The sequence below is a fragment of the Mobula birostris genome, chromosome 21 (genome assembly GCF_030028105.1).
Source record: "Mobula birostris isolate sMobBir1 chromosome 21, sMobBir1.hap1, whole genome shotgun sequence".
Taxonomy (NCBI): Eukaryota; Metazoa; Chordata; class Chondrichthyes; order Myliobatiformes; family Myliobatidae; genus Mobula; species Mobula birostris.
In genome coordinates this window covers 35,405,059-35,693,416 of record NC_092390.1, presented here as the reverse complement: position 1 = coordinate 35,693,416, position 288,358 = coordinate 35,405,059, and the positions used below count along the sequence as shown (strand labels likewise).

At 40.9% G+C, this 288,358-nt stretch overlaps 3 protein-coding genes across 8 annotated transcripts; 2 read left to right on the top strand and 1 right to left on the bottom strand.

The window, feature by feature from the left end:
- The first annotated feature begins 49,804 nt into the window (after positions 1-49,804).
- On the top strand, positions 49,805-56,587 carry ankrd1b (ankyrin repeat domain 1b (cardiac muscle)). Its single transcript, XM_072239301.1, has 9 exons — positions 49,805-49,975; positions 51,737-51,943; positions 52,116-52,247; positions 52,327-52,434; positions 52,526-52,624; positions 52,906-53,004; positions 53,096-53,194; positions 53,727-53,825; positions 55,265-56,587. Exons 1-9 carry the CDS (start codon positions 49,949-49,951, stop codon positions 55,361-55,363), a joined length of 969 nt encoding a protein of 322 aa, XP_072095402.1. The 5' UTR covers positions 49,805-49,948; the 3' UTR covers positions 55,364-56,587.
- Positions 56,588-60,399: 3,812 nt separating this feature from the next.
- On the bottom strand, positions 60,400-95,257 carry rpp30 (ribonuclease P/MRP 30 subunit). 2 transcript variants are annotated; one of them, XR_011882706.1, is made up of 12 exons: positions 94,805-95,257; positions 91,350-91,405; positions 89,795-89,851; positions 87,384-87,458; positions 85,447-85,518; positions 83,360-83,449; positions 73,063-73,179; positions 70,789-70,818; positions 69,926-69,963; positions 66,368-66,447; positions 63,167-63,248; positions 60,736-60,816 (listed from the first exon to the last, which is right to left on the bottom strand). XR_011882706.1 is itself a non-coding variant. In XM_072239302.1 (11 exons), the coding sequence occupies exons 1-11, from the start codon at positions 94,884-94,886 to the stop codon at positions 60,701-60,703; spliced, it is 813 nt and encodes a 270-aa protein (XP_072095403.1). In that variant the 5' UTR covers positions 94,887-95,257; the 3' UTR covers positions 60,400-60,700. The 2 variants fall into 2 exon arrangements, 1 of the variants encoding a protein (XP_072095403.1); XM_072239302.1 differs by lacking the exon at positions 63,167-63,248 and having other exon boundaries at positions 60,400-60,816.
- On the top strand, positions 94,308-186,467 carry LOC140185722 (kinesin-like protein KIF20B). 5 transcript variants are annotated; one of them, XM_072239297.1, is made up of 33 exons: positions 94,308-94,392; positions 104,495-104,651; positions 110,101-110,199; positions 110,291-110,410; positions 119,271-119,406; positions 119,500-119,684; positions 121,440-121,491; positions 122,973-123,200; positions 123,315-123,426; positions 123,579-123,647; positions 131,169-131,315; positions 133,308-133,470; positions 134,604-134,882; positions 135,742-135,881; positions 136,761-136,908; positions 138,824-139,061; positions 141,433-141,488; positions 146,046-146,150; positions 153,313-153,460; positions 154,362-155,604; positions 156,448-156,586; positions 161,673-161,795; positions 164,257-164,394; positions 164,669-164,768; positions 168,049-168,174; positions 168,535-168,686; positions 169,292-169,447; positions 175,990-176,166; positions 176,572-176,769; positions 182,271-182,375; positions 184,127-184,262; positions 185,939-186,078; positions 186,191-186,467. In XM_072239297.1, exons 2-33 carry the CDS (start codon positions 104,496-104,498, stop codon positions 186,272-186,274), a joined length of 5,598 nt encoding a protein of 1,865 aa, XP_072095398.1. In that variant the 5' UTR covers positions 94,308-94,392; position 104,495; the 3' UTR covers positions 186,275-186,467. The 5 variants fall into 5 exon arrangements, with proteins under 5 accessions (XP_072095398.1, XP_072095399.1, XP_072095397.1 ...); XM_072239298.1 differs by lacking the exon at positions 94,308-94,392 and adding an exon at positions 95,355-95,457 and having other exon boundaries at positions 122,976-123,200; XM_072239296.1 differs by lacking the exon at positions 94,308-94,392 and adding an exon at positions 95,355-95,457.
- The last annotated feature ends 101,891 nt before the right edge of the window (positions 186,468-288,358 follow it).

Below are 288,358 nucleotides of genomic sequence, written 5' to 3'. Positions count from 1 at the left end.
TGACCCTCCAAGGGAGGAGTTGTAAAGTTTGATGGCCACAGGCAGGAATGACTTCCTATGGCGCTCTGTGTTGCATCTCAGTGGAATGAGTCGCTGGCTGAATGTACTCCTGTGCCCAACCAGCACATTATGTAGTGGATGGGAGACATTGTCCAAGGTGGCATGCAACTTAGACAGCATCCTCTTTTCAGACACCACCGTGAGAGAGTCCAGTTCCATCCCCACAACATCACTGGCCTTACGAATGAGTTGCCTAACATATAAGTTAGTCACATAGTGAAATACTCCCAGCTGCTTTGATGAGCACAGTGCCAGCACATAAGCAGCCCAATAGTATCCAAGATGAAGCACCTCACTTGATTGTATTCTATCTGCCCTCCAAAACATTCACTTCCTCCATCACTGGTCCTTTAAGGTTGCAGTGGTTTCTATCTACAAAATGCAATGGTGTTCCCCACCAAGGCTATACCAGCAACACTTCCCAAGCACTGAGGCACAGCAAGAAATAACATGGAAACATGCCCTGTGGCTCCCTGAGAGCATGATATCTACCAAACACTCATCTACACTGATCAAAGTCTAAGTGAAAGTAAATTTTATTATCGAAGTACATATATGTCCCGATATACAACACTGACATTCATTTTCTTGCAGGTATACCTAATAAACCTATCCAATAATAACCATAACAGAATCACTGCAAGGCCACCCAACTAGGGCGCTCAACCAGACTGCAGATGACAACAAACTGTGCAAATACAAAAAGAAGAAATAACAACAATAACAAATAAATAAGATGAAGAGTCCTTGAAAGTGAGTCCATTGGTTGTGGGAATATTTCAATGATGGTACAACTGAAGTTGAATGAAGGTTCCCCCTTTGGTTCAAGAGGCTGATGTTTGAGGGGTAGTAACTGTTTCTGAACCTGGTGGAGTGGCTCCTGAGGCTCCTGTACCTTCTTCCTGATGACAGCAGTGAGAATAGAACATGGCCTGGGTGGTGGGGGTCCTACATTAATCCCATTTTATTTTTTGCTCATTCTCATCAATACTTTCCTGCCATGCGCCAGCACAACCAGGGCAAATTTACAGTGGTTAATTAACCTCCCTCTTTGAGACATGGGAGGAAACAGACCACACAGAGGAAACCCACACATTCACAACAAGAACATGAAAACTTCACAAGGGCAAAGGCCAGGGTTCAATCTATGCCTCTGGCTGCGACACAGCAGCTCTGCTAGCTGTGCCACTATGCCATACAAACATGTAACCTTTTTCCACCAAGAGGGACAAGGGCAGAAGATAGATGGAAACACTGCTACCTTCAGGAACTATCCTGACCTATGAAGTGCAGTAAGGCTTCTACCAATCCTATTCTAGATACTTGTTTTGTGTCGATTTGTAGCAAGTCAGAACATTTACTTAATGTCAATGTTAAGTTGACAAATCATACTAAAGTTAAATAAACACGTCAATACCTACAATAGTGTGATAGGATTTCTTAATTAAACATAAAATGAAGCAAAGCAGGAAGCAATAAAAAATGTAACAATAAAATGTTTTACAGTGTAGATCGGGTAAATGCAAGCATGCTTTTCCCACTGAGGTTGGGTGAGACTAGAACTAGAGGCTATAGGTTAAGGATGAAAAAGGAAATGTTTTAGACCATAAGACTATAAGATATAGGACCAGAATTAGGCCATTCAGTCCATTTGAATCTGCTTTGTCATTTCATCATGTCTGATTTATTAACTTTTTCAGCCCCATTCTCCTGACCTCCGCATTACTTTTTATGTTCTTACTAATCAAAAATCTATCAACCTCCACTTTAAATATACACAATGACTTGGCCTCTACAGCCATCTGTGGCAATGAATTTCACAGATTCACCACCCTCTGGCTAAAGAAATTCCTCCTCATCTCTGTTCTGAAGAGACATCCTTCTTTTCTGAAACTGTGCTCTCTGGTCTAGACTCCCCCATTACAGGAAACATCCTCTCTACTTCTCCACATGCACTCTGTCTAAAGGCTGATCTATACTTCTGCGTCAAGTTTGTGCTGTAGCCTACACAAGTGGACAACGCCATTGTGAGCATTTATACTTGTGCGTTGGTGTGTCTGCACCGCTCTGCAATTCACACACGTCACGCATGCGCACACATCTGCCTGTGCAAGGCTTCGTGGTCATGGTAGTCATTCTCGGGGTAAACAAGTTTAAAGCGAGTGTCTTTTTTCGTAAAGGCAAAATGTGTCCTCCATAATTTTGGAGGTCTGTAAACCTTTATGGAAAGCATTGCAGCCAGAGTTCCTTCCCTGACCTTCAGTCGTGCAATGGGAAGCTATTGCAGTGTAGGAGGAGATGCGATGCTACCAAGCAGACCAATCACAGTCGTTGCAATCTGCGTTGCTATGATGCTTGGTTACATTTTGGGAGAGGTGCGCATTAGGCTACGGCATAGGGATCCACGTAGGCACCGCGTAGGGTTCGCGGCGACTCCGTACCTACAGCGTGGATTTGATGCAGAAGTATAAATCAGCCTTCAGCCTTTCAATATTTGATAGATTTTAATGACACCCCCCTCCCCTACCACCATCTTCTAAACTCCAAACAGTACAGGCCCAGATCCATCAAATACACCTCATATGCTAAATCTTTCATTTCTGCCATCATTCTCATGAACCTCCTCTGAACTCTCTCAAAACCAGCACATTCTTTCTTAAATATAGGGCCTAAAACTGCTCACAATACTCCAAGTGAGGTTTGTCCAATAATATAAAACCTCAGCATTACATCCCTGCTTTTATATTCTGGTCCTCTTGAAATGAATGCTAACATTGCATTTGCTTTCATTACCACCAACTCAACCTGAAAGATAACCTTTAGGAAGTCCTGCACGAGGACTCCCAAGTCCCTTTCCACTCTGATTTTTGAATTTTCTCTCCACTTAGAAAATAGTCTACCAAAGTGCATGACCGTACACTTCCCTACACGATATTCTTTGACAAGGTGCCACACATGAGGCTGCTTACCAAGGTAAGAGCCCGTGGTATTACAGGAAAGTTACTAAAATGGTTAGAGCATTGGCTGATTAGTCGGAGGTAGCGAGTGGCTGGTGGTGTTCCACAGGGGTCGGTGTTGGGACCACTTATTTTTATGCTGTATATAAATGATGTAGATGATGGAATAGATGGCTTTGTTGCCAAGCTTGCAGATGACACAAAGATTGGTGGAGGGGCAGGTAGTGTTGAGGAAACCGGTAGGATGCAGAAGGACTTGGACAGATTAGGAGAATGAGCAAGAAAGTGGCAAATGAAATACAATGTTTGAAAATGCATAGTCATGCACTTTGGTAGTAGAAATAAAAGTGCAGACTATTTTATAAATGGGGAGAAAATCCAGGAATCTGAGATGCAGAAGGACTTGGGAGTCCTTGTGCAGAGCACCCTGAAGGTTAACTTGCAGGTCGAATCAGTGGTGAGGAAGGCAAATGCCATGTTAGCGTTCATTTCAAGAGGTCTAGAATACAAGAGAAAGGATATGATGCTGAGGCTTTATAAGGCACTGGTGAGGTCTCCCCTTGAGTATTGTGAACAGTTTTGGGTCCCTCATCTGAGATAAGATGTGCTGGCATTGGACAAGTCCCAGAGGAGGTTCACAAAGATGATTCCAGGAATGAAATGGTTGTCGTACAAGGAACATTTGATGGCTCTGGGTCTGTACTCTCTGGAATTCAGAAGGATGAGGGGGGATCTCACTGGAACCTTTTGAATGTTGAAAGGCCCAGACAGAGTAGATGTGGAAAGGATGTTTCCCATGGTGGGAGAGTCTAGGACAAGAGGGAACAGCCTCTGGATGGAAGGGTGTCCTTTCAAAACAGAGATGCGGAGAAATTTCTTTCGTGAAAGGGTGGTGAATTTGTGGAATTTGTTGCCACATGCAGCCGTGGATGTCGTTGGGTGTATTTAAAGCAGAGATTGGTAGGTTCTTGATTGGACATAGCATCAAAGGTTACAGGGAGAAGGCTGAGAACTGGGGTTGAGGAAGAGATCACTTCTTTGCCCATTCATCTAATCTGTCCTTTTGCAGACCTCCAGCTTCGTCAATGCTACATGACCCTCCACCTATCTTTGTATCATCCACAAATCTAGCAACAAAATCATCATTATTAAGGGGTACATGCGGGAGAACTTCTTCACCCAGATGGTGGTGAGAGTGTGGAATAAGCTGCCAGTAAACATGGTGGATGAGGGTTTAGTTTCTACATTCAAGAGAAGTTTGGATTGGTACATGGATGGGAGGGATATGGAGAATTATGGACCAGGTTGATGGGACTAATCAGGATAATAGTTTGGCACAGACTAGATGGGCCAAGGGGCCTGTTTCTGTGTTGTTCTCCTCTATGACTCTATTTTAACTTACCTTTAATCTTAGTGCTGGTTTCCTTATCAGAAGGAGCAGTTTTGGAGCAGCACTTCCGAAGAGCAATTCAGAATCAGAAACAGGCTTATTACCTAGCTGCTGTGCCCCATTAGCAGCCACCCCAATCTGGAAGGACAGTTTGCTCCAACAAACAAATGTTGAAGTAACTCATCAGATTGAACAGCTTCTGTGGAAGACAATGGACCATTGACGTTTCAGGTCAAGACATTTTGCTGCTTTGCTGCATCAACCTGTTTCCATGGTCACAATGATAACTATCCAAGTTTACATTTAGAACCTAGAACAGAGCCCACAATGTTGAGCTGGCCTTTGAACTTACTCTAAGACCTATCTAACCCTTCTCTCCTACATAGCCCTACATTTTCCATCGTCCATGTGACTATTTTCTAAATCGGGAGAAAATTCAAAAATCAGAGGCACAAAGGGACTCGTGCAGGATTCTCTAAAGGTTAACATGCAGGTTGAGTTGGTGGTAAGGAAGGCAAACGTAATGTTAGCATTCATTTTGAAAAGACTAGAATATAAAAGTAAGGATGTGGTGCTGAAGCTTTATAAGGCATTTGTCATACCACAGAGTATTGTGAGCAGTTTTGGGCCTGTTACCTAAGAAAAGATGTGCTGAAATTGGAAAGGATCTAGAGGAGGTTCACAAGAATGATTCCATGAATGAAAGGTTTATGCTGAGGGGGATCACACTGAAAGCTATCAAATACTGAAAGGTCTGAATAGAGTGGATGTTTCCTATAGTGGGTGAGTCTAAGGCCAGAGAGCACAGCTTCAAAATAGAGGAAGGTCCATTCAGAATTGAGGTGAGGAGGAATTTCTTTCGCCAGAGGGTAGCTAACCTAAGGAATTCATTGCCACAGACAGATTGGAGGCTAAGTCATTGAGTATATTTAAAGCGGAGGTTGATAGGTTCTTGATTAGTTGATGCGGGTGTCAAGGGTTACATAGAGAAGGTAGGAGAATGGGGTGAGAGGGATATTAAATCTAGCCATGATGGAATGGTTGAGCAGACTCAAATGGACTAATTCTGCTCCTATGTCTTATGGTCTTATGAAATCTAGAATCTGAATCTGAAAAATTTTAAAACGATACTCTCCGTAAGTGTATTTCCCTTTAAATTTTTCTTCCATCTGGATCATCCTCTTTAAATGTTCATCATTCTATTATTTCTGAAACCACCCATCGACAGTAAAATAGAAAGTGTTGCTCTCCGATAATGAAATGCTGCTGTAGATTGTATCTTTTTTAAATGCCTGCAGGGTTGACAGTTTCTGATAGATTCTGTCTCTCTGAATTTGCTAGCAGTTTCATGATCTTTTTTCTCCATCCTTCTTCCTTACGGTGACCAAGGCCAGATTAATTGTCATCCCGTTATCCTGAGATGATGGCAGTAGCTGGTTTTTGGTTTGTTAAGATTAGGTAATGAAAAATGATACAATGTTAATAGCGAAATAATAACTGATAATGATGCCAACACAATGAGGAAGTTTCAAGATGTTCTGTGAATAGTCGTATCCAACAACATTAGAAGTTGTTAAACTGGATTTTTAAAATTTATTTAGAGATACTACACATTAACAGACCTTTCTGCCCAATGAGCCCAAACCACCCAGTTACCCCCAAGTAACCAGTTAACCTACCAACCCACATATCTTTGGAATGTTGGAGGAAACTTGTGCCGGAGGAAACCCAATCTGTCATGGGGCAAATATACAAATTCCTTACAGACAACAGTGGAATTGATCCTCTTCAAAAAAGACTTCTTTCTTAACTGATTTAATAGACTATGAGAACACTCAGTCCTCTTTTATTGTCATTTAGAAATGGATACATGCATTAAGAAATGATACAATGTTTCTCCGGAGTGGTATCACAGAAAACAGGACAAACCAAAGACTAACACTGACAGAACCACATAATTATAACATATAGTTACAGCAGTGCAAAGCAATACCATAATTTGATGAAGAACAAACCATGGGCATGGTAAAAAAAAGTCTCAAAGTCCCCGAGTCGATCGACTCCCGAGTCCCCGATAGCAGGCGGCAAAAGGGAGAAACTCTCTGCCATAAACCTCCAGGCACCATCAACTTGCCGATGCCTTGGAAGCAGCCGACCACAGCCGACACTGAGTCCGCTTGTCCGAAAACTTCAAGCCTCCGACCAGCCCCTCTGATACAGCCTCCCGAGCGCCATCCGCTGCCGAGCGCCTTCATCCTCGCCCCGGCTGCTGAAACAAGCAAAGCTGGGGATTCAGGGCCTTCTGCTCCAGAGATTCCGGTTAACACACAGCAGCAGCGGCAACGAATCGGGCATTTCAGAAGTTTCCCCAGATGTTACTCTGTACTCTCATATCTGTCTCCATCAAATCAGAATTGTGCACGGTACCCTACTTGACAGATTACAGATATTCACCGGAGAGGATGCGCGCGCTGCCGTCGCGCCGCCATCTTACCTCAACAGACATTGGTTTTATGTTCTTAACTGAGACTCGGTTAAAGTCAAATGAATCTGAATTGCCTTCCCCTGACTATGATAGTTTCAGCATATCAAGACCATGTGGATGTGGTGGTGGGCTTGCCTCACTGTTCAAAAAGCATTTTAGGTGCAACCTACTGTTTGTCAACATTTTTTTCAAGTTTTGAGGTACACATGTTTAAAATTCGTGGTACACATCATGTCCTCTATGTTATCATTTCTTGCTCTCCGAAATTCAATGCCTGCTTTCTTTTACAATTCTCAGAACTTCTATCCCCTTCTTTTTTCTTTGGCGTGTGCCTGCATGCATGCGAGTCTGTGCGTGTGTGTTCGCGTCTGTGCGTGTGCGTCTGCTGTGCGCGCGTCTGTGCGTTCATCCTTGATGATGACTTTTTCACGGGTTTTACAAGGCGCGGAGCGAGGGAGAGACTGTGTGGCGCACCACTCCTCACACAGACATTTTCGCAATATTTTTCCCTTTATTTTACGAGGTCGAGTTGCGATCTTAACACTTAACCCGGCACGGATAGAAAGCGTACTCGGAAGCGGACCCAACTGGTTTCAATCCCGGGAACCTCCGCTCCCGGGTCCAGCGCCGATGTCATTGCGCCACCAGCCGGCCCCTTCTATCCTCTTCTACCATAACTGAGAGAGCATTACCTAGCATTTCACCAAGCCCACTTATCGACTTGGAAATACACTTGGCTTTGCAATGACAAAAGGGTTAATAGTATTGATGCCGCTCTGTCTGATACCACTATCTCTGATCATTTCTGTGTACTTTTTGATGTCCTCCTTCCTATTACCAAGACCATAAAATAAATTACAATTTAAAAATTCACTGAGTTAGCTAGTTTATCTGACCCTGTGACCTAAACTGCTCAGAATGGTTGATTCTTTCAACAAAAACATGACAAGTATATTAAGCACAGTGCCTCCCCTTGGGGTTTAAAATAAAATAAAATAAATCACTTAGTGAAATGTCACTATGGTTAAACAATTCTGTCTGCAAACTCAAGAGATCATGCAGCGTAGCCGAGAGAAAATGGAGGAAACTGGACTAGCTAGAAGTCCAATGTAATATTTTTAAGGTAAAACTAGGCTTCTTTAATGCTGCTATATGCTTTGCAAGAACAGCCCATTTTTCCAAGATTATTACAGAGAAAAGTGGCAATTAAAAAATATTGTTCTCAACTATAAACCAACTATTGAACCCTGCCCCAACCTATAGTGTCCTCAGTCAAACTGCTGCCACAAAATGTGAGGAATTTGCAATATTTTTTATCAACAATTAGGGAGAGTGGGGCTACAGATACTAGCACTTCTACAGCCAACCAGATGGCAATTACGTCAAAATATGCAAGTATTTCCAATTCAGAACTCTATAAGATTGTAACAAAGAGTGAACTATCTACTTGCTGTCTCAAACTTGTCCATACTGCAAGTTTGATAGTGTTTTCAATTCTGTTGGCAAAATTATTAAAATCTCTCTTAAAATTGGAGCTTTTCCAGATTCCTTCAAAAGCGTGGCTGTCAGACCCCTTCATAAAAAGCCAAATCTTGATAGTGAGGCAGTAGAAAACTACAAGCCTATCATTAAATCTTCCCACCCTGGGCAAGGTACTTGAGAAAGTCATTTTCAACCAACTCAACAACTTTCTGAATGAGAACAATATTCTAGACAAATTTCAGTCAGGTTTTAGAGTAAACCTCATCAGGGAGACAGCCCTTACCAAAATTGTCAGTGACCTTAGGATCAGCTTCGACACCAACAAAGTATCACTGCTGATTTTTCTAGATCTAAGTTCTACCTTCGACACAATTGACCACAACATTCTCTTAGATCGCCTTAAGAATTGAGTTGGCCTCTCTGGTGGTGTCCTTAATTGGTTTTGTTCATATATCTTAGAAAGATTTTCTTTTGTCTGTCTTGGAGACCAATTTTCTAAGAGATACAAATGCTCAGGGAAACTGTCTTGTTTCCTTACTCGTTTCCTTCTACCTGCTCTCCTTAAGAGGCATAATGAGAGAGCATAAACCTGATTTGCACAGTTATGCAGATGACACACAATTGTAGATTGTGATTGTGGTAGAGTCTGATGATGATAACACCCTATCTTCTCTGACTTCTGGTATGGCTGCAATAACTGATGGATGAGTAATCATTTCCCAAAACTAAATGAAGATGAAACTGAAATACTTTTGGTTGGTCCCAAAGCCAAAAGAGATAAACTTCTTGATAAACTTGGGAACCTGGCTCCCACTACAAAATCAGAAGTAACTAGGTTTAGTGTTATCCTTCATTCAGATTTAAATTTTAAATCCCACACAAAGAAAGTGACAAGAGCAGCATTTCTGCACTTAAGAAATATTGCAAAGATACATTTGTTTCTGTAAGGTAATGATGCCGAAAAAATAATTTGTGCCTTTATATTATAGAGTAGATTACTGCAATGCACTTATTACTGGCCTTCCAAAGCAATTTATTGACAAACTTCAACTCATTCAAAACACTGCAGCTAGACTTTTAACCAAAAAAATGGGAGCATATCACTCCCACGCTAACTTCTCTGCATTAGCTTCCTGTATCTTTAAGATTTGATGTTAAAGTTCTCTTAGTTGTTTTTATAGCTCTTAATGGTCTTGGGACTGGAGTACAACATGGAATCATTTTCATTTTATAATTCTGCTCGAGCTCTCAGGTGTTTTTCCTCCAGTCTCTTAAATTTAAACAATCTCCATTAAAAGATAATTGACCGGTCAGTTTTTTTGATCTATGCTCCAAAACTGTGTAATTCAATGCGTAAAACTATAAGGGATGCCGACTCAGTTGCTATCTTTAAATGGCAGCTCAAAATCTACTTACTTAACCTTGCTTTTAACTAACATCTTGTGTTGGCATGTGGCCAAGTGGTTAAGGCGTTCGTCTAGTGATTTGAAGGTCATTAGTTCGAGCCTTGGCTGAGGCAGCATGTCTGTCCTTGAGCAAGGCACTTAACCACACATTGCTCTGCGACGACACCGGTGCCAAGCTGTATGGGTCCTAGTGCCCTTCCCTTGGACAACATCGGTGGTGTGGAGAGGGAGGACTTGCAGCATGGGCAACTGCTGGTCTTCCATACAACCCTGCCCAGGCCTGCATCCTGGAAACCTTCCAAGGCGCAAATCCATGGTCTCATGAGACTAACAGATGCCTATATAAAACTAACATCTTTTTGTCTTTTATTTTCATGTTTATTTTTATTCTTATTTTTTTAATTTTATTTTCTTATTTATATTTTATCTCATTGTAAAGCATTTTGATCTACATTATCTGTATGCAAAGTGCTGTATAAATGAAATTATTATAATTATAAATGAAAATGATCCCCTTTCACACGAAACAATTGAAGATCAGATTGTAATATTATTGAAGTCACCATACAAAGATAGACTTGCGTTTATTTAAAGCTCCTCATAACCTCAGACCCAAAGTCAGTGAAGCACCTTTGAAGTGTCATCAGCATCATAGCATAGGACTGCAGAAGCTGGTTTCTGCCTTGCAAGCTCCCAGAAAGAGCAAACTGAAAATGACCACTTCAAATGTTTCTAGCAAATACGCACTGAGGGCTAAATATTGGCCAGTATTCAGGAGAGAAGTTCCGATCTTCTATAACCATCTAAGAGGCCAGATGTAATTTCACTTGAAAAGCTCACCTGGAAAATGAAATCTTTGACAATTTATCTCTCTTTCTCCCCTAGTTCTTGGAGCAGACAATCAAGATTTAATGTTCCATTCTTCAGAGTGGGAATTGAAAAACCATCCCTTCTAAATTCAAAGCAAAACTTCTACCACTGAGCTCACAGACACCTGCCAGTCAAAAGATTTGCTGATTGCTGATTGGTTGTAAATATGTATAATGACTGAAGAAGAACAATTGAAGTGACTCACAGTGGAATAAATATGGACAAGACATACCATATAAACAGAGCCAGCTGTTAAGTAATGCAGGCATGAATCATTGTATCTATTACCTAGCACTAAAGAGTTCTGAAGATGACGTATAAGTGCAGCACGCGTATTCCTGATATGTACATTTCCAGAGGTCAACAACTGGTCAGGTTAAGCAGAAAATCCAGTTTAAGCTCTCAGTACTACCCTGAACTTTTTCTTTCACACTTTTACTTGCTGTTTAAAATTCCCAGACAAGTGACTCCACACGCAAACTGCTGCACAGCCCTTTCGGGAGGTTCTGCCTCCATAACTCATTATGGCTCACTTTAAATATTAGAGCTGGGGTTGTGTGTGGATGCACCTGATGCATCTTCAGTTTGTTCAGACAGCCTTGAACCTGAATGTGTCACCTCAGGCTCACCACCACGTTGAAATATTAGTCCCATACCTGAAAGAAGTGAATGCCTCCAAAGTGCACTTGAAACGCTCTGGTTCCATCGGCTGCGCAAGTCTAGGGAAGACAGTCTCTGGCCCCGCCAAACATGTGAGATTGAGGTGCAAGCCCACCCTGAAACCCACCGTTTGTGTGGATGCTGCGTGATTCGTTACCCTGGTACAAATCAGTGCCACAAACTAACAGACAGGTCAACACATCACATTAAATGATTTCGCTTTATAATTCCTAATTTGACTAAAGGGTTAGTAAAGAAAAAGCAAAAAAAAAAGAAAAGGGCCCATTTTAATAAAACAATCTAATGTGAACAAGTTGGAGCTTACGACCTCCTCTCTCTGGCGTTTTCTCCCTTCATCTCCTGCCGAATAAAAGACCCAGCTCACACCGGTGTCAGGCGCACAACATGAAAACACACTCCCTTCATTGGACGGCTCACATTCCAAAGCACCTGTTATCTCTAACCGTAACCCAAACACTGCATCTACAGAAAGACCAATTATGTTAGCAGTGAAACCTTTCCTAGGGTGGTAGATTAGAAATAAAATATCTGTAAGACAAAGAGCAACATAGGATAACAAAAAGGTGAGCAAACTCTCAATTTTATTCTCAGAGCTGTTATGCATGAACATGCTGTCCGACAGAGTGATCAGCAGCACTGGGGCTCCACAAGGGACTGACTTGTCTCCCTTTCTCTTCATCATTTACACCTCGGACTTCAACTATTGCACAGAGTCTTGTCATCTTCAGAAGTTTTCGGATGACTCTGCCATAGTTGGATGCATCAGCAAGGGAGATGAGGCTGAGTACACGGCTACGGTAGGAAACTTTGTCACATGGTGTGAGCAGAATTATCTGCAGCTTAATGTGAAAAAGACTAAGGAGCTGGTGGACCTGAGGAGAGCTAAGGTACCGGTGACCCCTGTTTCCATCCAGGGGGTCAGTGTGGACATGGTGGAGGATTACAAATACCTGGGGATACGAATTGACAATAAACTGGATTGGTCAAAGAACACTGAGGCTGTCTACAAGAAGGGTCAGAGCCGTCTCTATTTCCTGAGGAAACTGATGTCCTTTAACATCTGCCGGACAATGCTGAGGACGTTCTACGAGTCTGTGGTGGCCAGTGCTATCATGTTTGCTGTTGTGTGCTGGGGCAGCAGGCTGAGGGTAGAAGACACCAACAGAATCAACAAACTCATTTGTAAGGCCAGTGATGTTGTGGGGATGGAACTGGACTCTCTCACAGTGGTGTCTGAAAAGAGGATGCTGTCTAAGTTGCATGCCATCTTGGACAATGTCTCCCATCCACTACATAATGTACTGGTTGGGCACAGGAGTACATTCAGCCAGAGACTCATTCCACCGAGATGCAACACAGAGCGTCATAGGAAGTCATTCCTGCCTGTGGCCATTAAACTTTACAACTCCTCCCTTGGAGGGTCAGACACCCTGAGCCAATAGGCCGGTCCTGGACCAATTTCATAATTTACTGGCATAACTTACATATTGCTATTTAACTATTTATGGTTCTATTACTATTTACTACTTATGGTGCAACTGTAATGAAAACCAATTTCCCCAGGGATCAATAAAGTATGACTATGACTATGACTATGACTATGACTATGTATCAGAGATTAAATTTTTCTGAAATGATTTGTTCACGCTGTTTTCAATCCTGTTTCTATTCTCTGCAAGTAAAAGACAGCTGCTATGGGAACTTGTCAGAGTCCTTCTACTCCTGATCTTTTGAGGGATAGGTGGCATTTTCTTTATTCCAGCCTAATCATTTTTTGTTTGGTTTACTAGTAAAATCCCATTCTGCTCCTCCACCATTGTTGCCACCTGCTCGTGCCCACAAATGGAAAATGTTATTCATTTTAATTCCAGTTTCTGCCCTTGCTCCAGCATAATATATCCCTTGATGTTTCCCTTTCCCTGCCTTCCTCTGTTCTCCCCTCTATTTCTAGGACTATTTAGTGACATATTACCCATCAAACAAAATTTCTTCCCTTTAAGGCTCTTGTGCATTCTTCCAATATCTTTTACACTGTTGCCTTTTCATCGAAGAAGAAACTTTTCATTCAATAGTGTCTATTGCAGTTTTGACTCCACACTGTCTTAAAACACAGAACAGGCCTTTCAGCCCATGATGTTATGCCGACATTTTAAACTACCCTAAGATCAATCTAAACCTACATAGCTCTCCATTTCCCTATCATCCAGGTGTCTATCTAAGAGTTTCTTAAATGCCCCTACCACCAATCCCTGGCAAGCATTCCATGCACTCACCACCCTCTATGTAAAAAAAACTACCTCTATCCTTCCCTCCGGCTATACTTTCCTCTAAATACCTGAAAATTTCACTGCCACATATGAGAGTCTACTAATAATTTCCAAAAAAATGCACCATTTTGCCTCAATTTCAGGCATTGATTCTGCTATTTCAATTTATAAGTCACAGACCTGTCAGAATAAAAGGCAAAGATAACAGGTTTAAGGAATCTTGGTTTTTGGGAGATATTGAGGCCCTGGTTAAGAAAATGAAGGAGGTGCATAGCAGGTATAGGCAGGAAGGAACAAATGATGTACTTGAGGAATATAAGAAGTGCAAGAAAAGACTCAAGAAGGAAATCAGGTGGGCTAAAAGAAGGCATGAGGTTGCTCTAACAGACAAAGTGAAGGAGAATCCCAAGGGCTTCTACAGATACAGTATTTAGAAGATTGAGGGGGGATCTGATTGAAACGTATAAAATTCTAAAGGGATTGGACAGGCTAGATGCAGGAAGATTGTTCCCGATGTTGGGGAAGTCCAGAACGAGGGGTCACAGTTTGAGGATAAAGGGGAAGCCTTTTAGGACCGAGATGAAGAAAGACTTCTTCACACAGAGAGTGGTGAATCTGTGGAATTCTCTGCCACAGGAAACAGTTGAGGCCAGTTCATTGGCTATATTTAAGAGGGAGTCAGATATGGCCCTTGTGGCTAAGGGGATCAGGGGGTACGGAGAGAAGGCAGTTACAGGGTTCTGAGTTGGATGATCAGCCATGATCGTATTGAATGTACGGTGCAGACTCGAGGGGCCGAATGGCCTACTTCTGCACCTATTTTCTATGTTTCTATGTTTCTATGAAGAGCAAAAAAATAGCAAGGAATAAGTATGGTTCTCTAGAAGATCAGAGTAGCCATTTACGCATGGACCTGAAAGAGATGTGGGAGATTATAAATTAATTTTTTGTATTTGCATTAATTCAGGAGACAGACATAGAGTTCATAGAAGTGAGACAATGCAGCAGTGAAGTCATGGACCATATACAAATTACAGAGAAGGACATAGAGTCATAGAACACTACAGCACAGTCACAGGCCCTTCAGCCCATAGTTCATACCAGACTATCAATCTGACTAGTCCCATTAACCAGTGCCCTGACCATCGCACTCCATACCCCTCCCATCTATGTACCTATCCAAATTTCTCTTAAATGTTGAAACCAAACCTGCATCCACCACTTCTGCTGGCAGCTCAATCCACACTCTCACCACCCTATGAATAAAGAAGTTTCCCCTCATATTCCCCTTAAATATTTCACATTTCACCCTTAACCGATGACCTCTAGTTCTAGTCTCACCCAGCCTCAGTAGAAAAAGCCTCCTTGTATCTATACCCTTCATAATTTTGTATACCTCTATGAAACTTCAGATTCTTCTACGCTCTAGAGAATGAAGTCCTAACCTACTCAGCTTTTCCCTGTAACTCAGGTCCCATGTCCTGGCAGCATCCTTTTAAGTCTTCTCTGCACTCTTTCAATCTTATTTACTCCTTTCCTATAGGTAGGTGACTAAAATGGCACACGATACTCCAAATTAAAGCTCACCAATGTCTTATACATCTTCAACATAAAATCCCAACTCCTATAATCAATGCTTTTATTTACAAAGGCCAAGAATACCTTCCAATCACTTACCTAATAACTTAGTTGTTTGCTGTCTTGAGCAATTTAGAATGAATAACTCCTCAAGGACAGAGAAGGTGTTACCTTTGAACCCTGTGGGAGCTTAGTGCAGCAATTGTAGGGATCCTAGCAGAGATACTCAAAATGTCCTTCGCCATGGGTGAGATGGCAGAGGATTGGAGGAGAGCTAATGTTGTTCCATTGTTTAAGAAAGGCTCAAAGAATAAGTCAGGAAGTTATAAACTGGTGAGCCTGAAATCAGTAGTGGATAAGCTATTGGAAGGTATTTTAAGTGAGCAGTTATATAAATATTTTGATAGACAGATACTGATTAGGGATAGTCAACATGATTTTGTACGTTGTTCATCAGATTTCTTGAGGAAGTTACTGTTATGTTTTGTAACTTTAAAACATTACACTAATTCAAAAACACACAGAGATGCAGGTTTACCTTAAGCTTTACTTTAAGCAAGGCATGCACATATCACATGGTAGCGTGATTACATATGCAATTAATGTATTTTACATATATCCTGTAATTAATTATTTAAACAAACAAGAATGCTTAATTAACCTATGTATTTATATATGATTACTCAAATATTATTGAAATATTAAATACACAACACTCTTCCCTGCTTAGCTATGAACTCCAACTCAGTAGAGAATGCATCTCAACAATATACACAGTACATTATATAATACAACTACTATATACAGACATCCACAGCATAGTCAATAATTCAGTTGTCTCATTCAGTCTTAAAGATTTAATTGCTGTGGAGAATTTATTATTCTTGTGGGATAATGTCTTTTCGGACAAGGGGAAACATTCTGCTTGTCAGGTGAGATTTGTGGCTGTGAAAACAATCTCAGGTATGGGGCCACCTCCATGGTGGTTGTCAGAGTTGACTCTGAGATTGTAGGAAGTGGTTCTAATAGATCTGGACACCTTAATCCTCCTTTTCGCTCTCTGGATCTATTTTGATCCCTTTCTATTTCTTTCCCATGTTCTTTCTCTTCATCTCTTCCTTCCTTTTTCTGCTTCTCATTTGTGCAGCTTGATCTTGGGAAGGTCCATTTAGTTCATTAGAGTATTCTCTAATCCTTCTGTTGCTCATTTCATTACCTGATCTCTCCTCTTGAATTCTGCAACAATGATATCAAGTGATGAATCCTCTGTTTTTGTATCTCCTTTCACTCCTTTCTTTTTGGCCTTCCATTCATCCAGCTGGGCTTTAGTCTTTGCATTTACTTTTACAAGCAGCTTCTTGTCTCCCACTTGAAGTTCATGCAATAATCTAAATGCACGCAGAGTAAATTCTGGTTTTTTATACTCATATGCTGAAAGCTTGTTACTTCCTGACGCTTGTTGAACTCTCTTCCAGCTTAAAGCCAAGCCACATTTTGCAAGTAACCGCCTGATTGACATATCAGAAGCTTTCTCAAGCAAAAGATAATCTGCAGTTGCTGGAAACCCAAGCAACACACACAAAAATGCTGGAGTACGTCAACAGGCCAGGCAACATCTATGGAAAAGAGTATAGTTGATATTTCAGGTCGAGACCCTTCATCGGGACTGGAGAAAAAAAGATGAGGAGTCCGAGTTAGAAGGTGGGTGGGGGGGGGGGGGAGGGAGGAAGAAACACAAAATAATAGGTGAAACTGGGAATGGGAGGTGAAGTAAAGAGCAGGGAAGTTGATTGGTGAAAGAGATTTAGGACTAGAGAAGGGGGAATCTGATAGGAGAGGATAGAAGGCCATGGAAGAAAGAAAAAGGAGAGGAACACCAGAGGGAGGTGATGGGCAGGTAAGGAGATAAGGTGAGCGAGGAAAAAGGGAATGGGGAAGAGAGGGCATCACCGGAAGTTAGAGAAATCGATATTCATGCCATCAAGTTGGAGGCTACCCAGACGGAATATAAGATGTTGCTCCTCCAATAAATTGGATTAGACATTGGTTTCACGGAAGAAGCCAGAGAGTGGTAATAAATAGTTACCTCTTTGACTGGAGGCCAGTAACTAGTGGCGTGCTGCAGGGATCAGTCCTGGGTCCGTTGCTGTTTGTCATCTATACCAATGATCTGGATGATAAAGTGGTAAACTGGATCAGCAAACTTGATCACCTTCATAAATAAAAGTAATGAATACAGTTATTGGGCTATTATGTTGAAATTGTATAAGATGTTAGTGAGGCCTAATTTGGAGTATTATGTACAATTAAGGTCACCACCTACATGAAGGATGTCAATAAGATTGAAAGAGTGCAGAGGCAAGGATGTTGCCAGGACTTGAGGACCTGAGTTATAGGGAAAGATTGAACAGGTTAGAACTTTATTGCCTAGAGTACAGAAGAATGAGTGGAGATATGAAAGAGGTATACAAAATTATGAGGGCTATAGATGGGTAAATGCAAGCAGGCTTTTTCCACTGAGGTTGAGTAAGACTGGAAATAGAAGTCGTGGGTTAAGAGTGAAAGGTGAAATGTTCAAGAAGAACATGAGGGGGAGCTTCATCACTCAGAGGCAGGTGAGAGTGTGAAACTACCTGTCAGCAGAAGTGGATCTGGGTTTGATTTCAACATTTAAGAGAAATTTGGATAAGTACATGGAAGGCAGGGTTATGGAGGGCTATGGTCTGGTGCAGGTTGATGGGAGTAGGCAGTTCAACATGCCTGTTTTTGTGCTCTAGTGTTCTATGTCTTTCATATTTTCACATGTTGCTCCCTTCATTTTGCAATATTTGTTATCAAGTGTTTCTTAGCTTGAACACTGCAAGGCCTGTGGTGAATTTCTTCTGCTAAGAACGTAAGAGAAAGGAGGAGAAAGCGATCTGGCCCCTTTGGTCTACTCCAATGATTTAACTGTAATGACAGATCCTCCTGGGGAAATTCCAAAGGCTCACTTCCTGCAGTGAAGGAATTTCTATTCATGTAATTTTTTTGTATTGTTGATGGAATAGATGGAAGTAACTGTAGTCCCTGATTGATGGTGTTGCACACCCTTACCAGTGAAGAGCACATGGTATTATATATTTACCATGTCAGTATTATATGGTTTACCTTGAATTACAAACAAGAGAAAATCTGCAGATGCTGGAAACCCGAGCAACATACAAAAAAATGCTGGAGGAACTCAGCAGGCCAGGCAGCATCTATGGAAAAGAGCCGACAGTCAACATTTCGGGGTGAAACCCTTCGGCAGGACTAGCGAAAAAAAACTTGAAATGTGGGGGCAGGGGAGAGAGAAACGCCAGGCGACAGGTGAAACTTGGAGGGGGAGGAATGAAGCAAAGAGCTAGGAAGTTGATTGGTGAAAGAGACAGAAGGCCATGGAAGAAAGAAAAAGGGGGGGGGGGCAGAGGAGCACCAGAAGGAGGCGATGGGTGGGCAAGGAGATAACATGAGAGGGGGAAAGGGGGATGAGAAATGGTGAAGGTGGGAGGCATTACTGGAAGTTTGAGAAATCGGTGTTCATGCCATCAGGTTGGAGGCTACCTTGAATTATTTGCTTTTTATTTTTGGTTCCATTTAGATATTTTTTTCAATTACCTTTGACTGGCAAAACTCAGTATCTTTAAACTTTAGGCAAATTTTTCTGGCCTGAAGTTTAAATAATAAATTGCAGCTAAATAGAAAATGACAAAGTATCTTCACATTCAATGTCATACAAATATGATTGTTCTGGATTGTAAACATAGCATCCACAGTCTTAACGTGAAACTGAAAAGTACACACTCAGAATTCTGTATTGACTAATATTTTAATCGGTGTGAAAATACATTTTCGAATGTAAATGCTCAGAATGGGACAAATTCTGCTCCTACGTCTCATTGTCTTATGGAATTTTTTTTTTCTCAGTCGTTGGCTAAAACCAATTAATTCAAACCCTTTGTGGCTTTCAGTAACCTGTCATTTCCAAACTTCTCTAGATCACTATCCATTGCATGAAAAGCATGTTTTCTGATTTTGGTCCTGAATAGTTTCACTTTTACAGTTCTTGTTCTGAATCACTCAGCACAGGAAGCAGCTTCTTTCTCTTCGCACTGTAAGGCCTGATTTTCATTTTAAGTAGCCAAATTAGGAAAAATTCATGAGTTTGAAAAACTGCCAGCTAACTTTATTGAACCTGCATCCCAGCTTTAATACTGTAAGGCCTGTGGTGAATTTCTGCTGCTAAGAACATAAGATAAAGGAGAGTAAGCAATTTGTTCCCTTGAGTCTGCTTCAGTATTTAATAAGATCTTTTCCCTGTCCTTACCCCATATTCTTTGATTGCTTTAATATTCAAAAACTTATTGATCTCTGTTTTGAGTCCAATGACAAAGCCTCCTGGGGAAATTCCAAATGTTCCAAATTCCAACTTCCAAAGAAATTTCTCTTAATTTCAGCCATATCTTAATTTGAGACTGTGACCACTACTTTTAAATGCTCAGGCAGCTGAAATGCCTGCTGCAGCTACCCTATCAGGCTCTTGAAGAGCTTGACAGGGTAGCTCAGGCTTCTAGGTTGTGGAGAATTGTAGCCTATCCCACTCAAACTCTTCTCATGTGACAAACCAACTATTCAAGGAATGAGTCGGTCAAATATTGGTAAAAATTTTACACTATGCTCCAGGTGTGGTCTCACTAAGATCCATTAGAGCTTGATGTGCATTATCTTTTAGTGATTTTGTGGGCCAGAAATGTTCAGATTACAGTGAGGTTGCCCAGCTCCCTATTTTTCACTATTAAGAACATTTTCTGTTTTTGACACAATTTTTATAGCACCACAAAGTCTCTCACTCCAAGGTGTACCTCACACTTGCTCCCTGACTGCTTTAAGTGTATTTCCGCTAAATATTCAGTCATATTTGAAGAAATATTCAATATACCAAGAAATAACAGATAGAAATGAAAATCATTAGCTAGGAGTTTTTCTTCATAAGCAAACAATAAAAAGAAACTGTTCCAATAAAACTGTTCTGAATACACATTCAACGGCCACTTTATTAGACACCTCCACTTCAAGGTTTGATGTATGTTGCATTCAGAGATGCTCTTCTGCACACCACTGTTGTAACCCATAGTTAGTTGAGTCACTGTTGCCTTCTGATCAGCTTTAACCAGTCTGGTCATTCTCCTCTGACCTCTCTCATAAACAAGGCATTTTTGCTCACAGAACTGCCACTCACTGGATGTTTTTTTGTTTTTTTGCACCATTCTCTGTAAACTCTGGAGACTGGTGTGTGAGAAAGTGGCAGGAGATCAGCAATTTCTGAGATGCTCAAACCACCCCATCTGGCACCAGCAATCATTCCACGAACAAAGTCACATTTTTCCCCATTCTGATGCTTGGTCTGAACAACAATTGAACCTCTTGACCATGCCTGCATGCTCTTATGCATTGATTTGCTGCCACATGATTGGATGATTAGATATTTGCATTAACGAGCAGATATACTGGTGTACATCTGGCGAGCAGGTGTACCTAATAAAGTAGTCACTAAGTGCACTGTGAAGTTCCTTTAGCTCGCATCCTTTGTTGAGCTGTACACTGAGGAACAAAGTTTTCAAATGACCTACAGAAAGAGCAAATCATAAACTATTGATAAAAGCTTCCTCAACTTCTATTCAGTAGGTTTTTTCCTCCATAAACATCAATTGTTCTTTCCTGCAGTATTTGTCTTTGCTGTCAATATTTTGAAGCTTCCCTAATTAAGGCAACATAAAAATTTGCCTGTTTTGATGCCTCAGAATGAACCAGCAGGAAGCTGTGTAATGTCATCGAAGATGAAGGTTATTATTCAGATTTTACCAATGCTATTGGTTAGAAAAGATCACAGTTAAATTTAAATACTTTTTTATTTAACATATTTTGTTCTGAGACATTTATTTAAACATCGATTTAAATGCAGACAAATAGGAAGATAATACAGTAGCTTAGTATTTGCTGATCATTTTGTAAAAAAAAACACAAATGATGTCAGATCATGTGGTTTGCCTACTTTATGTACTTGACTAGAAACCAAAATCTTACTCACAGAAGTAAACATAATGGCTTGGAAATCCATTACATTGATGCAACATGTAAGAAAGTTAGCGCAGAATTGATTCTTGAATGTGATCAGTTTTTACAAAATATCTAAACCAGCACATGTTATATTATCAAACGATCTGCTGGAAGAACTCAATGGATTAAGAAGCATCTGTGATGGGAAAAGGATTGTCAAAAGTTTATTCTGAAACCCTGTATCGGAACCACTTCCAGATTCCAGCATCTGCAATCTCTTGTGGCTCCGTGTGAACGTGGGCAGCACCGTAGTGTTGCAGATAGAATAGTTGTCTCACAGCTCTTAGCAACCTAGGCTTCATTCTTCACACAGATGATAGTGTGGAATTTGCACATTCTTACCTGAAAGCAAGGCTGACTCTAGGGGCTCTGATGTCTGCTGCCTTCCTATCGAGGTTGATGAATTAATTGGCCATTATTATTTTGGTATTTTCTTTGATGTATTTGCAGTTTGTTGTCTTTTGCACATTGGTTGTTTATCTGTTTTTTTTTGTGTGTGATTTTCCATTGATTCTATTTGTTTCTTTGTACTTCCTGCGAATATCCGCAAAAAATGAAACTCAGAGTAATATATGGTGAAATATATGTACTTTGACAATAAAGTTACTTTGAATTTTGAACAACTTCCAGGAATTTCAATCACCCACCAATGGTCCACGGTTCAAGTGGGTCATACATGCAGCAGCAGACACTCATAACAAGATTAGACTTCCTTCAGCAATAATTATAAGGACCTACTTGAGCAAATCCCAGTTCTTGTTGTCTGGTGCTCGGAAATGTGAGGTGAAATGTCCTCTTGAAGTTCATGACTAATCTTTCAGTGCTGGTCTTATATGCACCCACTACTGCACTTGGTTTGACTATACCATAACCTTCCACTATTCCGCTATCAGACCTGAAACTCTACTTCCAAGTTCCCACTGTCCCATCCTAACACAATCCCATTCCAGGCACCTAATCAACTCTTGCTAATGCCCCAAACTGATCTTCAAGGCCTCAATTTCTCACCCTCATTTACCCTTCAAACAACAACCCTTTGAGAATCAGACACCTTCTTATCAAAAAGCCATGACCAATGTCCTATAACCTGCCTGAATTCCTCCGCTCACTCCACCTTTTCTGGCTCCGTGCCATTAGGATTGTGTAGCAGACGTCTCTTTCAAGACAGTCTTTGCCTACCGTGTTTCATCTGTTTATCGTTGAAGCAGAGTTATTTCTTAGTGTAAGTTGATATTATATTACCACGTTGATGATGTTTGTTAATGTGGTTGTTAATGCAAATGACACGTTTCACTGTATGTTTTGATGTACAGTACTGTGAAAAAGTCTTAGGCACATACATATAGCTAGGGTGGCTAAAACATTTTCACAGTACTGTACATGGGATAAATAAAATGAATCTGTATCTGAACCTGAATCCACAATTCTAACAATGATATATTTTACTTATTTCAAATAATCTGGTATTACAACATCAGGTAGACCATGGAGAGCATCCTGACTGGCTGCATCAACGTCTGGTATTGGGGGATGGGTGGTGATCTGCTGCACAGGATTGAAGTAAGTTTGTAAAATTAGTCAGCTCCATCATGGCTACTAGCTTCCATAGTATCCAAGACATTTTCAAGGAGTGGTGCCTCAGAAAGGAGATATATATATATACTGTAATTCTGTTTTTTTTGCTATATTTATCATGAATATTGCATTGTATTGCTTCTGCAAAGATAACAAATTTCATGACAAGTGCTGGTGATATTAAACCTGATTCCGATCTTATAAAAGCCCAAAATATTTACCAACTAATGTCATCAATCAGTCATTTTGAGAACATTGCACCTTAAAACTCATATCATGGAGAAAGTATAGAAGGACATCTAGAGCAAAATATTGTTGTTTGAAACTGTAAAGAAGAAGCGTGTTTATAATAGGAGAAGCATACCGCAGCTGACATGTTTTAGTTCATGGAATGTATGTCAGATAAGTATTGAATTAAGCATTTTATACCAGCACTTTTAATCCTGAAAAATTATTTCTGTCTGTGCCAGTCTGTAGCTTGTTATGTGGGTGTGTTGTAGCAGAAATTACCCTAATATGCGGATAAAGCTTTTGCTTGGATCGTTGTTGTGAACTGCATGCAGGAGAGAGAACAGGATTGAATACCAAAGGGAGGAAGACCCTACAGAATATAATGAAAAGCAGAAGAATTTTGTATGTCACGGTGAAGAATTTGCTCTGCAATTGACTGTTGCAGCTTTTGTTTTTACACATGTAGGTAATAAACCTCTTGAATATTGTTTAATGAGTTAAAGATTAGACTGCTTTATGATAAGGAATGTATACTATATAATTCACAATGTTTTATTATGTTACCGATTAAAAGTGACTAAAAATCAAAGTCCATTTTATTAAGTGACACTAAGCAGTTTCTGCTTACACTTTCAATATTAAATTACAAGATGTCTTAATTTTGATTGTTGCGTGTCCTTATGCACATAATAGTATTTTATTTTAAAGTATAGATTATTGAGAACAACGACAGTCAACGTGCAACAGATCAGACATTGGTTTAACATGAATGGGAGAAGCCTTGTGGAACACACCAACAACTGCGTGAAGAGATGCTTTGAAAGCAGAGGGGCTGACACCTGGAGGTGCTTCTGAGATATGGAGGTACTTTGGAGCAATAAATCTGGAGCTTAGCATCAATAGAGAGCAGAATGATTGGTTGGATGAATGTTGAAGAATGGAAAGCTCCATGAAATCCAAGAAGATACTATGATCAATTGTTGCAGGAGACTTGCCCATGCTTCTGTTGCATTCCTTTGCAGACACAGATCTGGAAACCTACTCAGGAAGTATTAGATGTCTTAAGTAAAATCTAAAGCACTATAGATTATTGGTGGAAGAATACAATTACCATTGGTAATTGCAGACGATACAAAAAGAACCGTCAACTGGGGCGAGGATTGGCTAAAAGTCTTGAAGATTCAATTGGAAGATATTGCACGAAGAATGAAAACCAAAGCCATAAGTGTCAAATTTGTCAAAAGCTTGAGAAAACAAGGAGCAGGAATGGGACAGTATGATGATGACTGTTAAGTAAATGACAACTGGCCCTATCTTATTGGTATTCAAGAGAATCTTGATTAAAGTGAAAAAGTTCATTGAACTGGAGGAGATATTTAATAATAGCAAAATAGTTAACTTTGGTCTAAAGAAATCTAAAAAGAGCATAGGAGTCCTGTCTTTAGGTTAAAGGACTATATTTGTGCATGGGTGGGAGGGAGGAATGGGTTTGTTTTTTCTTTTGCTTGCTATGTTCTACATTGTTCTGCCCAGCATTGTGGGCATGCTCTATTGGTGCTGGAATGTGTGGTGACACCTGCAGGCTGACCCCTGCATACCCTCAGGTGTGTTGGTTGTTAACACTGTAAGTTTCAGAGTGCATGTGAACCTCGAATGTTGAAGAGTGAAGTGAAAACAGGATATAAGGATATGCCATCAAAATCAGCAAAAGTCAAGGACGGGAGACTATTTCACCTGCAAAACCGGATCACAGAACGTTAAGAACTTGCCACACAAGAGGACACCAGATAAACTCAATAGGTTTCAATAGGTACATTTAATGTGATGGAAGTGTATACAATATACATCTTGAAATTCTTTTTCTTTGCAAACATCCACAAAAACAGAGGAGTGCCCCAAAGAATGAATGACAATTAAACATTAGAACCCCCAAAGCCCCCTCAGCTCTCCCCTCCCACACACAAGCAGCAGCAAAGAAACAACCCTCCCTCCCGCACAAGTACAAATAGCTCATATGAATCTTAAGATGTTGTCACCATTACGCTACTTGCCTTGAGTAATGATCTGAGAAATAAAACCTTTGTAAATGTTGAGTGTGAGAACAAAGTAGTTGCAGGGACAGCATTGGGATAAAGGCATGGTACTGGATCAAAACTATTCCCATTGCTGTTGCCTTCAGAAACAACAGTAATTTGTTGAGATGTAAGGGCAAACAAGGAATGTAGCTGGTGATAGATTTTATACTCACAGACTAATTCAAAGACTGGAAGACACAGATGGACAGATGAACAAATGGACAATGGCAGTATTATGGAGGTCAGAATACTGGGAAATCTCTGGTATTTGTTTTGCATTTAGGGAAAATATAAAACCAGCTGAAGCATCAGTGAAAGATGTGAAAGCTCAAGAATGTGAAAATAGCCGCAAAAATTCTCTTTGCCAAGGATTAGATTAGATTAGATTATGAGGACACTCAGTCCTCATTTATTGTCATTTAGAGATGCATGCATTAAAAAAATGATACAATGTTCCTCCGGTATGCTATCACAGACGCACAAGACGGACCAAGACTAAACCTGACAAAAACCACATAATTATAACATATAGTTACAACAGTGCAAAGCAATACTGTAATTTGATAAGAGCAGACCATGGGCATGGTAAAAAAAAGTCTCAAAGTCCCGACAGCCCCAGCATCTCACGCAAACGGTAGAAGGGAGAAACTCTCCCTGCCATGAGCTTCCAGCACCGCAAACTTGCCAATGCAGCACCCTGGAAGCATCCGACCACAGTCTGACTCTGAGTCTGTCCGAAAACTTCGAGCATCCGACCAGCCCTCTGACACCGAGCACCGAGCACCATCTCTGCTGAGGGCTTCGACCCCGGCCCCGGCTGCCAAGCAACAGGCAAAGCCAAAGATTCAGGGCCTTCCCCTCCGGAGATTTCAGATCACACAGTAGCAGCGGCAGCGAAGCAGGCATTTCAGAGGTTTCACCAGATGTTCCTCCGTGCTCTCACGTCTGTCTCCATCAAATCAGTATTGTGCACGGCACCCTACTTGACAGGAAAGAACTAATGGCAGGTTCAGACCAAAGCCATACATCTGTTCAATGAGGAAATGGGACATGGAGATTTGGATTTTTTAAACAAAGGCTCAGGAGCTAAAGTACAGTCAACCTAAAGAGGACTCAGGTGTGTGGCTTTAGGGAAGAATGAGATACTTTACAAAAGTATAGTCAATCCAAAGAATTTTCAGATAAGAGGTTTTAGGGGGAATTCAACCCTTTAGGAAAGCTGGAGCACTCAAAAAATGAGATATGCAAAGCCAAGAACCAAGAAAATTCGAAGACAGTATGGAAGAAGCTGATGAGCTGCCTCAAAGCAAACAGGATATGGAAAATGTGGAAAAATTCCTGGCTTGAGGAAAGGAGACACCCCTAGAAAGCAAACACAATCCTTCACAAATTAGAACAAGCACAAAACATGGAAATCAGGTTTAGAAATGAAAGTGCATGAGAGAATGATCAATCACATGAAGAATAATCCACTGTTGAAGAAAACGCTCAAACAAGATGCAGGGGATGGTGAGCCGGTCGTAAGACCTGAAGGATTGAAAGGGAAAGGGCTTTATTGGGACAAGGCATCTTATTTGACATCACTTTAGCTGTATGGAGGAGGATTGCTGAGCACGGAGCAAAAAAATCAAGTTATTTAATTTTATTTAGTGATACTGTGTGGAACAGGTTCTTTCAGCCCAATAAGTTGCACTGCTAAACAACCACATCTTTAACCCTAGGCTAATCACTGGACAATTTACAATTAACCTACTAACTGGTATGTCTTTGGACTGTGGAGGGAACTGGAGCACCCAAAAGAAACCCATGAATTCAGGAGGGGGATGTACAAACACTATACAGAGGGCACCGGAACTGAACTCTGAACTCTGACGCCCCGAGCTGGAATGGCATTGTGCTGACTACAACATAACTGTCCATTCTTCATCTATATTTTAGGCAGAGATGTGAAGAAATATCACTACACCAAGACTTTGAAAGCAGAAAAGTGACAAAATTTAGATACTTTGGTGCTAGAGTCCTTAGACTGGTGCAAATAGGTTGGGACGTGATCAGAATTATTCAGACTTATGGCTCAAGGAGAACATTGACAACTTCCAAAATTGACAATGGAAAGTACATACAGATCATGAGATCTTGGCTTCAGAAGTTCAGAAGTGAAGCTGAACTTCAACACACTATACTAAGCCAGATTCTAAACAGAAATAGGGGCTGAACCTGCGAGGCGAAAGTGAGCAGAACAAGGTGATCACTGAAACTCCTCAAAATTTTCACACAGAAGATCTCAAAGAATAAGAAAACCTGCTTGAAAATCAGATATAATTGTATATTTATTGATTATAACTATTATTAGCTGAGAGCATTATTGTTTTCTGTAGGTGTATCATTGAGAAAACTGGTTATGTAATAATGTTGATTCTTGCTATATATAAACTGCTGTCAACAAAGGCAACTCTTTTACTTGGCTTTTGTGAATTTGACAAAGACATTTTATACAGTAGGCTGTCAAGCTCTCTGGTGTATACTATCAAGACATTGTCATCCTGACAAGTACTTACAAATACTGAGACTACTGCATGATGGCATGTCAGCCACAGTAGTCAGCTATAGTGGTGCTCAATCAGAACCACTTACAGTCAAGACAGGAGTCAAACAGGGCTGTAACATTGTGCCCACCCTATTTGCCATCTTTTTTGCTGCCACTTTTCACCTCATTGGCCAAATCTTGTCACAGGGAATCCCAATACGTATAAGATAGAAAAACAGGCTTATCGACCTCAATGGGTTCAAGGCCAAGAACAAGGTCAGCACCACCACTGTCATAGGGCTTCAGGACGTGGATGTCAATGCCATTGCAGTACACTCTGAAGAAGACCTCCAAAGTATCCTGAACGCTTTGCCAAGGCATCTAGAGTCCTGAGTCTTATTTTGAAAATAAAAACAGGTCCTGATTCAGCCATCATTCATCCTTTTGGACTATAGTGCGGTTGTCCATCCTACATTATTGTACGGAGCTGAATCAGGGACCACCTACAATAGATACCTGAAAGCCCTGGAATAATATCACCAAAGAACCTTGCAAAAGGTTTTAAGGGTCAGCTGGAAGGACAACTGCACTAACACCAGCATACTGGAGGAGGCCAACATGAACAGGGTCTCCTGATAAAGGAACACCAACACTGATGGATAGATCATATCATCCAGAAGCCTAACTCATGTCTTCCAAACAGATCCTTTACTCCCATTTGAAAGGAAGATCAATGAGCCCCTGGTGGGTAAAGGAAACGCTTCGAATATAACATCAAAATCAGCCCGGCTTAGACAGGCCTTCAAAAATTCAATTCAACATTACATCTAAACACTGGAAAGACATTGCTCTTAATTGAAGTACTGTATCTGGAGGAAATCTTTTTAAGAGGGAGCTGCACTACATGAGAGCGACCTCTGCTGTACCACAGAGAACAAGTGGCAGCTGCAAAAGGAGAGAATAAACATCCAAAAAACCCGACCAATAACCACAGCCACCACTTACTCCTGTCCACAATGCACCGTGATATGTGCATCCTGAATCAGCATCTACAACTATCTGAGGACAACCCCTTAGAAGAACATCTTACAACTTGTGATCACATTGCTACTGGAAACTGCAATTTTCTCAGTTATTAAGCAAATCTCATGTAGACTTGGCAGAGCTAGTCATTCTTTCCCATACTTAATTTACTGTGGAATAAATGTTTATTGTCTTATATGCTTTATCTAGGAATTTCCATGTACTATAGGAATATCACATAGGGTAGAATCACAATGGGCACAGTTGGGTTGGAGGCATCGGGAGTGGGAATTGCACATATCTCTGGCCCTGAGGCAGAACATAAGTTTTTCAGGACGTTGGCAATATCTGTAACAACACATACTTCCATTTAACTGAATGAATGAAATGCAGAATAATCAGTAAATCATAAACACAAGAGATTCTGCAGGTGCTGGAAACCCAGAGTAACACACTCAAAATGCTGGAGGAACTCAGCAGATCTGGCATCGCCTATAGAGAGAAATAAGCAGTAAATGTTTTGGGGTGGAGATCCTTTAACAGGACAACCTTAATCTTAACCAATGGCTAATCTTAATCAATGATGAGACAGTTTATTAACATGGAATGTTGCACTAATAGGATTTGGAAGCTGCAGACTGTGATTTACTTCACTTTGTTTGGAATCTTGGTAGCTAACCTTGGATGTCAAATAACTTATCCTCAAATGTGGTGTTTAACAGTAATATATTACCAAAAGTTTGAAGCAGAGTCACTAAGAAATCTCCAAGTAAAATGCAGCAGATGCTTAAAATCTGAAATGAAACAAAATGCTGTGGGGAGAAACAGCAGTTACACTCAGACTTTGGTTCTTTGCGGTGGTGGAACCCATTACCAGGGTCTCACAACTGCCCATTGTTCGATGTCCCAAGGATGCGACCTAGAAGACAAGTGAGCCTTCGGGGTGCCGAGGCTTCAAGGCCCGGTGGACGAGTCGACTCTATGCTGGTGCCACTGACTGAAGCGTCGTGGCAGAAAACAGAACATTGGGAACAATGCATCGGCAGTCAGGGGCTCTGTACTCAGATCACGCCCTCTCTCATTTGTGACAGAGTTTGTTGATCATTCTCAAGTCGGAGAACTCGGAAAAGAAAGCAACACAGCCAAATTGATTATGGTAAATCCACGAGTTGTTTTGTTCATGTCTCCCCTTTCGCCGTGAAAGGGTGATGTTTCTCTGTCCCTTTATTGGGTTGAGAGAGAGAGAGAGCCTGTGGTGTGTTGAATTGTTGGGTGAATGACTGGTTTTTGATGTACTACAGATCATGGTCTTTCTTCTGGGCTTTGCTACTTGCTTGGTGGGTGGAGAGTGCTGATGCACCTTTTTTGCTTAAGTGGAGGAGGGAGGAGTAGCGGGTGCTTTGGGGTTCTAATGTTTTTACCGTCACTCATTCTTTGGGGCAATCTTCTGCTTTCATGGATGTCGGCAAAGAACAAGAATTTCAGTTTGTGGTTTGTACACATTTCTCCAATTTTAAATGGGACTACAGAACTATTGAAAAGTTAATTATGATTAGTTTCAAGAACTGACTAGAATTAACCTGCAATAGTCCAAGTTATGTCTTCTCTTTTAAAGGGCAGGTGAGCACTGAACCCAACTATTACTGAAATCATTGTGTTGCTTGGTGAGCATTATGTATGGAAGGTTACAAAGCTTGTCTTTTCTGAAGGCCAGTCAAGCAATTGCTCAAGTCAAAAACTTCAGGTTTCTCACAGGTGTCAATCTAATTCTGCTCTGGCAATAGTTTCCTCTTTGAGTCCAGTAACTGAGCATTAGTTTCTTGTAACTATCCAGCAGTCATACTGAGAAAGCTGCTTACTTAATTTACACCGGTTCAGAGCTGAGCAGCAAAATTTGTTCAGCCGTTGTCCTACTGCCTTATAACCCCAGGGACATCAGGTTCGTTCTGTGTGAACTTTGTTTGCTCTCTCCGTGACTACGCACATCTCCTTTGAGAGTTCCAATTTTCTTCCACTTCCCAAAAGAAAATGCTAGTAATTTAAGTGTTTATTGGAAGTAAATTCACTGGAGATTGATGGCAACAAGGATCATACCGAGGCTTCTAGACATGTTTGAGAGAGATTGATTTGCAAGAAGGGTGATGCGGGCTAATCCGATTGCTTCCCTGGGAGATAGCATGCAACCTATGGGGCAAGTGGTCTCCTGCATTGTTCTAAGACGCAATCTCCATTCATTTTAATGGTGAGGAATTGGTCTGAGAGAGATAAACTACCTGAAATTTACCTACACATTTTTATTTCATTGAGTTAACAAAATATTAATTGCTTTAAGTGTTTTTGTGTTTTATACTTCTATTACTTTGAAAATATTTATATATTTAATTATATTAATTTCAATAGATTTTGATTGCTTTCAAATGCTTGTGTGTGAGTAAAATACGCGTGGGTATTCAAAGTATTTTCACAGTTTTGACAGCTGGCACCTGGGCCATGGCTCAGTCAGCTGTTGAAACATTTTGGGAGTGTGGGGGGTGGTGGGGGGGGTGGTAATTTGCCATTTCCAGCACTGTTACCCATCAGCAGGGATCAAGTTGCTGCTCCAGACACATAAATGTGTCGTAAAAGGGTAAGTGTGGACACCAAGCACGTGCAGCTTGCTGTTTGGAGACAGGTGAGATTATGATGGCTCAGGAAGTAAAGCAGCAGCCTTTCTACTAGTGTCGACCAGTCTAGAAGAGAGAGGGAGGCCAGGGGCTGCCAAGAACCAGAGAGAAGTGGAAGAAGCTGAATGAAACTGAAAGGGCAAAGGGCTATGGTCCAAATGCAGTTGAAGGGTCTAGGCAAAATAACAGTTTGTCATGAACTACATGGGCCAAAGAGCCTGTTTCTGTGCTGTACAGCTCTGTGACTATGATTGTAAGAGAAAAATATCTCAGTGAGATCCTGGTGCCAATGCAAAAAGATAATATTGCACCAAGTTAAATGTTATATCAGTGGGGTAAAGAAATCCAACTACTTACAACTGTATGACCAGACTCTCTGACTGACCACTTAGACTCATCCAACACCTTGTATGCATTTCCAGTTTCATAACCATATCATGCAAAGTCTCTGCAACATACTGGCTGATCTTACTTTCCACGTAGCACCAGTCTGTTGCAACAAACTGAAAGATGTCACCATCATATTGGAAGGGGTACTGTAATGTTTGCTCTGGAGTCGGCTGCCCAAGCTCTGCTTTTCACTGTCATTGCTCCGGATTCCGCTGGCTGCAAATGATTCAAGGGTTTATGCCAGATATCTAGGCTAGCTGATTCCCTGCTCTTGGACAGGGGCAGTAGATTAGAGACTGGCTGTCATTCCCTCAAGGTGACAAGAATCCATCCATACCACTCCAGTAGTGCTCTTGTAGTTGGCCATCAGCCTGCCGGCTCAGCCTGCTGACATTCCTGGTGGGAGAGAGCAGCCCACGCACGGCCATCAGCAGCTAGTTCTGCTCAGAGTCATCCTTCACCATCATCCACCACTCTCTCCACAGCAAGGGAGCAGCCACCCACCAGCTTGTTAGCAGCAAGAAACACAAAGGCAGACAGCCATACGTGGTTGACAAGTACCAAGACATGCAGAGGTGATTAGTAACCAAGACAACTGCACTCTGAGGAGATATGAGTTTTGCATAGCTGACTTGCATCATTCGGAGGTCAAAACTATTTGGCAATGAGAATGGTAAGGTGAAGATGAAGCCTATCTACAAGGCTCCTTCAGTTGACATCCTCTGGATAGATCATGAAACCATATATTTCACGTCTTTTATGTCTTTTATGCTTGTTTTTCATCTTCAATGTGACTCTGTAACTTTTGGAGCCTGTGATTTGCAGTTTGAAGATTGTTTGAGTGTTCTGCACGCTGCAGTCTCCGAGAGGATTCCAGGAGGCAGAGGCAGCGTACATGAACCTCACGGTGAGAAGGCTGAGGGCCAGCTGTGGGGCATGAGCCAATGTTTGACTCCATTTCACCAATTAAAGCTTCCATTGTTTGCCAATTAAAGTGACGAGGGAGATTGAAACATCGAGGCGAATGTGGAAGGTGAGTGCCAGCTGACTGCCTTTTGATCGCCAGGGGGATCGCTTTGCTATGGAGAGGGAAGACTGCCTTTCATGGCTATCTGGAGAAGAAGAATTTCAGAGTTATATGCCTTGATATAAATGAAACTTTGAACCTTTGATATTGGTGAGGAACCTCCTTTCACTGATCTTGTGGGAAGAGTTCCAATAGGGGGAATCAGTGAACAACAAGGAAAACAAACAAAATGGTCTTGACCCAAGCATTGATAACTCCTCTCCTCTCAATAGATGTTGGTCAGTCTGTTGAGTTCCTCCAGCAGAAGATTGTTGCAACAAATATATTGTGCCAAGAAAAGATCACACACAGAATGCTGGAGGAACTCAGCAGGCTAGGCAGCATTTACGAAATAGAGTATAGTCGATGTTTCAGGCTGGGACCCTTCATCAAGTCCAGAAAAAAAGATGAGGAGTCGAAGTAAGAAAGTGGGGGGAGGGGAGGAAGCACGACAAGGTGACAGGTGAAACTGGGAGGAGGGGAGGGGTGAAGTAAAGAGCTGGGAAGTTGATTGGTGAAAGAGATACAGGACTGGAGAAGGGGGAGTCTGATAGGAGGGAATCTGATACAAGTTCCCCACCCTGTTACTTGTAAAAATGCCATCCCCCTCTCCCAATTCCTCCTTCTCTTCCACATCTACTCTCAGGATGGGCTTTTCATTCCAGAACTAAGGAGGTGTCCTCCTTCTTCAAAGAAAGGGTCTTCTCTTCCTCCATCATCGGCACTGCCCTCAACAGCACCTCTTCCATTTTGTGCATATCTGCCCTCACCCCATTCTCCTACCACTCCACCAAGGATAGTTCCTCTTGTCCTCACCTACCATCCCACCAGTCTCCACGTCCAGCCTGTAATTCGCTGTAACTCCTGCCGTCTCCAACGGGATCCCACAACCAATCACGTCCTTCCCTCCACCGCCACCCCCCCACTCTCTGCTTTCCACAGGGATCGCTTCCTATGTGACTCCCTTGTCCATCAATCCCTCCCCACTGATCTCCCTTTGGCACTTATCCCTGCGAGCAGAACAAGTGTCACACTTGTCCCTACACCTCCTCGCTCACTACCATTCAGGGCCCCAAACGGTCTCTCCAGGTGAGGCGACACTTCACCTGTGAGTCTTCTGGGGTCACCGACTGTATCCAGTGCTCCTGGTGTAAGCTCCTATATATCGTTGAGACCTGATGCAGATTGGGACACCACTTTGCTGAGCACCTAGACTCCGCCTGCCAGAAAAATTGGGATCTCCCAGTGGCCACCTATTTTAATTCCACTTCCCATTCCCATTCTGATATGTCTATTCATGGCCTCCTTCACTGTCATGATGGGGCCACACTCAGGTTGGAGGAGCAACACCCTATATTCTGTCTGGGTAGCCTTCAACCTGATGGCATGAACATCGATTTCTTGACCTTTCGGTAATAGCCCCCTCTTCAACATTCCCCATTCCGTTTTTGTTCTCTCACCTTATCTCCTTATCTGCCTATTACCTCCCTTTATTCTCCTCCACTTTTCTTTCTTCCACGGTCTTCTGTCCTATCCTATCAGGTTGCCCCCTCTCCAACCCTGCATCTCTTTCCCCAGTTGACTTCACCCCTCCCTCCCCCCCTTCAGTTTCACCTATCATCTTTTGTTTCTTCATCTCCTCCGTCCACTCTCTTACTCTGACTCCTCATCTCTTTTTCCAGTCCTGATGAAGGATCTCGGCCTGAAATGTCTGCTGTACTCCTTTCCACAGATGCTGCCTGGCCTGCTGAGTTCCTCCAGCATTATTTGTGTGTGTTTCTTGAATTTCCAGCATCTGTAGATCTTCTCCTGTTTGTTCAAGAAAGGTTATTGTGCTTATTGGATCCAAAACAGCAGCTGCCCTTTTCTTTCTAGTTGCTACTAACTGTAGGTTTCCTTCTTTTGACGGGAAGGCATTGCATTATCGTGGGTCTGCAAGAGAAACTCAAAGAGCTTCATGGAATTATCACTGCAGCAGGCAGCATCGTGGGGGTGATCAAGGCATGGCATCTTTCAGTGTTAGATTTGCACTCGTGCAGATAAGAAAAGTGCACTTTTCAGTGTTTTGTCCTGATACAGCTGCGACTTGTGCCTTTCAGATGGAGAGAGAAGGATCTGAATCTTCTACTGCGAAGAACACAGCCTCCAATAGTCCCCATCATTTTATGTCATCTTATTGGCACTTCCACCAATCACAACAGATTATTTTTATTCACTTTGTCATGGCCTTGATGATTCACAACATTTTTTAAGTCACCTCTCAGATTTCTTTCCAAAAAGAGCAGTCCCAGTTTCTAAAACAAGAGAAAATCTGCAAATGCAGGAAATCTAAGCAACACATACAAAATGCTGGAGGAACTCAGCAGGACAGACAGCCTCTATGGGCAAGAGTACAGTCGACATTTTGGGCCGAGACCCTTCAGCAGGGCTGGAGAAAAAAAGATGAGGAGTAGATTTAAAATGTGGGGGGAGGGGAGGGAGAAACACAGGGTGATGGGTGAAACCGGGAAGTTCAAGAAATCGATGTTCATGCCATCAGGTTGGAGGCTACCCAGATGGAACAGAAGGTGTTGTTCCTCCAACCTGAGTGTGGCTTCATCGCGACTGTAGAGCAGGCCATGGTTAGACATATCAGACTGGGAATGGGGAATGGAACTGAAATAGGTGGCCACTGGGAGATCTTGCTTCTTCTGGTGGACGGAGCATAGGTGCTCACCGATACACAGGAGGCCACACATGGAGCACTGGACACAGTATAGGACCTCAAAAGACTTACAGGTGAAGTGTCACCTCACCTGGAAGGACTGCTTGGGGCCCTAAATGGTAGTGAGGGAGGATGTGTAGGGTCAGGTGTGGCACTTGTTCCACTTGCAAGATTAAGTGCCAGAAGGGAGATCAGTGGGGAGAGGGGAATGGACAAGGGAGTCGCATAGGGAGCGATCCCTGCGGAAAGCAGAAAGTGGAGAGGAGGGAAAGATGTGCATGGGGATAAGATCCCATTGAAGATGGTGGAAGTTATGGAGAATTGTGTGCTGGACGCAAATTCTGGTCGGGTGGCAGGTGGGGGTGCTAAGAGGATGGGGTGAGGGCAGACATGTGTAAAGTGGAAGAGATGCGGTTGAGGGCAGCATTGATGGTGGAAGTAGGGAAGCCCCTCTCTTTGGAAAAAAAAGGACAGCTCCTTTGGTCTGGAATGAACAGTCTTATCCTGAGAGCAGGTGCAGTGGAAATGGAGGAATTGAGAATTTCTCCAGTGTTTACACATGGCTGAAGTCCACATCCCAGAACAATTGGCAATGACCTTTCCTGCCATATCTCTAATACATTCACAAGTTCCCTAGAGTGCAGTGACCAAGGTTGCAGTGACCAATGCTCCATTTGCATCCAAGTCACTGTTTCAGAGATCAGATATAAGAACATACAAACAGCGGGAATAGGCCATCTGACCCATCGAGCCTGCACCGCCTTCAATAAGACCATGGCTGATCTGGCCATGGATTCATCTCCACCTACCTGCCTTTTCCCCATAGCCCTTAATTCCACCACAATGCAAAAATCTATCCAACCTTGTCTTAAATATTTTTACTGAGGTAGCCTCCACTGCTTCATTGGGCAGAGAATTTCAGAAACTCACCATTCTTTGGAAAAAGCAGTTCATCCTCATCTCCATCTTAAATTTACTCCCCTGAATCTTGAGGCCATGTCCCCTAGTTCTAGTCTCACCTACCAGAGGAAACAACTTTCCTGCCTCTATCTTATCTATCCCTTTCATAATTTTATGTTTTTCTATAAGATCTCCAATCATCCTTCTGAATTACAACAAGTACAGTCCCAGGTGACTCAATCTCTCCTCATAGTCTAACCTCCTCAGCTCTGGAATGAAACTGGTGAACCTACTCTGCACTGCCTCCAAAGCCAGTATATCCTTCCTCAAGTAAGGAGACCAGAACTGCACACAGTAGTCTGGGTGCAGCCTCACCAGTACCCTGTACAGTTACAGCATGACCTCCCTGCTCTTAAATTCAATCCCTCTAGCAATGAAGGCGAACATTCCATTTTCCTTCTTGATTGCCTGATGCACCTGCAAACCAACCTTTTGCAATTCATGCACAAGCACTCTCAAGTCCCTCTGCAATCTTTTATCATTTAATAATAGTCTGATCTTCCTTTTTTCCTTCCAAATTGGATGATCTTGCATTTTCCAACATTGTACTCCATCTGCCAGACCCTTGCCCACTCATTCAACCTATCTATATCTCTCTGCAGACTCTCCATATCCTCTGCACAATTAGCTTTTCCACCTCAATTTAGTGTCATCAACAAACTTAGATACACTACACTTAGTTGCCTCTTCCAGATTGTTAATGTATATCATGAAGAGTTGTGGGCCCAACACTGCCCCCTGCGGCACACCAGAGAAACACCCATATATCCCAACCCTCTGCTTACTATTGGTTAACCAATTCTCTACCCATACATCGTCCCCAACTCTATGCATCCTTATCTTATGGATAAGTCTTTTAGGTGGCACCTTATTGATTGCCTTCTGGAAATACAAGTAAATAACATCCATTTGTTCCCCTCTATCCACTGTGCTTGTTGTATCCTCAAAGAACTCCAGTAAGTTTGTCAAGCAGGACCTGTCTTTGCTGAATCCATGCTGCATCTGCCTGATGGATCCATTTCTTTTCAGGTGCCTCGCTTCTTTGAACAGTAGCATGACATTTGCCTTCTTCCAATCCACTGGAACCTGTCTGGAGTCCAGAGAATTTTCATAAATTATCACCAGACTGGTAGGCACTCTGTGAGCCACGTGGAGAGGATATTGATGGGCTCACAGAGTGCATCACTGATTACCTCAACTTCTGTGTGGACTACAATGTTCCGACAAGAACTGTCCATTGTTATTCAAATAACAAGCCATGGGTAACAAAGGACATTAAGGACATCCTGAACGCTAAAAAGAGGGCGTTTAGAGATGGAAATAAGGAGGAGCTGAGGGCAATACAGAGGGACCTGAAAGCCAGGATCAGGGAGGCTAAAGACAGGTATAGGAGGAAGCATGAGTGGAAACTCCAGCAGAACAACATTAAAGATGTCTGGAGGGGGATGAGGACCATCACTGGGTTCTGGCAAACTAGCAACAGAGGATCTGAAGGCAGTGTGGACAGGGCCAACGAACTTAACCTGTTCTTTAACAGATTTGACATTGTGGCCCCTGACCATCCCCCACATGAGTCATCTGTTGTCGGCCCCCAACCAACACATTCCACTCTCCCCTCCTACCCCTCCTCACAGTCCCCCACCCTGCTCTCATGACTATACCTGAACTGGAGGGGTACTAACATTCTTGCAGGAAAGTTTGCTAGTGCTGCTTGGGGGGATTTATACTAAATTTGCAAGGGCAGGGATCCAGAATGTGAGAGAGGATAGCGAGATGAAGTATAAAGGACAGGTGGGGACTACATGGTTCCGGAATATTAATTGTGAAGTAGAGAAAGGTGAGGCGGAACGAGTGATAAGGAGGATACATGTGCAGAGGGATGGTCTGACGGAGCATGGAGTTAAATGTGCAGAAAGAATATGTAAATTTAAGAAGGATAACAAAATTCAAGGGGCGTATAGCCCGGTGAGAGTTCGGGGAGCTGGGTTATGCACAATAGGCAGCGATTTAAACAGAGAGAGGAGAAATAGGTTAAAAATTCTATATCTGAATGCACGAAGTGTCAGAAATAAGGCGGATGAGCTTGAAGCTCAGGTGCGAATGGGTAACTATGATGTTGTTGGGATAATGGAGACATGGCTGCAGGGGGATCAGACCTGGGAATTGAATGTACAAGGGTATACGTACTATCAAAGGGACAGAAAGGTGGGCAGAGGGGGTGGGGTGGCCCTGTTGGTGAGGAATGAGATTCAGTCCCTTGCAAGGGGGGACATAGAATCAGGAGAAGTAGAATCAGTGTGGATAGAACTGAGGAATAGTAAGGGCAAAAAGACCCTAATAGGTGTTATCTACAGGCCCCCAAACAGTAGCATGGATATTGGGTGCAAGTTGAATAGGGAGTTAACAATGGCATGTGGCAAAGGAAATGTCGCAGTAGTTATGGGGGATTTCAACATGCAGTGGAACTGGGAAAATCAGGTTGGTACTGGACCCCAGGATAGGGAGTTTGTAGAGTGCCTACGGGATGCATTTTTGGAGCAGCTTGTATGAGAGCCGACCAGGGATAAAGCTATTCTGGATTTAGTGTTGTGCAATGAACAGGATTTGATAAGTGACCTTGAAGTAAAGGAGCCATTAGGAGGTGGTGACCATAATATGATGTTTTTATCTGAAAGTTGAGAGGGATAAGGGCAGATCAGAAGTGTCAGTATTGCAGTTGAACAAAGGAGACTATGGAGCCATGAGGGAGGATCTGGCCAAAGTTGACTGGTTGGATATCCGAGCAGAAAAGAGAGTGGAACAGCAATGGCAGGTATTCTTGGGAATAATGCACAAGGTGCAAAATCAGTTCATCCCCCAGAGAAGGAAGGATTCAAAGGGGGGAAAGTGGACACAGTGGTTGACAAAGGAAGTCAGAGATAGCATAGCATTAAAAAAGAAGTATAACAGAGCTAAGGTGAGTGGGAAGACGGGTGATTGGGAAATTTTTAAGGAGCAACAGAACTTAACTAAAAAGGCAATACGGGGAGAAAAAATGAGGTATGAATGCAAGCTAGCTAGGAATATAAAGGAGGATAGCAAAAGTTTTTTTTTAGGTATGTGAAGAGAAGGAAGATAGTTAAGAACGATGTTGGGCCCTTGAAGAATGAATTGGGAGAAATTGTTATGGGAAACAGAGAAATGGCAGACAAATTTAATGAGTACTTTGGATCTGTCTTCACTAAGGAAGACACAAGTAATCTCCCAGATGTATGGATGGGTCAAGGACATAGGGTAACAGAGGAACTGAAACAGATTGACATTAGGAAGGAAACGGTGATGAGTCGACTGATGGGACTGAAGGCTAACAAATCCCCAGGTCCAGATGGTCTGCATCCTAGTGTACTAAAGGAGGTGGCTCTTGAAATTGCGGATGCATTGGTGATCATTTTCCAATGTTCCTTAGATTCAGGATCAGTTCCTGAGGATTGGCGAATGGCTAATGTTATCCCACTTTTTAAGAAAGGAGGGAGGAAGAAAACAGAGAACTATTGCCCTGTTAGCCTAACATCAGTAGTGGGGAAGATGCTAGAGTCCATTATTAAAGATGAAATAGCGGCATATCTTGATAGCAGTGATAGGATTGGGCCGAGCCAGCATGGATTTACCAAGGGCAAATCATGCTTGACTAATCTATTGGAGTTTTTCGAGGATGTAACCAGGAAGATAGACGCGGGAGATCCAGTGGATGTGGTGTACCTTGACTTCCAGAAGGCATTCGATAAGGTACCACATAGGAGATTGGTGGGTAAAATCAGAGCTCATGGCATTGGGGGGAGGATATTGACATGGATAGAAAACTGGTTGGCAGATAGAAAGCAAAGGGTAGCAGTGAATGGGTGTTTCTCGGAATGGCGGGTGGTGACTAGTGGGGTGCCACAGGGCTCGGTATTGGGACCACAGCTGTTTACGATTTACGTCAAAGATTCAGAGGAAGGCATTGTGAATAACATCAGCAAGTTTGCTGATGATACTAAGCTGGGTGACAGTGTGACATGTGATGAGGATGTTAAGAGAATTCAAGGTGACTTGGATAGGCTGGGTGAGTGGGCAGAAACAGCAGATAGCGTTTAATGTGAATAAGTGTGAGGTTATTCACTTTGGGAGCAAGAACAGGAAGACAGATTATTATCTGAACGGTGTGGAGTTAGGTAAGGGAGAAATACAAAGAGATCTAGGAGTACTTGTTCATCAGTCTCTGAAGGTGAATGAGCAAGTGCAGCAGGCAGTGAAGAAGGCTAATGGAATGTTGGCCTTTATTACAAAGGGAATTGAGTACAAGAGCAAGGAAATCCTTTTGCATTTGTACAGGGCCCTGGTGAGACCACACCTGGAGTATTGTGTGCAGTTTTGGTCTCCAGGGTTAAGGAAGGACATCCTGGCTGTGGAGGAGGTGCAGCGTAGGTTCACTAGGTTAATTCCTGGGATGTCCGGACTGTCTTACGCAGAGAGGTTAGAGAGACCGGGCTTGTACACGCTGGAATTAAGGAGATTGAGGAGGGGATCTGATTGAGACATATAAGATTATTAAGGGATTGGACAAGATAGAGGCAGGAAATATGTTCCAGATGCTGGGAGAGTCCAGTACCAGAGGGCATGGTTTAAGAATAAGGGGTAGGTCATTTAGGACAGAGTTGAGGAGGAACTTCTTCCACCAGAGAGTTGTGGAGATGTGGAATGAGCTGCTTCAGAAGGCAGTGGAGGCCAATTCTCTGGATGCTTTCAAGAAGGAGCTAGATAGGTATCTTATGGATAGGGGAATCAAGGGTTATGGGGACAAGGCAGGAACCGGGTATTGATAGTAGATGATCAGCCATGATCTCAGAATGGCGGTGCAGGCTCGAAGGGCCGAATGGTCTACTTCTGCATCCATTGTCTATTGTCTATTGTTTATACCCCTTCTCCACACGAAACCACCATGGTGGGCTTCACAGCTGAACAGGTGAGAAGACAGCTGAAACGTCTCAACCCAAGCAAGGCTGCAGGACCGGATGGTGTCAGTACCAGGGTGCTCAAAGCCTGTGCCCCTCAGCTATGTGGAGTACTTCGCCATGTACTAACCTGAGCCTGAGGCTCCAGAGGGTTCCTGTGCTGTGGAAGGCGTCCTGCCTCGTCCCTGTGCCGATGACACCGCGCCCCAGCGGCCTCAATGACTATAGACCGGTGGCATTGACCTCCCACATCATGAAGACCCTGGAGAGACTTGTTCTGGAGCTGCTCGGGCCTATGGTCAGGCCACACTTAGACCCCCTCCAGTTCGCCTACCAGCCCCCAATAAGAGTTGAGGATGCCATCGTCTACCTGCTGAACCCTGTCTACGCCCAGCTGGACAAGCCAGCGAACACTGTGAGGGTCATGTTTTTTGACTTCTCCAGTGCGTTCAACACCATCCTCCCTGCTCTGCTGGGGGAGAAGCTGACAGCGATGCAGGCAGATGCTTTCCTGGTGTCATGGATTCTTGATTACCTGACTGGCAGACCGCAGTACATGTGCTTGCAACACTGTGTGTCCAACAGAGTGATCAGCAGCACTGGGGCTCCACAGGGGACTGTCTTGTCTCCCTTTCTCTTCACCATTTACACCTCGGACTTCAACTACTGCACAGAGCCTTGTCATCTTCAGAAGTTTTCTGATGACTCTGCCATAGGAAGGGAGATGAGGCTGAGTACAGGGCTATGGTAGGAAACTTTGTCACATGGTGTGAGCAGAATTATCTGCAGCTTAATATGAAAAAGACTAAGAGCTGGTGGTAGACCTGAGGAGAGCTAAGGTACCGGTGACCCCTGTTTCCATCCAGGGGGTCAGTGTGGACATGGTGGAGGATTACAAATACCTGGGGATACGAATTGATAATAAACTGGACTGGTCAAAGAACACTGAGGCTGTCTACAAGAAGGGTCAGAGCCGTCTCTGAGGAGACTGAGGTCCTTTAACATCTGTCGGACAATGCTGAGGATGTTCTATGAGTCTGTGGTGGCCAGTGCTATCATGTTTGCTGTTGTGTGCTGGGGCAGCAGGCTGAGGGTAGCAGACACCAACAGAATCAACAAACTCATTCGTAAGGCCAGTGATCTTGTGGGGATGGAACTGGACTCTCTCACGGTGGTGTCTGAAAAGAGGATGCTGTCCAAGTTGCATGCCATCTTGGACAATGTCTCCCATCCACTACATAATGTACTGGTTGGGCACAGGAGTACATTCAGCCAGAGACTCATTCCACTGAGATGCAACACTGAGCGACATAGGAGGTCATTCCTGCCTGTGGCCATCAAACTTTACAACTCCTCCCTTGGAGGGTCAGACACCCTGAGCCAATAGGCTGGTCCTGGACTTATTTCCTAGCATAATTTACGTATTACTATTTAATTATTTATGGTTTTATTACTATTTAATTATTTATGGTGCAACTGTAACGAAAACCAATTTCCCTCGGGATCAATAAAGTATGACTATGACTCTGACCAAAGTCCAAACTATAACTCTGCCATTTCTTTCAGTACCTTGGATGCATTCCATCAGGACCAGAGATTGTCTATCTTTAAGCCTACAAGTTTGCTCAGCAGCACCTCTTTAGTTATAGCTATTGTATTGAGGTCCTTACCTCCCATCGCATCCGTATCATCTCTCTGTGGCATGTTAGACATATCCTCCACTGTGAAAACCAACACAAAATAGTCATTCCATGCCTCAGCTATCTTCCCATTACCCAAAATCAATTTCCCCCTTCTCATCCTCCAGGAGACCTACATTCACTTTGGCCACCCTTTTCTGCTTTATATAATTATAAAATCTTCTACTATCCATTTTTTATATTTTGTCCTAGTTTATTTTTATAATCAATCTTCCCTTTCTTTATTGTTCACTTAATGGTTCTTTGTTGTTTTTTAAAGTTGTCCCAGTCTTCCAGTTTACCACTACTCTTGGCGACTTTGGACACATGAACTTTTAGTTTGATGTCTTCCTTTATTTTCTTAGTTATCCAAGGCTGGCTCTCACCATCCTGACTGCCCTTGCTTTTAACAGGAATATACTTTTGTTAAGCACCATGAGAAATCTCCTTGAAAATCGTCCACTGTTCCTCAACCATCCCACCATATAGCCTGTGTTCCCAGACTACTCTATCCAACTCCTCCCTCATCCCATTTTAGTCTCCCTTGTTTAGGCATAATACACAAGCTTTTAGATCAAACTATTGACCCTCTATTTGTATGAGAAACTCAATTATACTGTGATCTCTCTTTCCAAGAGGATCCCTAACTACAAGATTGCTAATTTTACCTGTCCCTTTGCATAGGACCAGATCCAAAATAGCATGTTTCCTTGTAGGTTCAGTAACATGCTGTTCAAGAAAGCTGTCGTGTATGCGTTCTATGAAGTCCTCCTCAAGACTGCCTCAACCAACTTGATTCACCCGATCTATGTGCAAGTTAAAGCCCTCACAATAACTGCTGTTCCATTCTTACATGCCTCAGATATTTCTAAGTTTATTGCCTGTGCCACCGTAATGTTATTTTCGGTGGCCTATAGACAACTCCCACCAGTGATTTTTTTTCCCTTTACTATTCTTAATCTCTACCCAGATGGATTCAACATTCTGCTCCGTTGATCTTATATCATCTCTCACTATCACCCTGATTTCATCCTTAATTAAGAGCGCTACCCCGCCTCCCTTACCGTCTTGCCTACCCTTCCATGTTACCTTATATCCTTGGATATTTAATTCCCAACCCTCTCCACCCTGCAACCACATTTCTATAATGGCCACTAAATCATACCCCTTTATACTGATATGTTCCACGTTCACTGAACTTGCTATGAATGCTACAGGCATTCAGATAAAGAGCTGCTGCACTCATTATACCTTTAAAACCTAGTAATCTATAACTTACCCACTTATAACCATATAACAATTACAGCACAGAAACAGGCCATCTCAGCCCTTCTAGTCCGTGCCAAACGCTACTCTCACCTAGTCCCACCGACCTGCACTCAGCCCATAACCCTCCATTCCTTTCCTGTCCATATAGCTATCCAATTTAACTTTAAATGACAACATCAAACCTGCCACAACGACTTCTGCTGGAAGCTCATTCCATGCAGCTACCACTCTCTGAGTAAAGAAGTTCCCCCTCATGTTACCCCTAAACTTTTGCCCTTTAAATCTCAACTCATGTCCTCTTGTTTGAATCTCCCCTACTCTCAATGGAAAAAGCCTATCCACATCAACTCTATCTATCCCCCTCATAATTTTAAATACCTCTATCAAGTCCCCCCTCAACCTTCTATGCTCCAAAGAATAATACTTTTATTCTACTCTATATCTGTTTACAAAAAAAAAGATCTTGTTTGCGTTTGAACTCTGTTTATAATTTGTCCATGGACAGTCAAAGATCTGTTTGACTGATGGAAACAGCCCAGTTTCCGTTTATTGAAACTGCTTTAGAATTGACCTCCACAATCACATTGCTCCTCAATTCTTCTCACCAGTATGCATCACCTAGTGCTGCTCTTCATCTGCTGTTACACAGGGAGAGCTGTGTGCATGGAACAAGCTGGGAAGATGGTAGAGGCAAATACATCAGGGACTTTTAAGAGAATCTTAGGAAGGCATATGGATGAAAGAAAAATGGAGGGCTTTGCGGAAACAAAATTTTAGGTTGATCTTGGAGCAGTTTAAAAGGGGGCAAAGGGCCCGTGCTTTACTGTTCTATGCTGTTCAATACCATTGGCCCACCTATTCTATATTCTCTTGACATCTTTTACTGCTCTTAATATTTAACACTCCTGCAAGTTTTGTATAATCTGTAGATTTTGAAATTGTGGTCTGCTATCCAAATCTATGACACATACCAGGAACACTCAGTGAATTTAGCACACACAACTATTAACAATTGCTCTGTTTTGGGTGTCTAAGCCAATTTTGTATCCATTGAACAGGCCAATACTATCTGCAATCTAACACTGCCTATGGAGGGCTGTAAATCTAAAAGAAAAACAGTCAAATATGAAATATTCTGCCCATATTTGAGGAAGAATCCAGCCTTTTCTGTATAACTGAGGGATGGCATGAAGCACCACAGGACAGCGTCCCACTTTACCTGAAGTGACTGCTTATTCCAAGTGCAACTGCAAACTTCTGCCTGTTCAGACTTAGCTGGAATAATAAATGTACCAAGCCTATAAGTGGGTTGACACCACTTATGTCTTGGAGCAGGTAGGGACACAAAACTACCAAGTCTCTGCATGTTTAATATACATTGCATAGGTTCTTGATTAGTCAGAAAGTCAAATGTTACGGAGAGAAGACAGGAGAACGGGGTTGAGAGCAATAATCAATCAGCCATAATGGAATTGCAGATCAGACTTGATGAGCTGAATTACGCCATGATGGAGCAGCCTAATTCTGCCTTTACATCTCAGGACCTTATGTCTTATTAACCTGAAGCTTGATCCTTTCATTTATCACTTGAATCATGAGGCTCAAATGTAGTATTAAAATGCATGAAATGTTCTACAGTTCTACAATGATTGCTTGGAAATTTAAACACTGTTAAAGAACTCAGACAAAATTCCTTTGGCCAGGCAGATATAAGAATGTGTATCTGGCTATTCGAAGGGAGGGAACATATGACATATTTATAGGGTTTGTTGAAACAGTGTGGTCAATGAATATTGTATATACACCACAGAAGTTAATGAAGTTCAAGGAGTTAGTAGAAACCGTAGAAAAACTACAGCACAGAAACAGGCCTTTTGGCCCTTCTTGGCTGTGCTGAACCATTTTCTGCCTAGTCCCACTGACCTGCACACGGACCATATCCCTCCACACACCTCCCATCCATGTATCTGTACAATTTATTCTTAAGTGTTAAAAAAGAACCCGCATTTACCACCTTGTCTGGCAGCTCATTCCACACTCCCACCACTCTCCATGTGAAGAAGCCCCTCCTAATATTCCCTTTAAACTTTCCCCCCTCACCCTTAACCCATGTCCTCTGGCCAATGGTCAATTTGATTCTATAAATTCTATATAATTTGATGAAATGCTTTATTATTTGCTTGCCCTGATATGGTATTCTGGTATATTGGTTATGATAAAACACTTAATCAATATCATACAAGATTTCAGAACATTTCAACTTTTACTGATGCAACAAATGGTAGCTCATGTGGAAAGGATTTTTCCTACAATGGGGGAGTTTAGGACTAGGTGGTACAGGCTCAGAATAGTAGGACATTCCTTAAGAACGGAGATGAGGAAGAATTTCTTTAGCCAGAGGGTGGTTAATCTGTGAAATTCATTGCCACAGATGGCTGTTGGGGCCAAGTCCTCGGATATATTTAAACCAGAGCTTTATAGATTCTTTATAGAGTCAGGGCATCAAAGGTTACAGGGAGAGGCAGGAGAATGGAATTGAGAGGAATAGTAAACCAGCCATGATCGAATGGTCGAGCAGACTTGATGGGCCGAATTCTGCTCCTACGTCTTATGACCTTATGGTTAGAACATTTTGCAGATTTTACAGAGAACATATTAGAAAAAAATTCTGCTTCAAAGCTGGCATGAATTCAATGGGGCAAGTACCCTCCTCTGCTGTGCTGTATGTGAAATTTAAAGAGGCGTCTGAACAGGTAGCAACACGCGCAGACTGCTGGAGGAACTCAGCAAGTCGGGCAGCATCTATGGAAAAGAGTAAACTGTCGACATTTCGGGCGAGAGAAGGGTCTGGGCGCGAAACATCGACTGTTCGCGCTTTTCCATAGATGCCTTCTAACTCTAATCTGCTGAGCTCCTCCGGCACTATGTGCGTGTTGCTTTGGGTTTCCAGCATCTGCAGATTTTCTCGGGCAACACACACAAAAGTTGCTGGTGAACGCAGCAGGCCAGGCAGCATCTCTAGGAAGAGGTGCAGTCGACGTTTCAGGCCGAGACCCTTCGTCAGGACTAACTGAAGGAAGAGTGAATAAGGGATTTGAAAGTGGGAGGGGGAGGGGGAGATCCAAAATGATAGGAGAAGACAGGAGGGGGAGGGATGGAGCCAAGAGCTGGGCAGGTGATAGGCAAAAGGGATATGAGAGGATCATGGGACAGGAGGCCCAGGGAGAAGGAAAAGGAAGAGGGGGGGAAACCCAGAGGATGAGCAAGGGGTATAGTCAGAGGGACAGAGGGAGAAAAAGGAGAGAGAGAGAAAGAATGTGTGTATAAAAATAAATAACGGACGGGGTACGAGGGGGAGGTGGGGCATTAGCGGAAGTTAGAGAAGTCGATGTTCATGCCATCAGGTTGGAGGGTACCCAGACGGAATATAAGGTAGGTTCCCTGCTGGCTTTCTGTACCCTCCTTCCTTGCCGAAGAGTTCATTATATCTGTTCCTCTCATTCAGTTCCCCCAGCTAGCGACCGCCTGACCAATTGATGGCGTTCTCCCTATCTTGGACAGGTGATCTGTGAGAATAGATCCCAGGCAGCACTTCCCTGCCAAGTTTCTCCATCATCCTCTGGCCGAAGGTGTTCTCGCTTTATGTGATGTGTTTGGGACAATCCATCTGTGTCTGCGAGATACTCCGTGTTTACAATTACAGGAAACGTGGCCACAGGTCTACTAATGAATTCTAGAATGGGGCACTTGCAAAGTTGATTATAAGTATTAATAATAATAGATAGGTGTAGGATGTCTGCGCTGTATACCTTGAAATAATGTGGCCGTGCTCGGAACAATGGATATATGTGCCATTCTTTTCTGTCTGGTGCAGCAAAATAAACTATATTCATAATTATTTAATTTGAAAGTTAGAGCAAATAAAACTGCTGAGACACGGGGATCGCTCATAAAACTTTATTTCTAACTGGACATTTCGGCTGTGCGGACCTCGCCACTCCACAAAGGGACACATTGGGTGTAAATGAGAGACGCGTAAACACACAGTGAGACCATTAGATAATAAAAGTAAATATTAATAGACTCTCATCTGGAATTTCATATCTCCCACTCGGCCTCGTATCGTTTTGTCTTCTAATCTGATCTGACAGCCAACTATAAACAGTAGCAGGCGGAGAATTTGGACAACATCTCGATCTCGTTGTTGGACGATCGCTGTGACCCGCTGTGTTTGGGAATGTCAGATTTCGTCGATGTGTCCGCTGCCTACAATTGTGTTACTCACGCCGCTGCATCAAGCCAGGATGAATTAGCAAACTGAAAGGAGCCACTGGGGACACGCTTGTGAAACCCAAAGCCTCGTTTACTAAATTTGCGCGGCCCTGGGTCTTCCCTTCACCAGACTGGCGGGTGGTAGTTATACGGTTCACGGAATCCCTCTCCTGAAAATGTCCCAAATTCCCCAAAGTCGTATTTTAAGGTGTGTTGACAGGTTATATCCATCAAATTGGGGATGGTAGGATGAGGAAACGCCACTTAGTGCAAACACACTAAAGGCATCATAAGCGTATCATTAAAAAAAATGGCATAGGATAAAAAAAATCGCGTATGCCAGTAGTTGAACTAAAGATCAGTAGGTCAGATATCATCTGCGGAAAGAGACATATCAGGTATACTGCACTTTAAAAAATGATTTATGGAAATCCACTGAGGAACATTCATTCCCATACAGAGAACTTCTACTCCTCTACAGTATGTTGTTAATGTCCTTTTAGACACGCGCGGCAGTGTTCTTTCATGGTGCGGTGTGGTCAGCAATATCGTCTTTCCAGGCAGCCCATATTTCCGCAAACGCTGACTGCATCTTGCGCGGGAAGTGGAAGAAGATCTCATGAAGTCATACACAGAATCTTCGATCTGATAAAATAAGCGGGTTATTCTGATTTGAAATATCTTCTTTATGTATCAATGATTAGTCGATCTTTCCAAAGATTACGTTTAAACTGGGTGAAACAGGGACTAGCACTGTGTTGCTCACTTGACTGCGAGTCAAGGTGAACTGCAACATTAATTCATTTTAGGCATACTCGGCTCGGCTGGGCTAGCACACAACCATCTCTGGAATCCAGCAAAACAGCTGTCACACAAAACATGAGGTGGCAACGTGATTAACATAGCTTGGTTCTTTAGTCATTTCTAATAGCACGCGGATCATATTTCAGATGTTTCATATATGTCGTTTTGTCTGGATTGAAGGCGTCTGTCATCCGCGGTTAAAAAGGTCTTGTGACATGAAATCACGCCTACCGCTATGCCCGGAATGACGAGGAAGCTGCAGCCGCCGACCGAGCCCCGGGCCCAGCTTCTATCTTGGAACATGATCTCATTCAGAGGCGCTGGTTTTATATATAAGGAAAGTTAAGGCTGGGAAACTCATCAGATGCTAGCAGTTGGCTACCGACGAGATTCAGCTGGATTCAGGGAGTTCTAAGACCCACCGACAACATGGTGATGCTACGAGTTGAAGATCTGGTAGGATCTTTGTTTCATCCAAACAGTAGTATTTAATGAAACCTTAATTTTCTATTTACTAAGGATAAATATCCCACAGTGCTTTTAATATAAAGTTAGCATGCCTGTAGAGTTATGACCTTATGTGTAAGTTTTAAATATAGGATTTCTTGAAGCAGTAATAGATCAATTATATATGTGAATCTGCGTAGTTACAACATTTTTATTGTAATCTATAATTTACCCACTTTTATTCTGTTTACAAAAAAAACTCTTCTATGCACTTTAACTCTGTTTATAATTTGTCCAGAGACAGTCAAAGATCTGTTTGACTGATGGAAGCAGCCCAGTTTCCGTTTATTGAAACTGCTTTAGAATAGATCTCCACAATCACATTGCTCCTGAATTCTTCTCACCAATACAGTATACATCACTTTGTGCTGCTCTTGATTACGCTTCATCTGCTGTTACACAGGGAGAGCTGTGTGCGTGGAACAAGCTGGGCTGGTGGTAGAGGCAAATACACCAGGGACTTTTAACAAGTTGGGTACTTTATAACAGGCAAAATATGCAGTTTAATAAAATGTAATCATATACAATGACAACGATGGCTCGGGCTGGATCTGGTTTCCCTGGAGCGAAGAACAGAGGTGAAGAACGGACATGATAGACGTATACAGTATATATTAATGAGGAGTACAGTCACAGTAGGCTGCAGGAAGCCATTACCCATATCAGAGGTAGATAACATTGGAGAACATAGATTTGGGGTAGGGGGAGTTGGATTTATTGGGAACCTGAGGGAGCATTGTTTCACCCAGAGGGTGGTGAGTACATGAAAGACGCCGTCGGAGGTAATACTGCAAGCAGAGTCTCCAGCAGCATTTAAGACTTGGCTTGATGAGAGCTCGAATCGCCCAGTCATAGAAGGTTAAGAGCCAAGTGCTGGAAGAGAGTTTCAATACTGATGGTGCTAATTAGCTAGCATGGATGTGGTGCTTCCATGTTGTGTGACTGTGATGACTCACAATTTGAGAACACAATATATAATTTCAGGGATATCTAAGAAAATGCCGGAAATATGCAGCAGGTCAGGCAGGACAACTGGAGAGAGAACTAGAGTAAACTTACATCAAATTGGTAGAGCTGGAAATAAGATAAGTTTAATGTAGCTGTGACGGGGGAGAGACAGAGGGTACAAAGGGGAAGGTCTTTGGGAGGGCTGGGACCAGGAGAGACTAGATGAATGGTGGTGATTTCGACTGAAGGAAGGCGGTGAATGGTAAACTGGTGGTGTCAGTAGGAAGTGACGAGCGCGAGCTAAAAGGACCAGAAGGGAAAAGTCTGGTTGGGACCGACATCACTCCGCAACTTCTCGATGACGCAATCATACCCGAAGGCGGGAAGCCTGGCTCTATAGCGACATCTCTCCATATCGCGCTGAAAAGATCGACTTAAATGCATTAACGGGAGTAGATACGCGCTGAATACTTGGGTTTTAAACCGCCACAATCGTTATATAGAAACTCAAGATTCAAGATTCAGCTGTATTTATCTGGAGTACATCGAGTTCACACAAATAAACTCCGAATCAGAATGTGAATGTCTTTGTAAGATATTTCAGTTGGACATAAAGAACTGGGCTCAACATCACTATATCACAGGGAGTTCTTAAATTAAATGTGGAATTGGGGTGATTTCAATCCTCTACTCTCTACTGTAATTGGTCTGGAAGCGCCGAAGCGAACTTCATCCAAATTTATGCCGTGTCTCTTCCAACAGGTAACCGGTAAGAAGAGCCTGGCTAAGCCCGGGGAATGGGAGGCTGGTTCGTTGAGTGTGCCGGAGGAGTTCGGAAGTGGAGGATACTGCTCTGCGGTGGCGATCGAGAAACAGGATGATCTGAAGAGCCAGACAGAGCCTTTCCATTTCATACCCAGCCACCAGCACCAGAAGGAGAAACTCCAGCCAGTGGCACATAGCAAAAACGTACGTGCAATGTGCCTCAAATAGCTCGTGATTGCCAATATTCTTTCTGCAATTCACATCGGCTCCCTAGTCCCCAATGTCTGTAATATATTTCTGATCAAATTACATTTCCTGGACATTTCTACTCCTTCGAGGGTTTCAGTAATAATCTTCTCTCATTATTTGTTTTCAGATAAAACCTGTGGAACAGAGACTGAAGCTCGAAACTATAGACGATCTTCAATTCCTCATTAGGTTGAAGAAGAAGAAACAGTCTAAGACTATTGCACCGGGACTCCCAAAGGAACAAGAACCGGAAATTATAGTAAGTTTAGGCACTGCGAGAGAAAATTGAAAAGAAATCCATTCTTCCAGAAACTAACCCGTCCTGTGCTCTGTCCCAGACTGAACCTGTAGATGTTGAAACGTTTTGGAGAGCGGCTTTGGACAATAAACCCTTTGTGGTGGAGAAATACCTTGCAGATGGTGGCGAACCGGATGTTTGTGACCAGGTAATAAGACGCAATCCTATTAATCGAATGTTTGTAACTCCGCCTGATTAAAGGAAATTAAGTATCTTTTTTATTTATTTTCTGCACACAGTTTAACAGGACTGCCCTGCATCGCGCTTGCTCGGAGGGAAACGAAGAGATTGTACTGAAACTACTGGAAGCCGGAGCCTCCACAGAGTTTCGCGATATGGTACGGTATCATGTATAACGATCAGACACACCGGGGTTTGAAATGACTGATGCAAACACCTTGAACTTCAAGGAGCACTTTAGCCTCAAAGCCTGCGAGGTTTCATTTGTCGGTTACAAAGTGTTTGCCCGGTTTGTTGTGGGTGGGAACAAAAAACAAGCGCCAAATACTGTCTGTAAGCACGGTTACGTCATCGCCCCACGTGACTGCAGACGCGTCCCGGAGCGCTTGGATTCCCTCCTCCCGTTACTAACAATGACACAATCTTGCTTCTGGCGCAGCTCGACGCAACAGCGGTCCACTGGTCCTGTCGCGGAGGCAGCCTGGAAGTTTTAAAAATTCTGCTAAATAAAGACGCAGCTGTAAACGCAAAAGACAAGGTGAGCAGATTATCTACCTAATCAAATCTCTGACTAAAATTCACCGGTATTCAAACCAATTTGACAATAACCCCTCCCTTTTGTTATACAGTTATGCAGCAGTCCTTTGCACGTGGCTGTCAGAACCGGACATTATGAATGTGCTGAACATCTAATCGCGTGCGGAGCAGAACTTAATGCGAGAGACATTGTGAGTACTAAAAAAAATTTATTCGCCTCTAATATAGCTACACTGAACCTTTATTTCCATAAAACAGTTTAAAAGACTAGATTGTAATGCAATACCTTAGTTTTTTTAAAATCGATGCGCCAGTGATAGATAGCGTGATGATAGAACTTTAGAATGACAACTGATTCGTTTTAATGCCCATGGAGGGCAGTGAACTTGTGCCCAGGCTGGGATAATGCAAAAGGGCGCTAGAACACAGAAATGTTAATCTATGTTTTATTACATTATCGTGGGAATTTATTTATATTGCAGCCGAAAGAATTAGAATGCAGTATTTTTGAGCTTTTTTTTTAAAATAATGGAGGATATCTTGACCAGTTTCCTAGGTCATTTTAATTCTAACACTGTTGCTTTTGGTGATTGAGTCTAATGTGTTTTGGGGCTGCTGAAAGTTAGTCCCAAATCTGGATTGAGGAGAATGTTCCAAACATACTTTGTGGATGTGCTAGTTCATTGCAATTTACTATCGTCTTTCAAATCTCGTTCTCTGAAGGAAGGGGACACGCCTCTGCACGATGCAGTGCGACTAAACCGTTACCGACTAATGAAGCTGCTGATGATTTACGGAGCCAAAATCACTTTAAAAAATTGTGTAAGTACAAATAATCAACAGGCAGACTCCCTTTCATCTTACAGGGTTCAAACCTGAGTTAGTGGTTAGATTCTTTGGCTGTGCTTTTGTTAAAGACATTTATAACACATTTTGAAGAGTTTTTGTTGATGAATATTTGTCTGAGCAAAGACTAAGTTAAAACCCATCTTTGATAATCGACATTATAATTTGCTTTTTAAGTATTTACCCTTTATTAATCCAATTGTGTGTCAATCTGAATTATTCAGCGGATTGCGCTACGCAATATATTATAGTGACTAGATAATTTGGTGCTTAAAACCTGAATGGCAATTTAATTTGAACTAAGCAACTTAAAATGGCAAATGTTATCTGTTTGATTTTAAAGGCAGCGGCTCATTTGATGTTAGTGTGGACATTACGCGCTTGGGTTACTTGTGATTACATTCAGTATAGAGGGTTGCGTTGTTGAACAGGCTCGAGGGGCCGAGCGGTCTACTCTCCTAATTCGAAAGTTTACAGAGCCAGATATTGGATAGCACAAGAATGCACTTGAAGTCCGTGAAGAGCAACTGAATGTTGTATCTGCCAGTGTTAAATTTAGCCTATAACGTACACATCCCTAGAGCATCATAGACACACAGACAGGTTCCATAAAGTCTGCAGCTCCATAGCATTTATCTAAATTGAGCTGTTTATATTAAATTGGGCACATATTGGATCATTATAATGGATGCCTGCATTTATGCTGTTTCTGTGTGGAAATGAGAAATTGCGAAATGCATTAATGGTTATCTCACGACGAATCATCTACGGGTACAGTCCCGACCACTGTTGCTGGCCTCTTCTACCAACACTGCTGCCCCAATGCCGGGATATCCCATTCCCAAGGCTGGGTGCAACGGTAACCCCAGGGTCGAGGTACCACTGCTGGGCAACAGAAACCCCTTGCAGGATCGAAGAGGTGTTTGTGTATGGAGCGAGAGGGGGTAAGAGAGAGTCGGGATAAAGAAGGGGAAGGAGAATCGATAAAGGACATAAAAGAGAGAGTGAAAAGGGGAGATGCAGCCGGGGCTCAGTTTGTTCTGTTGAGCACATAGACCAGACAGTACAAGAAAAAAATGTTTCAGGATGTAGTCTTTCATCAGAATGAAATTGTTGGAAGATAAATAAATATTTAACAGGAGGGAGAACAGGAAAGTCAGACATATGTCAATGTATTGTGCTGTCATCAACTTGAAAGAAAAATGATAATAGTTTTTCTACCACATAATAAGGAAATATGAGGGAAATTGAAGATCATCGTGTGTCAGGATAGTGGAATCAATGAATAAATAGACAAGCTCCGGTGTCCTTAAATTGGAAAACCATGGAAAATTTGGATCCATGCTTTCTCCCCCTTTAGAATTTGTCAATTCAGTGTTTTGTTGCTTAATGTAATTCCCATTGTCTTGTTACAGAACGGACAGACACCATTGGATCTTGTTCTTCAGTGGCAAACTGGCACAAAGGAAATACTTAACCAATTTATGGAAACCTCCCAGATGTCATCAAAATGAAGCCTGCTGTAGTGAGGAGTAAAGGGAGCCTCTTCCCTGTCCCCTCCTCCAGCCCCAAGGATGCCAGGTGCATTCTGCTTTGAATTTCTGAGAACTTCAACACATTCGCGACATGCTTAGTATTAGAAATGTTCAATCTTCAAAGCTCAATATAACAAAATCTATTGAAAGTGCTTCAGTTCATGCATAATGAAAATGAACTTAGAGAAGTGAAAAGTCGAGGCTGGTTTTTTAAATGAAGACTGAAGTTCCTGCTGACGTTTTCAGCTGTCAATAAGGGTTTATTCTGAAAATACGAAGTTGAAGGAACGAGACTGGAGAACACTGAAGAACTGAAATTCGGAGTGGTTTGTGTATACAGGATTGATGTTTCAGAGATAATATATGGGACAAGGTGTTTTAAGTGTTTCACTGTTCTGTAATTAATTGGCAATGGTGGAACGATGTTTGATTACCACCCTCCATATATTTATTAAGATGGCAATTCAGCTATTAAAATAGTTTATCAAAAGATAGTTGGATTTGAAAGTGGGTTCTTGGATGGAATTTAGGTATGGGCTAGATGTAAGCAGAAAGTAAGTAAGGATACTGAAAGTTATGACCTGAAACTTTACAAGGTAATGAACTATATTTATGATGTATTATTTGTACATTTACATGTTACAAATTTGTAAATTTTGTACACATTATGTACTGTTATTTATTTGCAACTTAAATGAAACGAGTTTGCTTTTGCAAGTGGGTTATGATTCCAAACATCTATTTAAGAAAAATAGTATTTTCTATAAGACTAGCTATACGATAATGGAGGAAAACAGAAAGCAAGTCTCCAACCATGGTTGTGGTTCTTGAGGCCAAGAAGACTTGAGAATCTGAGATGTATATCAATGGTCATCTGGCAGATTTAAATGTAATTGCAGCACAGATGTGACCAAGATCTTTGGTCACAGGCAAGATTTTGCATCTAGACAGTACATTTGGGTGATTGTACCCATGAATCCACCCATGAATACATGCATGTGATCTGAGGTAGAGATGGAGACTCTCATAATGAATATCTTCATGTCTTCTCCTCAGAAAGTGATATTATTCATATAATATTTAAAGTGCTATTGTGATTTATTTTGAAAGTTATTGTACTATCTTACTTTGTGATTTATTCAAACACTGAAAACCATATTGTAAGCAGAACAAAAATAAACACGATTGAGTTCTTTTCCATCATTTGAAGCATGCTGGTAACTATATTTATATTCACATCAGTTGTGCTATTTATGGAGATAACAGGATTCAAAAGCCACAGGCCTTTAAGATGTCAATGCTACCTAGTAAGCAGGTGTGGTTAATTCAAATAACTAATTAATCATGTAGTACAAGGCTGTAACTATCAAATAAGCGTGTGACTGAGCAAAAATCCAAATAATTATGTAAATAATCATTATAGAAGCCACAAACAGAAATGTGATCAAACTGAAAAATTGAATTAGTGCCGAGAGTCACCAACACTAATTCCTCTAAGCCATAACTTATTTCCTTTACGTGAAAGATGCTGTCAAGGTCGTATCAAGTAATGGACTTTTTACTTGTGTCTGCCAATTCCTACACCTAACTAGAATATTACTTCTAATATTGCATTCATTTTCCTAACTTTCTTCTTTTTCCGGGTGATGGCACTTTTCCAAGTTGTTATTGGTAATGTTCTGAGTGCTTCAATCTTTGTTTTTGCTTTCTAGCCCCATGAAAGGTTACATGTTACTCCACCAGCACCCCAGCAGTGTTCATCTTTAACACCTATTTCTGGTCCCTCACCATACTATTGGAAAATGCACTTTTTCTGCCCTCTGTAAATTGATTACATTTGGCCTTCTGGGGAAGAACAGTAGATGATAGGGCAAAAATTGCAGTCAGTGGGATGAATTGATGTGCAACATCCAAGCAAAATTGAAAAGGATGATGAATACAGTGTTGAATTGAATGTTATATTTGAATGCACCCAGTATACTGAATAAGGTAGGTGATCTTGTAGCACAGCTAGATAGGCAGATATGATGTGGCATCACTTCATTCTGCCTGAAAGAAGTTCATAGCTTACCATCCAAGGATACATCTTGAATCCAAAGAACAGGCAGGTAAGCTGAGGGGGTCAGGTGGGTGTTGGTTAAAAAAAAATGAAATCAAATCTTTAGAAAGAGGTGACATAGGATCAGGAGATGTAGAATCCTTGTAAGTACTGTAGAGTTAAGAACTGCAAGTATAAAAAGACCCTGATGGGAGTTACATAGAGGGCCCAAACAGTAGGCAGGAGGTGGGATATAAATTTCAATGTGAGATTAAAAAAAAAGGCATGTAATAAGGTCAATATTGTGATAGTGATGGAGGCTTTCAATATGCAGGTAGATTGGGAAAATCAGGTTGATGCTGGATCCCAAGAGAGGGAATTGTAGAATATCCATAAGACAGCTTTTTAGAGCAGCTTGTGGTTGAACCCACCAAGAAAAAGGCAATTCTGGATTGTGTAATGAACCAGATTTGATTAGGGAGATTAAAGTAAAGGAACCCTTAGGAGGCAGTGATCATAATGTGATGGAATTCACCCTGCAGTTTGAGAATAAGAAGGAAAAAGTCAGGTGTAAGGAAATTACAGGAGCACGAAAAGTATCTGGCCAAAATTGACTGGAAGGGGTCACTACCAGGGATGACGATAGAACAGCAATGGCTGGAGTTTCTGTGCAATTTGGAAGGCACAGGAAAGGTGTATCCCAAAGATGAAGTAGTATTCTCAACAGAGGATGAGGCAACCATGGTTGACAAGGGAAGTCAAAGATAGGATAAAAGTTAACGTGAAGGCATAAAAATAGCAAAAAATTAGTGGGAAGCTAGATGATAGAAATGCTTTTAAAAAGCAACTAAAAGAGCCATTAAGAGAGAAGAGATGAAATATTAAGGCAAGCTAGCCAATAATATAAGAAACAAAGTTTTTTTCAGATATATAAAGATTTAAAAGAGAGACGAGAGTGGATATCGGACCTTTAGAAAATGACATTGGAGAGGTAGTAATAGGGAACAAAGAAATGGCGGATGACCTTAATAAGTATTTTGCATCAGTCTTCACTGTGGAAGGCACCAGCAGTATGCCAGAAATTTGAGTGTGTCAGGGGTCTCAAGGGTGTGTAGCTGCTATAACCAAGAAGAAAGTGCTTGGGAAGCTGAAATGTCTGAAGGTCAATAAGTCACCTGGACCAGACGGACTCCACCTTAGATTGTGCAGGCATTAGTAATGATCATTCAGGAAACAAAAGATTCTGGAATGGTTCCGGAGGAGTGGAAAACTACAAATGTCACTACAGTCTTTAAGGGAGGCAGAAGAAAGGAAATTATGGGTCAGTTAGTCTGACCTCAGTGCTTGGAAAGATATTGGAAGCAAGATATTGATATTGAAAGATATTGGATTAAGGATCAAGGTACACGGAGGCGCATGATCAAGTAGGCCAAAGTTAGCATGGTTTCCTTAAGAGGAAATCTTGCCTGAGAAGATGTGTTGGAATGCTTTGGGGAAATAACAGGCAGGGTAGATAAAGGAGAGTGAGTGGATTTTTAGGCCACTGACATGGTGCCACACGAGGCTACTTAACAAGATAAGAGCCTATGCTATTACAGAAAATATTCGAGCTTGGATAGAAGATTGGTTGACTGGCATGAGGCAAAGAGTGGGAATAGAGGGAGCCTGTTCTGATTGGCTGCGGTGACTAGTGGTGTTTCACAGGGGCCAGTATTGGGACCGCTTCTTTTCACATTATGTGTCAGGGATTTGGATAACAGAATTGACAGCTTTGTGACCAAATTTTTAGACAATACAAAGATAGGTGGAGGGGCAGGTATGGTTGAGGAAGCAGGGAGTCTACAGGACTTAGATTAGGTGAATGGGCAAAGAAGTGGCAGATGAAATATAGTGTAGCAAGGTGTGTGGTCATATACTTTGGTAGAAAAAATAAAGGTGTAGACTATTTTCTAAATGAGGGGAAAATTTAAAAAATAATAATCAAATCGGAGGTACAAAGGGACTTGGAGTCCTTGTGCAAGATTAATTTGCAGGTGAATCAGTGGTAAGAAAGGCAAATGCAATGTTAGCATTAACTTCGAAAGGACTAGAGTACAAGAACAAGGATGTAATGCTGAGGCTTTATCAGGCTTCACTTGGGAGTATCGTGTGCAGTTTAGGGTCCCATATCTAGGATAAGACATGCTGGCATTGGTGTGGGTCCACAGGAGGTTAACTAGAATTATTCCTGAATGAAAGGATTAATGTCTGAGGAGTGTTTGATTGCTCTTGGACTATACTCGGGGGGGGGGGGGGGGGTCTCATTGAAACCTATCGAATATTGAAAGGCTTTGAGAGAGTGTATGTTTTTATGACAGTTACAGCCTTCCATTTATGGCACCATCATGACAAATCTAGTTTGCATCATTTCCAGTAGCTGATGCATTCTGTTTATAACATGGAAACCATTGACAGCATTCCATTCCAGTGACCTGGCTGACGATACTATCATACATTGCTCCCCCAACAGCAAGACCAGATTTGACCTTACTTTGAGAGCATGAAGACTCAGAGCTGCTTTTGTATGAATACGCTGTCTTTACAATAATAAACTTTGGCATAAAAATCTGGTCTGCATCCAATGAATTGCCTGTAATGTAAATGCTGGATATGCTGAATAGGACTTGTAGAGCAAAACTTGGACCTAGCTATTGAACAAATGGAGTAGTCAAAACTTGCCACACACATCCAGATAATTCTTTATGGTATGGACAAGTATTTCAGTACAAAGAATGAGAAAGTACCTTCGAGAGCAACTTTGGGTCAATGACTCCAAGTGGTTTTAAGGAAAGGGGAAAGGGGACAGAAGCATCTCCAGACTCTACCTGCCACCCTTTTCGTGATCCATCCATCCACGGAAGTTTCTTTTTGGATGAATGATATATATAGGAACATATTATTGCCTTAGAAATGGTCAGGAAGAAACCACACCAAAATGTGGTCCTTATTAAAAGGTTTATTCACTATTTTCCCTGTCTTATTTGTTCCATCTTTGAATTTCTCACAGCTTGGAATTCAGAACTGACAGAATAGTATTTTGAATTAACACTGCATCTAACTGGTTATAGAACTTAATTATGAACTCTGAAGTTCATTTTTGATGACTGAAATATTTAATGTTAATTTAAAAAGTTACTTCAACAGCACAATGTTGTTAGATCACTATTCAAAAAACTATGGACATACTTTCATATTTATAAAGTAAATAAAATTTGGGTAATAACAAGGTTTTCATCCCATCATCGGTTACTTTCAGTCTTGGCTTTCTTGGAACAAGGCCTTCCTTCTTCTCTCTCTTCAGTTGCTGTAACTTTTCTTGCGGTGTAGATCACACCTAATGCAGTTTTCCTGGTTTCTGTATAGTAAAATTAGGCAATAAAGATTTTAATGCAAGGTCTCTTATGGAACCAATGTGAGAACAAGCAACCAATTTCTGTGTATTCCTGCTGATTTGCAGGTTGCAATAAGACATGACAATTTAGAGATGTTAAATTAAAGAGAAATTGTAGAGTCAGTATACTAATTTCCCCTAGGCTTCACATTAATTAAATAGTGTCCATGACCCCTGTAAAACATCATTCATATTCAGCCCCTTGAGTCTACTATACTGTACTTCATACAGCCAGAAAAGTCTTGAGGCAACTAATTATAAGTCCAAAACCCAGATTTTTCTCGTTGGATACGATTCCCAACGGAAGTAGAGAAGCTGGTTGTTGCAATTTGCACTTTTCAGGAGTTCAATATTTCAAAAGTACTTCACTGTCTGCGAAATGCATTGGAAAGTTCTGAGGTTATGAAAGTCAATTTTTCTACAACTAAAATTTTAAAATATGTATTTCAATGGCAAACTTTATTGGATTTCATAATAAAATATTTACAAATATATTACACACACACAGTGCTGTTCAGCTACCATGATCATTTTCGCATATTATTGTCTCATTTTCTAAAGTTAAAATATACTCAATTTGGATTTTTTCAGCTAATCTACAAAACATTGTGTATCATGTCAAATCAAAAGAAAATTTCCAAAACCAGTCAACAATTTACTAAAATTAAAATCGAAGATAGTAGGCTAAGAAAAAAGATTTATCCCCTTTGTAATTACTTAGCTAACTTTCCTCAGGTGAAATTCTATGCATTACCTTCCCAACTCACCTAATTTGTTGATGTTAAAAAATTGGCAGATCACCCATTTTTAATGAATTCATAAGAATAAATCCTCCTCTCTTTGTAAGTTCCAGCAGTATGGTAGATTTTCAACAGGGCAAACCAAAATGAAGACAAAAGAGCATTCAAGGCAAGTCAGGGAGATGATAATAAAGAAGCATAAATCTGGGAAGGGCACAAGACCACCTCAAAGGCACTGAACATACTGCGAAGCTCAGTGCGGTCCATTGTGAAAGAGTGGAAAAAGGAACCACAGCCACACTGCCTAGGTCTTTAAACCAAAGAAGAACTGGAGAAGAATAGCACTTGTAAGAGAAGCTACTGTGATGCAAAGTCATTCTGAGTGAGCTGCAGAGGTCAGTGGCTGCAACAGGAGATGAAGTTCATGGCCCTACAATCTTTAAGACCTAACACAAAATGGGTACTAATGGAAAAGTGGCAAGGAAGAAGCCCTGGCTTTAAAAAAAACTTGCCAAGACTTTGCAAAGCATCACTTAGACCAATGGTTCCCAACTAGCAGGCCGCAAAGCATGTGCTACCGGGCCGCGAGGAAACGATATGATTTGGCAATATGAAACATATGAGTCTGCTGCACCCTTCCTCGTTCCCTGTCAAGCCCACTGTTGAACTTACCACCGCCCCCCTGGCCCCCCAGTTGGCCCGTCCGCAAGAATATTGTCAATATTAAACCGGTCCGCAGTGCCAAAAAGGTTGGGGACCCTTGACTTAGAAGATACTGTAAAGATGCGGAAGAAGGTCTTGTGGTCAGATGAGACTGAAGTAGAACTTTCTGGCCTGAACACAAAGCAGCACGTATGGCATCAATCTAATACTGCACATCAGCTTGGTAACACCAACCCTACTGTGAAGTATGGTAGAGGTAACATCATGCTATGGGGATGCTTTTCAGCAGTAGGGTCTGGAAATCTGGTCAGGATTCATGCGAAGATGAATGCTGCTAAATAAGAGAAATCCTGGATAAAAACTTGCCAGCATCTGCCAGAAAGCTTAAACTGGGGAAGAAAATCATCTTTCAACAGGACAATAACCCAAAGCACACTGCCAGAGCAACAATGGCGTGGCTTCAAATGAAGAAAATTGATGTCCTTGAGCGGCCCTGTCAGAGCCCCGACCTTAACCTAATTGAACATCTCTGGGAAGACCTCCAGTATAGCTCCCTAACTAACCTGGCACAGCTTGAGCAATTTTGCATGGAGAAATGGTCAACTCTTGCTGCATTCCTTTGTGCAAAGCTAATAGAGACTTATTTAGAAAGACTACTGGCTGTAATAGCTGCAAGAGGTGGTTCAGCTAAGTACTAAGCAAAGCAGCATGAATACTTTTGAACTACTGACACTTCAAGTTTTTAAATTTTTAATTTTTCATGCTTTACAATTTTCCCTATTTTTTGGGCTCCACTGTGAGAAAAGGAACATGTGATTCACAAATAAAAGTTCCTAGTTAAATTGAACAAAGCCATTCATTTATGTGAACAAAGGGTTGGGGCTGGATACTTTTACACGGTATGTATATACCTTATATTTTACACTTTGTAAAAGTGTGTGTGTGCGTGCGTGTGCACGCTTCCGGCCCTTTTCCTTTTTTGTTATTTTGAAACTGTAAAAGATGGAAATAAAAAGTTTTCTTGCTTAAAATATTAAAGAAATGTACCATCTTTTACTTTATGCCTTTTGGAAATCAGTTCATCTTTTATTTGCTTAGCTATTCACAGTAACACAAATTTTGATTGGGGTGCCTAAACTTTTGGATGCCACTGTACATGGTGCCCATCTCAGGGAATTTAGTTCTCTATTAAGAGACAAATGGAAATCCTTCCATGCCTGCCTCCACTGTTTTACTTCCTTTCTGTTTTTATCAGTTTTCTCTAAACCTCATTTTTCATAGCAACATCTCATTAATTGGCATATTTGGTTTCAGATTGTTCTATTCAGATTCCAAACTAAATTCTGCTCTTCATACTTTCAATCTCTCTGTGGTTCTATGGTCCTAGATACTTCTTGCCACTTGTCAGTTTCTTGGACCTTTCTCCCTTTCACTATGTATACACACAATTCCTTACAGATCTATCTCACATGGTAAAGGCTTGAATGATCCAAACCCCCTTGTGAACAAAAAAAAAGTCAATTAGTCGAAATCCATCTCCATACCTTAGTTACTTAACTGAACATATTATATTGAAAAAGGAACTCAACTTCCTTCAAGTAAAAAGTGATGACAAGATAATCATTTAAGTCCTATTTGAGGGATTTCAGAAATATACAGTGGATTCCAGTTAACTGGGCCATTGGATAATCAGGGCAGCCGCTTATTTGGGCTAATTCTTAAAGAAAAAAAACTAATCAAGAAATTTGGTGGGATTCCTTTTGTTTATTTGAGACACTGTGCCACTTAGTGGGGGCAGGATACTGTTGCAGGTTTCTAATTAGCGTCAGTTGCGTGCACGTTTGTGGCCGTTAGACACTACAATGTGCTTAGAGTGAACAGTTTTTAACCAGTGTCAGTTGAGTGTGTTTGTGTTAAAAAAAGTAGTGATTTTTGTCACTGATAATTGACAAGAAATAAGCAATAAGACAATTCAGGACTGATTTGCTCACTGCAGTTTTAAGCATTCAGGCTTGGAGATGCCAGGTACGGCCGGGAGTGAAAATGAAACAATTTCACTACTTCAACAAGTTAGAAACTACTAAGAATTTGAAGGCTTTGACAATCATCTTGAATATTACAATGAAAATGAAGCTTTGGAGGATGCAATCATCGAAACCATTGTATGAAGGCAGTTCATTATCTACAGTACAACTCTGTACTGATTTTGTTCATTTACAGTTAATCAAAAGAACACGGTAGCGTATATTGAATGAATTCCTCCATCGAAAGCTATTAGGAACTAATGCAGTTTTATAGTCCAGTAGTAGTATTGGTAGTGTTATTTGTTCTGTATTTTATTTTAATACATAATTAGTTACTTAGTTCATCCTTTTTATACTTCTAAACTATTTCATTAAAGTTTAGCTAGCACTTAATTGAGCCAAAGTGCACTGATCCCACTATGTCCCAATTAACCAGAATCCACTGTATTTAGTACCAGTCTTACATCTTTGTTAAGAGTACAACGACAAGATTACTGACATTTCTTATTCTTGATCTGAATTGGAATATTTCAGCAATATTGGTTTCAATTTCTACTTTTACTTTACCGTTACAAAGACTTGTCTTTTACTCTTCTATTCCGCCCCCCCCCCCACCCCACAACCTGTTGGGGAAATGCTATTGACCAATGTCCACCATAAACTCATCAATTCCCACAGCTGCTTTGATCATATTTGTCCCAAATAGCTTCTCAGTCCTTATCATTGTATCTGTTTTAGTTCCAGTAACTTCTCATTTCAAAGTTTCCAATATATTGTTTATTTAAATCCTTGACCAAGATCTCCCCTACTGACCAATTCAAGGAAATATTCAATTTCCTGCTATTCTCATTACAATCTTACTCTCCACTCCTCAGCTCCTACTCCTTAGAACCACAACATGACTCTCCTTCCTCTCAGCTTTATCCAGACCATTTCCACCAACTCTTCCCCTCCCATGACAGTACTCTAATAGCACTGATTCTCCCATGATAATGGTGAAGAACATTCTTCATCCCATAGAACCGTTCTTCCTATCAGAGTACCTTCTTGTCCTATCAAATCCTTCCGGACCTCCATAATCTCACTCAAAGTGTAGCAGCAAATAATACATTTAGACTGCTGCTGAGAACAGTGTCTATCACCAGGGTTTAGAAGGGTTTGCACTGAGAGCCTCTTCTACATAAGCTAACCTCTATTGTCTTGGCTTGTCCATATTGCACTGACCGCTGCCTCTGGGCTACCAAATGTGCAGGAGCAATGTGTGGTTAAGTGCCTTGATCAAGGACACAACACTCTGCCTCAGCTGAGGCCCGAACTCGCGACCTTCAGTTCACTAGTCCAACGCCTTAACCACTTGGCCATGCGCCAACACTATCTCAATGTTCTGGTCCACTGCCATTCTGAATTTATACCCTCACATTCCTACACTGTTGTAATGAAGCTCAACAAAGCTTACTGAACATCATCTCCGTATTAAATTAGATACACAACATGCAAGATAAAAACCTCAAACATTAACTCTGGTTCTCCCTTCAGATAAGATTGAGCTCTAACTGCTTCCAACTTTTTCATTTTTATTTTTGATTTTCAACATGTTGCCTTTATACAAGTTGAAGTGTGGCAGTCAGTTGGTATAAGTAAAGACGAATTAACAGATTGCTTATTTGAGCACTAGAATTGATGGCAGTATCCTATGAAAGGGAGGTCTAAGCTTAGCTTATTAAATAGATCAAGCTGCTACATACTAGTTAGTGTACAATATTATCTCATCAAGCTGCAGGATATTGGACTCTCTCCATAATTCCAGATAGGATGAGCTCCTAGTAAAACATCCAATAAAATTACTTGCAAATATGAACTGCTGCATTTACTATCCACATCTAATATGGTGACAGACATTAGTCCCGGTGCGTTTGCGTGATTACGTTTGTTCTACCGTTCTGTTTATCTTATTAATTTGAAACATGCAGACTATAACAACTGAAATACAGCAATTTAGTACAGAACTAGACAAACAAGCTACCTTAGTCAATTTTGCTCAGCTTAGCTGAGTGAGTAAGAACATAACAATTGAGTACATTTACTCACCTCCATGCAGAAGGACAGCTCTGCAGTTTGTTGATACGGCAGCTTTGGCATCTCCTTCAGATAGGCCAAAAAGCATTCCACTTTCAGTAACGTAGTCAAGGATTGTAACTTTATATACCAAAGCAACAAGTTTGTTCCTGTGACAACCATTTTACAAAACAGTAGAAAAATTTACTCTATGCAAAGTAACATTCAAAGGCAAGTTTTCACCAGGTATTCCTCCCATGATTTACAGATTGGAGGCACCACAGATAGTACATTATCATATTGATGACAATTATTTATTCCTGTCCTAATAGAGAAGAAATTCAATTCTTTTTTGCTTCCATATCATTTTCTTTATCAAGACATGAGCAAATCAAATGTTTCCATTACAGGGCATGACTTAATTTTCATGCCTTTAACTGCTCACCAACTAACATATATGATCTTTGAGACATCTCGTCAACAGTGCACTTTGAGATCTTATTTTTGAATTGGTATCTATGCCCCTCAACAAAACCAAATCCTCATTTCACCCATATTGTTGGCTCCTTTGAAGGCCATAATTACTGGATTCTGCTCTCTTTCCAACTACAAACCAATCTATTTAAGTCTCTTCTTCTTAAGAATCATAAGAAAACTACTTTTATCTAGCTGGTCTTTTTTTTAGGTTGTTGAGAAGGGTAATGTGGGAAATGCAGACTCCCCACAGGGCCACAAGGGGATGGATAGTTTGAGGTGATGCACTCCTTTTGCTACCTTTTGGGCTTGTGTCCTTCATATACACAGATGGGATTCTCAATACCATCCCAAATACACCTACATTTTGAATAGTTATTCCCAGGATAACTAACTGAGCACTAACCTAGGGTTGGGTATCTCTTTAGGGAAGTCATTCACTGAATCACCTTCAGATGCTTCATCAATTAGATTCCTTCAACTGTGTTGAAAGTGAGGATGTTTGCCAATGATGGCAGAAAATTCTAATCCATTCTCAAATCTTAAAATTTGAAAAATACATCAAGATATGGATAATATTCAGGCATGACTTGAAAAGGGAGAAGTAACATTTATTAAGTATCAGGTAATGATCCTAGTTGGCTACAACTGACATTCAATTGTACTGATATTGCTAAATCCTCATCACCAATATCCAGAGACACTCTATCCAGTAACTTTTGAATGAGCTACCTTGGTGTGATGTCAAGCGACATTTGATATCCTGTAGCAAGTAACTTTAGATTTGCAAGATGTTGTATATGGGAAGACAAATGAGAGAAAGATTTTCATAGTGAACAGAAAGGCTCAGGGAAGTTGAACTGTTATGCGACATTTGTCAAGATGTTGGTGAGGCTGCATTTGGAATATTATGCCCAGCTCTGGTCACTCTGCTACAAGAAAGATGTCATTAATCTGGAAAGAGTGCAGGGGAAATTTGCAAGCACGTTTCTGAGACTAGAGTACGGAGAAAGGTTGAGCACAGGAGAATAAGGGGAGATCTTTATAGAGGTACGTATCATGATGAGTGGCATTGATAGAGTGAACATACAGTCTTTCTCCCCCCCACCAAGGATGGGTAATCAAGGAGTGGTGAGCTTAAGTGTAAGGAGAGAGATTTTATAAAAACCCAAAGGGCAACATTTTTACCTAGTATATGGAATTTGCTGCCAGCAAGTGTTTGGGGCAGGTACTTTAATGTTATTCAAAAGTCAAGTATGTGGAAAAGATAGATTTACAGTGATACAGCCACACATGGGCACACAGGACTAGCTCCGATGGGAATCTTGGCTGGTATGAACCAGTTGGTCCCAATGGCCTGTTTCCGTGATGTATTATTCTACAACTTGAAATGATTTACCTCGCAACCAACTGTGTGGTATATCAGGAGCATGATGAACGAATTCCTCATGCCTGGATGAATGCCTGGAGGAGGGAGGAAAAGATGGCAGCGCTACGCAGCATGCGCGGCCGTTCCCAATGATATTGTATGTGTTAACTAGGGGGCCATGCACAATCCAGATTTGATGGAGACAGCCGTAAGAAGCACGGAGGAACACCTGAAGAAACTTCTGCAATGCCCACTTTGCTGCTGCTGCTACTGTGCGATCGAGAATCTCCGGAGGGGAAGGCCCCAAATCCTCAGCCTTGCCTATTGCCTGTTGCCGGGGCCGGGGTCGAAGCGCTCCGCAGAGATGGTGTTCGGTGCTCGGTGTCGGAGAGCTGATCGGAGGCTCGGAGTTTTTCGGACGGACTCGGAGTCGGACTGTGGTCGGATGTTTCCGGGATGCTGCATCGGCAAGTTTGCGGCGCTGGAGGTTCACCGTCTGCGTGAGATGATGGGACTTTCGAGAAACTTTGAGATTTTTACCATGCCATGGTCTGTTCTTATCAAATTACGGTATTGCTTTGCACTGTTGTAACTATATGTTATAATTATGTGGTTCTTGTCAGTTTTTAAGTCGGTTTGTCATGTGTTTCTATAATATCATTCTGGAAAAACATTGTATCATTTCTTAATCCATGACAATTACTAAATGACAATAAAAGAGGACTGCGTGTCCTCATAATCTAGTCTAATCTAAAAAATGTAAATCCAGCAACTCACTTTCATTATCACCACACCCAGCACCTTCCCATCCACATCCTTCACCATTAGCACATTGTCAGTGAATGCAACAAATCACCTTGGAGTTACGCGTCAGTACTTCAACAGCAGCTTCTCGTTATACAATTTCCACCAAGGCCAGGCATCAGGTTCAACATGTCAGCACCTGCAAACCCTTGACACCACACACAAAATGCTGGTGGAACACAGCAGGCAGGTGCCCCCTCCCCCTACCCCTACCCCTACCCCCATGACCAATTATTTTCCTCATGGGATCCCATAAACTAACACATCCTGCTCACAGCAGAATGCAATAATTAAGCTGACGGCCCACTAATCACTATTATCCTGGCGCAATTAGGGATAGGCAACCAATACTGGCCTTGGTAAAAACATCCCATCTTGCAAACTTAAAGGCAAAGTAGCAGATTTGAAGAAGAATCTGTGCTCAAGGAAAGTGAGCTGCGAATAACATTAACCGTCAGCAAAACAGAAAGAGAAATTGGGTGCCTAGCTGTTCAGTTAAAAAAAAAGCAGCAGGTGGTGGGTCTTGTGGGTAAAGAAAATTCAGAGAGACAGGAAGGAATTAAGAGAGATCCAAGTGTGAGACAAGCACTGGGGTGATCCCTGAAACTTTGGATAGGTAGGAGGAGGGCCAGCAGCAGAGTTAGCTGACCAAATCTGTTTGACCCAAAACTTAATGAACTCCGTGTAGTTTGAATTGATGCAGTCAGGAAGCAAATGCCCAAAAAGGTAGTTGCAGTAGAGGAAAAGTCTCTGTCTTTGCTTTCCAGTGTAATCTTGGAATTGCTCCAAAAATTATTTTATGAAATATATCCTGACACACAACTGAACTGAGAAGCTGCTTTTGTTTCAGTAAAGGAACATGGCTACTGATAGAGGATGCATATGAATAAATTCAATGCAAGCTGTACATTATTAATATCCACAAACACTTTTGTTAAGGATACAAGTTAGAAATATCATATGGTCCTCTCAGTCCCAAGAACTGCAAAAAAAAGGCATTAATATTCTGATATAGAAAACATTTTTAGCATTAAAATTTCACAAAATTTTGGGTATTTACTACCATGATTTGGGCAACTGAAAAAGGTCACATTTACTATCCACCTCTAATATGGTGACAGACATTAGTCCGAGTGCATTTGCCTTATTTCAACAGGGAAATATTGAAAATTTAGGATCCAAGGGGAAGGGAAATCATTAATTAGAAATTATTGTGCTTTGAACTCTCGCATGATTCAAATTAAATTTTTATTTCTTAAAATCAATCCAAGTAATTCTGTAAACAATTTAAGTTTTTCAATGGCACTAAATAAACATTTAAAAATTAAGACCAAATACACATTACAGCATGAAAATACTGCCCCCAAGCTTTGCTGAATGTTAGAGACATTTTGGGGGCAAAGACCCAATACGGAAACACCAAAGGCTGAGGCACCAACAAGACCATGCCACTGAACCAGAGGATGCAGATGGTTAGTGAGGCAGGCCTCTTCAAATCTGGACAAAATGAGAGCAAGTCTAGGGGAAAAACCAAACTGCAACATCATAAATTTCAAGAACATCAACTTATTCAGCAGTGCTTCAAAACATTTTAGAAATAACTGCTGCTGCAAGCACTAGGTGAACATTTCTAAATTGTAGTTAGCTGATTAAGTGCACTGCTCCTGGTGGGATTTTAATAAATAAAATTACTGTAAAAATATTACTACTTCAGTAGGAGAAAATATATCTGTGACATGAAAGCAAGTATAATCAAATTTGCTTATTACTAAAGATGCACTATTGGATAATAAATCATTAAACATACCTCTTCAGTTGCACTTGACACAATTATATTCTAAAATAATACAAACATAAATATTGTTAAGTTTAAATACAAGACTGCAGGATTTCTACACCATTGAATACACAGAAACTTCACATGATTAGCAATTTAAAGAGCTAGATTTGTTTAGAAAAAATAGTCTTCAAAGCACTCTAAGCTAATTGAAAGCTAATCACTATGGTGATCACAGTAGGCTTTTCTTAAGTAGCACAATGATCTTAATCTAAATGGCAACTATGACATGATAAATTTAGTATACCTAAAGGGGAAGAAAGGAAGAAATGAGGCTCCATGGGTTTGATAAATTGATTACAAAGATTTAGAATCAAATTGATTAAAATACTCCAGGCCTTACAAATACTTTTGCATTTTCAAGCTCTGCATGTTAACAGAACACAATGCAATTAGAACAGAACAAGATCAACTGTGAGGCAGCAAAAGTTCCAATTCAGTGCACTGGTTGATAGCAATACAAAGTAAAGCACGGTTTAATAGAATGCACAGATGATTCTGGAGCGTAATTACAGACATCAGTTTTGCTAGGGATTCAATAATCCTCCATGAAGTCTTTAGAGATTGGAGTGAATGACAACGTGAGTACCTCTTTCATTCCCCTCATGTTTCTACTTTGGAGTTTCGGCCCAGTATTGGAGATGGAATATCTATAGCCACAAACACTCTCATTTGCTAATTAATTTGATTTTCTTATTGCTCATGATTATAGAATGTAGAAAAACACATCCTATAATCATAAGCAATAACAAAATGCACAGCATGGGCTTTTTGGTTAATGACATTGTGCCGACCTATATAGACCTACTCCATCATCAATCTAACCCTTCCCTCTGACACAGCATATCACCCTGTTTTTATTTCTTCCTCAACTACCGCCCCCAGTAGTGTATTTCAAGCACCTACCACTGTTTAAAAAACCTACCTCTGAAATCTCCGCTAAACTTTCCCCCAGTCGTGCTAACATAACGTCCCCTGCTATTAGCCATTGCTGCCCTGGGAAAATGGTGCTAGCTGTCCACTCTACTTATGCCTCTCATAATCTTATTTTCCTCCATCAAATCACTCCTCATCCAAAATAAACATTCTAAATATGCAACTGCAGGGTGAGAATTACAATTTAATCCAGGCAAAAAGTGCAGTTTCACTTTTATTGGAAAATTGGAAATATATAAGCAAAACATTGGGAGAAGAATGTCCTCACAGTTTCCCTGCATGGAAAGTATGGCACTCTCTTTCAGAGACGGTAATTTGCAAGACAACTGCTACACCTGCAGTCACTAAAGGATTTTCAGAATTGATTCAAGGATTTGAACAATCCAGAAATTTCGAACTTTTTAGTTAACCTATTTCTTTGCAAGGTGGAAGAACAGGAAGACAGCTTGCAAGAAGATATTATCGAAATTCAGAATGATGGAAGAAGCAAAAATGCTTTTCAAAAATGTTGGATTTTGTGGTATGTGGCCATACTGTCATACAAAATTTTCTGGTCTTTGGAGATGAGCCAAACTGCTCTTCATTGCATTTCCATCCTCCTACTTTGTTGAAAGAGGCTTCAGTAAAGAGAACCACAAACTCACAAAAAACAGAAACCGCTTGGACATTGTTACTTGTGAGGACTTATGGATTTTGCTGTCACAACTTAAACCAGATATTTCAACTCAAGCTCAAGGATCACATTGATATCGAAGCCGTCGTGCAGTGCAAAGCTACTGTGTAAGCTAGGTTTAAAGACAAAAGGAAAAATTAAAGCAGAATTATTTTGCTGATATTAGAATATGGTAGACATGTTTTTACAATATGGGGGTGCCAGAAAGTATATTGTGCCCAAGAGGGGCATTGGCACGTGCTTTAGGGGGGCACTGGGCTAAAAAAAAAGGTTGGGAAACACTGTTCTACACCGTCCACAATACCATCAACCTTTGTGTCATTTGCAAACTTCCAAACCCATTCTTCCTCATCTAAGTCATTTATAACACTCATAAAGAGCAGGAGTCCCAGAACAGACCCCAAGGGAGCACCACTTGTCACCCACCTTCAAGCAAATAGCTACATCTACTACCACCCTCTGCCTTCTGTGGGCTATCCAATTCTGATTTCACTTGGCCAAATTCCCTTGCATTCCATGTCTCACGACTTTCAAAGCAGCTTCTGAAAGAATGCTTGAGTAAAACTGTACACTTGTATGGGCTCGTCCATATTCATCTCAATTAAACACGGAGACATCAGAATAACACTCCTTACCTTTCCTTTGCATACGTTTATCAGGCAGATTCCATTTGAAATGGTGTATCTTCTTAGTGTGGAATCATTAATAGCAGGAAAATATGTTATTTCAAAATGGATTCCTCTTGCAATAGCCTAAAACAAAAGTAGAAAATGGCTAATTAAGATGACAACCAAATCCATCAGCATTTTCATTGCAGAGGGAGCATAAAAAAGGATCCATTTTCTCAAAAATCAACAACTTAACTCCTACACTTTCCTTAAACCAAAAGCTGCAGCAGTGGGCTGGATTCCATTTGACCTGGCCAGTGCCTTATGATCAATGCCACATTAACTTCCTGAAGCCGCACATCCTCGTTTCCTGCCGGTACTGGTGCTGTACTCAATCGAAAGGTGGAGCAGAAGCAAGCAGCAACTGGGATAAATCAGATAAACTTATCAGAAACAAAATGCTGGAAGCTGCCTTGTTCCCTATGTGCCTGCAATATTACCCCTGTAAATATTTATCTACATGGGGTGATTGATAAGTTCGTGGCCTAAGGTAGAAGGAGTCAATTTTAGAAAACCTAGCACATTTATTTTTCGACACAGTCCCCTCCTACACTGTCACACTTGGTCCAGCGGTCGTGGAGCATACAGATTTTGGACCTCTAGAAAGTGCCCACAGCAGGGGTGATTGGTAAGTTTGTGGCCTAAGGTAGAAGGAGATGAGTTATTAACTTCAAACTTTCTGCATTATCACTCAGAGTTGAACTGCATGTGCATGTAACAAGAGCCGTATAACTCATCTCCTTCTACCTTAGGCCACAAACTAATCAATTACCCCTGCTGTGGACACTTCCTGGATGTCCAAGATCCATATGCTCCACGACCGCTGGCCTAAGTGTGTAAATGTAGGAGGGCAAACAACAGGAATTCTGCAGATGCTGGAAATTCAAGCAACACACATAAAAGTTGCTGGTGAACGCAGCAGGCCAGGCAGCATCTCTAGGAAGAGGTGCAGTCGACGTTTCAGGCCGAGACCCTTCGTCAGGACTAACTGAAGGAAGAGTGAGTAAGGGATTTGAAAGTTGGAGGGGGAGGGGGAGATCCAAAATGATAGGAAATGATCCAAAATGTGTGGCCACTGGGATTAATTCCACATCCCATTCCCATTCTGACATGTCTATCCACGGCCTCCTCTACTGTAAAGATGAAGCCACACTCAGGTTGGAGGAACAACACCTTATATTCCGTCTGGGTAGCCTCCAACCTGATGGCATGAACATCGACTTCTCTAACTTCCGCTAATGCCCCACCTCCCCCTCGTACCCCATCTGACTTATTTTTACACACACATTCTTTCTCTCACTCTCCTTTTTCTCCCTCTGTCCCTCTGAATATACCCCTTGCCCATCCTCTGGGTCCCCCCCCACCCCCCCCCCCGTCTTTCTTCCCGGACCTCCTGTCCCATGATCCTCTCGTATCCCTTTTGCCTATCACCTGTCCAGCTCTTGGCTCTATCCCTCCCCCTCCTGTCTTCTCCTATCATTTTGGATCTCCCCCTCCCCCTCCAACTTTCAAATCCCTTACTCACTCTTCCTTCAGTTAGTCCTGACGAAGGGTCTCGGCCTGAAACGTCGACTGCACCTCTTCCTAGAGATGCTACCTGGCCTGCTGCGTTCACCAGCAACTTTTAAATGTAGGAGGGGACTATGTTGAAAAATAAATGTGCTAGGTTTTCTAAAATTGACTCCTTCTACCTTAGGCCACAAATTATCAATCACCCCTCGTAATTCCAATTTGACAGCCACCACTTAATCTGCAGGTACTGCAACATCACGACTGGATTCTACACAGTCACCATTCAGTGGCTCAAATCTTCCACTGAAAACTTAATAGCAAACCCCAACTACTGGAATGCCAGTCAAATCCTAGTTGGTTGCCCTCCAAATGGCCTTACTGAAGTCCAGCACAGGCACTGGTCTTCAAGTCAGACACGGTCTTAAAATAAGACAGCTAGACTGTTTGCTCATTGCACTAGTAGAAGAAGAAGAATAGCCCTCAACTTGGCAGTGGAGTTATCAGGGCACCGTTTTTTGACGGTGTTTCCGTAGCAAGCTATTCTTGTTTTTATGAGGCCAAGTTGCTAGCTCGATGCTCAACCCGACTTGGATTCGAACTCGGGAACCTTCGCTCCGGAGTCCGGCGCTAATATTATTGCGCCACCAAGTGGCTCATTGCACTACCTTAGCTAAAATATGGATCATTGAGCCCTCTTCCATGGCAAGTAGGACCTGTACAAACAAGATTGTTTGCATCTGAACCGGAGGGGAACCAATATCCTCACTGGGAGGTTTGTTAGTGCAACTCAGAAGTGTTTAATAGAGTGACAGGGTAACAAATGGTAGATTTGAGGGCAAGGAAGGTGGTATAACAAGTATGACTGAAAGGAAAGACAGCAAGGAACAGGCTAATAAATCCTGTGAAATCGATAGGCTGAAATGTGTTTATTTCAATGCGAGAGGAAGAGGATGAATTTCGAGGCTGGATCAGCACATAGAGTTAGGATGTCATTATCATTACAGAGACCTGTTTGTGTGAGGAACAGGACTGCGTAGGTGGTGGTGGGGGGAGAAGAAGAGGTGGAAGGATTACACAGCTGAAAAGGGAGAATGTCTCAACAGTATTCAGAGAGAACACACCTGGAGGGCTTATCCACAGAGGCAATGAAAAATAGAAAAACACCGCATAAGATGAAAATTGAAGATCTTTATCATGTACTGAATGAGTGGTTTCTTCAGCAGAATGAACATATGCCGCTTTAACGGTATGCTGATCACGAGACAAGCAAAGATCTATCACAACAAACTAAAATTGAAGATGATTGTTTCATGCACAAAATTATTAAAAATATTATATAAAACTACTCCCCTCCTGTCATAGTTGCTGTGGCTGTTTGAAATCAATGGCGGATATGAAATCAATACAGTACTGGAACGCAGTTGAAGATGCAGTCGGGGTGGTCATTCAACTCCAACAGTCTCTGGAGGACTGAGCTCCATCTGCAGACTGTTCGCTCAGTGAGCTTCACACTAGCTGTACATAAGCTGTGTAGTCATGTAAATAGATATTGTGTTTGGACTTGGGTCCTATCCCCAAGATATCTCATTATATAGATGCACATATTCCAAAATCCAAAACATTTCCGACCCAAGCATGTCAGATACGGGATGCTCAACCAGTATCTTTTTTCTCTCTCTGAATCAATATGGATTATTTAAAGGACAATAAATGCTGCAGCCTTCAAAAGAGTAAATTCAAGGAAAGCATCTGGTCCGGACGGAGTACCTATCCGAGTACTGAAGACCTGTGCTGACCAACTGGCTGGTATATTCACGGACATCTTCAACCTCTCGCTCCAGCAGTGTGAGGTACCCAACCTGCTTCAAGTAGGCTTCAATCATACCAGTGCCAAGAAGAATGTGATAATCTATCTAAATGATTATCGCCCAGCGGCACTGACATCCACAGTGATGAAGTGTTTTGAGAGGCTGGTGTTGAAGCAGATCAGCTCCTGTCTGAGTGGTGACTTGGATCCTCTCCAATTCACCTACCGAAACAACAGGTCTACAGCAGATGCTACCTCTTTGGCTCTTCACACAACCCAGGAACATCTGGCCATCCGGATGCTCTTTATCAATTACAGCTTGGCATTTAACACCATCATCTCTAAACTAATGAATAAACTCCAAGACCCAGGTCTCAATACCCCCTTGTGCAATTCGAGCCTGGACTGCCTCACTTGCAGGCCCCAGTCAGTTCAGATTGTCAAAAATGACTCCTCCACAATCTCCATCAGCACAGGAGCACCGCAGGGATATATCCTTAGCCCCCTGCTTTACTCACTTTACACCTATGACTGTGTGACTAAGTACAGCTCCAACACCATATATAAGTTGGCTGATGACACCACTGTTGTGGGCTGTATCAAAGGTGGTGATGAATCATTAATACAGAGGGAGATTGAAAATTTGGCTGTGTAATAACAACCTCTTACTCAATGTCAATAAGACCAAGGAACTCACTGTAGACTTCAGGAAAGGGAAACCAGAGGTCCATGAGCCAGTAATCATCGGAGGATGAGAGTTGGAGACGGTCAGTAACTTTAAACAGATCTCAGAGGATCTGTCCTGAACCCATCATATAAATACTACTGCGAAGAAAGAACAACAGCACCTCTACTTCCACAGGAGTCTGCGGAGGTTTGGCATGTCATCGAGAACCTTAGCAAACTTCTATCGATGTGTAGTGGAAAGAGTGCTCAATGGCTGCATTTCGGCCTGGAATGGGAACACCAATGTGTTTGAGCGGAAAATGCTACAAAAGATAGTGGATTCAGTGCATTACATTACGGGTAAAACCTTCCCAAGCACTGAGCACATCTACATGAAATGTTGCCGTAGAAAAGCAGCAACCATCATCAAAGATCCTCACCAACTAGGCCATGCTCTTTTCCTGCTGCTGTCATCAGGTAGAAGGTACAGGTGCCTTAGGACTCACACCACCAGATTCAAGAGCAGTTATTATCCTTCAACCATCAGGCTTTTGAACAAAAGGGGATAACTACAGTCATTTAAGGACCCTTTTATCTTGTTATTTCATGCTCGTTATTTATTGCTATTTATTTATATTTGCATTTGCACAGGTTGTTGTACATTGATCCTGTTTACAGTTACTATTCTATAGATTTGCTAAGTATGCTCACAGAAAATCTTAGGGTTGTATATGGTGACATGTATGTACTTTGATAAAGTTATTTTTTATATCTGTACCAACAGCACCATCTAAAGGACACTTCTAGTTTCCATCTGCATATTTCATTTTATTTAAAATGCACTTAAGTGCATAATAAATAAAATTAAATACAGCTCTTCTACTTTCCCCACATAAAAAAATGCGAGTCACACCAACAGGGTTGCACTATGGTAGCTTGTCTTGACATTTGATCTCTTGCCTTCCCATCTGGGACTACGGAATGAACTCCAAAGCTTTAAGGTTCCTAACAGGTTGATGACAAAATAGTTACTACAAAATCTGTAGTTTTTGACCCCCTGTGCCCTTGATATGTCTTATGTACTACTGTATTAAGGCTCTTGAACAAGTGTAATGACATCCATTGTCATTGAATTTAGCAGTAGAAACCATCCAGTTAAGTTGTCAAGATAAAATATTAACCCGTAAGATTATGGCCTTCTGAGATCCTCAACACCAACTCCAGCCACAACTGCCAATTTGTTCAACCAAGCACAAATTCTCCACAACAGCTGACAGCAACCACAACTGTTTCATTTTGATTCTCCAAATGGACTCAAGGGACTGCTACACAACACCAAAGTAACACACCAAAGAAAATATCCTACCACCAAGAAAGCCTCTCTGCCCTCTGACCCCAACTCATGATTGCTTTCTGCAAAGGCAGACTGAGGGGAAGACCTTTGAATCTAGTAACTTGTATAATCTTGTAAAAAAAAATTCGATTACTGCTTTCTTAATTTGATGTGTCCATACATGGGTTGAGAAGTGTCTACATTAAGACTCCCCCACATTAAAGACCCTGTGTGAACATAAGCTATAAAATAGTCAAGCATTTTCAAGGAAACAGACCTGGAACAATTAAACTGATTGCTTTTAAAACACCCAAATTGGAGAAACAGTTAACCTGAAGCATTAGAGGACTGGGGAAGATTACAGAGTAACAAAAGGATGAAACCACAGTGGGATTTGAAAATAAGGATGATGATCTTAAATTAGAATGTTACTTAACCAAGAGTCAACATGTGCATCAGCAACCACAAGTGGATGAACAAAAAATTATGATGACTCAGACAGCTTGGAAGCAAGGGTTTAGAGGAGTTAACAGTCGATCGAGTGGGTAACAAAGCCAAGGGTGCGAGCTTCAGCAGATGAACTATAGTATTTTTACAGAGGTAGAAATCCTTCATCGTAGTGATGTAGTGACGGTGCAGAGGTCTGCAGTTTATCTTAGAATGAAATATAGCAGGAAGAATGCTAAGGGTGCTGGTTCAGTTCAAAAAGTTGAATGGGAGATGAGGATTCCACCCCCACCCCCCCACTTCCCATTTCAAAACATGCATGTGTTTGTGGCCAGCATAAAACAAATGTGACCAAATTTCAACTGTCAATTCTCAACAAAATACTCAATGAATATCTCTTTGTGTCCTGTAATCAAATTGTTAAATGTGCAGGCACCTGGTCAAATTTTGACAACTTTTTGACATAATCATAAAACATTAATTTTCATATAACTGCATGAAAACACTTCAAATTGTGATCTAATTCCCAGGTAATAGTGCTCCTCTTAAAAGGTAGTGAGCTGAGAATAAAAAAAGTAGGTGACCAACAAAAAGTCAGAAATTGCCTGATAACTACTGTGATGGAGTTGTGATGGAAGTGATGCATGGGAGAGGAAGTTCAAAGTAAGCCAAGGTGAAAAACCAACAGAACATGTTGAACAGTGCTTCGGTCAATACAAATTTAGTGAAGTCATCGTCTGACAACAAAACTGGCCAAGGAGAGGATGGGCTAAGCATTTGATGAAGAGGAAGTTAAAGACCTCACAAGAGGCTAAATATCAATGTGCCAAATGTGGAGAACGTTTTGAGTATAATGAGACACAACAGAATGGAATAGAAAATGTGGGAAATTGAGTTGTGAGCCATACCACAGCCATTGTGGTCACAGTGCCTGTGGTCAAGGGCCTGATTAAGATAGTTTACATGACAGAGAAGAAATCTGTGCAAAACCAATTTCGATTTGTTTCTGGAAACTAACCACTAGAATTGAAGGGGGAAGAGGGCTAGGGGAACTAACACAGTAGAAAGGGCAACAAACATCATACTGGAAAAATTGTTTCTCCAAGAAGTATGTGAGAGGTTTTGTAGTTTCATGGCTGTTGCAAGAAATATGACAGCAGATACAATGAATGCTGGGTCCCCAAAACTGAGCAACAGATTAAGGACCTCAAAGATTTAAATCTGGGAAACTGGTAGGATATTTGCCAATGGGTGAATATTAATGTATTGGGTAAAGGTTTGCAATTTGGGAGAGAGCAATAAGTGTAAGTAAAAGGATAGAAAACTGAATACAAATCAGAAACTGATGATGAAGAAGCATGGTGTGGAATGCCAGCCAAACAACATGCATGGAACGACATAGAATAATAACTGCTCTACTCTCTGTATGCACATGACTGTCTGGCTAGGCATAGCTCAAATACCATCTACAAATTTGCAGACGATACAACCATTGTTGGTAGAATCTCAGGTGGTGACGAGAAGACGTACAGGAGTGAGATATGCTAACTAGTGGAGTGGTGCCGCAGCAACAACCTGGCACTCAATGTCAGTAAGACAAAAGAGCTGATTGTGGACATCAGGAAGGGTAAGACGAAGGAACACATACCAATCCTCATAGAGGGATCAGAAGTGGAGAGAGTGAGCAGCTTCAAGTTCCTGGGTGTCAAGATCTCTGGGGATCTAACCTGGTCCCAACATATTGATACAGTCATAAAGAAGCTACACTTTATTAGGAGTTTGAAGAGATTTGGCATGTCAACAAATACACTCAAAAATTTCTATAGTTGTACCATGAAGAGCATCCTGACAGTCTGCATCACTGTCTGGTATGGAGGGGCTACTGCACAGGACCAAAAGAAGCTGCAGAAAGTTGTAAATCTAGTCAGCTCCATCTTGGGCACTAGCCTACAAAGTACCCAGGATACTTTTAGGGAGTGGTGTCTCAGAAAGGCAGCGTCCATTATTAAGGACCTCCAGCACCCAGAGCATGCCCATTTCTCACTGTTACCATCAGGTAGGAGATACAGAATCCTGAAGGCACACACTCAGTGATTCAGGAAGAGCTTCTTCCCCTCTGCCATCCGATTTCTAAATGGACATTGAAGCTTTGGACACTACCTCACTTTTTTGATATACAGTATTTCTGCTTTTGCACATTTAAAAAAAACCTATTCAATATACACAATTGATTTACTTGTTTATTTACTATTATGTTTTATTTTATTTATTTTTCTCTCTCTGCTAGATTATGTATTGCATTGAACTGCTGCTGCTAAGTTCACAAATTTCACGTCACATGCTGGTGATAATAAACCTGATTCTGATTCTAAAACTTAGCAACAAAGTGCAAAGTTAGAGATATAATAATTTTAAATGTACTTTAAATGCAAACATAAATAGTTGCTGAAGTTTGGAGCTGCCCAACCTATGGTCCAAATTTTGATCATAAAAAAAAATGTCAGTGCAGAATCCAACAAGTTGGATTAAAAACCTACAAGCTGGTAAGACAACACTGCATAAAATTGGGTGAAGTATTCATACTGAGAGAAAAGAGATAAATGACAAATGATGTTTAAGTAGCTGTAGTTGATGTTCTCGAGGATAAATGGACATTGGAAGGCTCAGTATTTAGCTTGACAGCCTTTGTGGAACAATTATCAATTAAGCAAACCAAACATTGAATTTCATTCTGGAATTGTAAACTAGGTATAGAAAACAAGTACTTTAGCCAAATGACTTCATGCATCCACAAAGACCTGGGAGTATATACAGTACTGTGCAAAAGTCTAAAGCACCCTAACTATATATATGTGCCTAAGACTTTTGGACATTATTGCAGTCAAAGTATGTCAGGCAAGTCACCAAGAGGTGTGTTATGGAAATTTTACTCAGGCAATTATAAAATTGTACAAAAATGAATGCTAAAAAGTCGATAAGCAAGGAGGAACATATGGAACAAGCATAAACAGATTAGAAGAAAATACTACCCCTGAAAAATGAAGTGATAAATGTATGGATGGAAATGAATACCTGGAACAAAATACATTAAATTATTAACAATGTTATTTTGTGATATGGAATGTTTCCCTTGCTTTTTGGGTCAGTGAGGTAAGATTTAGTGAATGGGCCGTGACACTAGTATCCAAAATTGTAGTGCATTTTGGATTAAGTCCTCTGAGCCACCTATCAACTGACTTATTAGAGACTAAGAGCAAGACCAGAACCACCTTCACTGTCATCTGAGCATAATTTCTGATCAGTAGCTCAATTATGATGAGGACTTTAATGAGCAGAATGATGCTGGTTTAGATTTGCACCATAATTAGCAAGAAACTTACATGAAAGAGAAATATTTAACCCTCCAACCAACATCTTAGATCACTCAATCAAGTTTTTCCATTGAAAGCATAGAAATACTTTGAATTGCTAAGTACAAAGAATAATCTTAGACAATATTCAAGAACATGAATGCTTGTGATAATTTGTAAAATACACATGACAGAAGTGCACCACAGCCACTGAACAATGAAGCTTGATAAGCCTTTTTCAAATAAAAATGGTTAACAGCTGACAACACTGGAAATCAAACAAGCGAACCAGATACGTTTAACAATGACTGCAGGATGCGAAAAGAATTCATTCAGTAACATTGCCACTTTGCCTTTGTACCCTGTTATTAGTGTTTTTGCTAAAATAAAACTTTCCTCATCATTAACAATTCAAAAGTCACAATGTTATCATTGTTTTTTTCCCCCACATGCTGTCTGGGCACCATGCAGTCTGCATGACCCAATATCAATTTCTCAGCTTTAGACAATGGACATTTTCTTTGTATGAGAACAGGTCATTTCTGCCCGTCATCCTTTTTTAATTTTTTCTATTTGTGCTGTCTGGTCTGCTGGACCTCTCCGTAAGCTACTAGATTATACAGTATTAGTAATAAATTACATATATCATCTTAAAGTGACTTTACAATCCACTTCGTTGTGGATTTGCACCTTAATGCCTGCCCATACTTACTCTGTAACTGTAATACTTCATTTAAATTATTTTGTACTATCACAATACATTTTTGATTAGATGAAAGGCTCAGCCTAGATGGCATGCAAAACAAAGTTTTCCACTGTACCTTGGTACATGTGACAATAATAAACTCATTACCCAATTAATTTTAATTCTATTGTTCTAGTAATCACTCTCCATCACCACCTCTATTACCAAAACAAACTTTTTCTCTCTATTCTGATGAAAGGTCCCAGATCTAAAATATTAAACGTTTCTCTTTCCACAGCTGTTAATTGAGCTGCTGAGATTCCCCTCTCCATCATTTTCAGTTTTTATTTCACTAATTAATGTTCTTCCTAAAGGGAAAAAAAACACAACACACACATGAAAAAGGTATTTTTCCCCAACTGTTAAAGGATTAATACAATTCTTGCTGTTCAAAAAATACGTACCCCGTTCACAGGAGGCCGGGTAATACGGAATGGTAGTTTTGCTGTTCCTTGAATACAAATTAGGTCAACGTCTAAAGTCATACAAGCCACCTGTTAATAAATAGTTTGTATTTTAAATAAGTTTCTATTGACAGAAATAAAAAAAGTATGTTTTAACTAATTAACCACCATTTCTCCAGAAAGCAGTTTTCACTTTCGTAATGCTAATGAAAAATAGAGGATCACTTACTCAAAGTTACCATTCACTTACTATTAGTAACTTGATCAGTTACTATTCCATTTCATCTCTTGACAAAATTACCCTGCCTTTGTATTCTTCATATTGTTATTTCTTTCTCTTATCTATTTTCACTCATATTTCATTATGACTTTCATATACCTATGATCAATTCTTTCAGGCTTTTTAGTTGAATTTCCCAGCCTCTGCATGGATGCAAGTACTTCTTCAAAATACTTAATAATTATTTAAAGTAAAGACCATTCAACAAGGTGACTACATCTTCTACATTAGCAGTAGTCTGATCGGGTTAGACTGATTGTTTAGGCCCCAGGAGGTAATGATAAGAAATAAACAGTGAAATCAGACTGGCAGAGGCACATGAAGTTACATGGTCCTGATGCAGAGTTTTGACCTGAAATGTCAACAGTTTCTCTCCAACCACCATTCCTGCCAGTCCCCACCACAAAACAGATGTTCCACTCGCTGAGCTTCTCCAGCTCATTGCTTATTGCTAAAGCTGCATACACATTGCTAGAAGAAGCATGATAAGAAGATAGGCTTCTGCAAGGAGCAAAGCTGAGGAACACAACAGTGTGTGTTCTAAAAATTCCTTTCCAGCATTAAAATTGCAAACATCTAATTTTCTGGGGATCTTGCAATTGGTTTTAAAATAAAAGCACTGCTGGCCCTAATGGCGAAACACCGTTCCAATCTCAATGATGCTACTGACAAACTTCTGTTAAACTTCTAAGCCAGTAATGGAGATCTCATTGGCCAGCTCACTAAAGCCACACACTAATCATCACCAGCCTTATCTAACTACTAAAGAGAGTTAGTTAATATAATGAGGCTACCCCAGCTCATGTGCTTCCAGATTTCTGAAGGGAGATCTGGGGAAGCTCAAGTCTTATGGAGGAAGATCTGATATCTCAAGCAAGGGCTCTACAGCAAATACCCGATACATCAAGCTTTGGGGACAACAGTGAGGCTGCCCAAACAGCATGGATTGGAGGGCAACACAGAGGCTATACCTATAATAAATCTATAGTAATGATCCCTTTCATATTCACTTTGAGGATCCAGGCCCACAGCACAGTCTTATTTGTGTATTATCTAACTTAAAATAGCAACAACCAATTAATGTCATACCAGACCACAATGGATTTGGAAAAGGGTTACGAAAAGGAAAAGTGGATCTTCTGCTTAGTTAATCTATTTGTTAATTTAGCTATCAGCAATTAAAAAAAGGTCATATACAAATTCAACAAACAAACAGAATCAACAAACTCATTCGTAAGGCCAGTGATGTTGTGGGGATGGAACTGGACTCTCTGACGGTGGTGTCTGAAAAGAGGATGCTGTCCAAGTTGCATGCCATCTTGGTCAATGCCTCCCATCCACTACATAATGTACTGGTTGGACACAGGAGTACATTCAGCCAGAGACTCATTCCACCGAGATGCAACACAGAGCGTCATAGGAAGTCATTCCTGCCTGTGGCCATCAAACTTTACAACTCCTCCCTTGGAGGGTCAAACACCCTGAGCCAATAGGCTGGTCCTGGACTTATTTCATAATTTACTGGCATAATTTACATATTACTATTTAACTATTTATTACTATTTTTCTATTACTATTCTATTACTAGTTATTATTTCCATGACTATTATTATTTACGATTTACTAATAGTAGTATTACTATTACTATTTGTTATTTATGGTGCAACTGTAACGAAAACCAGTTTCCCCCGGATCAATAAAGTACGACTATGAAATTAAGACACTGAAATGCAAGGTAATTATTTTAATTGTTTCATATGTAAGTACATTGTAGTTAATTATATCTCCTTGATTCTAGTTCACTTACATGAAACAACTTTTCTGTTTTGGGTTCCACAGCTATAATGTCATATGGCGTCGTCTGAGGGTAAGCAGTTCTCTGCAACATAACAAGTTTCAGTGTTTAATACAGTACATTCACTTCAATGAGGCTGCAACTAATAGAAAGGAAAATGTACAAAAGTTTAGAATTTTGCTCTCAATACACCTGATAGAAAGCAGAATTAGATTTAGCACTTTGGACAATAGAATACGTTAAACAGATACAATTGGCATCATGAAAACAAACTGCACCTTTTAAGAAGTATCAACATTATTACTAAGAATTGTAATTTATCTCGGAATTGATCATTCTTTACATATTGTATAAGTGTGTACACAATAAAATGAAGAAACACTTCTTTTTGATCTGATACATAACAAAAAAGATAAAGCCATTCGTTTAATATAAGTTTCAACTTCAACAAATGCAATTAACAAAAATACTCTGCTTGGCTAATTAAAGCTGTTCACTGAGGAAAGTTTCCATATAAACTTTGAGGGCATTTGACTTCATTTCTCTGGCTACTCCTCTAGCTCCTGGGTCCTTATTGTTCTTTGTAAGGATCTGACCAAGATCCTGAGCAGCAAAAATAGGCTTCAATAGGCCATCCAATTTTTTGCCTTTCTGCATCGTGGTCAGTTACAAACCACATCATCATAAACATATATTTCACAGGAATTCTTGGCCATGTGATAAATTTCCAATCTATCTGCACTGGTTTACAAATACTTAAATCAGCCTAATCTTAACATCCATCACTAGACACAGAGACTAACAGATCACAACCTTGTAAATATATATTCATGAATGGTTTTGCTGTGGCAAAACTTTCTGTCTCTCCCATTCTTTGAGGCGTAAGCACCAGAATCACACCATACTTGTGAGACCAGATATAGATTGGGGGACTGCTTTATTGAGCATCATCACTCTATCTGCAACAGGCTGGATTTTCCATGACCTACCATTTTAATTCCACTTCCCATTCCCATTCTGACATGTCGTTCCACGGTCTCCTCTAATGCCACGACGAGGACACTCTCAGGTTGGAGGAGCAATCAGCATCGTTACCCTCCAACCTGACACCATGGACATCAATTTCTCCAACTTCTGGTAATTCCTCCTCTCCTTTCCCATTCCCTATTCTGACTCTTCTCTTCTCCTCACCCGTCTATCACCTCCTTCCAGTGCCCGTCCTCCTTCCCTTTCCCATTGGCTTACGCTCCTTTCCTATCAGATTCCTTTTTTAGCCCTTTACCTTTTCCATTTTGTATTCCTTTTTAATCTTGTCAGTTCATTGGATACTTATTGTACACCGTGTAACATTTTACAAAAAAAGTGAAATAAAGTGTGTTTGGGAATTGACAAGTATAACATCCAACGATCTGGAAGCAGTCTACCCTCTTACTCCTTCTCTTCGTATCTCCATATCACATTCCTCTGCGGCCCTTTCTCCCTTTTCTCCCATGGTGCACTGTCCTTTCCTATCAGATTTCTCCTTCTTCAGCCCTTACCTTTTCCACCTATCACCTCCTAGCTTCTCACTTCATCCTCCCTCCCAACCCACCTACCAACCAATCTACTCACGGTTTCACCCAACACCTTCCCTTCCCCTACCTTCCTTTGCAGGCTTCTTTCTCCTTTATTTCCAGTCCTGATTAAGTCTATTGGCCTAAAACACCAATTCTTTATTCCTCCCCATAAATGCTACATGACCCACTGAGTTCCTCTAGCAGTTTGTATGTGTTACTCTGGACTTTCAGTAACTTCCAACAATCTCTATCGTTCATCTATCTTTTTTCATTTCTACAATTTTTATTCCTGGCAGCATATTTGTAAATCTCTGCAATCAAGTTATAATCTTAACTATTAGAAATGACTAATTTACCAAACTCACAGCTTAGAAAAGAAATGTTAGCACTTACCAATTGATTGTAATGTGAAACATCAGACGCAATCAAAGTAAGTCTGGTCAGAATTTTAATTGGTTTCGATTTTCCCTATTTGACAGAAATTCTATTAAAGTCATCAGTTTCATATTTATTTGTTTCTCATATTAAGTCACTGAAAAATGTACTTTTCCTTTAGCTGGAATCATTCATTCACAAACACCATCCCAAAATAAGATTTTATAAAGCACTTAATAGCACCTGCAATAGTACAGTCAGTCAGATATTATACATAATCTATTGAGTAAAGATGATCAATTATACGTTAATGCACTCTTAAAACATTCAAAAAATTAATGTCATTATGATAACCTCAATAGGTAGCATTCATTGCTTTATGTTTTACAAGATTATTATGTTCAAATATTCAATCCTACATATCTATTTTGAGTACATTCCTAAATTCAGTACAATACATGGTCATACATTTGGAGAAAAAAATTAAAATATTTGTGCATATGGTGATATATATGCCCACCAAAGCTGTTCCTCAAAACTGAGTGGAGTTGAATAGATTCAGTATTATCTAATTGTGGCTAATTTCATCGAAACATAGAACATGAAAACATAGAAAACATACAGCACAATACAGGCCCTTCGGCCCACAAGGCTGTGCCGAACATGTCCCTACCTTAGAACTACTTAGGCTTTAACCATAGCCCTCTATTTTTTTAAGCTCCATATAGCCATCCAGGAGTCTCTTAAAAGACCCTATTGTTTCCGCCTCCACCATCGCTGCTGTTAGCCCGTTCCACGCACTCACCACTCTCGGCGTAAAAAACTTACCCCTGACATCTCCTCTGTACCTAATTCCAAGCACCTTAAAACTATGCCCTCTCGTGCAAGCCATTTCAGCCCTGGGGAAAAGCCTCTGACTATCCACACGATCAATGCCTCTCATTATCTTGTACACCTCTATCAGGTCACCTCTCATCCTCCGTCGCTACAAGGAGAAAAGGCCGAGTTCACTCAACCTATTCTCATAAGGCATGCTCCCCAATCCAGGCAACATCCTTGTAAATATCCAATACACCCTTTCTATGGTACCCACGTCCTTCCTGTAGAGAGGTGACCAGAACTGAGAACAGTACTCCAAGTGGGGTCTGACCAGGGTCCTATATAGCTGCAACATTACCTCTCAGCTCTTAAACTCAATCCCACGATTGATCAAGGCCAATGCATCATATGCCTTCTTAACCACAGAGTCAACCTGCGCAGCAACTTTGAGTGTCTTATTGACTTGAACCCCAAGACCCCCTCTGATCCTCCACACTGCCAAGATTCTTACCATTAATACTATATTCTGCCATCATATTGTCCTACCAAAATGAACCACCTCACACTTATCTGGGTTGAACTCCATCTGCCACTTGTCAGCCCAGTTTTGCATCCTATCATTGTCCCATCATAACCTCTGACAGCCTTCCACACTATCCACAACACCCCCAACCTTTGTGTCATCAGCAAATTTACTAACCCATCCCTCCACTTCCTCATCCAGGTCATTTATAAAAATCACAAAGAGTAGGGGTCCCAGAACAGATCCCTGAGGCACACCACTGGTCAACGACCTCCATGCAGAATATCACCCACCTACAACCACACAAATAATTCTGGTATGGTTCACTGCATAGAAAAACATTCCTCAAAACCTGACCAACCTTACTTTACTTAACTGAAGAAGTGATGGCTAATTTTAGTATTCTTGCCCTTCAGGAGAACAGCTTAGCAGGCCAATTCACTGCAATACTATCTAAGACAGCTTACAGCAGTGAAAATAAACAATGTTAAAAATGATGATTTTTTTTGCATATAATGAATAGACTTGTACTTAAAACTTGGTGTTATAATTATGAATTTAAGTACAAGTAATGGTTTTAACCATATCTATAAAGTATATGAATACTTACTCTTTGCAAAAACAATCCTCAAAGAATTAAATAATACATTTAAGCAGACGTTCAAAATATTAAATACTTCAATGAATTACATTTATGGAGAAATCTCAAAACAATGAAAGGCTGCTGTTTAATACAAAACTGAAGTTTGACAATGAGATCACTGGAGAATGATTTAAAGCTGTTTATTCTTGTATATTTAATCACATAAAAATGTACCTACAACTTCTTTAGATTCTTTATTTCAATAAACTTACAGAGAAAAGAAAAATTATTATTTTAAATAAAAATATACAGCTGCTACATCACCAGTATTGGAACACTGAAATATATAATCACACTATTGTTAACTTCTGCATAGTACTAAAATTTTGCATATTAAAATACTACTTGCATCTTCAAAATTGGTCTAGTCAGCCTTAAAGGAGTTTTGATAGAGCAATGACCATGTCATTCTAATCATTCTTCAAAATTACTTTCCGTACATACCTGCACAATAGGTGGAGATGGAAAAAGCTCTGTAATGGATACTGGATTTGTAATTTCCTGAGAAAGATATTTAGTACAATAAATACAAAAAGAGAAAGAATCAATTAAATTAATGCATGTGAGTTGGTTTCACTCAAGATTAAAATGTAATTGTTTATAATAATTTCAAATTATATTAAGATATTCAGCCAAATATAACTAATTCCACTAAAACAATAAAACTATGTATATGAGGCAAAGTAATTATAAGCTACAGCTGCAGCTGGTACGTACATTATATCATGAAATTATTAATTAATTAAAATCATTGGTAATAAATTTAATTTAAATGTAGCTATTATAGGTGAATTCCAGTCTCTTACTTTAATAATTACTTGATTACAGGGAAATGTGGCTTGACATATATGGAATATATGAATACATGAAAATATATGAAATCACACACATGAAAACAAATCTCAGTGTTGTATATGGTGACATATATGTACTTTAATAATAAAATTACTTTGAACATAGAGCAGTGATTGGATGTAGAGTATATACGGAACAAAATACATAGTAGACCACATTATGTTTCCATTCAAATGGGCTTCAACAGAAAATCTGCAGGAACCTGGGCTGCATGCACTACTTAGATGGGAGACGCAATGCCAGTGGTGAACTCTGAGCCACACAGTGCCATCTGCAAATTGTTTCTTAGTTGCATAGTATAACTCCAGGAAACATGCTTTGCAACTAAAAAAAAATGCATTTCCCTGGGTGAGATTCAGAATAGATGCTTGGGAACTATTGCTGAGCTGTAGTCAATGAATGGCATATCTGTTGAATTGTTGTGACAGCAGGCAAAATGAAGTAGATCCAAGTTACTTCTCAGGGAGCAGCTGATAAGCTTCACAACCACTTCATCGGAATGGACGCAAGTGCATAAACACCACTACCTGTCAGCTTGCTAAGGTCGATAGGTGTCTGATTAGAGGTCACAGGGAGAAGGCAGGAGAATGTCGTTGAGAGGGATAATAAATCAGAAATGATCGAACAGCGGAGCAGACTCGAAGGGCTGAACGCCCTAATTCAGCACCTATGTCACATGGCCTACTACAATTCTGATTGGCATATAAGCTTATACACAGTTTTACAATGTTATACGTCATGTATTTGTAACTTCTATTTGGAGAATGCCCTGCCTTTTCTCTGTCTCTCATCTTGCAAATCTGATATCCCTTGAAGAAATCGGTTGATTTGTTGCTGCACTTCCTCTACTGCATGTGCATCTTTTCTTACATAAGGAGACCAAACCTGCACAATTAAATTCTGGATGTGGTCTTGTTAAAGAGACTATACTCTCTAAATACTTCTGATATATATCAATTGCCTTCCTACTCACCTGTCCCACCTGAAGTTAGATGGACTGCAAATAGTTATTGTTTTTGATTTAACTTATGAAAACTGAAGTTACACCAAACATGCCAGGTGGTAAAACTTGTAACTAGGCAAACTGCTAGAAAGGGTAGCACCACACCAAGTTTTAATAGACTCATTGATTGAGTTACCTTACCTGCCCTTTCTGTTGAAAGTCAACCACGTGATTAATTGCAACTGTCGAGTAACCAACTAAAGAACAGAAAGAAAATTAATTTGAAATAGTTTGTGTAAGTAGTTAATTATACCTTTTAAAGTGTAGTTTTTAGAAAATCCTGACATTAACTGACTTTATTAGTTATATCAATTGATAAAGTCAATAGTCTATTTCATTCTGCGTTAAGTTCCATATCTCAATATCTCCAAGCCAGCAACAACACCCTGCTGAAAGACTTAAAATGAATAGACAGTTTTATCTCTATTATTGCATTGTCTGGATTCAAAGAAAAATTTTAAATTAAGAAGGTTATGTAGAGGCTTCGTGGCGAGAGGTCCCGGGTTTGAATCTGTCCGGCTCCTTGCACGCTCTCTATCTGTGCTGGGTTGAACACCAAGCTAACAACTCGGCCTCATAAGGAACAGACAAAATGCTAAGGAAACATCAAAAGTTGCCACCTGATGTGCCACAAGGCATGGAGAGGAACAACAGAAGTTTAACAACAATAAAACTTGCAATTGAAAATGAGAAAAAATTCATAGAGTACCACAGCACAGAAACAGACCCTTTGATCCACCTAGTCCATGGCAAAGTGCCTGCTGCCTTCTGAGTGAAGAACTCCCTCTCAGGTTGTCCTTAAATATTTCACTGTTAACCGAAAATCCATGACCTCCAGTTCTAATCTCACACACCCTCAGCGGAAAAATCCCATCTACACCCCTCATAATTTTGTTTACCTCTATCGAATCTCCTCTGATTCTCCTACACTCCAGGGTAGAAAGTCCTAACTAATTTAACCTTTCCCCATAACTCAAGTCCTCAAGTCTGGGCAACATCCTTGTAAATTTTCTCTGTACTCTTTCAATCTTATTGACGTCTTTCCTGTAGTTCTCTTTAGAATCAGTTCTTCCAATGCAAATCAGGCACTGCATAATAATAAATAAATAAAGGCATCTATTAGTCTTGTGAGACCATGGATCTGCGCCTGGAAAGTCTTCAGTCTCCAGGGTGCAGGCCTGGGCAAGGTTGTATGGAAGACCAGCAGTTGCCCATGCTGCAAGTCTCCCTTCTCCACGACACCAATGTTGTCCAAGGGAAGGGCATTAGGACCCATACAGCTTGGCACCAGTGTTGTCGCAGAGCAATGTGCGATTAAGTGCCTTGTTCAAGGACACCACATATGTTGCCTCGGCTGGGGCTCGAACTCACGACCTTCAGGTCGCTAGTCCAATGTCTTAACCACTTGGCCATGTGCCCACACACTGCATAAAAGATCTATAAACTGATAATCAGTAGGTCAGTTAGCACCTTTAGAGGAACATTGGACAGCTGACTTTGAGTCAAGACCGTTTGCCTGGGCTGGCCTTCCCAGATAAAGGTTTTCAATCCAAAACATCAACTGTCCCATTCTTTCCATAGATACTACCCAATATCGAGCATCTCCACTCCGTCCGCCACAACAGACAGGATCTCCCGGTAACCACCATTTCAACTCTGCTTCCCATTCCCATTCAGATATGTCCATACATGGCCTCCTCTATTGCCATGATGAGGCTAAACTCAGGTTGGAGGAGCAACACCTCATATACCGTCTAGGTAGTCTCCAGCCCCTTGGTATGAACATAGAATTCTCCAACTTCCAGTAATTCCCTCCCCTTCCCTTCCTCTATCCCTATTTCACATCACCTCCCTCATAGTTCTGCCTCCTTCTACTACTGCACATTGTTCTCCTGCCAATCACCCTGCTTCCCCTCCCCCACCCCTTTGTCTTTCAAATTACTGTTTTTTTCAACCACCAGCATTCTTCAAACCCTTCCCAAAGTTCTTCCTTCAGTCCTGACGAAGGGTTTCGGCCTGAAACGTCGACTAATCTTTTCAACTGATGCTGACTGACCCGCTGAGTTCCTCCAGCGCATTGTGAGTGCTACCAAATATGCCGAGCTCTTCTAGTGTCTTTTGTGTTATTCCAGATTCTAGCATCTATAAACTAACAATGGTTTTTTATCATATCACCTGTCACTAGTGGTCAAGTGTGGTTGGGAATACTCAGGTGTATCATCTTGGGAAAAAAGTTAAATGAGTCTTCAGTTTTAAAGTTCCAAAACAACCCATATGCATGCAGCAAATACTAATCAGCTCCATTCATAGTAACTATTTTGATGCACTTAAATTTGTGCCCATTAGCAATTTGATCTACACCAATTATTTGCCATAAATGCATTAACACAAGATACATGATAGATATCAATGAAGGTGATCCTACAGTTAGCCACAGAAATTTAGCAAATGTTTTATAGTGTTTCACAGATAAGCTATGATTGGTGAAGGTGGCTGCTGATGTAACACATAACTTGAGAGGTTTTAAGAGGATAGTTTAGGAAAAAAACATGCTGGAGAGGGGAGGAGTCTTTAGCCACTGACTGCAAAGAAACTTTGGATAGAGTGACGTAGTGCCATTAGCAGATTCTCCAAACAATCTTGCAGAATCCCTCATCGCCACATCACATCAAGATTTTCTTTTCCTTAGCTGACAGTGAGGTGTGTTCTCCCAGTTAAGAAGCTTCCTGTACAGATGACATATCACCCTCCCCCCCCCCCCATGTATGCTGCTCTTGGGATAGCTGCGGTGTGAAAGAGATGGTCACCCACCTCTTTGCAGAGAGAGTATGAAAACAGATGTCAAGGCCTATGCCCTGGTTCATCCTCAACAGCTGTGTAACAAAGAACTCTTTGACCTGTGGGCCTTTCGCCGGTACACACACCGAGACAAACATCAAGTACCGTTAAAAATCTACCCAAAAGTCGTTAATCTTCCAGCACAGCATTGTCTGTGAGGAAATGCTGGAGATTTGTACATTTCAGTTTGTTGGAGTGCATGCGAAGGAATGCACTGAAACTGGATGCAGCCAAAGGCTCTGAAGAAGGTGCCTAGCATTGGCTCCTTCCGTGACTGCAGCCAAAGGAGCACACTTGAGTGGCAAAACCAATGAAAAGGACATATCATCCCAGGGACCACAGAATGGTATGGTGCAATGTTTGTTTTATTTATTTAAAAATATTTGTTGAATGTAGCGATCATGAATGGAAAAGCTGTTTGCACTGTTTCTTTCTTTGTACATACAGTATATTTTGATTACGAATAAAGTTTATTTTTAAATAAAAAGACTGCAATGCAAAGGGGAGAAAACGTTTATTAGTACGTTTTAGAGAAAAATACCATTTAATTAAAGCTTTCGCAAACTAATAGCCTATTAACTTCAACTTGGGGAAGTGTTTAAATTGTAAATGGATGCATTTAAACAGACACGTGGATCACTTACTACACTACACGCAAAACACTGGCTACATGAACTATACACAAAAGCATACAGTAACAGACACTGGAAACGAGGGATACCCAAGTAGTTAACTCGTTTGACTTTGTCGATACTCACGATGCGCCGCAGTTTCTATTATAGTTTGCATTCGTTTTCTATCACCCACATTGACGATATTTAAATCTGCGAAACACGCCATGCTGCCACCACGTGACGGGTAGTTTACTCGTTCAATGGCTTAATCTTCCCGAGAGCTGAGGACATATCCTGCTTGACTCCAGCGTCCGTTCTACAACATACGCGAAATAGTAGGATCGCTGGCGAATTGGGCCCGCAGTCACCCGCAACAGTCCGAGATGGAAAAACTACAACTCCCAGAATTCTCCGCGAGCTTAGCTTATTTCCAGTAGTCTGACTGAAACAAAACAGTAGAACTAATAACACCGAACAGAATCGCACAATCGCTTCCACTCAGTAGGGATCCTTCAGCTTTAATTTCCAAAGACCTAACACTGCCTAGTTTACAGACGGGAGCCGGGCCGGACCGACACACATGCGCACCAGCAATACCCGTGAGCCCCCGCAGCATTGCTGGCCGGCGATTGGTGAATTTTTAAATCCGAGGCGGGCGACGGCGGCTGGACGCTGGCAGTTGCTGAGGATGGTGATGGTGTTCTTGTTGTTGTCGTCTGTCCCCGGCTGCTGACGGCGGCTCTGCATCTGCTGTTATTGTGCTGTCGTGTACGCTGACCCTCACCCTCACCCTCCAGGTAAACGGGCTTCTGCGGTCACGCACTCTGTACCATCTCCTCCGCGAGTACGGGCTGGGTCGGTGTTAGTTGTTCATGGCGCTGGGGATCAGTGGAGACATGGTGACTCGGGTCGCTGTTTCGGCCTTCGCTCCACTCTTGCTGTGCCCACCCGCTCAGCCGATGTTTTATGCTATTGAAACTTGCAGCATGATATTTCGTGAATGGTGCTCGATCTCCACACTGTATTCCCTTATGCCAATTCTTCTGCCAGCGTTCGTTTTTTTTTTGTTTAAGTTTTTCCATTCCTCTTATGAGATATCAACTTAGACTGACCAATTGCAGGAACCAACTGTCCAGTCGTAAACTACTATTGTTTGAGTGTTTGCAAGTAATGTATTGAACAATATTATCTCCCAGTATAGTTTTAGTAAATGGCTTTACAGGTAGTTATAGGTATTACGCGAGTTATAGCCACGAAACTTTCTACATAAATCTCGTATTATTTTTTCCAAGTTTCCACCGATTTTGACATTCGCCTGCATGCCCAGGATGATTACAATAGCCTTGTAAAAGTTTTGTAAGCTTAAGGGTGACCCTTCATTCTGCTAAATTCTACAGAAGACAGACCCAAGTCGATATGATCTTTGCTCATACATCAAACCAGTTAACTGGATCTTTCTCTCTGAGACAAGTGTGTCATTTCTTGATTAAGAAAATCACATTTAAGCACATCACTCCAGGTTTCTCCTGGTCCTATGGAGTTGCAATAAGACTACTCCTTTTACAAACTTGTTATGCAGTCAACATAACATTTGCTTTCCTATTTACCTGTTACTCATGTATGTTGGCTTTCACAGACTTCTGTACAAACACACCCAAGCCTCTTTAAACATCAATATCGAATCTCTCACCATTTAACAAAGTGTTTTTTTCTTTATTTTCACCAAATTGAACAATCCTGCCTTTTTCTACATAATAGAACATAGAATAGTACAGCACAGTACTGGTCCTTTGGCCCACAATGTTGTGCTGACCCTTAAACCCTACCTCCCATATAACCCCCCACCTTAAATTCCTCCATATACCTGTCTAGTAGTCTCTTAAATTTCACTCGTGTATCTGCCTCCACCACTGACTCAGGCAGTGCATTCCACACACCAACCACTCTCTGAGTAAAAAAACCTTCCTCTAATATCCCCCTTGAACTTCCCACCCCCTTACCTTAAAGCCATGTCCTCTTATATTGAGCAGTGGTGCCCTGGGGAAGAGGTGCTGGCTATCCACTCTATCTATTCCTCTTAATATCTTGTATACCTCTATCATGTCTCCTCTCATCCTCCTTCTCTCCAAAGAGTAAAGCCCTAGCTCCCTTAATGTTTGATCATAGTCCATACTCTCTAAACCAGGCAGCATCCTGGTAAATCTTCTCTGTACCCTTTCCAATGCTTCCACATCCATCCTATAGTGAGGTGACCAGAACTGGACACAGTACTCCATGTGTGGCCTAACCAGAGTTTTATAGAGCTGCATCATTACATCGTGACTCTTAAACTCTATCCCTCGCCTTATGAAAGCTAACACCCCATAAGCTTTCTTAACTACCCTATCTACCTGTGAGGCAACTTTCAGGGATCTGTGGACATGTATCCCCAGATCCCTCTGCTCCTCCACACTACCAAGTATCCTGCCATTTACTTTGTACTCTGTCTTGGATTTTGTCCTTCCAAAGTGTACCACTTCACACTTCTCTGGGTTGAACTCCATCTGCCACTTCTCAGCCCACTTCTGCATCCTATCAATGTCTCTCTGCAACCTTCGACAATCCTCTACACTGTCCACAGCACCACCAACCTTTATGTCGTCTGCAAACTTGCCAATCCACCCTTCTACCCCCACATCCAGGTCATTAATAAAAATCACGAAAAGTAGAGGTCCCAGAACAGATCCTTGTGGGACACCACTAGTCACAATCCTCCAATCCGAATGTACTCCCTCCACCACGACCCTCTGCTTTCTGCGGGCAAGCCAATTCTGAATCCACCTGGCCAAACTTCCCTGGATCCCACGCCTTCTGACTTTCTGAATAAGCCTACCGTGTGGAACCTTGTCAAATGCCTTACCAAAATCCATGTAGATCACATCTACTGCACTACCCTCATCTATATGCCTGGTCACCTCCTCAAAGAACTCTATCAGGCTTGTTAGACACGATCTGCCCTTCACAAAGCCATGCTGACTGTCCCTGATCAGACCATGATTCTCTAAATGCCCATAGATCCTACCTCTAAGAATCTTTTCCAACAGCTTTCCCACCACAGGCGTAAGGCTCACTGGTCTATAATTACCCGGACTATCCCTACTACCTTTTTTTGAACAAGGGGACAACACTCACCTCCCTCCAATCCTCCGGTACCATTCCCATGGACAATGAGAACATAAAGATCCTAGCCAGAGGCTCAGCAATCTCTTTCCTCGCCTTGTGGAGCAGCCTGGGGAATATTTCGTCAGGCCCTGGGGACTTATCTGTCCTAATGTATTTTCACAACTCCCAACACCTCCTCTCCCTTAATATGAACATGTTCCAGAACATCAACATCAACCTCACTGGTATTGTCCTCACCGTCATTAAGTTCCCTCTCATTGGTGAACACCGAAGAGAAGTATTCATTCAGGACCTCACTCACTTCCACAGCCTCCAAGCACATCTTCCCACCTTTATCTCTAATCGGTCCTACCTTCACTCCTGTCATCCTTTTGTTCTTCACATAATTGAAGAATGCCTTGGGGTTTTCCTTTACCCTACTCACCAAGGCCTTCTCATGCCCCCTTCTTGCTCTTCTCAGCCCCTTAAGCTCCTTTTTTGCTACCCCATGTTCCTCAATAGACCCATCTGATCCTTGCTTCCTAAACCTCATCTATGCTGCCTTCTTCCACCTGACTAGATTTTCCACCTCGCTTGTCACCCATGGTTCCTTCACCCTACCATTTTTTTATCTTCCTCACCGGGACAAATTTATTCCCAACATCCTGCAAGAGATCCCTAAACATTGACCACACGTCCATAGTACATTTCCCTGCAAAAACATCATCCCAATTCAAACCCGCAAGTTCTAGCCTTATAGCCACATAATTTGCCCTTCCCCAATTAAAAAATTTCCTGTCCTCTCTGATTCTATCCTTTTCCATGATAATGCTAAAGGCCAGGGAGCGGTGGTCACTGTCCCCCAAATGCTCACCCACTGAGAGATCTGTGACCTGACCCGGTTCATTACCTAGTACTAGATCTAGTATGGCATTCCCCTAGTCGGCCTGTCAACATACTGTGACAGGAATCCGTCCTGGACACACTTAAACTCTGCCCCGTCTAAACCATTGGAACTGATCAGGTTCCAATCAATATTAGGGAAGTTAAAGTCACCTATGATAACAACCCTGTTATTTTTGCACCTTTCCAAAATCTGCCTACCAATCTGCTCTTTGGTATCTCTGCTGCTACCAGGGGGCCTATAGAATACTTTATACTTTATTGTCACCGAACAATTGATACTAGAACGTACAATCAACACAGCGATATTTGATTCTGCGCTTCCCACTCCCTGGATTACAAATATTAAATATTAAAAATTTAAATTATAAATCATAATTAGAAAAATGGAAAGTAAGGAAGTGCAAAAAAACGAGAGACAGGTCAGCATATTTGGAGGGTACGGCCCAGATCTGGGTCAGGATCCGTTCAACCGTCTTATCACAGTTGGAAAGAAGCTGTTCCCAAATCTGGCCGTACGAGTCTTCAAGCTCCTGAGCCTTCTCCTGGAGGGAAGAGGGACGAAAAGTGTGTTGGCTGGGTGGGTTGCGTCCTTGATTATCCTGGCAGCACTGCTCCGACAGCATGCGGTGTAAAGTGAGTCCAAGGACGGAAGATTGGTTTGTGTGATATGATGTTCATGATCTTCTGCAGCTTCTTTCGGTTTTGGACAGGACAACTTCCATACTGCACCCTAGGAGAATGCTTTCTACGGTGCATCTATAAAAATTAGGGTTTTAGAGGACAGCCCAAATTTCTTTAGTTTTCTCAGGAAGTAAAGGCGTTGGTGGGCCTTCTTGGCAGTAAACTCTGCTTTGTTGGACCAAGTCAGGTCATCTGTGATATTGACCTCGAGGAACTTAAAGCTTTTGACCTGTTCCATTTGCTCACCATGGATGTAAATTGGGTTGTGTGGTCCGCTACTCCTTCTGAAGTCAACAACCAATTCCTTCGTCTTGCTGACGTTGAGGGACAGGTTATTGTCTTCGCACCATGCCACCAGGTTCTTAATTTCCTCTCTGTACTCAAAGTCATCATTACCCGAGATACGGCCTACAATTGTTGTGTCATCAGCAAACTTATATATTGAGTTTAATGGAAACTTGGCTTAACAATCATGGGTGTACAGTGAGTACAGCAGGGGGCTGAGTACACAGCCTTGTAGGGCACCGGTGCTCGGAGTGATTGTAGGGGAGAGCTTGTCCCCTATATTTACAGCCTGGGTCCTGTCTGTGAGGAAGTTGAAGATCCAGCTGCAGATCTGAGTGCTAAGGCCCAGGTTCCGGAGCTTAGGAATCAGTTTATTTGGAATGATGGTATTAAAGGCAGAGCTGGAGTCAATGAAAAGGAGCCTTACGTATGTGTCTTTATTTTCCAGGTGTTCTAAGGAGGAATGTAGGGCCAGAGAGATGGCATCTGCCGTTGACCTGTTGCTCCGGTAGGCCAATTGCAAAGGGTTGAGGTTGACCAGTGGGCTGTGGTTGATGTGTGCCGTAACCAATCTCTCGAAGCACTTCATAGCAGTTGATGTCAGAGCGACAGGTCGATAGTCATTCAGGCATGCCACCTTGCTCTTCTTCAGCACCGGGATTATCGTTGCCGCCTTAAAACACGAGGGAATCTTAGACTGAAACAAGGAGCAGTTGAAGATGTCAGCAAACACTCCAGCTAGCTCGCTTGCTCGGGCCTGGAGAACCCGTCCCGGGACGCCATCTGGGCCCATCGCCTTACTTGGATTTATCTTCAGGAAGGCCCTTCTAACGCCCTCCTCGGTGACGATGAATCTCGATGCCACCAGGCCCGGTTCATCCGGAGGGAGCAGGACACTCCTCTTCTGTTCGGATCTTGCGTAGAATACAAGTTAGTCAGGAAGAGAAGTGCCACAGTTATTGATATTCCCAGCATTTTCTTTGCGCCCAGTGATCTCATTTAGACCCTGCCATAGTCTACTGGCATCCCTCTGGTTAGCCTGGGCTTCCAATGTGGCTTGATATTGCCTCTTGGCATTCTTATTGGCTTTCCGGAGTTCACACCTGGATTCCATGTCGCGACTGGTATCCCCGGACCTAAAAGCCGCAGCTCTAGCCTTTAAAAGGGACTTGACCTCATAATTCATCCAAAGTTTCCGGTTAGGGAATACCCGGATTGTCTTACAAGATACACAGTCCTCCATGCATTTCCAAATGAAGTCTGTGACAGCTGAGGCATACTCATCGAGGTTAGCTGCCGAGTCCTTGAATACTAACCAGTCCACCGATTCAAAGCAGTCACAGAGGACCTCATCTGTTTCCTCTGTCCAACACGACACTACTTTTGACACCGTGACCTCCCACTTCAGTTTCTGTTTGTAAGCCGGGAGGAGGAGTACGGCCTGATGGTCCGATTTTCTGAAGTGAGGTCGTGGGACGGAACGGTAGGCATCCTTGACTGCTGTGTAGCAGTGGTCAAGTATATTCGGGCCTCTAGTGGTGCAGGAGACAAGTTGGTATAACTTTGGCAGCGCCTTTCTGAGGTTGGCCTGGTTGAAGTCCCCGACTATAATGAGCAAAGCCTCCGGATATCTGGTCTCAAGTTCACTGATGTCGGCATACAGTAGGTTCAGAGCACAGTCCACGTCTGCCTGGGGGGGAATGTAGACCGCTGTCAGTATGACTGAGGTGAATTCCCGTGGCAGATAGTAGGGACGACACTTCACTGATAGGTGTTCCAGGTCCGGGCTGCAGGAGCTTGTCAGTGCCACTCTGTCCGAGCACCACGCAGTGTTGATCAGTAGGCAGACACCTCCTCCCCTCGTCTTGCCCGAAGACGCTGTGTTGTCCGTACATTGGATCGAAAATCTCTCTAGTTGGATGGCACAGTTGGGGGTGGCAGGGGAGAGCCGGGTCTCGGTGAAACAATACACAGCAGTTCTGCATCTCCCTGCAGTAGGTGAGTCTCCCTTTAAGATTATCCACCTTGTTCTCTATGGCTTGCACATTAGCTAGTAGGATGGTGGGCATAGGGACTCTGAAGCCCCTCAGCTTCAATCTGACCAGCAGCCCAGCTCTTTTCCCACGCTTCCTCGGTAAATAGTGCATCTTTCCAGGTTTCTATTGATGCAGTGTGTTGTTGTCAGCTCTTTGAGAGTATAGAATACTCCCAATAGAGTAACTGCTCCCTTCCTGTTCCTGACTTCCACCCATACTGACTCAAAAGAGGATCCTGCTACATTACTCACCCTTTCTGTAGCTGTAATAGTATCCCTGACCAGTAATGCCACCCCTCCTCCCCTCCCCCCCCCAATCCCTTTTAAAGCACTGAAATCCAAGAATATTGAGAATCCATTCCTGCCCTGGCGCCAGCCAAATCTCTGTAATGGCCACTACATCATAATTCCTTGTATGTATCCAAGCTCTCAGTTCATCACCTTTGTTCCTGATGCTTCTTGCGTTGAAGTACATGGACTTTAGCCCTTCTGCCTTACTACCTTTACACCCTTTATTCTGCTTCTCTTTCCTCAAGGCCTCTTTATATGTCAGATCTAGCTTTACATGCACTATACTTGCAGTTCTCGCGTGACCTTTATCCTCCTCCACCTCACTATCTGCTCTAACACTGTGTTTCCCATCCCCCTGAATATCTAGTTTAAACCCTCCTCCAAGCAGCACTAGCAAACCTTCCCGCAAGGATGTTAGTTCCCCTCCTGTTCAGGTGCAACCTGTCCCGTTGGAACAGGACCCACCTTCCCTGGAACAAGGCCCAATTGTCCAGAAACATGAAGCCCTCCCTCCTGCACCAACTCCTTAGCCACGTATCTAGCTGCATTATCTTCCTATTTTTAGCCTCACTAGCACGTGGCACGGGTAGCAATCCTGAGATTACAACCCTGGAGGTCCTGTCCTTCAACTTTGCACATAACTCCCTAAACTCTCTTTGCAGGACCTCCTCCTTCTTCCTATCCACTTCTCTGGTCCCTACATGGACCACGACATCTGGCTGCTCACCCTCCCTCTTGAGAATACTGAGAACTTGATCTGAGATATCCGTTGTATTACATCTTTTATGTTATCATCCTTTTACTCAGCTTGTCCATGTTTATCTAAGCATTTTTACATTCTCAGTGCTTGCAATCTTGTGCATTATAACATCATCAGCAAACCTGGATTTCTGGTGCTCCCTGGCCAAATTGTTGATGTAAGCTATGAAATAGTGGGGCTCCACACACCAAAGAATACTTCACTACACACAAAGTGTGAACTTGAGAAGGGTCCATTTATTCTTTCTTCAATTTCGGCCTGAAAGCCAATCTTCTAAAACAAAAAAAATCAAATAAGTCAACTACTTGGATGTCCTTTGTTTTCCAGTGACTAATATATCCAGCGGGTTTTTTTTGAGTTGTCTTCCAAGAATGGCTTAGTGTGGAATGAGCTACAAATACAATATAGAGTGGCTCATTGTGAGGCCTGGAATTGAGGGCTGAGGTAAGCTATTTGTTACTGCAATGTGAGATTCCTGGCAAGTCGGGTGAGCGCAGGCCATTTGTTGAATCTGGCGGTGGGTGAAATTCATTATAATCATTTCAGTAAAATGTATTCCTACAAGTCTAGAGAGAAACACTGTTACAGCAAAGCATGATTTTGGAAGTACAGTGTCTCTGATTACTTGGGCCATCGGTTAATCAGGACAGCCACTTATTTAAGGCAACTCTTAAAGAACAAAAACTAATTGAGAAGATAGCTGGGGCTTCCTTTGTTTATTTGAGACTCTAAGCTAATGTGTACAGAAGATTTGCAGAATAGTTTCTAACTAGCATCAATAACATGCTCTTGCTAAACCGGGCTTTGAGCGAACAGATTTCAAATAGCATCAGTTGCTTGAGTTTGTGTTCAAAATGCAGTTGCTTTTGGCACTGATAGTTGGTGAGAAATAAGCAGTAGACAATTCAGAACTGTTTTGCTCACTGCAATTTCAAGCATATGCCAGAAACAACTGAGAGTAAAAATGTAATGATTTTTCTGTTTCATCAAGGTAGGAACAATAAGGAATTCAATATATTGACAATCCTCTTGAATGTTACAATGAAAATGAAGATTTGGAAGAATCAATCATCAAAAGGATTGTATAAAGGCAGTCCATTATCTGCACTAGCTGTCATCACAGATTTTGTTCATTTACAGTCAACCAAAAGAACACTGGATGGATTCCTCCGTTGATAACTATTAGGGACATGCACTGCTTTATAGAACTGTAGTAGTATTGGTAGTGTTCTAAATTATTTCAGGTTTCATTTAAATATATAATTTGTTAATCAGTTAAATAGGAGTTTGTCTTTTTAATACCTTTTTAACTATTTACATGAAACTGGCTAATTGGGGTTGCCCGCTTAATTGGCCAAACTGTACTGGTCCCGTTGTGTTGCATTTAACTGGAATCCATTGTATTGAAATTTAATACCAGTTTGGGTATTTACAGACTTGAGCAATGGTGCCTCTTAGTTGCATCTAGAATTCACTGTATTTCCTCAATTCACAAATCTTTATTGTAACTCCATTGATTTCTTTTGTGGGAATGTGTGACTTGGGATGCTTTTTGATTATTACATTCAGCATGGGACTCTGCATATATTTTGGCAAGTACTTACGTAATTTTGCTTAACAAGCATCTTCCATGAATGCATCACTTTTGCAAATCACTTGCTGGTTGTATTAGAATTGTGATCACACTATATATGTAGAAAATGCAATCTCATTTGACTATTTGTTTCCTTTCTAGAATGGAACCAGTGCTCAATTCCAAGTTCACATTTTTAGAGTCACATGAGATTGTGAGTGATGATCAAGAGATTCCTACGGCGGAGGATTTTTCTGACATTAGAAAGGATTTGATTGATGAACTTTGCAGGGAAGAAAGTTCAAGTACATCACACTTGGTAAATATGAAATGGCCAGAAGCCATAATTATGTGAGTTCGAATAGAACTGAGTTTCTTTGGGCTTTTTTTCAAGCAGCTTTTCTATACTCACAGTGAAGGTCCAATTTATACATTAAGGCTTTCATTCCCTTGGGATTATACTTTGAAATTCTATTAAAAAATTCTCGTCATTTCAGTTTCTCATTTAATTCGACATAGTGCACAGAACATTGAACATTACAGCACAGTATAGGCCCTTCAAACCAAGCCGTTGTGCTGACCTTTTAACCTACTCTAGGATCAGTCTAACACTTCCCTCCTATATAGCCCTTCCATTTGTTTCTATCATCCATGTGCCTAACAGCTGCTTAAATGTCCCTAATGTATATGTAATGGCTGCTACCACTACTCCTGGCAGGGCGATCCATACACTCGCCACTCTGCTTTTTTAAAAAAAAAAACCTGTGACATCTTCCTTCCCTCCCCATACTTTCCACTTATCACCTTAAAATTATGTCCCCATCATATTAGCTACTTTTGCCCTGGAAAAATGTGTCTAACTATCTATCCGATCTATGCCACTTATCTTGTGTACCTCTGTCATTCTCCTTTGCTCCATAGAGAAAAGCCCTAGCTCGCTCGACCATCTACCCTCATAAGGCATGCTCTTTAATCCAGACAACAGCCTGGGAAATTTCCTTTGCATCCTTTCTGAAGTTTCCACATACTTCCTATAATTAGGCAACCAGGACTGTACCCAATATTCCAAGTGTGGTCTACCCAGAATTTTATAGAGCTACAACATTACCTTATGGCTCTTGAACTTAATCTCCTGCCTAATAAAGGCCAACTCACCATGCACCTTCTTAAACACCACATCAGCATGCGCAGCAACTTTGAGAGATCTATGGACGTGGGCTCCAAATCCCTCTGTTCCTCCATATTGCCAAAATTCCTGCTATTAACCCTGTATTCTGCCTTCAAATTCAACCATTCAAGTGAATGATTTCACACTTTTCTGGGTTGAATTACATCTGCCACTTTAGCCCAGCCCTGCATCCCGTCAATGTCTTGTTGTAACCCATGATAACCTTCTACACTATCCACAACACCACCAACCTTTGTGTCAATTACAAACTTACTAATCCTGCCGTCCACTTACTCATCCAAGTCAGTTATGAAAATCACAATGAGCAGGGGTCCAGGAACAAATTCCTGCGGAGTAGTACTGGTCAACAACCCCTAGGCAGAATACATTCCGTCTACAACCACCCTCTGCCTTCTATGGGGAGGCCAATTCTGTATCCACATGGCCAAGTTTCCCTGGATCCCATGCAATGTTCCCTCTAATTTGTAATGACCAGTGTGCGCAGAAATTTTGTGTGGTGTTTTTTTTTTTTTTTTTTTTGCAACATGCATGCACTGAATAATTTCTTCAATAAAAACAGTATAAATAAGCCAGTTCAAAAACCTGCAGACAAATCGTCGCAAACTACACATTGTCAACAGTGTCTGCATCAGAAACCGGAAAAGGAAATGTGATCGTATACGAACGTGAAATATACCTAATATACCTAACATCCCAATAAGGCAGAGGGTGACAACCCTTTGTGCACAGTTTAAACTCCTTTGTGTGCTAGTAGCAAAAGATGTGTGTGCGCACACACACACCTTAAAAGGAACACTGATCCCATGCCTCCTGACTTTCTGAATGAGCATAACCTGGTGAACCTTAACAAATGCCTTACTAAAAATCCATATACACCACTTCCACTGCTCTGCTTTGATAAATATGCTTTGTCACATCCTTGAAGAATTCACTCAGGCTCGTGAGGCTTGTCCTGCCCCTCACAAAGCCATGCTGACTATCCCTAATCAGATTGTGCTTCTCCAAAAACTTGTATATACTGTTTAAGAATCTTCTCCAATAATTTACCCACCACTGAAGTAAGAGTCATTTGTCTAATTCCCAGGATTATCCATACTCCCTTTTTTTTTGAACAAAGGAATAACATTTGCCACCCTCCAATCATCCTGAGGATACAAAGATGATTGCCAAAGGCACATTCTCTTCCTTTGCTTCCCTTAGTAACCTGGATTATATCCTGTCTGGACTCAGAGGCTTGATGTTTTTCAAATGTTTCTCTTAATGCTTTTCAAAAATTCCAGCACATCCTCTCTCTTACTGTCAACATGTTCAGTGAATACTGAAGCAAAGTATTCATTAAAGACCTCCTCTACCTCTTCTGACTCCAGGCACGTGTTTCCTCTTCTATCCCTCTTGAATAAGGCTAACCCAATCCCTGAACTATTGCCCAATTTTGTCATATAAAATGATTAATCAGCTTAATAAAATTGGTACCTTTATACCTTGATTTGCTGTCTAAAAATTCTTCGAATTGATTGATTTGCTAGACGTTATTGTGTGCCTGATTGCAAGATACATAGGATAAGACTAATCCATCCCCTGAACTCTATATATTGTCAGCAGAATTCTTGAAGGTTATCAACATGAGTGAGGAATGAAGAACATGAATAATCCATGTGCTATAAAGCATTAATGATGTCCTGGTTTAACTAATAAGGAGCAAATGATCTCCAATATATGAATGCCTAGCTGCTTTCCTTAATACTTAATTGTATTGCCATTGGTAAAACCAGCCATTCCAAATCCTTCATTTGATATCTTGGGTTAATCATTGATCACCACCTTAAAACAAGGTAAGAACATAATGACAACTTACTTCACTGACGGAGGACACAAATTGGGTATTTTCACACGAGATGCTGCAGATGGAGGAAATCAGAACAGCACGCAAAATGCTGGATGAACTCGGCTGGTCAGACAGCATCTATGAAAATGAATAAACAGTTGATGTTTCGGGTCGAGACTCTTCATCATAACTGGAAAGGAAGGAGGAATACACCAGGATAAAAAGTTGAGGGGTGGGGGAAGGAGGATAGCTGGAAGGTGATATGTGAATCCAGGTGGGTGGGAAAAATATAGGGCTTGAAGGAGGAATCTGAAAGAGGAGAGTAGACAATGGGAGAAAGGGAAGGAGGAGCACCATGTGGAGTTGTAGGCAGGTGAGGAGAAGAGTAAGGAAGCCAGATAGGGATTAGAAAAAGAGGGAAGGGGGAGGGAAAATAAAAAAAAAAAGAGGAGGCCATGGAGCGACATGTCAGAACAGGAATGAAGATAGGACTTTAAGTGGTTGCCCACCAGAAAATTCCAGTTTTAGCAGATGGAGTAAAAGTGCTTGACAAAGCTGTCCCCCAATTAACATTGGGTCTCCTCAATATAGAGGAAGCTGCATTGGGAGTAGTGCATACAATAGACGACCCCAACAGATTTGCAGGTGAACTGTTGCCTCACCTGGACAAACTGCTTGGGGCCCTAAATTAAGGTAAGGGAAGAGGTGAATGGGCATGTACAGCATTTCTGTCACTTGCAGTGATATGTGCTGGGGGAGGTTAGTGGGGAAAGATAAATGCACAGGGAATCACAGAGGGAGCGATCCCTGCAGAGACTGGTGTATTTTGTTAAAAGGTCACCTGATTCTCCATGATCACAGCATCACCTCTCAGATGTACATTTTAAGTGTATCAATCTAAATACTTGAGAGGGTGTGGAACAACCCTTAAGTTTAACATTAATTAGAACACAGTCTTTAATAGGTCCCCATTAACTGGCTTAACGATTTATTTCTTACATGCAATGTTCCCTCTTAAGGCTGATTTATACTTGTGTGTACTAGCTTATGCTGTAGCCTACACAAGTGAGCTACGCCGTTGTGAGCATTTATACCTGTGCGTTGGTGTGTCTGCATCGCTCTGCAATTCACCACCAAAATGCTAGTTGGCGGTGGGGTTTCTATGCCACTGTGTTGAGTTTCTTCGTGTTGAAACTCAAACTTCAAACAATGGCGACTGAAACTGAAGGAGGGTGAATTTTCTCTATGTACAGTGTAGTGTCACTTAACAGAATCAGGAATTTTGAGCCAAAATTGATTTGTCAAAAAAAATCAGCATGTACACGCATGCGCACACACCTGCCCATGCAAGGCTTCATGGTCATGATAGACTTTCTCGGAGTAAACAAGTTTAAAGCGAGCATCTTTTTCTGTAAAAGTGAAAATCCTCTTTCAGTTAACGAAAGCAGGTACTAATGTAGGTCTTTCGTAAAAGCAAAATGTGTCCTCCATAATTTCGGAGTTCTGTAAAGCTTTATGAAAAGCATTGCAGCCAGAGTTGCTATCAAGCGGACCGATCACAGTTGTTTCGGTCTGCATTGCTGCGACACAGTTACATTTTGGGAGAGGTGCGCATTAGGCTACGGCGTAGGGTTTGCGTAGAGTACAGTGTAGGGTTCACGGCTACGCCGTACCTACGGCGTCGATTTGACACACACGTATAAATCAGCCTTAATTTGTAATGACCAGTGTATGCAAAAACCTTGTGCTGTGAAATTTTTTGCCAGTGACAACAACATAACGTGCACTGAATTTTTTAAGTGGAAGTAAACCTGCAGCTATTCTAAGGATAATAAACTACCAAGTCCAGTTTGTTCATTGTTTAAAAGAAATAAAACAATACACAATTAATGAGACTTATTTCTCATATACAATAGGACAGCTTGTGATAATATCAATCTTTTCCCATGTTTTTAAAGTTGTTTGAAATGGTCAAAAAAAACTTATAAATTTACAAAGCAAGTTCACCCGTTCCTAACTTCGAGAGCTTTCGGTGTAGCAGTTTCTGCTGTTTCATTAAGCCATTCCGCTTTAAATGAACTAGCAGTTCTTTTGCACTGAACATACTTTGCTTCTTTGGAATTAGGCATGGTGAATCAATGATTTCTTCAATTGAAGCTGTTCTAAAATCTGCAGTTAAATCATCACAAAATCCATGTTGTCAACAGCGTCCGCATCAGAAACGGGAAAAGGAAATGTGATTGTGTATGATCATGAAATAAACTTAACATGCCAATGAGGTAGAGTGACAAACTTTAGTGCACAGTTTAAATTACTTGTGTGCACTAGTTGCAAAAGATGTGTGTGCATGCACTCCCCTGAGGTAACATTGCTGACTTAAGTAGTTTATTCTGAATGTGTACTACTGCAAGCTTCCCCAGCCCTCTTGGACATAATCTTCCTCATTAATCAGAATCTTGAGGGAAGCTTGTTGCCTCGAATACATTATTGGGACTGCTGTCTCATGGATGCATCCTCAAACCTAATTGGGATGGTTAATAAATGTTAGTTTCTCTCCAAGTTGCATCTCAGCTTCCATGAGCATTGGATATTTTTCATTTAACAACAATATTTCAATCCTTTTTACTGCTGTAGTTATTCAAGAAAACCTATTCTCCCAAGGGCATATAGGAATGGAAATTTAAATGTGGATTCTGCAAGCATTGGTTATGTCCTGAAAATTACTTTAAATGCATCCTTACCATTTATTTTTAGATTCCTGAACGAAATTCTTCAGTTACAAAGGACCATATGAGTGTTTATCTTCGTATTAGACCTTTTACAGAAGCTGAAATTGCACAAAATGAATCTCAGGTTGGTTGCTATAATCACTAACTAAATTGAATGAAGAATGCTTTCTTTATAAATATGAACATCTGATGTATTATTTTCACATCCTTCCTAGGACTGCGTGTTTATAGAAAACTCAACTAGTGTGATTCTAAAAGCACCACAAAGTTCCTTAAGTTCCAGATGCAGTGATCGAGGATTTGGCCAGATGGCTCAGCGCTTTAGATTTTCCCACGTAAGAAAATTAAATTTATGTACATTATGGTACGGTGTAATGGTAATCTTGAACAGACTAATCTATGACTTTAAGTGGAACTTGCCTATTTGGTAAGATCCTTTTAAACGTGCTTAGTTTTCTAATTACGCTTGTTAAGATTTTGGCTCTGATGTCTAAATCTTCTAAAACTAAGGTTTTCTTGGGCATAAAAAAATTTGGAAATTCACTTTTGTGTAACAAATTATTTTGATTTTTAAAAAAATAGTTCTGACTGAATGCGATCAAATGAATTGGTTTGGATCCAATTTCATATGAAGCTTAATACTGAAAGAAGTAAGATGGGCAGCAAAAACTTCACATGTAAATTGTAAATTTGGTGACCTAGAGAATTTTGTTCGATCTTTGCTATGCTGTGATTTTCATCAAGAGAGTGAATTAAATTTTGTACTTGTGGGGTACAAGTTATGCAGTAATGATGTAATTAATGCCTTAAATAGGGGGCAGAACCAATTCTGTACTTCTCAAGATAATTCCATCCTTCTCCCAAATAATAAACATCTTCATCATGAAGGGTCACAATAATATCACTGTAAAGATCATGTAAAAAAAATCATTTTTATGTATGGATTGAAGCGCAGGCATATGGACGTCAGTGAGTTAGACTGGTAGGAGGATTTAAAAGAAGACAGTTTTTTCCTCAGTGGTTTCATCGAGGCATGACTGTGCAAGCACGTGGACGACAGAGCTAGACAGGCGGGAAGGATTTAAAAGAAGACAGCTTTATAGAGCGGGTGATGGGTAGAGGGACACAGAGTAGGAGGGCTTTGGTCCAACGGGGCTTTGGCGATAATTATTCGAGGAGATGTAAGCTACTTGTGAGGGACATGAATTATGTCTTTGAGGCCGGTGTTCTGTACTGGGTGTCAGATGTGGGATGTCCGGGAGACTTCCAGCCTCCCAGGCAGCCACATCTGCGCCAGGTGCATCAAACTGCATCTCCTTCGGGTCTGGGTTAGGGAACTAGAGATGCAGCTTGATGACCTTTGTCTGGTCAGGGAAAGTGAGGAGGTGATATAGAGGAGAGTAATCACACCAGGGCCTCAGGAGACAGATAAGTGGGTAACAGTCAGGAGAGGGAAGGGCAAGAGTCAGATACTAGAGAGTACCCTTGTGGCTGTCTCCCTTAACAATAAGTACTCCTATTTGAGTACTTTTGAGGGAGACAACCTACCTAGGGGAAGCAACAGTGGCCATGCCTCTGGCTCAGAAGGATAGGGAAAGGAAGAGGATGGTAGCAGTGATAAAGGACTCAATAGTTAGGGGGTCACACAGGTGATTCTGTGGACGCAGGAAAGAAACACGGATGGTAGTTTGCCTCCCAGATGTCAGGGTCCGGGATGTTTCTGATCGTGTCCACGATATCCTGAAGTGGGAAGGTGAACAGCCACAGTCGTGGTACATATTGGTACCAATGACATAGGAAGAAAAAAGGAGGAGGTCCTGAAAACAGACTACAGGGAGTTAGGAAAGAAGCTGAGAAGCAGGAAATCATAGGTAGTAATCTTGGGATTACTACCCATGCCATGCGATAGTGAGTATAAGAATAGAGTGAGGTGGAGGATAAATGTGTGGCTGAGAGATGTGTGGCAGGGCACAGAGACTCAGATTTCTGGATCATTGGGATATCTTTTGGGGCAGGTGTGACCTGTACAGAAAGGATGGGTTGCATTTGAATCCCAGAGGGATCAATATCCTGGCAGGAAGGTTTGCTTAAGGCTATTGGGGAGAGTTTAAACTAAAATTGCTGGGGAGTTGGAACCGAACTGAAGAGACGGAGGAAGGGGCGGTTGGTTCACAAATAGAGAAAGCTTGGAGACAGTGCGAGAGGGAGAATAGGCAGGTGATAGAGAAGGGATGCACTCAGACTGATGGTTTGAGATGTGTCTTTTAATGCAGGAAGCATCATGAACAAAGTGGATAAGCTTAGAGCGTGGATCAGTACTTGGAGCTATGAAGTTGTGGCCATTACAGAGACTTGGATGGTGCAAGGGCAGGAATGGTTACTTAGAGTTCCAGGCTTTAGATGTTTCAGGAAGGACAGGGAGGGAGGCAAAAGTGGTGGGGGTGTGGTACTGCTGATCAGAGATAGCTGCAGAAAAGGAGAAAGTCATAGGTGGATTGTCTACTGAGTCTCTGTGGGTGGAAGTTTAAAAACAAGAAGGGGTCAATAACTGCTGGGTGTTTTTTTTTATAGATCTTCCAATAGTAAAAGGGCCATTGAGGAGCAGATAGGGAGACAGATTCTGGAAAGGTGTAATTATAACAGGGTTGTCGTGGTGGGAGATTTTAATTTCCTAACTATTGATTGGCATCTTCCCAGAGTAAAGTGTTTAGATGGGGTGGAGTTTGTTAGGTGCGTTCAGGAAGGTTTCCTGACACAATATGTAGATAAGCCTTCAAGAGGATAGGCTGTACTTCACATGATCACAAGACAAAGGAGCAGAAGTAGGCCATTCGGCCCATCGAGTCTGCTCCGCAGCTCCACCATGAGCTAAACTATTCACCCATCTAGTTCCAATTTCAGGCTTTTTCCCCATATCCCTTGATACCCTGACTAATTAGATACCTGTCAATCTCCTCCTTAAACACCCTCAATGATTGGGCCTCCACAGCTGTATGTGGCAACGAATTCCACAAATCCACGACCCTCTGGCTAAAAAAATTTCTCTTCAACTCTGTTTTAACTGGGTACCCTCTAATTCTAAGACTATGGCCTCTTGTCCTGGACTCACCCACCAAGGGAAACAACCTTTCTACATCTACTCTGTCCGACCCTTTCAACATTCGAAATGTTTCTATGAGATCCCCTCTCATTCTTCTATACTCTAATGAATACAATCCAAGAGCCGACAAACGCTCCTCATATGTTAGCCCCTGCATTCCAGGAATCATCCTCGTAAATCTCTGAACTCTCTCCAACATCAGTACATCCTTTCTAAGATAGGGGGCTCAAAACTGCGCACAGTATTCCAAATGAGGTCTCTCTAATGCCCCATAGAGCCTCCTCAACACCTCCTTACTCTTGTACACTATTCCTCTTGAAATGAATGCCAACATAGCATTCGCTTTCCTTACCGCCGATCCAACTTGGTGGTTAATCGTTAGGGTATCCTGCACGAGGACCCCCAAGTCCCTTTGCACTTCCGATTTTTGAATTTTCTCCCCATCTAAATAATAATCTGCCTGATTATTTCTTCTTCCGAAATGTACAACCGTACATTTGTCAACGTTGTATCTCATCTGTCATTTCTTTGCCCACTCTCCTAAACTGACTAAGTCTCTGCAACCTTTCCGTTTCTTCAACATTTCCTGCTCCTCCACCTATCTTGGTGTCATCTGCAAACTTAGCCACAAAACCATTTAATCCATAATCCAAATCATCGATATACATCGTAAAAAGAAGCGGCCCCAACACCGACCCCTGTGGAACACCACTAGTAACCGGCAACCAATCAGAATAGGATCCCTTTATTCCCACCCTTTGCTTTCTGCCTATCAGCCAATGCTCCACCCATTTCAATATCTTTCCTATAATTCCATGGGCTGTCATCTTATTAAGCAGCCTCATATGCGGCACCTTATCGAAGGCCTTTTGAAAATCTAAATACACAACATCCACAGCCCCTCCCTTGTCAATCTTATTTGAGATTACCTCAAAAAATTCCAATAGGTTGGTGAGACAGGATCTTCCCTTCATGAAACCATGCTGGCTTCGGCCTATCTTGTCATGCACCTCAAGGAATTTCATAACCTTGTCCTTGAGGATTGACTCCAATATCTTTCCAACTACTGCTGTCAGACTAATATGTTTGTAATTTTCTTTTTGCTGCCTCCTTCCTTTCTTAAATAACGGAACTACATTTGCGACCTTCCAGTCCTCCAGAACCATGCCAGAGTCTATTGATTCCTGGAAGATCAATTCCAATGCTTCCACAATCTCCAAAGCCACCTCCTTCAAAACCCTTGCGTGCACCTCATCCGGACCAGGAGACTTATCTATTCTTAGTCTGCTTAGCTTCCCAAGCACTTTCTCTCTAGTAATCTTGACTGTACCTAATTCTATTCCCTGATCCCTCTGGCTATCAGGTATATTGCTCATGTCTTCCACTGTGAAGACTGATGCAAAATACTCATTCAGTTCCTCCGCCATATCTTTGTTATCCATTATAATTTCTCCAGCATCATTTTCAATCAGCCCCGTATCTACCCTTGTCACTCTTTTACTCTTCATATAATTTAAAAAACTCTTAGTATCCTTTTTTAGGTTAATCGCCAACTTCCTTTCATAATTCATCTTTTCTTTCCTAATGACTTTCTTAGTTTCCTTCTGTAAGTTTTTAAAAGTCTTCCAGTCCTCATTTTTCCCACTAATTTTTGCTTCCTTGTACGCCGTTTCTTTTGCTTTTATTTTTGCCTTAACCTCTCTCGTTAGCCACATTTGTGCCATTTTTCCATTCATGATTTTCTTTTTTCTTGGAATATATTTTTCCTGCATTTTCCTTATTGTAGGAATTTCATCCAATTCTGCTCTGCTGTCCCTCCATTTAGTTTACTTTTCCAATCGACTTGGGCCAGTTCCTCTCTCATACCACTGTAATTTCCCCTGTTCCACTGAAATATCAATACACCTGATACCAGCTTCTCCTTTTCAAATTTGAAACTGAACTCAATCATATTATGACCACTACTTCCAAGGGGTTCCTTTACCTCCAGCTCCCTAATTGCCTCAGGTTCGTTACACAGCACCCAATCCAAAGCAGCCAGTCCCCTGGTGGGCTTCTGGACAAGCTGCTCCAAAAAGCCATCCTGTAGGCATTCTACAAACTCCCTCTCCTGAGACCCATTACCTTCCTGACTTTCCCAATCCACTTTCATATTAAAATCCCCCATAATTATCTTGACATTTTCCTTCTGACACGCTTTTTCTATTTCCAGCTGCAACTTGTAGTCCACATCCCGGCTGCTGTTTGGAGGCCTGTATATAACTGCTATTAGTGTCTTTTTACCCTTGCCATTTCTTAATTCTACCCATAAGGATTCTACCTCTTCTGATCCTATGTCCCTTCTTTCTATTGATTTGATATCGTTACTTACCATCAGGGCCATGCCACCCCCTTTACCTACCTTCCTATCTTTCCTATACACTGTGTATCCTTGGATATTCAGCTCCCAATCACATCCATCATTTAGCCATGACTCGGTGATGGCCACAATGTCATATCTTTTCCTTGATCTGGTATTGGGAAATGAACCGGGTCAGGTGTTAGGGGTCTCAGTGGGAGAGCATTTTGGAGATAATGATCATAATTGTATCTCCTTTACCATAGCATTGGAAAGAGATGGGAACAGACAAGTTAGGAAAGCGTTTAATTGGAGTAAGGAGAAATATGAATCTATCAGGCAGGAACTTGAAAGTATGAATTCGGAACAGATGTTCTCAGGGACAGGTACGGCAGAAATATGGCAAATGTTCAGGGGATATTTGCGTGACGTTCTGCGTAGGTACATTCCAATGAGACGGGAAAGGATGGTAAGGTACAGGAGCTGTGGTGTACAAGGGCCGTTGAAAATCTAGTCAAGGAGAAAAGAAAAGCTTACGAAAGGTTGAAAATACTAGGTAATGATAAGAGATCTAGAAAATTATAAGGCCAGCATAAAGGAGTTTAAAAATGAAATTAGGAGAGCCAGAAGGGTCAATGAGAAGGCCTTGGCGAGCAGGATTAAGGAAAACCCCAAGCCCTTCTACAAGTATGTGAAGAGCAAGAGGATAAGGCGTGAGGCAATAGGACCAATCAAGTGTGACAGTGGAAAAGTGTGTATGGAACTGGGGGAGATAGCGGAGGTGCTTAATGAATACTTTGCTTCAGTATTCGCTACAGTAAAGGACCTTGACGATTGTAGGGATGACTTAGAGCAGACTGAAAAGCTTGAGCATATAGTCATTAAGAAAGGGTGTGCTGGAGGCTTTAGAAAGCATTAAGTTGGATAAGACACTGGGACCGGACGAGATATACCTCAGGCTACTGTGGGAGGCGAGGGAGGAAATTGCAGAGCCTCTGGCAATGGCCTTCGCGTCATCAATGAGGACGGGAGAGGTTCTAGAGGATTAGAGGGTTGCAGATGTTGTTCCCTTATTCAAGAAAGGGAGTAGAGATAGCCCAGGAAATTATAGACCAGTGAGTCTTACTTCAGTAGTTGGTAAGTTGATGGAGAAGATCCTGAGTGGCAGGATTTATGAACATTTGGAGAGATATAATATGATTGGGAATAGTCAGCATGCCTTTGTCAAAGGCAGGTCATGCCTTACGAGCCTGACTGAATTTTTTGAGGATGTGACTAAACACATTGATGAAGGTAGAGCAGCAGATGTAGTGTATATGGATTCAGCAAGGCATTTGATAAGGTATCCCATGCAAGGCTTGTTGAGAAAGTAAGAAGGCATAGGATCCAATGGGACCTTGCTTCATGGATCCAGAATTGGCTTGCTCACGGAAGGCAGAGAGTGGTTGTTAGATGGGTCATGTTCTGCATGGAGGTGAATGACCAGTTGTGTGCCTCAGGGATCTGTTCCAGGACCCCTTCTCTTCGTCATTTTTATAAATGACCTAGTTGAGGAAGTGGAGGGATGGGTTAGTAAATTTGCTGATGACATAAAGGTTGGTGGTGTTGTGGGTAGTGTGGAGGGCTGTCAGGTTACAGCGGGACATCAATAGGATGCAAAACTGGGCTGAGAAGTGGCAGATGGAGGTCAACTCAGATAAGTGTGAGGTGGTTCATTTTGGTAGGTCAAATATGGCAGGATATAGTATTAATGGTAAGACTCTTGGCAGTGTTGAGGATCAGGGTGATCTTGGGGTCCGAGTCCATATGACACTCAAAGCTGTTACGCAGGTTGACTCTGTGGTTAAGAAGGCATACAGTGCATTGGCCTTCATAAATCATGGGATTGAGTTTAGGAGCCGAGGGGTAATGTTGCAGCTATATAGGACCCTGGAGTACTGTGCTCAGTTCTGGTCACCTCACTACAGGAAAGATTTGGAAACTATAGAAAGGGTGCAGAGGAGATTTACAAGGATGTTGCTTGGATTGGGGAGCATACCCTATGAGAATAAGTTGACTGAATTTGGCCTTTTCTCTTTGGAGTGACAGAGGATGAGGGGTAATCTGATAGAGGTATATAAGATGAGAGGCATTGATCATGTGGATAGTCGGGGGCTTTTTCCCAGAGCTGAAATTGTTGCCGCAAGAGGACACAGGTTTAAAGTGCTGGGGAGTAGGTACAGAGGAGGTGTCAGGGGTAAGTTTTTTTTAACGTAGAGATTGGTGAGTGCATGGAATAAGCTGCTGATGACGATTGTGGAGGCGGATACGGTAGGGTCTATTTAAGAGAATCCTGGATAGGTACATAGAGCTTAGAAAAAGGGCTATTCGTAACCCTAGGTAATTTCTAAAATATGTGCATGTTCGGCACAGCATCGTGGGCTGAAGGGCCTGTATTGTGCTGTAGGTTTTCTGTGCTTCTATAGTCTATTAGAACCTTCACCTGGCATTATTCTTACCAAAGTTGTGATATTGTTAATCCTTCATTCTACTTGCTTGATCCTATCTGTTGGTTGTGGGATTTTTGGCTTGTCTTACATGCTCTTTAGTTATATTTTGGTATTCCTGATCTATTCAAAACTCATTAAATTAGAAGTAGTTTACTGAAAGTAGTACCAAAGATATGTCAAACCCTGAGATTACAGGCTAGAAGGAATATAGTTCTGCTGCATGACCTATGTGACTTCAATACCAACAAGATTAATGTGGTCATTACTCCAAATTATGGAAGATGCATCTACATTCGGCACATTGGTATGGGCTGTAGTACTCAAGTGGATTGGTTTTTTTTTACTCTGTCAACTGTTTTCTTCAGGTTATGGCCAAATTGCTCATTGTTCATACTGTAGAGCCATTTTTTGATGATGGGTATTTGAAGCCAGCCAGCCAGAATACATTCTGTGGTTTGCTTCTGAGGCTCAACATTGGGAAGTACTGATCAATAAAGTGACAAAGGCAGGAAGTGAAAACTGAGCAAGAGATTTGTGTAAACGGGAGATAATCTGCAGATGCTGGAAATTCAAGCAACACACACAAAATGCTGGTGGAACACAGCAGGCCAGGCAGCATCAATTGAAGAAGTACAGTTGATGTTTTGTGTTGAGACCCTTCGTCAGGACAGAGATTTGTGTGCTTGTTTGTCTGCATGCCATGAGATGTCATGGAGTCGCATATCAGTGTTGAGGTTCCAGGGTCACTCCTTGATGACCCATGTTACCACCATTTGGAAGATACCTGGATTGTGATAGAAGAATTTGAGGGATTGACTCATGTGTATATTTCAGTGAGGATGAATTTGTCAGTTGATAGTTTTATCAGTTGAACAAATCCCAGTTTAAAACATCAGACCTCAGACTGACATTCTAAGGTGTTGATTGCAGTGATTTAGACAATGTTCACTACATCAGTTGTAAACTGAGATCAACTGTATGTTTGTGTGTCCTCCTCCTCCCCTCATGGGCTGAACAAAGTTTCACTTAAGTTGAGCATGAAACTGACCATGATCTGAATTATTAATCCATAATATAATCTTTGTATTCTCCTTGGTGTAAAGTATTGTAAAATGTGTATATGCCTATAAATTTTATTTTACTTGATGATTAGGTTTATACTATTTGATTTATGGTTTATACTATTTTAAAGTTGTTCCATTGGGACAGTAGCAGTATTGTTTCACTGGTTAGTGGAGGCTTTTAATTCTTTTATTTTTCCACCCCAGGTTTATGGGCCAGAAACCAAACAAAGAGAAATATTTGGAGCAGTTAAACCCTTTATTGAGGAAGTTCTGAATGGACAGAATTGTTTAATTTTCACTTATGGTGTTACCAATTCAGGGAAAACCTACACGTTTCAAGGTTTGGGTCTTTAAATACTTCTGCAGAAGGAATAAGTAGCTTCTCCTTTTCTTAATTGTTGCTCATAAAATTATTACTTTAATTTTGTTACAGGACCAGACCATGATGTGGGTATCATACCAAGGGCGATGAGTCTTCTATTTAAGAGTATTGAAGGAAAAGTTTATCAAAATATGAATATTAAACCACAGAGAAGTGCAGACTTCAGTAAATTAACAGACATACAAGTGAAAGAGGAGGAAACATTGAAGAAATCAGTACTTCACCTATTAAATGAGGTAACTCACTGAAGCTACCAGCTTTCTTTTGTTAAGTAATCCTGTGACGCATGAACAGTATTTACATTATTATGAATTCAAATTTAGTTGTTGCGTTTTATTATCGCAGATGGTAGTGAAAAATCTAATTATCTCCCTCTATAAGAGCTCTATGTACGTCTGTGTCATTTTTTCACAATGCTCAACCCAAATCCTGTACTAGGTGAACAAAGATAATTACAATTAAAATGCATACTCTCAGTGGCTACTTTATTAGATGCAGAAGTGTACTTATTAAAGTGGCCAAAGGTCTGTAACCCAGTGTCATCTCTGCTGCTGTAGCCCATCCACTTCCAGGTTCGATGCTCTTATGTACACCACTGTTGTAGCTCGTGGTTATTTGAATTACTGTCACCTTCCCATCTGCTTGAAGCAGTCTGACCATTATCCAATCTCATTAAAGCATTTTTGCCCACCCAATTGCCACTCACTGGATGTCTTGTCTTTCACAATATTCTCTGTAAACTCTGTAGACTGTTGTGCTTGAAAATCCTAGATCAGCAGAGTCTGAAATGCTCAAACCTAACACCAACAATCATTTTATGGTTAAAATCACTTGGACCACATTTCTTCCCCATTCTGATGTTTGGTCTGAACAACAACTGAATATCTTTACTATGTCTGCATGCCTTATACATTGAGTTGCTGCCACACACTTGGTTGACTAGTTATTTGCATTAATGAGCATGTGTACAGGTGTACCTAATAAAGTGGCCATTAATTGTCTATCACCAATGGAGAATGGTGTTACAATGGACAACCTTCAGCACTGGCGTAGGAAATGCGTGGCTTTAACGGGTGCCACATGCTTGACTTCATGAGACCCAGGCACTTCAGTGATAGATTTATGTATGGATTGCACCTTGCAGTTGATTTGAATTTAATTGCTGACATGCTTCTTAATGCACTCTAAACCTAAGCATGAAAGAAAGACTGGAATTGCGAGTTCCAGAAGGAAAGTGTTTTTATGGTAGTCAATAAGCTGAGAGTAGTGGAGTGCTTTTTCTGTTGCCTTCAGGAAGATCTTGTCTCATTGAAAGCCAGTTGTTTCTGGTTAGTATTGATCACTAAATTTGGCTGGTTTCTGGGTGGTTAATGGAAGAAAAAGATTTTTGCAGTCACTCACAATATGATAACTGTTTACCTCTGACCTCAGAAAATTGGCACAAGTCTGGTAATGTATATTATAAACTTTCACATTTCTGAAGTTTGATGCTGTCTGGTGACTGTGGAAAGTTGGGTCCATTTTTAAGGACCCCCACCACCCAAGACATGTGTTCTTCTCATTGTTACAATTATGAAGGAGGTACAGAAGCCTGAAGGCACACACTCAGTGATTCAGGAACAGCTTCTTCCCCTTTGGCATCTGATTTCTAAATGGATATTGAACCCATGAACACTACCTCATTACTTTTTAACTTATTTCTGTTTTTGCATTACTTACTTTAACTTAACTATTTAATATACAAATATGTACTACTTGTATTCAGTTTTTAAAAATATATTTATCATGTATTACATTGTACTGCTACAGCAAAGTTAGCAAATTTCACGTCATGTGCCGGTGATATTAAACCTGATTCCGAAGAGTTGATGTAATAACCCTCCGTATCATAACCATTTAGACTATGGTTAGGTACATATTTTAAAGAACAATCCTACCCCTGTTTGTCATTGCTTGCTTTGCTACTAACATTATTTTAATTTTATTTTTAGAGTGACCAGTGCAATGGCAGCAATCAGCACAGTTCACTAGATGCTACAGAAGGTATGTTGCACGTGTATACTAACATAAGATGTACAATGCATGAATTCATGTTGCCTAATGTAAACTTCAGTCACATTGAAATTAAGAATGCTCCCTTGAAAACTGAACACTAATTTGCTGTTGATGACTAGATCACAGGCTCATTGAAAGGTATTACTGGCAATCTTTTCTTGGCTTGGCTAATAATCTCCAGAAACTGCAGCAAATAAGATTTCCAATGAAGAAGTCTCATGTGAGTTGGAAAGTAATAACATGCAGGGAGTTCCACTTTAAAAAAATAATATATTTAATAATTTAATTTTAATAAGTGAGCTATGTATAATAGATTGATGTTGGGATCCACTGATTCAACTTACTGTCCAAGGAATTTACATGGACTGATCTAACTGGGCCATACATGGAGGTTTTATCTTGATAGTCTTTGATACTCTTGAGTCCAATGGTCTGAGTTTGAATAATTAAATGTGAACTGTGGAGTGTAGAAGTACATCCCCAGTACAACAGCATTGGTAGAACAGTGTGACTATTTAATCTAGTTATATAGTTGGCTACCAGTACTTCCACTTGGATTTGTAAGCTGTATCCGGAACAATATTGGTGATTGTCTAGTTTTAAGATTGAAAAAAAAAAGGGGGGGTGGGGGTTAAAACGAAAGAGTATAACCTATTCAGATTATCATTTTAATACTTGTCCATTATTTTAAGATGATTGGTCTTGCAATTTTCCACCATGTAATTTTATGTAATGAACTCAGTCTGTCTCAATGTTGCATATTCTGATTGCCACATTATAGGAAGAATCTGTTTTACTGGAGAGCAGATGAGATTCACCGCGGTATTGCCCGAGTTGGAGCTTTTCTGTTTGAAGGAGAGACTAGATAGGTGGATTTGTTTTCTATGGAGTGGAAGAGACTGTGCAATGATCTAATAGAGGTTTATAAAATGATGAGAAATATTGATAGTAAAAATCTCTCTCCCTGTAGAGGTGCAAAGGCAAGTCATAGTTTTGGGCCAGATGAAGGGTCTTGGCATGGAACCTCAACTGGCCACCCCCTCCATAAATGCTTTCTGTCCAGCTGAGTTCCTTCAGCATTTTGTGTGTTGGGCATAGTTTAAGGTGAGAGGAGATTGAGAAGGGATCTGAGAGGAAATTCTTTTCAGAGGATTGTTGGGATTTGGAAATGATCTGGCTGGAAAGGTGGTGTGGCAGATACTTTCTCAACATTTAATAAGCATCTTGATGAATATTTGAATTGCCAAGGCATAGAAAGCTATACACTGAGTGGGTAAGTGAAGTATCGTAGATGGGTAAATTGGCAGCATAGATGTAGTGGGTCAAAGGACCATTTTTTGCACTGTATGATGGACTTTAAACATCTAGATATTTAAACCAATTGATAGTTGTGTTCCATTTCATAATTTTTGTCCCCTTTAAAAGGATATAGTTTTGGTTAACAATAATGTTTATTTTTTTTTTAAAAGCAGGAGAGTCACTGAAGTCACTTAGTATAGATTATGGTGAAGAATTAAAGTGTTCTGAAGAAGTTGCTGTGCGTGCTCCAGAAAGGTTCAGATTTTCGATCTGGGTTTCATTTTGTGAAATATACAATGAAACGCTTTATGATTTACTTGATCCAGTACCATGTAAATATCAGAAAAGAAACATACTTCGGCTTGTGCAAGATGCAAAAGGCAACACTTATGTGAAAGGTAATTGAGTGTATTTTATTTCTGATTAGTAACTAATTTTTCTTTTTTGTTTATCTACTTTATCCATTCCATAAATTAAGATCCCTCCAAGATATTAGTATGCTTTTCCTTTAGATCTAAAATGGATTCAAGTTTCCAATGCAAAAGAAGCATGCATGATACTGAAACAAGGGAGAAAACAACAAAGTATTGCTTCTACAAAAGTCAATCATCTTTCAAGTAGAAGGTATTTTACTTTTCATCAGCATTTATATTTAGGTGTATTGCTATAATTAAATTTGCTGAACTTTGGTTGTGTGCTTCTGGGCAAAGTCACATGGCTTTTAGCTAGTAATTGTAAGTGCATTTAAAATGTCTCTTAAAATGCTCTTTCTACAGCCACTGTACTTTTTCAATAAGAATCTTGCACATGGAAGCAGATGGCCTTCGGGTTGCCCGAGTCAGTGAGTAAGTAGTCTATTCTAATCAAGGAGGTAGCTTTTCAATGAAAATGCAATTGTAGAACTGCCAATCGGGTTTAACAGACCAATATTTTCAGAAAAGAGAAAGATGTACTGTAACTTTCAGGGTTTGCGATACTCTCAACGTTTTGGGCAACAGCTTCACCACAAATATTCAACAGGATGGAGATTGACTATGTGCTCCCTTGAGCCTGTTCTATCAATAACAATCATAACCAATTTATGCTTGAAGTATACCTTCGTGTATGCTTCCTACAGGGTTCAAAAATCTTATCAGTCTCCACTTTTGAGTGTACTCAAAGGGTTGTGGATGAAGAATCCATATGGTAGTAAATTCCTATGATGCACTTTGATTTATCACTCACCTTAAAAAGAGGGGCGGGGGGGAAATCTCATTTTATTCTTTGCTCGCTCACCCTTAATGTTGAAGTCCAGGATCTGACCTCAGCTGGAGAAAACAGCATCTTATCTACCCTGTCAGTTCCATAAAAGTTTTTAAAATCTAGACTCAGTTATTATATCATTCTAGCCTAAATTATTTTTTAGTTGCAAAATGACACTTGTTAAGAGATTTTAAGCTACCTGAACTAGCTACATAAGCAACCTGCATGATTTTAAAAAGCTTTCAATTGAAGATTTACCTTGCCCTTTTCTGATTCTAATTTTTCCGCCAGTGTCACTTTATCACAAGGGCTACTTGTGAAATCCTTAAAGAACTTCTGTCATTCAGAAGCAATTTATCTAGTAGAGTTTGCATATCTCTTACATCAAGTTGTATAAAGATTACTCAAAATGACAGTTGCAATTTGGATTTGTTCTTCTACCCATCAGTCACTTGCAAGCAAACTGTTCATTTGACAATTGCTCACTAATGATATATTGCTCAGTATTTTGGATAATGGTTTTCGACAGCAAAGATATTTTTACAGAAAAAGTACAAGGTCCTGAATATGTGATGGTAAATTGAGATGCAAGACAAACTTGTGGTATGAGAAAACTGCACAAGCTTGATTCCTCATCTCAAATTAGGATGTATATTATTAGAAATGCACAGAAAATACTCCTCACTGAACCTTCATCTTAATATTTTGCCTGGAGGCCAAGAGATTGTATACTTGTGCCCTAATGGCCAAATTGTATTATATGAAATAAAATGATAAATAAAATAAAAAAAAATGTACATCTAGCCAGCTGACTATTAAAGCACAAGAGGTTGTGCAGATGCTGGAAATCCAGAGCAATGCACAAAATGCTGGAGGAATGCAGCAGGCCAGGCAGCATATATGAAAATGAAGAAATTGTTCATAGAAACATAGAAACAAGGTGCAGGAGTAGGCCATTCGGCCCTTCGAGCCTGCACCGCCATTCAGTACAATCATGGCTGATCATCCAACTCAGAACCCTGTACCTGCCTTCTCTCCATACCCCCTGATCCCTTTAGCCACAAGGGCCATATTTAACTCCCTCTTAAATATAGCCAATGAACTGGCCTGAACTGTTTCCCGTGGCAGAAAATTCCACAGATTCGCCACTCTCTGTGTGAAGAAGTTTTCCCTCATCTCGGTCCTAAAAGGCTTCCCTTTTATCCTCAAACTGTGACCCCTCGTTCTGGACTTCCCCAACATTGGGGACAATCTTCCTACATCGAGCCTGTCCAATCCCTTTAGAACTTTATACGCTTCAATAAGGTCCCCCCTCAATCTTCTAAATTCCAGAGAGTATAAGCCTAGCCGATCTGGTCTTTCATCATATGAAAGTCCTGCCATCCCAGGAATCAATCTGGTGAACCTTCTTTATATTTCCTCTATGGCAAGAATGTCATTCCTCAGATTAGGGGACCAAAACTGCACACGATACTCTAGGTGTGGTCTCGCCAAGGCCTTGTACAACTGCAGTAGTACCTCCCCGCTCCTGTACTCGAATCCTCTTTCTATGAATGCCAGCATACCATTCACCTTTTTCACCGCCTGCTGTACCTGCATGCCCATTTTCAATGACTGGTGTACAATGACACCCAGGTCTCATTGCACCTCCCCTTTTCCTAATCAGCCACCATTCAGATAATGATCTGTTTTCCTGTTCTTGCCACCAAAGTGGATAACCTCACATTTATCCACATTAAATTGCATCTGCCATAAATTTGCCCACTCACCTAACCTAGTCACCCTGCATCCTCTTAGCATCCTCCTCACAGCTAACACTGCCACCCAGCTTCACGTCATCTGCAAACTTGGAGATGCTGCATTTTATTCCCTCGTCTAAGTCGTTAATATATATTGTAAACAACTGGGGTCCCAGCACTGAGCCTTGCGGTACCCCACTAGTCACTGCCTGCCATTCTGAAAAGGTGCCGTTTATTCCCACTCTTTGCTTCCTGTCTGCCAACCAATTCTCTATCCACATCAGTACCATACCCCCAATACCGTGTGCTTTAAGTTTGCACACTAATCTCCTGTGTGGGACCTTGTCAAAAGCCTTTTGAAAATCCAAATATACATCCACTGGTTCTCCCCTATCCACACTACTAGTTACATCCTCAAAAAATTCTATGAAATTCGTCAGACATGATTTTCCTTTCACAAATCCATGCTGACTTCGTCTGATGATTTCACCGCTTTCCAAATGTGCTGTTATCACATCTTTGATAACTGACTAGCATTTTCCCCACCACCGATGTCAGGCTTACCGGTCTATAATTCCCTGGTTTCTCTCTCCCTCCTTTTTTGAAAAAACAGGGTTACATTAGCCACCCTCTAATCCTCAGGAACTAATCCAGAATCTAAAGAGTTTTGAAAAATTATCACTAATGCATCCACTATTTCTTGTGCTACTTCCTTAAGCACTCTGGGATGCAGACCATCTGGCCCGGGGGATTTATCTGCCTTCAATCCCTTCAATTTACCTAACACCACTTCCCTACTAACATGTATTTCCCTCAGTTCCTCCATCTCACTAGACCCTCGGCCCCTTACTATTCCCTACTAATGTTTCAGACCAAGACCCTTCTTTAGGACTATTACCTTGTTTTAATTTTTAAGGAATTAGTTTAAATTCAGCTGGAAAATACTTTTTTCCTTTCAAAAAAAAATGATTTTTTTTCTATGTTCATATATTGCTGCACTAACCAGAACAGAGATCAAAATCTGCATTACTTTCAGCACCAGTGATATGTAATTATTGTTTAAATGACATGAATTATCTCAGTGTCTAATATTGTGATTGCCAGAAATAATTAACAGATTAGGCAACGTGGAGAGAAACAGAAATAATGCCTCAGTTTTCACCAGTTTTTGAGAAAGGTATATAGGCAGTTGAATTGGCAAGGGGACAGGAGATGTTTCCATTTGTTCTTTAAATTCATAGCTTCCATTATTTAATTGGTGTCAAATAAATGACAAGAAAGCTATGAGCTTGGTCCAGTACATGTTTACAAAAAATTGTGCTCATTAACTTCATAGAAGTTATCGAGTAGCCAGGAATTTGCTGAACAATGGGCTTAAGAGAGGTAGAAAAGGGCATGAGATGGCCTTAGTGAGTAGGATGAAGAAAAGTGCTTTACATGTATGTAAAGAACAGAAAGCTGATAGGACCCATCAGGGATAGAAGAGGAAATATGTGCCTAGAGTTAGAAGAAGTAGGGGAGGTCCTTATTGAATACTTTGCTTCAGTATTCACCAGTAAGAGGGGGGACCCTGACATATGTGGTGAAAGTGTAATACAGGTTGATATGATAGAACATGTCAACAGTAAGAAAGAGGATGTGCTAAAGTTTTGAAAATCATTAGGATAGATAAGTCCCCAGGGCTGGATGGGATATAACACAGGTTATTATGGGAAGGAAGGGAGGAGTTTGCTGCATCTTTGGCGATCATCTTTGCATATTCCCTGCTATAGGAGATGTACCAGAAGGTTGGAGGGTGGCAAATGTTTTACTTTGTTTAGAAGAAGGGTAGTGTTTTAGTTCATTAGTGGTCAAATTGTTCGCGGGAATTAGAGACGAGATTTATATGCATTTGGAGAAGCGTCTAAATAAGGATAGTCAGTATGACTTTGTGAGGGGCAGGTTATATAAACCATATAACAATTACAGCACGGAAGCAGGCCATCTCGGCCCTTCTAGTCTGTGCCGAACTCTTACCCTATCCTAGTCCCGCCGATCTGCACTCAGCCCATAACCCTCCATTCCTTTCCTGTCCATATATTTATCCAATATAACTTTAAACGACAACATAGAACCTGCCTCAACCACTTCTGCTGGAAGCTCATTCCACACAGGCACCACTCTCTGAGTAAAGAAGTTCCCCCTCATGTTACCCCTAAACTTTTGTCCTCTAACTCTCAACCCATGTCCTCTTGTTTGAATCTTCCCCACTCTAAATGGAAAAAGTCTAACCACGTCAACTCTATCAATCCCCCTCATAATATTAAACACCTCTATCAAGTCCCCCCTCAACCTTCTACGTCATCCCTACAAGCTGTTTGAATTCTTCAAGGATGTGGTAAAGCACATTGATCATGGTTGAGTGGTGGATATGGTATATATAGATTTTGGTAAGTTTCCTGTGGTGGGCTCATTCATAAAGTCATGAGTCATGGAACCCATGGAAACTTGGCTGGGTGGATTCCAAATTTGCTTGCCATTAAAAGGTAGAGGGTGGTTGTAAACGGAATGTGTTCTGCCTGGCGTTCTGTGATCACGGTGTTCCGCAGTGATCTGTTATGGGTCCCCTACTCTTTGTGATTTTTAAAAAAAAATTATTATAAATGACTGTGAGGAAGTGGAACAGAAGATTAGTAAGTTCAAAATAAATTTATTATTAAAGTATGCATATGTCACCATGCACAACATTAGATTCATTTTCTTGTGGGCATACTCAATAAATCCATAATAGAATAATAACCATTATAGAATCAATGAAAGACCGCACCAATTTGGGTATTCAACCAGTGTGCAAAATACAACGAACTACAAATACAAAAAGAAAGAAATAATGATAATAAATAAGCAATAAATATGGAGAACACGAGATGAAAAGTCTTTAAAGTGAGTCCACAGATTGTGGGAGCATGTCAATGATGGGGCTAGTGAAATTGAATTAAGTTATCCCCTTTGATCAATAGCCTGATGGTTGTGGGGTAATAACTGTTCCTGAACATGGTGCTGTGAGTCTGAAGCTCCTGTATCTTCCTAGTGGCAGCAACAAGAAGAGAGCATGACCTTGGGGGTAGGGGTTCTTTGTGATAGATGCTGTTTACCTGCTACAACTCTGTAGATGAGCTCACTGGTGGGGGAAGGCTTTACCCGTTATGGACTGGGCTGTATCCACTACTTTTAATAGGATTTTCCATTCAAGGGCATTGCCGTTTCCATACCAGGCTGTGAAGTAGCCATTCAATATACTCTCCACTGCACATCTATAGAAGTTTGTCAGGGCTTTAAAAGTCATGCCGAGTCTTAACAAAGTCTTAAGGAGGTAGAGGCGGTACCACGTTTTCTTCATAATTGCACTTGAGTGCTGGGCCCAGGAAATGCGCTCTGAAATTATAATACTGAGGAATTTAAAGTTGCTGACCCTCTCCACCTCTGATCCTTCAATGAGGACTGGCTCATGCACCTCTGATTGCAGATGACATGAAGATTGATGGAATTGTTTAAGGTTGCTGTAGGTTACAACGGGACATTGACAAAGTGCAGAGCTAGGCTGAGAGGAGTCAGATAGAATTTAATCCAGGAAAGTATGATGTAATACACTTTGGGAGGTCAAAATTAAAGGCAGAGTACAAGGTTGGTGGCAGGATTCTTAGCAGTGTGGAGGAACAGGGATCATGGGGTCTACACTCACAGATCCCTCGGGGTTGCTGCACAAGTTGATGGGGTTGTTAGTAAGGTATATGGTGTGTTTTTCTTCATTAGTCAGGGGATTGAGTTTGAGAGCGTGAGGTAATATTGCAGCACTATAAAACCTGGTTAGGATAGATCTGGTTAGACCACACTTTGGATGTTGTGTTCAGTTCTGGTTGTCTCATTATGGGAAGGATGTGGAAGTTTGCAGAGGATATTTACCAGGATGCTGCCTGGATTAGGGAGTGTGTCTTATGAGGACAGGTTGAGTGAGCTAGGATTTTTCTCTGGAGCAAAAGATGATGACAGGTGACTTGATAGAAGTGTAGATGATGATAAGAGGCATAGATCGAGTGGAAAAGGATAATATGAAGGGTCATAATTTTAAAGTGATTGGAAGAAAGTATAGGGGGAATGTCAGAAGTAAGTGTTTTTTTTTAAACACAGTGCTGGGTACATGAAACATGCTGCCAGAGCTGGTTGAGGCAGATAGATTGGAGGCACGTAATAATTGTTTAGGCATATGGATGATAGAAAAAAAATGGAGGGCTACGTAGGAAGGAAAGACTAGATTGATCTTCGAGTAGGTTAAAGGATCAGTACAGCATTGTGGACTGAAAGTCCCTAACTGTGCTGTAATGGTCTATGTTAAGTGTATCATTATTATACTGTATACTTGAGCAACCTCTTATGACTGCAGAATACTGTTTAGTCCTAGTCCTGCACTTGTGTTTTAGTTCACATTGTAATGCAAAGTAGTGCCCAGGTCAAGAAAAGTCTCACATCTGCCAGAGCAATCAATTAAAGGTCATAATGTCTTGTAAAAATAATCTTTTAACATTGCAAAAATGTCCCAGGTATTTGTAGCATTAGCACACAAACAATAGTGATACTAGGTCGCTTAGCAGATTGTTTGAACAGATAACCACAAACTTGCCAAAGAAATCCGTTTTTTAAAAAAAATCTTGAAAGAAAAACAGTTTCTCAGCCTGAAATATTATTAATCCCATTCATAGTCCTTCGCTCCACTGACTTGCTAAGTTCCTCTGGCATTTTGTGTGTGTTGCCCATTGATTTAAGAGTAATTTGATGGAGGCTGTGGTAGTTGAAGCATGACTGCACTGTTGACTTAACTATGATGAATAGCATAGCGGTTAGTAGACGCTATTATAGTCAGTGTTCTGGAGTTCAGATTACAATTCCAGTGCTGTTCTGTTAAGAGTTTGTACGTCCTCCCCGTGAAATGCAGGTGTTTTCCCTGGGTGCACCAGTTTCCTCCTATAGTCCAAAGATGTTCCATGGGTTAATTAGTTATTGTAAATTGCCCTGTGACTAGGTTAGTGTTATTCTGTGCTGTATTGCTAAATAAATAAAATTGTTGACTGTCAGAATAGGGAAGTCTAGATATCACTTAATGAATGCCAGGCTGGAGGAGTTTAGAGAAGGGATATGAAGCCATGGAGGGATTGTTAATTAAAAAGATAATTTTAAAAAGACTTCGATTCTCCAGAAGGTAAATCAGCAAGCATAGGTGGAGAGGATGGTTGTAAGGTACAATGCAGGTTAACTCATTTGGATTTGTTTAAATTTCTGATGAGAAGGTGAATATTATAAATCATTTAATTTTGATTCTGTTACTTTTGCTCTTGGCTACTTTACCTACAGGTTGTCTCTTTGTGATCTTGCGGGATCAGAACGGAATGCAAAAACAAAGAATGAAGGTGACAGGTTGAAAGAAGCTGGAAACATTAATACCTCTTTGCTGATTCTTGGAAAATGCATTAATGCATTGAGACATAACCAAATTTCAAAGTAAGAGGAGACCTTCTTCTATGCTCTCTATTCATAAATAAAGTGCTTGCTTAAACTTATTCTTATGTTTGAATGCAATCTTAATGCAGCTTTAGCAGAGATAAAAATTGCAAGTGAATGTTTTTTTTAAATTTGTTTTCATCCTCCGTCTACATTCATGTTATTTTAAGATGAAATTCCTAATAATAAAAGACTGATGTTTTGTAATCTCTGATAATCCAACAATTAATGGTTTGGAATTTGTGATGCTTTAGCATGTGGCTGATTCATAATTCAAGAACATGAGTTGGGGTTCCAGAGTGCAAGCAGGATGTGTGCCCAGAGCTCAGGCTCTGGAGTGAAGTTAGGACTGGGGTCTGGACTTTGGAGAGAGTTTGAGGTCAGAGGTAAGGGTGGGTTTAGGAACACGAATAGGTTTGTAATTGGAATTCTTGTATACTTCATATTCCTCCTTAATCTTGTTAGTTCATTGGAAATTTATTGTACACTGTAACATTTTACAAAAACGGTGAAATAAAAATGTGTTTGGCAATTGATAGGTGTAACATCCAAAGATCTGAAAGTAGTCTCCCTTCTTGCCCCTTCTGTACTTACCTGTCCGTCACTCATCTCTGGTGTTCCTCCTCCCTTTCCTCATGTGGTCCACTGTTTTTTCCTATCAGATTCTTCCTTCAGCCTTTTATCCCTTCCACCTAACATCTCCAAACCTTTTACTTCATCGATCCATCCATTCATCCCTCCTTCCCTATCTGCCCACCTTCCCCCTCATCTGATTTCGCCTATCCCCAGCAAACTTGTACTCCTTCACCTCCTCCTATCTTTGTATTCTAGTCTTTTTTCCCTTCCTTTCAATTCCTGATGAAATATTGACTGTTTATTCCTCTCGGCTGATGCCTGACCTACTGAGTTCTGTCAGCAGTTTATGTCTTATCTGTGGGAGGAAGGGTCAACATATCAGTTAAAACCTGCATTCCTCCCACAGTTGCTGATTTATCTGTTGAGTTCCTATAGGAATTTGTTGGTCTGGAAAATCTGTTAGCGTGGTAGCATCACTGTCCCAAAGGTGCTCAGCTGTCTGTTTTACTGTAGTTATATGCCTGTTACAAAATTAGGACATTTTTGGCTATAATGGCCCTTTTTATGTTCAATTGTAAATGATAGTAGACCAGCTCTGATTAGATAAAAATGCTAAAAGAATTTATTGTAGTTTCCAGTATGCATCTGGTTGAGGTAAATCAGTTAGCTTGGGTTTCCACAAGATAAAAAGATATATCAACTTAGAACCTGGAGAGGAATTTGAGAACTTCAGGCTCTAATTGAGGTACTAAATAGTAAAGTGAGATAAATGAAGTGGATATTTATTCATCGAAAACAAGTTTAGTACACATCTGAATAATCTTACTCAGGGAAATAAAGGTACATCAATCTGAATTATAATCTTGTTTTGTTTTTTTTAAAGCATCTTTTACATCTACACAAGAAAGAGAAGAGGCTTGATTTAATGTTGTGCCTGAAATATAGCATCTTTAGCATTTAAGCATTAAGATTTTGCCTAGATTAAATCTCTGGAATAGTTTGAGAATAACTAACTATTTGATTTAGCTCTAACACCATGACCTGTAATCCACCAGCAAGTTACTACTTAATGCATGGATCCGAACAATCCAAACTTTGGGTTTATTTGCCAAAGTTCTGATAAAATTCATTTTGCCTGCTATAATCAAGGACATCGTTTTTTTTTTATCATAGCAGCAGCTTAATGTACAGAAAATCTAAAGTTTTTCTGCTGCTGCATTAAACATTTCATTAGGCAAATTTTAAAACTTTTCGCTGATGGGCTCTTTAAAATTGAAGAGTTTCTGTTGACATACTGTATGTTCGTGAAATATCTGTAAATTATGTTTTGAAAATTGATTATTTTAGAAAAGAGATTGTCTTATCAGTGAGATCCCCAAAAAAATGACCTTTTTAAAGTTATTTTATTTCTCTTAGGACGCACAGCCATGTTCCATTTAGAGAGAGTAAGCTTACTCGCTATTTCCAAGGGTATTTCTCTGGGAGAGGAAAAGTTTGCATGATTGTTAATATCAACCAATGTGCTTCTATGTATGAAGAGACACTTAATGTCCTAAAATTCTCTGCTGTCGCACAGAAGGTAAGTTAAGTTTGTAAATTGCTATTATGTCATGATATTATGATGATTAAAATTTCAGTTATGTAATTGAATGCTTCTGTGGTTTCTATCATTTACAGAATAATTGTAGTTTAAAGTTCTCTAGCAACCTGTGATTATTGTTTTATTCTATACAAACAGATTGGGGATGGGGAACAAAATCATGTGGATTTGAGTAAATTTAGTTTTTTCCTACAAATTTAAGTTTGTAACTGCTTTAGTTTTGTTTAACTTATTTCAAGAACATCATGCCTTCTCCTTGTGGTACTTACTAAAATCATTTGATTCTATGAATTTAATCAGAATTTCCAGGAATTGTGGTTGAAATGAAGACCAGTTCAAATATTCTTCTAATTTAATATGATCAAATCTGTAACTTGCATATGAAAATAATTGGAAAATACAAATGACCGTTGTTTTTTACTAGACTCTTCAGTATGCTTAGCATTGCTATTGCCATTCAGAACTTTGATATCTATAGATACTGACAATAGCTTCTGTTTTTTTAAGGTATTATTCCACTTCTTATTGCTAAGCACACAGAGTAATGCAAGCCAAATTGCATTTACAGCCATTGACATGTATGGATTTATGATGAGGTTTTGAGTAAATGATAGTTTAATAAGTGGAAGGGAAATGTTTATTTCTCTTGCATGTACATATAGTTATGGTCTGTAGGTCATTGACTGAAACACTATTGGTAGCAGATAAATTCTAATTGGGAGTTGAATATCTACTTGAAAAGGCTTGATTAAAACTAATCGTATAGATTTTTCAAACACTTGACACAGTAACTGGCACTTTTTGTGTCAAAGGGAATAGTTTACATGTAGTTGTAATTTGGAATAGGATTTATCAGCACAGTTACTATTTTCCCGGTTTTGATAAAGGAATTGTGGGGACAATAAGCCTCATGTTGCTCAATTCTTGATCTCACTCTAACAACTAACTCTGCCTACTATAGTATGACAGTAACTTAGCATAAACTTGGAGCAGCACCTTCTTTTCCTTCTAAGCACATTATTGCCACATAGACTTGGAAATTAAACAATTTTGGGTAAATCACATAAAGTATTTTATTTTTGGATTCCTTATTGAATTATTCTTTCCCCTAGATTCTGCTTGATTGTTCAAAATTTTTTCCTGTCCATTTGGTTTCAAAACGATCAGCCAGAGCTCTTTCACTGATTATCAATAACGCAGAAACTGAATCCTCCTCGGTGAAAAGAGAAACAATTTCTTGGGATGCTAGTCTTGAGGATGTAGTTGAAATGGAGGAAGGTGATTCAGAGGCAGTCGATCTAACTGATGTAAAGCAGATGGAAGAGGAGGAGGAGGAAGAGGAGGAAGAAGAAGAGGAAGAGAATATAGTAATAGGAAAAAGCAATTATGAGGTAAATGCATTGCATTTTTCCATCTTGGTACAAAACTGAAAATATTTTTTTTACTGTGTACAGTCTTAAATTGAAGATAATTATTTGCTAAAAGCTTCATAAACTACATGATATATCTTTAAATGGAGGTTGTTGGAGTGGTTTTGTTCATTATGTTGATAACCAATTTAATATGTTCCAGATAAAAATAGTTAATTAATTCAGTGTGCATTAGAAAGAAAAAGCAGGGATTAATCTATTACATGTAAATTAGAAGTTAGTATTTCCAGTCACCACCACAATTTATGATGTATGCTGAAGTCAATACCTCATAACTGGTGACTTATTTCTTGTTTTTTTCTTTGGCTGTTTCTGTTAATGGAAGTTCTCTGCATTTGAACAAAATGGCCACATTACAAGAGTTCTAATTGTTTGTTCATTACCTTAAACCTTGGTTGAAGCAGGTCCTTGATTTGCAAGAGACCAGTTATTTTCTTTGAATGAGAAGGATCTGCTATCTGATCCTCCTAAGGGAGGGGTCTACAGAGGTCAGCCTCAGGTTTATGGATGGTGCTTTTTGGAGTCCAACATTTGATACTGAGGGAAGAATGAAGAGAAATCAGTAGTATAGCCAGCTATTCCTCCTTATGATGTAAAGTTGCTTTGATTTCTGACTTTTCACCACCATTGGTGTAAAACAATTGGTGTAAAACATTCATCCTGTGGCTTTGCACAGATGCTTTGCAAATTTGCTGTTGTAACAGTATTGCAGTTCATCATGTTTAGTGCTGTTTGGAGGTATTTTCCACAATTATATTTTCAAATATTTCAGTTAAATAACAAAATTGTTTGGTTTATGAATTTTGTTTTCAAAATATAGAAATTGCTGGTTTATATACAAGATCTGAAAAACAAGATTGTTGAGGAAAAAAAAGAAAAGGTGATCATGGAAAACAAAATCCGTGAAGAAGTTTGCCAAGAAATGGAAAAATACATGTCTCAGTTTGAAAATGCTTTCAGGTATATTGTGGGTGATTTAAATGAAACTAATAATGCTGTCAACTTTGAAAGTACGATTTTGAGGGAAATTTTTTTGTTAGTAGGAAATAAATCATTTAAGAAAAGCTATGATAACTTGATATGAAATAACTGCTACCCTTTGCTTTCAACCTCCATGTCTGAAATTGTGACAACTAAAGTGCAAGCAGGATCTGACATATTTTTAAAAAAAAGTTTCTTGCACTTGTATGTAAATGTTACATAATTGTGTACTTCCTGAGTACTTAATTGCTTAAGTATAAAGGATCATCAGATTTTAAAACATTATTATGTCTTTTTCATATCCTAAGCAATGCAAAATAAGCTACAGTAAATTGTTTTGGGATTATTCCAATCTATGAAAACTCCCCCAGTGAACATCAGCAAAAAGCAAATTTGCATTATCAATTTAAAATCAGTTCTGTTTCCAAGTGGTAACGGGTTCTCTTCCTGTTACCTGATTTTTGTTTTCTTCTTTCCATCTTTTTAATCATTGGATCAAGTATCATGACCAATTTTAAATGGTAAACTAATTAGGTGTGAGATGTATCAGTGCAGATTGTCAAGGAGAAAGTTTCATGTCAAGAGGCAGGGAAACAGGATATTTCAGATATTGTCTAGATCCTCGTATGTTTAGTGTATTCCGTATCCATATTTTATACTTCATTCTCCAAGTTTCTCTAAACCGTTAGGAATGCTAATTTTCCCACTCTTTTCACTTCATAAGATCCTATACGAAAACATAACCTTAATTGAGTTTCTCTATCGTTGGAACATTGCCTGCTGGGCATTTATGGCATTCATTAAATAGAATTTCATTATATTTATTTTTCATTTGGGTCATTGTTTTTTCCCCCCTAGGGAACGTGCAAAGGAAGATAGTAGATTAACAGAAGATAGAATTGAAAAACGCAACAATATATTTCAAACTTTAGTCAAAACATATGTTGCTATTGACCAAAATGAGAATTCTATTTCTGAAGAATGTATTGAACCAGAAATCAGTCAGGTGGGTATGTTTCTGTTTTCAGTTGAAACTATAATTTAAGAGATTTATTTGTATTCTTGAGAAACAGCATGTGCATTTGCTTTTTAAAGCCTAATGTATCCAATCCTGGTTTGAAATTTTGTCTTCTAGCTTCTGTCTTTTTGAGTTATTTCCGACACTGGTTAATAGCAGAATCATAGCAATGTAATGTAACACATCAATGAGTCATGGCTGAAAGGCCATAGCTGGGAGCTTAACATCATAGGGTATACTTTGTATCGAAAGGACTGGCAGGAAGGCATAGGCAGTCGTGTGGCCCTGTTGGTAAGAGATGGAATTATATCCTTAGAAGGAGGTGCCATGGGATCAGAGAATGTTGAGTCTTTATGGGTAGAGTTAAGAAACTGCAAGGCCTCCAAATTGTAGCCAAGATGTGGGATTGAATTTGCAAAGGGAGCTGGAAAAGGTAAGTAATAAGGGTAATGTCACAATTGTAATGGGAGACTTCAATTTGCAAAGAGATCGGGGGAAATCTCATTTTTGGGAAATATTTAGAGTCATGGAGCATGCATGAATTCAGGTCCTATGGCCCAACAAATCCATGCTCAACATCGTGTCCATCTAGCTAGGCCCAATTTCCTGTATTTGGCAGATATCCATCTAAGCCCTGCAGCCCCATGTTCCTTACCGCACCTGCCTCAACCACTTCTTTGGCAGCTTATTTCATATATTCAACACCCTCTGCTTGAAAAAGTTGCCCCTCAGGTCCCTTCTAAATTTTCCCCTCTTGCCTGTTACCATCCATCTTATCTATGCCCGTCATAATTTTAAACATTTCTATAAGGTTGCTTTTCATTCTATGGAATAAAGACTTAGCCTGGCCAATCTCTCCATATATCTCAGGCCCTCGGGTCCTGAAACCTCATCATAAATCTTGCATGCTCTCATTCCAGTTTAACCACATTTTTTCTATAATATGGTGACAAAACCATATGCAGTTCTTCAAGTATGGCTTCACCAATGATATATACAACTGCAACATAATTTCCTCATTTCTATTCTCAATGCCCTGATTGAAGAATCAGATCAGAATCAGGTTTAATATCATTGGCATATGTTGTGAAATATATTGTCTTCCACCAGTATATTGCAATAAATAATTAAAAGACTATAAATTACAATAAGAAATATAGCTATCTCTCTATAATAAATAAATATATTGTTCATTCAGAATCTGATGGTGGTGGGGAAGAAGCTGTTCCTAAATTGTTGAGTGTGTCTTCAGACTCTTCCTCCTCTTTGTTGGTAGCAATGAGAAGAGGGCACGTCCTGGGTGTTGGGGGTCCTTAATGATGAATGATAGCCTTTTGAGCTGTCACCTTTTGAACAAGTCCTCGATGCTGGGGAAGCTAGTGCCCATGAATGGAGCTGATTGAATTTGCAACTTTCTGTAGCTTTTTTCAATCCTAAATAATGACCCTTTCATACCAAATAAGGATACAGCCGGTTATAATTGTCTTTCAGTATATCTAGAAATCTGCATGAGTCTTTGGTGACATACCAAGTCTCCTCAAATTTGTAATGAAATGGAGCAGCTGTTGTGCCGCCTTTGTAATTGCATCAATATGTTTGGTCCAGGATAGATCTTCAGACATGTTGGCTTGAAGCAGCTCACTCTTTCCACTGCTGATCCCTTGATAAGGACTGGTTGTGTGTTGCTGTGACTGAAGTTCACAATCATTTCCTTGGCTTTATTGACATTGAGTGCAAGATCGTTGTTTTAAGATCTGCATATTTAAAAATAGAATAAGATTCAAAGACACTTATTCAATGGTTTTTAATCACATGATGGAAAATTAAATATTGATATTTAGTCAGCATGCTATTAACATTTCCAATTCAATCATCTTTACTTTTCTCTCATTTACACCGGTAGTTGTCCAATCCACCAAATTTATCAAAATATGAGAGTCTGGTTAATACTAATGTTATGGGATACATCAAATCCTTGGAGCCAGATGTTGCTGAAATCAAGAAGCAAGCTGAAATAATCCAACACCATCTGGTATCTGCTCCGGATCCTCAGGAGACTATTGCACAACTGGAAGCTCGTTTAGCTTGTGTCATTCAAGAGCTTAACGAAACAAATGAAGTATTGAATAAGAACACTGCTGGTAAGTCTCAATGAAAATAGTGTTGTTGAATTTTATAATTATAGCACATGTTCTTTAATGTTACAATCGTGTTTTTTTTGGGCGGGGGGGGATATAACTGAAGTTATTTAAAACTGAGCAAAGTAAAAGGGTAGCGTAGCAGAATTTACTTTTGAAACTATGACCAAGTCCAGATGTCTACTTTGTGTATCTGGTACAATCATAAAAGATATCTGAGCAACTGATGTGAAATATGGAAAAGCAGTGGAAGGATTCAATTGTTTTAAGCCTTGGATGGATAGATACTTTATCCCAAAGGAAATTACTGTGTCACAGTAGCATTACAAGTGCATAGATATAAATATTAGAAGAGAAGTAGAAAGAATAAAAAGTAAGTTGCCACAAACAGTCTAACGGGAACAGCTCATCACTTCCCCAGCTATAGGTTGACTCATTATAGAGCCCAATGGGAGTAATAGCATAGGAATGAAAAGGCAGAAAGTAATCCTAAAGAATAATTAGGAAACTTAATTCTTTTATAGGATTAGTCAATAATCATTTGTAGAATCAAAGCCATTTTGAAGACATAATATGAATCTTCCATGTTGTGTACCATGATGTGGAATGGGAAAAAAATTTGAAAGCAATACTAGCAAACAAAAATTAGTTATTTACAAGATGGTGTTGAGCCATAACTAATAATAGAATTGCATTTCACAAAAATCAATAAAATCATGGTCAGAGCATATCCTTCACTCCATTAAGGGTATCATGGTAGTTTAATGAGGATTGTAATTGAGCATGCCAGGGCCAAAGCTGTACATAGTTAAAAACAAAAAAATGCCATACAGCAGAAGCAGTATGTGATGGCCAAAGGCAAGTGATCTTGCAAGCAAAAGATCAGATGCTGTTCTGCCATGTCTAGTCATACATCATGTTGGATGATCTCATGGGAGACTTCAAGAGCATTCCTATCCCCTTTAGTCATATCAGAGTTCAACAAGCAAGTGCAGAGGAAGCATGAAACCCTTGCATCCATCTCCAGGAAGAAGTACAAAAAGACAGATCTGCTTTAGACTTTTTCCTGAGGACCCGCCATCATAGAACAGTCTTCAACCAATTTGATTCTGTATAGGTGGTATTAAGAAATGGTTGAGAATACTAGATACAGCAAACTACGGAACCGGATAACCTTTGCAGCCGTAATGATGAAAATGTGCTCCAGGTTAAGTTTTGTCTTCAGCAAAACTGTTCCTTTACAACCACAACACTAGATTTACTCAACAATGTTAAAAGTTCTCAAGTTACGTCCTGTTCTTCAGTTATGTCCTGTCCACTATAATACGCATGTAATGTGGATAACTCCTAGCCAATCAGTGAACCTTTTCTTCAGTAATATAATGGAATTAGTAATTCACAATACTATTAAGTGGTATAATAGCAGCTCATGAATAAGTTACTCTCACACATGTAAGTTTGGATTTTACTGGGATCAATAAGTTTTGGTTCTTGTTATAACCTTGGTCCAGAAATATCACACTTCAAAGGGTCATTGCACTTGACTTGCAGTAGACTTTGAGGCATCTGGTGTAAAATTGAAGTAAGTAGATAGAGTGGAACAACTGGAATGATATCTCACATGAGGAAGGTGGTTAAGAGGTTGGAAGTCAATCATCTCAGCCCAAATACGTAACTGCATCGATGCTAGGCCTAACCACGTTCAGCTGCTCAGTCAATGACCTTGCTTTCAGCATTAAGGAACATGAGCGTCTTTCATGATAGTTATACAAACATTAATTTCGTGTGCATCTTTTCAGAAGGCAGTCTTTTTTGTTGGAGTGTAGCAAGATCTAAATGGCAAACAATCATGTGTTAGTGAGTGCCTAAAATGGTAGTCCAACATTCGTTATACAATGTGAGCATATCCAACAAGTGAATCTGATCATCTACTTGCTCTCCAACCCAAATGCTGGGTGGAAAGTTGGGAGTAGATTTTTTTTTTTTTGCCCTTGGTGAGTCAACTTTGCCTTTTACTTGAATTTTTTGGGGGCTGGTATAGTTGACTATCAATACTTGTTTGGCTGGTCAGTTATTTTTGGTTGTGGGTCATAAGCAAGTTCAATTTCAAAGTCGCTGAAATGTAGATGATCAAGTGCACATTCAAAGATCCTATAGGAAGGGGTTTTGATAACTCAGACTATCATTCACTTGGGCCATTAGCCATTATTTCACCCTGCTTGAGTAATGAATTCCTATTTGATCCATTTTATGCAGGTTTTTTAGAGAGTTAACTAATAATGTTTGCCAATGCTGTATTGTCTTTTTTATTCGAAACTGTCAGAACTTTTGTGTAGGTCTCCATACTTAATGTTCTTGTTTTTAATTTTTTTAGAATTGGAGACACATAAAAAAACTGAATTTGAGAGAAAATCAAATGAAGCGCATAAGGTGACTATTTTAACATTACAGTACATGTCAAGTCTTCAAATATTCTCAAGTTTAAGTCTGTTTCGATTGAAGAGCTAGTACAGCCAGCACCCGAATTACGCAAGGGTTCTACTCCTGAAACAGTCATTCTGTCAGTAATGTCTGCTTTTAATAGTTAACCATATCATATATATTGTATGTAGGTTTGGTATAATTTCATTCAATATTCACCTTATAACTATCCTTAAATAATCTCATGGAATATATACTGCATCCAATCATTAATGAATACCATGAAACATTTTATTCGTTCTATCTTGAAAAGTGAATTTTAAAGGGGAGAATTTGCATAAAATAAAGTTTTCATAAATCGGGGCAATTGTAGCCAGCGAATCTTCGTCTCCTGCTTTGGCATTTTACTTTACAAGAGCTCTTTCAGAATACGATTTAAAAAGAACAATTTGCATTTCATTTTCCTATTGAAGGATTTTACTGTAGCATACCAAGAATTTAAATAATGATATTCTAGTCAGATTTGAGGCCTTGTTCTGTATAAATTGTTAGTTCTGTGTTACTTTTTAATGGCACCCTTGACTTCTCTTTTTAATGTGATGTCATCATTCATCTAATATATGAAATTGTTTGTAATGTAGCTTGTTTTGAAAATGTCAGTTCTATTTGCAGATTGATTAATTTAACTGCAATAATGAATACAAGAGCTAATGTGGCAGAGTATGATAGTTGATGGAAATGAAAATGGAGATGGAGTAAAATCCTCTTGCAGCTACTTTCACAGATTATCTTTTATTCATTTAAAACCTATTTTTAGAGGACAGTAAAACTTGTAAAGAAAGCTGTTTACTCTACAAGGCTGGATGGATGAATTACACAATTCCAGAACCCAAGGGAAATGCAGTGGAGCATGAGCAATGATTTTTGAAGTTTCATGATAGCAATGACTAATTGTGCATACATTGTCTGATGTCCTGACTGATTATTTACTGATACATAACTTGTTACTCCAGGAAGGGATTTGGTCTTTTACTTTTCCTCTATCTTTCTGTCATCCATGAATCACAGCTTAGCCTTTACAGTATATTTAAGCTGCTTTCTGATTACATAGAAACATAGAAAATAGGTGCAGGAGTAGGCCATTCGGCCCTTCGAGCCTGCACCGCCATTTATTATGATCATGGCTGATCATCCAACTCAGAACCCCGCCCCAGCCTTCCCTCCATACCCCCTGACCCCCGTAGCCACAAGGGCCATATCTAGCTCCCTCTTAAATATAGCCAATGAACTGGCCTCAACTGCTTCCTGTGGCAGAGAATTCCACAGATTCACCACTCTCTGTGTGAAGAAGTTTTTCCTAATCTCGGTCCTAAAAGGCTTCCCCTTTATCCTCAAACTGTGGCCCCTCGTTCTGGACTTCCCCAACATCGGGAACAATCTTCCTGCATCTAGCCTGTCCAATCCCTTTAGGATTATATACGTTTCAATCAGATCCCCCCTCAATCTTCTAAATTCCAACGAGTACAAGCCCAGTTCATCCAGTCTTTCTTCGTATGAAAGTCCTGCCATCCCAGGAATCAATCTGGTGAACTTTCTTTGTACTCCCTCTATGGCAAGGATGTCTTTCCTCAGATTAGGGGACCAAAACTGCACACAATACTCCAGGTGTGGTCTCACCAAGGCCTTGTACAACTGCAGTAGTACCTCCCTGCTCCTGTACTCGAATCCTCTCGCTATAAATGCCAGCATACCATTCGCCTTTTTCACTGCCTGCTGTACCTGCATGCCCACTTTCAATGACTGGTGTATAATGACACCCAGGTCTCGTTGCACCTCCCCTTTTCCTAATCGGCCACCATTCAGATAATAATCTGTTTTCCTATTTTTGCCACCAAAGTGGATAACTTCACATTTATCCACATTAAATTGCATCTGCCATGAATTTGCCCACTCACCCAACCTATCCAAGTCACCCTGCATCCTCTTAGCATCCTCCTCACAGCTAACACTGCCCCCCAGCTTCGTGTCATCCGCAAACTTGGAGATGCTGCATTTAATTCCCTCATCCAAGTCATTAATATATATTGTAAACAACTGGGGTCCCAGCACTGAGCCTTGCGGTACCCCACTAGTCACCGCCTGCCATTCTGAAAAGGTCCCGTTTATTCCCACTCTTTGCTTCCTGTCTACTAACCAACTCCCCACCCACACCAATACTTTACCCCCAATACCGTGTGCTTTAAGTTTGCACACTAATCTCCTGTGTGGGACCTCGTCAAAAGCCTTCTGAAAATCCAAATATACCACATCCACAGGTTCTCCCCTATCCACTCTACTAGTTACAAACTCAAAAAATTCTATGAGATTCGTCAGACCGATTTTCCTTTCACAAATCCATGCTGACTTTGTCCGATCATTTCACCGCTTTCCAAATGTGCTGTTATCACATCCTTGATAACTGACTCCAGCAGTTTCCCCACCCCCGACGTTAGGCTAACCGGTCTATAATTCCCCGGTTTCTCTCTCCCTCCTTTTTTAAAAAGCAGGGTTACATTAGTCACCCTCCAATCCTCAGGAACTAGTCCAGAATCTAACGAGTTTTGAAAAATTATCACTAATGCATCCACTATTTCTTGGGCTACTTCCTTAAGCACTCTGGGATGCAGACCATCTGGCCCTGAGGATTTATCTGCCTTCAATCCCTTCAATTTACCTAACACCACTTCCCTACTAACATGTATTTCGCTCAGTTCCTCCATCTCACTGGACCCTCTGTCCCCTACTATTTCTGGAAGATTATTCATGTCCTCCTTAGTGAATACAGAACCAAAGTAATTATTCAATTGGTCTGCCAGGGCCTTGCTCCCCATAATCAATTCACCTGTTTCTGTCTGCAGGGGACCTACATTTGTCTTTACCAGTCTTTTCCTTTTTACATATCTATAAAAGCTTTTACAGTCCGTTTTTATGTTCCCTGCCAGTTTCCTCTCATAATCTTTTTTCCCCTTTCTAATTAAGCCGTTTATCCTCCTCTGCTGAACTCTGAATTTCTCCCAGTCCTCAGGTGATCCACTTTCTCTGGCTAATTTGTATGCTTCTTCTTTGGAATTGATACTATCCCTAATTTCTCTTGTCAGCCACGGGTGCACTACCTTCCTTGATTTATTCTTTTGCCAAACTAGGATGAACAATTGTTGTAGTTCATCCATGCAACCTTTAAATGCTTGCCATTGCATATCCACCGTCAATCCTTTAAGTGTCATTTGCCAGTCTATCTTAGCTAATTCACATCTCATACCTTCAAAGTTACCCCTCTTTAAGTTCAGAACCTTTGTTTCTGAATTAACTATGTCACTCTCCATCTTAATGAAGAATTCCACCATATTATGGTCACTCTTACCCAAGGGGCCTCTCACAACAAGATTGCTAATTAACCCTTCCTCATTGCTCAAAACCCAGTCCAGAATAGCCTGCTCTCTAGTCGGTTCCTCGACATGTTGGTTCAAAAAACCATCCCGCATACATTCCAAGAAATCCTCCTCCTCAGCACCTTTACCAATTTGGTTCACCCAATCTACATGTAGATTGAAGTCACCCATTATAACTGCTGTTCCTTTATTGCACACATTTCTAATTTCCTGTTTAATACCATCTCCGACCTCACTACTACTGTTAGGTGGCCTGTACACAACTCCCACCAGCGTCTTCTGCCCCTTAGTGTTACGCAGCTCTACCCATATCGATTCCACATCTTCCCAGCTTATGTCCTTCCTTTCTATTGCGTTAATCTCCTCTCTAACCAGCAACGCCACCCCACCTCCCCTTCCTTCATGTCTATCCCTCCTGAATATTGAATATCCCTGAACGTTGAGCTCCCATCCCTGGTCACCCTGGAGCCATGTCTCTGTGATCCCAACTATATCATAATCATTAATAACAATCTGCACTTTCAATTCATCCACCTTATTACGAATGCTCCTTGCATTGACACACAAAGCCTTCAGGTGCTCTTTTACAACTCTCTTAGCCCTTATACAATTATGCTGAAAAGTGGCCCTTTTTAATGCTTGCCCTGGATTTGTCGGCCTGCCACTTTTACTTTTCTCCATAGTACTTTTTGCTTCTACCCTCACTTTACACCCCTCTGTCTCTCTGCACTGGTTCCCATCCCCCTGTTGTGAACTAACCTGCTCACGCCTTGCCTCTTTAATTTGATTCCCACCCCCCAACCATTCTAGTTTAAAGTCACCTCAGTAGCCCCCACTAATCTCCCTGCCAGGATATTGGTCCCCCTAGGATTCAAGTGCAACCCGTCCTTTTTGTACAGGTCACGCCTGCGCCAAAAGAGGTCCCAATGATCCAAAAACTTGAATCCAATTGGAAGAGCCAATTTTAAGTGCAATCCCTAAGGTAACATTGAAAAGTTGTGCAGGAATTGTTTTTTCTACTTTCTGCTATTTAAAACATTTATTCTGTTTTATTTAGTAACTGCCAATGCTCCAATAGAGCTATGACTTAAAAGAAAATTTTGTGTTTTGACCTACTTCTGTATATAAAAATACATAGGAAATGGAGATCAAAAAGTTGATGGATGAATTGATTCTCAAGGATGCTGATTTGAATAAAGTGAAAAACCTGCTTGCAATTTATGAAGAAAGAATGGACGAATATGTGAGTTTCTAATTAGTTTTTAAAGAATATTATGGAACAGTTGGTCTGTTTAGTATGAAGATTTTTGCACTTTATATTAGTTATCGTGAACTCTTGACAAATTTTAAGACTTTCAAGCTAAGCTTTCTTACTTTTTTCAATTTAAGATATTTGACCATTGTCTTGATAAGTGATTCTCAAATGTTTTTGGACTTGGAAATTATTTTCTTTGTGCTGAGCTTTCATCTGATCAAATATCTATACTGAGCCCCATAAGTTTAATGTCTACATTAGCTCCCTTGTGAAACCCCACCGGTTTCCTTGGTTGCGCAAGTCTAGGGAAGACACACTCTAGTCCCACCAAACTCATGAGGTTGAGACGACCCTCCCACCCCAAACCCTGGTTTGTGTGGATGCTGTGTAATTTGCAACCCTGTTACAACTCAGTGCCAAGAAATAACAGACAGCACACTGCATATGACAAAAGGAGTTATACTTATGGAACTTAACTGAAGGGTAAGTAAAGAATGCAAGAACAAAAAGGGCCCATTATAATTAAACAGTCAATTATGCACAAGTTGGATCTCATCTTGACTTCTGTGTCACTCATGCGCTGGGCACTCGGTCTGTGTGAAAGCACACACGACCTTCCGAATGTCGCTGGCAATCCATCTCGAACATATGGATTCTTACCAGGTCGGATCCTACGACCGGTTCTCCCCAGCGTCTTCTCTCTTTGTCTTCCCCTGAACAAAAGCTCCAAGGCCAACCTTAGTGTCTCTTCCCAAAATACAATCTCCCCCAGTTCCACCATCCTTATTGGATGGCACACATTTCTCATCATTCCTCATCTTCGACAATAACCCAAACAGACTAAGTGAAATACCTACAACATAACAGTAAAGATATTAACCAGAGTATTACACTTGTTTAACGTCACTGTTCATTTTTTCTAATTTCTGTTCTCTTGTTTTTTTACATATTTGTTTGCACTTCAGCCACTCCTGTATGTGGCAAAGCAGACCACTTCCTAAAACATTAGAAACATGTAATGAAGACTGTGCTTGAAGTCAGTGGTTACCCTGCTTAGAGATCCTGGAGTTAAAGCAATTGGCAAGCATTTTATTTTAAAACCTTGAAGTTCTCGAGTCAGGTGGACTGAAACTATACCATTCTTATTTTGAAATTTAAAGACCGGTCAAAGATCCTGGTCTAGAAATTCAACTGCAGAGTTATATTTATCTCATGTTGTTTTAAAAAAAGAATGCACGCTCAATGGAGTGAAACATGAAGATTTTTTTCTGGCTGTTTTTAGTTATTCTGTATATTTGACTGAACATGGTGCTCTAACACATCAGACTGTGTATTTAATTGTCAGACCCTCATTTATTGATATCACATTGTCCTTAGAATGACCACCGTTGATTATTCCAACTACTGCACAGAGTCTTGTCATTTTCAGAAGTTTTCTGATGACTCTGCCATAGTTGGATGCATCAGCAGGGGAGATGAGGCTGAGTACAGGGCTACGGTAGGAAACTTTGGCACATAGTGTGAGCAGAATTATCTGCAGCTTAATGTGAAAAAGACTAAGGAGCTGGTGGTAGACCTGAGGAGAACAAAGGTACTGGTGACCCCTGTTTCCATCCAGGGGGTCAGTTTGGACATGGTGGAGGATTACAAGTACCTGGGGATACGAATTGACAATAAACTGGACTGGTCAAAGAACACTGAGGCTGCCTACAAGAAGGGTCAGAGCCGTCTCTATTTCCTGAGGAGACTGAGGTCCTTTAACATCTGCTGGATGATACTGAGGATGTTCTACAAGTCTGTGGTGGCCAGTGCTATAATGTTTGCTGTTGTGTGCTGGGGCAGCAGACACCAACAGAATCAACAAACTTATTTGTAAGGCCAGTGATGTTGTGGGGATGGAACTGGACTCTCTGACGGTGGTGTCTGAAAAGAGGATGCTGTCTAAGTTGCATGCCATCTTGGTCAATGTCTCCCATCTACTACATAATGTACTGGGTGGGCACAGGAGTACATTCAGCCAGAGACTCATTCCACCGAGATGCAGCACAGAGCGTCATAGGAAGTCATTCCTGCCTGTGGCCATCAAACTTTACAACTCCTCCCTTGGAGGGTCAGACACCCTGAGCCAATAGGCTGGTCCTGGACCTATTTCATAATTTCCTGGCATAATTTACATATTACTATTCAACTATTTATGGTTTTATTACTATTTAATTATTTATGGTGCAACTGTAATGAAAACCAACTTCCCCCGGGATCAATAATGTATGACTATGACTAGAACAGTTTTTTATAGCATGTTATTAGACTGTCAGTCTTACACTTATACATTTGATTCTTTTTCATTCCACCATGATAGCAATCGAACTAACCATCTTTCACTAACCTTCTGCACAATAGCCTTGTTCTCAGTCATATTGATCCATCCATAATGAATTGGCCACTGCCCCAGACATAAATAAAACTTGGCTCTCAAGTTGCCTTTAAGTTGCAACCACCACCACCTGGTGTTTGACATTTCTAGGGAAAATATGCTGATTCTTCCTTATCTATAATTTCAAAAAAATCTTTTAATTTACCCCTTAATATTCAATGCGCTAGGGACAATGACTGAAGTTTGTCCAACTTTTGTTGATAGCTCGTACCCTCTAATCCAGGCAGCTTCTTGGTAAACCTTTTCTGCACCCTTTCCACAGTATCCACATCCTTCATATAATGCGGTGACCAGAACTGCATGCAATATTCCAACTGCAGCCTGGCTGGCATTCTCATTCTCATTTTCTTTCTTTCATTCATTCATTCTCATTCTCATTCTCATTTTCTCTCTCTCTCTCTCTCTCTCTCTTTTTTTATATATATATATATATATATATCTCTCTCTCTCTCTCTTTTTTTTATCTCTCTCTCTCTCTCTTTTTTTATATATATATATATATATATATATATATCTCTCTCTCTCTCTCTTTTTTTATCTCTCTCTCTCTCTCTCTCTCTCTCTCTCTCTCTCTCTCTCTCTCTCTGTAGCATAACTTCCTTTCTTATTCTCCCTACCAATGAAAGCAAGCATGCCATACCACATTTTTTACTATCTTAGCCACTTGCACAGCTATATTGTGTGAACTATAGAACTGGACCCAAAGATCCCCTTACCTCAATGCTATTAATGGCTCTCATTTACTGTGTACTTCCATCTGCCACTTCTCTACCCATATCTGTAACTAATTTATATTCAGCTGCATTTTTTGATATTCCCTTACACTGTCCAAACTCTACCAATCTTGGTGTCGTGCACAAACTTGCAAATCCACCTATCTACATTTTCATGCAAATCATTAATGTACGTATATCACAAACAACAAGGGTCCAGTACCAATCATTGCAGAACACCGCGGGTCACAGATCACAGACCTCCACCCAGAGTAACAGTCTTCATTCCTAATCTGTCATCTTTGGGCAAGCCAGTTCTATATTCAAACATGCAATTCACCCTAGATCTCATGCATTCTAATCTTCTGAATCAATCTATTGTGAGGGTCCTTATCAAGTGCCTTGAAGTCCATAGAGATAATAACCACTGCCTTACTTTCATCAAGCACCTTTGTCACGGCAATAGAATTTGTAAGGCATGACCTACCCACTCAAAGCCATGCTGACTGACCCTGTGCAGATCCAAATGTGCATGAATCCTATCGCCTAAATTTTGTAACTAACATCTTCAATGTTTTGTTTTTAAAAAGTGAAAAATATGTAAGAATCATAGCTTAACGTAGCTTGATTATAACGTAATAGAGTGGTTAAAACCATTGGTTTGTGGTAATTTTATTTTTTAAAAGTGAACAGCTGTATGCAAATTTGACTTTTGTTTCAAAAACATACCTGTTGCTGTCCTTGGGCTGAAAGCGTAAGGATCTTTTACAATCTCCTTGAAAGTCTATAGAAAATCAAATTAGGTCTGGGGTCTGCAGTAGTTTCTTGCACATCTTTTTCAATTCAAAGTTGTTTACATGTAAAATAGTACTGACTGCAATTTACATTTAAAACCCTGAATGCATCTATACTACTTTCAGTAGCTTTGGATGAATCCTACTGAGAGGGGAAATGTGCAACTGAGCAAAAAAAAAGCTATTGACAATTATCTTAGTTAATACTATGCAGGTGTCCCCCGCTTTACGAATGGTCGCTTTATGCTACTTTGCTTTTACGAAAAACCTACATTAGTACCTGTTTTTGCTAACCGAATGCAGATTTTCGCTTTTACGAAAAGCGAAAATAGTGTTCAGCGTTTGTTTTGCAGCGAGCCGCTATAGAAAGACTACCATGACCGTGAAGCCTTGGGCGGGCGGGCAGATGTGTGCGCATGCATGTATGTGCCAATTTGCTTTTTCTACAAATCAGTTTTTGGCTAAATCTTCCCAATTCTGATAAGTGAAACTACACTGTACATATTATTTCTACTTTATATAGGCTGTGTATTTGTCATATCATTCCTGCTTTTACTATATGTTAGTATTAATTTAGGTTTTATGTGCTATTTGGTATGATTTGGTAGGTTATTTTTTGGGTCTGGGAACGCTCAAAAAATTTTCCCATATAAATTAATGGTAATTGCTTTTTCACTTTACGCCATTTCGGCTTAAGAACGCCCTACTTTCGTAAACGGAGGGAGCCTGTATTTCAGTAATACGTCTATGCCTTCTTAGTTGCAATTATGTCCAGCTTTTCCATTATGTGTTATCTTCAGGTAGTGATCTAATTCCAACCATTGTACAATTGTTATATTACAAACTTGTACTTTTGAGAATTATACTACATAACCTAATGCTTCTCTGTCTGATCTATCATCCTGCAATGACTTTTCACTACATTAATGCTTAGGTCGTGTCAAAGTGCAGTCAATTTTGCTCTGTTAATTAGCTTGATTCTCCTTTCTGACATCATCCCTGATATCATCCCTGATTTGATTGGGCATGAACTTTTGTTCTTTTGTGTACTTTTGACATTATCGTTGCATTGTTGTCAGATGATAGAAGAGTGTTTGCAGTCTGGCAGAACACAGAATCATATATTTTGCAGTTTTATGCTTGGTTTTCGGGTTAACCAACTTCTACTCTGCTACGCATTCATACCTAATCTATCTAATCTCAAACTATGTTGCATAAATCTAAATTATTTGTTCCTTATCAAAACAGTCTTTCAATGGTGTGTTTCAGCACACATTAGCAATGATGTTTATATTCAACTTCACATTTGACTTGCATTATGTCTGACTAAAATGTAATGGGTTATTTTGATGTGGGCTACAAAGGTTCAAATTTCCTTACTGTAGTTTCCAAGTTATTAAAATAATTTTTTAATAATCCCCTTTTCACTTTTGTGTTGCTACTTCCAAATTGTAATAAGGTATGGTAGACTGCATACTCCTAACTTTAAAAAAAAATACTGTTTGTGCTCTCACTCATCACAGATGGTGATCATCAGGACATTTCTTTATTGAAAGTTTTAAAAAAAAATTCAATAGAGCAGAGAAAGGGTTCTTTCAGCCGACCTTGATGCTCCTGTATGCTAAATGTATTGTCTCTCTATGCTTTTCTTGTCCAAAAGCCTTTTAAATGTTATAGTATCTTCATGATATATCTCCCACTACCAACTCTGCAACCTGTTCAAGACATTCTCTCCTTTAAAATTCTCCCCATTTGTCTGACCTATAACTGCAAATCTGCTCAAATTAGCTTAAGCTTCTTGTATTTTATATTGTTAACTACATATTTTCAGTGATTATAGTCATACAGCATGCAAACAGGCCTTTTGGCTAATTGGTTCATCCATGCTGATCACGATGCCCATCCAAGCTGCTAGTGTCTAGGTCCTTCTAAACCTTTCCTAACCATGTACCTGCCCAACTGTCTTTTAAGAGTTTCTTCTGTGTAGGTCATTCCACATACATACCACCCTTCGTGTATTTAAAAACAAGTTACTCCTCAAGTTCCTATTAAATATTTCCTTTCTCATTATAAGCCTATGTCCTATAGTTTTTGATTCCCCAACCATGGGGAAAAAGACTGAGTGCATTCACCTTAATATGCCATTTATGATTTCTATACTATCTCCTCTCAGTCTCCTATGTTCCAAGGAAAGTAGCTTGGCTATGATATGGCTTACTTCCATAGATACTGTGGGTTCCGAAATCAATATGGAATCTATTGATTCTACCATAGGAATAAAGAGGGGGTGCCTGACAGGAAGATCAGTAGCTTATCAGGAAGTATGCTTATCACACACAGGTTTGGTTTTTGGTGCCTTCCACAAGCACCTTTCCTCTTTAAGTGATCATGGACTAAAGATTCCCAGGAGTTTGTGGGGTCATTGTAATTTTTCAAGGGAACCTCGGCAACATCTTGACTCTTTGTCCGTTCCACCTCTTACTGAGTATAAATGGGGCCATGCTACAACCTGATATTGTTTGCTTAATGATGAATTTGTTTATTCTTCCAGAGGATGTGGATGGGTATATTACTGCTGTTCATTTGGGCATAAATATAGAAAAAGGCAATTTTATGCTTAGAAGCTAGATAGATTATCTTGCATAATTTCAGGCTGAGTCCAAGATAAAGGAATGGATCCTTTATGGTTGTGTAAAATTGTGTCTCAGGGTATCAGAGAAGAAGAATGGATTCTTTCCCTCTGCTATCAGATTTCTGAACAGACAATGAACCAACGAACACTATCTCACTAATTTTGCACTACTTATTTATTTCTATATGTATTGTAATCTGTAGCATTTTTATGTATGGCACTGTACTGCCGCAAAACAAATTTCATGTGATAATAAATCTGATTTTTGATTTCCTTGATGAAATTTTGTTATAATTTCGTAGATAATTTTTTTTGTCATCGGTATAAAATACTTAAATTGGTATTGTTCATAATGCTTTGTTATTCTTATGAACTCAAATTTTAAGTATCTTTATTATATAAAACCTTTTTGAATAAGTGCTTTTTCCTCAATATGCCTGAATTAGACTTGTGTCTTTGGTATGCTCTATAAAAATAAGCCTTTTCAGCTTTTCTTACTTTGCCCCAATTATCTTTCTAGAAAAGTTTATATTGTGACTCTATAGTATTTTAAATAAATATTTTCTCTTGTACCTAGAGTAAAACTATGGAAAGCATTCAAGGAATGTTGGAAACATATAGTAGAACTGAAGTTCCGAACAATACGCTTATGGAAAATCCTTCAACAAACAGCAAATGTACTTATGAAAGTTATCAACAGGAAGATGAACCACCTTCCAAGAAAGGTACAACTTTCTTTTTATTATGAGCCGTATATTTGTATGACAGGATTGATGGTTAAGCATTTAATAACAGTCTTAGACTGCTGAAAAGTGTGTTTTGCATATTCTACAAATCTTCATGTCTATAAATTATATTTTGTTTTTATTTTTTTTCCTACAGCACTTATACATAGGGTTCTTATGAACACTTTTTTTAAAGCAAACTACAGAGTTTTGATTGTTAGAGTTCCAAAAATAATCTTTCACTTTAATTTGTATGGACCTAGCTAAGTTAATTGATAGATAATGCCACTCTGGGTGAGCATGTATTCAGCCTAATGAAGTCTGCAATGATGTTATTTTCTGACAATAAAGCAGCATACTCCCAAAATTGGTAAGCTATTTTTAGGTGCATAATGGATTTGTGCACAATTTCTGTATGTAATTTTGATGAATTAACCTTCTGAAAATTCAAGTACCCTTCATTGATGGATCCAGCCCTGTCTATTCTACCAGTTATCTTCAACCATCAGGCTTCTCGTGGATCATTTCGTGCATGGAATTTGAAATGGTGTGTTGTGTATTCTGCATTCTCTAAAAAAAGCTTGGAGAAAAAAAACTTGTTGCTGCTTTGGCTTTTAATTGTTTATTTCAATCTGTCATACAATATTGCGAAGGTACAGTGTTGGTGCATGGGCTGCTTTTGCTCCCATTCCCATTCCTCCCAAAAATGCATTCTCCTATTTCACTTTTTATGGTCCATACATTGCAGTACGTTAACAAGCCCATTTGTGCTTATGTGTAAGTATTTTCCGAAGTCTACTACACTAAAGTACTGATATGTTTTCTTTTATTATTGATAATCAAATGTTAAATTTGTGTACTTCATTTTATTTAGCAAAGGTGTTTGAACTTTTTTTTATAGGTTCATTAAACAAAGAGCTATACAAATGCACAAGCATGAAAACTCTTGAACAGAAAGTTGAAGGTATGAGAAATGAATTAACTGCTAAAGAGCGAGCAGTGATAACATTACATGAAGAAATACAAAACTTAAAGGATCAGTTAATTTTAGCCCAAGAAAATCTCAACAATGACAAAAGCTTAAATGAAGAATTGAATCAATGTGTTGAAAGGCTTCGGTTGGATCTAACTACTTCAGCTGAGACGATTCACAAACTAACAGAACAGATTGAAAACGAAAATTCAAATTATGAAAAGTTAGGACTTGAGCTTAAATTTGAGAAGGAATTAAATATGCAACAGTCTCAAAAAATTAAACTGCTCCAGACAGAGATGGAATTGTGTAGGAATGAAGTTACACAGAGAGAAGTACAAAATAAAACACTGGAAGATAAAATTGACACACTAAGAAATTTCCAGAAGGAATCTGAATTGAGTATTGCAGAACTGAAATGTACCAAGGATCTCCTGCAAAATGAAAAGAAAGAATCTCTGAAAAAAGTGACAGAAATTGAATCTCTACAGAAACAATTATCTATTCTTGCTCAGGAATTAGATGAGGCAAAAGCTGTGGTGCAAAGGCGAGACAGTGGTCCCTTCCGTAAGACAATTGAAAAGCTGCAGAAGGAATGCGAGGTTATAGTTAAATTGTCATCACAAAAAAGCCAGCAAATCCAGGATTTGAATGAAGAGCTGAAGTCCCTGAAGAAGCAAAAGGCAGACCTGCAGGCCACATGTACTGAACTGAAAGTAAATGAAACTACAACTCAGAATTTGCTTCAGGAAAAGGATGTCGAACTTAAAGAATTCAAAGCAAATTTTAAAGAGACTGAAAATAAGATGGAAGCTCTAATGCAGAATAAAGGAAAAATTGTAGATCTTGAGAAAGAGATTGAAAATTATCGACACATAATGGAAGCTCGAGAGTTGGAAATCTCAAAGAATAAAGGAAATCTTACTAGATTTGAAGAACAATTGAAAGAGAGGGAGGAATACATTGCCAATCTGCAAAATAATTTAAAATGTATGGAAAAGAAACTTGTTGACTCCAACAAATGTGTTGACGATCTTAAACTAAATTTAAAATCTCAAGAAGTTAGGTTTAAGAAAGAGGTCAGAGAGGTGCAAGATAATTGGCATGCTACACAAGAGACTTTATCTAAAAAGGAAGAAGAACTGGAGAGTAAGCATCTTGAATTTAATAAGTAAGTATTGTGAAATGCATTATATGACAAATATACAAAGTTCTATGCATGGTGACCATCCATTTCTCTAGAATAGCTTATTGATGAGAGCAGTATTAGTTTACAATAACAAACATATTAATACAAAAAATGGCTAAATTGAAAATAGTGATTAAATTGTTGCTTCTATTGTAGTTTCAAGAATGTTTGCAAATATAGATCTACTTTTGATAAACATTTGTTAGTTTATGATTGTACAAAATATTTTCCTGAATTGACATTTAGTACAATGATTACATTCGATGTAATGCATGACCAACTTTGAGCAAAATTTTGTTGGATATTGTGTCTGCACATAAAACACATATAGGAAGGTGACCTGCACATAGTGAAGCAATAATATGAGCAAAATAACGGCAAGTTTACAAAATCTATAAGATTCGAGTGCAAAATTTTTATTTGACAGTCTTTGTCTTCCAAATGTCTGTAAATTGTTAAAAAATACAGGAAATTAAAGACTCACTGAAACCTAGTCTAATATTAAGTCTTGTTTTTAATGTTAAGAATGTGACTTCATTTTTAGCTAGCATCCAAGATACGGTATTACAACAATATATTATTCCATTCTGTACTAATGCATCAATTTGAATCAAATACACAACTTCAAATGTTTCCATCAAACTATCCAGATATCTTGAAATTTGCACTTTACAAATCATCAAATGTAACTTTGCTGTTTTGACAGTTTGACCTGAATGAATTCATTAAGTTTGGATTGAGTTGACTACACCTAAAATTTTGCTTTTTGTTGTCCCATTTTCTTAGAATTTGTTAATATAATTTGATATTTTTGTTCTACTGAAGGCTGAGAATTGAACTTTCTGAAAATGCCTCAGAATGTCAAAGATTGGCAGTTGACCTGCAGAGGAAAGATGAAGAGTACAGAGAACTCAAGGAGAAATATGTAGATGTCAAGAAACAAATGCAACAGATTGAGGCAGAGGTGAGTAATCATTAAAGTTTAAAAACAAACCTGCTGAAATGTGGTTTTAAGGTGCTGGGAGTACATTCTTTCAGTAAAGGCATATTTTAAAAGTGATGTGTGAAAATGAAATGCAAATGGTCATATGAATGACTGTACAGATTGCATTATTAAATGTGCAATTAACAGCATTACTGATTTCTTGATGTAGAGAAAATTTGATGTTATTCTGCTATCAAGAGCCTTTTCAGCTTTCCAAGACTTTTGTCAGCTTTGATAGTGTTAATTGTGAAATTTCTACTGTAATTTGTTCCAAAGTGAATTGACTTTAGCGGCTATTAACTCAAGGCAACTGCTAACTTAAAATGAAAGTCATTAGCAGTTTTTTTATACCGGTCTGCAAAGCTAATGCACCAATAATTGCTGGCAGCAGGAGGTGACTTACTTAACGGTGATCCGTGTGTTAAGTATTTACTTACACTTTCGATGTTCTACTATTGTCCATTTGTGCCCCAAGACTGAACTAATCTCTACTGGTGAGGTCTTACAAGACATAAGCAGCTTGTGCAATGTAACAATGTTACTTGCTTGTTTGTAATGAGGAAATTACTCTCATAACTGCTGAATGCCTAATATCCTGCTAAGCCATGACCCTCTACTTTGTCAGCCCCTAAAGTAGTGAAATTTGTATGAATGACCATAAGATATCGGAACAGAATTGTGTCATTTGGCCCAGCTGGCTGATCCATTTCCCTCTCAGTCCCAATCTCCCCCTTCTCCCACATCCTTTTGTGCCCAGACTAATCAAAAACCTATCAACCTCTGCCTTAAATATACCTGGTGACTTGGGCTCCACAGCCACCCGTGGCAAAGAATTCCACAGATTCACCATTCTCTGGCTAAAGAAATTCCTCCTCATCTCTGTTCTGAATGGATTTCACTCTGTTCTGCACTGCGTCCTCCAGTCCAAAACACCCCCACCAAAGCAAACATCCTTTCCACGTCCATTCTATTGAGACCTTTTAACATTCAATAGATTTCAATGAGATCCCCCCTCATTCTTCTGAATCCCAGTGAGTACAACCCAGAGCCATCAAGCACCTTGTATGATGAGCCTTTCAATCATTTTAGTGAGCCTCCTTTGAACCCTCTCCAATATCAGCACATCCTTTCATAGATAAGGGGCCCAAAACTGCTCCCAGTACTGAGACATCACTAGTGCCTTATAAAGCCTCAGTATTACATCCTTGCTTTTATATTCTAGTCTTCTTGAAATGAATGCTAGCATCACATTTGCCTTCCTTACCACTGACTCAACCTGCAAATTAACCTTTAGGGAATCATGCAAAGTCTCTTTGTACCTCAGATTTTTGAATTTTGTCTCCACCTAGAAAATGGTCTACACTTTTTTATTTCTTCTACCAAGGTGCATAACCATACACTTCCTGACACTGTATTCCATCTGCCACTTCTTTGCCCATTCTAAACTGTGTAAGTCCTTCTGTAGCCTATACTTCCTTAACACTACCTGCCCCTCCACCTGTCTTCATATCGCCCATAAACTATCAATTCCGCCATCCAAATCATTGATATATAACATAAAAATTGGTCGCAATGCAGAGCTCTGTGGATCACCACTAGTCACTGGCAGCCAACCAGAAAAGGCTCACTTTATTCCCACTCTTTGCCTCCTGCTAGTCTACCATGCTCTATCCTTGCTAGTATCTCTCCTGTAATGCCATGGGTTCTTAATTTTTTAACTTATTAGGCCTTCTTGAAAATCTAAGGACACAACATCCACCAATTCTCCTTTGACTCTCGTGCTTGTTAATTCTTTTTTTAAATTCCACCGATTTGTCAAGCAAGATTTTAACTCAAGGTGACTTTGGCCTATTCTATCATGTGACTCCAAGAACTCTAAACCACATCCTTAACAATGGACTACAAGATCTTGCAAACTACTAACGTGGAATGACATTTTCAATTCTCCCGTCCTCCAGAACCATGCCAGAATCTGTCGATCCTCGAAAGATCTTTACTAATGCCTCCATAATTTCTTCATTCACCTCTTTCAGAACCCTGGGGTGTAAATCATCTGGTCCAGGTGATTAAATCTACCTTCAAACCTTTCAGTCTCCCAAGCACCACCTCGCTAGTTATGGTAACTTCACTCACTTCTGCCCCCTGACAGTCTTGAACTTCTAGTATATTGCTCATGTCTTCCACAGTGAAGACCGGTACAAAATACTGAAATAGTGTTTCAGCCATTTTCTTGTTCCCCATGACTACCTTTCTGGCATCATTTTCCAGCAGTCCAATATCTACACTTGCTTCGCTTTTACTCTTTATAATTCTGAAGAAACTTTTCATATCCTCTTTAATATTATTGGCTAGTTTACCTTCATATTTCATCTTTTCCTTCTTTAGGACTCATTAGTTGCCTTCTGTTGGTTTGTCAAAACATCTCAGTCCTCTAACTTCACACAAATTATTGCTCTATTATATGCTCATTCTTTGGTATTTATTTTGACTTCGACTTCCCTTGTCAGTCGCAGTTGCATCATCTGGCCTTTAGAATACTACTACTTTGGAATGTTATCTATCCTGCATCTTCTGAATTGCTCCCAGAAACTCCAGTCATTGTTGTTCTGCCGTTATCCCCGCTAGTGTCACCTTTTAAACAACTTTGACCAGTCCCTCTTTCATGCCTCTAATTCCCTTTACTCAACTGTAATATTCATACTTCTGACTTTATCTTCTCTTTCTCAAATTGCAGGGTGAATTCTATCATATTGTGATCATTGGCCATAAGGGTTCCTTTACCTTGAGCTCTCTAATCAATTCTGGTTCATTGCACTATATCCAATCCAGAATAGCTGATCACCTAGTGGGTTCAACCATGAGCTGCCACAAAAAAGCCAACTTTTAGGCATTCTAGAAATTCCCCCTCTTGGGATCCAGCACCAACCTGGTTTTCCCAATCTATCTGCATCTTGAAATCCCCAATGGCTATTGTAACATTGTCCTTATAACATGCATTTTCTATGTCCTGTTGAAATTTCTAGCCCATATCTTTGCTACCATTTTGGAGGTCTGTATATAACTCCCATCAGGGTCTCTTTACTCTTGGATTTTCTTAGCTCCATCCACAACGATTATACACCTTCCGATCCTACGTAATTTCATTTTTTCCCAACAGAGCCACACCAACCCCTCTGCCTACCTGCCTGTCATTTTGATACAATATGAATCCTTGGATGTTAAGCTCCCAGCAACTACCTACTTTATTCCATATCCTGCATGCATTGAAATAGCACCTTCAGTCCTGTATTTATCACCCTCTTCGATTTTTGTCCCCCTTTCACATTGCAATTCTTTCTACTAACTGCAATTTTGTCCTATCTTCAGCCTGTCTTTGCTAGCAGTCTCACTGCACACTGCCTTTGTAAACCAACTACTCCATCCTTAGCCCTATCACTGGTTCCTCTGTCAACTTAGTTTAAACTCTCTCCAACAGCTTTAGCAAATTGCCCTCAAGGATATTGGTCCCGCTTGGGTTCAGGTTGTACCTTCCCCAGAAGAGATCCTAATAATCCTGAAGCTGAACCCTTGCCCCTGCACTAGTTCTTTGGCCATGCATTTATCTGCCAAATGCTCTTATTCTACCCTAATGCATAGTACAGGCAGCAATTCAGAAATTACTACCCTGCAGGTCCTGCTTTATAGCTTTCAATCTAGCTCCCTAAAACCTCTCTTCAGGACCTCTTCACCTTTCCTATCTACATCATTGGTGCCAATATGTACCAAGACTTTTGGCTGTTCACGCTCCCTCTTTAGAATGCCAAGCACCCGATCCGAGACATCTGTGACCCTGGCATCTGGGAGGCAACATACTGTCTGTGTGTATCGTGTCCATAGTCCTCTTCGCCTCTCTTCTCCTCTAAGTCATAGCACCAGACTCTGTGCCAAAGACCTAGTCAGTTTGGCTTCCTGTAGGTCATCCCTCCCAACAGGAGAAGACAGGGAAATGGGCAACCAGTGCAGTCATCTCGTTACCTGCCTCCTGCAACCTAGAGGTGACTACCTCCCTGTAGCACTAATCTATTACTTCCTCAGTCTGCTGTATTAGCTGAAGATCATCGAGCTGCAGTTCCAGTTCCTTAATACATACTCTGAGGAGCTATAGCTCAGTACACCTGGTACAGATGTAGCTATCTGGGGGGCTGGAGGTTTCCCTGATTTTCCCATATCTCACAAAAGAAAACAACACAGCCCCTGGAGCCATTCTCATTGTACTAACTGTGCCCTAGCAGAAAGCAAATGAGAAGCCAATACCAAAGCCTCCACACTTTAACACTGGCCCACTCACACAATGGCTGCTCCACATGCCCTGCCTTATTTTTATTTGCCCTTTCTAATGAATCCTGTTCATTGATTGGACACAGTCCAAACTCTTAAACTGCTGCAAAGTATTGCATTTTTAATCTTCAATCGCGAACATGTGTGAAGTCACAGCTTCTTCTTGTGCGCCTGAATGATGGAGATCTAATCTAATATTGAATTTCTAAATTTATTAATGTTTATTAACATTTAACTGAATTTAAATGAGTTTAGTTAAACTCTTTAGAATGTAGTATTTATTGCTGTTTTGCAGTGTCCTTTTCTTGATATAGATGCATTGAGTTGTTGCTCCTATGTTAGGTTTATCTTGGGAAAGCCTTAATGAATGTGGCTCTCAATGTTAGAGAAACTCAGAAAATGTTCATTGAGTCTAATATTGATGTATGCTTCTGAAATTGATAGCAAAAACCAATCAGCAAATTTGTGATTTTTTGCTATGTTTAAATTTGAAATTTGGAGTCACTTGGTACAATGAAAAGTGTAGCTGTATGGACCTTGTGATATTTCCTAAGAAATCAAAAGTTTGACAGTCGAACAGAACTGTGTAGTCAGTAGATATGCAGTGATGAAACTGGGCCTTAAAACTGCAGAAAGGGGGAAAAAAAAGTGAAGCCACAAAGTTAAAGCTGCTTCTCTCCAGAGGTTGCCTAACCTGCTGGACATTTTTGGCATTCTATTTTTCACTTTGTGTTTGCCAAATTTTCAGATATCCTCAAAGCGGGAAGAAGAAAAATCTCTAAGACAAACAGTGTCTGAACTTGAGAGAATGAAGAAACAAACTATTCAAGAGCTTAATACTAAAGAGCGAATGGTTCAACAGTATAAACAGGTATGTTTGGTTTAAATAAATAGCTGTTCTGAATGCTAAGATACAAATATAATCAAAGAATAGATGCATTTTTAGAATATAAAGGGATTGATTGTCATCAGATTCTCAGGAAAGTGAAATTGAATAAGATTAGCCATCATATGAGAATGATACAGTAGCTGAAGGTAAACTGAGAATGAAAGTTTAAAAAAAATATCATTTTGTTAATGGGCAACACATACAAATGCTGGAGGAACTCGACAGGTCAGGCAGCATCTTTGGAGGGGAATAAACAATCGACGTTTCGGGCCTAAACTCTTCATCAAGATTTTACGGAATTCCTTCTCGTCCTCAGAAATATATGAACAGAAATCTAAACAGAAAATGATCTACCCATTTTGCTCTTGAACAATATAACACGTGTATTGTTTCACTACCAGACAAGCTCAATGCCCTTTATGCTCGCTTTGAAAGGGAGAATAAAGCCACAGCTATGAGGACCCCTACAGCGTCCGATGACCCTGTGATCTCTGTCTCGGAGGCTGACATCAGGCTGTCATTCAAGAGTGTGAACCCTCGCAAGGCAGCAGGGCCTGATGGAATACCTGATAAGGCTCTGAAAACCTGTGTCAACCAACTGCCGGCAGCAATTAAGACGTTTTCAATCTCTCACTGCTACAGTTGAAAGTTCTCATCTGCTTCTAAAGGGTAACAATTATACCAGTACCCAAGAAGAACAGTGTGATCTGCCTCACTGACTATCTTCCAGTAGTGCTCTCATCTGCTTTGAGAGGTTGGTCATGACTAGAATCAACACCTGTCTCAGGAAGGACCTGGACGGACCCACAGTAATTTGCCTATTGCCACAATAGATCTACACCAGATGCGATCTCAATGGCGCTCCACGCTGCCTTGAATCACTTGGATAATGCAAATACTTACGTCAGGATGCTGTTTCTTGACTATAGCTCAGCATTTAACACCATCAACCATCATTCTTACAGTCCTGATCAAAAAGCTACAGAACCTAGGCCTCTATCTCCCTCTGCAACTTGATTCTCAACTTCCTAACAAAAGACAATAATCTGGGCGGATTGGAAATAACATCTCCGCCTCGCTAACAATTAACACTAGCGCTCCATAGGGATGTGTGCTTAGCCCACTGCTCTACTGTCTCTACACCCATGACTGTGTGGCTAGGCATAGCTCAAATGCCATCTATAAATTTGCTGATGATACAACCATTGTTGGAAGAATTACAGATAGACGAAAAGGCATACAAGGGGGAGATATACCAGTTAGTTGAGTGGTATTGCATCAAAACCTTGCACTCACCATAAGCAAGACCTAAGAGCTGATTGTGGACTTAAGAAAGGGTAAGTCAGGAACACAAACCAATCCTCAAGAGTGAGAGTGTGAGCAGTTTTAAGTTCCTGAGTGTCAATATCTCTGAGCACGTAGCACATTGATGCAGCTATAAAGAAGGCAAGACAGTGCTATCTTTCATTAGGAGTTTGAGGAGATTTGGTTTGTCAGCAAAAACATTCAAACTTCTACAATTTATCATGGAGAGCGCTCTGACTGGCTGCATCACCGTCTGGTATGAGGGGACTACTGCACAAGATTGAAATAAGTTGCAGAAACTTGTAAAATTAGTCGTCTCTATCATGAGTACCAGCCTCCATTGAATCCAAGACGTCTTCAAGGAGCAGTGCCTTAGGAAGGTAGTGTCCATCATTAAGGGTGCCCACCACCCAGGATATGTCCTCTTCACACTGTTACTGTCGGGACAGAGGTACAGAAACCTGAAGGCACACACTCAGCGATTCAGAAACAGCTTCCCCTCTGCCATCCATTTTCTAAATGGACATTGAACTCATGAACACTACCTCACTACTTTTATTATTTCTGTTAGTTTTTTACTGCTTATTTTAACTTAACTATTTAATAGACACATGTACTTAGTTTTTTTCTCCATATTTATTTATCATGTATTTCATTGTACTGCTGCCATGAATTTAACAAATATCATGACAAATGCCGGTGATATTTATTCTGATATTTAAAAACTCATTTAATTTTCTTGAAAGTTCAGGTCCATTCTGATTTTCTTGAATTAAATTGAGTCTTGTCTTTCTTTCATGGTGTCCGTCAAAATACAGTTTTTCCTCAAACCTTTGACAAGATTGATCTAGCCTCTTTACGTACACAGCATTTTCACAAGTTGCCACTGGGAAGCTGTCAAAATGTAGAGTGCTTTTTTTTAAAAAAAAGCTTAATTCCATATATAATCTTGGTCAACTGCATATTTAAGTATGTTCTTGTATTGCTCTTCAATTCTCTTCTCATAGGTTTCTGTGTCCTCATCACTCAGTTTTAACAATATTCAATAAGTCTAGTTGAATCACGTTAGTAGCTCAATATTTTGTCAATACTGCACAGATGGCTTTTAAATTACTAACTAAATACCTTATTATTTTAGGCGTGCCAAAATGAGGCTGACTTGAAAAATAAGGTAGAAATGTTAATGACGAACTTAAATGAGAAAGAGGCTGCTTTAAGAGGACTGGAAAATCTCTTGGAAGAGAGTAAAACTCAACATCAAGTGAGGGAACAGCAGGTTGGTGTAGTCCTAGAATTCCTAGAGATAAATAAGTTACAAATGTTCAGTTTAAATATTTGAATATTAGGCCTTTGTCAGAGGAGGGATGAGGAAATATTGAATGCATTTGTTAATCGTCATGTCATTTTTTTTTGATCCTTCTAACGGCAGTAACAAAATTATTTGCTGGAAGTGTCTATAATTTTAGAACAATGTTTTCCTGAAATGTATTCATATGTTGTAACAAAACATCGATTTCTACATTGCTTCAATAATAATACTTTTGACATAGGGCTCAAATGAAGAAAATAAAGCAATGCCTGACCCACGCAACGTACCAGTTGATATTAAAATAGAAGAAACTATACATCTTTTGCAGACTACTACCAAAGGTATTTAAAGAAATCAAAAGAGATTTTTATAATGCTCGCTTCATATTGTTGCTAATGATTAGCCAAAAGAACTCATATATTTGGATACCTTGCCTCTTAAACAAATCCTCTTCACCTAGTTGTCGGTTTTCTTTCCCCATTAATGGCTTGGCTCTTATCTCTAAATGGTTCTTGATTTGTCTTTGTACCTCTCTGACAAAATCCCTCCCTTTTGGATTCTTTCTTTGAGAGATGACACAATGGAACAATTTACCACCTGCTCTCTACCAGCCCACATAGTGCCATAAAACTTCCTCATTGGTTCTTCAGTTTACTTCTACACTAAGTGCTTCTACAACCATGGCAATTTCCATCAAGATCTTAAATCATGTGTTCATTCTTCTGATTCCACTACCTATCTTTCCTGTGATTTCGATGAAATTATTTGTTCCCTTTATACTCATGTACTGAAGGATGACAATAAACAATCTTGAATCTTGAAGAATCTGATGCAGCATTAAAAACACAATAGAAGAAAAACACAATAAATATAAAGTTAAAAGCTATCTTTTAAAACACAACATACAAGTAAGATACACTTAGACTAATTTTCGGTACACAAAGTGACGCCAGGTGATGTACGTATATGTAGCTGGAAATGGTGCATAGTGTATCCTGGTGACACCATCTTGATTAGTAATTTCCTCATGTATTTTGAAAATGCCCTGCTCTAGTTTTACTATCATGTTTCTTAATCTCTCAACTGTCTACATTGTCTGATTGCTTGTCTACCATATAGAATTTTGTGGGAAGAAATTTTCACCTGCAGATACTGGGAACTCTTAAATCATCTCTGCATTCCTCTAATTCCTAATAACCAAATTTCTTGCATACCATTTGGAACTTTGGTGTAATATTTCATCTTGCAGTTGGTCATCCATCTATCTTTACCAGCAGCTAAGGCTGTCTGACTTAGTCCCATCTCAGTTCATTTTTTCAATTTTCAACCCTTGAGTGTCCTTATTTTTATTAAATTAACTACTTGCAGCTGTTTGAATTATCAAGGACCTAAGCTGTAGAAATTCATACTAAATATCCATTTTATCTCCTTCCTTAATGTAGATCCTTAAAACCATTTTTGGTTCATCTGTCCTGTTTTGTTTAACCTGTTTCTGTAAAGTTATTTATGCTGGGATTCAGACAAGGTCCAGTTGAAGTCAATTGGGTGAGCCTTTTTGAAAGGAAAGGAGCAATTGGCAAGTAGGGGGCTTCTAAAAGTGTGATAGCAAGTGTTCAAGAGCAGCATTTTCCTGTAACGGTGAAGGGCGAACCTGTCAAGTTTAGGGAATCTTGACTGACAAGACACTGAGGCTCTAATCGACTGAAGAAAGAATTAGATTTAAGAGGTCAGGATCGAGCAAACCCTCAATGCCTATAAAAAGATTAATACTCTTAAGAGGGGAAATAAAGAGAACAAGGACAGTACAAGATGGATATGGCAGGTAAGCATGAAGAAAATCCTAAAAAGTTCTATAGCTTATATTAGAAGTAAAGCGATGCCTAGGGATAGAATGGCCTCATATTAGGAGAAGTCAGCGTAGTTGGGTGCATGAAAGGTTGTGCTTGACAAACATTTCATCTAACTAAAAAGGTAGATGAGGGTAGGGCAGTGGATGTTGTTTGTATGGACTTGATCAAGACCTTCGACTCGTTCCCACATGGTAGATTGGTCTGGAAGGTGAGGTACCACAATATTTGGGAAGAGATAGGTGAATTCAAACTGTACTTGGAGGTAGGAAGCAGAGGGTATTGACTAGTGATGTGCCAGAGCAGTCGGCGTCAGGACTCTTGTTATATAAATGATTTGGATGCGAATGCACATGTCTTGATCAGCAAGTTTGTGAATGATACAAAATTAATGGGTGTTCTTCATAGTGAAGAAAGCTGTGCAGGTTGCAGGAGAATCTTGATCAGTTGGGGAAGTGGGCTGAGGTATGGCAAATGGATTTCAATACAGATAAGTGTAATGTGATAATTTTGGAAAGTCAAACTACTGTAGGATGTATACTCTGAACACTAGGGAGAATAACGGAATAGGAGGTCCGAGGAGTAAAAGTGCATAATTCATTGAAAACAGTGTCACAGGTAGATTTTAAAAAATGCATTTAGCACACTGGCCTTGATCAGTCAGAGCACTGTGTATAGGAGTTGGGACATTATATTGCAGTTGTTAGTCATTGGTGAGTTTGTGTAGAGTTTGGGTCACCTTGTTATTGGGAAGATGTTGTTAAACTGGAGAGAGCCAGAGTAGATTTGAGAGGATTTTGTCAGGACTAAATGGCCAGGCCAGCTTTTATTTCTTGGAACAACATAGAATGAGTGAATGTCCTTTATAGAAATGTTGAAAATTTGAAAGGCAAAGATAAGGTGGATAGTAAGTCTGTTACCCAGGGAAAAAATCTCAAAAGGACTGGAGGGGCGACTTCTTCATGCAGAGATTGTTGAGTATATGGAATGAGCAGTAAGAAATGTTTGAGGCAGGTACAATAGTACCATTTAAGAAGCTTTTGGATGTGTACGTGGAAGGGTGAAGCTTAAAGGGATATGGGCTGAATGCAGGAAATTAGGTGGGCACCATGATGGCATGGACTCGTTAGGCCAAAGTGCCTGAATCCATGCAATTTTGCTCTTGCTGGCTTGCCATATCGTGCATTTGATATCACTGGTAGGTATCTTGATCGCTAAACTCTTGGGATATTATTAGTTTGGTATGCCATTTGTAATGTATAGAGCAGGTGGAGCACACTTGTTCCATATTGGTGAAACAGTCCTGAGATGACAATATGATGGATATATGCTCCTGACTTGAAATTTGGTATTCCTGTTTGGAGCTTCTTTGGTCAATGTGGTCCCTTTTAAATTGAATGGATCAGATGATGTTTCAGATGTTTGTCAGTAGGGGAGGCAAAGATTCATTTGATTATATTCAAATGCCCTGATTCTTCAACTGGAAGGCATAGGTTCGATTTTTACTTGGGTTGAATTTAATAACTCTTCATTTGGATTATAATATATCTCATTCACTGAAAACGTGTTGTAAAATGTACAAGCTAATATTTTAAATGTGTTGTTTGTGGTGCCACTACTATCTGAATATTTTGATGTGATTTGTCAATCAAGATCCTACATATTTCTGCACTTCACCACTTTTGATCGATGGAATGACTGATTTTTTTTTGGAAGTTTGAGTTCTAGATCTGTTTGATATGAATTTGTTGATTTTGTTCTAATTCACATCAAGAACTTCAAGACAAAGAGAGACTAATTCAAGATATGAAAATTACATTAACTGAACAAGAACAAACACAAACTGAGCAGGATGAATTACTTGAAGCAAAGTTGAATGAAATTGAAGAACTTAATGCAGGTGATTGTTCAGTTATGACTATTGATGGTTGCTACCCACAAAGAAGCATTTTGAATGACATAAACCTGTCAGTCACTGCAGTTGCCCTTGTGATTAACCCTTGTGAGCCATCCAGAATTACACTTTTCTTTCTCATAAAGTTCACTTCCTGAATCTTTGAAAGTAAAGCTTTGCGAAAGCCCGTTGGAATCATCAGAGGTTTATTATAGCTGATTTCTACCAATATAATCCATTGAAAATCCTGTATTCTGACTACAGATATTTCAAACATTTTAAAAAGAGCATCTTTTATGTTTTGCTATTGAACAGACCAGCTGTATACTTTCAAAAGATTTTTGAAGTATTATTTCCCCTTTCTAGAATTAGAAAAATGGAGGCACCAAGCAAAAAAACTTGAGAAGGAATGTGATGCGCTTGAACGCAATCATTTAGTGGAAAATGCACATCAAGCTGTTAATACGGAAACAACAGAGTTTCAAGGAGAAATGGAAGCTTTGAAAAAGCAGTTAGTGGTGAGTTTTCTGATTAACTCCATAACTATAAGTCAGAAGATTGGTTCAGGTCCTGTATTCAAGGTTAGGGTTTATATTTTTGTATAACGCTGAGGGATTAATGGATAGTTTATTTAGAATGAGTTGTGAAAATATGATGCATTCTATTCCTTTTATGAGGAAGAATAGTCTTCTCTTTTCTTATCCAAATAATCATTTGCCTCATACCCTCTCTAACCTAACTTTGCCTTTTGGTAACCTTTTCCTCATTTTCTAATTAACTTAAGGAAAATGGAGCTATTTCTTCATCAATGTAATTGCTCTCCTGAGATAAGACACTTGTATTATGTATTGTCCTAAGTTGAAGGTGATCTTGCAGCTCCAGTAAGAGGGCTCTTAGCAGCCCATACTGTGGAACTGGAGCAAGTAGTTTTTCTTGTTATTCAAGATATAGGAAATTTAAATTGAAAAACTTTAAGATCATCTACAAAACTTAATTTGATCTTTGGCAATTAGGAAAGACTAATTTTCTAGTGGTATTTTTATTTACAATTCAAGGTTTTTGAGCATTGCTGGTGCCTTAACATTTTACAGTCTACAATATAAAACTCATTCAATTTCTGTAGGAAATGGAAGAAAAGCAGACAAGTAATCGGGAGAAATGGCTTAATGAGAAAATGCTTCTCTTTAAGCAAATAAAAGAAGCTGAAGGTCAGCGTAATAAAGAAATGAGAAAATGGACGGAAGAAAGGGAACATTATTCTAAATTGCAGTCAGAGATGGTAAGGGCAATCTATTCAGATTTTTTATATATATATATATATATATATATTTGCCAATTTATTCACACAAGTTTTATTTAAAGTCTGCAACAAAATATTACCAATAAAAATCATTTTAGTTCCATAAGACATATCTTATGTAGGAGCAGAATTAGGCCATTTGACCTATCAAGTCTGCTTCACCATTACATCATGGCTGATCCCATTTTCCTCTCAGCCCCAATCTCCTGCCTTCTCCCCGTATCCCTTTGTGCCCTGAGCAATCAAGAATCTATCAGCCTTTGCATTAAGTATGTCCATTTGTACATAAAGAGGGCCTCCAGAGCTACCTGTGGCAACAAATTCCACAGATCCATCATTCTCTGGCTAAAGAAATTCCTCCTCAACTCCATTCTAAAAGGACATTCCTCTCTTCTGAAGCTGTGTCCTCTGGTCTTAGACTCTCCCACCATAGAAAACTTCCTCTCCACGTCCACTCCACCACGGCCTTTCACCATTCGATAGGGTTTAGTGAGGTCAGCCCATATTCTTTTATATGACAATCCATTCGATCCCAGAATCATTTCCTTTGAACCCCCTCCAATTTCAGCATATCCTATCGAAGATAAGGGGCCAAAAACTGTTCATAATACTCCAAGTAAGGACTCACCAGTGCTTTGTAAAGTCTCAGCATTACATCCCTGTTTTTATATTCTAGTCCTCTTGAAATGAATGCTGTCATTGCATTTGCCTTCCTCACACATTCAAATTGCAAATTAATCTTTAGGGAGTCCTGCAAGTCCCTTAGCACCTCAGTGTTTTTTTTTGTATTTTTTCTCCATTTAGAAAATAGTCAACCCTTTCATTTTTTTTTCTACCGAAGTGCACGGCCATACACATGACACTGTATTCCATGTGCCACTTCTTTGCCCATTCTCCTAATCTTTCCAAATCCTTCTCTAGCCACTCTACTTCCTCAGAATTTCCTGCCTCTCCACCTATGTTCATACCGTCTGCAAACTTTGCAATAAAGCCATCAATTCCACCATCCAAATCATTGACATATAACGTAAAAAGAATCAGTCCCAATTCAGACCCCTGTGGAACACAGCTAGTCGTAGGCAGCCAACCAAAAAAAGCTTCCTTCATTCCCACTCTTTGCCTCCTGCCACTCAGCCACTGTTTTATCCATGTTAGAATCTTTACTGAAATACTACGGGCTCATATATTATTAAGCAGCCTCGTATGGCACCTTGTCAGAGGCCTTCTGAAAATCCAAGTACACAACATCAACCGATTCTCCTTTGTCTATCCTGTTTGTCATTTCTTTGAAGAATTTCAAGAGACTTGTCAGGCTAGATTCTCCCCTGAGGAAACCATGCTGATTATGACCTATTTTATCATATGCCTCCAAGTACCCTAATATCTCATCCTTAATAATCAACTCCAACATCTTCCCAACCACTGAGGTCAGACTAACTGGCCCATAATTTCCTTTCTTTTGCCTCTTTCCCTTCTTGAAGAGTGGCGTGACATTTGCAATTTTGCAGTCTTCCAAAACCATTCCAGAATCTATTGACTTGAAGGATCATTACTAATGCCTCCACAATCTTCAGCCACCACTTTCAGAACCCTGGGTCCAGGTGACTTGTTTGTCTACCTTCAGACCTTTCAGTTTCCCAAGAACCTTCTCTCTCTAGTTGTGATAACTTCACACTCTTCCTGACTCTTAACACCTGGAACTTCCACCATACTTCTAGTGTCTTCCACAGTGAAGACTAATGCAAAATACCTATTCAGTTCATCCACCATTTCATTGTTCCCCATTATTACTCTCCAGCATAATTTTCCAGTGGTCCAATATCAACTCCTTCCTCTCTTTTCCACTTTGTTTACCTGAAGAAACTTATAGTATTCTCTTTAATATTATTCACTAGCTTACTTTCATATTCTATCTTTACCTTAAGGACTTTGTAGTTGCCTACTGTTGGTTTTTAAAAGCTTCCCAATCCTATAACTTCCCACTAATTTTTGCTCTATTATATGCCCTCTCTTTGGCCTTTATGTTGGCTTTGACTTCTCTTGTTAACTACAGTTGTGTCATCTTGCCTTTAGAATACTTCTTCCTCTTTGAGATGTATATATCCTGTGCCTTTCGAATTGCTCCTAGGAATTCCAGCCATTGCTGCTCTGCTGTCATCCCTGCCAACGTTCTTTTCCAATCAATTCTGACCAACTCTACTCTCATCCTTTTGTAATTCCCTTTACTGTAATACTGATACATCTGACTTTAGCTTCTCCTTAAATTTCAGGGTGATTCGATCATGTTATGATCACTTGACCTTCAGGTTCTTTTACCCCTCTAATCAATTCTGTTTCATTGTGCAACATCCAGACCAGAATAGCTGATCCTCTAGCAGGCTCAACCACAAGTTGCTCTAAAAAGCCAACTTGAAGGCACTTGAGAAACTCCCCCTCCTGTAATCCAGCACCAGCCTGATTTTCCCAATCTACCTGAATACTGAAGTGCCAATAACTTTGCCCTTTTAACGTGCATTTTCTATCTTCCATTGTAATTTGTAGGCCGTATCCTTGCTACTGTTGGGAGGTCTGTATACAACTACCTTCAGTGTCTTTTTACCCTTGCAGTTCTTTAGCTCGCTCCACAGTGATTCAATACCTTCTGACTCTATATCACCTGTTTCTTATGATTTGATTTCATTTTTTTTTACTAACAGAGCAACACTGCCCCCTCTGCTTTCCTGGCTGTCCTTTCAATACAATGTGTATCCTTGGACATTAACTCCCAGCTATAATCCTTTAGCTATGATTCAGTGAAGCCTACAACATCATGCCTGCCAGTCTGCAACTCTGCTACAAGTTCATCTATTTTATTCTGTATATTACATCCATTCAAATATAACACGTTCAGTCCTGAATTCGCCCTTTTCGATTTTTGTCTGCCTTTGCATTGTAGCTCATCCTGTTGACTGCAATTTTGCCCTATCAATAGGTTCTCCTCACTACATATTGCCTCTGTTTGTAAAACAGCTGTCTCATCTTCATTATTATCCTCCTTTCCTACGATACTTCTTGCATTGAAATATAGACATCTCAAGACACTAGTCACACCATCCTCAACCTTTTGATTCCTAACTTTGTTTGAGATCTTGCCAACATCTGCCTCCACAGCCTCCCCATTAACTGTTCTGGTACTCTGGTTCCCATCCCCCACAACTCTAGTTTAAACCTCATCGTGCAGCATTAACAAACCTTCCCGTTAGGATATTAGCCCCCCTCCAATTCAGGTGGAAAACCTTCCTTCTGAACAGGTCCCGCCTTCCCTGGAAGCGAGCCCAATGATCCAAGTATCTTATGCACTCCCTCCTACACCATCTCCTTAGCTATGTATTAAACTGTATAATCTTCCTAGTTCTGGCCTCAATAGCACATGGTACAGATAGCAAGCCTGAGATCACAACCCTGGAGGTCCTGCCCTTTAACTTAGCACCTAATTCCCTGAACTCCCTATGCAGACGCTCAGCACTTATCCTACCCATGTCATTAGTTCTGGCTGTTCACCCTCTCACCGAAGAATGTTGAGGACTTGATCTGAGATTTCCCAGACCCTGGCACCCAGGAGACAGCATACCATCTGGGACTCTTGTTCTCACTCACAGAACCTCCTGGCCGTTCCCCTAACCAACGAATCTCCTATCACCACAGCATGCCTCTCCTTCCCCATTCCCTTCTGAGTTACATACGTGGGCTCAGTGCCAGAGACCCAACCATGTGTCTTTCCTCTGTTAGACCATCTCTCCAACTCCAACAGCATCCAAAGTGTTATGCCTGTAGTTGAGAGGGATGGCCACAGGGATACTCTGCAGTGGCTTCTTAAACCCTTTCCCCTTCCTGACTGTTACCCAATTCCCTCTGTTCTGCACCTTGGGTGTAATTACATCTGTATATGTCCTATCTATCACCCCCTCAGTCTCCCGAATGATCCAGAGTTCATACAGTTCCAGCTCCAACTCCTTAACACAGATTGTTAGAAGCTGAAGCTGGATGCACTTCTTGCAGTTGTAGTCATCGGGGCACTGAAGGTTTCCCTGCCTTCCCACATCCCACAAAAGGAGCATTCAACTATCCTACCTGTCACCTTTACTGTCCTAGCTGAGCAGATATAAAGAGGGGAAGGGGGGAAAAAAAATTAACCTTGAGCGTTTCTTCTTTTCCTTTCTCTGACTGAAGCCTCAGAGTTGAAGCCTCAAGATTACCACTCTGACTCTGTCAACTCAGACGATGGCTACTGCATTTGCCCCTGCCTTTTAATTGCTCTTGCTAATCAATCCCAAACACTTGTTCCTTCTCATATTTGCTGTTGTACATCAGCATAACAATGTACCATATAGCTTTTCTCACAATTATTAAGATTACATTAATCTTTGGGAAGTTGAAAACTGAAATTAACCCATTGAAATTTCCCACGTACTCTGCTCTTCTCTGGCTTTTAGTCACTTCAAAAAAATCCTGTCCTTGAGTTCACCTTGAAGACTGTCAAAATACTTTTAAGAATTGAATCTTGCTAATCATTATGCTCGTATGTACATAGATCTGAGGTCTGCTTTTTCTGTAACTTTAATATACTACAAGATGTTACGTCAAGTTGATGAGAAACTAAGTTGCATAAATATCAAGAAAATGTGTAAGTTCTCAAGAACCTGAAACAATATTTTCCAACTATGCAGTTGCATTAAAAAGGAAGCAATCTTTTTGTAATCTTTAAAGACTTCATGTAACAATAGTGATCCCTCAAATTTATTTATCCTAATCCAATTACTTTATTGATGGTGAATTTTTTTATAGATTATGAGAACACTCAGTCCTCTTTTATTGTCATTTAGAAATGCATACATGCATTAAGAAATGACACAATGTTTCTCCAGAGTGATATCACAGAAAACAGGACAAACCAAAGACTAACACTGACAGAACCACATAATTATAACATATAGTTACAGCAGTGCAAAGCACTGAAGAAGAACAGACCATGCGCACAGTTTTAAAAAAAAGTCTCAATGTCCCGAGTCGATCGACTCCCGAGTCCCCGATAGCAGGCGGCAAAAGGGAGAAACTCCCTGCTATAAACCTCCAGGCACCGTCAACTTGCTGATGCCTTGGAAGCAGCCGACACTGAGTCCATCCGTCTGAAAGCTTCGAGCTTCCGACCAGCCTCTCCGATACAGCCTCCCGAGCGCCTTCGACCTCTCCCCAGCCGCTAAAACACGCAAAGCCAAGGATTTCGAGGCCTTCAGCTCTGGAGATTCCAGTTACCACACAGTAGCAGCAGCAGCGAAGCGGGCATTTCAGAAGTTTTTCAGATGTTCCTCCGTGCTCTCATGTCTGTCTCCATCAAATCAGAATTGTGCACGGTCCCTGACTTGACAGATAACAGACATCATCATCAAGAATTTGTCTTCTAGTAGAAAATATATGGGTTGTGAAAGCTTCTTCCAGCAGTCAAGTCGCAGTGCTCTTTTTAAACTTCCAGCAATTTATATTTTACGTTTCAAGTTGGCTTCATTGGCAATACTCAGTTATAGATTCAAGTCCTACCATAGTATGTCTTTCATTTAAGCTAAAATTTTTGTGTAACAAGGAAGAATGAAACTGCTGCTTTATTCTTTGGATACGTTAAAGGGCATTTTGTATACAGCTCAATGATATAAAAGATCCTACGACACTACTTAGGTACGAACCGACTAGTTCTGTCATTTGCCTGCCTAATAATTCTGAAACAAACAAAACAGATTAATTAATCAATTGTCTCATTTGCTGTTCATGGTACCTTGTTTGCCTACATTTTATTTTTTCTCTTGTGGTACAATGTGGAATTATCCCTTCCAGCCCTCCGAGCCATGCCACCCAGCAACCCACCGATTTAATCCAGGCCTAATCACGGGACAATTTACAATTACCAATTAACCTGCTAACTGGTATGCCTTTGGACCATGGGGGGGAAACCCACACAATCATGGGGAGAACATATAAACTCCTTACAGGCGGCAGCGGGAATTGAACCCAGGTCACCTGTCTATAAAGCATTGTACTAACTGCTATGCTATCATGCCGCTCCCATCCCTGATTTTGAAAGAAATGCATAACATTTGGTGTGACATTATTACAGCTCGGGGCTTTCTAGTGTTCAGAACTCATTTCCAGTGCTGTTCTGTAAGAAGTCTCTGAACGTCCTCCTTATGGAATATGCTATTTTCCCCAGGTGCTCCGGTTTCCTCCCAAAGTTGAAAGACCTACTGGGTAGGTTAATTGGTCATTGTAGACTGTCCCGTGATTGGATTAGGATTAAATTGGGGTTGTGGGGTTGCTGGGGCAATGCGGTGGGAGGCCCTACTCCACACTGTATTGCTAAGTAAATTATAGCATCTTCCAAAGGATACCAATGCTGTTGCCTGGGTAGGTCCTAAGTGTGAGGTTCCTATGTTAGTTTTAGATATTAATTATGACAGCTATATTTGAATAATTGATTTTCCATTTTCTTTAAGGAAAACCTAAAATCTGAAATTGTTAAGAAGGAAAATGAAATGCAGAAGTGGCGAGAAGAAAGGGACAGCTTAGTAAAGGAGTTGGAAGTGCAGCTCAGGAGTCTTGTAACCAGCAATAAACAGAAAGATGAAGAAATAAAAAAACTCCGGGCATCTGAAAAGGAGTGCTCAGTGGAGGTGAGGGGGAGGTTTATATACATCTGTTCTCCTTTTTTTTTAAAGAAAAAGTGATTTTCAGAAAAGATCTTTGTTTGGGGGTGATGCAGGGCTTTATTTTGGACAGGTTGTGATAAATAGGCTAATAGACTGATGCTCTGTAAAATGCAAATACCTACCTATGTATCTAACAGAAAATATTAAATTGCTGGGTAGCATGTTGGTCAGGTGCTCTTTGTGTTGGAGGGTTTGGGTGGGTGCTGGCCAGAAGACTCATTACAATAGGGGCTGCCTTCATGTTCAGATCTTGAATAATCTAAAGCAGATAAAGTAGTAGCATGATTTTATAATTTTAATGTAAAATCGTGTTATCTTGAACTTTAAAATTATCTGACTGAGATTTTATTTTTACTCTTTGTTGGTCAGTCTGAGACTGTCTTCGATTCTTCAGAAATTTCAACAGAAAATGGAGAAAGATCACGTAGATTTCCAAAACCTGAAGTAGAGATTCATTTTGCACCTCTTCAGCCGAACAAGTTGTCAGTAAAAGAATCAAGTGGCAATTTGATTAATGTGAAAATACCCAGAACCAACAGAAAAAGAAAAAGCTTTGCGATGGAGGAGGTAAAGAATCCATGTAAAATACATGCTATGTTAGTTTTGTTAGATTTCTACTTGATGTTCAGTAAATACAGTATGTATTTTTTTTTTAAATCCTTGCATCCATGTATCAATTCCATCTGGGTCAGAAAACTTGTGGATTCAACTCCCACTTAAAGACGACCTCAAATTCTGGGCTGTCACTCTTTTGCAGTACCAATACTTCTGCACTGTCAACAGTACCTTTCTTTTAATGTGAGATACTAATTTGTGTCCCAGTGTTTTATCCCTCAACCTACACTTCTGGTCACTACATTGCTGCTTGTAGGGCTATGTTGCACACAAATAAGTTTTAAAGCTTCATGAAGTTGGTTACAAAGTTGGGTAACTTTATGTGAACGCTTGAGCAGATCAACGAAACAGGATGCTTTTTTTTCCTGAGATTAGGGAACTGATCCTCAGTTTTGATTTGTTCAGAAACAATCCATGCATGTGTATAGCCTTTGAAACCAGTTTTGAGAGAATCTTATTTGGCGAGCTGCATATACTGCTAAACAGCTGCTTAGTATAACTTGTATCCCGAAGATACTTTTATCTACAAGGTTACTGAAATTTTTTCACTATTTTGGAATGAAAATTATAGTTAATGTATATGTGTTCAAGTCTTTGAAGTCTCAAATATTTCATTTGATCCATTGATATTTTTGTACCATCATTCTAAAAGCTGTGATTTGTTTTGAGAAAATCTTTCATCCATAATTTCAAACAGGTCTGTTTAATCTTTTGAAGTGAATTTAAAATAGGTACATCCTAAGTATGGTGCAATATTTATGTTTCTATATGTTATGATACTACTGAAATATGCATTTCTCCCCACCCCCCCCTCATTTTACAACTACTTTTCAAGAGTGGTATGCTGTCAGCCTGCTGGAAAAGCAATTCACCAAAGAAATCCTCAGCAGCTGGCACTTATAAGGTACAAATTAGTGAGCTGAATGAAGCCATAATAGCTTTCTCAATGAGACTTAAATGCAAATGTAATTGAAATATCAATCTAATCCCTTAATCAATTGGAATTGTTGATTATCCATAATTCAGTGTTCTATTTAAATAGTATAAGCCTTTTGAGTCTTTCAAGCCTTATTCCGATTACACTGCAGTTCAAGTCTGAAAAGCTGCAATCCAAGCTTTTATAGGATGCAGCTTACTGTGCCTCTCTCCACTTAATAAATCCAAATCAAATATAAAGTGTTCCTTTGTATATTCAGCATACAAAAAGGGAGGTGGGGCTTGTACATGATGTAAAAAAATTAAGTCACCTGCCATCCAAAAACTACAAGTATCTATGATTTGGAGCATCCTTAATTTTTTAAAGCTTCACAGTTTAAAATTTTGAAAAATCTTGATTGTATTCAGTATTGGTTATGAGCAACTGTTATGGGCACCAGCCAACATCAACTATTTCACTGGGCAAAGCAAGTGGGTCATTTCATCATAAAGGACAGCATTGTCTAGTTCAGCTGGTTCGGTCAGATGTAGGAACCCTAATAGATTATTTTCTCTGAGCTTAGTGATGCAATAAGAGCAGTGGTTGTTTTCAATATCTTTCCATGTATATAAAGAGGTTTATCTTTGATTTACTAATCATTTGATCACCCCATCAAAGTAAGTATTGACTTCTATTTTAAATTTAACTTGGCTCAGAATCTAGAGCCTTTGGGGAAAGATAATTTCAGATTTTCATTCTCCCTTTGTGCTTAAAAGAAAGGTGTTCCCAGATTTCATTTCCAGCTATAAATTTGAAACGTAATGCATCTTGAATACAGAACACTATAGCACAGTGTGAGCCCTTTGGCCCAAGATGTGCCAACCTATACAATCCACGATCAATCTAATACTTCCCTCCTGCACAGGCCATAACCTCAATTTTTCTTGCATCATATACTATACCTTTCTAAGAGTCATTTATGTCCCTTTTGTATCAGCCTCTATGACCACCCCCAGCAGTTGCTCCAGGTACTTGCCACTCTCAGTGTTTCTCTCTTTTTAAGAGAAGAGCTATTACTGAACCTTAAATGCATAGCCAATGCTGCCCTGTGGAAAAAGGTGCTGGCTATCCACTTGATCTATGCCTTTCATAATCTTGTGCACTTCTATCTAATCGCCTCTTATCCTTCTTTGCTTTGAAGAGAAAAGTTCTAGCTTACTCAGCCTTTCTTCTTAAAACAAGTTTTCTAATCCAGACAACATCCTGGTAAATTTCCTCTGCACCCTTTCTAAAGCTTCTACATCCTTCTTATAATGAGATGACCAGAACTGGACACAATGCTCCAAGTTTAGTTTAACTAGAGTTTTATAGAACTGTAACATTATCTTGCGGCTCTTTAACTCTGTCCCTTGTCTAATGCAGGCCAGCATAATTTACAACCTGAAAGACCCTGTCAGCTTGCATGGTAACTTTGAGAGATCTAAGAGTTGGACCCCAAGATCTGTTTGTTTCTCCACTTTGCTAAGAATCCTACAATCGACATTGTTTTCTACCTTCAAGTTCAATCTTCCAAAGTGCATCACCTCACATTTTTCCATAGTGAACAACATCATCCATTTCTCCAGTCGGCTCTGCATCCTGGCCCTATCCAATTGTAGCCTCTGACAACCTTCTACATTATCTACAACATCTCCAATCTTCATGTCATCTCAAACCCTTCCAATTCCTCATTCAAGTTATTTATAAAATTAAGAATGGTCAGCCATCCCAGAACAGATCCCTGTGAACAACACTGGTCACCAACCTCAAGCCAGAATATGCTTCATAGGTCTGATGCTCATTGTTACTGCTCTTAACAGCGTATTTGATTATTTGGTGATTAGATTAAAAGTGGGTGTGGTGTAAATACTGCATATTTCTAATAAAATCCTTTTATCGTCACCATGATAACAGTTTTTTGTTTCTTGGAGGAAGCTTAAATGTAGCTTTTTCCAGGATTTAATTTGTGTGGTTCAGGATGAGAAAGCTGATTATGTTTATTTTAGTTGGCTAGAATTAAATAGAACACTGTCCCTCAGTAACAAATGTGACTATTTTGTCAAAATACAACAATTAAAGAACTAGATTTAATGAGAACAAAATAAAAATCTTGGTATTTGAGAGTATAGTCACATTGTAATATTGCTGTCGTATTAACAACAGGTAGAGTAAATGCTATATAGCATTAACAAACCTCTCAGCATCTGAATTTTTGCATCTTTAATTTAGTTAGAAATTTATACCATTTCCTATTTCTAAATTCTTTCCTATTTTAAAATTTGCATTTTGCAACAATTGCTTTACTTTTACGCATCAACATTGCAAAATGTGCATGTGTAGAGGCGGGGCAGTGATGAATAATGATTCAATTTCATTCTATTCTTGAATGTATCTAAAGGAATGTGTTGCCTGTATTGGACAAATGAATTTTAAATTTCATGCACAACTGTTTAATTGCAGTTTTTTTTTAAGAATATTTTTCTTTCAAGATGTTGTTCCAGGAATCAAACTTAATTCCTTCCTCTTTTGTTAATAACTTATGGCATTAGATTTTATTTCTAACTTGGGATCCATGGAAAATAGAAAGAAATAATAATAGCCTGAGGACAGTGTGATAAACTAGAGCTCAAGGTGCACTTGTGGAAAGTAACATTAAATATTCACTGAAAGGAAACAATGACTTGGTCATTCGCAGGCACCCAACAAAATAGTATTTTGGCAGACACGCAGGCTGATAAGTAGGTAGCCTATAGAGTCATAGAACAATACACCACAAATACAGGTCCATGACAACCATGGTGCCCACACAGCTAGTCCAAATTTCCCGCATTCAACCATATTGCTCTAACCCCCACCCTATTCCAAGTACTTCTTAAATGATACTATTTTACCTGCCTCAACCACTTCTTCTGGCAGATTGTTCCATGTACAGTAGTGTGCAAAAGTCTTGGGCACATACATGTGTATATCTAGAGTGTTAAAGACTTTTGTACAGTACCATAGTAATTTTATGTATTGCATTGTACCGTTGTCGCAAAAAAAAAACAAATTTCGTGACGTGAGTGATGGTAAACTTGATTCTGATGTGGGTCTGTAGTGTGGACTGAGAGTGGAAGGGGGCGTGGGGGTTGGGGAATCATGGTTGGGAAAAAGGGATGAGAGAAGGGAGGGACTGGGAAGCACCAGAGAGACATTCTGTAATGAACCAATTGTATGGAATGAAATGACCTTGCCTGGTGTCTCAGGTGGGTGTATCTGCACCTGTGCCAACAACCCCTCCCCCAACAAGCCTCCGGTTCTCTTCCGCCACCTGTCCCACCCCTCCCTCGACGGTCTACCCTCGCCATTCCCCACATCCTTTGCTCCTGCCAGATTTCCAAACACACTGCTGCATGTTGACAAATACAGTAGTATGTAAAATCTTAGTTGCTGTGGCCATATATGTTCCTAAGATTTTTGCACAGTACTCATCACCTTCTGCATGAAAATGGTTGCCCCTCAGGTCCCTTTTAAATCTTTCCCTTCTGGCCTTAAATCCTTGTCCCCTTAATTTTCCCATCCCCCTCTCAAGATCTTAAGTATTTCTGTAAGGTCACCCTTATTCCCTTGTGTTCCAAGGAATAAAGACCTAGCCAACCTGTTCCTATGTCTCCAGTCCTGGCAACATCCTGCACTCATTCCAGCTATTCCATTCCACTGGCTTGATTTGTTTTTTAATATTATATTTAACATAATATTAAATAAGGAAATAAATGGGAAATTAACACAGTGCTTGTTTTTCATAAGGCTAATTTTTACCATAGTCAATTTAATTGGATAAATTGATGTGCACAGCTTCAATCCTATACTAATTTTTTTTAAAAAGAGAAGATGGATCTTGTGTTTCTCTGGTTCAAAGGATAAAAAAAAAAATGACATCAGTATTTTTCAATGTCTCAAAATGAAAAGGAATTGCAGTTTAGAATTAGTGAAACATAATGCAAGATTTGCACTACTTTTAGTTAAATGGCAGAAATTTAAAGAGAAAATAAGATACACTTGAGGTGGTAGAATTAGTAATGTTCTAGAGTTAAATAAGTCTCTGATCAGGTTTATTTGATATTCACTTTCTACATTTTGGTTATAAGTATATTTTGCTACTATAATTTATTGAGATGAGTTTTTATTACAAGAATCAAATGTATAATCTAATGTAGTTACTTGAATTACAGAGACCATTATTCTAGGATATATACCTTAGTTGAGATGGGCGAATCTTTTCATAGCTTGCAGGGATAATATTAGTTTTGAGAGCGAGAATTAGAAAGGAATAAAGATTTCCTATTTGTAAAATGTTCATTTCAAAGCAACGTCACTTAATTTTCAACCCCTATCTGTACACATGCACAGATGTTGTCTCTTGCACTGTTTTCTACTGCCCACTGGAAATGTCCTTTCCTAAGAAAATAGAACTGAAGCTTATCATTTTTAAAATGTTTTCACCTTCTCTTGTACTTAGAATGATGATGACTGCGAAAACAGGAAAAATATAATTGTATCTAGAATGGGGCACAATGCATCTCCCCTTGTTTCTACTCCCACCAATAGCAGCATGGCAGAGAAGGTTGGTCTATCTATTAACTTTTCAGAAGCTTGTAATTTTATTATGATGGAACATAATTGTTAATAACTTTAATTCTGTCATTATCATGCAGGTATTGACTATTCCCATTGCAATGGAAAGATATGTTTTAACTGAGTCAGGATGGTCTGCAGTTCCATGGGGCACCAATAGATTGGATAGCTAGCTTGACTGTTAAGTATTATCTAAGGGTAGACCTAATGGTATAGTAACAATTAGAAGTTGGTGTGCTTTTATTATAAAGAATTATTTCCTTCCTCATGTAGAAATCTTGTGTTGCAATACTATTTGGTACAACTGGAATATATACTCAGTGGCCACTTTTTTAGTTACAGGAATGGAAACTGGTTTGCTACTCTACTGATGGAGCCAATCCACCTGAAGGTTCGATGTGTTGTGCAGTCAGGGTTGTTCTTTAATGTGGTGTTTTCACCCACAGAACTGCCACGCACTGGATTTGTTTTGTTGTTTTTTGCACAGTTTGCTGTAAACTATAGAGATTGTTGTGTGTGACAATTCCAGGAGATCGGCAGTTTGAGATGCTCAAACCACCCCATCTGGCACCAACAACCATTCTACAGTCAAAGTCACTTGGATCACTTTTTTCCCCATTCAGATGCTTGTTCAGAACTATAACTGGACTTTTTGACCATGTCTGCATGCTTTTATGCATTGATTTGCTGCCATGTGATTGTCTGATTAGATGTGTGCATTAACGAGTAGGTGTACCTAATAAAGTGGCCACTGAGTGTACATATTCAACGTCTATGGAAGAACACATTTGGCTCGTCTGAACTTCACAGTGAATTTTCATGTTGGTGTTCTTTTAAAAATGTATGCAAAATCGATTATAGAGCTCTAAATTTTAGCCCTGAAAATTACTGTTTGTGATATCAAATAGCTTCAATTTTTACTGCAGTGTTACTGCATCAATCATCATAGCGTGGGATTCAGCAGAGTTGATTGGAAGTGAGGTTTGTAAAGTAGTTGCAGAGGGGTGAGGGAATGTCGGGATCCAGATTGAGCGATTCTATGGATAAGTCTGGTATGGTAGGACAGAAATTGATGTGAAAAATTAAATTTGGAGATCAGGCAATTAACTTATTTGGCAGTTGTTATTTGTTCAGTGCTGTGGTAGTTAAAACTCAAATATTCACTAATGGGTAATCCTGGAGCAGTAGAATCCAAGTCCTTTTGCATTGCTCTTAAAGGAGCAAAGAATGGTAGGGTGTGGGGGGGGGAGGTGACATTATTGTATGTGTTCTTGACACAGAAATTCCATTGGTGAAGAGGGCATCTTGCAATTGAAAACACTTGAAATTCTGAAATGATGTCCAACAACCTAGAAGTGTGTGGGATGGTGTGAGGAGTAGTAGTTTTCAATTACATAATTTTGAGTGTATTTGCACAATTTATAGTGTTGAAAACAAGTAAATGAAAAGCATAATGCTGATAACATTTATTTCACCAGAGACAAGCAGCAGAAATAATTTAGTTTGTCACAAATCAATTAAGCATCTTCCTGCAGGGCATTCAAATACCTTGTCCCTTTCTGGTTTGGAAATTACAGCTTTTTTTTTAAGTGGATAAATAGAACTGTTGTTCCAAGATTGAATTTTTCTGTCAAAATAAATTGCTAGTTAGAGAGCTGGTCCAATGTAAATATAAATTGGAAATATGGCAAAACGATGTTATTGAATTACAGGGTCTTAATTCAGAATGTATTGTTTCAGGATGCAAAAGGTCCTACTGATAGGATAGAAAAGAATTGCCCAGTCTCAAGTCTTAGGTCACACAAGAAGAAAGATGGAACATTGCAGAAAATCGGAGATTTATTGCAAAATTCTCCAACAACTCTTCAGAGCAAAGGTTAGTATTCCAATTTTGTTTCCCAAGTTGTAGTAAAATTTATTTGTGAACACCAAACAAATTGTGGAAAAATTGTTAACTGTTTACCTTTTGGTAATCATACTTTCTGTGGTTAGGCTATTGGAACTCAAGCAAGTTTCATACTTGCCGTGAATACAGGAACAAACACTTGTATTGGGCAGCATGGTAACACTGCTGCCCACATCTCTGATGGCCTAGGTTAAATCCTGACCTCCAGTGCTCTCTGGGTTTTACGCATTTTCCCTGTGACTGAGTTTCCTCCCACATCCCAAAGATGTGGCTTGGTAGATTAACTGGTCGTAAATTGCCATTGATTTGTAAGTGAGTAATGGAATCTGGATGGAGTTGATGGGAGTGTGGGGAGAATAAACTGCAATTAGTGCAAATGGATGTTCGATGGTCAGTGTAGACTCAATGGGTAGAAGAGCCTGATTCCATTTTTCGTGACTTTCATTCTCTACAGTTCTAGGCTTGAAGACTATGTATATTTTCACATTTCAGGTTATGCTTTGATTTAATATTTTGTTGAGTCAAATGAATCTCAAGAATTCTCCAAATTACCTGTGTAATGTGCAAATATATGTCAAACGGGTTGCACTTTTACAGATGTGCAGAAGTCAACATAGTCTATTATTTGAAAAATACACATTTATCACTCAATACAATAACCAGTCCTCCACGGTATTGTGATGAGGACTAACACGAACATTTATTTATTATCTTTGTCTAGTTATGTTGGTACAGAATCACAGTGTCCCATGTCTGGTTTGATTGGCATGGAGTATCAGTGCATGTTACATTGTGTAATCATTGCACAAGTATTAATAGAAGTGATTGCTTGTCAACTTTCAAAGCCACTCTAAGCAGTCTCCAGAACTGAAAACAGCACCCTGTGGCTTTCAAGAGTCAATGGTGTCTTTCTGTGGGAAAGCTGTATATGAGCAGGTTTTCTTTTAAGAATGTTTCTTTGATTTTATAATGTTTACGGGAGCTTAGTTATATGGTGTGTCCATATTGGGTGATTGTAACATGGAGAGGGTCTGTAGTGAAATCATGGGCTTAATGGTCAGGACTGTTCCCGTTGTCTGCTCCGCTGCTCAATCCAAGGAGTTCAGCATCTGAGCAATCCTTTTCGGATTCATCTAATCCACAGTAATTGTTGCTGTGGTATACTGCTATACACAGCTTACACTGGTTGATTTTTTAAAAATATTTTGATTTGATAAATTTTATTTAATTTTTTATTACCTTATTTTAATATTTCTTGGTGTTGGAGGAATTAAAAATGCTCAATTGCCTCACAATTAGTAAAGCCCTATCCCCTGTTGCTTTAGAGGCAGTATTCCCTCATTATTGTCATTGGATCTATGCCACAGCAATTGGACAGGGAATGTAGAAATTACAGGGAGCAGGCTTGGTCTAGCCCACATTAAGTCTGCAAAATTTGAATTAATTTTAAAATGAATGAGATCCTAAGTGTTGCACACAAATAATTGACATTTTCCAGTAAAGTTAGTCTTAATTGGATTTTAAGCTTACTTTTGACTTGATACAATACTAGTTGAAGAAATCTGTCATAAAATGGTAGCGCTTATAAGTCACAACTTGTTTACAAGGTTGTGGATTGCTTATTCATAACTTGCATCTGTTTTCAGCCAAAAAGTTAATGGAAACATTAAGTTCTTCCAAGAACCTGGAAGTTGAAGCTACCTGTAACAATTCAAAACCCAAAAGAGCAAGGCGGAAGCTTTATAAACAAGATATATCATCACCTATGAACTTCCCATCTCAACCAGTAAGTGCACTTTATGGAAACTAGTAAATCACAATACACTGGTTTCTTTCTATCGTTAGTAATTCTGTGTACTCTTGACAAGAAATTAACCAGTAAACTTTAAACATTGCAGATAATAGAGCTGAACAATAAGGAAAGTGACCATTTAATCATGAAAAGACGATTACGAACACGATCTACCAAAGTGACTAAGTGATCTTCATTGCACAGAATTTTTATTTTTAAAATTGCAAAAATTTTGCCTGTATGTTGACCTCTTATCTGTAAAAAAGAGGTGTAAATATGTTTGCTTTGTATATGCTGTAATTTTTACCTTGTATAACTCAATAAATGCAGAGTAATTGAATTCTGAATTATAACATCTGATAAATAAAAAATACTGCAAGGAATGGAGCTTCAACCAGATAATTTAAACCAGATATTTAAGGATCTTATTTTAAAATGCTGGAGGAACTCAGCAGAACACCTATGTTGGGAAATAAACAGTTGATATTGCGGGCCAAGACCCTTCCGGGAGCGAATAGCCCCTGCACAATGTTCAGCCTTGTAAGTTCCCAACTCTCTATAGTCTATTTCTACCTTTTACCAAGATCCACATGCAGGATTGCCAGACAGCACCATTGTTTCAACCTACTCTTGCCCCACCAAACTAATGTTCACTTGCATTCTCATCAAATGCTATGCAGTCTTTACCTTGAAGTACTGATTGAGTAATCAATGTGCATTCAGTGAGTTGAGGTAACCGTGCTACCTGTTGCCTCCCACTTAATTCTCTATCCCACTCTCATTCTACTATCTGTCTGTGGCCTCCACCACTGTTACACCAGGGACTAATGCACTTTTGAAGAACAGCACTTCATCTTCTATCTGGGTATGTTAGACCCTTCTGGATTCTTTTTTCTACAATTTAACATAACTCACTTTTCTTATCTTTCGGAAATCGGTTGTCACAATTCATTCAAAATGTTTCTTTTTGTTCTATCATCTTCTAACACATTTACCAGAGGAGCTCTGCAACCTATACTCAGCAACTGTAGCCTGTGTCTTATTTATCTCTCCTCAACACCTTGGTTACAAACTGTCTCATGCAGCAATCAAAGTACAGTATATGCAATCTGATTCATCATTTATTGGCTGATCATCTTTCTCCATTAAAACAGCTAACTTGATGATGGATAGAAGAGTCGGCAGCCTTCCAACCAGAGAGTATCTTATCAACAAGGTTGAAATTCTGGAAGAGCTTGCAGGTTTTGTTATCCATTGATAGTATGGGAGTAGAGACACAACACAGCTGCTTTTCTTTAAAAATGTAATAATCAGGGCAGTGCACTATTTTCAGCATGATTTTATCAAAATTCTGTGTATAAGAAATGCTGGTAATCGCATATTACATCAGGGATGACTCAAAGGCTGTTTCACATGTCTCCACAGTGCTAGCTTGTTCTGATCTCTCTTCGTTAACTCCCACTTAATTATATCTTCACTACCGAAGTGCTTAGCCAAGCTCTATATTAAATTGTTTGATTCCAGCATTAATCTTTTTCAAAGATAATGCTTCTCTGGATAATGTTACAGTATTTTTTCCTATTTAATTGACTAAGGGCAAAATGATAAACTTGTGTTATTATTGGAAGATACATTTTTTTATTTTCCAGCAGAATAATGATGCCAAATAGGGCAGCCATCAGACTGAATAGCAACTATTTCCCTTTTTCTACTGAGGTTTTGCAAGCTTATTGCTTGTTTTCAAAATGCACAGGCCATTCAGTCTAATCAGTTCATAGTGGTATTTAAGCTTGATACCTTTTCATCCTTATTCATGTGCTTTTTCTGTCTCCCCTTGCGTACATTTGTACTATTGCTTCAACTGCTTCCTGCGAATCCAAGTTGAGGGTATTCAGCACCTTTTGAGTAGAGTTTCTTTTGAATTCTCTACCAACCGCATTTCACTTTTGGTGACTGTCTTAATTTGGAGGCTACTAGTTATGCACTTCCCAATGCAGAATTACTCTTTGTACCCACATAATCAAAATAAGTCAGCCTTTTCTCAATAGTAAAGAGATGTGATTTGTTCATACTTTGCTGGCATTATAATCTTCATATTTCTGGAATAAACCTTGGAATCTAAATTGAACCTTTAAGTCCTTTTTGAAGTTGTCAGAACAATACATATTCTTCAAGTGTGGTTTATCAATGCTTAATACAAATCTAGCATGATTTTGCTACTTTTCATTCTAGAAATCTAGAGCTAAATCTTGTTGCTTGGTTTTCTGCCTTAAAGGCATTGCTAACCTATGATGCAACTTTTATTGAAGAATGTCTATGTACTTCATGAGCCCCTTTCAAGTAGCCCACTGTCTTCTAAGTAATAATTAACCTATTCTTCCCATCAAAATGAACTATCTTCATTTTAATCTTGGGCACACTTACTTGAAGTATGTGATGCAGTACTAATTGTCACTATAACCGGGAAAACACTATTCCAATTATGAACGTTTTGAATTAATCAAACATTTAATTCAACTCATGTTTATGATACACCTCAAAATTATTAAATTTGAATAATATCCAGTGGGGATTATAGAATGATAGGACTTACTTATCCCTGGACCTAACCATTTCTAGATGCTTCATTCCCAGAAAGCCCAGCAGCGTCTCTACTTTCTGTGAAGGCTGAAAAAAAACCCATCTTCCACTCCCCATCCTCACCACATTCCATAGAGGGTGTGTCGAGAGTATCCTGAGCGGCTGCATTACTGCCTGGTTCAGAAATTGCACCGTCTCAGATCGCAAGATACTGCAACGGATAGTTGGGTCAGCTGAAGGGATCATTGGGGTCTCTTCCTGCCATTACAGACATTTACGCCACATGCTGCATCCGCAAAGCTAACAGCATCGTGAAGGACCCCACACACCAGTCATACAAACTCTTCTCCCTCCTGCCATCTGGCAAAAGGCACCAAAGCATTCAGGCTCTCACAACCAGACTGTGTAATAGTTTCTTCCCCCAAGCCATCAGACTCCTCAATTCCCAGAGTCTAGTCTGACACACACACACACACACACACACTCCACTCCCTTTGCAATTTTTGCTCATTCCTTTCTTAATTCTTGCTATAACATTGTTTACATTTACATCATTTATTATTATATTGTAACTTGTTCTTTACTGTGCCTATTGTCTTGTTTAATTATTGTACTGTGTTGCACGGTTCTGTGCACTTTACGTAGTCCCGTGTAGGCCTGAAGTCTAATGTAGTTTTGTGTTGTTTCATGTTGTCTAATTTTGTGTTGTCTCATGTAGCATCATGGTCCTGGAGGATCGTTGTTTCATTTTTACTGTGTACTGTACCAGCAGTTATGGTTGAAATGGCAATAAAAGCGACTTGACTTGACAAAGCCTCATGGTTATACTGCAAATTGTTGACCGAAATGGAAGAATTGTGTCTTGGTATGAAGACCACTAGGAAGATCCATTATTGTTCACTTTCATATTGCTTCCTGCTGAGGTTGCTGGCAATGTTGCATGTTCTGTTGAATAGCTCAGTGTGGTATTATTTGATATACATCAAAAGGTTTTCGTTCTGAAGGATGCCAGAAGACATCGGAAAAGGAAAAAAATTCAGAAGTCCAAATAGGGCCAAATGATCATAAAAGAGGAGTGGAGGCGAAGATGGCAGCATGACGCAGTGTGCACGGCCACTCCGAAATGATATCATATTTGTTAAGTAGGAGGCCGTGCACAATCTTGATTTGACATGAGAAGCACGGAGGAACATCTGGAGAAACTATTGAAATACCTGCTTTGCTGTCGCTGCTACTGTGCGATCAAGAACCTCCAGAGGGGAAGGCTCCAAATCCTTGGCTTTGCCTATTGCCGGGGCCGGGGTCAAAGTGCTCGGCAGAGATGGTGCTCGGTGTCGGAGGCTCGAAGTTTTCGGACGGACTCAAGAGTTGGCTGTGATCGGGTGCTTCCAGGGTGCTGCATTGGCAAGTTTGCGACACTGGAGGTTCATGGCAGGGAGAGTTTTTTTTTCTTTCTACTGTCTATGTGAGATGATGGGATTTTTGAGAGACTGTGCCCATGTTCTTTATCAAATTACGGTATTGCTTTGCACTGTTGTAACTATATGTTATAATTATGTGGTTTTTGTCAGCTTTTCAGTCTTGTCTTGTGTTTCTGTGATATCATTCTGGAGGAACATTGTATTATTTCTTAATGCATGCATTACTAAATGACAATAAAAGAGGACTGTGTGTCCTCATAGTCTAATCTAATGATCACAAAATGGATTATTTTCTAGGAATGCAACACTCCCTGTGACATGGGGGTCAGCTCTAAAAGGAATTTGTAAATACCATTATCTATTTGCCATTATCCAGAAATGTATAGCAAGTCCATAAGCCATGCATCCTGCTCCAAATAGTACAAATGGGTGATGTTAATGCAGTACAGGAGGTTCTACTGTAAATACCTAAAGTTACGCTCTGACTTTATCCCTTGATTTATGTTCATAGAATCATTATTATTGGTATTTGGACTTTTAATAGTGAAATATTCTAATCTGATGAAGTGACAAAATATCCATGTCATTCCAATTCTGCCTTGATCAAAAAATTATCCTTCAGAGATGCAGAGTTTCCTATTTGAGGGCCCAAGTATTACCTTCTGGAAGCAACCAAGGATGAAGAAACTTCATTCTTGCCAGTGGTGTCCAGACTTGGTCATTAGCTTTCAGAAAGGGAATATCTTGTTTGCCTGTGGAGGTAAATGTAAAGTATCCAGTCATATTATATAGTTATGGGGGCGGGGGCAGAGTTTTTGTGGGTTAATATTTATTCAACTAATACGAAGCAAAAATAGTGTCTTTGATCAGCAATTCACTGACTGAAGTAGGAATGAATGACCTGTGTTGGAGCAATTTAAAAACTAGCTCTGGAGTCAGCAAGAGGGTTTATTTCAGAGCTGAACCTAAATGATGCACTAGGAGAACAAAATGTTCCTGGCTTGTTCTGCCACGCAATATACTGTTACAGAGCCTAGCACTTCCTCAAACAGAATGTCATCTGCACACATGATGCTTGTGTGTACATATTTTCCAGCTGCAGGAGCAGTATGTTCTGCAGATACATCCTATTTGTTCAGCTGTTTCACAAGGTTGTGACAATACATGTTATTGAAAATCAAGATCACATGGTTCTTACTTATGCAGCTGCACCATTGCTTAACCTGCCTAGTTATATTAACCATGCTAATTATTTCCCCTAAATATCCCTGCTACACCTTGGTTCTGGAGTGAGGGCAATGGAGATTAAGCAGTTTACTTGAGCTGTAGATTAGCTGCACTCTAATAGGAAGCTAGTTAAAGTTGAGATGCATCATGGGGACAACACGGGTTGGTGTAGTGTCAATGAGATGATGCAACTTTGCTTGACATCATTCTGTACAGTGATGGGATCTATTAGGGACCTATTGATTTAAAACCATTAATTACAAGCCACCAGTGAATAATGAATTTTCCATAAGCCAGATTTGAAAAGAATGATCCTCTGTCCCTTTGTAATGGGGCTAAAAAGGACCACAAACAGTAGTTGATGATGCTCCCTGCGTTTCTCTTGGTCTTAATTGCAGTTGAGATTCTGTCCATTTTTCTGTAATGCAATTTGGGGAGTAGTTCTTTAACCATACTGGATGAGACATTTGAGTAGGACCCTGGAAACAACATTACTGTACCTCTTCCTAGAGATGCTGTCTAGACTACTGCATTCACCAGTAACTTTTATGTGTGTTGCTTGAAATTCCAGCATCTGCAGATTTCCTCATGTTTACGTTTTTAAATTCCCTATGGCAGATATCCTTTTGTAGTCATTATAATCAAACTTTTCTGCTTTTTAAAAAATATTGCAGTTATGGTATTTCTGAGCTCCACTGACATGTCCTCCTCTTCCCAGATGTGCGGGTTAAGCTTCCGCATTTGTTGCTGAATTTCCTCCTGTTATGTTATACTAAACATGTATCAAACATTCACTAGCCTGCATGTGGAAATACTACATGCAGTTCTGGTTGGCATATTATGGAATGAATAGCAGAGTATGGAGAGAGTGTAGTGGAAATTTACAAGAACAACAACAGAAATATAAGAATCAAAGGCAATGCCTCCCTGCCCCACTCTTTCTAAACTGGTCATTCTTTCTAATCACTCTTCTCCTAGCACAATGTTTGCTTTCTTACTGATATCGCTGTTAACTGAGCTCACCACAAGCATTCAAATATTTGGAGGACTGATTTTGCTGGCTCTCCACTATCCATTGCAAGCCTACTCATATCCATCATGAGAAGGTTTCATACAGACATTTTTCAAAGTTTTAGATGACGTGCTGAATCTGTGCAAACTTTAGAAGTAGAGGCGTTGCCATGCCTTGTTTGAAATGGCACTTACATGCTAGTTCCAGGAAAGATCCTCTGATATGATGACACCAAGAAATTTAAAGTTACTGATCCTCTCCACCTCTGATCTCCTAATGAGGCTGCCTCTTGGATCACTACCTATTTAATGATTAGTTTCCATTGAATATTGCTTCAATTCAAAATTCAGCTGTGTTTTATTTTTCTTGACTTTGAAAGTTACTATATCCCAGAGGAGCCAACAATCTAGCTTGGAATATTGATGAAATACAATTTCCAAAGATATAAGTATATTGGAGGAACCAAATTAGCAATGACTCAAGAAGAAAAGGAAGAAAAAAAATGAAAAACCACATTAACTATAACCGATGCTTCTGTTCTTAGTTATACATTTCCTCAACTATCTTTCCATTTCACCTTTCATTTCTGCTTTTCCATTGTCCTCTATGTAAAATAGATTTTCCATCCTCTAAAGAGCTCCATCTACTGTTTTATACTTGAGTCTGTCATGTCAGATTTCAGAGCTTGAACTGATGGAAAACATCTTAAATTGATTCAGTCCTTTAAGAATCTTAAGTCATTATTTTTCTGAGTCACCTTCAAAGAAAAGGCATTGATCGCGTGGATAGTCAGAGGCTTTTTCCCAGGGCTGGAATGGCTAGCACGAGAGGGCACAGTTTTAAGGTGCTTGGAAGTAGGTGCAGAGTAGATGTCGGGTAAGTTTTTTACGCAGAGTGGTGAGTGCATAGAATGGGCTGCCAGCCACGGTGGTGGAAGCGGATACAATAGGCTCTTTTAAGAGACTGCTGGAGAGGTACATGCAGTTCAGAAAAATAGAGGGCTATGGGCAACCCGAGGTAATTTCTAAGGTAAGGACGTGTTCGGCACAGCTTTGTGGGCCGAAGGGCCTGTTTTGTGCTGTAGGTTTTCTACGTTTTTAAAATAATGATAAAGCCTACAAATCCAATCAGTTTTGTATTATTTGATTGTTTTTTCATAATGACTACACGGCTGATGTAGTTCATAACAACATTTGCACAGGCAAATATGTAAGTAAATTCTACAACCGCCATGCAATTACATGGAAGTGTAATGCTGTGAATGACCTGTTAATTGGTACTTCTGGCAGCATCTTTTGGATGACAGCTGTTAGTTCTGATGCTAAGTACAGTGCCTTATTGTTTGAGCACCGATACGATCTCTATGTACAGATGGATCTATGTTCCAATCAAGGTATAAGGCACCCGAACTTTGCTTTAGATTGTCCACAAAAATAATGAAAGGGAATCCTGGCCTGGCAACTTCATTAAGACGTACATGAAATTCTGCGATCGTCTAGTTTTCAGCAGTGGCCCTTTTCTATCATGTAAAAGATGGCTGTATATGGCAGAGGCTTTGCCAGAATTTTTTATACTGTAATACACAGGTGCTTTATTACAACACAGACTGATTATAATCAGCTAAAGACGTAAGTAATTTCTATGCACAATCTCTAGTTTACCACTTGACAATGTGTGCACCGTTTGTGCTACAGTTTCATCTACAATTGAACCACATTTGTAAATAGCTGAATGACAATGCTATTGTTTTGCAGCCTATCATTTGCATGTAGTACAGAAAATAATTCCCCAACTGTGAGGTGTGGCAGGTTTGCTCTACTTCTGCCTGGGCCATAGGTCTATTGCACCTAATAAGGCTCTAAGACATAGGAGCAGAATTGGGCCATTTAACCCATTAAATCTGCTCTGTCATTTGATCGTGGCTTCTCAACCCCATTCTACTGCCTTCTCCTGTTCTATTTCTCTTGCTCTATTGGTGCAAGGGTGGCTTGACAAACAAAATGTTGACATCTTTCTTGTGTGCTTTGTGGGTCTTTTGAAGCCTGTTTCTTTTTAGCTCAGAATTCTCAAAGCAAAACATAGGCAAATTATGTCTACTCTTTTCCAATCTCCCTCCTCTTGACATTTACATTTGCTATTCTTTTTCATTCTAATTAATAAATCAGTGAAGTCAGGCTCTCAAGGCTTCAAATTTGCATAATTAATTGAGTTGCATAATTATGATATACCTCATTCGATTAAACAAGCTGAAGGCTGAGGTTCTGGTCTGGTCTGATGTAAAAAGAAACACAATTAAGCTTTTGTTTTGATTATGCATTAACAGCAGACATAAAAACAAGGAAGCTGTAAGACTAATAAAAATTCTTGCCTCTTCATTGCAAAAGATATGGGTGATTTTGAACGTGCTTTGCTCTGTTAAGAAACTGAAGTAAATTAATGCAAACCTAATCTGTCTTTTTGCGTAGGGATTTCCCATAATGGAACTATTCCATAGAAGGTACCCATTGATTCTCCTGGAGGGCAGAGGTGCTGCTTAAGATAATAGAGCACAGAATAAATACTGCTCAAATGTTATATGTTTTCTATGTCTGGGATGCCTTGAGATAAACTTTAAATTATTCATGAAATACCATGTAAAACAGTGATTATAATTACTGATTATAATTTTAATAATGTCAAAGAAATATATATCGTGTTTTCGTTTGCCTGATAGGCATAGGAAAGTAGTATATGTAACACTTCAATATACTCATGATGGCCTGAAGCACTTTAAGGCCATTGCGTTATTTCTAAAGAACAATCAATATGCAGGTATACCCAGCAGATTTGTTTTGCATAAATCTCATATATGGGAGGAAACAACCATTTTGTATTGTCAAATATTCCCTCATCTTTGAATAATGCCAAAGGACCTTTCTGAACACCAGGAACTCTTTAACATCTCATCCAAACTACACTGCCTTGACTTCTGCAACAATCCCTCAATACCACATCATAACTTTAACCAGCTTGAACAATGGGACAAAACGAATTATGGTTTTGTAATGCAACAGTATTTTTGTTGCAATAGAACTGAAAATGCAGCAATGCAATACCACTTAAAATGAATTTCTATTCTAAACTAATCAATTCTACCTGGGTCTTGAAATGACAATATGTGAAGGTATGGTAAAGGCTAAGTCATGTAGGTCAAATTAATTATTTGGTCTACCTACTTTCACTTAAAATAAATGAATTCAATATTGATGATACAGAGCTGAAGTTAACCTGTAGTGTTGTCAAACAGGGATCAGAAAGAATTAGTGGAACATGTTATTCTCTTGAAAATACCTAAAGAGATTTTAAAGATTAGACATGAGAAATTCTGCAGATGCTGAAAATCTGAAGTGCAACACACAAAATGCTGGAGGAACTCAGCAGGTCAGGCAGCATTCATGGAAATGAACAAACAGTCAACATTTCAGACTGAGACTGTTCTTCAGGACTGGAAAGGAAGGGGAAAGATGCCAGAATAAAAAGGTGGTGGGAAGGGAAGGAGATAGCTGGACAGTGATAGGTAAAACCAGGTGGGTGGGAAAGGTATGGAGCTGGAGAGAATGGAATCTGATAGGAGAGGAGAGTGGACCATAGAAGAAAGGAAAAGAGGAGGGGCACCTTGGAGAAGTGCTGGGTGGATAAGAGGCCAGAATGCGGAATGGAAAAAGAGGGAAGGGGGAGGAAAAATTTTCTTTTAACAGGAGAAATTGATATTCCTGCCATCAGGTTGGAGGCTACTCAGATGGAATGCAAGACATTGCTCCTCCTCCTCCTGAGGGTGGCCTCATGATTGCACAAGAGGCCATAGACCAACAATTCAGAATGAGCGTGGGAATCTGAATTAAAACGATTGGCCACAGGGATGTTCAGCTTTTGACAGGTGGAACAGAGGTGCTTGATGAAGTGGTTCCCCAATTTACGACGGGTCTCACCAATGTAGAGGACGCCACATCGGGAGCACCAGACACAATAGACAACCCCAGCAGATTCGCAGGTGAAGTGTTGCCCTACCTGGAAGAACTGATTAGGGCTCTGAATGGAGGTGAATGGGCAGGTGTAGCACTTTGGCTGCTTGCCAAGGGATAAATGCTGCGAGGGAGATTAGTGGGGAGGGGTGAATGGACAAAGGAAATCGTGGAGGCAATGATCCCTGTGGAAAGCGGGGAGGGGGAGAGGTAAAGATGTGTTTGATGATAGGAACTGTCACGATTTCATAATGAACCAGCAACAAGGGATGATAAATTGAGTCGGGTTTTAATATTAAAACCACTATATTTATTTATATCTACTCAAAAATATAGAAAATTAAATAAATTACTTTCTTAAAACAGAGGTTAACAGTGTTATGCATCTATAGCTCCCAAGCAGTCAAACTTAGAACCCATTCTTAACAAATCTTACTCAAGTACAGTCTTAAAGTGGCAGCTCAGAGAGTCCCAGTACTTCACAAAATAGTTGAGAGGAGAGACTTGTGGATTCACAATGCAGTGACAAGGCAATCACGGTGAATTCCAAAGATTCCGTGGCTAGTGAACCAAGAAACGGTTACTAAAGATCCCAGCCGAAGAATACTGTTCCGAAGTCCACGAAGAGTGATTTCACAAAGTGACTGTCATGAAATCCACACCCATGGATCATACGAAGGACAGACACATCTCCACAATGCACAGTGTGCCGCTGATTAATCCAGTCCTTTGGGTATGGGTAAGCATTGGACTTTACCCTTCTCGATCGTGAGCTGTTCCCAGATAGCTCGACATCTGCAATCTTCACTCTCTCTCTCCCTTTCCTTCGACTCCCTTGACTCCCTCCCAGCACTATCCACATTTCTTTTATACCGTCGGCATCCATCATAAGGTAACGCTCACAGAAACAAAACTGGGGAGGGACACGTGACGCCCACAGTAAACGAAACTATGGACTCCCAGGAAAACAAAACCGTGGACACATAACAGAACCCTGTGGAGAATTTGGAAATTATAAAGATTTTGGAAGTTTTGGGGAGTGATGTGTTGGATGTGGAGGCTCATAGGGTGGTAGGCAAGGACAAGAGGAACTCTATCACTTAAAGCAGTGGGAAGGTGGAGTGAGTGCAAACGTTCAGGAAATGAAGGAGATGCATGTGAGGGCAACACTAATGGGAACAGATGTGACAGTGATGAAGGAACTGAGAAAAGGAATAGCATTTTTACAGGAGACAGGGTGGGAAGAGGAATAGTCAAGATAGCCATTTATAAAATTTATAAAATAGGTTTATAAAATATGTTGGTTGACAGATTGTCTCTACAGATGGAGACAGAGATCAAGAAAGAGGAGGGAGGTGTCAGGAGTGGACCAAATTAATTTAAGGGCAGAGTGAAAGTTTGAGGCAAAATTGATGAAATTCACAAGCTTAGCATGGGTGCATGAAGCAGCAGCAATGCAGTCATCAGTGGTAGCAGAAGTAGAGTTAGGGAGCATTACCAAAGAAGGCTTGGGACATGGACTGTTCTACATAAAAAAGATTAGCTTTGTTTGTCACATGTACATCGAAGCATCCAGTGAAATGCATCTTCTGCATCAGCGACCGAACAGCCTGAATATGTGCCTGAGACAAGTGTCTCCATGCTTCTGGTACCAACACGTTTCAAGCATATGTAGTGAGCTTATATAAAATTGCTCATTTTATTTTTCCTTTTTAACAGACTTCATTGGTTAATAGTCCATGTGGCCTTCTGAATGTTTGTGAATGCACAAGGTAGTCACAGTTAATTTCAGTAATGTCCTTGTCAGTCAGTGTTGGAGTTTATCCAATTGTAAAAGATGTTATAGAATCACAGAGTGAATCAACATGGCAACTATTAGCTTTCAGCTCAAAAAGTCCATGCTGGCACTAGCTGCACTTATCCTGCATTAATGCAATTCATTAAAATTCTCTTGTCATTCTTAATATGCCTGCACACACTTTGCCTCTCACCCACACTGCTGGAAACACAGGCAGCCCACTTTCAGTTGGAGGATTCATGCACAATGCCTCCTTGATGAGCTGGGAGTTGACCTCCCAGTGAAAAATCCACAATGGAAGAAATTGGGGACTAAGGTCAGGTGAGTGACAATCTCAGCCTTGGTGAAAGATCTGTATCCATGCATTTCTGTAATTTCTTGCCTTTTTTGTGTCACCTCTGGGCTTAGAAATGGTTCATGAATGTAGTAGAATCACAAACAAAAGAAAATCTGCGGATGCTGGAAATTAAGGTAACACACACAATATGCTGGATGAAATTGGCAGGCCAGGCAGCATCTATAGAAAGGTGTGAACTGCCGACGTTTTGGGCTTAAACCCTTCATCAGGACTGCAAGGGTATACCTTAAATATACATAAAGATTTGGCCTCCACAGATTCACCATTCTCTGGCTAAAGAAATTCCTCCCCATCTCCATTCGAAAAGGATGTCCCTCTATTCTGAGGCTGTGTCTTCTGGTCTTAGACTCTCCCACCATAGGAAACAACCTCTCCATATCCACGTTATCAAGGCCTTTCACCATTCACTAGGTTTCAATGAGGTCTCCCCTCATTCTTCTGTATTCCAGTGAATACAGGCCCAGAGCCATCAAACACTCTTCATATGACAAGCTGTTCAATCCTGGAATCATTTTCATGAACTTCCTTTGAACCCTCTCCAGTTTCAGCACATCCTTTCTAAGATAAGTGGCCCAAAACTGCTGACAATACTCCAAGCGAGGTCTCACCAGTGCTTTATAAAGCTCCATCATTATATTGCTTTTATATTCTAGTGCTCTTGAAGTGAATGCCAACATGGCATTCCTCACCACAGACTCAAGCTGCAAATTAACCTTCAGGGAATCCTGCGCAAGGACTCCCAAGTCCCTTTACACCTCAGTTTTTTGTATTTTTCTTTATTTAGAAAATGGTTAACCCTTTCATTTCTTCTACCAAAGTGTATGACTTTCTGACACTGTAATCCACTGTAATCCAGAGGCCAGATTGTGCAGGCACGTGACGTCAGCCAGTTGAGCACGAACAGTTTAAAAAGAGGAAGAAAGTCGCAGACTTTTCTCTTCGGATCAAGAAGACAGCGGTAAGAGGCTAAGGATTTCCAGCAAGAAGACATTTTATTTCTCGGAGTAGGAGGGAGGCCAGACTGCGCAGGCACGTGACGTCAGCCAGTTGAGCGCGAACAGTTTAAAAAGAAAACCGCCATATCCAGCGGGCAGCGTCGGAGCGGGCTGCGGAGTGAGAGGGTGCACAGTGAAAGGGCTTTGGCTCAACGGGCTTCGGCGGAGACGGGAAGAGGCTTCCTGAGACCGGTGAGTCTCATAGTAATGGAGTAAGTTACAGTTTTTTGGTATTTAGTACAAACAGTAGCATTAGAGGTATGCATCTAGGATTAGTGTTGTGCTTGGAGTGCCAGATGTGGGGACCTTGGGAGACTCCCAGCCTCCCCAAGGATTGCATCTGCACCAGGTGCACTGAGATGAGGCTTCTGAAGGACTGTGTTAAGGAGCTTGAGATGGAAATTGATGACCTTTGACTAATTAGGAAAAGTGAGGAGGTGATAGATACTATCTATAGAGAGGTAGTGGATAGCACCCCGTGACAGTCCCCCTCAGAAATCAATATATCGTTTTGGATACTGTTGAAGAGGTAGACCTGACAGAGGAGGACCACAGTGAATGAGACTCTGGCATTCTGCCCAGTGCCGAAATCAAGAGAGCAAGAAGAAATGCGGTAGTTATAGGAGACTCCATCGTAAGGGGGATGGACAAGAGATTCTGCGAGCCGGACAAGGATACCCAGATGGTGTGTTGCCTCCCTGGTGCCCAGGTACGGGATGTCTCAGATCGAGTCCAGGGTATTCTGAGGAAAGCGGGCGAGCAGCCGGAAGTCTTGGTACATGTTGGTACCAATGACATAGACAGAAAAAGAGGAGGTCCTGAAGAAAGATTACTGGGAGCTAGGAAGAAAATTGAAAAGCCGGACTTCCAGAGTAATAATATCAGGATTGCTGCCTGAGCTGCACGCTAATGATGGTAAGAACAGCAGAATTAAGCAGATGAATGTGTGGCTAAGTAACTGGTGCAGGGGGCAGGGCTTCAAATTCTTGAATCATTGGGATCTATTTTGGGGAAGGTATGACTTATACAAAAAAGATGGATTACACCTGAAACCAAAAGGTACTAATATCCTGGTGGGATTGTTTAATATAGCTGTTAGGGAGGGTTTAAACTAAGTTGGCAAGGGGAAGGAAACCAAGGTATTAGGGTCGAGGAAGAGGAAAATAGAAATAGGTCAAAAATACTGTGCAGCAAAGATCGCAAGAAGGACAGGCCGGTGAACATACAGGATAATTTGCTGCAAAATAGAAATACAGCAAAAGCGACAACAGATATTGATCTAAATGTACTGTACTTAAATGCACGCAGCATTAGAAATAAAGTGGATGACCTTGCTGCACAGCTGCAGGTTAAAAGATATGACATTGTGGCCATCACTGAGTCATAGCTAAATGATGGATGTGATTGGGAGCTGAATATCCAAGGATACACAGTGTATAGGAAAGATAGGAAGGTAGGTAAAGGGGGTGGCGTGGCCCTGATGGTAAGTAACGATATCAAATCAATAGAAAGAAGGGACATAAGATCAGAAGAGGTAGAATCCTTATGAGTAGAATTAAGAAATGGCAAGGGTAAAAAGACACTAATAGCAGTTATATACAGGCCTCCAAATAGCAGCCGGGACGTGGACTACAAGTTGCAGCTGGAAATAGAAAAAGCGTGTCAGAAGGAAAATGTCAAGATAATTATGGGGGATTTTAATATGAAAGTGGATTGGGAAAGTCAGGAAGGTAGTGGATCTCAGGAGAGGGAGTTTGTAGAATGCCTACATGATGGCTTTTTGGAGCAGCTTGTCCATAAGCCCACCAGGGGACTGGCTGTTTTGGATTGGGTGCTGTGTAACGAACCTGAGGCGATTAGGGAGCTGGAGGTAAAGGAACCCCTTGGAAGTAGTGGTCATAATATGACTGAGTTCAGTTTCAAATTTGAAAAAGAGAAGCTGGTATCAGGTGTATTGATATTTCAGTGGAACAGGGGAAATTACAGTGGTATGAGAGAGGAACTGGCCCAAGTCGATTGGAAAAGTAAGCTAAATGGAGGGATGGCAGAGCAGAATTGAATGAAATTCCTACAAGAAATAAGGAAAATGCAGGAAAAATATATTCCAAGAAAAAAGAAAATCATGAATGGAAAAATGGCATAAATGTGGCTAACGAGAGGTTAAGGCAAAAATAAAAGCAAAAGAAACGGCGTACAAGGAAGCAAAAATTAGTGGGAAAAATGAAGACTGGAAGACTTTTAAAAACTTACAGAAGGAAACTAAGAAAGTCATTAGGAAAGAAAAGATGAATTATGAAAGGAAGTTGGCGATTAACATAAAAAAGGATACTAAGAGTTTTTTTAAATATATGAAGAATAGAAGAGTGACAAGGGTAGATACGGGACCGATTGAAAATGATGCTGGAGAAATTATAATGGATAACAAAGAGATGGTGGAGGAACTGAATGAGTATTTTGCATCAGTCTTCACAGTGGAAGACATGAGCAATATACCTGATAACCAGAGGTATCAGGGAATAGAATTAGGTACAGTCAAGTTAACTAGAGAGAAAGTGCTTGGGAAGTTAAGTGGACTAAGAATAGGTAAGTCTCCCGGGCCGGATGTGGTGCACCCAAGGGTTCTGAAGAAGGTGGCTTTGGAGATTGTGGAAGCATTGGAAATGATCTTCCAGGAATCCATAGACTCTGGCATGGTTCTGGAGGACTGGAAGGTTGCAAATGTAGTTCCGTTATTTAACAAAGGAAGGAGGCAGCAAAAAGAAAATTACAGACCTATTAGTCTGACATCAGTAGTTGAAAAGATATTGGAGTCAATCTTCAAGGACGAGGCTATGAAATACCGCGAGGTGCATGGCAAGAGAGGCCAAAGCCAGCATGGTTTCATAAAGGGAAGATCCTGTCTCACCAGCCTATTGGAATTTTTTGAAGTAATCTCGAATAAGATTGACAAGGGAGAGGCTGTGGATGTTGTGTATTTGGATTTTCAAAAGGCCTTCGATAAGGTGCTGCATATGAGGCTGCTTAATAAGATGACAGCCCATGGAATTATAGGAAAGATATTGAAATGGGTGGAGCATTGGCTGATAGGCAGAAAGCAAAGGGTGGGAATAAAGGGATCCTATTCTGATTGGCTGCCGGTTACTAGTGGTGTTCCGCAGGGGTCGGTGTTGGGGCTGCTTCTTTTTACGATGTATATCGATGATTTGGATTATGGATTAAATGGTTTTGTGGCTAAGTTTGTGGATGACACCAAGATAGGTGGAGGAGCAGGAAATGTTGAAGAAACGGAAGGGTTGCAGAGAGACTTAGTCAGTTTAGGAGAGTTTAGGAGATGGCAGATGAGATACAACATTGACAAATGTACAGTTGTACAATTTGGAAGAAGAAATAATCGAGCAGATTATTATTTAGATGGGGAGAAAATTCAAAAATCGGAAGTGCAAAGGGACTTGGGGGTCCTCGTGCAGAATACCCTAAAGGTTAACCACCAAGTTGGATCGGTGGTAAGGAAAGCGAATGCTATGTTGGCATTCATTTCAAGAGGAATAGTGTATAAGAGTAAGGAGGTGTTGATGAGGCTCTATGGGGCATTGGTGAGACCTCATTTGGAATACTGTGTGCAGTTTTGGGCCCCCTATCTTAGAAAGGATGTACTGATGTTGGAGAGAGTTCAGAGAAGATTTACGAGGATGATTCCTGGAATGGAGGGGCTAACATATGAGGAGCGTTTGTCAGCTCTTGGATTGTATTCATTAGAGTATAGAAGAATGAGAGGGGATCTCATAGAAACATTTCAAATGTTGAAAGGGTTAGACAGAGTAGATGTGGAAAGGTTGTTTCCCTTGGTGGGTGAGTCCAGGACAAGAGGCCATCGTCTTAGAATTAGAGGGTACCCAGTTAAAACAAAGATGAGGAGAAATTTTTTTAGCCAGAGGGTCGTGGATTTATGGAATTCATTGCCACATGCAGCTGTGGAGGCCCGATCATTGAGGGTGTTTAAGGAGGAGATTGACAGGTATCTAATTAGTCAGGGTATCAAGGGATATGGGGGAAAAGCCAGAAATTGGAACTAGATGGGTGAATAGTTTAGCTCATGGGGGAGCTGCGGAGCAGACTCGATGGGCCGAATGGCCTACTTCTGCTCCTTTGTCTTGTGATCTTGCCTTGTGAACATATACTACCTTGACATTCATTTTCTTGCTGGCATTTACAGAAAAATAAAGAATTTATGAGAAACTAAATTAGGACTGACAAACAATGTGCAGAAGAAGATAAATTGCGCAAATTTTTGACTCTTTGGATTCAATTCTTTCTTCCCATATATAGGAGAATAAAAAACCTTTAATAAATAAAGCTCACCTTCAAAAAACCAAACAGAACGGAGGATTTGCCTAACCCAATTTTAGGTTATATTATTGGGCAGTTAATATACGTAATATTATGTTCTGGATATATCACATTAACCATGAGAATTGCCCTACATGGGGTTTCTCTGGAAGTCAACTCTGTTATAAAATTTTCCATTATTTCTTTACTTGGATCCTCGCTTCCTTTATCTTTAAATAAACTAATTGACAATGTGCTGGTTAGACATACATTGAGGATTTGGTTACAGTTTTAAAAACATTTTGGTTTATTGAGATTCTCCCTCTCAAGTCCCATATTTTCTAATTTTTTTTAAACCATCTTTAACTGACTTATCTTTTAAAGAATGCAATAGATTGAGTATTAAGTGATTTCAGGATTTGTTTGATGGAGGGAATCTCTCTTCTTTTGTGCAACTTTCAATGAAATTTAAACTTTTCAACACTCACTTTTTTCGATACTTACAGTTAGAGAATTTTTAAAATCTCAATTACTTACATTTCCTACAAGTCCAGATGAGAATATAATAGATACAATTTTTAATCTGAAACCCTTTGACAACGGTTCAATACCTTACATTTATGATCTACTGTTGGGACTGAAAAAGGCCTCTTTAGATAAAATTAAAGGAGATTGGGAAAAGGATTTACAGATTTTCATATCTGATGAGAGCTGGAAGATCATTTTAAAATTGATTAATTCTTCATCATTATGTGCTCGTCATTCTTTATTGCAATTCAAAGTGGTATATAGAGTTCATATGTCTGAAGACAAGCTCTCTCGTTTCTACGCAGATATTTACCCTTACTGTGATAGATGCACTAATGGAGTGGCCACACTAACTCATATGTTTTGGACATGTCCGAGGCTTGAAAAATTCTGGAAAGATGTATTTCAAGCTTTTTCTGCACTTTTCAATGTCAGCTTTAAGCCCAATCCTTTGACTGCCATGTTTGGTATTGTTGAGGATAGTGCTACAAAACTGAAGCCATCTAATTTGCGGGTATCGGCCTTTATGTCTCTTATGGCCAGGAGGGTGATCTTGCTCAAGTGGAAGGAGGCCGCCCCACCCACTCATGTTCAATGGCTATCTGTCGTTATGTTGTGCCTTGATCTAGAGAAGATCCGTTGTTCGATTTCTGATTCTAAACATGATTTTCTAATGTTATGGGGACCCTTTCTGAATTATTTTCACAATCTTTGAACTGTTATTAAAGTATGGTTCTGAGCCATTATTATTATAATATCATATGGTAAGGTATTCTTCTATTTTCTTTTTTTTTAACCAACCAGCTCATTTTGGTAGTGGGGTTACATTTTTTTAATAAAATACAATTACTTTATTCTATTTCATTTCATAATTCAATCTTTTTTTATACATGATTGATTTGGAATATGGGATACTGTGATCATATTACTGTGATTTAAATGTAATGTAATTCATATTATTTACTTGTATTCTTATGAATTTTGTATTTGTATTCATGTAATTTATATAATATCAATAAAAATATTGAAATAGAAAAATGAATAAAATTAGAACACATGTTGTAAAGTTCTTGAAAGTGAGTCTGCAGGTTGTGGAATTAGTTCAGACTTGTGATGAGTGATTTATCCTTGCAGGTTCAGGAGCCTGCTGTTTTGTAGGGTAATAACTGTTCCTGAGCTTGGTGGTATGGGACCTGAGGCTTCTGTACCCCCTGCCCATTGGTAGCAGTGAGAAGAGAGCGTGGCCTGGATGGCGGGGGTCCTTGAAGATGGATGCTGCTTTCTTCTGGCAGTGCACTTTGTAAGTGTGCTCAGTGGCTGCATTGACCATTTTCTGTAGACTTTTCCATTCCAGGGCATTGTTATTTCCATACCATGTTATAGTGCAACCCATCCAGCGGCTGATCAATGATCTGTTACAGGTATCAGCCCTTGTAATAATGATCAGTGGGGCACAGAGAATCTGTATTTACCAACAAGAAGCTTTTATTGTTTCAACTAAAAGGCATGTGGGTTCACAAACTAATGACCCATGTGTACCCCTCTAGAATCCCTAAGCCTTCATGAACAGTCAGTGAAGAGAAAAGGATATTACCCAGGAAAGGAGTCTGCACTGGCCAGGTGTTCCTCATGGTGCCGATCTCCACATGTCCTTGGGGGTCTTCCTTGTTGGCGATGGCTGGTCGCTGGTTGCTGAAGAGTTATCACCCTACATCTTACAGTTTTCCGCATCAATTTAACCATTGGATCTCCATCCCATTGGCTCAAGGTCACCTGACCTACCTGGGTCACCTTCTTATGGTCATTGTACAGGGCCACAACCAACACTGTTTCATGGCCCTGCCCACCCCAGCCTTGTGTATTTGTGTCTTTCAATTCTGACTGGTCCAAACCAGTTAAATGAGGCAACCTACAGAGAGTCTAATGAGACTACAGATTGCTTCTTCGGTAGATCTGACATTTTACCTATTAAGTAGCTACCTCTTCGAGAATGCTCTCATATTTAGCAGGTCATTACCTGAAGTTCCTTGTGTCGACATTCGATTGCTCTGATTAGATTATCCCAGAGCAAGAGTCAGTTCAGGATCCACAAAATGGGAGGAAACAAAGACAATCGGTTTGTCTGCTACCCCTGTCCTTGATCAGACTGTTGTTCCTTCTGGCCAACAGATCTATGGATATAATTAATACTCCAGTAATAATATATTGCACATGGAATTCGCATAGCATTTAGTTCTCAAACCTAATCAATTTTAAACTGAGGCTTCCTTTGGTATGAATACATCATCACTTAAACATAAATCACATAAGTCACTACAACCAATGGTGACAACCTATCATATTATTAGTGAATGGGCTGTCTTAACATTGAATTTACTGAAGCAGGATATCTGTCAGAACAGATCCAGTTTCGGAGGACAGAACAGAGTAACACCAATACATTCAGAATCAGAATCAGGTTTATTATCACTGGCATGTGACGTGAAATTTGTTAACTTAGCAGTAGCAGTTCAATGCAATACATATTCTAGCAGAGAGAGAAAAAATAATATTAATAAATAAAATAAAACATAATAAATAAACAAGTCAATTACGTATATTGAATAGATTTTTAAAAATGTGCAAAAACAGAAATACTGTATATTTTTTAAAAGTGAGGTAGCGTCCAAAGCTTCAATGTCCATTTAGGAATCAAATGGCAGAGGGGAAGAAGCTGTTCCTGAATCGCTGAGTGTGTGCCTTCAGGCTTCTGTACCTCCTACCTGATGGAAACAGTGAGAAAAGGACATGCCCTGGGTGCTGGAGGTCCTGAATAATGGACGCTGCCTTTCTGAGACACCGCACCCTGAAGATGTCCTGGGTACTTTGTAGGCTAGTACCCAAGATGGAGCTGACTAGATTTACAACCTTCTGCAGCTTCTTTCGGTCCTGTGCAGTAGCCCCTCCATACCAGACAGTGATGCAGCCTGTCAGAATGCTCTCCATGGTACAACTATAGAAGTTTTTGAGTGTATTTGTTGACATGTCAAATCTCTTCAAATGCCTAATAAAGTGTAGCCGCTGTCTTGCCTTCTTTATAACTACAAAGTACATCGATATGCTGGGACCAGGTTAGATCCTCAGAGATCTTGACATCGAGGAACTTGAAGGTGCTCACTCTCTCCTCTTCTGATCTTTCTATGAGGATTGGTATGTGCTCCTTTGTCTTACCCTTACTGAAGTCCACAATCAGCTCTTTCATCTTACAGACACTGAAGCCAGGTTGTTGCTGCGACACAATTCCACCAGATGGCATATCTCACTCCTGTACGCCCTCTCGTCAACACCTGAGAGGCTACCAACCATGGTTGTATTGTCAGCAAATTTATAGGTGGTATTTGAGCTATGCCTAGCCACATAGTCATGTGTATACAAAGAGTAGAACAGTGGACTAAGCACACATCCCTGAGGTGTGCCAGTGTTGATCGTCAGCAAGGAGGATATGTTATCACTAATCCACACAGACTGTGGTCTTCTGGTTAGGAAGTCGAGGATCCAATTGCAGAGGGAGGCCCAAGTTCTGCAACTTCTCAATCAGAATTGTGGGGATCTTTTGTTTGGATAAGCAAGAAGGAAGCTTTAATTTCCTACAAGACTTTTATTGAAAAGCTACTCAGTTGTTAACATCACTGATAAAACCAACTATTTCAGCTCTAAGGGTTGCATAACGAATGCTGGCAAACTTAAAGGCTTGGTGAAATAAACTTGGGTTCCCGATTGCTGATGGTTTCCACAGTGTGGAAGTTGGTTTGAGACTGATTTGAGTAAATTAAATCTATTCAGCAATTCTTTCCAACAGGTCTGTGTACTGTTTATGTAGACTAGACATTGAAGACAGGGTCATTGTGACCAGTGGTCCTCGTGAAAATGTAATTTAACACCAGCTTAGCTGCAATACGGTGTGATTGTATACAGGGCAAGCCCAGCATTTATCAGCAGGAAGAACCCGACCTGCATGAGCCTGCATCAGTTTCATCTTGGCATAGGGACTTTAATTGCTGTACCTCCAGGATTTCACATGCCCTGGGCAAGTAGCAAGTGCTGGCAGAGTCATAGGGTTATGCAACATGGAAATACAGCCTTGGGACAGCAGAGTGCTGGGATGCATCAGGAAGAAGAGCAGGGTGAGGCGAAGCAGGCTTTGAGAAGGAAGCAGTGTCTGTTAACAGTTTCAAAGAGGACTTCACAATTAATTTGACAATGGAGTGATGGGTGAGGAGAATCCATTACTTCAGGAGGTCACTGGAGTCATCTGTCAAATGCTGCAGCCACATCTGGAAACAGGCAAAACAGCCGTGCCGATGAAAGCACCGAGCTCTTGCTGAACACCCATCTCGCAATTTGATGCTCCTCACACAAGGATGGAAGTAGATACTGTGGGCTCAAGGAAGTTGGAGTTCACGCCCTACACATGAGGTAGAAGGTAGCAGGTAGACTAAGAATAAGCCCATCCATATAAAAGCATTTGCTAGTGTCTCACTATTTACAATGTATTCTGTTACTAACATACACAACATACTTCCTGTATTTATTTTCAACAGAGAAGGAGGCTATTTGGCCCATCAAATCTGTGCCAGCTCTCAGTACATTCTCACCAATCCTTTTTTTTCCATTTATTTCCCAATAACTGAAACCCTCTTACTTGCCCATTTACTTCCTCCTGATTCTCCAACCATTCACCTACTTAAGGTGGTAATTTGAAGTTTACAATTGATCTACAACATATATCTCTGGGGTATGGGAAAGCTGTGCATTCAGGAGAAACCAACCAGGTCATAAGGAAATTGTGTAGCTCCATGCAAGCAGCATCAGAGATCAGGGTTGAATGCCAGTCCCTGGAGCAGAGAGGCTGCAGCAACACCTGTTGTGCTACCAGGCCATTCACATTTTCCCCACACGTACTCCACCTTGCCCACGCACTTCCAAGTCCTTCAAACACTGGCCTTTCCCACCTGCCTTCAGAAGAGTCTTTACCCCAAACATCTATTGTTTATTCCTCTCCACGGCTGCATCACCGCCTGATACGGAAACAACAATGTCTTTGGATGGAAAAATCCTAAAAAAGGTAGTGGATACAGCCCAGTCCATCATGGGTAAAGCCCTTCCCACCATTGACCATATCTACATGGAGTGTTGTCACAGGAAAGCAGCATCCATTATCAGAGAGCCCCTCCCCCCACCACCCAGGTCATGCTCTGTTCTTGCTGCTGCCATCAGGAAGAAGGTCCAGGAGCCTCAGGACTCACACCACCAGGTTTAGGAACAGTTATTACCCATCAACCATCAGGCTTTTGAACCAAAGGGGATAACTTCACTCAACTTCACTTGCCCCATCGTTGAAATGGTCCCACAATCTATGGACCCATTTCAATGATTTTTCATCTCATGCTTTCATTATTTAATGCTTATTTATTTATTATGATTACTTTTTTTGTATTTATAGTTCGTTGTCTTTTGCACACTGATTGAATGTCCACATTGGTGTGGTCTTTATGTAGCGACTACACCCCACTTGACTCCTGTTCATTTACGGTAAACTGGCATTGACCCTGCCAACTCTGTAATCGCGTTGGTGTGGATACTGTGTGATTGCACCCAGATACAAGCCCACGACATAAAATATCAGATGGTACACAATAGGCAAGTAAATGATTACACTTCATAATTATTTCTCGGTGATGGGTTAGTAGAAACAAATGAAATAAAGGCGCCAAATCAATAAATTTTATCCGTTCTGTGCACAAATAATTCATTGGAGCTCATGAAATTCGGTATCCATTTCCTCCCCTCGATCTCCTCTGAACTCTGTCAACCCTCGGCTGGGATCACTCCCGGTGATCTACCAGAGCGCTCAGCTCACATCCGACCTCTTCTCTTCTTCTCCAGCAAAGCCCACGTTTCTCCTCCGGTTCCCGCACATACGGATAGAATAACATGACTTCCATTGGCTAGCAAATGAATACAAGTCCCGTTATCACTAATTATAACCCAAACATGCTGCTAGAGAGAACCCCTTACTCAGCAGTTAACAGTACAGAGAAGCCATTTTGTCAGCCTTAATAATTAACATTAAAATGAGTAGTTCTGAGAACCCTACATTTAATTGATTCTATTATGGTTATTATGCTATTGTGGTTTTATTGAGTATGCCCACAAGAAAATGAATCTCACGGTCGTTTATGATGATATATATGTACTTTGATAATAAACTTACTTTGAACTTCAAATGTTGGTGTTTGATCTGCAGATTTTCCCCAGCATTTTGTTTCTGTTGTGAAGGAAAGGGTTCATTCACTTCCCAACGCCCTATATAGGCAGTGGATTCCAGAGCACGCTGCTCTCTGAGTTAAAATTTTTTTCTCTTAGCCCAAGATATTGACAGCTAATACTATAGACGCAGCCTGGCTTCCTGAGTTCCACCGGCATTTTGTGTGTTCTGCTCAAGATTTCCAGATTATGTAGAATCTCTTGTGTTCCTCATTATGGTTTGCTGCTTTTTATAGCATTCCACATTACAAATTTCTTAAATAGTGTCCATCTGTGATAAGCTGTATGGACCTGTTTATTGAACCACCTTTGACCAATGGATAATTCTCAAAGCTGGTACTCATTGATATGGATGAAGTAGTAAATATCCTGCTGTCCACTTGTAATGAGTCTTGAGTTGCACAATGATCTTGTTTGTTTCTATTAGTGTTTTTGTGTGTCTCTCTCACCTCCATTTTCCTGACACTGTAACGGGCATGTCTTTTTTTTGTAATTTATTAACAAGGTACAGATATGTCACCATACACTACTGTGAGATTCCTTTTCTTACAGGTATTTACATGAAAATAAAAAAAATAGAATTTGTGTAAAACGCAGTAACAGACATGTCTGAGGAAATCTCTTCATTCCCCTCCAATGATTATCCTTCAATGATGTGAATATATCTTTTAAATCAGTACAAGTCATTTCATCAATATGTTGTTTTAATTATACATTCCCACTTCAAGGATTGGCAGATCAAAGCTGTCTGAGTAATTTATTTCAACTGTCAGTTGAATTTGTAGTATTTATGCCTTGGATTTGTCAATCCATCGATTGAAACATAAAGCTGATAAATTCCCCTTTCCGTCATTTATGCAGTCTATCATTGGTTAACAACAGATCAGATCATAATTTGTTGTCTGCACATTGTGGCTGTGACACTTAAAAAATGTAATAAACTTCTAAAGTTGGACCACAGCAAGTGTGTCCGAGGCAGAATGATTAAAATATCAAGTTTAATTTTAATTATCATTCAACTATACAGGAATATAGACAAATAAAACAGCATTTCTCTGAGGCTTAAACATACACAGCACAACACAGTTCATTCAAGATAGCAAGCAAACATACAGTCATGCAAAAAAAATAGATAGCCCAAGTCCTGCAAATTGATGGTGCAGTTCCCAGCAGTCTGCAGATGAATGCATGCAATCCAGCTTGTTGAAAACTGATCGAACACTGGAGGGCAGGAGCACCAGCAGGAGAGGCCAGCCCCCAACCAAGCATGCATCCCGTGCTACACCTCCTCCAATGTCAGCTCTCCTGGACTGCAATAGCAGGTAAGCCCGCAGCTTGAGGCTTAGTTCCCACTACAACTGAGGGCATGCAGCTCCCCCCGCCATCTGTCGTGTCAACAACCAAGGAAAACAGGCCTGCAGCATCTTATATTATCAACATTTAACACGGTCTCGCGATCATAAGAGAAACGTCTGAGACAATCACCTACGGTTACACTGCATGCCACCTTCACACACCAGCTCCATATAGTACAGTGTTCTACCGCTGAATTAAATGATTGCCAGAAAAAAATTCAGAGTTATCTTTCATATAGGATTGCAGTACTTTGATCTCCTCGATTCATGACTTTAGCAGAGGGATGCAAACCCAAGCCTTTCAAAATGGGGTCAGAAACAGGGCTGTTTTCCAACTGAACTAAACAATGCAAACTCTGAACTTATGCCCTAGCTGAAGTGAAGCTAACTATGTTATTAGAATTAGAACTCTATGATCTCGAAGGACTTGTTTGTTGCTTGAAACAAGGAACAGAGTTCACATGAAATGCTGGAGGAACTCAGCAAGCCCAGTATCACCTATAGAGGGGAATAATCAGTTGGTGTTTCGTGTCAAGACCATGTCAGTTTATTGCAACAGAAATTATAGTTTCATTTTAGGGCAATGGAAGTATATTTGTTTGTTCTTTACACATAATTACAAAGGTGAATGAAAATCTGTCTTTAAATGCATCCACATAGCAACGCTAGGCAAGGCATGTTCCAATTGATTCGGAACAAGACCTCTTAGTTGCCAAAATGCACTAATAACAAAGTCATGTGCATTGATAAAGCTATCCGCAACTAACTATGAGCTTCTGACTGTAATGTAAATGGCATGAGAAGAAAAGAGGTTCTTCTAAAGTTAGAATTAGGATTAGGACACACAAATAAGCAGAATTTATGTGCTTCACAGTACATATGGCCATGGTGTCTGACCTGGGGTTCTTCAATGTGATGCAAGGAATCCAAATTAATTTCATTATTGTCGATAATACACAGACACAAAAAATTAATTGTGAAAATTTTAAAGTCTCTTTAGTCGTAAGGTGAACCACTCCTGAGAAAGTTGATGATCAGGTGATTTTAAAACTTTGGGAGACAATAATAAATTCAGTGAAAAAAATCAGTACAATGATTTTTAAATTTGTTAAATGGAATCCATAACATAAAATATCACTGGAAATTGACACCATCCATTTCAATATACATTGCAAAGCCTATTCCAACTGATCTTAGGTGTTTTATTTTCATACTAAGTTTCCATAGTTCTTGTTATACCGGTAAGTGACAGTACAGAAAATACGTATAATGGTAAACTAATTTATGCTCATGTTACATCCATAATCTGAAACTGAGGCCCTAATCAAATGATCAATGATCTGCAGTTCTGCACTTTAGCCACAAGGTGGCACCACAGGATTTTACTCTCTTGCAGAGGTGCACATGTGCAGCAATTCAAAGGTTTAAGATCATTCAATGTCATTTCCTGTACACCAGTGTAAAGGAGTGTGAAATAATTGTTACTCTGGATCTGATGCAGCACAAAAAAAAGCACAAAAGATAAAGAACACAATAATAATAAACAATAAATATAAATGCGTAAGATAATTTATCTACATAGATTTTAGATGTTTAAAGTGGCATTAGGTGATTAACAATAAATGATAAAGTAGTGGTGGAGTTAGTGGATGGAAGTGTTTATCAACCCTACTGCTTGGAGAAAATAACTATTTCTGAGTCTGGTGGCCCAGGGGTGGATGCTATGCAGCCTCCCTGATGGGAGGGGTCAAACAGTCCATGAGCAGGGTGGGTAGGATCCTTCATGATGTTGCTGGCCTATTTCGAGCACATTTCTGGATATATATCCTTGATGGCGAGTAGGCAGGTGCTGGTGATGCAGTGGGCTGTTTTGACTGCCTGTTGTAGAGCCTTCCTGTCTGCTAGAGTGCTGGTTCCATACCAAGCAAAGATAAAGCTTGTCAGGCTGCTCTCTACCACACATCTGTAGAATGATGTGAATATAGATGTGCAAAGTCCAGCTCTCTTCAGCATCCTCAGAAAGTACTGGGGTCGGTGAGCTTTCCTGACTGCGCTGGATGTATAATTGGACCATGAGAGATGTGTGACGTGCACTCCCAGCTGCTTGCAGTTTCCACTACTGACACTACTGAGCCACTGATGTAAAGGTGGGGATGGTGGGGGGGGGGGGGGGAGGTGAGTGAAACGAGTCCTTGTGAAGTCAATAGCGATCTCCATTGTCTTGTTTACATTAAGGAAGAGGGTAATTTCCTGGTGACAAACAATATAAAATGAGCACTTTTGTAATGTGGTTCTAACAGGCATTGAATGGAGTTTTGTATTTTGTAAAGTCATAGTCCATGCCCTCCAAGGTGTCTTCCTGAAACAGCTCCATTTGCCTGTACTTTGCCCGTAAGTCTCTAAGCATTTCCTCTCCTGATGTCTTTTAGACATTGTAATTGTCCCCACCACTACCACTTCCTCTGGCAGCTCATTCCAAATCGACACCAGCCTCTGTGTGAAAAACCTGCTTCTCTAGACCTCTCTTATTTAAACATTTGCTCTTTAGTTTTCGGCTCCCCTAGCCTGGGAAAAAGATGGTAACCATCTCCCTTACATATGTCATAAAAATGACTACAAGTTACAATGAATAAGTAAATGCATACGTACATACAGTAACACCCTGGTAAAGGTTTCACTGTTAACATAATGGTCTTCCTATACAAGCAGTGTTTGGGTTATGATTAGAGATAATGGGTGGTTTGTAATGTGAGTTGTCCAATCAGGGGAGCAGGTTTTTTTTGTGTGTTTGGCACTGTGAGCTGGGGTCTTTGCTTGGCGGGAGATGAAGAGAGAAGACGCTGGAGAGAACCGGTTGTAGGATTCGACCAGGTAGGGGGCCGGTGATTCGATGGAGCAAGGTGCCAGGGTCTACTGAGGATCGGTGAATATGACTTTTGGAAGAGTGGAGCTCCAACTTGTGCACATTTGACTGTTTAATTATCATGGGCCTTTTTGATTTTTTTTCTTTCTTTTCTTTACTAACCCTTTAGTTAAGTTAACATTCACAAATATAATTCCTTTAATCGTTTGCAGTGTGCTGGCATTTCCTGGCATCAAGTTGTAACAGGGTAGTAAATCACACAGCTTTCCCTCAAAATGGGGCTTGGGTGGGAGAGCTGTCTTAATCTCATGGATTTGGCAGGACTGGAGTGTGTATTCCCTAGACGTAGGAAAGTGGTGTTTCACACATAAATTGATAGAAAGATAAACAAATATATAAATAGTACAAAAGAGGAATAGCAAAGTAGTGTTCATAGGTTAATGGATTCAGAGATCTGATGGCAGAGGGGAAGAAACTATTCCTAAAAGAATGAGTGTGAGTCTCTAGTCTTTTGTACCTCCTCCCCAATGGTAGTTATGAGAAGAGAGCATGACCCAGGTAGAGTGTGTCTTTAATGACGTATGCCGCTTTCCTGAGGCATTACGTTGTGAAGATGTCCTCTATGGTGAGGAGGCTTGTGTCCATATTGAACTGGTTGAGCCTATAACCCTCTTCCTCCCTCTTTTACAGATTGTGCTTTTCAAATTTGGAAGACTAAGGGTATTTCACGGTTTTTGGATTTATTTTTAGATAGTTCCCTTATGTCTTTTGAACAATTATCTAATAAATATAATTTATCAAGAATACATTTTTTTAGATATCTACAAGTTAGAAATTTCCTAAGTACTATACTTTCTTCCTTTCCAATGCTTCCTCCTACATACATTTTAGATACTATAATTAACCTTAATCCATGTCAGAAAGGTGCATCGGCTATTATTTATAATATTATTATGAAACTTAGGAAAGCTCCATTTGATAAGATTAGGTCAGATTGGGAACAAGAATTGGGATCTATTATTTCCGTGGATGACTGGGGGCAGATTTTACAATTAGTCAATACTTCCTCTATCTGTGCTAAACATTCCCTAATTCAATTTAAAGTTGTTCATAGAGCACATATGTCCAAAGATAAATTAGCTCGCTTTTATTCTCATATTAATCCTTTTTGTGATAGATGTCCGGGGCAGATAGCTTCTTTAACTCATATGTTTTGGTCTTGTCCTACTCTGGAAACTTTTTGGAGAGACATTTTTAATATTATTTCCAAGGTATTGAATATAGATATCTCTCCTCACCCTATTACTGCTATCTTTGGACTACCTAAAATTTCCAGTAATCTTTCTCCTTCAGCCCGTAGAATGATTGCATTTCTTACTTTAACGGCGAAAAGATGTATCTTACAACATTGGAAAGAACCTAATGCTCCAACTACCTTTTTTTGGTTTTCTCAGACGATATTATGCTTGAATTTGGAGAAAATTAGAAGCAATCTTTATGACTCTTCATTTAAATTTGAACAGACCTGGAGATCTTTTATTCAATATTTTCATTTAATGTAATATATACCCTTCTTGTTTTTTTTTACTGTTTTTAATGGAGGTCGGGATTGAGGACGTGATTTTAAGTTTTTTAACTCTGTTTGGTTTCAAGTTAGCCCATTGCTTTGCTTTTAGTTAGTTGCATGGTGGGTTTTTTTGGGGGGTTTTTTTTTCCTTTTCTCTATTGATATACATAAAAATTAGTATACTGTTACGTTACCTTGGTACGTTATGTTTAAATTACATTGTTTGTATTTTTTTTGTATTAATATCTCCTGTAATTTTATTATATTCTAACAGTGTATTAGTGCCTACATGGCTTACCTTTTTGTATACTTATTCAATAAAAAGATTTAAAAAGAAGAAAGAGCCTATAACCCTCTAAAGCCTCTGTCAATTCTTCTGAATGCTTGACTATTTGTGTTCAATATCGTGAGTGGCCATCTAATCCCAAAGAAGCTTGTACAGCCAATGATGACATGCTGGTTATCCTGAAAGTACCCCTGACCGCAGAAAACTGGTGGCAAGACCAGAATAACCCAAGGCCACATAATTTCCTTTCAGGAATGTAATTGCAAATCAACTGTTAATACTAAGATTATGTCTACCCAGGAGAAATGGCTGATTACTCTATTTTTATGTATAAAGAATATGTTCATTTATTGGGATTTTGTTAAGTCTATGTCAATTACTGCTTTATCTTAAAAGTGTTTAATCTTATCTCTCTTCCTTGAAGTACAAATTTTCTTTTCCCCCCTTGTTTGTAATTCAGCCTGTATTTGTTCCAAACTGAATGATCAAGGATGTTAAAGCAAGAACAATTAGTCTGTCATTTCTGAATTTGTAAAAATCCATTTGTTTCTGTGGTGTTATGTGTTTTCTTGTTCCAATATTTTTCATTCTAACTATCCTTTAAGTTAATAAAAAAAATAAGCTGCTGTTCATTTGTTTGCTGAGGGGAAATGGAATTGGTGATGATTAATTGTACTCCACTGTTCCTCCTACCTGTTCTACCAGGGTTACTAGGGAACATGAACTTATCTCTAACTTTAACTCTAATATTAGAAAATAAAAGCTGGTATTGGTAAAAAAAAGCTATGAAGTGGTCACATTATTATAATCAACTTACAGGATCACTAGTTTTCATTAGGGAAGCTAACCCATTGTTCTGTATTTGATTCCAGTCCTCCACCATCATAGCTCACTATATGTGAAGCAGCTTAGCAAGGTATTCAATTGTAAAAGCCACGTCAGTTCAGGATAAGGGCTCAGAGCATCTCTATAGGGCAAATAGGTATAGATAACAGGGAGGGAATTCCTAGGTCAATTGTTTTCCCTTCTTTATAGAGAGTACATACAACATAGAACGTCCGGTAGAACAGTACAGTACAGGAGGCTCGTAGGCTCACAATGTTTTGCTGGCTTTAGCCTACTTCAAGATCAATCTAAAGCTTCTCTCCTACACAGCTCTCCAGTAGTCTTTCATCCATGTGCCTATCTAAGAGTCTCTTAAATCTCCCTTATATATCTGCTTTTACCACCACCCCGACAGCATGTTCCATGTGCTCTCCACTCACTGTGTAAAAAAAACCTCTTATATTCCCCATATTCTTTCTCCCAATCAGCTTAAAATTACTCCCCCTCATAGTAGCCATTGCTGACATGCTGATTGTCCACTCTATCTGTGCCTCTTATCATCTTATGTACCTCTGTTGAGTCATGTCTCATCTTCATTTTCTCCAAAGGGAAAAACCCTAGCTCACAACCTTTCCTCATAAATCATGCTCTCTAATCCAGACAGCATCTTGGTAAATCTCCTCTGCTTCCTTTCTATAATAAGGCAACTAGAACTGAAACAATATTTTAAGTGTGGTCTAAACAGGGTTTTATTTTGAATAAACTCTTTTCGGGTTTCCATTTGGGTACAGGTATTGATTTTAACTGTCGTTTCGATGACAAACTCTGCCATCTTCATCAGGGATGATGCCTGGGCATGTCTAGTCTAGTGGTATTTATACCCCCATTGTCCGTGCCTCCTGATTGGTTAATTCTCATCCAATCAAGTTTCCACTTAGAGTTCGATCGTAAACAAGGTGAGACAACAGAAACTAGTTGGCCTGTCCATATATTATGTCACTGAGCTATTTTCAATAGGATGGATTGAAACATAAGGCTTGGTTTTATCAACCATATTTATTGCTTGATCTTTAACTCACCTAAGGGTTCAATGAGTGTTTGAAAACTAGGGGATAATTGATATGCTTCACTTTTATTTCATTCAAGTCTGAGTTCTTGGGCAGACTGCACCATTCTCCCATTTGAGCAGATAATCTGGCAAAGAAAATAGCTGCTTCATTGACAAATTGACTAAACAATTACATGTGCCTTATAACCATATAACAATTACAGCACGGAAACAGGCCATCTCGGCCCTTCTACTCCGTACTGAACTCCTACTCTCACCTCGTCCCACCTAGCCTTCTTGGTTAATCTGATTTTAATTGCTAGTGTTATGTTTGATTTACATTGGTTCATTATTGCTGTATGCATTTAGAATTTACCCTTCGTTATAACTGTCACTAAAGTGTTGTTAACTATTCTTTAACATGTAAAGTCAAAGGAATCATGTAATAGCTAAAAACATGCATAAGTAAAGGTTAAGGAGGTTTTTTTTGTTTCTGTTATGGAGGAAGCACTGCAGAGTGAATTTGAAATGAGACTGCACTGTGGAAGATAACTGCCTCTATTTTCATTGTCTTTTCATCTGAAGTGCATTTCTATTCCTCAGGCTTTCTTTCTAGATATTGCTGAAAGAGAATAGCCAAAGGGGATATGTATTCTCCCTGGCTGCTCCTGGTGTATGTTGGTCATGACCTCATTTGCTGATGCTTAATGGTCTGCATTTTCTTCTAATCACTCAACAGAAGCTTTACTCTTCGGGATCGTTTGCGAGAATGCGGCGAGTGTGCAAGCAGCCAAATGATTGCATGTCTAATCAATTGGGCCTCCTACGTGCAGTGGGCATTCTCCTTTTTCACGGGTGTGTATGTTTTCATCTTGATGGCCCGGTTTGTAGCTCCTACACTGTAAATATCCTGGTGTGTATCCAGAAAAACATGACTCAGTAAAAGCATTGATTCATTATTCTCTGTTGATGATCTTGCTCCGTACATACGTAACAGGAATAATGCCTTTTCTTAATGTTCTGGTGTCTTTAGCTTTTGCTCCCTATCCCTCAAAAACGGACAGCATGTATAAAAATATTCTCCTCCTTACTCACACCGAGTAACCCCACCTGTGTCACTGGTTATTCCAAGCTCCCCTGGTTTCAAGACACCATGGTGTAAAGAAACAGGGAGCAGAAGTTCCGTTCAACAATTGTAAGTGTTTTGCACTGCTGGGATCTAGGAACCTTCGAGCTTACTATTTTAAAAAAATTAAATCTATCAATTTTCAGCCAGCATTTTGCAGGTTAAATATATTTTAAAATTTAGAACTTTTACTTAGTATTCCTCCCAGATGCAACTAATGGCATTTGTACTTCCACAGTTTGTTAAACGTTATATGAACAATTGCTGCTTACAAATCACAGTGCAATAAAATAAAGGAAAATTACACTTCTGAAAATATTCAAAATTAGAAAAAAATTATTCTCAAGGGTGTGAATTATTAGAATATATATCATATCTCCCTAAAGTTTTCGACTTCAGGAAAACCCTGTTTTCACCTTTCTTTACATCGGTGGCACAGCAGTGGACAGTGTGAAGTTTCAGACTTCGGGAATGAACATCTTGCACAACCTCTCATGGTTAAATGTTTTTCATCTATAACAAAGTTCAATGTTCAAAGTTCAAAGTAACTTGATTATCAAAGTATATATACGTCACCACATGTAACCCACATATAACACAGTAAATCCAAGAAACACTACAGAATCCATGAAAGATTGCACCCAACAGGACAGATAAACCAATGTTCAAAAAACTGTGTAAAGGTGAAAGGGAAGAAATAATAATAATAAATAAATAAATAAGCAAGCAATAAATATTGAGAATATGAGATGAAATGCCCTTAAAAGTGAATCCATAGTTTGTGGGAACAGTTCCATGATGGGGCAAATGAAATTGAATGAAGTTATGGCCTCTGGTTCGAGAGCCTGATGGTTAAGCGATAATAACTGTTCCTGAACCTGGTGTGGTTCCAAAGGCTCCTGTACCTTCTTCCTGATGGTAGCAGCGAGAAGGGAGCATGGACAAAACATAAAACTCATTGAAAGAAAGACATGAGGAGGCTGGGAGATCACGCGCGTTTTGTTTCTTTACTTTAACAAGAGGCTGCACAGTCTTGGGGGACACAGCCAATCTTTAGAAGGCATTTGAAGAGTCCGTTTCTGCTGATGAGGTCAGATGCCTTGGTCAGATCAATGAAGGCTGCGTACAGTGGCTTCTACTGCGCTCGACACTTTTCCTGCAGCTGGTGCAGTCCGTTGTAGACATGCCTGCTCTGAAACCACACTGGGACTCCGGGTAGACTCTGGATGCGAGGCTCTGAAGTTGTGCCAAGACAACACGAGTGAACACTTTTCCCACAATGCTATGGAGAGAGATGTCATGGCAGTTGTTGCAATCACTATGGTCACCCTTGTTTTTATACAGTCTGACAATGTTAGCATCTTGCATGGCTTGGGGGACATGGCCTTTCTCCCGGCAAAGATACAGAAGCTCATGTAGATGATGCAGCAAGGCAGGCTTCCCACTCTTCTAGACTTTGTGGGGAATTCCATCTTTCCCTGGGTCCTTCCCACTGGTGAGAGAGTAGATGGCTTTGCTGAGCTCCTCCATAGATAGCAATGCATCTAGCTCTTCCATGACCAACAAGCCAGGCAGTGCCTCCAGGGCAACATCGGACACCATGTTGGGTAGATACATCTCCAGGTAGAGTGTTTGCTCTGGTCCGTGAGGACTACCGCATTTTTCAACTTCAGTGGGGCTGCAGAGCCTGTGGCTGACTTAATGCTGTCAAATATCCCTCTTGCATTCCAGCTGATTGGAATTTGCTGCACAAATTCAGCCAGTAGCTGTTTGCGCAACGTTGGGCAGTTGGCTGCACCTTGTTTCTAACAGCTCTGAGGGTGTTGCATGTGCTGGTGCAGAGTTCGCTTGTAGGCCTGCAGGCTTTTCTCTTGGCCTCAATCACTTGCTCCATTTCTTCTCAGCGTGCTTTGTACCAGTCCGCGTTCTTGTGCTCCTTTTTACCAAATGCTGTAATGGCTGAGCTGCAGATGTCATCACGAGTTGCGACCAGTTGGAGTCAATAGAGGAACTCTCACCAGAACTGTTCTTTATTGCCGCTTCAAAGGCGCCTGTGAACTGCTGTACTCTGTCAGAGTTTGTTGTACAGCAGGCATTGTTGCGAGATTGGCCCTGAGTCTTGGAATGATGGAGTCTCTTTTGTGTTAGTCCCACTCTACTGACAACAAGGGAGCGGTCTGTGTGGCAGTCTGCACTGTGGTAACTGCGAGTGCCAAGGACACTGTTCATGTCCCTGCCCCAGGTCAAGCTGATGGCAGTGGTGGGACCGCGGATGTCCCCAGGATGGACTTTGTACTGTTCTTTATGCTGAAAATACATGTTGGTGATGCACAGTCCATGACAGCAGCACAGCTCTAGCAGTATGTGCCCGTTCTCGTTCATCTGGCTGATGCCATGATGTCCAAGGCAAGATGGCCGTGCTTCATGGTCAGCCCTAACTCTAGCATTGAAGTAGGTACAATCTTTCAGTGCTTGCGACCCTGGATATTGCATCATCAAGAGCCTCATGGGTCTTTGGCCTCTGGTGAAGAACAATGTGGTGGGGCACAGAAGCTCAGGAGGTTTATGGGGCTGGAAAGTGACGATAAGCGGAAAGCAAGGATCCTCTCTGTTCTGCCTGTTGGTGGTGATGATAGAGTTCTTCACTGCAAAACCAACCCCATATTGCCATGGATCTCCATGAAGGAGACCCTACCAAAAGAAGGTGTAATTGGACTCTCTGATGGAACCTTTGCTTCAAATCAGCCAATGATAGTAGTGTTGTCAGCAAATTTAAATATAGCATTTCTGTTGTAGCAGGTGGCTAAGCACACAAGCTTCCCAATCTTCTAACTTCCCACTACTTTTTGCTCTACTAGATGCCCCCTCTTTGATTTTTGTATTGGCTTTGAATTCTCTTGTTAGCCACAGCTGTGTAACCTTGCCTTTAGAATACTTATTCCTCTTTGGGATGTATATACAGTATCGGGCCTTCTGAATTGCTTCCAGAAATTCCAGCCATTGCTGTCAGTGTTCTTTTGGAATCAATTTTGGCCAAATCCTCACTCAGGTCTCTGTAATTCCCTTTACCCCATTGTAATACTGATACTTCTGACTTTAGCTTCTCCTTCTCAAATTTCAGGGCGAATTTGATCATATTATGATCTCTTGTCCCTATTGGTTCTGTTACCTTAAGCTCTCTGATCATTTCTGATTTACTCAATCCAGAGTAGCTGATTCCATAGTGGGCTCAACCACAAGCTGCCGTAAAAAGTCACATTGTACGCATCCTAAAAATTTTCCATCCTGGGATCCAGCAGCAATCTAATTTTCCCAATCCAGCTGAATATTGAAATCCCCCATGACTATTGTAACATTGCTCTTTTGGCATGCATTTCTATCTCCCATTGCAAATTGTAGACCACAAACTTACATTTGGATCTCTGTATATGACTGCCATCAGGGTCTTTTTGCCCTTGTAGTTCCTTAGCTCTATCCAGAAAGATTCAACACCTTCTGACCCTATGTCACATATTTCTAATGATTTGATTTCATTTTTTACCAACAGAGCAACCCCATCCCCTCTGCCTTCCTACCTGATCTTTCTTCAGGGTGTTGAGGGCTGTGAGAGTTCATGAAGGTTCTCCGTGTTTGACTGTCAAAATGAGCATAGAAGGCATTGTCACCTATGTTGGTTGGTTTCACTTTGTAAGAGGACATAGCATTCAAGCCCTGCCACAACCATTGAACATCTTTCAGTAACCAAGTTTGGCGTGGAATTGCCCCTTTGCAAGTGAGATACATTCCTGGACCTCTTGTACCTTACTTGGTCACCAGACCCGACCCTCAGCAGATTGTCAATCTCATGATTCATCCAGAGCATCTGGCTGTGGAAGACACTGAATGATTTTGTGGGGACACAGTTGTCTTTGACTGTTTATCCTCTGAGTCCTTGAAAAACAGCCCAGTCTCCTAACTCAAAGCAATCTCGTAGCTGCACCTCTGCCTCCCGTGGCCACCTCTTCGTTGTCCTTATCGCTGGAGCCTTGCTCATTAGTCTTTGCCTGTCTGCAGGTAGGAGGAGGGTAACCAAGTGATCAGATTTCCTGAAATCCGGTCAAGGGAAGGAATGGTAGGCATCCCTAATCATAGTATTCAGTGGTCGATTGTGCTGGGATATCTGGTGATGCACATTATATGTTGATGATACTTGGGCAGAGATTTTTTCAAACAAGCCTAACTGAAGTCCCCGACAATGATTTGGAAGACTGTAGGCTGTTTCTTATTTGCTGGTGGCAGCATTCAATAATTTGAGTGCTTGTTTACTATTTGCCTTTGGCAGTATGTAAACTGCAGTCAGGATCACAGAGGAGAACTCCCTTGGTAAGCACTTAATCATTAGATGTTCTAGGTCAGCGGAATAAGAGTACGAAAAGATCACTGTGTCCAAACACCACAAAGTTTATCAAGAAGCACAGACCATCACTTTTTACCTTCTCTGAATTAACAGTCTGGCCCATCCTGTGTATTGAGAAGCCCTTGGGTCTTACTGATGTATCCGGTGTATCCAGACTGAACCATGTCTCCATGAAACACAAAACACAGCAATTTTCATTTCTCTCCGATACAGCAACCTTGCCCTTAGGTCCACAATCTTGGTTTCCAGTGACTGTACCAAGGTGCTGGGTAGAGGGACTTTTATTTCCCTATATTTCAGTCTTGCCTGGAGTCCTCCCCTCCTTCCTCTCTTTTGGTTGTGGCGATGTACCTTCATCTGCGTAAAGGTGCCATACTTGCATGCTTGAGAGTTATCTCCTTCAGTCCCTTAGAAGATTATGAAATTGCTTATTCATTAAGATGGTTCAGAAGTATGTTACCCAAAGGGAAATTACAGGCTGCAGATTGCAGAGAGAGTAGTTCAGAAGTATGTTTAGAAGTTTTGTTATCTGCCCGCAACATGTCACCATTGTTCACCAGCACCATCTTGCCAGTTCTCCTTTTCACTTCTGTACTGAAAAATGACAATGAACAACCTTGAATCTTGAATAAAACATTCTATCCTCTCATGTTACATTAAGAAACAGCAGCTTTCAGCTTTAAAGTCAGTTCTATGGTTCTCTAACATTTTCTTTTTTTTTGCATAATATCTTAACTACCCTTCACACATTAGTTTTAAATGTTTTATTACAATTATCCAATCATTTACTTATATACTCTCCAGCATACTGTTTCATCAATTACATTTAACAATATAGCACCTCTTCAAATTGGGAATGTTGGCTTCTGTATAATACCTGAATGAAAGTATATTCAGAAGTTAAATACCGTCAAGAGCAGCCATACCATTATGCTGCTATGGTCGACTTAAGGGCAGGAGGAGGCATATATGGAGTTTGAATGCCAGCACAGATCAACTGGGAGCAATGGCTTATGTTATAAATTTATAATTCACTGCAAAGCTGGAAAGAAATTTAAAGATTGTTCATTTTATCCTGAACAGATAACACGTTGTAGCTGAATTTTATTCTTTCCCAATAATATCTTCCATTCGAATCTTCTGTTTATTGCATCTCTTGCACACCATTAAAGAATGGTCAATGCCTAGAAGCTGTCATCTCTTCATTTGGATGCACTTTCAAAGACGGGTGCTTTATTCATTCAATGTGAAAATACTCTTTGTAAAGTGAGCACTGCTGCAATTTGGAGATGGTTCCCTGCCACTTGCCATAACAGTGAACCACAAACACTTTCAGTTGTCTGGTGTGACAAGAAAATAACAGTGGAGTGAGATAACAACATTAAATGGAAAACATGAATGGAAATAAATCATTGCTCAGTTCGAGTCAGGTTCTGTTAAAAGTGTTTGGAACCTTGAAAAAAATCAAAGCACGTTCAAACATGCAATTACTTTGATATAGATTACGGAATTCACTGTTGCTAAACCCGACATCAGCGTGTAACATCATTAACACCGTCATAGCCAGATTACAAACCCAGCACCTGAGTGCCCTCATTACCATCTCGGGTGACTTCAACCAGGTTACCATGGCTAGAACACTGCCCAACTTCACGCAGTATGTGAGCTGTACAACCAGAGGGGAGAGGACTCTGGATTTGATGTACACTAATGTTAAGGATGCATACAGCTCCTCTCCCCTCCCCCCACTGGGAAGGTCAGATCACAACCTGGTGCATCTAAAACCCTGCTACGTGCCTCTGGTGAAGGGTAAACCTGCAATCTCGAGGACAGTGAGAAAATGGTCAGAGGAGGCTTATGAGGTGCTCCAGGGTTGTTTTGAGGTGACAGACTGGCAGGCACTCTGTGAGCCACATGGAGAGGATATTGATGGGCTCACAGAGTGCATCACTGATTACATTAACTTCTGTGTGGACTGCAATGTTCCAACAAGAACTGTCCTTTGTTATTCAAATAACAAGCCATGGGTGACAAAGGACATTAAGGACATCCTGAAAGCTAAAAAGAGGGCGCTTAGAGATGGAAATAGGGAGGAGTTGAGGGCAATACAGAGGGACCTGAAAGCTAGGATCAGGGAGGCTAAAGACAGGTATAGGAGGAAGCTTGAGTGGAAACTCCAGCAGAACAACATGAGAGAGGTCTGGAGGGGATGAGGACCATCACTGGGTTTCGGCAAACTAGCACAGAGGAGCTGAAGGCACGGTGGACAGGGCCAATGAAATTAACCTGTTCTTGAACAGATTTGACATTGTGACCCCTGCCTATCCCCCACGAGCCATTCTGTTGTCGGCCCCCAACCAACACATATCCCACTCTCCCCTCCTACCCCTCCTCACAGTCCCCCACCCTGCTCTCATGACTATACCCCTTCCCCACACGAAACCACCACAGTGGGCTTCACAGCTGAACAGGTGAGAGGACAGCTGAAACGTCTCAACCCAAGCAAGGCTGCAGGACCGGATGGTGTCAGTACCAGAGTGCTCAAAACCTGTGCCCCTCAGCTATGTGGAGTACTTCACCATGTATTCAACCTGAGCCTGAGGCTCCGGAGGGTTCCTGTACTGTGGAAGACGTCCTGCCTCGTCCCTGTGCCGAAGACACCGCGCCCCAGCGGCCCCAATGACTACAGACAAGTGGCATTGACCTCCCACATCATGAAGACCCTGGACAGACTTGTTCTGGAGCTGCTCCGTCCTATGGTCAGGCCACACTTAGATCCCCTCCAGTTCGCCTACCAGCCCCAACTAGGAGTTGAGGATGCCATCGTCTACCTGCTGAACTGTGTCTACACCCACCTGGACAAGACAGTGAGCACTGTGAAGGTCATGTTTTTTGACTTCTCCAGTGCGTTCAACACCATCCTCCCTGCTCTGCTGGGGGAGAAGCTGACAGCGATGCAGGTGGATGCTTCCCTGGTATTATGGATTCTTGATTACCTGACTGCCAGACCACAGTACGTGTGCTTGCAACACTGTGTGTCCAACAGAGTGATCAGCAGCACTGGGGCTCCACAGGGGACTGTCTTGTCTCCCTTTCTCTTCACCATTTACACCCCGGACTTCAACTACTGCACAGAGTCTTGTCATCTTCAGAAGTTTTCCGATGACTCTGCCATAATTGGATGCATCAGCAAGGGAGATGAGGCTGAGTACAGGGCTACGGTAGGAAACTTTGTCACATGGTGTGAGCAGAATTATCTGCAGCTTAATGTGAAAAAGAGTAAGGAGCTGGTGGTAGACCTGAGGAGAGCTAAGGTACCGGTGACCCCTGTTTCCACCTGGGGGTCGGTGTGGACATAGTGGAGGATTACAAATACCTGGGGATACGAATTGACAATAAACTGGACTGGTCAAAGAACACTAAGGCTGTCCACAAGAAGGGTCAGGGACATCTCTATTTCCTGAGGAGACTGAGGTTCTTTAACATCTGCCGTACGATACTGAGGATGTTCTACGAGTATGTGGTGGCCAGTGCGATCATGTTTGCTGTTGTGTGCTGGGGCAGCAGGCTGAGGGTAGCAGACACCAACAGAATCAACAAACTCATTCGTAAGGCCAGTGATGTTGTGGGGATGGAACTGGACTCTCTGACGGTGGTGTCTGAAAAGAGGATGCTGTCCAAGTTGCATGCCATCTTGGACAATGTCTCCCATCCACTACATAATGTACTGGGTGGGCACAGGAGTACATTCAGCCAGAGACTCATTCCTCCAAGATGCAGCACAGAGCGTCATAGGAAGTCATTCCTGCCTGTGGCCATCAAACTTTATAACTCCTCCCTTGGAGGGTCAGACACCCTGAGCCAATAGGCTGGACCTGGACTTATTTCATAATTTACTGGCATAATTTACATATTACTATTTAACTATTTATGGTTCTATTACTATTTATTATTTATGGTGCAACTGTAATGAAAACCAATTTCCCCGGGAACAATAAGGTATGACTATGACTATGACTATAACTATGAAATAGGAAATAAATTAATGATTTTTTAAATGCTTTACAGTCATTTTATCAGTGAGCTACTAGTATGAAAGGAGGCCATTAAAAATAGGTAGAGATCTTTCATGTCCATGTTGGATACTAGTGTAGTAAGCAAGGTATTGTATTGTGGAAGTGCTGTACTTTTGAAGAGGATGAAAGATTAAACCAAAAAATTGTTTGCTCTCTCTGCTAAATAGAAAAATATCAATAGCACTGCTGGATTCTTCCAGGCAACAGTTTTTCTTGATTCAGCCCTAATAAAATAGATTACTTGATCATTTACTGTCTTACAGGATTTTTCTGCATGCAGTTAGGATGCTATTCCTGCTTTCTTTAAGTGAATGCTTAACTGGCTGTGAAACCATTTAGAATGTCATCATAAATGGTCCTATTTAGGTGAAGGTTTTTCTTTCTAAAACGTCAGTAGGAGGTAATTGTTTATAGTGATAATTCATCGAGCACAGAACCAGTATGTTCCAGTACAAAAAGATGAGGCTGACATACGTTTCCTTTTACACTTGACTACAAACTTGGATGAGGGGAGAGGTTGTAAATTTACTTAAGATGAAAAAAGCAGCACATGTAAGATTTAGGAAGCTAAAATTGAACAGGGCCCTTGAGGAACATAGGATAACAACACACTCAGTGTTTTAGCTTCTTTCGCACTCAACATTTTATGAACGGCTCCTTCCCCTGTGCCATCAGGTTTTCAGGTTTGTGAACAGTCAAAGATCCCACAAACACTCCCTCACTATTTTTTGGCTCTATTTTTGCACTACGTATATATACACTCAGTGGCTATTTTATTAGGTACACCTGTACAGCTTCTTGTTAATGCAAATATCTATCATCCAGTCATGGTGGCAACACAATGTATAAAAACATGCAGACATAGTCAAGAGATTCAGGTGTTGTTCAGAACAAATATCAGAATGGGAAAGAAATGTAATCTAAGTGACTTTGACCGTGTGTACAGGATGATAAGGGGCATTGATCACGTGGAAAGTCAGAGGCTTTTACCCAGGGCTGAAATGGTTAACACGAGGGGGCATAGATTTAAGGTGCTTGGAATGTCAGGGGTTACGTTTTTTACATAGAGAGTGGTGGGTGTGTGGAATGCACTGCCGGCAACTGTGGTGGAAGTGGATACAATAGGGTCTTTTAGGAGCCTCTTAGATAGGTGCATAGAGCTAGTGATAGGGAAGCTATTGTTGAGGATTCTTAACGATAGGATTTATGAACATTTGGAGAAGCATGGCGTTATTAGGTATAATCTGCATAGCTATGCACAGGGTATATCATGAGAGAGAGCGAGAGCAGTTCGATGCAATGCATAATATAGAAGAAGAAGAAGAAAAATAATAAAATATAAATAAATTAGAGTATACATATATTGAATAACTTAAAAATCATGCAAAAACAGAAATAATATATATTAAAGAAGTGAGGTAGTGCTCATGAGTTCAATGTCCATTTAGCAATCGGATGGCTGAGGGGAAGAAGCAATTCCTGAATCGCTGAGTGTGTGCCTTCAGGCTTCTGTACCTCCTACCTGATGGTAACAGTGAGAAAAGGGCATGCCCTGGGTACCAGATTAGATTAGATTATGAGGACACGCAGTCCTCTTTTATTGTCATTTAGTAATGCATGCATTAAGAAATGATACAATTTGTTCCTCCAGAATAATATCACAGAAACACAAGACGTAGTCATAGTCATAGTCATACTTTATTGATCCCGGGGGAAATTGGTTTTCGTTACAGTTGCACCATAAATAATAAATAGTAATAGAACCATAAATAGTTAAATAGTAATATGTAAATTACGCCAGTAAATTATGAAATAAGTCCAGGACCAGCCTATCGGCTCAGGGTGTCTGACCCTCCAAGGGAGGAGTTGTAAAGTTTGATGGCCACAGGCAGGAATGACTTTCTATGATGCTCTGTGCTGTATCTCGGTGGAATGAGTCTCTGGCTGAATGTACTCCTGTGCCCACCCAGTACATTATGTAGTAGATGGGAGACATTGACTAAGATGGCATGCAACTTAGACAGCATCCTCTTTTCAGACACCACCGTGAGGGAGTCCAGTTCCATCCCCACAACATCACTGGCCTTACGAATGAGTTTCTTGATTCTGTTGGTGTCTGCTACCCTCAGCCTGCAGCCCCATCACACAACAGCAAACATAATAGCACTGGCCACCACATACTCGTAGAACATCCTCAGCATCGTCCGGCAGATGTTAAAGGACCTCAGTCTCCTCAGGAAATAGAGATGGCTCTGACCCTTCTTGTAGACAGCCTCAGTGTTCTTTGACCAGTCCAGTTTATTGTCAATTCGTATCCCCAGGTATTTGTAATCCTCCACCATGTCCACACTGACCCCCTGGATGGAAACAGGGGTCACCTGTACCTTAGCTCTCCTCAGGTCTACCACCAGCTCCTTAGTCTTTTTCACATTAAGCTGCAGATAATTCTGCACACACCATGTGACAAAGTTTCCTACAGTAGCCCTGTACTAAACCTCATCTCCCTTGCTGATGCATCCAATTATGGCAGAGTCATCGGAAAACTTCTGAAGATGACAAGACTCTGTGCAGTAGTTGAAGTCCGAGGTGTAAATGGTGAAGAGAAAGGGAGACAAGACAGTCCCCTGTGGAGCCCCAGTGCTTCTGATCACTCTGTCGCACACACAGTGTTGCAAGCACACGTACTGTGGTCTGCAAGGCAGGTAATCAAGAATCCATGAACCAGGAAAGCATCCACCTGCATCGCTGTCAGCTTCTCCCCCTGCAGAGCAGGGCGGATGGTGATGAACGCACTGGAGGTCAAAAAACATGACCCTCACAGTGCTCACTGGCTTGTCCAGGTGGGTGTAGACACGGTTCAGCAGGTAGACGATGGCATCCTCGACTCCTAGTCGGGGCTGGTATCAAACTGGAGGGGATCTAAGTGTGGTCTGACCATCAAACCAAGACTAAAAAAAAACTGACAAAAACCACATAATTATAACATATAGTTACGACAGTGCAAAGCAATACCGTAATTTGATAGAAGAACAGACCATGGGCACAGTAAAAAAATCTCAAAGTCTCTCGAAAGTCCCATCATCTCAAGCAGATGGTAGAAGGAAGAAAAACTCTCTTTCTGCCATGAGCTTCCAGTGCCGCAAACTTGCCGATGCAGCACCCTGGAAGCACCCGACCACAGCCGACTCTTGAGTCCGTCCAAAAACTTAGAGCCTCCGACCAGCTCTCCGACACCGAGCACCGAGCACCATCTCTGCTGAGCGCTTTGACCCCGGCCCTGGCAACAGGCAAAAGGCAAAGCCGAGGATTTGGGGCCTTCTCCTCCGGAGATTCTCAATCGCACAGTAGCAGCGGCAGCGAAGTGGGCATTGCAGAAGTTTCTCCAGATGTTCCTCCGTGTTTCTTCATATCTGTCTCCATCAAATCAGGATTGTGCACAGCATCCTACTTCATAAATACGATATCATTCCGAGCGGCCGTGCGTGCTGCGTTGCGCCGCCATCTTCTCCTCCCTCCCTCTTTCCCTCTGCCTTTCCGAGACACTGCTCCCTGAAGTTGTCCTGGGTACTTTGTAGGCTAATACCCAAGGTAGAGACAATTAAATTATGACCCTCTGCAGCTTCTTTCGGTCCTGTGCAGTAGCACCCCCCCACCCCCATACCAGACAGCAATGCAGCCTGTCAGAATGCTCTCCATGGTACATATACAGAAGTTTTTGAGTGTATTTGTTGACATGCCAAATCCCTTCAAACTCCTAATGAAGTATAGTCGCTGTCTTGACTTCTTTATAGCTGCATCAGTATGTTGAGACCAGGTTTGGTCCTCAGTGATCTTGACATCCAGGAACTTGAAACTGCTCACTCTCTCCACTTCTGATCCCTCTATGAGGATTGGTAAGTGTTACTTCATCTTACCCTTCCTGAAGTTTACAGCCAGCTCTTCATCTTACTGACGTTGAGTGCAAGGTTGTTGCTGCGAATTTATAGATGGTATTTGAGCTATGCCTCGCCACACTGTCATGGGTATAGAGAGAGTAGAGCAGTGGGTTAAGCACACACCCCTGAGGTGCACCAGTGTTGATTGTCAGCGAAGAGGAGATATTATCACCAATCTGCACAGATTGTGGTCTTCCGGTTAGGAAGCTGAGGATCCAATTGCAGAGGGAGGTGCAGGGGCCCAGGTTCTCTAACTTCTCAATCAGGATTGTGGGAATGATGGTGTTAAAAGCTGAGCTATAGTTGATGAACTGCATCCTGACATAGGTGTTAGAGATAGAGAGATAGAGAGAGAGAAAGATAGATAAGAAGTTTATGGGAATGATCCTGGGAATGTAGTAGTTAACGTATGAGGAGTGGTTGTAAGTTGTCCTATAGTTCGGAAGAATGCGGGGAGAAACTCACTGAAACCTACTGAATATTGAAAGGCTTATATAGAGTAGGCCACTATAGAATGTTTTCTTAGTGAAGAGTTTAAGATTGGAGAGAACAGCCTCAGAATAATAGGACATCACTTTAGAAAAGACATGAGGAGGAACTTCTTTAGCCAGATGGTGGTAAATCTGTAGAATTCACTGTTACAGATGGCTGTTGAGGCCAAGTATTGGGAATATTTAAAGCAGAGGTTGATAACTTCTTGATAACAAAGGTGTCAAAGGTTACAGGGAAAAGGCAGGAGAATGGGGAAAAAAAATTCAGCCATGATTGAATGGTGGAATATACTTGAAATGGCTATTTCTGCTCCAATGTCTATGGTCTTAGAGAGAGAAGGCTCACGAAATGCCCCATCCCCACCAGGCGCAGATGCCTAAAGCCTTGTAGCATTGGTAAATCCATCCTCACCCATCTCACTGGACTCCCAAACACTTGTTTGTATTTATCTGCTGTCCTACCAGCCATTCATAATCCAGGGTTAGCATGTGATATTGGCTTAGATAAAACTCCATCTCAAACTATAGGAGTCTCTCACAACTTTTAAAACTCCACCTACCTGGAAAAATGAACAGGAAGCAACACTGCACAAAATACTCCCTCTCCATTCAATCACCTTCAAATCATTGAGAATCCCACCAAAACTGTGCAGTTTCGGGTGCTGAATACTGGCTTCATATCCTTGCTTAACCAGATTCTGGTGGCTCAATTTGGCAACAGTGGTAAACATAGAAACATAGAAAATAGGTGCAGGAGTAGGCCATTCGGCCCTTTGAGCCTGCACCGCCATTCAGTATGATCATGGCTGATCACCCAACTCAGAACCCTGTACCAGCCTTCCCTCCATACCCCCGATCCCTTTAGCCACAAGGGCCATATCTAACTCCCTCTTAAGTATAGCCAATGAACTGGCCTCAACTGCTTCCTGTGGCAGAGAATTCCACAGATTCACCGCTCTCTGTGTGAAGAAGTTTTTCCTCATCTCGGTCCTAAAAGGCTTCTCCTTTATCCTCAAACAGTGACCCCTCGTTCTGGACTTCCCCAACATCGGGAACAATCTTCCTGCATCTAGCCTGTCTAATCCCTTTAGGATTTTATACGTTTCAATCAGTTCCCCCCTCAATCTTCTAAATTCCAACGACTATAAGCCTAGTTCATCCAGTCTTTCATCATATGAAAGTCCTGCCATCCCAGGAATCAATCTGGTGAACCTTCTTTGTACTCCCTCTATGGCAAGGGTGTCTTTCCTCAGATTAGGGGACCAAAACTGCACACAGTACTCCAGGTGTGGTCTCACCAAGGCCTTGTATAACTGCAGTAGTACCTCCCTGCTCCTGTACTCGAATCCTCTTGCTATAAATGCCAGCATACTATTCGCCTTTTTCACCGCCTGCTGTACCTGCATGCCCACTTTCAATGACTGGTGTATAATGACACCCGGGTCTCGTTGCACCTTCCCTTTTCCTAATCAGCCACCATTCAGATAATAATCTGTTTTCCTGTTTTTGCCACCAAAGTGGATAACTTCACATTTATCCACATTAAATTGCATTTGCCATGAATTTGCCCACTCACCTAACCTATCCAAGTCACCCTGAAAAGGTCCCATTTATTCCCACTCTTTGCTTCCTGTCTGCCAACCAATTCTCTATCCACATCAATACCTTACCCCCAATACCGTGTGCTTTAAGTTTGCACACTAATCTCCTGTGTGGGACCTTTTCAAAAGCCTTCTGAAAATCCAAATGCACCACATCCACCGGTTCTCCCCTATCCACTCTACTAGTTACATCCTCAAAAAATTCTGTGAGATTTGTTAGACATGATTTTCCTTTCACAAATCCATGCTGACTTTGTCCGATCATTTCACCGCTTTCCAAATGTTCTGTTATCACATCTTTGATAACTGACTCTAGCAGTTTCCCCACCACCAATGTTAGGCTAACTGGTCTATAATTCCCTGGTTTCTCTCTCCCTCCTTTTTTAAAAAGTGAGGTTACATTAGCCACCTTCTAATCCTCAGGAACTAGTCCAGAATCTAAAGAGTTTTGAAAAATTATCACTAATGCATCCACTATTTCTTGGGCTACCTACTTAAGCACTCTGGGATGCAGACCATCTGGCCCTGGGGATTTATCCGCCTTTAATCTTTTCAATTTACCTAACACCACTTCCCTACTAGCATGTATTTCCCTCAGTTCCTCCATCTCACTGGACCCTCTGTCCCCTACTATTTCCGGAAGATTATTTATGTCCTCCTTAGTGAAGACAGAACCAAAGTAATTATTCAATTGATCTGCCATGTCCTTGCTCCCCATAATCAATTCACCAGTTTCTGTCTGTAGGGGACCTACATTTGTCTTAACCAATCTTTTTCTCTTCACATATCTATAAAAGCTTTTACAGTCAGTTTTTATGTTCCCTGCCAGTTTTCTCTCATAATCTTTTTTCCCCTTCCTAATTAAGCCCTTTGTCCTCCTCTGCTGAACTCTGAATTTCTCCCAGTCCTCAGGTGAGCTACTTTTTCTGGCTAATTTGTATGCTTCTTCTTTGGAATTGATACTATCCCTAATTTCCCTTGTCAGCCACTGGTGCACTACCTTCCTTGATTTATTCTTTTGACAAACTGGGATGAACAATTGTTGTAGTTCATCCATGTGATCTTTAAATGCTTGCCATTGCATATCCACCGTCAACCCTTTAAGTGTCATTTGCCAGTCTATCTTAGCTAATTCACGTCTCATACCTTCAAAGTTACCCTTCTTTAAGTTCAGAACCTTTGTTTCTGAATTAACTATGTCACTCTCCATCTTAATGAAGAATTCCATCATATTATGGTCACTCTTACCCAAGGGGCCTCTCATGACAAGATTGCTAATTAACTCTTCCTCGTTGCTCAATACCCAGTCTAGAATAGTCTGCTCTCTAGTTGGTTCCTCGACATGTTGGTTCAAAAAACCATCCCGCCTACATTCCAAGAAATCCTCTTCCTCAGCACCCTTACCAATTTGGTTCACCCAATCTACATGTAGATTGAAGTCACCCATTATAACTGCTGTTCCTTTATTGCACACATTTCTAATTTCCTGTTTAATACCATCCCCAACCTCACTACTACTGTTAGGTGGCCTGTACACAACTCCCACCAGCGTTTTCTGCCCCTTAGTGTTATGCAGCTTTACCCATATCGTTTCCACATCCTCCCGGCTTATGTCCTTCCTTTCTATTGCGTTAATCTCCTCTCTAACCAGCAACGCCACCCCACCTCCTTTTCTTTCATGTCTATCCCTCCTGAATATTGAATATCCCTGAATGTTGAGCTCCTATCCTTGGTCACCCTGGAGCCATGTCTCTGTGATCCCAACTATATCATATTCATTAATAACAATCTGCACTTTTAATTCATCCACCTTGTTACGAATGCTCCTTGCATTGACACACAAAGCCTTCAGGCGCGCTTTTACAACTCTCCTAGCCCTTATGCAATTATGTTGAAAAGTGGCCCTTTTTGATGTTTGCCCTGGATTTGTCTTTTACTTTTACTTTTCACCTTACTACATTTTGACCTTACTACTTTTTTTACCTTACTACTGGTAGCGAAGTAGAGTTGCATGGATTAACTCCGAAGTTTACCAGGCCTCCAGTGGTGGAAGAGGTACCACTGGAGAATTTGACAGCCAAAAATGTGAACTTGCTCTTGGTACAAACGTCAACAGCAGATTGGTATCCATAGCACTGAAGGTCAAATACACAATAATTCTTAGTAAAATGTAATCATTTTAAGTTTGGTAGGTGATTTACTTATTAAATTCATACAGCATCCTATTTAATTTGCAATACTCTCCGTAAATTATGTAAGTGTAACATTCAGCTATGAGTTTAGTGAATTGTCTGATAAATTTAGAGGATAACAGGGAATTTTAAAAATTCCAACCATTTTTAATAAATTTACTGATGAAACTGAATAATCACAGAACAGAAGTTGGGGGGGGGAGGGGTTGCAGATTACAATCCAAGCTAAGACAGTTTTTAATCATGAAACATTCTGCAAATGCTGGAAATCCAGAACAGCACACACAACCCTGGAGGAACTCAGCAGGTCTGGCCGCGTCAATGGAAGGGAATGACATTTCGCATTTCAGGCTGAGATTCTTCATCAGGACAACATTTTCCTGATAAAGGCCTCACTGGCTTCTCTTCTCCCTGAGCCCAGATTTACAATTGCTCTACTTCTGGAGCACTTTCAAGGCACAAGGTTACTTATGTATAATTAGAGAGAAGCAACACTCGCAGATGAGTTGTTAATACTAATGAGTTTAGATTGCATTCTGATTGTCTAAGTGTCTGAAAGAGGTTATAACACAAATGCTGATAGTATCAGTTGTGAGATACCCAGGACTGTTTCCACCACTGAAACTCCTATATATTAAAGTCAACATGTAAATATTGATCTTCTGTGAGTGTTGCTTCGTCCTAATTATGCTAGATTGAAGCTAATCTTTTTATCTAGATGCTAAACAAAAGGCACATAAGACTTTTGCTTGATAATTGTTCATGAAAGCCAAGCTCATACAAGAAGCTGAAGGAATTTACGCCCCGTGGCCACTTTTTTAGGTACACCTGTACGCCTGCTCGTTATTGTAAACATCCAATCAGCCAATCTCATGGCAGCAACTCAATGCATGAAAGCATGCGGACATTAGATCGGAGGTGAGAGCTGATTTCGCTCACTCTCCACAATGGTCACTCCTCTTCCCAGGGTGTGGAGCCTTTCGCTGTTCCGTCATTGGGCCCATTTAAATGCTGACCCAGATAGACTGAAAAGACAGGGTGTTGTTCAGGATGAGAGCCGTTTTCACTCATTCTCTGTGATGGTCGTCTCCATGGTGCAGAGGCTATGAAGACTCCCCCAGGCTGCAGTGCTGTGCTCCATGCCCGCTAATATAATGAACTAATAAGTAAGGCTTTGGGCCTACTCCAGGGTTTGGATCTGAGGACTCACTTTTGGTTCAGAATGCTGCTCTTTGCTTCAGTTGTTTGCATGATTTGTATTTTCCCCTTTCTCTTGCACATTGAGTGTTGGTCTTTTATTTTGTTTTTTATTTTTTTTCTTTTAATTGACTTCTTTCATTTTTCTTCCTTTGTGGCTACCTGTGAGCAAGCAAATCACAGTGTAACTTATACATTTTTTGATAATAAATGAATCTTGAATCTTGTTCAGACCAAACATCAGAATGGAGAAGAAATGTGATCTAAGTGACTTTGACTGTGGAATGATTGTAGGTGCCAGATGGGGTGATTTGAGTATCTCAGAAAAAGCTGATCTCCTGGGATTTTCACATGCAGCAGTCTCTAGAACTAACAGAGAACGCTGCGCATAACAAACAAAAATGCATCTGATGAGTGACAGTTCTGTGGCTGAAACGCTTTGTTAATGAGAGAGGTCAGAAGAGAATGACCATACTGGTTCAAGCTGACAGGAAGGCAACAGGAACTCATACAACGTGTTATTACAGTGGTGTGCAGAAGACCATCTCTGAATGCACAACACGTCAAACCTTGAAGTGGATAGAGTACAGCAGCAGAAGTCCATGAACATATACTCAGTGGCTACCTTATTAGGTACTTGAGTGTATGTGGCTGCAGAAAGAAGTATTGGATGACTGCCCAATTTTGCATTCAATAGCAATTATTCATCATCATATATGTCCAGTGTGTGGGCACGTGGCCAAGTGGTTAAGGCATTGGACTAGCTACTCGAAGGTCGTGCGTTTGAGCCCCAGCCGAGGGAACGTGTTGTGTCCTTGAGCAAGGCACTTAATCACACATTGCTCTGCGATGATACTGGTGCCAAGCTGTATGGGTCCTAATGCCCTTCCCTTGGACAACATCAGTGTCGTGGAGAGGCGAGACTTGCAGCATGGGCAACTGCTGGTCCTCTATACAACCTTGCCCAGGCCTGCGCCCTGGAGAGTGAAGACTTTCCAGGTGCAGATCCATGGTCTCGCAAGACTAATGGATGCCTTTCTTCTTCTTCTTCTTTCTATGTCCAGTATGTCATTTTGAATTTTGTGCATTAAAAATCAGCATCCAATTGATGCAACTCTTATAAGCTTTGGTGGACACTTATTGATATATTTTTGGGTTCATCATCATCTATGGCTCATGTAAGTGCATCATTGATAGTTCCATGTGCAAATTTCATGCTCAGTTCCTCATTCCTCTATGGTGTTACTTGGTGCATGGAAGGAACTGGTGTGTTGGTAGGATGGGAAATTGAAAGCATCTCTTTGAGCATAGGGTGTATGAGGTGTCCAGGGAGGAGTAGCAACTCTGGTGAAGGGGCTTGTCGTGTCCATTCTGGGACTGCTCACTAACGTTTGGTCCCCACTGGTCTGGTCTCACCAGTGGCTCCAAGTAGCTGTGCACATGTGATAGTGGCCACATCCCAGTACACCCGTTCAACAGGTGGGTCAAACCAGGTGAGGGGAGCTGGTGGCCTCATACCCTTGTCCCAGCATGCGAAGTCTGCTCCAGGGGACTTGGCAGATGAGGTCTACAGTGAGATCCAGCACTCCAGTGCACGTGGAGACCGAAAGATATGACAAGGCACAGAAGACATCATGGTCATCCACTGCAACCAAGGAAGACCCCAGTTTGTGACCCTAGTTCGTACCACTGGAACTGGTCTTCTTGGGTCAACAGAGTGGATCTGCCCGAGTGTAATGGCTTTTCCACTTCAAAAACTCTGTCGGACAGGTTTCTTGCCATCGTCGGACACGATGGACAACCAGCAGCATTTGAGCATAGACCAACAAATTCACTCATGTATTATTGTGTCCCTCTAAGGAAAGTGGAATGAAAAACATTCTGGCTAGAAGAGGTACAATTATTTGTTTTCAATTAATAATTTCACTAGACAAAATTGACCTGTATTTTGAGCAGTTAATTTGAATTGTCATTGACTTACATTTTCAAAATTGCACAAAATCAGAGATCTAGGGCAAACAATTTAGAAGCGATAGTATACCATTAAAGGCTTTATGTAATTGCCTGTCATAAAATTAGGAGTAATGTTAGGAGTGTTACGAAAGACTCTATCATTTTGCTACATAAGTATTGTAGAGAACATTCTCACTGGATGCATCAGCATCTGGTAAGGAGGCTCCAAAGCACAGGGTTGAAAAAAAGCTGCAGACAGCTGTGGTCTCAGCCAGTTTATTATGGGCACTAGCTTCCCCACCATCGAGGGCATCTTCAAAAGGCAATGCCTCAGGAATCAAGGCCTCCATCATCGAGGACCCTCACCATACATAACATTCCCTTTTCTCATTACTAATATCTGGTGGGAGGTACAGGAGCCTGAAGATGCACACTCAGTGTTTTACACACAGCATTTTCCCCTCTACCATCAGATTTCTGAATGGTCCATGAATCCATGAATGCTACCTCACTTTTCACATAAGAACATAAGAAATAGGTGTAGGCCATCTGGCCCATTGAGCCTGCTCCACCATTCAATAAGATCATGGCTGATCTGACCATGGACTCATCTCCACCTATCTCCCTTTTCCCCAAAAGCCTTAATTCCTCTACTATGTAAAAACCTTTCCAACCTTGTCTTAAATACATTTACTTAGGTAGCCTCCACTGCTTCATTGGGCAGAGAATTCCACAGATTCACCACCCTCTGGGAAAAGCAGTTCCTCCTCATCTCCATCCTAAATCTACTCTCCCGAATCTTGAGGCTGTGTCCCCTAATTCTAGTCTCACCTACCAGAGGAAACAACTTTCCTGCCTCTATCTTATCTATCCCTTTCATAATTTTATATGTTTCTATAAGATCTCCTCTCATTCTTCTGAACTCCAGCGGGTACAGTCCCAGGCGACTCAATCTGTCCTCATAGTCTAACCCCCTCAGCTCTGGAATCCACCTGGTGAACCTCCTCTGCACCACCTCCAAAGCCAATATATCCTTCCTCAAGTAAGGAGACCAGAACTGCACGCAGTACTCTAGGTGTGACCTCACCAGTACCCCATACTGTTGCAGCATAACTTCCCTGCTCTTAAATTCTTTATCCACCTTTTTAATCCCTTTTTGCACTAATTTATTTATTTTTTTATTGCTTATCGTATACAGTAACTTGTATGTGTTGCACTGTACTGCTGCCATAAAACAACAGATTTCACAAACTATCTCAGTGATAATAAACTTGATTCTGATTCTGATATGCCTGAAACTACAATATACTGCAAGTCTTGCTTGCTTTAAATCACTGCATTCTATTTGCTGTTCGCATAGCTGGATAGTTTCTAGAGCAATAAACAATCTGCTGGAGAAACTCAGTGTGCCAAGAAGCATCTGTGTGTGTGTGGGGTGGGGGGGGGGAGGAATCATCGACATTTTGGGTTGAAACCCTGCATCGGAAATAAGAGGGGAGATGGCCAGTATCAAGAAGAGAGGGGGAATGATGAGATAGGAGCCTAAGGTGATTGCTGCACCGAGGAGGGGTCTAAGATGAGGGGGATGTAGTTGAGAAATGGTGGCAGATAGATGGATACAAGCAAAGAGGAAAACAATTGAGACAGATGGAGCAAGATGGGGGGAGGAGAGTGTGAAGGTTGCCTAAGTCCCAGGGATGAGGCGTCCAAAGTATCAAGAGACCGGCTTAGACAGGTGTATAGAGACTGGTGGCCTTTGAGGGAGACCCTGGGTTTCCAAGGAAATATTTTCAAGGTGCCCTTCAGCACAGCCCCACTGACATGGAGCAGACCCATTAGATTATCAATGCTTAACTCTGAATACTAAAAGATCACTGCCTGAGATCTGGCCAAGGCAATGACCTCAATCTGCCCACCTGCTCCATTTCAGTTATGCCAGTAGAATTCCTGTAGTCCGGCTTGCTCAGAGCTTTGGAGTTGCCCAGCCAGCGGATATTCCATATTATTGTTATTCTACATATTGCACAGCAAAAAATATATTTTCCAGTGAGCCTGGTAAATTTAAAGGGGACTTAGGTAGCAGGGCCCTGTTAAGCTACAGAGGAGTATAGGAAATAAAATCAGATATGCTTCAAAAACTGGCCAGTGGATCCATGCAAGAATGTAGGGACTAGGCCCTGGTGGGTGGAAAGGGAACACAAGAACCAGGGTCATATTGAGTGGGCGGTGATCATGGCAAACATCATCTGGTGACCCAGGAGCTGAACCCCTAGGATTTTCAGAGAGTGTACAGTGAATTATTGGAGCATAACTGTATGTACCAAAAATAAGCTGCAGTACAAGCAGAAGAACATCCTGTCTCAATGCCATGAGTGGTTTCTGAGATCAACAGCTGCTCATACGGCCATCCACCACCTGCTCCCATGGCTTCTCATGACCCTGATCGGGGAGTTAAGCAGATGCGACACCTTGCTCAAAGGTGATCAGCAGGCCAGTGGAAGGAAGGAGCGCCTTACACAACCTTTTGTACAGACATATCTCCACCCCACCATCAAGGAACTCATCTGGAGTACTCTCTTAGATTTTGACTCTATTCCTAACCAAGTACACACTCATCTCAGGGAAGCTAACTGGATTGAGTGCTGAGGGAAAGGGGTATATTAAGTGAGGAAACTGCACAGTATTGGCCTATGTTCTCGAAAAATTGGATGAGCAAGAGGTCTGTTCACTGAATGTGTATGACTCTTACAGGGTTTGGAAGGGTTAATAATGATGTGTTCCTTTGGCTCCGTGTTGAAACTAAAACATAAAGCTACGAAATGCTAATTGGTTGGTTACTGTCATATGTACCAAGTTTTACAGAGAAAGACTTTGTCTTGCATGCCATCCATTTACATAATTTCAAAACAACGTCATCGAGGTATTAGAGAGAGAAAAGCAAAAGCAGAAAGCAGAGTGCTGTGTTACTGCCTCAGGATAAAATGTTGGGCCACTTCGGACTGAGAGGAGGACAAAACATCTCTTAGTATTTAGAACTTTCTACCACAGGAAACTGTGGATAGCTATTTATTGGACATATAGTACCACGGCAAAAACTGGCAGATTTTTGCACAGTAATGGAATTAAGACATATGCATATAGAGTGGAAATGTGCAATTGATTTAAAAAAAAACTAGCTGTTGAATGGTAGAGCAGACAATGCATCAAAAACACAAGAGGTTCTGCAGATGCTGGAAATCCAGAACAACACACATAAAATTAGATTAGATTAGATTAGATTAGATTATGAGGACACGCAGTCCTCTTTTATTGCCATTTAGTAATGCATGCATTAAGAAATGATACAATGTTCCTCCAGTATGATATCACAGAAACACAAGACAGACCAAAACTGAAAAACTGATAAAAACCACATAATTATAACGTATAGTTACAACAGTGCAAGCAATACTGTAATTTGATAGAAGAACAGACCATCGGCACAGTAAAAAAAGTCTCAAAGTCTCTCGAAAGTCCCAACATCTCATGCAGACGGTAAAAGGAAGAAAACTCTCCCTGCCATGAACCTCCAGCGCAGCAAACTTGCCGATGCGCAGCCTGGAAACACCCGACCACAGCCTGACCCTGAGTGCGTCCGAAAACTTCGAGCCTCCGACCAGCCCTCCGACACCAAGCACCAAGCACCATCTCTGCCGAACGTTTCGACCCCAGCCCCGGCCACCAGCAACAGGCAAAGCCGAGGATTTGGGACCTTCCCTCCGGAGATTCTCGATCGCACAGTAGCAGCGGCAGGGAACCGGGCATTTCAGAAGTTTCTCCAGGTGTTCCTCTGTGCTTCTCACGTCCGTCTCCATCAAATCAGGATTGTGCATGGCCCCTATTTAACAAATATGATATCATTTCACCGGAGAGGCCGCGCGCACTGCATTGCTCCGCCATCTTCGTTAGTTCTAATTCTGGAGGAATTCAGCAGGTCAGGCTGAGGAATAAACAGTCAATGTTTTGAGCTGAAACCCTTAGTCAGGATTGGAGAGGAAGGGGGGAAAGTCCAGAATAAGAAGGAAAAAAAGGAGTACAAACTGGGAGGTAATAGATGAAGCCAGACGAGGGATAGGTAGGGGAATGAGGACGGGGGGATGAAGTGCAAAGCTGGGAGGTGATAGGTAGAAAAGGTAAAGGGCTGAAAGCGAAATAATCTGACGAGAGAGGAGAGTGGACTGTGGGAGAAATGGACCAAAGAGAGGTGTATCAAACTTCCTAGACTGTGCAGGGCCTATTAGTGGCGGCAACTGAGCTCAACGAAGGAGTGCTTCTTGCAGGTCAGAGGCAGTGATTTAAAACGAAAGCTTCACCAGCATTAGTCCATTGCGCAGGGCCTATCAGCCACGGCAACTGAGATCAATGAACTAAACTAAAGAAGGGATAAGCGGAGTGGCCATTATTGGGAGTAGGCCAGTGGCGAGAGTAGAAACGACGGGCGTTTGCTCATTCAGGCTTCGGCGAACGTGGGTTTCAGTGAGGTAAGTGGGTAAGTGGACTTTGTTTTTGGTTTCGCTTTGCAATTTTTTTTTAAGAATAGTGAGCATTTTGGTAGGGTTAGTATTTGCCCTGGGTGTAGATGTGGGAATCCTGGGAATCTCCCAGTTTTCCAGATGGCTACATCTACACCAGGTGCACCGAGATGCAGCTCCTGAGAGACCGTGTTTGGGATCTGGAGCTGGACCTCGATGACCTACAGTTTATTAGGGAGAGTGAACAGGAGATAGAGAGGGGCTACAGGGAGTTTGTCACCCCGAGGCTGCAGGAGTTAGATAAGTGGGTGTCGGTCAGGGAAGTGAAGGGAAGAGCTCAAATAGTAGAGAGCAACCCTGTGGCCATCCCCCTCAATAATCATTATCTCATTTTGGATGCGGTTGAGAGGGATGACCTGACAGAGGACGACCATGGTGATCGGGTCTCTGGCACTGAGCCTGGTTCAATGGTGCAGAAAGGAAAAAGGAAGATGAGGAATGCGGTAGTCATAGGGGATTCCATAGTGAGGGGAACAGACAGGAGGTTCTGTCAGCCTGATAGAGATACCCGCATGGTGTGTTGCCTCCCAGGTGCTAGGGTACGGGATGTCTCGGACTGGGTGCTGAGTATTCTGAAGGAAGAAGGTGAACAGCCAGAAGTCTTGGTCCACGTTGGTGCCAATGACATAGGTAGAAAAAGGGAGGAGATCCTGAAGAGAGAATTCAGGAAGTTAGGGAAGAAGCTGAAAGGCAGGACCTCTAGGGTAGTAATCTCAGGATTGTTGCCTGTGCCACGTGCTGACGAGTGCAAGAATAGCATGATCAGGCCTATTAATGTGTGGCTGAGAGACTGGTGTAAGGGGCAGGACTTCAGATTCCTGGATCATTGGGGCCTCTTCTGGGGGAGGTACAACCTGTACAAAAATGATGGGTTACACCTGATTCCAAAGGGGTCCAATATCCTAGTGGGCACATTTAATAGAGCTGTTAGGGAGGGTTTAAACTAATTTGACAGGGGGAACCAGAGCGATAGGGCTGATGAAGGGGAAAACAGAAATAAATCAAAGATAGGATGCAAGAGAGATGATAGAAAGAACAGGCAGGAGATGAAGCTTAATCAAAGCCAGTGGCATGAATTACAGGGCAATAGAGGCGTGGTGCAGTTAAAACAGAAAGCAACAAATACTGGACTGAGAGTGTTGTATTTGAATGCATGCAGCATAATTAATAAAATGGACGATCTTGAAATTCAGCTATGGATTGGCAAGTATGATATTGTGGCCATCTCTGAAACTTGGCTAAAGAATGGCAGCCATTGGGAGCTGAACGTCCAAGGAATATTGGAAAGATAGGTTAGTAGGCAGAGGGGGTGGTGTGGCTCTGTGTATAAGAAATAATATTAAATCATTGGAAAGAGATGACATAGGATTGGAGTCTCTATAGGTTGAGTTAAGAAATGGCAAGGGTAAAAGGACCCTAATGGCAGTTGTATACAGGCCTCCAAACAGCAGCCAGGATGTGGATTACAAATTACAGCAGGAGATTGAAAAGGCGTATCAGAAAGACAATGTCATGATAATTGTTGGGGATTTTAACTTGAAAGTGGATTGAGAAAACCAGGTCAGTACTGGACCACAAGAGAGAGAATTTGTAGAATACCTAAGAGTTGGCTTTTCAGAACAGCTTGTTGTTGAGCCCACTAGGCTGTGCTGGATTGGGCAATGATCCGGAAGTGATAAGAGAGCTTAAGGTTAAGGAACCTTAAGGAAACAGTGATCACAATATGATCGAGTTTACATTGAAACTTGAAAGGGAAAATATAAAATCCAGTGTGTCAGTATTTGAGTGGAACAAAGGAAATTACAATGGCATGAGAGGGGAACTGGCCAAAGTTTACTGGAAAGGGACATTTGCAGGAAGGATAGCAGAACAGCACTGGCTGTATTTTCTGCAAAAAATGAGGGAAGTACAAGACAGATATATTCCAAATAAGAAGAAATTTTCAAAGGGAAGAAGGACACTACCATGGCTGACAAGTGAAGTCAGAGCCAAAGTAAAAGCAAAAGAGAGGGCATACAAGGAAGCCAGAGCTAGTGGGAAGATAGAGGATTGGGGAGCTTTTAAAAACCTGCAGAAGGAAACTAAGAAGGTCATTCTGAAGGAAAAGATGAATTATGAGAGGAAGCTGATGACTAATAGCAAAGAAGATGCTAAAAGCTTTTTTAAGTATATAACAGGTAAAGCAGAATTGAGGGTAGATATAGGACCAAAACAAAATGATGCTGGAGATATTGTAATGAGAGATGCCGAGATGGCAGAGGAACTGAATGCATATTTTGCATCAGTCTTCACAGTGGAAGCTGTCTGCAGTGTACTGGACATTCAAGAGTGTCAGGGAAGTGAAGTTTGTGCAGTGAAAATTACAGCTGAGAAGGTGCTCAGGAAGCTTAATGGTCTGAGGGTGGATAAGTCTCCTGGACCTGATGGAATGCACATTCGGGTTCTGAAGGAAGTAGCTGGAGAGATTGCGGAGGCATTAACGATGATCTTTCAAGAATCGATAGATTCTGACATTGTACCGGATGACTGGAAAATTGCAAATGTTACTCCGCTATTTAAGAAGAGTGGGAGGCAGCAGAATGGAAACTATAGACCTGTTAGTCTGACATCAGTGGTTGGAAAGTTGTTGGAATTGATTGTTAGGGACGAGATTACAGAGTACCTGGAGGCACATGACAAGATTGGCCAAAGCCAGCATGGTTTCCCGAAAGGAAAATCCTGCCTGACAAACCTACTGCAATTCTTTGAGGAAACTACAAGCAGGGTAGACAAAGGAGATGTAGTAGACGTGGTGTACTTGGATTTTCAGAAGGCCTTTGACAAGGTGCCACACACGAGGCTGCTTAGCAAGATAAGAGCCCATGGAATTACAGGGAAGTTACTAGTATGGGTTGGGCATTGGCTAATCGGCAAAATACAGAGAGTGGAAATAAGAGGATCCTATTCTAGCTGGCTACCGGTTACCAGTGGAGTTCCACAGGGGTCAGTGTTGGGACCACTGCTTTTTACGATGTATGTCAATGATTTGGACTATGGGATTAATGGATTTGTGGCTAAATTTGCCAATGATACAAAGGTAGGTGGAGGAGCAGGTAGTATTGAGGGAACAGAGAGCTTGCAGAGAGACTTAGATAGTTTAGAGGAATGGGCAAAGAAGTGGTAAATGAAATACAATGTTGGAAAGTGTGTGGTCATGCATTTTGGAGGAAGAATTGAGTGGGCAGACTATTATCTAGATGGGGAGAGAATTCAAAATGCAGAGATGCAAAGTGACTTGGGAGTCCTTGTGCAAGATACCCTAAAGGTTAACCTCCAGGTTGAGTCGGTGATGAAGAAGGTGAATGCAATGTTGGCGTTCATTTCACGAGGTATAGAATATAAGAGCAGGAATGTGATGTTGAGGCTCTATAAGACACTCGTGAGACCACACTTGGAGTATTGTATGCAGTTTTGGGCTCCGTATTTTAGAAAGGATATACTGACATTGGAGAGGGTTCAGAGAAGATTCACGAGAATAATTCCAGGAATGAGGAATGTCTGGCAGCTCTTGGGCTGTATTCCCTGGAATTCAAGAGAATGAGGGGGGATCTCATAGAAAAATTCTGAATGTTGAAAGGCCTGAACAGATTAGATATGGCAAAGTTATTTCCCATGGTAGAGGATTCTAAGACAAGAGGGCATGACTTCAGGATTGAAGGACGTCCTTTTAGAACTGAGATACGGAGAAATCACTTTAGTCAGAGGGTGGTAAATCTATGGAATTTGTTGCCATGAGTAGCTGTGGAGGCAAAGTCATTAGGTGTATTTAAGGCAGAGATAGATAGGTTCTTGATTAGCCAAGGTATCAAAGGGCATGGGGTGAAGGCAGGGGAATGGGGAAGACTGGATGAAGTGGAGCAGCCCATGATCGAATGGCAGAGCAGACTTGATGGGCCAAGTGGCCTACTTCTGCTCCTATATCTCATGGTCATATAATTTTCATCTTAGGCCTTCCGTCCAGGATCAAGGAAGGCCCAGATTTGCTGGATTTGAGGTGGCTGGCAAGGCTGGTGTGTGAAATCCAGACTCTCCATAGATGGAAGGGAGATGGGTGAGGTGCCTGACAGCAAGTGTGGATGGTGGGTGGTTTGTAAAGTGGTTCACTCCTTCAACCAGACAACCTTTCAGCAGCACCTCCCAAACTCACGACTTTGAATGCCCGGAGGAATGGAGGCAGTAGGGGCATTGAGGTCACCACTAATAGCAAGGTTCCTCTCCAAATCTCACTCTGTGCTCACTTGAATATGTAACACCGTTCCTTCATTGTCAATGGAAATTTCAATTCAGCAATATCCTCAGAATGACCGAAGCATTTGAGGAGGATGACTCACCGTAACATACCGTATGTTAGTTACACCAATGACAGCCCAAACTTGCAAAATAATTTAAAATGTTTAAACATCCTTCATTGCTAGATACTGAATCCTGGTGTTTTTCATTTCTGAATGCACAATATGTTGAACCTGAAAGTGGATGGGCTACTATAGTAGAAAACCACAAACGTGTGGTCAGTGGTCATTTTGTTAGGTACAGAAGGTTTTAAGAGGGCTCATTGTCAACAATTACTATACTCTAATCAGTCTTGGGGCTTGATGCAAGATGTTTCTGTCCATGGCAAAGTTGCTGCTGGGGTTGCACCACTTGCTAGGATGAATCATAACTTTTCTGCCTTTCTGTTAATCTGAACAAGGCTTCAGGTTGTTAGTTGACTAAGTTCCTTCTACTTCACATTCATCCAAAAATATATAAGAACTGGGAAATGTCTGCACCCTGTATATTTGTCTGATTTGTGCATAAACAGCCTGGGGAAATGAGAAAAAAAAATTCTTCTTTATGCTGTCATGTAAAAGATAAAATTTCATCTTGAGATTCCTTTTTGCTTCAGACTGAACTTAGACTGATTTTCATTCAGAATTACTTCCAGGCAAACTTTCACAACTTCACAGTTTTACTTGCTACTTATACTTGAAGCCTGCAAAACTGAGAATCCAGCCAAAAATCATGATGTATTGATCCTTTTGTAACTTTAAATGGAACTTGAACGTGCAGTAAATTCTCTGTGCTGGCTTTAGAGTACATTACCTGAAAAGGAGGAAAAGTCTTCTTAAGAGAGAAGACTCATTTACTCCAGCTACACCCTGCGGAATTTTTAACACCTAAGGTGAATAACTCACCTTCTCCAGCTTTATTCCAAGGAGTCTTTGCTAGGACCATTGCCCATTTTGATATATATTAGTGTTAATAAGAAGATAAAAAAACTGAGCAGTACAATTTGATAGTGGGATTCAGACTATGCAGGCATTGACGAATTTGGCTTTGTCATGGTAGAGTCTGGGGATGGCAGGACAATTTGGGAAGGATGTTAAAACGTACAGCATTAAAATATTGCTATGGTAAAAAACCAAGAATAAAACCAAAAATATTGGAAACACCCAGCAGGTCCATGAGAACTTGCAGTGACAAAGTCATTGACTTTCGGAAGGGGTGTTGCGTACATGTTGCTATCTCCTCAGTGCTGTTGAAGCTGACAGCTTCAAGTTCTGAGGAGCGAACATCATCAATAGCCTGTCCCAGACCAAGCATATCAATGTCATTGCCAATGTCTCTACTTTCTCAGGAGCTTGAAGAACTTTGGCATGTCCCCATTAACCTTACCAACTTTTATTGATGAACCATAGAAAGCATCTTATCTAAATGCATAACGGCTTGGTATAGCAACTAATTGCAAGAAACTGCAGAGAGTCGTGGACACAGCTCAACACATCATTGAAAACACTCCCCTCTCTGGACTCTGTATTTCAGTAAAGTAGCCAGCATAGTCAAAATCCCACAAACCCTGGACATTCTCTACACTCTCCTCTCCCATTAAGCAGAGGATACAAAAACCTAAAAGCACAGACCACCAGACTAAAGGACAGTTTCCATCTCACTGTTTTCAGACTCTAGGACAGACCTCATGCAAATAACATGGACTCTTGACCTCATAATCTACCTTGTTATGATCTTCTACTTTATTGTTTAGCTGCACTACACTTTCTTTGTAGTGTTTTCACTTTATTCTGCATTGTTATTGTTTTACCTTGTTCTCATCAATGCACAGTGTAATGATTTGATCTGTACGCAGAGTAGGCAAGTCAAGCTTTTCACTGTATCTCAGTACATATGACAGTAGTAAACCAATACCAACGTTCTGAGTCATAGATTTTCATTAGAACAAGATTCAGTAGGAGACCCTTTGCTTTATTGATATACTGTAGTACAAAAGCAAAAAAAGTTAAGGCAGAACTTCATATAATGCTGGCTATATTTCAGCTTCTGTTCATTTCTAAGCTCTGGACCTTGGGAAGGTTGTGACTGCAAGGAAGAAGCCAAATGGTATAGCAGGAGTTTTGAGGACAAGGGAAGAGAATTGATGGCTGGGATCAATATACTCATGGTCCTGTATGATAGATAACAAGGTGTTGTGAAGGCTACTCGCGCTTTGTATTGTATGCTATAAGCTTGGTTTGATCCCAGTGGAGTGTGAAAGATTTGACTTGGGTGTTCAAGATCATGAACTCTTTTATTTTCAATGGCAGAAAGGAGAGTAGCGAAGATTGACAAAAAGACAATGATGTCACGAAGGAACTCTTCATTTCTATTGAGCAGATATGATTTGATTGCATGGCCTGAAAAGATGTGGAAGCAGATTCAGTTGTAACTTCAAACAATATTGGATAAGTTATTGAAGGGGCACGTGTGAAGAATTGTGTATGTGAGGAGATGGAAATGGGATTAAATGTAACTTGCTGGATGTCTCCCTTCTGTGCTGAACATTTGTAAGATACTTTGATATTTCTGTGAATGCCCGTAATAAGACAGTATATGAACAAAGCCCACACCAAATTATGAACCAGCAGAGAGGGCACTTTGAAGGAAGGGCACAGGATCTTCACTGCTTGCTGTTGTAAATGGATTTAAAGTGCAATGAGGAGAACTTGTAAATAACAACACACTCATATAAATGGATTACCTACCAACTGTTTTACCTCCAGTTTTCACGTAAAAAAAAAAAATCAGTTTCTGGTAAGTTAAAGGTATGCACCCATATTTGTCTGACTAGATTTATAAAAAATAATCTAAACATAGTTGGAATAGAAACATAGAAACATAGAAAATAGGTGCAGGAGTAGGCCATTCGGCCCTTCGAGCCTGCACCGCCATTCAGTATGATCATGGCTGATCATCCAACTCAGAACCCCGCCCCAGCCTTCCCTCCATACCCCCTGACCCCCGTAGCCACAAGGGCCATATCTAACTCCCTCTCAAATATAGCCAATGAACTGGCCTCAACTGTTTCCTGTGGCAGAGAATTCCACAGATTCACCACTCTCTGTGTGAAGAAATTTTTCCTAATCTCGGTCCTAAAAGGCTTCCCCTTTATCCTCAAACTGTGACCCCTCGTTCTGGACTTCCCCAACATCGGGAACAATCTTCCTACATCTAGCCTGTCCAATCCCTTCAGGATTTTATATGTTTCAATAAGATCCCCCCTCAATCTTCTAAATTCCAACGAGTATAAGCCTAGTTCATCCAGTCTTTCATCACATGAAAGTCCTGCCATCCCAGGAATCAATCTGGTGAACCTTCTCTGTACTCCCTCTATGGCAAAGATGTCTTTCCTCAGATTAGGGGACCAAAACTGCACACAATACTCCAGGTGTGGTCTCACCAAGGCCTTGTACAACTGCAGTAGTACCTCCCTGCTCCTGTACTCGAATCCTCTTGCTATAAATGCCAGCATACCATTCGCCTTTTTCACTGCCTGCTGTACCTGCATGCCCACTTTCAATGACTGGTGTATAATGACACCCAGGTCTAGTTGCACCTCCCCTTTTCCTAATCGGCTACCATTCAGATAATAATCTGTTTTCCTGTTTTTGCCACCAATGATAGTGGACAGATGGTAGGTGCTATCATTAAAGTATTACAGTTTTACATAAGAAAGTAGGTTTGATTTCACCAGTCTGTAGAATATCTACTTTGTAATTTCTTGCTGCAGTCAGTATTTTATTTGAGATCTTATCGATAATAATAACATATATTTTGCTTTGCAGCTTTTGCACCTGCTGGTAAATTTCCCAGTTCAAGTATGAATATTATACCATCTGTGGACATAGATAGTTGTAAAAGGAAATAGAATGACAGTGACAGAATAGAACAAATAAAACTGCTTGACCTCGCAAAGCAAAATGGTGGATAAAATGCTTTGGAATCGGGATGTGAAGAAACCAAGTATTGAGCAGGTTTTAGCTGAACTTCCAATGCATATCTCATTATCCATTGTCACTTCCTGTCAAATGATCATTAATGTCTTCACACAGAATGACAGGGAACACTGCTGTGTATATACTCAGTCTCTTGCAGGAAAGATAGTTGGCCATTATTGGCATAACCCTCATAACCAATCCTCCTTACTACATTAATTTCCCACACATCTCGCAATTTCTCCCAAATTCTAAAATATAGCTGATGTACAATTTCTTCCAACTTCTAAATTACAGAAGGTGAAAAAAATAACAGTGTTGTTGTCATGGGGGAGTTCAACTTCCTTTGCTTAGGTTGGCACCTTCTTAGTGCAAATGGTGTAGATGGGGCAGAAATTGTTAGGTGTGTCAAGGATTCTGACAGGCTAACTAGAGACGAGGCAATACTAGTATTAGGTAGTGTAACTAGTTAAGTGACAGATCTCTCAGTGGGTGACAGTGATCACACATCCCTGACCCTTACCATATGGCTTAGACAGGAATAAGAGCAGATGGTATGGAAAATATTTAATTGGAGGAGGGTGAGTTATGATGCTATTAGGCGGAAAGTTGGGGGTGTAAATTGGGAACAGATGTAGTCAGGGAAATGCACAATGGAGACATGGAGGCTGTTTAGGGCAAACTTGCCTGGGTTTCTGGATAGATTTGTCCCATTGAGGCAGGAAAAGGAGGATAGGGTGAAGGAACAATGCTTGACAAGAGATGTGGAACATCTAGTCAAGAAGAAGAAGGAAGCATACTTACTGTCTAGGAAGAAAAATTCAGACAGGATTCTAGACAGTTATGAAGTAGCCAGGAAGGATCTGAAGAATGGACTTAGGAGAGCTGGAAGGGCAAATGAGGAGACCTTGGTGGGTAAAATTAATGAAAACCCCAGGGCATTCTACATGTACCAGTAGAACAGAAGGATTACAATAGGACAGTTATAGATTGAAGAGGAAACATCTGCCTAGAGTTGGAGAAGTTAGGGAAGGTCCTTAGCGAATACCTTGCTTCAGCATTTATCAGAGAGAGGAAACTCGACAAATGTGAAGGCAGTGTAAAGCAGGCTATTGTGCTGGAACGTGTCAACATTAAGAAAGAGGATGTACTAGAACTTTTGAGAAACATTAGGGTAGATAAATTCCTAGGGCCAGATGGGATATATCTCAGGTTACTATGAGAAGTGAGGAAGAGATTGTTGCACCTTTGGCAATGATCTTTGTATCCTCATTGGCCACAAGAGTAGTACCAGAAGATTAGTGGGTGGCAAATGTTATTCCTTTGTTCAAGAAAGCTAATTGGAATAACCCTGGGAACTATGGATCAGTGAGTCTTTTGTTAATTGACAGACTATTGGAAAGGATTCTCAGAGACAGAATTTATGAGCATTTGGAGACCCTGGTCTATTTAGGGATAGTCTGCGTGGCTTTGTGAAGGCAGGTCATGCCTCACAAGCCTGACTGAATTCTTTGAGTAAGTGACAAAACAAATTGATGAAGGTAGGGCATTGAATGTAGTGTATTTGGATTTTAGTAAGGCATTTAAGAAGGTTCCCCATGGCAGCCTCATTCAGAAAGTCATGAAGCATGGGATCCAGGAAAACTTGGTTGTGTGTATTCAGAATTGGCTTGCCCACAGAAGGCAGAGGGTGGTATTAGATGGAGTGTATTCTGCCAGGATGTCAGTGATCTGTGCTGTTCCACACCAGCTGTTTGTGATTTTTATAAATGACTTGTATAAGGAAGTGGAAGCATGGGTTCATAAGCTTGCAGATGAAGCGAGGGTTGGTGGCATCGTGGAAGGTATAGAAGGTTGGTGTAGGTCGTGACAGGATATTGGCAGTATGCAGACCTGGGCTGGGAAGTGGTAGATGGAGTTCAATCCAGCAAAGTGTGAAGTTATTCACTTTGGAATGTTTCATTTGAAGGCAGTATACAGGGTTAATGGCAGGATTTGTAACAGTGTAGAGGAACAGAGGGATCTTGGGGTCTATTTCCGTAGATAACAAAGTTGCTGCACAAGTTGATAGGGTGACTAAGAAGGCGTATGGTGTGTTGCCCTTCATTAGTTGGGGGATTAAGTTCAAGAACCATGAGGTAATGTTGCATTTCTATAAAACTCTGGTTAGACCACACTTGGAGTATTGTGTTCAGCTCTGGTCACCTCATGGTAAAAATGATGTGGAAGCTTTTGAGAGGGTGCAGAGGAGATTTACTAGAATGTTGTCTGCATTGGAAGGAATGTCATACGGTTGAGTGAAAGGGTGAGTGAGCTACGGCTTTTCCCTTTGGAGCAAAGGAGGATAAAATTTAAGAGGATAGAGCTATAACAGTTGATTTTATGTATTTAGTGTGGAGTAGGCCCTTTGAGCCACAGTGCCCCAGCAATCCCCAGCAAACCCAACTGACCCTGACCTAATCATGGGACAATTTACAATGACTAATCAACCATCAACCTACACAGTACATCTTTGGACTGTTGGAAGAAACTGTAGGACCTGGAGTAAACCCAGGTATTCCATGGGGGGTGGGGGGACATACAGAACTCTGAACTCTGGAATGCCTTGTATTGTAATAGATTCATGCTATTAAGAGGCGTAAATGGAATGGTCAACCAGATACTTTTTCCCAGGGTGGGAATGGCTAATATGGGGGGGGGAGCAGGGTGCATACAGTAACTTTAAGGTGATTGGAGGAAAGTATGGGGGGTAGAGAAGTCAGAAGTAGGCTTTTTACACAGAGAGTTTTGGGTGAATGGAGTACACTGCTGGGGGTGGTGGTAGAGACAGATACATTAGGGGCATTGAAGAAACTCTTAGCTTGACGTAAAATGGAGGGCTATGTGGGAGAGAAAGGCTAGGTTGATATCAAAGTTGGTAAAAGGGCTGGTACAACATTGTGGGCCAAGGGGCCTTTACAGTGCTTCATTTTCCTGTGTACTAAAAATGTCCCTTATGCTTCCCCATTAGCTCATTATGACTATTCTTTCAGGTACCTCAATATTCCAACCTGGATAGGCCTTGCTGCTGAGTGGGAAGCTGTAAGGAATGATTTAATTGTGCATTTGTGCTTGTTCCAATAAAGTGTTCTCTAATGGCCTTGCATACATGTGCAGTATATCCTTCATTTGCAAAAGCATATGCAAATACCCTGAGCTGTACCAGAAAAGAGCACAGAATGAACTTTTAAATGCCTTTTGTTACAGAAGCAGACGAGAAGACAGCTGGTCACTCACAGACACCTGATCACACATTGGTACTTTGCTTTCCCCAGCAGCTAGTTTAGACATGGTGCATGTGGTGAGTCATCAGTTGCGAGTAGCCAACGTAAGGGGGAAGGCTGGTACCGGTGCCAGCTTGAGAAGATAAAGTCTCACAATGTTTTGTTCAAATGGGTTATGGAAGAGGCTGATGGGAATTTACATCAGTGTGTTTGAATCACTGATACCCCTGAGTAAAGGCCTGCATGAATTTTTTTGCCAAGACTTTCAGCAGAGTCTGGAGTCAGAGCCTCCTTTTCAACCTCATGCCAACACTCTCTTTGGATCTCTCTATTCAAACAGGCACAGTTTCCAGATTTTATTGACAACCTACATCCCTCAGCACTTCTCCTGGCTATCACTACCCTCACTATACTCACTGAAACTCAGGTAAGGTTCACTTTTGAGAACTTCTAATGCTTGTCTTGGAAAAGTCACAGTGAGTGCGTCATTGGCATTGAACTTCCAAGGCTGTTTCCATCATTCCTACTGCCCACCATTCTTCCATAAGTGTTAGTATTGTCAAGACGTTCGTGCTAGTAGCAACTTAGCAAGAAATTCAGTTTTCCTCAACATTTCTTGCTCTGTTGAACCCTTTTGACTATTCTTTAAAATCTTTTTATTCAACAAGTCTTTAAATAGAATATTTCCTGAGCTTTGAAGTAGCTGTTCCTTCACAAGATATACACATAGAACTGTATCTCGTGTTATAGCACACTCAGGGAGAACAAAAGTCTCAACTTCTTATGAGAAAGTTTATTTAAATCTTTGTAACTCATTATTTACTCTACAAATATTGCTAGAATAATTAAATGTTAATGAACTTCTAATATACAAAAAAAATCTTTTGCAAACTGCAGAAAGATAATGCATTTTTTTTACTAATTTATTGTACATATACTTTATCCTTGTGTCATAAGGAACTTAAGATCATCACAGCACCTTCGTGGTTGACTATCTGAGAAAGGACTCACTTAATCTTTGCAAAAGGGAATTTTCTCAATGCGGAACTTCACACTATGAAAGGTTTTATTTAGACAGCATTTTGAACCCACCCTTGGTCTGTTTTGCTTATTTGGCAAAGTTTGCAACTGAATTTAATTGAATTTGTTTCTAGTGAATGTGCATCACTTCTGCAAAGAAATGGCTTCTTTGGAACCTGAGCATAATTCTAAAGCTGTTGGATTGGAGAGTCCCTGATAATGGATTGCACATTGACTTCACAGTCATTATTGCAATGTGGCCAGCACTGTGTTGTATAGTATCTCCACTGTTACACCAGCCACTAATCGACTTTATCCTTGAATAGAGATTTAGCATAATTAAATCTCTATTCATTGAACTTGGCTGGAAATCCAGCGGCCATGAACAGAAACTATTCCATACCCTACAGCTATGCCTCTCAGTGGTGTATCTGCCATTTGAGGACAAACTTAAGACCATAAGACATCAGAGCAGAATTAAGCTATTTGGCCCATCAACTCTGCTCTGCCATTCGATCATAGCTGGACATCATGATCTGGATCCTCATAACTGTTCTGGCAATGAAGTCCAAGGCCTTAAGCCACCAAGGAAAATCTGGGTAATCTGCAGTTGTTTGAGACCAGGCGATGGACGATATGGCCACTTTCTGCAAGTGAAATATGAAAAATAGATGAAATTGTGACTGTGGCCATCCAAGACTGGTCATTGTGTGCATGATAGATTTGTTTCTTGGTAATATCATGACCAGACAATAAGCAGGATGGGTAGGATCCTTTATGATTTTGCTGGCGTTTCTCCAGTGCCTTCTGTATATACATCCTTGATGGCAGGTAGGCTGGTGCTGGTGAAGTGTTGGACAGTATTAACTACCCTTTGTAGATCCCTCTTGTCTGCCACAGTGCTGTTACCAATCCCCACGGTGTTGCAGCATGTTAGGATGCTCTCAGCCGCGCGCCTGTAGAAGGTCGTGAGTATTGATGTGCATAGATCAGCTCTCTTCAGCCTCTTCACAAAGAAGAGGCATTTGTGAGCTTTCTTAACGGTGAAGGACGTGTCTGGGACCACGAGAGTTTGTGTGAGATGAGCACTCCCAGGGGTTTGAAACTGTCTGCAGTTTCCACTGCTGTGCTGCTGTGAAGAGGAGTCTGAGTGGTACGGGTTTTCCTGAAGTCGATAACCAATTCCTCCGTCTTTGCACCTGGTTTTAACTAGGGAGACAGACACAGAGTCTATAGAACTGAGACAAACCAGTAGTGATGTCAGGGTCTGTATCTGGATTACTGAAGATGAAGTGAGTGCTGTCTTGAGGATAAGTCCCCAGGGCCAAACAAGGTGTCCCCTCAAACCTTGTGGGAGGCTACTGCAGAAATTGCAGTGGCCTTGGTCGAGGTATTTAAAAAATCCTTAACAACAATGAGGTGTCAGGGGAATTAGACGATAGCTTATACTGTTCCATTGTTCAAGAATGGCTCTAAGAAAAAGGCAGGAAATTATCAGAGGGCGAACCTGATGTCAGTAAGTTATTGGAAGGTATTCTAAAGGACAGGATATATAAATATTTGAATAAACAGTGCCTGATTAGGAATAGTCAACATGGCTTTATGTGTGGTAGATTGTATCTAAACCATCTTACAGTTTTATTGAGGAAGTTTTCAGGAAAACTGATGAAGGAAAGGCTGTGGACACTCTCTACATGGACATTAGTAAGGCCTTTGACAAAAACCCACATGGGAAGCTGATCCGGAAGGCCCAGTCGCTTGGCATTCAGGATGAAGCAATAAAATAGATTCAACTTTGACTTAGAGGGAGAAGCCAGTGAGTGATAGCAGGTATTTGCCTTTCTGACTGAAGACCTGCGACAAGTGGTGCTGGATCCATTGTCGTTTATCATCTATTTAATGACTTACAGGGTAGGATTTACACAGGGCATAATAGGACAGTGAGGAGTGTAGTAGAACTAAGGGATCTGGGAATGCAGATTACAGATCAATAATTCCTTGAAAGTGGCATCACAGGGAGATGGGCTAGTAAAAGGTAGCTTTTGGCACATTGGCCTCCATATATCAGAGCACTGAGTGGTGGAGTTGAGATGATATGTTGAAGTTCTATAAGACATTGGAGTATTGTGTGCGGATCTGGTCACTCACCGACAGGAAAGAAATTAATAAGATTGGAAGAGTGCAGAGAAGGGCCGGCTGGTGGCACAATGACATCGGCGCCGGGCCCGGGAACGGAAGTTCCCGGGTTCGAAACCAGTCGAGTCCGCTCCCAAGTACGCTTTCCATCCGTGCCGGGTTGAGTGTCAAGATCGCAACTCAACCTTGTAAAATAAAGGCTAAAATACTAAGAAAATGTCTGTGTGAGGAGTGGCGCGCCACACAGTCTCTCTGTAAAAACCATGAAAAAGATATCATCACAGACGCACGCACGCATACGCAGACGCACACGCGCGAACTCGCATGCACGCAGGCACAGGCCAAAAAAAAAAGAAAGAAAGAGTGCAGAGAAAATTTGTAAAGATGTTTCCAGGATTTAGGAACCAGAGTTATAGGGAAAATTTGAATAAGTTAGGGCTTTATTACCTGAAGCGTAGGAGAATGAGGGTAAATTTGATAAAGGTGCACAACATTATGATGGGTATATATGATGAGTAAGTTGGCAGATGGCCAAATGGTTAAGGCGTTCGTCTAGTGATCTGAAGGTCGCTAGTTCGAGCCTTTGCTGAGGCAGCATGTTGTGACCTTGAGCAAGGCACTTAACCACAAATTGCTCTGCGATGACACGGGTGCCAAGCTGTATGAGTCCTAGTGCCCTTCCCTTAGACAACATCGGTGGCGTGGAGAGGGGAGACTTGAAGCATGGGCAACTGCCGGTCTTCCATACAACCTTGCCCAGGCCTGCGCCCTGGAAACCCTCCAAGGCACAAATCCATGGTCTCACGAGTCAAACGGATGCCTATGATATAGGGTAAATGCAAGCAGGCTTTTTCCACCGCGGTTGGGTGAGACTGGAGCTATAGTTCATAGGTTAAAGGTGAAAAGTGAAATATTTAAAAGCACCTGAGGGAGGAACCTCTTCACTCAGAGGATGCTGAGCTGCCAGCAGGAGTAGTGGAGATGGATTTGATTGCAACCCTTTAGTTAAGTTTGGATAAGTACATAGATTGGGAAAGTGTGAAGGGCTAAGGTCCAGGTGCAGGTCGATGGGACTAGACAGAATAACAGTTCGGCATGGACTAGATGGGCCAAAGGGCCTGTTTTTATGCTGCCATACCCTATGGCTCTATTACTCTGTGTGTCTGCACTGCATCAGAGGACTCTTCTCAGCTAAATGCAACATTCTCAGACACCTCCCCTAATAGCAATTCCTATCCATCAGGGATCATACCAAATGTTGATCTAATCACCTCCACATGCATTGAGCATTCAAGCACACCTCCCACTCACATCTTGCAGACTGTACACACCACCAGTTACTCGACCATGACAGATTTATCACCCAAACTCATTACACAGTGGTCATTAGTTTTCTCTTTCTCTTGAAAGCTGTGTTTGACATTATCACAGGCAGCAGCTATCAGTACCGAGTACTGGTGAAGAGCTGATATTATGAGCTGACACAGCTGGTGGAGTGGAATCTAAAGGAACTGCTGATATCTTCATTCCTAGTCCTCCTTGTAACTCTACACTTACCCCAGATCCATCAAGCCTTTCTCATTTACAAGTTGCAGTTAAGAAACTTGTGCATGTGTTATTTTAACTCACTCCCCATTGTGATAAACCTATCCTTCTTCCTTTCTTCCTTTATATATCCAAGGACTGATAGTACAGTGTTGCCTCTCAGTGCCAGGGACTCTGGATTCGATCTTGGCTTCAGGTGCTGTCAGTGTGGAGTTTGCACGTTCTCCCTGTGACAGTGTGGACCTCCTCGGATGTTCTGGTTTCTGCTCACATCCTAATGACACATGGGTCAGTAGCTTCATGTTGCTGAACTCTTCAGAATCGGGCACATTGATCCAACTCATCCATTCTGACTGAAAGGCCAATCTATGCAAATTCCATTTGCCTGTATATGGTCCATATCCCAACAGGTTTTCCTATCCATATACCTCTGCGAATGCCTCGTAATGTTGCAACTGTACCTGCCTCTACCAGCTTCTCTGGCAGCTCATCCCAATGACTACCACCTTCTGTATAAACAATTTAAGCCCTTGGATTCCATTTAATTCTTTCCCATCTTACCTTAACCTTACGCATTCTAGTTTTATATCCCCCTACCCTCTGCTCCTCCACACTACCAAATATCCTGCCAACAACAGGAATTCTGCAGATGCTGGAAATTCAAGCAACACACATCAAAGTTGCTGGTGAACGCAGCAGGCCAGGCAGCATCTGTAGGAAGAGGTGCAGTCGACGTAAGGGTCTCGGCCTGAAACGTCCACTACACCTCTTCCTACAGATGCTGCCTGGCCTGCTGCATTCACCAGCAACTTTGATGTTGCAAGTATCCTGCCATTTACTTTGTACTCTGCCCTGGAGTTTGTCCTTCCAAAGTGTACCACCTCACACTTCTCCAGGTTGAACTCTATCTGCCACTTCTCAGCCCACTTCTGCATCCTATCAATGTCTCTCTGCAATCTTTGACAATCCTCTACACTATCTACAACACCACCAACCTTCGTGTCATCTGCAAACTTGCCAACCCACCCTTCTACCCCCACATCCAGGTCGTTAATAAAAATCACGAAAAGTAGAGGTCCCAGAACCGATCCTTGTGGGACACCACTAGTCACAATCCTCCAATCTGAATGTACTCCCTCCACCACCACCCTCTGCCTTCTGCAGGCAAGCCAATTCTGAATCCACCTGGCCAAACTTTCCTGGATCCCATGCCTTCTAACTTTCTGAATAAGCCTACCGTGTGGATCCTTGTCAAATGCCTTACTAAAATCCATGTAGATCACATCCACTGCACTACCCTCATCTATATGCCTGGTCGCCTTCTCAAAGAACTCTATCAGGCTTGTTAGACACGATCTGCCCTTCACAAAGCCATGCTGACTGTCCCTGATTAGACCATGATTCTCTAAATGCCTATAGATCCTACCTCTAAGAATCTTTTCCAACAGCTTTCCCCCCACAGATGTAAGGCTCACTGGTCTATAATTACCTGAACTATCCCTACTACCTTTTTTGAACAAGGGGACAACATTCGCCTCCCTCCAATCCTCCGGTACCATTCCCGTGGACAACGAGGACATAAAGATCCTAGCCAGAGGCTCAGCAATCTCTTCTCTTGCCTCGTGGAGCAGCCTGGGGAATATTCCGTCAGGCCCGGGGACTTATCTGTCCTAATGTATTTTAACAACTCCAACACCTCCTCTCCCTTAATATCAACATGCTCCAGAACATCAACCTCACTCATATTGTCCTCACCATCATCAAGTTCCCTCTCATTGGTGAATACTGAAGAGAAGTATTCATTGAGGACCTCGCTCACTTCCACAACCTCCAGGCACATCTTCCCACCTTTATCTCTAATTGGTCCTACCTTCACTCCTGTCATCTTTTTTTTCTTCACATAATTGAAGAATGCCTTGGGGTTTTCCTTTACCCTACTCGCCAAGGCCTTCTCATGCCCCCTTCTTGCTCTTCTCAGCCCCTTCTTAAGCTCCTTTCTTGCTTCCCTATATTCCTCAATAGACTCATCTGATCCTCGCTTCCTAAACCTCATGTATGCTGCCTTCTTCCAACTGACTAGATTTTCCACCTCACTTGTCACCCATGGTTCCTTCACCCTACCATTCTTTATCTTCCTCACCGGGACAAATTTATCTCTAACATCCCGCAAGAGATCTCTAAACATCGACCACATGTCCATAGTACTTTTCCCTGCAAAAACATCATCCCAATTCACACCCGCAAGTTCTAGTCTTATGGCCTCATAATTTGCCTTTCCCCAATTAAAAATTTTCCTGTCCTCTCTGATTCTATCCTTTTCCATGATAATGCTAACGGCCAGGGAGCGGTGGTCACTGTCCCCCAGATGCTCACCCACTGAGAGATCTGTGACCTGACCCGGTTCATTACCTAGCACTAGATCTAGTATGGCATTCCCCCGGTCAGCCTGTCCACATACTGTGACAGGAATCCGTCTCCCAAACTCTGCCCCAACTAAACCCTTGGAACTAATCAGGTGCCAATCAATATTAGGGAAGTTAAAGTCACCCATGATAACAACCCTGTTAATTTTACACCTTTCCAAAATCTGCCTCCCAATCTGCTCCTCTGTATCTCTGCTGCTACCAGGGGGCCTATAGAATACTCCCAATAGAGTAACTGCTCCCTTCCTGTTCCTGACTTCCACCCATATTGACTCAAAGGAGGATCCTGCTACATTAACCACCCTTTCTGTAGCTGTAATAGTATCCCTGACCAGTAATGCCATCCCTCCTCCCCTTTTTCCACCCTCTCTGTCCCTTTCAAAGCACTGAAATCCAGGAATATTGAGAATCCATTCCTGCCCTGGTGTCAGCCAAGTCTCTGTAATGGCCACTACATCATAATTCCATGTATGTATCCAAGCTCTCAGTTCATCCACCTTTGTTCCTGATGCTTCTTGCATTGAGGTACACACATTTCAGCCCTTCTACCTTACTGTCTTTACACCATTTATTCTGCTTCTCTTTCCTCAAAGCCTCTCTGTATATTAGATCTGGCTTTACTCCATGCACTTCTTTCACTGCTCTATCGCTCTGGGTCCCATTCCCCTCGCAAATTAGTTTAAACCCTCCCGAACCATGCTAGCAACCTACCTGCAAGGATATTACTCCCCCTCGAGTTCAGGTGCAACCCATCTAATCTGTACAGGTCCCACCTTCTCCAGAAGAGATCCCAATGATCCAAAAATCTAAAACCCTGCTCCCTGCACCAACTCCTCAGCCACGCATTAAACTGCCATCTCCTCCAATTCTTACCATCACTGTCACGTAGCACTGGCAGCAATCCTGAGAATGCCATCCTTGAAGTCCTGTTCTTCAGCCTTCTGCCCAGTTCCCGAAACTCACACTTCAGGACCTTATCCCTCTTCCTGCCTACGTCGTTGGTCCCAACATGTATCACGACTTCTGGTTGCTTTCCCTCTCATACCAGGATGTCGTGCACCCGGTCAGAGACATCCTGGACCCTGGCACCCGGGAGGCAACAAACCATGCGGGTGTCCTTCTCACGTCCACAAAATCTCCTGTCTGCTCCCCTGACTATAGAGTCTCCAATGACGACAGCTCTCCTCTTCTCCGTCCCACCCTTCTGCACCACAGGGTCAGAATCAGTGCCGGAGGCCCTGCCACTGTGGCTCACACCTGGTCGGTCGTCCCCGCCAACAGTATCCAGGACGGTAAACTTATTATTCAAGGGAATGGCTACAGGGGTGCTCTGCACTACCTGTCTGCTCACCTTCGCTTTCCCCCCTCTGACTGTCACCCAACAACCTGCTTCCAACAGCCTAGCTGCGACTACCTCCCTGTAGCTCTCATAGAGCCAGATGCAAGCAACATGGTGAATGTCTTAGTCATCACAGATCACTACACCAGGTATGTGCAAGCTTTCCCTACCAAGGATCAGAGGGCGTCTTTGGTCACCGAAGTTCATTTATTATGGCCTCCCTAGGTGGATACATAGTGATCAGGGATGGGATTTCGAGAGTAACATGATTTACCGAGCAAGCTCGGATTCAAGAAGTTGAGGACTACTTCTTATCACCCGTAGGGTGATCCCCAGCCAGAGAAGTTTAATCGGACCTTGGTAGACATGCTCGGAACCTTGGAAATCAGCAAGAAGAACAAGTGGAATCAACATATTGAACATCTGGTCCACTGCTACAACTGCACATGAAATGAAGCTACCAGGTACTCGGCATATTATCTGATGTTTGGGTCCGAGGCGAAGTTGCTCATTGACCTTTGTTTTGGGACTGGCGAGGAAGACCTATCACCGAAGATTCATCTGAAGTTTGTGTCTGATATAAGAAGGGAGCTGAAAACAGCTTATGAATTAGCAGGGGTCACGGCTGCCAAGCAGAATCAAAGAAATAAGAGGAGGTATGATCGAAAGGTTAGGTTCTCCGAACTCATGCTAGGAAACCGAATCCTCATAAGGAAGTTGGGGCTACCTGAGAAACACGAGTTGGCTGACCACTGGGCGGCTATGCCCTATGTAGTGGAGAGTCAGATGCCAAACATACCAGTTCTCTGGGTGGAACGAGAGGATGGGAATAGGCCTGTCAAGATTCTCTATTGGAACCACCTTCTGCCTCTGGGAAAAGAGGTACGTGTTGACCCAGAGACTGTCCTGGAGCCCACACCTAGTAAGAAGACTCTGCGGCAACACAGGCAACAGCAGGAGGGATTAGACCAGCACCCGCCCCTGAGTGGGGTACTGACTTGGAGGATGAGGAAATGGGAGTGTGGTATATGCTGCCTTTTGCTAACTCTTCACTGATTGACAAGAGATTCCCAACCCTTCTCACGCTGAGTCAGGTGAAATCGGGGGTGGGGTTGCTATCTGAGAATGGTCTGAGCTTTAGTGAGACTCAACAAGGGATGAAGCGGGGCTCAGCCAAGGGACAGAGGGGTCCGAGTTGCAGGAGGACACGAGTGAATGACCGGGGGAGGCCTCGCCAGGTAGACCAGAAGCATCCCAAGTAGTGTTGGAATCTGAAGAAGTAGATGAGGGGGTACGTAGGTCTCAAAGATTCAGAAGACCACCAGTTAGGCTGGGCTATGTAGCACTGGGGGATCAGAGTGGGGCACCTACCACCTTCGGGAGTTATGTCATTGCCTTTAACATATGGGTTTGAGCATAAAGAGTTGGCAAATTATCTCAATGACATGAGGACATGTCTAAATTTGGTGGGGGGAGAGTGTAACACCCTGGTAAAGGTTTCACTGCTAATGTAATAGTCTTTCTGTAGCAACAGTGTTTGGGTTACGTTTAGGGATAACGGATGCTTTGGAATGTGAGCTGTCCAATGAGGGGAGTGTTTTTTCTTGCTGTGTGCCTGGCACCGAGGTGATCTGGGTCTTTCGTTTGGCAGAAGATGGAGAGAGAAGATGCAAGAAAGGAGAGGTCATAGACACCAGAAAGGAATGGATTTGGAGTGGGGCCAGGAGTCGACGGAGCTCAGGGAAATCGATGGAGGATGGCCAAAGGGGAAACCATGAGCTCCAACCATGGGCCCTTTTCTTTTTGTTTTACTTTACTAAACTTTTAGTCAAATTAAGAATTATAAAGCTAAATCATTTAATTGCATTTGTCTGTTATTCTGTGGTACTAATTTGTAACAGGGTAACAAATCACGCAGCATCTACACAGAGAGGAGATTTTGCACCTCAATCTCACACATTTGGTGAGGCCGTGTCTTCCCTACAGTTACACAGTTGACAGAACCTGTGGATTGCAGAGGCAAAATTTTTACCATGAAGTCATCTGATACCTCAGACTTAATGAAATGAGGATGCAAAATATCCACAAGGGTCTCTACAATCTTCTCCCTTGCTTTCTACAACACCTGAGATACAACTGACCAGCTCCTGGGGATTTATACATTTTTACATTATGTGATTCTAAACAGTTAATACCTCCCTCTTTGAAAGGTCAATAGACTTCAGGACATGCTCTAGTTAACTGGCTACTGCAAACTGCCCTGGTGTGAATGTGAGTGGTAGAATCTGGGAAGAATGGGATTAGTGTAAATTGGCGATTGTCAGACTGGATTTGATGGGCCAAATGGCATCTTTCCAAGACTGCAATCTAACCTGTCAAAAGCCAAAGAACAGGAAACAAGTAATGAAGAAGTGCATTAGCCCATTAACCCTTGCATCAATGCGCCAGCTACCTCAGATACAGACACTGCACATAATTTCAAAGTTAGCCTGGAGGCAAGATCTATTTGTGGTATATCACGGAGCACATGTGGCCTCTAGCCAGAGCTAGGGAAAGGCTGCTCTTGGTTGCTGATATCTAAGGGGCAAAACACCCATAAACTCTGCTGCTGATGACTCAGATGAGGAATGAGATGAGAAACTTGTAGAAAAAGGCTGACAGATGAGCAAAATGATATGGTTAATCCTCAGACTGGCCTTCTAGAAAGTCTGTATGCAATACTTAGAAGCTTAGAGCAATCCAGGGTGAGTCTTAAATCCTAAGCCTGGGCTTTCTCTAAAGTCCAAAGTTCAACTTTAATTTATTATTAAAGTACATATAAGTCACCATATACAATGCTGAGATTCATTTTCTTGTGGGCATACTCAATACATCCATAGTAGAATAATAGCCATAATAGAATCAATGAATAATTGCACCAACTTTGGTGTTCAAACAGTGTGCAAAAGACAACAAACAAAGTAAAGAGAAAGAAATAACAATAATAAATAAATAAGCAGTAAGGGTCAAGAACGTGAAATGAAGAGTCCTTGAAAGTGAGTCCATAAGTCGTGGGAACAGTTCAGTGATGGGGTGAGTAAAGTTCAGTGAAGTTTTCCCTTTTGGTTCAAGAGCCTGATGGTAAAAATGGTTCTTTAACCTAGTGGTATGAGTTCTGAAGCTCTGGTATCTTCTTCCTGTGGGTAGCAGCGAGAAGAGGGCATAACTTGGGAGGTGGGAGTCCCTGATGACGGATGCTGCATTCCTGTGACAACACTTCATGTAGGTGTGCTCAATGGTGGGGGGTGGGGGGAGGATTTATCCATGATGGTCTGGGCTATATCTAGTACTTCTTGTAGGATTTTCCATTCAACGGCATTGGGTGTGTCCATACCAGGCTGTGATGCAGGCTGACAATATACTCTCCACTACAAACTATAGAATTTGTCTCAGTTTTAGATGTCATGCCAAACCTCTGCAAACTCCAGAGTAAGTAGAAGCACGGCTGTGGTTTCTTCGCAATGATACTCACATGCCAGACACAGGATAGGTTCTTTGAAATGATAATACAGAAGAATATGAAGTTGCTGACCACCTCCAAGTCCAATCCCCAATGAGAACTGGCTCATGGACCCCCGGTTTACTTCTCTGGAAGTCAATAATCGTCTCCTTGATCTTGTTGACATTGAGTAAGATGTGGTTGTGGCACCACTCAGCCAGATTTTCAATCTCCCTCCTGCATGCTGATTCATCACCACCTTGGATTCGGCTTGTGCCAGTGGTATCATCAGCGAATTTGAATATAGCATTGGATCTGTGCTTACCCGTATAGTTGTAAGTGTATAGTGAGTAGAGTAAGGGTTAAGCACACAGCCTTGTGGTGCACCCTGTGCTGATGGAGATCGCGGAGGAGATGTTGTTGCCAATCTGAACTGACTTGAACCTGAAAGTGAGGAAATTGAGGATCCAATTGCACAAGGAGTTATTGAGGCCAAGGTGTTGAAGCTTATTGATTAGTTTTAAGGTGATGATGGTGTTGAGATATAGTTGATAAAGAGCATACTCATCAATGCCTCTTTGCTGTCCAGATGTTCAAGGGTTGAGTGAAGGGCCAATGAAGTGGTATCTCTGTGAACCTGTTATGCCAGTAGGTAAACTAGAGTGTATCCAAGTCACTTCTCAGGCAGGAGTTAATATGTTTCATCACCAACCTCTCAAAACACTTCATCGCTGTGGATGTAAGTGCTAGTCATTGTGGATAGTCATTGAGGCAGATTACTACATTCTTCTGAGGGACTGGTATAATTGAAGCATGCTGGAAGTTTCAATAACCTGGCAAAGTAAGAGGTTATAGATATCGGTGAACACTGCAGCCAATTAATCAGCACAGGACTTTAGTACTTGGCCAGGTACCCTATCTGGGCCAGATGTTTTTCATGGGTTCACCCTACTGAAGACCACTTGCACATCAGCCTCAGAGATTTTGTGGGAACACAGACATCTACAGCTGCTTTAGTAAAGTCTATGACAACCGTGGTGTATTCATTCAGATCCACTGACGAGTTTTTGAACATAGCCTACTTCACTGACTTGAAGCAATCCCAAGCTATTCTTCTGTCTTCTGTGACCACTTTTTGTTGTCCTAATCTCTGGAGTTTTGTTCTTTCATCTCTACTTGTATACAGGTAGGAGAAGGTCAGCCAAGTGATCAGATTTACCAAAATGTGTTCTGGGCATGGTAGACATCCATCATCTTAGAATAACAGTGTTTTGGGACCTCTGGTGCTACAGGTTATATATGCTGATGGTAATTAGGCAGGGCTTTCTTCAAACAAGCCTGGAAGAAGTCCCCGACTATGATATGAAATGCATCAGGATGGACTGTTTCTTGTTTGGAGACAGCATTATGCAGTATCTCAAGGGCTGGATAATAATTTGCCACTGGTGGTATGTAAAATGGTGGTATTTAACTCTCTCATTCAATAGAATAGATGGCACTTGACCATTTGGTGTTCAATGTCTGAAGAACACGAGTTTCAAAAACCATCACAATGGAGTACTACTGAGAATTTCTCATGAAACACAGATTTCCACATTTTGTCTTTTCTGAATCAGCAATTCAGTCCATCCTGTGATTTGACATGCTGTTGGGTCTGATCACTGTATCTGGCATGCTGGGAGTAAGCCTTATCTCAGTCAAACAAAGGACAAAACAATCTCTCATTTCCCTCCAATACAGCAATCTTGTCCTCAGGTCCTCAATTTTGTTCAGCAGCAAATGCACATTGGCTAACAAATGCTGGGTTGGAGGGGGCTCATTCCTCTGTGGTTAGCTTGGCTTGGAGTTCCCTCCCCCCAGCTCCCACCTTGCTTCCGGCCATGGCGATGAACCTTCGTCCGCTTAAAGGTGCTGTACCTGCTTGCTTGCTTGAGGGTTAAGCCCACCAAGTCCTTCATAAGATAGTGAAATCTGTAAGTTGATTTAAAAGTATATTGCTTAAAGGGAAATTACATGTTGCAGTTTGCAGTGAGAGTAATTCAAAAGAAGTAACTCCAGAGCTTTTTCTGACCTGCTGGGCATTATTTTACTACAAGTTCAGCATTAATGAGGTTTCTCAATTAATTACAGCTATTTCCCTACAGGTGTTCTATTGTTGGTAATTCATTTCATTGATTTAATAATTACTAATCCAGACTAATGGTTTTACCAGACATCAGATAAAACTTCTTTGTCCTTGCTGAATAAAGGAACTACAGTGCATATTTCCAGAATGAACCTAACCAGGTTAATTTGCCACATGCGTGTAATTGGGCGGGCGCAGACTTTTTGGGCCAGAAGGATCTGTTACCTCTAAATAAAAATAAATAAAACAAAATAGTCTTGAGTTCCCTAACCACCACTGTTGACATGTTATCCTTATCTCTATGAGATCAATTGAGTTACAGTCCTTTGGATTATTTATTAAGGGCTTCTGCCTTGTTATTGGCCAACTCTCCATCGGACTTGAAAATTGGTATGTAGGCATAGAAACAATATGCAACTTTGAATGCAGGATCATCAAGTCTTTCAGATTGTGGGCATTGTAACACTGGTTGAAAGGGCAGGTAATGGAAAGGTAAGGATGATCTTTGATAGGGGAAGTAACCTGCTGAGAGTTAAATTTAACAAATGGGTCACATTGTGTTTGTTTGCTCAATATTACATTGGCTTGACCCAGAGTAGATTTTATTGGCGATCATTTCAGGGTGAAATTTTCACCAGACTCAAAATTGCACCAGACCCTTCATTGTGATATACGTGTTAGACTGCTGAAGTTTTCCTGATATCCTGTGTGGGTAATGACAAGTTGCCATTATGTGAATATAAATTGGCTGAGGAATTGAAAGGGACACAGTACTGACTCAGGAAGGGTACTGCATATAAGCAACTTCAAAAGTGACCACTTCCTTTCTCCTCACCTGCCCATCACCTCCCGCTGGCCTCTCCTCTTTTCCTTTCTCCCATGGCCACTCTACACTCCTATCAGATTCCTTCTTCCTCAGCCTTTACTTTCCCACCTATGACCTCCCAGCTTCTCGCTTCATCCTCTGTCCCCCACCCACCAACTTTTCCACTCACCTGACCATCTATTTCCTGCCAGATTGTACTCATTCTGCTTCCTCCCCATCCCCACCCTAACCCTATATTCTTGTTCTGGTTTCTTCCTTCTTCCTTCTCAGCTCAAAGTATTGACTGTTTATTCCCCTCTATAAGATGCTGCCTGACCTGCTAAGTTTCTCCAGCCTTTCTGTGTTGCTATGGCTTTTCAGCATCTGCAGAATATCTTGTGTTCAGAAAGGACTGCAGAGTGCTTGAGTGCCTTTCAAAGTCGTTTGAACATGCTTCAACTGGAGGGAGGAGAAGATGGCGGCGTGACGCAGTGCGCGCAGCCGTTCTGAATGATATCGTATGTGTAACTAGGGGCCGTGCACAATCTGGGTTTGATGGAGACAGCCGTGAGGAGCACGGGGGAACACCTGGAGAAACTTCTGAAATGTCTGCTTCGCTGCCGCTGCTACTGTGCGATCCAGAATCTCCGGAGGGGAAGGCCCCAAATCCTCGGCTTTGCCTATTACCTGTTGCTGGGGCTGGGGTCGAAGTGCTCGGCAGAGATAGTGCTCAGTGCTCGGTGTCGAAGGGCTGGTCGGAAGCTCGAAGGTTTCGGACGGACTCAAGAGTCGGCTGTGGTCGGGTGCTTCCAGGGTGCTGCATCGGCAAGTCTGCGGCGCTGGAGGTTCGCTGTCTGCGTGAGATGATGGGACTTTCGAGAGACTTTGAGACTTTTTACTGTGCCCATGGTCTGTTCTTTATCAAATTACGGTATTGCTTTGCACTGTTGTAACTATGTGTTATAATTATGTGTTCATTGGCTCTTCACTCATCTCTGGAATATCTGGACAGTAAAGATGCATACATCAGCATGCTCTTCATTGACTATGGCACAGCATTTAACACTATCATCTCCTTGAAACTAACACTGAGATCCAAGACCTAGGTCTTGATATCCCCTTGTGCAGTTTGATCCTTCATTTCCCCAGTCATAAAAGCATCTCCTCCACAGTCACCATCAGCACAGGTGCACAAGGCTATGTGCTTAGGCTCCTGCTCTACTTAATTTATAATTATGACTGTGTGGCCAAGTACAGCTCCAAGGCCATTTTTAAGCTTGCTGACAACACCATCCACAATGGCTGGATCAAAGGTAGTGATAAATCAGTATATAGGAGGATAGATTGACAATCTAGTTAAATGGCGCCACAATTACAATCTCTCACTCACAGTCAGCAAACCAAAGAGCTGATTACTGACTACCGGAGTAAGAAACTAGGGGACCACGAGGAAGTGCTCATTAGGAGATCGGAGGTGGTGAGCATCAGTATTTCTAAGTTCCTTGGCATTATCATATCAGAGGATCTGTCCTGGGACCAGCACGTAAGTGACTTTCCTCTAATTTGAGAAGCTTGCGCAGATTCCGCATGTCATCTAAAACTTTAAAAGCTTCTGTGCCGATGCACAGTGGAGAGCATCCTGACTGGCTGCATCACAGCATGGAAAGCAGCATCCATCAGCAAGGACCCCACCATCCAGGCCATGCTCTCTTGATGCTGCCATGAGGAAGGAGGTACAGGAGCCTTAAATCCCACACCACCAGGTTCTAGAACAGTCAACCATCAGATTCCTGAACCAGCATGGATAAGTTCACTGACCTTAACACTAAACTGATTCTACAACATATGGACTGATATTTAAGGACCGTAAAACTCATATTCTCGGTATTACTTATTTGCTATTGTTATTATTTGTTTCTTTTTGTATTTGCTCCATTTGTCTTCTTTTGCACATTGGGTTTTGTCAGTCTTTGTGTGCAGTTTTTAATTGATTTTATTGTATTTCTTTGTTCTACTGTGAATACCTGCAAGAAAATGAATCTCTGGGAAGTATATGGGGGTGTATAGGTACTTTGATAGAACATTTACTTTGGACTCTCAGTTGAATAGGAAGACCTTCAACATAATGTGAAACTGATTAAGATCAGTATATTTTCAAGACTAGATAAATATTATCCACAATCTGAGATTAAAAGGTTATTCAAATATAGCTTGTATGTAATTCTTCAACAGAGATGGGCTTTTGACCTGTGCTGAAAGATGAGCTGAATAATTTATTCCATCTGTAATCTTTTAACAGTTTGTTGATGTTCTCCTCCCTTTGCCCCTCTGAATTTCATTAGGATGTTTTTCCTCTCTCATCTAGTGTTCCATGGAACCCTAGGGTTCCATGAGAGGTCGCTCGGTGTTCCGCGAGAGATCATGATTTTAAAAAAACATTGTTTTTTGAACATGAGACGCGTGATGCTAGTGACCTCTAGGAGGTCTGTCAGCCCAGTACGGCAAAGCGCAGTAAGACCGTGTTTATTTGATTGAATCCATTCTCTGTTTTTGACGCGAGATATAGGGGAGGCCATTGACAATTGGTGAGCACTGCATTGCACAGAAGGGAGGACAGTAGGCTGATGAGGAGCGAGAAGTGCATTTTGTAAGCATCGAATGGGCTTGCCCCTTTTATATTTTATTCGCCCCTGTGTTTTATAGACATATCTGATGGTCCAATGTGGCGATTTTTGAATTACAGTCTTCTGAGTCACTTCATTGTACTAGCGCAACAACGGACACAAAGAAATCCATCTTTACAATGAAAGGTACTTATCAATAGGTTTTACACGGACTGTTGATCCAAGTTGTCCCATTCCATTGGGCCTAATCTGTGGCAAACAATTTATAAATGCAGCAGTAACTGCAGCAAGATTGAAAAGACACCTAAGTACAAATCACAGCCATATGACCTGAAAAAGTGCTGATTATTTTAAACGGCTATTGGAATCTCAAACCAGAGTAAAGTTTTTGTTAATGTAGTCACAATCAGTTAGAAGGTCCAGGAAACAAGTTATTTGGTAGCAGAACTCATTACCCAGAAAAGGGAAAGTCACACAGTTGGTGAGAACCTAATAATGCCAGCATGTAAAATCATAGTGAGTAAAATGCTTGGACAAGATGCAGTATGAAAAATTGAAAAGGTTTCATGCTCAATGATGATGACAACTGGTTCTTCGCTCATGAAGGTCAGGAAGGAAAAGGAGTCCTCAGGAGCGATGGCATGATCGTTGGTGTAGAGGCTAATTCTGGATCTGCAGACTCTGGAGCACTAGGGACATGGGAACAGCTGGGATGTGGACACTTGGGTAGTAGGATCCTTCCTGTGTCTTCTCTCCTCTTTAGTCACTCTCCTGGAGTACTCAAAATTCTTGGCTACTCCGTGGATTAGCGTTCTCCAGCGGTCTCTGGCGCAAGCCAGCTGCTGCCTCTCATTGTTCTCGATACTTGCCTGAGAGAGCAGCTGCTTTGTACCTTTCGTGCGGGGCACTACGGATCTGCCTTGCCCTGAGAGAGTTCTTAGAGTAACCTGGATTTGTCCATGTGATACACAGGTCCTGACCAGTGGAGCTGCCTGAGCAGCCAAGTGGCTTCAATGCTTGGAGCCTTCTCCAGGACCTCATTGTTGGAGACACGATCTTCCAGCTAATACCCATGATCGAGTGGAGGCTGTGCTGATGGGAGCGCTCAAGCAACCGGATTTGCTTGCAGTACAAGACCAGGCTTCGGAGCTGTATAGTAGTATTGTGATGATGACAGCCCTGTACACCTGGATTTTTGAGGGCAGATGCAGCTGGTGGTTCTACCATACACATTTCTGGAGGCGCCCCAAGGCACTGCGAGCCGATTGTCAACATCCCTTACTACCGTAGCGTCGTTGGGGATGACACTGCCCAGGTAGTTGAACTGCTCAACCATGGTGAGAGGGGGCTCGTCAATAATGATCCGAGGTAAGTCATAAATGCCACGAAGAGGCTTCCAGTGAGGATCATTGTTTTCTTCAGACTGACCATTAACCCGAAAGCCCTTGCAGCCTTGGCGAGTTGAGTGACTGCAACCTGTAGCGCAACTTCTGTGTGCGTGAGAAGAGCACAGTCGTCCACATATAGAGGCTGGAGAGTGGGCTCCTGCATGGTTTTTGTTCAGACGAGAAGGCGGCCACTCTCAAACAGTACAATAAGTTGACGTATTAATGACATTTCACAAGATGCTGAAGAAGTTTTGTGTGATAAACTGAAAAACAACAGCTTCTCTATCCAGGTTAATGAGGCAACAGAGTTCACCAATAAATGTCATGTTGTGGTATTTGTAAGATTTATAAATGATGATAAAATTCAAGAAAACATTTTCTGTTGCAAAGAGCTGGCCAAAACAAGCAGAGGCCAAGATATATTTAATGCTTTACTTTCATATCTGGAAACAAAAGATCTGTCTTGGAGGAACTGTGCTGGCATCTGTACTGATGGTGTCCCATCAATGGTTGGTTCCATGAGAGGTTTTGTTTATCTTGTAAAAAATGCTGTCACAACATACTGCTTTCTTCACAGAGAGGCGCCGATGTCAAAAATTCTTGGAAATGAAATGAAAAAAATTCTGGATGATGCTACAAAAATGGTTAACTTTATTAAGCAAAGACCAGTTCATGAGAATGTTCAAAAAAACTGTGTGAAAACCTGGACAAAGAGCACACTAGTCTGCTGCTACTTACAGAAATCCGGTGGCTTAGCAAAAGAAAGGTTCTCAACAGGGTGCTTAAGCTGAAAGGTGAATTGTAGGAGCACTTTCAAGAAAATAGTATGCCAGATTTTGCTGAGTGCTTTGAAGATGACGAATGGCTGCAGAAAATAGCATACTTAACAGACATTTTTCATCAAAGGAACCAGTTGAACAAGTCTCTGCAAGGCTCTGGAGAAAGTGTTTTGACTTCAAGTAGCAAAATTCTTGGATTTGAAAGGAAACTTTGGGAAAAGTACATTGCAAAAGGAAATCTTGAAATGTTTCCACTGCTGCTTGAGCTTGAGAGTGAGGAAGGATATCAGAAAGTCTTGAATCTTATTGAAAGCCACCTGGAAGAACCGCAGAACAAAATTGAGCAGTATTTTTCCTCTGTTTCAACACAAGTGTATGACAGGGTGAGGGACCCTTTCTCTGAATCTTCTGCTCAGCCTGAGAACTTATCTTTGAGAGAAGAGGAAAAACTTTGTGAGCTGCAGTCTGATTGTGCACTCAAGATGAAATTTATTGACCTACCCCTGGACAAGCTCTGGATTTCTGTGAAAGAAGAATATCCTGTCATTCATGGGAAAACAATGAACATTTTGATGCAGTTTTCAACTTCTTACATGTGTGAGCAAGCTTTTTTTTTCTTTAACAGGCATCAAGAGCAAGGATAGAGATCATCTAATTTCAATTGAAGGCGAAATCCGTGTGTGCTTATCTCAAGTTCAACCCAGAACTGAGTGTCTGTGCAGCAAAAACCAAGCACAGGTTTCACATGCTAGACCTATATTTGAACCTGATCATGTCACTTAGTAAGAAAATGATTTTTCAAAGCTTTGTATAAAATTGTACCTTAGGCTATATTTTTATTCTTTTTGCTTTGGCTAATGGTTTTTAGTAACTTCACTCTTTAACCTTGTCAATACATTTTTATGTTGTAAATAGCATGAATTAAATCAATCTACAACCTTTATTTAAATTAAATCTGCCGAGCCTACCTTTAGAAAATTTAAATCGCATTTTTGCTTAAGCCGGTTACTTAACAAAAATTTATTATGTTTGCCTTATGAATTTTTAAAATTCATGAAAGGAAAAGAAAGAGATTAATTTCAAGAAAGGTAAACCAAGCTTAATTACCTGTTATTTTTTCAAGAAAGGTTGGATAAAAATTCATTCTCTGCTCAAAAGAATGTTGACAATTTTTTTTGATTATTATATCTACAACTTACTGATCCCGTTAACATACTGGGACCTATAGATTTAATATTTTTTACGCAGAGGTTCCCTGAAACCTGAAAATTATTTGAAGCGTTCCTCCAAGGCATAAAGGTTGAGAAAGGTTGCTCTAGGAATTTAGCACTGACGAACAAAGGCACTTTGTATGCCAGGAATTCACCCACAGGCAGAGCTACTGGAAGGGGTGGGGAATTGTGCACGTTGTTCACCCAAGATTGGAATGCCCTAAAATTAAGGTTGAAACTCATACAAACTCACACATACGCGTAGACTCATTCATGCACACATGCATGTGCACACGTATATATTGTATGTATACTACATATACTGTATGTGTACTGAAAGTGGGCACCTTGAATAAAATCAGTACATCCTCCAAACTGCCCCATACCTCTCCAACATGAGCAGCTGAATCCAACAGTAATTGCACTATGTAGAACTGTCTGATCTACGTGCTCTTCCCAAGGACACACACGTGCTGCTGGAAGAGCATCAACTAGGTGAAAGATGTCCTTTGGCCTGCTTGAAATTCGTTGATTTGCCATCACCTTGAGAGGTCCGTAGAGGAATGCTGCCACCTGGCCCGTTCCAGGCTGCAGGAGTACGTGCTGAGGGAGGGGCAGAAGCAAGGGCTCAGTGGGGAAGGACCACAGCAGAGGGCTCCTCCACTACTGGACAGGGAGGGGTTGGGATGGGTGAGGGAGTCCCTCATTATTGCAGTAGTGTACCTTCCCAGGGGGCCACATAAGAGACAACACTCCTATTGTCTATGAAGGTTCTCAGTCATCCAGGTCATTGCATATCAAGCAGTAGTAAACATAAACGTATATACTATCCAATGCAATGAGAACTGCACAGGTCTGTATATTGGCGAGACAAAACAACCTCTTCATAACCCGATGGCCCAACATAGGAGGGCTAACACCTCAGGTCAAGACACAGCTGTATATCTACACCTAAAGGACCGGGGACACTCCTTTGATGATAACAAGGTGCACATTTTGGACAGGTGGTTTGAAAGAGAGGTTAAAGAAGTCATCTTTGTCAAACTGGAAAACTCATCCCTGAACACAGGGCGTGGGTTCGACACCACCTATTAGCTACTTACAATGATCTCTACCCCGGCATCTCCATAACAGTTCACACCTCCATTCATGCAAAGATAAGACTAATGACCCTCTCATTACCTCTACGACTCTTAATGATCCTCATATGATTGCTATACCTTGAAACAGCTCACAGAGTTTATAAACCGGAAAACTACCTGCCATGGATCAGAACTGAAGAAGCCTCTCAGTCTCGAATCTTCTAGACAGCACAGCATGTCCAGTTGCCTTGATTTACTACTGATTGATAACACTCCTATTGGCTACAAGGAATGTAACAGAACATATTGATTATGATGTAGGAATGAAAAGGCATTGCATTTTTTAGTCTTGTAAATAATTTCTTATAATGAATAAAGTTTATTTGGATTAAAAAATTGCACTATATACTGTTTTGACCATATTCCTGTTGGCAACACAATTGCATTATTATTGTGAGGGTTAATCCTGCACTGAAAATTTGACAGAGAAATAATGTACCTGCTACAATATTAAAGATGCAATGAAATTATATTCAATTCAATACAGAGAGAGGATAGAACGATGGGAAGCTATTTCGGTCAGCACCTTACCTGGTAGGTACGATTACCTCTTTGAGTTATAATGCCATCTGCCTCAATTTCAAATTAAAACACAGTGGCTGTTTTAATATGTTGTGAGAGCAGCTGCAGAAATAATTGAAATAAGAACATCCAGATTCAACAGTCTTAAGTGCCCTCATTGCAGTTTAAACTGTACTAACAATCAGACTTTTGTTCATCTACCCATGTGATGCATTAACGTTTTTCAAGAAGGCACAATGACATTCTGAGAAAATTTGTTTCAGGGCAGAGCACAGAGATGAGTACCAATGTTTCTGAGATGATCATAATAAACGAGAAAAATCACAGGAGCACAATTCCAGCAATTACACTTTCTCCCACTGGACATAGAAACATAGAAACATAGAAAATAGGTGCAGGAGTAGGCCATTCAGTCCTTTGAGCCTGCACCACCATTCAGTATGATCATAGCTGATCATCCAACTCAGAACCCTGTACCTGCCTTCTCTCCATACCCCCTGATCCCTTAAGCTACAAGGGCCATATCTAACTCCCTCTTAAATATAGCCAATGAACTGGCCTCAACTGTTTCCTGTTGCAGAGAATTCCACAGATTCACCACTCTCTGTGTGGAGAAGTTTTTCCTCATCTCGGTCCTAAAAGGCTTCCCCTTTATCCTCAAACTGTGACCCCTCGTTCTGGACTTCCCCAACATCAGGAACAATCTTCCTACATCTAGCCTGTCCAATCCCTTTAGAATTTTATACGTTTCAATCAGATACCCCCTCAATCTTCTAAATTCCGGACAGTATAAGCCTAGTTGATCCAGTCTTTCATCATATGAAAGTCCTGCCATCCCAGGAATCAATATGGTGAACCTTCTTTGTACTCCCTCTATGGCAAGAATGTCTTTCCTCAGATTAGGGGACCAAAACTGCACACTGTACTCCAGGTGTGGTCTCACCAATGCCTCACACTTCCTTTGCCCATACATTTTCAAATACAGGGTTCAGTGGCCTATTTGTTACGTGTATAAGAGGCAATATATATTACAGTATTTCAAAGTTTAAAAGTTCAAAGTAAACTTATTATCAAAGTAAATATATATCATTGTACACTACCCCAGGATTCATGTCGTTTCAGGCATTCACAGTAGAACAAAGGAGTATAATAAAATCAATGAAAAACTACACACAAACAAAGACTGAAAAATAACCAATGTGCAAAAGAAGACAAACTGTACAAATACAAAGGAAGTAAATAAATAGCTAGATAAATAACCCTGAGGAAATCCTGGACTTATTGAGGCCTAGGTGTTGAAGCTTGTTGCCTAATGTCGAGGGCATGATAGTGTTGAATGCTAAACTGTTAATCACACCAGTGAGTCACAGAGAAACCAGACTGGATTAAGTTTTTATGGAGTTGTAGAGAACTAGTTGGCCCACCAAATCCATGCTGACCATTCACAGTCCATTACATTAATCCTCCATTACTTTTCATTTTGTATACTATTCACATGGCTAATTTACAGTGGCTGTTTAATATACCAGCTAACTGACCTTTGGGACACCGGAGTAGCAGAGGGAACTCATGTAGTCACAGGGAGAGCGTGCAAACTGCCCGAGTTCAGGAGTAAACCTGAGCCTCTGGCACCGTGAGGCAATTGCTCCATTAGCTGTACCAGTGTGCTAGCCTTCTTTGATAAAATATGGTACATTAGTCTTTACATGAATCTAATATTTAACTAATGCCAGCTTTCTGATTGCAGATTTTTTTCAAACTGCATTGAAATCTCGTTTGGATTATTGATCCGGAAAACATGTGCTGTCATGTTCTCTGTCATCATATGAAGTTCAAGTTCCCAATGAATACAGCCAAAAGAAACAGCATTTTAAAACAACTTGGCCCAGTTAGGGTTCAGCTTTGTAACATGTTTTTTTTTTATCGGGAGTTATTGATGCCAGAACAGTTGTAGTTCAAGGTTCATTGAGTCCACAAATTCCACAGTGATCGCGGATTTAGCATTCGTCCAGGTAATGGTAACCGGACGCAGGCAAGTTATCAGGTCACCTAGGATATAAAGCTGATCTGTTACCAGTGCTGCTACTTTTGATGTCAATACTCCAGCAAATCTTCTCACCTAACCCCATGTGATCCAACATCCAAGAAATTTCTTTCCTACTGATTACCTGAGCTGAACCAATATTGACTGCCTTAGTAATGCTCTTTTAGTAAGTGCCATAAAAACCTTCTATTGCTAGTTTCATGAAATAGTATTGCTGGTTTCCTTGCAGCTGCTGTTTGTCGGACTGGAGAAGTCAGCATTGTTTTCTGTGGGGAAAGAAGGTTGAGAGATGGTTTTTTACAGAGATGTGTGAGACTGTATTTGGTTTATACAGGGTAAGTGGAAGCAAGCTGTTTCCATTAGCAGAGTGTTTCAGGACAATGCACAGAGATTTAAAATTTAGGACAAAGGATACAAGAGAGCAGTCAAGGGGAAAAACCTTCTTAACTCAGAGACACAAGAGATTGTGCAGATGCTGGAAATCCCTCTTAATTCCACTTCCCATTCCCATTCCCATTCTGCTATGTTGGTCCAGGGCCTCTTCTATTGCCACAATGTGGTCACTCTCAGATTTTAAGAGCAACACCTCATATTCCGTCTGGGTAGACACTAACCTGAGAGCATGAACATTGATTTCTCTAACTTACAGTAATTTTTCTCACCACCCCCTTCTCTCCTACTCCCTTTATTCTTTTCCTTATTCTGGCCACCTTCTTATCCCTTCTCTTCTCCTTACCTACCCATCTCCTCCCTCTGGTGCTCCTCCTCTTTCCCTTTCTCCCATCATCCACTCGCCTCTCCTATCAGATTCCATCTTCTTCAGCCCTTTACCTTTTCACTTATCACCTCCCAGCTTCTTGCTGCATCCCTCCTCTGCCTCTTACCCACTTTCCTTCTCATTTGGCTTCACTTAAATCTTTCCAGACTTTACTCCTTCCCCACCTTCTTATTATGGCTTCTTTGCTCTGTCCAGTCTGAATGAAGGGCCTTGGCCTGAAACGTCACCCATCTACTCCCCTCCATAGATACTGCCTGACCTGCTGAGTTCCTCCAGCATTTTGTGTGTGCTGCTTTTAACTCAGAGGTGGGCAGTTATGTTCTGAAATCCACTGCTTGTAGGGGGTGTTGCAAAAAGAATGAACTCGTGCCTTCAAAAGGGAGTTGTGCAGGTATTCAGAGAGAATAATTTGCAGTGCTGTGGGGAAAGGCAGGAGGAAGGGACTGACAGAAACATTCTCTAGGAACTGGTATCAACTTGAAAGGCTGAATGGCCCTATTACTGTGTGCTGTTGGTCAGTTCTTATTGTTTGGAACAAAGGGAAGACATAAATCAATGAATTAAATCTATGACATCATTCTATGTCATATCATTTCACGTTGGTGTGTATGGGGGGTAGCACCTCCTTGTCCATGAAGGGGCAGCTGACTCATCTTTAGTCCCCACCGGACACTCAGCTCTCAACGTGGCTCTGAATAGTTGTTTGCATGTGTCAGTGGTCACACCGGGTACCCGGCTCTGACAGATGAGCGAAACAAGTTGAGTGGCCTCACACCCTGGTGAGAGAGGGGCATGCCTGTTCTAGCAGGCAGTGGGGTCCAACAGGCAGGAAGAAGGTACTGCATTGTTGGGTAAAGAGCGAAGGGATGATGAGGCACAAAAGAAGTCATGGTCATCCATTGCAAGCAAAAAAGACCCCAGTTTGTGACAGTTGTTCGTCCCACTGTACCTGGACCTCTGAGGTCGACAGAGTGGAACTGCCCCAGTACAACTGTTTCTCTACTTTAAAAACTCGCTTGCAATAGTTTCCTGTCATCATCAGACATGATGGACAACCATCACACAACTGTTCAGACTCAAAGGTAGGTTAGGAACATTGATGAGCTAAAACTGTTAATTAGTTTCTTGCATTTGTGGTTTTCCATGTTTATTTTCTGCGTTTTATCTAAAGCAATAACACGTCTTGTATCGGATTAAATCAGGCAAATAATATGTAGGGTCATTAAAAGACCTTGTTTATCACAATCCTTAGCTTGCCAGATATGTAACTAACATTTCTGTGTCATAACTTAAATTGCTACAATGAGTTACTGTCTGTCAATAAATCTAGAAGGAAACTGCATCATTACAAAATTTTCTTAGGTCAGCTTGCATTTTAGATGAATGATGAATGTGTTGCAAGTACTTAAGACCAAGTTTAAAATAACAAAAAGTGAAAATAGCAAAAGAAAAATTTATTTAGATGCTGGCAATCTAATATAAAGTGCTTGAGATACTCAGCAGATCAGGCTGCATCTGTGCTAGAGAAACAGAGTTAATGTTTCATACTGAAAATCCTTCATCATGATCTTGACCAAGGTTCCTTGATCTGAAATATGAACGTTTACTCTCTTCCCACAGATGTGGCTTGACTGATTTATTATTTCCAGTTGGTGGTGATCAGTGGAAAGTGTGAGCAGCTTCAAGATCCTTGGCATCAACCTCTCAGAGGAAACTGTATGTCCAGCGTCAAACACTTTGATACAACCATTGAAGGAGGCATGCCAGTGGCTCTATATCCTGAGACGTTTGAGGAGATTATTTGGTATGCCACCGAAGACTCTAGCAACTTTCTGCAGATGTACGCTGATTGGTTGCATCATTGCCTGGTATAAAGGCTGGAGAGGGGTGTAAACAGCCAGCTTCATCGCAGACGCAATCCTCTCCACCACTAAGAACATCTTCAGAAGACAGTGTCTCAAGAAGACAATATCCATCATTAAGTACCTTCACCATCCAGGACATCACCCCTCCTTGTTACTACCATCAGGGAGAAGGAGCCTGAAGACCCATACTCAATATTTTGAAACAGTTTCTTCCCCTCTGCCAAGAGATTTCTGAAAGGTCCATGAGCCCATGAATATTACCTCACTATTCCTTTCCTGCACTATTTTTATATTTTTATTGTAACCTGGAGTCATTTTTATGTCTTGCTCTGTGCTGCTGCCAGAAAACAACAAATTCCATAACATCTGTCAATGATAATAAAACCTAATCCTGATTCTGATTCTGATCCTGATTCTGATTCTGATCCTGATCCTGATCCTGATTCTGATCCTGATTCTGATCCTGATTCTGATTCTGATCCTGATCCTGATTCTGAACCTGATTCTGATCCTGACACTGATCCTGATCCTGATTCTGATTCTGATCCTGATTCTGCTTCTGAACCTGTTTTGGGGGTTGTAGCTAAGGTGTAGACTCTCACACTAACGGTGCAAGCTCCTAGAAAGAGAATGAGTAGAAACAGTGATGCTATCATTACTATCTTAATGATGGAAGTTGCCAATAATAAGTAATAGTTAGCAAAAAAATACAGAAAAATTAGGCTTGTAGCTTCTGATGCTTTTGGGTAGTGCGGTAACTACTGCAGTTTCCGTGTCAAAGGTGACCTTTATTTAACCACATCCTTAGACAAGGTAAAGCCCATGTGCAACAATGACCAGTAGAAGCCTGTGGAGAAAGCAGATCATGATGTCAGAGTACATCACTAAATTGACATCTACACTGCCTAAACAACAGGAATTCTGCAGATGCTGGAATTTCAAGCAACACACATCAAAGTTGCTGGTGAATGCAGCAGGCCAGGCAGCATCTCTAGGAAGAGGTGCAGTCGACGTTTCAGGCCGAAACCCTTCGTCAGGACTTCGTCTACACTGCCTGCTTGGATTCCAGTATTGCCCAGTATCTTCTTTCCCCTTTGCATGTTTGAATATGCCCTTAGAATCAGAAGGACTCACCTCCATATCCTACCATCCCCCCCTTCCTTTTCACTACCCAGAGGGGTATTTAAATGGGGCAATAACAGCTCATTGGATCATTTGGATTTTTGTTATGACCGTACAAGCACATTATGCTTTCCACTTACTTATGCCTGCAGGGAAAGGCAGCGACACTGTGCTTACTGCTGACCTTAAGGCTCCTGTCCAGATCAGTTATGTCAGGATGTGGTGTTATTAAGTGACTTTCCTCTTTGAATGATAGAAGATTGAGAAGGGGGGCATGCAGAACAGGAAAAATTGTCGGACAAGGTCACTGATCATCACATTGCATTTAATCGCATTGAAATAAAAACATGAACATTGTTGTTCTGGTGGTTAGTAGAAGTCTGCAGCCCTTCAGTGGAGAAGAAGGGACATGACTGTGCAGGGCACTTTAAACAGCTCCAGGGCATCAACATCTCAACAAGGGTGAAGGCCCAGAACTGCTCAGGGTTCATCTGTGTCCCATCACTAGCACCCCAATTGGCCAGCTGATAGATAGCCGATAGTCTACAGCTGAAGTCTGAGTGATATATTCATAAATACTGTCAACTTCACAGGTGACAAATTGGTTATGTTTCACTGCCTCACTCTCTCTCTCTCTCTGAAATATTGTAAAACGGTGAATAATTCAAATTAACTGTTTTGTGATTGTGATCAAAGTCACTGAAGAGACACTGAAGCCGGTGATGCAGAAGTTTTTATTCAGCGCAACAAGCAGGTATTCTTCTGGAGACACTCTCGGTAAAGGCTCACAAACCCAAAAGGACATTGCATTTTTTACCCTTAAGATCAAAGATAACAGCAAGTGATTCGGTGCAATTTCAACAGTAACAATGATATTGTTTACTTCAATAATTTGGGTTGAGAAATGGTTCCTTTGAATTACGTATCTATATTGTGAGACACCTCTGAATGTTCAAACAGCCTTGTCACAAAATAATATATACAAATAGTGGGTAAAAGCTTCTGAAGACAGAGAGACAGACACACAAAATTAATGTTCTCAACAAAATGTTCTTTTGTTCTCAGTTTATCTGAGTACCCAAATAAACTATTGAGTGCCTACACTTGCGACCACGTTTGATATGCTAAGTGACAACCTCAATCTGGTCTGCCAGTTTGAACTCAAGTCACAATGGTGTAAATACCTAGCCTATGTTGCCTGGTCTGATGCAAGCCAATTAACACAACCCCATTGTCTTAATGTTTGGATGGTGCACATTCAAACGTCTCATGGTCACCACTTATAAATCATATCTCTTAGCCTATGGGCCATCCTGTTTTTTTGCAAATGTGTGATTCTTAACTTGAATTTACTGCTTGTAATTTACAATCCACATTAAAAACTGAAGGGCTATGAAAAAAAAGCTACATACTCAACTGTGAGATGTGTGGCTGAAGTGGTTCCTTGCATTGAAACAACCTTCCTGATTTGTTCAGAGTGTGCTTTTATCACCCCCAACTGTTACACTGTATTGCTTCCACACATGGATGTAGTATCTTTCTGATCTCCTGCGATGACATCCACATGATGTCCCTCTTTTCTTCTCACCATGCATGGAATGAACTAACAGTGAAAGTGGTCGACACAGATACATTAGCATAAGACCATAAGACATAGGAACAGAATTAGGCCATTTGGCCCATCGAATCTGCTTTGATCATGACAGATTTATTTTCCCTCTCAACCCCATTCTCTAGCCTTCTCCTCATAACCCTTGACACCTTTACTAATCAAGGACATCAACCTCTGCTTTATATAAACCCAATGACTTGGCCTCCAGAGTCGCCTGTGACAATGAATACTACCCTCTGGCTCAAAAAATTCTTCCTCTTCTCTGTCCTTTTATTCTGCGGCTATGCCTCTGGTCCTGGATTCTCCCACTATTAGAAACATCCTCTCCAATCTACCTAGGCCCTTTACTGATTGGTAGGTTTCAATGAGATCCCCCTTTCATTCTGTAAATTCTAGTGAGTACAGGCCTAGAGCCATCAAACACTCCTAACACATTAACCTTTTCATTCCTGGATAATTCCCATGAACTTCCTCTGGGTCCTCTCCAATGGCAGTGCATCCTTTCTTAGATATGGGGCCCAAAATTGTTCACAAAACTCCACATGTGGTCCAACCAATGCCTTATGAAGTCTCAACTTTCTTGCTTTTATATTCTGGTCCTCGTGAAATGAATGCTAACATTTGCTTTTGGCATTGGCTTTGTACTTATGATTGCATGGCTAAGCACAGCTCTGATGCTGTATTTACGTTTGCTGACAACACCACTGTTGTGGGCCAAATCCAAAATGATGATGAATCAGCATATACGAGGGAGATTCAAAATCTGGCTGAATGGTGCCACAACAACAACCTCTCACTCAAAGTCAAAACCAAAAAGGTGATTATTGACTACGGAGGAGGAAACTGCTGGTCCATGAGCCAGTCCTCATCAGGGATTAGAAGATGAACAAGTCAGCCATTTTAAGTTCCTCAGTGTTATCATTTCAGAGGATCTGACCTGGGTCTGGTATGTAAGTGCCATTACATAGAAGACACAGCAGCACCTCTTCTTTCTTAGGAGTTTCCGCATATTTGGCATGTCGGCTAAAATTTGACACTTTATTGGTGCACAGTGGAGAGCATCCTGACTGGCTGCATCACAGCCTGGTGTGGAAACCAACAGGATGGAAAAATCTACAAAAAGTGGTGGCTACAGCCCACTGAGCACACCTACAGGGACTGCTGCCACAAGAAAGCTGCATCTACCACCAAGGACCCCACCATCCAGGCCATGTTCTCTTCTCACTGCTTCCATCGGGAAAGAGGTACAAGAGCCTTAGATCCCACACCAGCAGCCTCAGGAACAGTCAGTAACCTTCAACCATCAGGCACTTGAACCAGAGGGGATAACTTCACTCACCCCAACACTGAACTGATTCCACAATTATCAACTCGTTTTAAGGACTCTACAACTCGGGTTCTCCATATTTGTTGCTTATTTATTTTTATTATTTCTGTTTTTGTATTTGTTTATATTTCAGGTGGTCCACAGCAGGGGTGATTGATAAGTTCGTGGCCTAAGGTCGAGGAGATGAGTTATACAGCTCTCGTTACATGCACATGTCAACTCTTTGAGTGAAAATGCAGGAAGTTTGAAGTTAATAACTCATCTCCTTCTACCATAGGCCACGAACTTATCAATCACCCTTCGTATATGTACTTCGAACTTTGAACTTTGTTCAAAGCTGTTGTATTTTGGACATTGGCTGTTTGTTCTTCTACCGTGTGCAGTTCTTCATTGCTTCTATTGTGTTTCTTTGTATTTACTGTGAATGTGCACAAGAAAATAAATCTCAGTGTAGTATGTGATGACATACGAGGGGTGATTGATAACTTTGTGGCCTAAGGTAGAAGGAGTTAATTTTAGAAAACCCAGCACATTTATTTTTCAGCATAGTCCCGTCCTACATGGACACACTTAGTTCAGCAGTCGTGGAGCACACGGATCCCTTCCTTGCAGAAGTGGTCCACAGCAGGGGTGATTGATAAGTTCATGGCCTAAGGTAGAAGGAAATGAGTTATTAACTTCAAACTTTCTGCATTTTCACTGAAAGAGTTGGTCTGTGTGTGGATGTAACGAGAGCATCTTGGACCTCCAGGTGGTCCACAGCAGGGGTGATTGATAAGTTCATGGCCTAAGGTAGAAAGAGGTGAGTTATACAGCTCTCATTACATGCATATGCAGTTCAACTCTTTGAGTGAAAATGCAGAAAGTTTGAAGTTAATAACTCATCTCCTTCTACCATAGGCCACAAACTTATCAATCACCCCTCGTATATGTACTTTGAACTTTGAACTTTGACTTTCCTTACTACCAACTCAGCCTGCAAGTTAACCTTTAGGAAAGTGGAGGTTAATAGGTTCTTGATTAGTTAGTGCTTCAAAGGTTACAGGGAGAAGGCATAAGAATGGGATTTGAGAGGAAAGCTAAATCAGCCATAATTGAATGGTGGAGCAGACTTGATGGGCCAACTGCCCTAGTTCACATTTTCTAGCAAAAGGGAGATAGTGAGTTGTATTTAGTGCAAAGTTTTGGGTTATTTCTATTTTAATGAGCGAAGGAGAAAGGAGACCAAACAGAAATGTATTAAAACAGTCTGGTGGGAGCAAGGATAAAGATGAAAATATTAGTACATTATCAAATATGGCACCAAAATTACCTGCAAGCTTCAAAATATCATTCCTTTTTTTCAACATAGTCTTTATATCTAAAGGGAAATAAAAGTGGATGAAAATGAGCCCAGTATCAGTAGCA

Bases quoted from the DNA above. Each gene is read 5' to 3' on its own strand.
- ankrd1b (XM_072239301.1), top strand. From the start codon at position 49,949: ATGGTGATGCTACGAGTTGAAGATCTG. The intron at 51,944-52,115 runs GTACGTGCAATG...ATTTGTTTTCAG, and splicing joins CAGTGGCACATAGCAAAAAC to ATAAAACCTGTGGAACAGAG. The intron at 53,826-55,264 runs GTAAGTACAAAT...GTCTTGTTACAG, and splicing joins AAATCACTTTAAAAAATTGT to AACGGACAGACACCATTGGA.
- rpp30 (XM_072239302.1), bottom strand. From the start codon at position 94,886: ATGGCGTGTTTCGCAGATTTAAATATCGTCAATGTGGGTGATAGAAAA. The intron at 91,406-94,804 runs GTGAGTATCGAC...TCTGTTCTTTAG, and splicing joins AATAGAAACTGCGGCGCATC to TTGGTTACTCGACAGTTGCA. The intron at 73,180-83,359 runs GTACGTATTTTT...CTTTTGTTTTAG, and splicing joins CCCGGCCTCCTGTGAACGGG to GCTATTGCAAGAGGAATCCA.
- LOC140185722 (XM_072239297.1), top strand. From the start codon at position 104,496: ATGGAACCAGTGCTCAATTCCAAGTTCACATTTTTAGAGTCACATGAG. The intron at 146,151-153,312 runs GTGAGTTTCTAA...TCTTGTACCTAG, and splicing joins AAGAAAGAATGGACGAATAT to AGTAAAACTATGGAAAGCAT. The intron at 168,175-168,534 runs GTGATTGTTCAG...TCCCCTTTCTAG, and splicing joins AATTGAAGAACTTAATGCAG to AATTAGAAAAATGGAGGCAC.